The following is a 243793-nucleotide window of genomic DNA, read 5'->3' as shown; positions in this document are numbered from 1 at the left end:
CAAAATCTGCAATAGAGCAGATACCCAGGATGGTGTGAACAACATGAAGAAAGATCTGTCGAAGCTTGAAGAATGGTCTGAAATTTGGCAACTAAAATTTAATGCTAAGAAATAAAGGTCATGCATTTGAGCTGCAAAAACCCAAGGGAATGATACAGTTTAGGAGGTGAAGAACTTAAGTGCATTACAGAAGAGCGGGACTTGGGTGTTATTGTGTGTGATTGTATGTGATGATCTTAAGGTGGCCAAACAGGTTGAAAGGTGATGGCGAAAGCTAGAAGGTTGCATAGGGAGAGGTATGGCTAGTAGGAAAAAGGAGGTTTTGATGCCTCTATATAAGACTCTGGTGAGACCTCATTTAGAATATTATGTACAATTCTGGAGGCCGCACCTTCAAAAAGATATAAAAAGGATGGAGTTGGTCCAGAGGAAGGCTACTAAAATGGTGCGTGATCTTCATCACAAGGCTTATGGGGACAGACTTAAAGATCTCAAAGGAGAAAAGGCGGGAAAGGGGAGATATGATAGAGACGTTTAAATACCTATGTGGTGTAAATGCACATGAGTCGACTTTCTTATATTTGAAAGGAAGCTCTGGAATGAGAGGGCATAGGATGAAGTTAAGATGATAGGCTGAGGAATAATCTAAGGAAATACTCTTTTTACAGAAAGGGTGGTAGATGCATTGAACAGTCTCCCAGAAGAGGTGGTGCAGACAGAGACAGTGTCTGAATTCAAGGAAGCCTGGGATAGTCATGTGGGATCTCTTAGAAAGAGGAAGAGATAATGGTTACTGCAGATGGGCAGACTGGATGGATCATTTGGCCTTTATCTGCCATCATGTTTCTATGTACAGTACCCTCGATGCAGAACCGCAGCAGACACCACGTGGAGGGATGCGTCACAGGATGCACACTGCCACACTCCCTCCACAGAGTTTTATCTGCTCAGCACTGAAGGTCTGTGCTGTATTCAAAGCAGAGCCACCAGCAGCAACACTGCTAGCCCCAACACTGCTGTACTAGCATTAGAGATCTTCTCTTTTTCTGTGAAATAGAAACAACACAATGCTAGTAATTACCATTTTCGAGCCAACTGCTGCCTGCATTATCACCCCCTTGGGCATGATGGACCACTGGTCTGACCCAGCAGCGGCAATTCTTATGTTCCCTTAGGCCTTCCAGTGGGGACAAGGGGGGAACAATGTAATTCCTTGCTTAATCACTCAAGGTACCCTTGGAACCCAAATGCTCAAACACCAGTGTTCACAGAGCTACAATGTGACACTATCCTCCTGTCTTCCTTAGCTCTCTCATATCTGCTTGCCAGTATTAACAGCCTCCTCATCGTGTGTGCCATTCAGTTGACCATGCACCACCTCTAAATGAGGGCCACGCAGAGGCAATCCTCAATGTCAATGAATGGGCCTAAATCCTGAAAATCAAGGAGCCAAACATCCCAAATATACTTATTGAGGCCCCCCCCCAAAAAAAAAAAAAAAAAAAAAAAAAAGGGCCATAAAGTTGTCAGTAAGGCAGAGAACCTGGCCATTTGCAGCGACTCTACCAGGTACTGTATCTTAATGTGACAACTGCTAGAAACAGGATACTGGGCTGCACAGACCCTTGGCCTGACACTGTAAGATGACTCTTATTATCTAAAGTAATGCACAGCATCATATCTCTGTTCACCAGTGCTGCGTATGCCTCTCCATTAGAGATGCTATTTGAATCCTCAACCCAAGGTGATGCCCAGTTCCTATGCCTCCATCACGAGTGAACGTATCAGCATCAAAGACAGGCTGGAACATTATCTGTTCAGGAGCCTCTGAAGTATCTCATCACTCTGCATAGGATGATCTAATGGCACTAGTGAAAGGTCGCTTGCATGCTACCCTACAACCTGAACTCAGACCCTATACTGATCTGTATTCATGTTAGCCATCCATGAACTTTAATGTACTCTTTGTGGATATTTTGGGGTGAATTCCTTATGTTTTTTTGCTTTAATGTCAGACAACATAGGGCTCAAGCCTCAATCACACCAGCTCCTATAGTAAGGCTTCCTTGCACCATCCTGTTGTTCCACCTACCTATGATGACCAGCAACAAGAATGGATAATCTTGCAACTTCTGCATGCTGCTCTGGGTGTGACTCCAGTTTCCAGTACTTGTCCTACTCAGCGGATACATGACCTAAGCAACATGGTGGTCCTGAGTCTGACCTCCTCCATGCTGGAGCAGTTTGTAGTCATACTAACAAAACAAAAATCTTTTCTGCATACTAAACAGGGCTGACATCCCCAGAAACTCTTGGACCCTGACAAAAAGTACCAAGACAACAAGGGCAACTGTCTACCAACCATAATGGACAGATTTGTGGCACAAAACTGACCAAATTCTTTTCTTGGTATTACTTGGGTCCCCACAAGGTAAGGTATCTTATTACTTCCCAGAGTTCCTGGCCAGTCAGCTACATGCCTTCTAACTCTTCCTCCCCATAACCTGCATGCACCACTATGAAATCTAGCATCTTGCACCACTAAAGGCAGGGATCCAAGTTGTCTCCTGTCTTGGGAATGGATCAACTCAATCAATGGGTACAACTTGCTTCACCCCACTTCCACTTTTGCAGGTCTTGGCAAACATCCAGAAAGTTAAACCCAACACAAACCTCATACCCTACTTGACCATAAGCACATAGGCCAGGCCCTAGATGCATAGAAACAGGACATCCAGGCATCACAGGACTCCAAGCATATCTGAGGCTGAAGGAGATATGGCCTGATAATGATGTTGCCAGAAGTCCAGTCGGGGCCCCCAGTAGGTCTAACAGCACCTTCTCTTCCTGCACTGATGACTTGGTAAAGCGGAGCAGGAGTGATCTTCCTACACTCCTGCCCTGTGCAAAGCCACAAACACAAATGGCTACTGTGAGTTCCTGCTGTAGTCTCGCAAAACCATGGGAACTCACGGCAGCCATTTTGTTTGTAGTTCAGCATGGGGTGAGAACGTAGGAAGATTGCTCCGGGAAGCAGGATGATTTAGAGACTCGTGAGTAACCAAATTCGCTAATTTTAAACCCGCAAACATGGAGGGGAGTGTAGCTTTAAAATGAGCTCTTCTTTGAACTTTTCTAATAATTCCTAGCATTTTCATTGCTTTTTTTGGTCACTGCCACACTTTGGGTGGAAAGTTTCAGCATATGGTCTAGGTCTAGGATGACATATCTTTTTCTTGAGCACTGATCAACCCTTTTAAACAATTAAGTTAGGCACCTAGATCAACTAGATGTGCCAAGTGTGCAGTGTTTAACTTTTTGTTATTTTTTGAGAGGCAAATGTTAGGGGTGGAAAATGGGCATAAATGTGTTACCCAGTAATGCTGACATTACTACCGTGCTAACTAGTTAATGCATAATGCATCTACTGTATAATGTTGGAGCTTTAGTGATCTCACAGTACTTTTTTTAAATGATTGCTGCTGATGCTTAACATTAGTGTGGAGATAGAAAAAAGCCCTTTTTGACAGACATGCTAGAAATGGGCTTAGGGTCTGATTCTTTATATAGCACCAAAAAAAATCAGTGCCATGTAGAACTTAGCGCAATTCAAGGCATGCGCCATATATATATATATATATATATAGCTAGATTGTGAGCCTTTGGGACAGCTAGGGAAATCCAAAGTACCATTTTTATTTATTTTATTTTAATGTATCTTTAATCTATCTTCATTGTAAACTGCTTTGAACCTCACAGTATAGCGGTATATAAGAAATCAAATCAAATCAAAATCAAATATATAGAATCACACTTAGCGCCAGAGTGTGTCATAACTTTTAGGTGCACCCATTTAGGCCAAAGAGAACCAGGGCTAAATAGCTGTGCCTATGTTGTATGTGGATCAGGCATATTCTTTAACAATGTGTATACATTTCAGGAACGCCCACAATTTCCCCATGCTCCTCCCCTGGCCACACCCCTTTCAGATTCACACACTAGAAATGATGTGCACCACTTTATAGAATACACTTACCAAGTTGTGCACGTAACTTCTAATTAATGCCATTTAGTGCCAATTAATAGGTGTTAATTGGCAGTAAATAGTGCTGATTGGGTTTGTTAAATGATTAAGATGTGTGCACAAAGCGGCTGTGCGTACCAGTTTGTGCGCACAACTTTAGGCGCCATATTCAGAATTTGGGGGTTAGCATGTGGGAAATGCCCACGTAAGGGTGTGATAAGCCCATTTACTGTGCAGTTTAGTAAAAGGGATCAGAGAGCCTTCAGTAGTCTGAAGACTCATTAGCCAAGGCTTCTTTTCACTTACAATATCTATGCTGGAACAATTACCCAGGCTTCCTCTGCCTAAATCTGCTACAGGTTACTTTAACATGTTGGATTAGGGTAACCTTAAGTATTTGCCCAAAACTTAAAAAAATTACACATATTCAGTTCTAGTAAAATCTAGATGCATGTCTGCATCATTTTATTATAACAAGAAACAGTTTACAAATCAGTTAAAAAAAAAAAATTGCCATTGTTGCAAACTACATCTTTGCAGGTACGAGATATATTTTATTACAGAAGAACAGCTCTTTTCGTGTCTTGCTATTTTTTTTTATTGCAAACTACTGTACATTTCTAGTGTAAGTTTTTAAAACTTGAGTTTAAGAATTGACACTGACTGATATTTATCAGCCACTGTAGAGATGCCACCATACCACTGACACATGTGCAAATGGCAGATACATTGCAAAAGTGATTTATATTTGTTCTGTTTTTGAACTTGGGCATTTCTCTGACACTTCCAAATAGTGCAGTTTGCTTAAAATGCCCTGGCACCGCTTTGTGCCCTTCTTAAACTGGAATGAGTTGTGTATGGGAGTCAATTCATCACTGGTTAGTTAAGGAGGAGTTAATATCACTTCCCTTTTCTTTATCTAAAAGTAAAAGGAGATTAGTAAACTCATCAAGCATGGGTCCCCTTCTTATGATGTCATGCAGTGACTGAACGTATGTTCAATGACATCATTATCCTGAGCTACACAATTCATTTTCACTTTGTGATAAAGGTATTAGAGAATGATACAGTGACAAAATTCATCTCTGTTCCCATCCCCATGGATAACTGCAGGAAACAATTCTGTGCCATTCTTTAGTGTCTATTTCAACTTCAGTTCTTCTATACCAGCATTTTTCAATGCAAGGCTTGAGGGTCAGTGGTTGTGCCCATTTATGCTCTGATTTTTCCCTCTCTCCTTAAAGAATGACATGGAGATGGTTTCCCGCAGTTATCTGCAGGGACAGGAACGGTGCTGAATTTTGTCACCGTGCCATTCTCTAAAAGGTTAGATATGACCTAACAGCACAGAGCAGTCTCGCCTATACAACTCAAATGCCTCATTTGAATATTATGAATTTTTCAATAGAGTTACATATTACAAGACTTACTTCTTTAGATTTTTGAAACAAAATCCACCTTTTAAAAGATATTTACAAAGTCTGCCACAGGCTTATACTACAAATTACATCCTTAAAAATTATCTACTCAGTGACGGGGCACATCCTTTAACAGAGGATAGGTTTCATTTCCAGCAAGCAGGAAGAATACATGTCAGCAGCTGCTATTTCACCAAAAAGGTCCCCATTACTTGACTGTATCTTGTGCCTCTTCCTGGAATTAATTCTTCCACTGAAATTTTCTTTTTGTTATTCTCCCTGACCCATGGTAGGTTCCAGCTTTGCCCAGAATATAAAAAAACTTCAAAAGAAGTTGGAAGGTGGACATAAGACTATAGTCATTAACATATGTCCCAGTTCACTAAACTGATCATTTCACATCCTTTAAAAAAAAAAGGATGCTCCTGTTTCTCTCATTACTCACAGAAATACAGCACATTATTTTGTTTTGCAAATGCCAGAAAATAACAGATGTTTAACATTCAAAGTACCCACACCAAGCCCCTTCCCCCACATAATAAAATAATATAAAAACTGAAACGTATTCAAGGCATTGATCTTAAAGGCTCACTTTCTTTAAGAAATATCCATGTAATGGTGAGTTTTGAATTAAGAGCAGAGTCTAGCTTATAACCTGTTTTTCGGCAGGTCTAATGTTCAGATTACAATAGTAGTCTGTTTTTAAATGTGCATTCATACATAAAAGAAAGAACAAAGTACATTTCCTTGTTAAAAGAATATACATTTTTTATATAATACTGAAATTTTAAACAAAGATTCATGATTAATCTACTTGGACCTTCCCAGAAAATATTTTTAAAAAGTACACTTTTGTAATTAGTTTTTTTTTTTAATATTTTAGCTGTAACTCCATTTTGTTTCAATGTGCCTATGATATTTTAAAAAAATCTTACCACTAGTTTTTACAAGGAAATGCTTAAATCAATAAATAAGTGAAAATTTCCCTCAATCAGGAATCTTTGTTTATATTTTACAATGACAACAAACAGAACAAAGTCACATATTAAAAAAAAAAACACTCAAATAAGAGCCTTTCTATTCCTTTAGCTAGATCTGAGTCTCTAGAAATAAAACTGGTCTTTAGCAACAGAATATATAAATAAACTGGCAGTGTTTTCACATAAAATAAAAGTACATAAATAAATACTAAAAAAATTTTATTTTTTTTTACAAAAAGTCCTCTCGTCCTTTTTTTGTATAAAGCAATATAAAAACAATCCTTCTGTCTACCCACAGTGTCTTTAGAGTTCTCAAAAATTTCTCTATTGTTTTCATAGGAAGTCCTAAATTCCACTGTGTACCACTGTCTTTAGACTGTATGTTTATTTTTATTTGAATGCTTCTGGAATGTGCCCCATTTGTGCCTGTATACTTGTTGGGGGACTAGATATACCTTCTGACCAATCAGACATGTTGGAATGAGGGGAGGAGCTTGACCACTGGTCAGGTGACTCAGGGGATGGAGTCAAGAAAGGGTGGTCTGGAACCTGCAGTTGATGGTTAGGTGTATTGTCCATAGGGGAAGAGTAACCATGCTGAGACGGTGGAGTTAAAAATTGGGTTGTTGGAATAGATTGCGTGAGTGATGTTGGTAGAGTTGTCAGAATCTGGGGATCTTGAGGCAAAACTGTGTGAACTGACATACTCTGTTGCAGGTCTGACTGGCTTATATCACTGTTGCAAAATGGTTGATTAATGTGACCATTAGTAGTGGTATTGGAGATGTGATGCTGTTGTTGCAGGCTTTGCTGTTGTAGCTGCTGCTGCAGATTTTGTTGTTGAATTTGCTGTAGTTGATGAGCCTGTATTAAATGAGGTGGGTTGGCCAGCCTTGTGGTAGGTATGGCTTGATAGCTCATCAACTGAGATAAAGTTGTTGTGGGCAAACCATTGTGTAGTGATGTCATCATACCATGCTGGAGAGCTTGGGTTGACTGGTGGGACCCTTGTTGTATATTATTCCTCACTGGATTATATTGATTTTGCACCATTCCATTTTGCAATCTTGATAACCAGTCACACTGACCATTCATATTTGAAGTTCCACCCATTGTAAAATTCATAGACCCACTGCTCAATATTGTGTTGGGACTTGATACAGGAAGATGGGAAAGACGTGGAAGAATTGATTCAAAGCCCATTCTGTTGGAACCTCCCATTCCCATATCTTGTTTACTAGCCAGGTTAAGGTGATTTAGGCTGATATGAGCATCAGCCATGCCTGGGAGATGATTCATAGGCATTGAGGGGGATTGCTGAAATGGTGAAGTCATCAGTGGAGGTGATGCAATATCTGACATGTACCCATGAGGTGACTCCAGTGAATCCACTGGTGATAATACATTAGCGCTATCTAAAAGGCCACCTTTCCCATCCTGAGATTTTTTTCTCCTTGCCTTCATGTCTTTGGAATCTTTGCCATTGCATCCCAGACCTTTTGTGCTTGGCTTTCTTGCTTTCTTCCCCTGGACTGCAGGTTTCATGTTACCCAAGTAACCATTGGGAGAGCAGATAGGGGGAGAGAGAGTTGGTGCTCCAAGAGCACCATTGCTCATTGGTGGACTTCGCACCAGGTTGTAGCTATCCAACAACTGCACAATGTCATGGTGCATGCGCTCTTGAGCGATGTCACGAGGCAGCCTGTCCATATGATCCGTGATGTCACGATTTGCAAAATGGTCTAGAAGAACTTTGATGGTTTCACAGCTCCCTTCCCTGGCTGCAAGGAACAGTGGTGTTTCATCCTATAAGCAGAGAAAGCAAAACACTTAGTTTTACTTTAAATCCTTTTTATTAACAAAGTATAAACTGTTCCAGTACTACAGGACAATCATGCAGGAAAAAATAAAGAAGCTATAAAAATAGAACATATACAAGTCAATGTACCTTATCAACTCTCAAGTAGTCGTCCCCCCCCTTTACCAACTGAATGGACTCAGCAAAACTTCCAAAAGAGAAGTAGCAAAAAACTAGGAGTTTGACTCTTATACTCCCCTAAAGGCTGTGTCCGAACACAATATGACCCCTTATCAGAAAGAATGAACTCCCTCCCCAAAGAAAGAGAGAAGGAAAAAATCAACAACAAACAACCACAAACATGCAACCACAGCCTTACACACCAAGCATTCATGCCATGGGGACCCCCTCTATTACTGCACAATCCAATCCCAAGTTAAGTACTAAGCTCCTGGCCCTAGGTGCTAAAGACTGAATATAAGAATCCCAAATTTACAAAAATAGTTGTTTCTGTTTGCAATTAAGATGGGCATGTCTTTGTTCTAGATCCATCAAGTCATGGAGGCGATTCCATCAGGCACAAAAAGAGGGATTGGTCGATTGCATCCAAACACTAAGGATTCTTTCTTCTTCTTTTTTTTTTAATCTAGGACTGCAGCTTTCCTAATCAACAACCTATGTCCACTAGCAGGTACATGAAAAGATTCATACTTATCCAGAAGAAGACCTGCCGGGGACAACGGGAGAGAGTGGCCACAAAGACATTCTAAATATTGTAGAATAGCTCTCTAGAATGCTTTTATTTTTGGACAAGATCAAAAAGCATGATAAAACCAGTTGGTGCCCTGTTGACATTTAGGACAAACTGGAATATCTAAGCCCTCGGTCTTATGGACCTGTTCTTGTGTAAAATAAGCACAGTGTACCACTCTGTATTGACGTTCCCTAAGTTCTGCATTCATAGAGATCCCTGGTATATGTTTAAATAAACAAGAGAAATCCAGTGCCTCCACAGATATACCCAGGTCCTGATTCCAGCAAAGCCACAGATTCCCATACTCCTTACCGGGATATAATAAGAGAAGTGCTCCATGCAACACAAACACCGATAAACCACTATCCAGAAATTGATTTTTTAAAATTGTGCAATTCAGCCCCCAGATGAGCTTTCAGGCCATCAAAGGATAGAGAGCCCACATAACGCAAGACTTGTTTGTAGGCAAACAAGCTTCCCAAACTAGAGAGATGCAACTCCTGAAAGGAATCCCAAGTCCGCAACGGTCCATTAGAATCTGACACATGTTCCAGGAGAAAGAATCCTTGCAGGGTCCAAAGGGAGAAACTTGAGTTATCAATACCGGGTTGAAACTGGGGGTTACCCTGTATAGAGAGCTGTTTAGAAACCTGTGGATTACCGTACCTCATAGCAATCCCACCAGTTCCCTCTAAGGAAATCATAAAGACCTAAGAATTGCACTATATCTAAATTGCAAGAGACTTAGGGCTCCTTTTACTAAGCTGTTGCTTTAGGGCTTTAATGCGCAGAATAGCACGCGCTAGACCTTAACGCCAACATTGAGCTGGCGTTAGTTTTAGCTGCGTAGCGCACGGTAATATCTTGCATGTGCTAAAAACGCTAGTGCACCTTAGTAAAAGGAGCCCCTAGTTTTAAAGGAAACTAGAGTTTTGTAGGCTGTAGTATCTTTTACTTAACAAGCATAACAATTATCCAACAATAAGAATGTGCCTGAACTTTCAAGGTGTGATACTGAAGGAAAAAAAAAAGCCCATGGACATTTTTTCTAAGGAACAAAACCTTTACATGGGAGAGTGTGGCATAGCAGTTTAAAAGCTACAGCCTCGGCACCCTGAGGTTGTGGGTTCAAACCCACGGTGCTTCTTGTAGCCCTGGGCAAGTCATTTAATCCCTCCATTGCCCCAGGTACATTAGATAGATTGTGAGCCCGCCAGGACAGACAAGGAACAACGCTTGAGTACCTGAATAAATTAATGTAAACTGTTCTGAGCTCGCTTGGGAGAACAGTATAGAAAATTGAATAAATAAATAGATTCTATATAAATCTATTAGCAAGGCTCTTTTCCATTTTTCTAAGACAACAAAGCAAAATATTGTTAGTATATATGAAAGACACCAGCACAAAGAACTATTAGTGGTTCAAAAAGTGAGCCAAACTATATAGCATATAACCACTTTCTCCAGAACAAAACTCTATATGGCTGTTCGTTTTAAGCTGTGAAACTCAGACCGTAAGAGTGGTGATATACCTCAGACTTTGGAGCAGTCTCCCTATTTGAATTGCTATTTACCTTTATTACCAATAAATTACTTGAAAATTATTTCCTAAAGGCAGAAGAGTGGTGCTGATAAGATACCGTTGCAGTCTAAGCCCTGACACAGCGGGTAACCAGTGGGTCCCGCGAAACGCAGGCCGCATCTGACTTGAATTCAGTATAAGCATTGTAGCAATGGCTCCATGCTGAAACAAATTGGCGGTAACTCCTGAATCTGTTAAACATGCAAGATAAGTACCGTTTGCTTGTAGTATGACACTTAAAACAAATGTTTTGAAAGCAAGTTTGAAGAAATTAAGTTTGGCCTGCACCATCTGTCGATTTCCTTCAGAAACAGCCTGTTTGGCATAGAATAATGAATCATGTTAGGTGTCCATAAAAATTTGGATGAATATATGGGAATGTGCTGCTTTTTTAGGAAATAATTTTCAAGTAATTTATTATTAATAAAGGTAAATAGCAATTCAAATAGGTGAATAAAGAAGACCAGGAAGGTGGTTGGTAGCCTATGAAGTTATCAGGAGCGTGCTCCAAAGTCTGAGGTATATCACCACTTTTACGGTCTGAGTTTCACGGCTTAAAACGAACAAACATACAGAGTTTTGTTCTGGAGAAAGTGGTTATGATGCTATATCGTATATATGAAAACCAGAGAAATCTGCTATTAACTCTGCTTCTGCAGAAAGAAGGAAACTAAAGCCCTAGCAGAATCATACCTTATTATCTTGCATGTCTTTATTTGCACCATTCTTCAGCAGCACAATGGCAGCATCAACATTATTGACGGCAGCTGCCCAATGCAAAGCAGATTTACCTAAAAAACATGAATCCAAACAAACCAATGTCATTAGCAAAGTCAGAGCTGGGCCCTCTTCAAAGCAGCTTCATTATTTAGAGGCAATTATAGGAGAGTACCTAGTTCATCAACAGCATTGACATCTGCATGGCAGTTAATCAGCTCTTCTACCATACCCTCCACTGCCAAGCGAGCTGCCAGAATCAATGGGGTTGTCCCGTCATGCATACGGGCATCCAGGTCCGTGGCTCGGTTCCTAATTAGAATCTGTGAAGAAGAAAGGGGGGAGGGGAGAAATGTGAGCAAAATATGAAGTCTGAAGGTCGCTCTTGCCATCGTATGTTTGTAAACAACAATGAATGAAAAAGGGGTCAGTGCCATATTGTGAAGTGATAAGGCAGCTATTCCTTTCAAGCTACGGAGGGAGGGTGGGAGGGAGTGAAGGAGAGGATTGCAGCAGGCCCAGAGTGGTTCCCCTTAATGTCACATGAGCTGGTTGGAGTAAGAAAAAGATGGCATTCTACATGCTCAATTCCAGTGACGGAATGGATTTCTGATGGAGGGGCAGTTGTTCCTTGTCAGTTGTCTCATCTGATTCTGTATCTACAGTTCTATAATCTGTACCTGAAAAACACCCTGGGCATCGGCGGCTACTGCAGCATGGAGTGGCGTCCGCCCCATGTGGTCTTGGATGTTGGCATCAGCGCTGGACTCCAGCAGGCGCTTAGCTGCATCTGAACGGGCATACCGTGCTGCCAGATGCAGTGCTGTCTCGCCTGTGCGGTCCGTTTGGTTGTGCAGGCTGGCACCCTGGTAGATGAAATCAGAAATCACATTGGCAGAGGCATCCTCCTCTTCTTCACTGTTGGCAGTTTCCAGTCCTCCTCCACTGCATGATGCAATCATGAGTGGGGTGAACCCATCTACAGGAGACAAAATTAGGAGAAAGCAATTAGTGTTCAAATATGTCTCAAGGAGAAGAGAAATGTAGACAAAAGGATGCCAACCAAACAGAACCAGCTTGTGATATCTGCAATAATTTGTGATTACACTTTACTTTTCACAGAAGACGCAGCAGACTGAACAGGCTGATGGATCTTTATCTGCCATCATCGACTGTGTTCTATGTCCGTTTTTATTACAGTCACAGTGAAATCTGAAGCCTTTAGCTTCTCATTGTATCTCAATAATAAAACTGGGCTGACTGCCGACCTCCTTAGCATGAATCACAAGCTGTTTCTTTAGATTTATGGATGCTGGTTCACAAGGCACAAGCAGACTAGGAAAATATACATTGGCCTAGCTACATGTGGGCCTGCACCATTTTGTCTTCAGGCTCACCCAGTCTAATGGCCCATGAGGCCCCCCGAGACACCACAGTTGTGAACCTCACACCTCTCCTCCGCTACCATGCTGGCATCTGCTCCTCCAGGGTGGGGGGCCCATAGCCCAGCATCTGTCCTTTCTTCTGAAACGCTGCCCCTCACCCTGGTCTCCCTAAGAACCATCACTGGTGGTGATTATTATAGGCAAACCACATGGCCCTGAAGGTTTCCCTCTACTGCATCCTGCCCTCAATGATGTCACATCCTGTTTCTTCACTGGAGGGGGCCTTTCAGAGAAGATGGGCAGATGCTGGGTCATGCCCCCCCCCCCCTTTCTGGAGGAGCAGATGCCAGTTTTGGGGCATTGGAAAGAAGATCGATGAAGAAGTGAGTAGGGGCAGAGGGGATGGAAAGGAAGAGAGAGGGAGAGATGGATGCAGGGGGCGGAGGGTAAGATTTTAAAAAGACTATATATGTAAGAGGTGGGGTGGGATAGGCCTGGCCTTGCCCAACCAGGTTAAATTTGGGCCCATCCAAACTAGAAGATCTGGCTACGTCCCTGGAAATATTATTTTATTCCAATCTGATAAAAGGCACACCATACTAGGATGTGCATTAGTGTATTAAAACAAGGGAATGCTCTCCTTACCAGGCCCTCGGACGTTGACATCCATGCAATCTGCATCTATTTCTCCCTGAGGTGGGGTCGGTGCCATGGATGCATTTCGAAGGTCAGCAGCATCCAAGTGCTGTTGAGTCCACTGTCTATGGTCAGTCTGGTCATCTAGCTCTGGCAACATCACCTGCTCCTCAAACTAATTGGAACCAAGAAGAGAAGAATCATATTAGAGAGTGCAGGCTCTAGTGGGGATAAATCAAATCAAATCTCCACAAAGTGTGGCAAAGACCAACTATAAATCAAATAAGTTAATCATACAATTAGAACATTCAAAAGTGCATCATACTTCCATTCGCTGGTTAAAGAAATATAAAGGGGCCCTTTTACTAAGCTGTGTAAGCAGCTAACGAGGCTTTATCAGCAAAGTAGAGAGTAGGACAGGCCCACACTACTGCCTACTCTGATAAAATGGGGGTCCTTGTGTTAAAATGCCACATTAGTTAGTTCTGTAGTTGTAGGGTTGCCAGATTTTACGACTGTAAAATCCGGACACTCTAGACCCACCCCCAGACCCGCCCATCTCCACCCCAGTCCCGCCCCCACTGCCTGCTTTGGTCGGGCAGGAGGCAATCCGCGCATGCACAGATTGCTTCCTGCCCAACCCGATTGAGAGGAGGCTTTTCAAAACCTGGACAAAGTGCCTGGTTTTGAAAAGCCGTCTGGACCCCCGGACATGTCCTCAAAAGGAGGACATGTTTGGGGAAATCCAGACGTCTGGTAACCCTATGTAGTTGTAATATTGCTGTAGTTTGCTGACATTTAGTGATCTTATTAAGGTTTTAATGTTCGATAAATTAAAAATTAGTTTTAAAAACTGCCACATTAGCTGCCTAATTTGGGAGTGGAATGGGTCAGGGCATGACAGGGACAGAAGGAGGAGTGTCCTGCTATGACAGCTAGCATACAGCTTTTTACTGTACGCTAGGAGGCGGCATTTGTAGCAATACTACCATCAGTCTGGTAGCACTGCATGCTAAATGGTAGTAGAACAGCACATCCCCCAACCGGAAGTTGCGTCAAAGGAGAAGCTTCCACCCGCAGACGCATGTGACTTCAGGCAGGCTCTGGCAGCCTGCACAAATTACATTAACATGCCACGAAGGTAAGGGGGAGGGAGGGAGATGCTCAGACCATGCCAGGGGGGTGGCGGAATGGAATGGAACAGACACTGAAGGGGGTGGGGAGGAACAGACACTGATGGGAAACGTGGAAGACAGAGGGGAGAAAACACTAAAGGGAAATGGAGAAGACAGTGGGGAGAAGACGCTGAAGGGAAATGTGGAAGACAGAGTGGGGAGAAAACGCTGAAGGGAAATGGGGAACAGAGAGTGGGGAGAAGATGCTGGAAGGAAAGAAGACAGAGATGCCAGACTATGGGGGGAGCGGAGGGAAGAATATGGGTGCCAGACCAATTGGGGGGGGGGGTGAAGGGAGAGGCACAGTAACAGAGCAAATGTAAGACGCAGAGAGAAGACAGACAGTGGATGGAAGAAATTGAATAAAAAGATGAGGAAAGCAGAAACCAGACAACAAAGGCAGAAAAAAAAAATTTCTATTTCTTTACTTTTTTTTTTCTTTTGCTTTAGGATAAAGTAGTATATGTGTTGATAAAACACTTATAAACAAAGCCCTGCCAGCTGAACATCTCTTTCTCTAGTTCATCAGCCAGAACTTTGATTTATAAGGAAGAAATAAGCTAAATATTGCAGTACTGAGGCTTGTATGGATGCTGCGGGGACAGTGGTCGCGGGGACGAGGACAGGGCAGTGACAGGGAAGGGTTGAGCCTAAGTGGGTATACTTTGCTGGAAGGGTGCAGGTTACATGTGTTGGGAGACTTGGTTGTTGTGGGGAAGGACTTGGAGATGTTATTAGGAGGTGTAAGAGGACTTGAAGATTCAATGGGGTGATGCAGAAGAACTTCTACATATTGAACTGGGCTGTGCCAGGTAAGGACCGATTGCTCTTGGAGGGGGAATGTGCCTATGTGACTGGGGGATTAGAGGAATGAGGGGAGTGCCACTGTGACAGAACCTTTGCCGCTGTCCCTCCACTGCATTAAATGTACAGCAGGTAGTGTGGTTGCTCCTGCAGTATCTGCATCTCCATGAAATGAGGTGCAATAAGGATCTGCTTTGCGCAGCGAATGCAGGGCAGATGCTAGCTACTCCCCCTGCACTTACCACACAGTCATTGCCATTACTACACTTTAAATTTTGCAGTACAAGAGCCTCAAAGTGAGTCCTCAGGGTTTCTTGAAATACTAGACTGGACTTGATTCCTTGATCTACTTAATTCCTGAATCAATAAAGCTGCAACGGATCCTACTCTGACTTACCTGGAATCTCTTGCTGTCCAGGGTTTCCTCATCACCCCATTCATTTTGGTTGTCATCCATTAAGGAGCCATCGGTAGAATTTTTCAGAGGTCTGCCAATGAAAGACAGATACAATAAATGCACATTTTGATTTTGCCCTGCCACTCTTCCATAAATCTATAACAGGATGCAGAAACTGATGTAGAGCGAAGCATTTGTTTTAGAAAGCATCTTTAACTTGAGAATAGAATTCACTGTTTATCTACTTTGCCTCAGGAAAAGCTTGTTTTCTTTCCTTGGATAAAAATGTTTTGTAGAACACTATTTGCCGAATGGCTTGCACCTAAAACAGGTTTCAGAAACCTAAGACAGCTTCTGATACTTTGTACTAAGTATGAATGAACAAGCCAGCAGCAGTGTTCCAGCTCTCGGGAAGTAATTCAGAGATGGGCAAGATTGAAAGCAAACATCGTACTTAATAAAAATCTTAACCCTATGGAACTAACTATAGGTCCTTTTTATCAAGCTATGCTAGAGGTTTTTAGTGCGAACCGGTGTGGTAAATGCTCTGATGCTCGCAGAATTCCTATGAGCGTTGGAGCACTCACCTTGCTGGTCCACGCTAGAAATCCTTTAGTGCAACTTGATAAAGGAGGGAGGGGGGGCATATTCTTTAAAATAAATCAGTGCCTCGGTGCTTAAGACAAAGGTTTAAGAATTTTCCCCCAAATCATTAACTCTCTTTGGATGTGAACTTATGGAAGAGAACATGAGATCTCAGAGGCAGTCAGATTTCAGAGATCTGGCGGGAGAGGAAGGCAATTTTATAACTAAGTTACCTTGCCTGATTTTTAAAGGATGCATTAATGCCCATATGCCTTTATAAAATAAGCGCTTAGAAATATCCCCAGCAGCACACAAATTCTCAAGTAGACATTTCTATGTGTTCCGAAGAAGGTGTAGATGTGTGACTGCCCTTGTGCTCTTCCACTGAGGTCTCACAATGCAATTGGCAAGTCGCTTGCCTACCCACCCATAATTTGAGTTCAAATCCCGCATTAGGATTGCTCTCAGGTAACCAGCCTCTGTCCAACTCAGCCTGTACTTCTGGTCAGTAAATGAGTACCTACTCTTAGTAGAGGAGGAAACTGGAGAAAGCAGTAGAAAACCACTCCACCAACAGTCTACCAAGAAACTATCATTCAAGACTCGACACTTGGTAACTTTTTAACATCACCAAGCTACCTAGACTGTTCCCTTGAAACACCTACAAATAAGCTTGTCAGCACATAAGCTTTAGGTATATACATTTACTTAGGGTTATCATATGGCTCCAGAAAAAGGAGGACAGATTGTGACACCCGGGTTTTACCCATTGCTTTCTGTGGAAGTAAAACCCAGATGTCTCAATCCGTCCTCCTTTTTTCTGGAGCTATATGGTAACCCTACATTTACTTGACTATGCAGTTTTAGAAGAACCATTTTCCGTGTGTAAAACGTGCTTTACATCTCTCCGGTGTTGCTGCAAAAACAAGAGCGTGCAGCAATGTCTGCACGTCTCGGTTTAAAGAGAAGTTGCCAAGTCCTTTCTCGTGATCCTTCTTCAATTGAAGGACTAGTGGACTGGTTGCCTGGTGGGGCTCTAGATATAAACCAGTCACAGTTGAGGTTAAATTACCATAAAGTAAAAAAAATAAAAATAAAAAAATACTAATTTTGTCAAACAAGAAACTTTGCAACAATGGTGCTCTATAAAATATAAGTGCAAGGCTAGATATAATCAGGCAGACACTATATTCTCCCTTTCTCGTGATCTCTAAACACTGGGTTGTTAAGCAATTAGGTGGTGGTTTAACTCGATGAATCTTTCTTCTCTTTAACTGCACTGACAATTGTAACCTATGTACAGATTACATGCAGAGATGCTAATGATCATGGTAACTTACTTCAGACCAACTGAATCCTCCCCAAGTGGTTCCCGCCTTTTCTTTTTGCTGGACTCTGTCATCTTGAAGCCATCGGGGAGCCAAAGTTGCCCATGCTCCCTCCTTCGCTTGCGAAACAGGACGCCCACCAAACTGAAACCTAGCACAAGCAGAAACGCCAGCCCCACATACACGAAATAGATCTGAGAAGCCTTATCTGGGTCCTTCGTCTCACCTAGGAAAGAGTAGGGTACGTTGAGAACCTTACACATTAAAGCTGCATAGCAAAACTAGTCACAGCGTGAAAATGAAGAGAAACTAGTTAATTCGAAGAAAAAGAAAAAAGGAATGTACCCCAATTGATTTTTTTTAAAAAGTGCAAAAAATAAGATCATTTTACATGGTATTAATCAGAATTGCAAACATTCCTAAATTCTCTATGGCACAGCCGGCTGTATCTGGAGACAGCTTCACTCTTTCAAGAAAAGGATTAGCAAACTTCAAATCCACTGTGCTTTCATTGAGCTGTTAAGACAATGGATTTAGGGAGGATTTTAAAGATGTGAACTTCAACACCTTGCATGGACCAGTAATCAATCTCGTTCTCTTCTTCTTTGCTGGGGTGGGGGGTAGGGGAGACAGTTTAAAGCTGTAATGATTTTGAAAGAAGTCTAGCCCAGGCAAAGAAGAAAGTATTTATAGAAAAAAACAGAGGAAGAAATGGTGAAATCTACAGCAGACAAAACCTAATGTACCTAAATCTAGCGAGTGCAGAATACAAGATATTAAAAATTCAGCAATTCATAGTTGGGTAGCTTGCATCATCACTCTACCTAACAGAGCACAGTCTCCTCCTTAAGGTCTTTTAATCTAGGCCTGGCCAGCCCAAGGGAATTGATACCCTAGCCAAAACTTCTTCAGCTGTCTGCCTCTCCAAGGGGTAGTTTTAGGCCCTACCCATAACAGGGCAGTATCTACCCTTCTGCTTTTTACCCTACTCCACCCCCTGTATATCTCCCCTTCTCTTCCACTGTCCCTCACATGTCGAGCATCTTCCCACTTCCCTCACTCCTGCCATGTTTTTGCTGCTGCTGAGCCCCTGCCGTCAAATCCACTTAGGCCTTCTGCACTAAAAAAGATTTGGCATGCTGTTTCAAAGGGGTGGGATAAAATGGGCATTGAGATCCAATGCTGGCCATGCTAAATTTTGTTTACTGATGCTGATCACTACTATTTATCATTTCTGTAGCAGTGCCAGATATTCGCAGCACCAAGCCAATGCTGCCTCTCCCTTCTCCCCCTCCCCCCCCCCGCCCCCAATTGTGCTGCCTAGTGGTTGGGCTGACCTCAATTTATGTTTTGTTTAGGGAGCTTTTTGGTTTTGCAGTTTCCTCTTTCTTAATTACAACCAGCTTTTGGTGGTATGTCATATCATAAATCTTATGCACCCACTCATTCATTTTGCTTTTCCCAACATAAATTTCTTATTCCATCTCATTTGCACATCTACTTGGAATGCACTAGACATTCGTGTTTTCATGTATTTACCTCTTCCCTTTGGAAGGGGTTAGAAACAGAAAAAAATGAAGGTGGATAGAGACCATATGGCCTATCCAGTTTGCCAATCCATGCAATCTACTATCCCTTCTCCCTTAGAGATCCTATGTACTTATCCCACGCTCTCACAGAAACAGAGAGAACTAAGGATGCCTTTGAATATATGTTTGGAAACCTCTTTCAGGAAATTTAAGTCAGCATTAAAAACCTACTTTTTGAGTCAAGCCTATGCTTCCGATTACCGACTGTCCTTTATGTCCAAGGCTGGTATTTTAGCCTGGTCAGGCTATGTCTTGCACCCATACTGAACATAAGAATTGCCAAACTAGGACAGACTAAAGGTCCATCAAGCCCAGCATCCTGTTTCCAACCGTGGCCAACCCAGGTCCCAAGTACCTAGCTAGATCCCAAGAAGTAAAACAGATTTTATGCTGCTTATCCTAGGAATAAATAGTGGATTTCCCCAAGACATCTTAATAATGGCCTATGGATGTCTCGTTTAGGAAATTATCCAAACCTTTTTAAAACCCTGCTAACAGTTCTTCCTGGATCCTTATTGTTTCTGTTTTCCTGATAATTTAATGTTACAATACAGTTAACAATTGCAACCTAGGTCTCCTTATGTAGCTCTCTTATATTCATTTCTTCTGTCCCAAGACTTCTTATTTTATTGTAAACCACATAAAAAGAAGATTGATCATGCCACCTTTGTTGAAGAAACTTCACTGGCTTCCTTTTCGATTGAGAGTTCAATTCAAAGGTGCCTGTATAGTTTTTAAAAATCTTACATAGACCTTTTTGCTCCCTTGATCTCTTTAACCCTAAATATGATAATATCTTCAGGTACAAGAACAACTCGCATGCATAAGCTCTTTTTTCCATCCTTAAAAGAAATAAAGTCGGCCAGTAAAATTTCCCATTCCTTTCCATATCTATTAACAACGGTATGGAATGAATTGCCATCTTGTATAAGATCTTGCCTATCTCTTCAAATCTTCCGCAAAATCTTGAAAACTGATTTGTTCCAGAAATTTTTAGGTAATAACTAACGATTACTAATAAGATTCTTTTTCAGTAATCTAATTTATGAAGCTGAATCGAACTCTTAACCTTAAGAGATGACTTGGTTTATAAGTCTAAGATTTAGATTAGATTAGATAGATTTTTTAAGATCAGCGGCCCTTGCTAAAAACCTCTAGCGCCATTTAGTAAAACTCTTGGTAAACCAATTAATACACAATAGGACAATCATATAAAAAGCTTCCTCACTTAATGAGCTTATATCAAATCACAATAAAAAGAAGCTTCTTTAAATCCCAAATAAATATTATCTTTATTATCAAAAATCCCTTCATATATTTAAACCCACAATTAAATGGATCAATAAATCCCCATTTTACAATCATAATAAAATTATTTTTGCCACTGAAGACTCAACTTCAAAGGCATGTAAAACCCAGATCAGCATACTATTGAACTGTAACGTCCAGTAGACAACCCCAGTTCACTGCATGTCTTGATTAAGCATATAAAAATCCTTTGTAGATAATTCCTTCATAGTGTACAATATATGAATGTTCTTTATTTGCTTCCGATGGTCACATCAATTTTATAACCAGCCAGCTCGACACAGGACTGTGTTTCGCTGCATCAGCGTCATCAGAAGCTGTAGTTGCTTCAGGTTCTCAGAATATCTACAACATAAATATAATTTTTCAACTTGACCCATCTAAAACCCCTTTCCCCACTATTTAACAGCATCACAAAATATTATTTAACTGAAATCCTTTCATTTTATCATAAAGTAGCCTCAACGAGGATTCCAAACCTGCTTCCCATCTCCAAGGAACAAACTGAATGATAACTTTACCCCTCATGTCCTGTTCTTACATCCTTAAGTCCAGCCCCCTCAATTTAAATTAACCACTCATTCCTTCATAGTGAAAAGCAATCAATCTCCTTATTGAGACCACCTGGTTCTGTTGTGCCCCACTGGTAGATTAATCTTTGTGAAGCAAAACTTTAGATACATTACCACCCCTTGGAATATTAACCTGAATTAATACCACAAATCTGGCATCCTCCACATTATGCCCCGCCTCCACCCAGTGACTAACCAACGGGGTATCTATCTTAATCAGCCTGAGGTTACTTAAATGTTGGGCGATCCTCAATTTAATCTTTCGTTTTGTTTGCCCTATGTACCACCTATTACAATTGCACCGTATCCCATAAACTACTTGGTGGGTATTACAGTCAGAGTAAGTTTTCACATAAAACATATGCCCTGTAGACGGCACTATTACCCATTCACATACCAAGGCAAACTGACAGTAAACAAAGTCATCACACTTGAAATGACCCACTCGGGTACTGAGTTCACTTCTTTGCCCCCGATTAGCTGACAGTACCTCAGACAAATTTCTGCCCCAAGTAAAAGCAAACCGGGGCATGTCCTTTAACCCTGCATGTAGATTTAAAATTGGCCAATGATTATGAATTGCTTTATGAATTTGCTGGGCTTGAGGCGAGTGAGGCAATACACAAGTAACGTAATTCTCCTGCATGCGGCCAGATTTCATCAAAAGCCACTCCCTCTGAGTATATTTAGTCCGCTTATAGACTCTACGAACTACCTTACTTGGATATCCCCGGTTAAGGAACCGTCCACTCATATCTTGAGCTTGTTTACAAAAATAATGGGGATTGGAGCATAACCGCTTTAACCTCAGAAATTGCCCCACCGGGACACTATTCTTCAAATTCTGAGGATGATGACTAGAGTAGTGTAATACAGTATTCCTATCGATTGTTTTTCTGAAAATAAAGGTCTCGAACTGGTTGTTAACCTCAGTAATCTGAAGATCCAAAAATTGAATATGGGTATTGGACATTGTGGCTTGGAATCAGATGCTAGAATCACAAAAATCCAGGTACACCAGAAATTCATGCAACCTGTCTGCAGACCCCGACCAGATTAATAAAATGTTGTCTATAAATCTTTTCCTGGCCACAGTGTCGTCCCGATATTCAGAATCTACTACATGCAGTTGTTCAAATTTTGCCATATACAGGCATGCAATGAAGGGAGCGACGATTGCCCCCATCGCTACCCCCCTTGGTTGGCAAATAATATTTACTATTAAACTCAAAATAATTGCAGTTGACAACCAGTTCTCCTATTTCCCTTAGAAATTGTTTTAAACCAACCGAGATATCCATTTGGGACACCATGTCCCCAATTAAATCAAAAGCCTCACGTTGGGGAATGTTAGTATAAAGGGCTCTAACATCCAGGGTAGTCAAAATCAAGGGACCTACTACAATAACCTTATTTAATTCATGTATCAAATGAGTAGAATCCTCAATGAACGAGGGGATTTGGTGTACTGCGCCTTGAAAGTAAAAATCTAAAAACTGGGATAGGGGTTGAAACAACGACCCCCTGCTGGACACTATCGGTTGCCCTGGGAGAGCAGCTAAACTTTTATGCACCTTGGGTATGAAATAAATGCTAGGCGTCATAGGATGTTTCACGGCCAAATATCTACACTGTTTTGACAATATTATTCCACTCTCCTTTCCTGCAATCAGACAAGCCAAGACCCGGGGTCCAAATTCACTAATGGGGTTTACATTCAGCAAATCCTGATAATATTCATCATCTATAAGCTGGCGATAAGCTTCCTGATCATACGCTGTTCTATCTAATATCACCACAGCGCCGCCTTTAATTGTGGGTTTAAATATATGAAGGGATTTTTGATAATAAAGATAATATTTATTTGTGATTTAAACAAGCCCGAGGGATTCTCGCAGTCCCCATTCCTGTGCAGCTCTTTATCCAGCACTAACTGGACAGTGCAGCGGCAGTTTTTGGAAACAGTCAATGGCACAATCTGGCTACGTACGCTGAATATCATGCAATTTAACTGGGCAGGAGCCTTTCCTACCGAGTTAAATTGCTTTGAATATTGGGTAATGTGGTTATTTTTTCTCCTGCCACCTCAAATGGAATTTTCATCCAGTTTTGTGCTACCAATAAGCTTGCACTATATACTTCCCTGTTGCTATTATATGTTTTCAGCAGTTAATCACATTTTAATAAGTATAAATGTAAACAAAATATTACTTCCATGTATCTGCTGTTGATATCTTGATTTATGCAACTGAGCATATTGTTAGTCTTCAACTTTTCAAAAAGCTTTAAAAAAATCAAGTAGAAGAGCAGAGTCTCAGCGAATATCCTCAACTGCCTGTCCTCTCTATTTATTTATTTATTTTTTTAAATAGTACTGATCTTCTTTTCACACATACATTTGAGTGAAAGGAGAAAAAAGCCCTCTGAATCCTGTCATAAGCAAATTTATGATAATCTAATCTGTTACACTTTCACAAAAGTATATGAATGTCATGAATCAATGTAAGCAGTACTGCTTTAGTTCCAGGAGATGTGTGTTTCAAAACACGGAGGAAAAAGCCTCAGGCAAATGCCCTCCCACCACCACAATGGTGGAAAAAGGTGGTAGGGTGGTAATCTTCATTGGCAGAAAACCTCCATTACACTCCCTGTTAAGTAAACTGTAAGCAGGGCTGTCTATGCAATCGATAGATGAAAATAAGCAAATTTATGTCCATAGACTAAAGAGGGTAGTTACATCATCGTCAAAAAAATCCTCCTTTATTACAAGTTGTGACTATCATAAACATTCCTTTCAAATATAATGAAAAAACTTATCTTGTTTAGGCAGAGTTCTTAAGATTCGGTCCCACCGACGGTGCTCATTGTTTTGCTAAAATGCTGTTTCAGGGTTACAGGATTTCATATTCAAATGGCTGTGAGCATGGAGTAGTACCATTTGAATATGCCTAATGCGCCTTTTATAGAACATGGGCCCAGATGTTATCTGTATAGGCTTCACTTACTTTTGACAGCTTCTATTCTGTAGGGGATGTTCAGGGTCCCCCTTGAAGCCAGAGCGCCCAAGAAAGCAGCCACATCTGTTGCACTCTGGAAGCACTGGGAAGAGGAGTGGAGGCACTGGCGATTATCAATTTCCAGATGTACAATCGACCTACGAAGGAGGAAGACCATTCATTTTAAAGAAACCCTTACTCTACATTTTGGAAAGGTATTCTAAGAAAATGTGTTACTTTCCATAAAAATTCTGCCTGTCCTTAATAAGCATGGATACAGAAAGCTAGGTGTGCATTTTCACTTTGAAATTTGGTATAAATTTAGCAGTTAAAAAACATGGACTTTGCACTAAAGTGGATGATTTGAAAATTACTCCCTCTGAGATAAGATTCTGGCCTGCCTTTATTCTTTCAGTTTTTTCTTAGTCCCCTTTTTTGTTGTCTTTCTGTATTTTATTTCACATTTTTCCACACTTCTTTTGGAATTGAACATGCTACTTTCTACTGGGTTTTTTTTTTTTTTAAGAAATTCTGTCCTTGTGTCCATTCTTTGGTGCACACTTTCAGTTATTTATCTTAAATACACATTTTTGTTTGGTGCAAGAGCTATCAGTGTGTGTGTGTGCGTGTTTTTGGGGACGCTAAGTACAAGGATCTTTCAAAAGCTTCAAATACTAGCAAGTCTGTGAGAAGGAACCAAAATGTTTAAGGGGGAAGTTAAAAAACTGCATTAGGGATTTAAGCTGCATTATTTTTGCCCCTTAATGGGACTTAAAAAACCCAGCCATTTTGAGGTGTCAGCCAAGTTGATTATTATATGAACGTGTTTGAATATTAGATGTGGCAAGTTGAAATGAATTTCCCCTGATGTAGCCTGGTACAAGGCGAAACAGAGGTACTTTCTGTCGGGAAGGGACGCAGCAGTTTTGAAAAAGAAAAAGAAGCTGATTGCAAAAGCGCCTGAGAGATGTTTGAAGATAAGTTTGCCTTGTTTATTCATATCACGTGTCATTAGACCCATTTATAAGAACTGAAATTAGTTTTGCCTCCAGGCTGTTGCCATTGTTGCTACATTTGGCAGATTCAACCTCATATTCCTCTATACATAATTATGATAACAGAAAATTAACTTTGAAACTTATATAAAAGAATGAAATGAAGAATGAAATATTGATGATATACATGTATGGAGTTTTTTCAGACCAGTGATGATATGGATGGCTTAGGGTACTGTGCAGTCCCAGCTCTCCGTGTATGAGGTCTGTTTTCTCCATTTTTTTGTATTTATTTATTTTCTGTCTGGATTGATTTACTTTTGTTGACACAGTGTGAATGAGGTTCTTCTGCTGAATTTTTCATACAGTACGAATTTGTGGTTGTTATATACTACTGTACCCAGAAATTATTGTTTTTTTTCCAACTTTAAAAACCCTAACAGAGCTTGTCTTAAACCACTATGGTGATATTTACGTTGCTGTGGGTTACATATTAATGAGATGCAAAACATGTATGTGCATGTTTTGCATCTCATTACTATGTAAATATCATAACTCAGCTTGCAGTGATATACTGCAAGTAATGTTATGGGTACAGAATCATGCTAAAATAACCCCAGCCAGAAAATGGTGTTATTTTACCATACCAGGAGCATCAAGACTCAAAGCCAGTCCCAATGCACTTGTGCAGAGCTTAAAGAAGCCACAGTGCCAATTCTGGATGCCCCCTTCCTGATCCAATATCTTCCCCAAACACATCTGTCTACTCTTCTGAAATAGCTCCTAACATCCCGATTAATGCCCCCAATCCCTGATCCAATCACCCCCCCTCACACACACACACACACATACACATAATCCCCCACTTCCATTCCCATACCTTCTTTCTCTGGTAATCTAGGGTTCCTGGGGCAGGAGCAATCCCCAGTCATTCTTGCCTTCTGGTGACACCTGTCAAAATGGCACCCCTAACAGTAATCACTGTCTTTGACAGGTGGCGCCAGAATGATAGGAGCAACTGGAGTTTGTTTCTGTCCCAGGAAACCCAGACCACTAGGGAAAGTAGGTGTGGGCACGGGGGTGGGAAGGGGCTTTGATTGTGGGGGATTGATCGGGGTGTGCGTGTGTGTGTAAGCTCTGATTCGGTGAAAGATCTGACAGCCCCTATAAAATGCAGCCACAGCTTTGTTGGAATAACACTGCCTGTGAGGTGGCTCACATGCAGCATTATATTCACTTTCCACTGGAGTCAACTACCTGCAGGACTGTTATCCTGTAGGATGTTGAATCCCATGATAAATCATGATGCAGTAAAAGGCAAACTTTACCGCACCCTGTTAACATCCCCCCTACAGGAGGGCGTGGGGGGGAATTCATCAAAGGGTACTAAGCACGTTAGCATGCACTAACCGCTACAGACACCCACAGGAATATAATGGCTGTCTTTAGCAGTTAGTATGCGCTAATTCAATCGTGTGTGCTAATTTGTGTGCGCTAACGCACTTAATGCCCTTTAATTAATTCCCCCCTCCTCCAAAATAACAGAAGCGGGAGTTCAATTATTTTGCATGTGTTCATGGTCAATAGAATAATAAAAAATATTATCTTCCCTTACTAAGGAAGAGGAGGGGACAGATGGCAATGGTTAGGTACACATACAATACAAATCCCCGTTGTCTTTGCTGAGTATACTGCCTTATTATTCCCAGCCTAGATACACTTCATCTAGTAGGAAGAAAAAAAGCCTCAGTAGCCACAAAGAGAAGGAGCTACTTGTCCACACAACACAGGCTCCTCTGCACGCTTCTATCATAGGCCTCCATTTGGTGCTAATTTGTGTTTACAATAGTTAGGCACACTATATAGGCCATACGGTCTTTATCTGCCCTCATGTTTCCTTGTTTCTAGAGTTACCTAACTGAAAACCATTTGCCCAGCAAACATTGCACTCACCCTTTGACTTCCATCTCATCCAGTTCACGGCGCCGTCTCCCGCCAACAGAGGAAAAGAGTGAGCTCGTCACCTTTTCAAAGACAGCGCCGGGCACATTAGACCAGTCTTCCGTTGACCTCTTCGTACGGTGCTTCTTCAGTTCTTCTTTGTTGCCGTAGTAAGGGAAGATCATGTATTCTCCCTTGGCGTTCTTCCTGAACACCACATTGGTGTGCAGAACACGGCTGAGCTCTCGCAAAAAATTCAAGGAGTTGTTTTTCAGCTTTTCTGGGGACAAGAGCACTACCAGAACCAAGGTGCCGTCTGCCAGGTTCTTTGGCATGTTGTTAGCGCAGTCCAAGCCATCCCATTCACACTCAGCATTGTTACAGCCCTGGTCGCAGTGGCCATCCTGAAAGTGGTCTTTGCAGTACTGGTCATAGAGAGGGCTGGAGAAAGGATATAAGAATATGTGAAAAGGAGATCTCTTCTTCCTTGAACATTTAAGAAATGTACGTTTTACAGTGGGCATTTCAATAAACAGAACTAAGTGCTGAAAACTGCAATTTCTGTAAAAGAGGATGCTGCAGCATCTTTTTGTGTGATACGAGCTTTTGTATTAAATTCCAGTCTCTAAAATTCAATAGGAATGCATTGTGAACAGAAGAGTATTGTGGAAGTAATGCAAAATCTTGTACATTAGGGCCACATGCTGTTACTGATAGATTGCTTTTTTGAAAACATTTCCAAAGGAAAAATTATATATATATACAAAATAAAGGAAACAAAAATAGGACTTTAAGGTTTCAAAACATGGACCAGCCTAATGGATTAGATTTGTAATTCTGGTCTTCCACTCCCCAACTGGAGATGCTGCTTCCACTCAGTCACTGGAGGGGGATTAGGGGACGGTGAGAAAGGAAGAGAGTCATAGTCATTGTGCAATAGTGGCACCTAGTGGCTGGATTCAGGTCTTACAACTGAAGGGTTCTGAAGGGAGCCCTGGTAAATGGCCTCCAGTAAAGTACTGTCATGATAAAGATTGGATTTTATTAAGTTGCATGAGGATATAAAATATTGAGGAAAGATTTCCTGATAATTGTGAATGAAAGCATATAGGGCCAGATTCTGTAAATGGTGACTAAATAAGCCTACATTGTAGGTGCCGCTTTGTGCGGTTGGTTGTTAATCAACCGCTAGGCTCCACTTCTAGAATCATGCCTAGAGACACCTAAGTGGACATAGGCATCAAGGCGCTGGTATGTTGGGCCAGGTTTTTTACTGGCCTACTTTACTGGCACCTATCTCAAATGCCTAAGTCTACCACACCTATTCTCCGCCCCCTAACCACATCTGCTTCTCAGATAGGTGTCATTAGGCATTGGAGGGTGCCGGCGCCTCCACTTAGGTGTTGCTAGGTGCCACTCTGAATTCCATCTGCACCTTCAAAAAGATATGAACAAGATGGAATCGGTCCAGAAGTAGGCTACTAAAATGGTCGGTGATCTTCATCATAAGGCGTATGGGGACAGAAGTAAAGATCTCAATCTGTATACTTTGGAGGAAAGGCGGGAGAGGGGAGATATGATAGAGATGTTTAAATACCTACATGGCACAAATGTGCAGGAGGCGAGTCTCTTTTTCATTTCAATGGAAACTCCAAAATGAGAGGGCATAGGAAGAAATTATGAGATAGGCTCAAGACATACTTTTGACATACTAATGACATACCAATGACATACTTTTTGACAGAAAGGGTGGTAGATGCGTGGGATAGTTTCCCGGTAGATGTGGTGGAGACACAGACTGTGTCTGAGTTCATGAAAGTGCGGGACAAGCATGTGGGATCTCTTAGAGAGAGGAGGAGACACTGGCTGCTGCGGATGGGCAGACTGAATGGGCCATTTGGCCTTTATCTGCCATCATTTTTCTGTATTGCTTAATTAGCTAATTTTTTTAAAAAAATTTCTTGATTAATTTCAGTGGCACAGTCAATTACTAAGCCATTTAAGATAATTAACATAATTTGGGTTAAATGTGGATTTTTTTTAGGTGTCGCTAGGCACCTGCAATTAGACTGCCTAGAGGCGCCTAACAAAGGCATCCTTTATAGAATCTGGTCATAGTGCCGGATCTCAGCCCTGGTTCCAATTGTGCTGAAAGCCAAAAAAAAATGCCGAAAAGTATCAATGGATGAAATACATCTTATGCGCCTTCAGTTTTGCACCTAATCAAGCATCTAGGAAATGCTTTACTGTCTATGCAGAACACAATCCAGCTTATGTGTGAGTTCTGAGCCAATTCAGTCATGAAACATTCTCTCTACGTTGCACATGAATTCGCCACACAAAGTTTGAGCAGTGCCCGCTTGCCTTGCATGTTCAACTTGCAAGAAAGCTGGAAGCCCCCTCTCCCCCCGTTGGAATGCAGAAGACTCCAGTTTATAAGGAACACTGTAACCATATCATTGCTTAACACTGTTAAAATTGTAAAGACTCATGCATTGCTAAGTAAAAGCTATCACAAAAGCCTCATTTTGCAAAGAGTTGTTGTTTTTTTTGTCAGACTGCCTCCCCCCCTCCTAGCTTCATCAAGCTTCCTCAGTTGAAAATAACTGAATTTGATGAAGACATGCATTCTACTGTAGATAATTAGAATGGCTTGTGTATAGTTTTCTGTGGCAGCATGAGGTGATGTGACATGAGCAAAATAAGTTGGTAGAATATACTGTATTATTGCATGTTAGACAGGGCCCATGGAAGGGTATTACAGTATGTTCCCTAGGCATATCTTCAGCTTCGCACCCCCCCAAAAAAAATTAACTTTCAAGCTCCTTGCCCCCCCCCCCAACAATCATGCCAACAAAACCCTTCCCAGAATAATCTGGGTAAATGGGCAGTATGGAAACAGCCCCTCCCTCTGGTAAAAGTATTCCCTGTTTTTGTTTTATTTTATATGGTTGTCAGGATCTATTGTTCTGCTTTGACTACAGCTGCTCTTTGGTGTCCTCAGAAGCTGCCAGCCTAGGTGGTTGCCAAGCCTGGCCTGGCCTAATGGCTGGGCCGGCTCTGATGGGAGACTTTTCTAAGATATTTCCTGCCCATTGAGCATTAACAATTTTATCGGTGTCTTATCAATTACGAGGGGGTGCTGAAAGGTTCTTAGCCCAACCAACCAACTTCCTAAATTCTGAGTGTTATTTTGTTATAATAGCTGAAAAGAGTGTTATCTTATTTCGTTAAATGCCAATTTGCAGAAATGAAATTCTGTGCTTTTGACATTGTTTCAGATCATTGATTGAACCATGTCCTCCACATCATTCTCTTCTTGGTTGGGCTGAGAACTTTTCAGCACCCCTTTGTACTGTGCATTTCAAATAGTATTTGTAAATTATTTACCAGCTGTGTTCTAATTCTACTTCCATATTAAAGGCTTTGGGCCCTTTGTACTAAGAATACTTATAATCATTGCAAAAGGATTTTTTTTTTTTTACTAAGTCACAGCAAGCGCTAGAGTGTGCTTACTGCAACTTAAAATGGCTTACTGCAGGAAACACTGGTGATAAATTCCAAATAAGTGCGCGATAATCACAAGCTAAAAAATATATTTTCTATTTTTGTTGAAGGGGCAGGTCCGGGAGCAGAGAGCAGGCATGCCTGTGCTATTCGGTTAATGCAGCGACATTACCGCGCACTGACTAGTTCGTGCGGGATTACCGCACAAGTCCTTACCTCCTACAAAATAGGCGTTGGTAAGTGCTCCTGCAGTAATTCTTTTAATGGCTGTGCGATAATGGCAATATTAGTACATTGTCATTAATAGCAAAAATAGAAAATTAGCCAGTACAAATGATTTAGTACATGGGGAAAAACACAGATAAGGAAGGGCATGCTAAGGCCAGTAGGCCACTTTTTAGTGCAACTTAGTAGTACAAAATATGGTAAATCCTCTAATACATCTGCTCCATTGTTTTTAAAATAAAAACATGAATAATAATAAAGAGATTTTTTTTAAAGAAACTGCTAAGTTTTTAACTTACTTGCACTGGACTTCCACTTTCTGACAGTCAAACCCATCGTAGAGACACCCAGCATTGTTACACTGGGAATCACATTTTCCATTACTGAAATACGTCCAGCATTGCAGAGAATCTGTGCAGTTCTTCCAGGGATCATAGAAATCAAGAGAGCAGTCCCCTCCATCCCAGCCGCAAGCGTGGTTGTTGCATTTGCTGTCGCAGATCTTGTTGCCAGCATACTCTTCACACACCGCATTCTCGCAGTGCTCCTCATTTTTGGGTGGGGTGATGTTCTGCCCTATTCCTCCATAGAATTTGTAGTCCAGGATGTGGCAGAAGAGGCCATTGAAATTGATTGGGCAGAGACAGTGGTAGAAGGGAGCTTCAGAGCTGGGCTGGCAAGTGCCACCGTTGTAGCATGGGCTGGAATTGCATGGGCTGTTTACAGGGTGCTGGCATTCGAGTCCCATAAACGCAGCTGGGCATATGCACTTTGAGGTCTTGTGCACAGAGATGCATGTTCCACCATTCAGACAGCGCAGGTTCCCACACGCGCGTGAATCATACTCACAAGACGCGCCATCAAAGCCCTGATAAATAGAAGCAAGGGCAGTGGATTACGTCATTATCCTTCTCTATATTTAGATCAAATGCAAGTGCAACAGGGCTAGGATAGGAGGAAGGAGTGACCTAGTGGTTAGAGTTACAGTCTCAGCACCCTGAGGTTGTGGGTTTAAATCCCAAGCTGCTCCTTGTGACCCTGGGCAAGTCATTCAATCCTCCATTGCCTGAGGTACATTAGATAGACTGTAAGCCCACCAGGACAGATAGGGACAAATGACTGAGTACCTGAATGTAAACCGCTTAGCAATTAATAGGCGGTATATAAATAACTAAGATAATAAATATATGGTATAGTGGTAAAGTTATGGTTTGATCTCAGAACTGAGCTTGCAGAATCAGGGTAGACCTGTGTGGTACAAGTGCATGAAAGAACTGGGGGGGGGGGGACACTGGAAGAGCACAGGATGCTGCATTTCAGAAGACATATGTTTGAGACTTTTGTGTAATGCCTTCCTGTGCGACAGAACTCTATGCAGACGGAAAAGCAATTTTTATTGCGAAATCAAGCCATCATGTTGCTTTCAGAAAAGCAAGCTCAAGGCTAGAGAAGTAAAAACAAAAAAAAAAATACTTACAGGAAGGCACTTGCAGATAAAGCCACGCCCAGTGTTGCTAGCAATTGAACACGTGCCACCATTCCTGCAAGGTCTTCCTTTACAACCATCCACAACAGATTCACAGTGGCGACCTGCAGAATGCACAGAATCCCAAGCAGTGAGGAAGCCAGCCATGAAAAGGCCTACAAATCTTTACAGAAGAGAATACTTCATCATCTTCACACTACTGTGAAATAATCTGACGGAAAATTATACTCTGCAAATATGGCTAAAAGTACATGCAGGTTCCATAGCATGTATGCTTTTAGCGGTACTAAAAAGAGGCAAGAAAGCAGCATGCATTACATTCAAATATCTCCCCTGTTTTTTTTTAATTAAATAAGAGCATGCCAGGATATTTTAGCACTAAAACCACTCTAGTGCAATTCTGCCTAAATGCCGGTAGACTGGTTCTTGCAGCCACCTAGAAGGATCTGGGAATTCTTTCAGGGTCTGATTCTGTATAATGCGATCAAAGTTGCGCATGAAAATTGGTGCGCACTGCTGATTTGCACGCACAACTTAATTGCTTAACAAGCTAATCAGCGTCAATAACTGGTAATTAACAAGTAAAAATTGGCACTAATTAGAAGTTATGGCCACAACTTTCTAAGCCTATTTTCTAAAGTGGTGTGCGTAAATTATTCTAGTACACGAATATCAAAAGGGGGCATGGCCAGGGGAGGAACATGGATGGGTCATGGGCATTCCTAAAAGTTAGGCGCACTGTTATAAAATATGCCCGATCTGCGCACAACTTAAGCACAGGTATTTAGGCTTGGTTTTCATTAGCCTAAATGGGCCTATGTTAGTCACGCATAAGGACACTAAGCATGATTCTAAAAACTGCGTATAACTTGTGTACATAGGGCCGGATTCTATAAATGGCACCTACATTGTAGCTGCTACTCAGTGCAGCTGTCAAACAACTGCTAGGTGTCATTTATTAGAATAATGCCTAGCAGTGCCTAAGTGGACTTAGGTGTTGCTATGAATCCTAGACATAGGCACCATTCCATTAAGCCAGCATTTTCCTCATCTAATTTGGCGGCATCTATGTCAGATGCTTAACTCATGCATGCCTATTCTCTGCCCCCTAACCACGCCTACTTTTTCAGATAGGCATCGTTAGGTGTCCTTCGGCATGGAAGGGCACTTCCACTTAGGCATTGCTAGGCATCTTAAAAGTTCTGCGCCAAACTCTTAAATTGATTAATGGGCTTAAAAAAAAATTAAACCAATTAAAAAAAAAGTTAGGCATGCTTAGGTGTCCTTAGGCATCGTTAGGTGTCCTTAGGCATCTATGTCAGATGCCTAACTCATGCATGCCTATTCTCTACCTCCTAACCACGCCTACTTTTTCAGATAGGCATCGTTAGGTGTTCTTAGGCATGGAAGAGCACTTCCACTTAGGCATTGCTAGGCATCTTAAAAGTTCAGCGCCAAACTCTTAAATTGATTAATGGGTTTAAAAAAAATGAAACCAATTTAAAAAAAAGTTAGGCGTGGATTCCAAACTTAGATGCCGCTAGTTGGCCACAAATAGGCTGCCTAGCAGTGCCTAATGTAGGCGTTATTTATAGAATATGACCCATACTGTATTAAGCATACACCACCCTCGAATATTTGAGTGGTATATAAATATGTATTAATCTTAAACTTTAGAGGCATTTCATAGAATCGTACTAAGCACTGCCCTTTTTGGTGCCAATTTTTTAAGCGTCATATATAGACTATGGCCCTCAGTCTATAAACGGTTGAACAAACCGAGATATATCTATGAGATATAGCACTTAACAGCAGTGTGTCATAAGATACTGGTTAAATGGGGTAAGGTAAAGGGCCTATTGAAGAATATTATTTGATTAACCACAGTTTAGATTAACAATTGATGCCAAATACTATGTATGTGAATTTTGACATCCTGCTTCTCATGCGTCCCCTTTTTCTTTTCTTTGTGTTTTGTAGGTTTCTTTAGAAAACATAAAAAATTGAGAGGTTTCACTTTTTTTCTATTATGTAGGATGGCCAGTGTGAGATTACAAAAGGAATTGACCCCGAAATATCCACAAAGAAAAGTCATGAGAAAACCAAAAAAACTCTGTGGAGTGACGATGTTCCTAAATGGACTTTATTTGAAAGTGTCAAAGTTCCAATTAATGTACACTGAAATCATCCACATAAAGTACACTGAAATCATCCACATAAAATAATTCCATCCACATAAAAATAAATCATCCACATAAGAGCCTTAAAGGACCTAGTCCGCTAGGGTTACAGGACCCAACATGGTCTGCGTTTCGACAAAAAGTCTTCTTCAGGGATCCCTGGGGGTCCTATAAAGGTGAGTACATGGGAAACAATTGTGTGGTGAGCCGGAAGTGAGACACTGCTTGCAAATGCAGTTCTCTGCTTGCAAATGCAGTTCTCTGTGACCTGCCTATGTCTCCATTTCCCAATACTAGAATGGCTTAGAAATACTAGAATGGCTTAGATTGCTGACCCAAAGTTACCTGTATATCCTTGCATGCATTCACACCTGTAGTCATTCACCAGCTGAATGCAGTTCTGAGCCCCCTGGGTGTCACAGGGGTTTGATAGGCACTCATTGACGTCCCCCTCACAGCGCTCGCCCACAAAGCCAGGAGGGCAGATGCAGCTGTAGCCGCCCACTTTATCGGTACACTTCCCATTGTTAAAACACTTAGGCTCCAGACTGACCGTATCGAAAAATGGAGTGCAGTCATCAATGTTGATTTCACAGTGAACACCTGGAGGGAAGATTTCCTCAGCATCACAGCAAGAACTCATTTTATCAAAAATGTATGCGTTTTTCTGTGAGACGTAAGACATCTCTTTGCTACTTGTAAAATATTTTTCTGTACTTGCCTTATACTCTATTCTGATTAATGAAGCTTATTAAGCACTGAGGGTGTAATTTCTTAACAGGGAACTCAGTGGCGTAATGAGGGAGGGAGGCGCCCGGGGCAGTGGAGCAGGGGGCTGCTTCAACCGCCAACCCCACCCCCCCATGCCCTCCTTTCCACCCCCCCCCCCACACCACACTCATTCTATCCCTTCCCACCCCATAACTCAAAATCTTCTCCAGCATGAGCAGGTTCTTCACCTGCTGCTCGAGTTGGCTTTCCCTCTGACGTCACTTCCTGGTCTTGCAACCTGGAAGTGATTTCAAAGGGAGCCAAACCTGTGCGAGCAACAGGCTAGAGTATCTGATTCCGCTGGCAAAGATTTTAAAGAGGTATGTGGGGGAAGGGAGGGCACAAGTGTGGCATAGGGGGCGGAGAAGTGTCGGGATCCCCACGGAGACAGCGCTCGGGGCAGTCCACCCTCCCCCGTTACTACACCACCGAGGTGCCTGTTTTATAAAGACAATGCAGGTATCTATGTGTCCTTATAAAACAGGCTCATACAGTGACCCCCCCACCCAGTGGCATAAGAACGTAAGAATGGCCATATTGGGTCAGACCGAAAATCCATCAGCCCAGCAACCTGTTTCCAGCAGTAGCCAATTCAAATCACAAGAACCTGGCAGAAACCCAAATAGTAGCAAGTAGCACACAAATTATCACCTGCTCCAAAAGTATACACATTTTACAAATAAAACATGCAAACATCACAACCATACCCAAATCACATTCCTAGGAATGCCTATATGCAAATCATGCAAATGTAGGCACAGTCTTGCAATACGTCTGCTTTTTAGGTGTACATAACTGTGCAAAATTTTATAACAGATATTTGCTACATAAAAAATATGCTCTCCTTGTGCAAAATGCTTCAAAATAGCTTAACATCAGTAGTATAAAGCAGTGGTTGCCAACCCTGTCCTGGAGGAACACCAGGCCAATTGGGTTTTCAGGCTAGCCCTAATGAATATGCATGAAGCAAATTTGCATGCCTATCACTTCCATCATATGCAAATCTCTCTCATGCATATTCATTAGGGCTAGCCTGAAAACCCGATTGGCCTGGTGTTCCTCCAGGACAGGGTTGGGAATCACTGGTATAAAGCATGCTTCATATATGTTAAATATGTATATGAATGTGGATTTAAATACCAACAAGCTTTCATATAGCTAAGGAGAGGATGCATCAAATGTAGCAAGGTCTACAACAGTAGATGCAAATTGTATTAACATTTTATTTATTTATGTAAAACTTTTTTATATTGTTTACAAAAAAACTAACCCCCTGTTTTACTAAGGTGCGCTAAGCATTTTTAGCACACGCTAAATCTACGTGCGAGCTAAACGCTAACGCATACATAGACTAACATGCACGTGTTAGCATTTAGCGCATGGTTAGTGCGTGCTAATATTTAGTATGCGCTAAAACGCTTAGCACATCTTTGTAAAAAGAGCCCTAAATGGTTTACATCAATTAAAACAAACATAAGATAAAAACAAACCACATCATAAAATCTTTATCATAAAAACATTTCTTCTCTTCAAATGTCAACTAATAAATTGCAAAAATGCAGTAACGAACAGCTGAATTTTAACTGTTTCTTAAATTGAAACCGGTTTACAGACGATTGCAATTGCCCCACCAGCAATACAAAAAGTCATCGCTCTAGTTTCTGCATAATTTCCCTGCACTATTGGAATTAATAGCTTTTGATTTTCGGATCCTAAAAATCTATTAAGGCTTATAAAGTGCCAAAACTTGTCGATGGTGTTTGATGGTAAATAGTCTGATGGACCACAGTAACAACTTTATGTTGCACCCGAAATACAACTGGTAACCAATGTAATTGCTTCAGGATTGGTGTAATATGTGCCATCCTGTCAGCTCCCATTACTAACCTTGCTGTGGCAATTGTAACGCTATTAATACTTAACTGTCTCCTTTATGGATAGATTAAATTTAAAACTAGAGTATAGCAATGATTTTTTTTGGCATTACAAATTTTAGTATATCTCTATTTTAAAAACATGGTCACATGCTAGTTTTTTTGCACTGTTGACAGTGAAACCATCTGAGCTCATTAACATACCTTGGGTTCCCCTGGGGCAGGAGCATTTGTAGGTATTAATGAGATCGATACAGGTCCCTCCATTCTGGCAAGGGTGAGACAGGCACTCGTTGATTTCTTCTGAGCAGTTAACACCATGATAGCCAGGAACGCACTAGGAGGACATTATCAAGAAAAGCTTCATTTACTGGGAGAATGGTGTTGCCATAATTATAACAATAATAACTTTATTTTTCTATACCGCCAATAATCATATGACTTCCAGGCGGTTTACATTTGAAGAGAGCTGGACAATCAGCGAGTTACAATATGCAGATAGTGAAATTAGTATGTAGAATCTTGAAATACAGCGAAATACAATATACAGTTTGTTTAGTATTTTCAGAGGGGACATGTTAGAAATAGGAGCTAATTACAAAATACAGTTTGTTAAGAATTTCGGAGGGGCATTGGATAGAAATAGAATGGAAAAAGATTAGCAGAGTTACTGTTTAGGTGATATATCAGTCGAATAAGGCAGTTTTTGTGACATTTCTAAAAACATCGTAGGTCAGTCTAGCTCCATTAATGTAGTTGTCAAGCCATGTTGTTGTTTGTTTGCTTGGTACATAAGGTTCTTTCCAGAAAGGTTTTGTATTTAATGCCGGTAATGCTTGAATATGCAAATAGACTGGGATTTCAAGTACTTTTGCTTTATTTTATTGTAAAGTTTTCATTAAAAATAACATTTAAAAAAAGGGTTTCCCCCATATTATGTCCATATTGTTACAAAAGTATAGACCAGGAGCTGGCAACCTTTTTATAGCAAAGATCCAATTTATCCAAAATGTTTGACTCAAGATTTACAAAGAACCACAAACTGTAGCTTCTCACCCCTCCAACCCTTCACAGGTCTCTGCACCTCTCATCCTTCTCTCCCCTGCTCATAGCCAAGATTCTCTCTCCTGTCCAGGCCCCGATTCTTTAATCTCCCTCCCAACCCCACAATTCCCCCCCTCCCCCACACACCCAGGCCTACCGAGGTACCTGGTGGTCCAGGGGGAGTCTTTGTGGCATGTGTCTAACTCTTGCTCCTGCCTCATCGCAGCTGCCTTCAAAATTGGCTGCCGTAGCCTCTGGCGGCAGCTCGTGGTACTACAAGAAATGCCGCAAGCAGCTGCGAGAGCTCACGACAGCTATTTTACAAGGCAGCCGCAAGGAAGCAAGGGCCTGGAGTGCTACAGGTTACCGACCCCTAGTATAGACCAATGAACACCAAATAAATTATGCTAAATAATCCCACCCCATATGACTAAGTACTACAATTCTGCCTCACTGGTTATTTAAGTTTTAAAACAAATTTTACTGCAAAAAATGCTGCATCAAGGTCAGTGAATCACTCCTCCCAGCATGAGACATTCCCTTGGTTTGAAAACAATGGAAGTTTTAGATACAGCCTCCTACATTTTTGTGAACTTGAGGAAAAGTGTGGTTTAAATGGGACATCAAGTTTCAAATTTATTAAAAAACTAGTCTTTAAGCCCGTTACATTAATGGGTGCTAGAATAGATGGATGTCTGTCTTTCTTTCTTTCTGTCTCTCTACCTCCTGCTGTATTTCTCTCTCCCTGACCCCCTTTCTCTGTCCCTTTTCCTGCCCCTGTGTCTTTCTTTCTTTCTTTCTGTCTCCCTCCCTCCCGCTGTCTGTCTGTCTTTATTTCTATCTGTCTCTCTCCCTGCTCCATATGTAACATTCACCCCTTCATTTCCCTGTGCAGCAGCATTTCCCTCCCACGACCTCACTTCCCTGTGCAGCAACAGAAGCAGTATTTCCCTCTCCATTCACTTCTTTGAACAGCAGCAGCGGTATTTACCTTCCCCTACAGGTCCCTGTGCAGCATCATTTCCACCCCCCCCCCCCTTTGCTTCTTGCGGTCTGGCCTACCATCGCACTCACTGTGAGAGATTGAGAGGGCAAAGCAGGAAAAACGGCACTACTGGTAGAAGTTTATTTTTAAGTTTAAAGTTGCCGCCGCAGCTCCTCTCACGATCGCTGCCTGCGTCGGAAGCCTTCTCCGATGCAAGTGCGGTTCATAAGAGCAGCCGCCGCAGCACCTTTAATCTTAAAAATAAACTTCTACCGGTAGTGCCGTATTTCCTGGATTTAGGTTTGCGCGAGGTGGAGAGCAGGGAGGCCAGCGGTTTCCAATTTGTTTTGTGGCCACCAGGTATAAGATAGCGAATAAGGCCCCTCTCCCATTTTACTTGCCCCCAAGCGCCAATTCTGTGCACGTGTCCGCCGCCAGTACTCCCAATGACCTCCTCGCGGTCCAATGTGGTCAGCCATAGCGATGTTTCTCTGGTGGTGGGTGAGTGAGGGCGGGAGGGGGGAGTCGCGACGCGTTTGGTGCCTCTGTCAATCGGCCCCTGCCACAGCTAAGTGCGCATGCGCACTCCTACCTGCGGGTCCCTACAGCTCACGGAAAACGGGAGCACACAGGTGGGAGTGCGCATGCGCGCTTAGGGCTTTATTATATTAGATTTATTATACCGTCTAATCAGGCTTCTAGGCGGTGTATATCAATAAAAGACAATTATAAATGACATTTAAATAGTGAGTTAAAATAACATCAATTCCAAACCTATTTCTAGCCATCAATATGTGATCCTGATCAAGTAACTTGCTCCCACTCCCAGCTGTTTGTCTCAGAACATCACTGGGGTCAAGGAAGGCTAATTCCATTTGAAATCTTAAGCCTATATTCATAATTTGGATGTCTGCAAAACCAACACTAGAGGTTTTTGTTACTAACTTTGGGAAGGTTAGTTATTTTCTCCAGTGGTACTGAGGGTGAGAGGCGCTCGGGGTGATGGTGCCCCTCCCCAGCCCCCTCCTGCCGTGCACGTGCACTGCTTCCCTTCCCTTCCCCCATACCTCTGTAATGTTCCTGGCACAAGCAGCAACCCCCAAGCTGCTGTCGCGCCAGCATCAGCTCTTTCTCTGATGTCACTTCCTAGGTGCGGGTCCAGGAAGTGATGTCAGAGGAAGAGCCGACGCTGGCATGACAGCAGGTTGAGGGGTTGCTGCTCATGCCAGGAACGTTACAGCGGTACAGAGGAAGGGAAGCGGCATGCATGCGTGGCGGGTGGGCGAAAAGGAGGACGGGTGCCTGCGCCCTCACCAAGACTACACCTGCCCCCCTTACTGTACCACTGATTCTCTCTGTGCAAGGCAAATTTTCACTTTGATAAAAGCATGAGAGCAGCTGTTTCAAGGTAGAACGTTGAGCAGTCGGCATACCTCACAGGAGTAGCCTCCCAGATAGTCTGTGCATGTGGCTCCGTTCTGACAGGGGCTTGGAGAGCACTCATCAACTTGCTCTTCACAGTAACTGCCAGTGTATCCCACCGAGCAGCGGCAGTAGTGAGTGTTACCAGTGTCCACGCAGAAACCGGAGTTCCTACAGAGATTTGTGATGTCAACATCTGCAAAGGATACACAGCAAAATGAGCGTATGGAGGAATATCCTACAAGGCAGGCATAGTCCAGGACAGTCAGGATGAGATCAAAGCAAAGATTTCTAAAGAAAAATAACAGTAGTGGATTGCGCTCAGGGAACACAAAGCCATTAATTGTGAGACTTGAGTTCCAGTCCCACTTCCACTATTGTGTCGTGCATTCAAACTTAAATACAGGCAGTCCCCAGTTTAAGAACGCCTGACTTATGTCAAACTCGTATTTATGAACCAGGGTCCTGCCTCTCTCTTCATGTGCCAACACACCCCTTCTTCCTCCCTTCCTGTCCAAATGCGACCCTCCTCCTCCCTTCCGTGCACCAATGTGCCCCTCATCATCTTTCCCTCCATTCTGCATCCCAAATTCGTACCTCCAGCGGTTGTTTACCTCCTCTGGCCAGCTCTCTCCTCCCAGTCGCACTTCTCTTCGCAAAGCCACAGCTGCTGGTTCCTGCACAGGTCAGCCACGAGCTGCGTGCAGGAACCAGCGGCCATGGCTTTGCGAAAAGAAGTGCAACTGAGAGGAGAGAGCCAGCCAGAGGAGGTAAACACCTTGCGGGAGGCATGAATTTGGGACGCAGAATGGAGGGAAAGATGAGGGGCGCCGATGTCACAGGAAGGGAGAGGTAGGGTTTCGTTGGGACACAGAAGGAAGGGAGCGGGCAAAAACTTCGGACTAAGGATGGAAGGAAGGAAGAAAGGAGGGAAGGAGCATGAACTTGGGACATAGGATGGAACAATGGAGGGAGTGAGGGAAAGATGGGAAGGGAATAGAAAGGGAGAATTGTTGGGCATGGGTGTCTGAGTGAGAAGGAAAGAAATGGTGCACATGGGGAAATGAAGGAAACGGTGAATTGTTGGGAATAGGGAGGGAGAAAGAAACATTGGACATGGTAGTGGGAGAGGCGTGAGGTACAGATGCATGGGGGTGAGAGGGAGAAATATTGGATGTGGTGGTAGAGAGGGAAGAGTGGGACGGATGAAGAACAAAAGTAAGTGTAAAATCTCCTATCTTTTCTTTCTATTTAAACTACAGTGCTTTGTTTTAAGGACTGTTTCTTTAAGGTTTAACATCTTTATAGACTGTTTACTGTACAGGATCCGAGTTACATACAAATTCAATTTAAGAGCATTTTAAAAAAACGGAACTCGTTCTTAACCCGAGGACTGCCTGTAATACGAGTTACCACAGCAACATTCCACACCACTGCAGGAAACTGATGGCTTTGTTTTATAGGACGCTGATGGTTAACATGTCTGAAGATACCAGAAAGTAGCTTTGCCAGCGTAAGCCATCACTTTGCTGCTCATTGTATTGTATTGGTCAGTGATGACGATCTATATTATAACGTAAAAATCAATACTATAAAAGCTGAATATGAAAAATATCTACAAAACACCTAAAGATATTCAAATATCAGTAATATTATCAGAAATTTCTTAAGGGCAGGTTCCTACCACGGAGAAAAAGACCTCAGTGTTTCATGGAAATAAATCCAAAAATCTGCTATGGTGAATACTAAGTTTGTCATAGAACACACATCCTTGATCATAAAAAACTCCGTGGATTACTATTATATTATATTAATAGAATCCTTCAAAATAACTCTCTTCCTAAAGAAGGAAACATATGGAAACAAGCAAATGAAAAACCTGCACTTATCTTCTGATAAACTAGATCTCCACTGCTCTGTTGCTCCACTGCTCCGGTTGCTCTTTTTCAAAGGTAATTTGTAGTTATGTTGTAATATAGGTTTTTGATTTACAGCATAACTAACTATAAGTTTTTTTCTCAGATATTCCCCTGAAGCAGCGAATTGGCGAAACAGGGCTTGTCGGGAATAATGAGATGAACCTTTAAAACCAATTGAAAACTGAACTGGGAAAGTGTATTTATATTTTGACAACGGAGCAGTGGAGATCTAGTTTATCAGAAGATAAATCAAAGATAAGTGCAGGTTTTTCATTTGCTTGTTTCCATATGTTTCCTTCTTTTTGGAAGAGTTATTTTGAAGGATTCTATTAATATAATATAATAGTAATCCACGGAGTTTTTTATGACCAAGGATGTGTGTTCTATGACAAACTTAGTATTTGCCATAGCAGTTTTTTGGATTTATTTCAATTGCTATATTATAACGTAACATAATTTCCATCAAGTGTTCTGCAGAAGGCAAACAAAAGGTTTTCATTTTTCTTCAGACAGAAGACTGCAAATAAAAAGTACAATTACGGTCCTGTATTAGCTTTCTATACAGATACAAAGAATAAGAAAAATGCAAAACAACTGCCCCACCAAGGATGCAGCTGGTCTGAGATTTCAGGTTCTTATTTTCAATATCGCAGCAGTATTGCGCCTTTAAGAGGGCTGGGCGAACCATTAGACAAGACTAGGGAGTCGCCTAGGGCAGCTACAGTCAAAGCAAAACAACAGGTCCTGACAACCATGCAAACTCAAAGAAATAATGAGGGAAGGGGTGGAGGGATTTTTACAGCAGGGAGGGAGTACAATTTTCAAAAATCCATTTACCAAGATCTTTCTGGGAGAAGTGGTTATGGAGGGGGAGCACATGGTGGAAGGTTTGCCATTAAATACACTTTAAGTGAATACTCACCCTGCTGTCTAGCAGCCACTTCACAGGAAACATTGGGGATGTCACAGTAGAGACCAGTCCACCCACTGTCGCACTCACAGCGGTACAGGTTATTTGTTTGCCAGCATTTGCCTCCATTCTTGCAGGGAGCTGAATCACACCACCGCACAAGGCTCTGGGGGAGGAGACTGAGACTGAGTAACTTGAAAAATAAAGAGATCAGAGATTTGCAAGAATTTTATACATCATAAAAATAAAATCAAAGATGATGTGCAAGGGGATGAGCAAAAGACTGTCTTTAATTTTAAAGTAAAATGAACTTCTGGTGGAAGCATGGAGCTGTAAGCAGCAAGCACTTGCAGCTCTACAACATCTGAAGCAGATCTGCAAATTTTCGGCAATTTCTACCCCACTCCCTCACTATATACAGTACGTATTGTTTGTGAGTTTATATACTATGGGCACACCAGACAAAAGATCTGCGGAGCTTATTGCCGCCAAATTACTGAGGAAAGAACGTGGAAAGCCCAGGCCGGCTGAATCCAAGATCGCGGACCATGTGGGCTTGCCTATTCCAATGACTCCCAGCTCAGTCTGGGTGGTTGAAGTGGCTACAGAGGTGCAGGCTGCCTAGGAAGATACACTTGGAGATAAACTGCAACGAATATTAGATAAACTGCACAATCTAGACCAGTGCTTTGCCTTCTTAACATCTGAAGTGCGCAAGGCTCAACAACAAATTAGTAATGCGAAGGATGCAGTACAGCGGATTACTCAGGAGCAGGCGAACTACTCCTCTACGTTAGCTGAACTGAAAGCAAAGATTAAGGACTTGGAAAATAGATCCCGCCGCAATAATATGGGGGACTCTCTGAGGCAGGGAAGATAAATCTCTATGCGACTAGGCCAAAGGAGGGAGCTCCAGGGAAAACCGCATGTGATAATCTGTCACCTTCTTAATTATCAAAAAAGTGGACATTCTGTGGGCATTGAGACAGGGTGGTAAGCTGCAGTATGAGAACAAGCTCCCAGATAAACAGCTTCCCAGATCTTCTGGTTTAAAGATTATTCAATGGAGGTGTCTCAAGCTCGGCAGAGTTCCCCCCCCATGCTCCCACCTGGAACAATGACAGATCTCCTTTGCCCTGCTTTATCCAGCGAGACTCAAATGATTCACCAGGGTAGACCGCACCATTTTGACTCACTTGACCAGACTCAGAAATTTGTGGATGATCATATGTCTGAGGGAGCAGCGTGACCACAGTTTGCAATCATCTGGCACTGCATGGCACTGTTTGGCGACCCATGGATCCTTTCAGGGCTAGTTCCTTATTGACCTGGAGCACGAAGGACTGCGCTGAAGGGACTCTTGTCCTCGCTCTTTTTTTTCCTTTCTCTCTCTCTTCCCTTCTGTGTGTTGGTCTTGGTTGTGCCAGTCCCAGCTGTGGAGAGCCTTTAGCTTTTTGCTCTTCCAGTGGGGATTTGGGTGTGTAACTTGGGTGAGTCGGGAGCCTCAGTTGGGTAGAGTGAGTGTTGGTATGGTTGGACGTGATTGTTGGTTTTCCTGTTTGCCTTGTTCGGTGGGGGTACAATTGTTTAGCCTGTTGGGGCTGCTGTTGGGGTGAATTGGGATCCATAATTGCCTCTGTGGAGGGTGTACTAGTTTCCTAGAAGTTGTACCACTTATGATGCAGGGCTTTTCTTTGGGGGAGGGGGAATAGGGGGGGTGCTAAGGGTTTTTTTGGGGCAGATTGGGTTAGGCGAGGGTTGGGATCAAGGGCAGGGTTTTCAAGTGAGCATAGGGCCTAGTAACCCATATGGTAAGGACTAATCTGAAGGGTGCTGGCTGGGACACCCTTTGGACACCATTGTGGCATTAATTTTCTTTTTCTATTCCAGTGAGTGAGTTCCGCCTTAGATTGTTATGGACTTTAAATTAGTATCATGAAATGTGGGAGGCATACACTCTCCAATCAAACGTTCCATTTGTTGAATCGCACTCAGATGACCATAGTTTTTTGCAGGAAACAAGATTAACCTCAGCGGAGCACACCAAGTTATGTACATGGTGGGTTGAGTGTCATTTTGAGGCCCCAGCTATCCATAAGAAAGGAGGAATAGCAATTTTATATGGAAAGGGACGCCACCGGGTGGTGCAAGATTCCAATGGATGCTATGTCATTGCTTCTATTACTCTTAATGGTAAACCTTTACTCCTCTGTAACATCTATGTGCCTAACAATCCAAGTAATAGGTTCTTTCGGCATCTACGAAATCAGCTTTGGGCCTTTGGGGAAGTGCTTGTGATCTTGGGAGGGGATTTTAAGAAGTTCCAGATCCCCTATTGGACTGCTTGTCCACAGCAGGCAGAAAGACATCTAAGTTAATTACGGGCCCTTCCCTGCTTTCCACCAATTTAAACATGGTGGATGTATGGCGAGTGCTATACTCTTTGGAACGGGATTATTCCCATCTCTCCCGGGCATATGACACCCTTTCCCGCATAGACCTTATTTTGATCTCATTCCAGCTGCTCCCGGAGGTGAGGGGGTGGAGATGGACCTATAGAGATATCGGATCATGCTTAGGTGCAGTTACACTGGTGCAGGGGAGATCCCAGGGGAGGGCAGAGTCGGAGATTTCCTTGCTATTTATATAGAGACACACGATTTCAGGAGTATCTTCTTAAGAAGACTATCAATACCATAATCAAGTACACCAAGATGATCAGGTATAGGACCGTAAATCTCTTGGATTATTTTCAGAATTTTAAATTGTATCCGAAAACAAACTGGTATCCAATGCAGTTTCTTTAAAATTGGAGTGTGTTCAAAGCAGGATTTTCCCATCAGAACCCAAGCTGCTGAGTTTTGCACAATCTGCAATGCTTTCAAATGGACAGAAGGAAGCCCTAAGTAAATTCCATTGCAAAAGTCAAGCTTTGAAAACATCATAGTGTGTAGCACTTGTCTGAAGTCCCAGTCTGACAGAAAATTATTCAATTGTAGTAGCTTTCTCATTATGAAATATGCAAGCTGTACTACTCTTGCTTTCTCCCTTATCCCACTTTCCTCTAGGCAGTGGTCTCAAACTCAAACCCTTTGCAGGGCCACATTTTGTATTTGTAGGTACTTGCAAGGCCTCAGAAAAAAAAAATGCCTTAGTAAAGAAATGGCAATTTTGCACGAGGTAAAACTCTTTATAGTTTATAAATCTGTCCTTTTGGCTAAGTCTTAATAATAATACTGTATTGTAATTTATAGCTAAAGAGACATATGATCAAGAAACTGTTTTATTTTACTTTTGTGATTATGATAAACATACTGAGGGCCTCAAAATAATACCTGGTGGGCTGCATGTGGCCCCTGGGCCACAGGTTTGAGCCCACTGTTCTAGAGCGAGGATCTCCAAACTTTTCACCATGAGGGCCAGCACTTTTCAGTGGGCTGTAGTAAAAAAAAAAAAAAAAAAGATAAATACTGTATTTTTTGGACCATAAGACTCACTTTTTCCATCCCCAAAAAGGGGGTGTGTCTTATGGACCGAATTCACTGTGCGTGCCCCCCCGGTACCTTTTTTAGTGGCTGTGGTCCAGCATGGTCTCCTGGACGGCTGCCTTTGTCTTAGAAGAGTGACGCACAATGCAGGAGTGCGACCTCTGCGCTTCCTGCCTTGTCGCGCCACTCTGGGATTGGCTGCAGTCAGAGACTTAGGAGTTCTGATCGACAAGTTGATGAAGCCGTCCACGCAATGTGCGGCGGTGGCGAAAAGGGCAAACAGAATGCTAGGAATGATAAAGAAGGGGATCACAAACAGATTGTAGAAGGTTATCATGCCGTTGTACCGAGCCATGGTGGCCCTCACCTGGAGTACTGCATACAGCACTGGTCATCGTACATGAAGGACACGGTACTACTCGAAAGGGTCCAGAGAAGAGCGACTAAGATGGTTAAGGGGTGGGAGGAACTGCCGTACAGCGAAAGATTAGAGAAAATGGGCCTCTTCTCCCTCGAACAGAGGAGATTGAGAGGAGACATGATCGAAACATTCAAGGTACTGAAGGGGATAGACTTAGTAGATAAGGACAGGTTGTTCACCCTCTCCAAGGTAGGGAGAACGAGAGGGCAGTCTCTAAAGTTGAAAGGGGATAGATTCTGTACAAATGTAAGGAAATTCTTCTTCACCCAGAGAGTGGTAGAAAACTGAAACGCTCTTCCAGAGTCTGTCATAGGGGAAAACACCCTCCAGGGATTCAAGACAAAGTTAGACAAGTTCCTGCTGAACAAGGACGTACGCTGATAGGGCTAGTCTCAGTTAGGGCGCTGGTCTTTGACCAGAGGGCCGCCGCGTGAGCAGACTGCTGGGCATGATGGACCACTGGTCTGACCCAGCAGCGGCAGTTCTTATGTTAAATACCATGAAGTACACAATTACGATTCAGTATTAAATAAAGTTGTGAATAATATTAATATCAACATAATATGGAATATTAATATATTTTGAACACAATTTTAATTAATGCATTTGAAATCTATCAACACCCCGAGGTTTTTTTTTGCCGATTCTCATTGGAAAATGAGTCCAATTGGTGCATTTCCGCACAATTCTTCTGCGGATCGGATAAAATCATATCGTGGGCCAGATGTGGGCCACAGGCCGTACTTTGGAGACCCATGCTCTAGAGTATACAGATTCAGGTCTTCAAGTCTCTTTATGTTGCTTTTGTCTGAACTGCTTCAAGTCTTTTAATGTCCTCAGTGAGAAATGGCCTCCGAAACTGAATGCAAGTTTGACCTCGCCAGTATTCTTTTCTGTGTTCCTCTTTAAGGCCCTTGCAATAATAGCCCTGACACTCATAGAATTCCTATGAGCATCAGAGCTTTTACTGCAGCGGCTGGTGATAAAAAACCCTTACGCAGCTTGATAAAAGGGGGCCTTAATGTCCTTCTGTATTTTATGAATGTCATCTCTTTTGCCTTTGTTTTTTCAACCACTTGTTTGGAGAATCATATTGGTTTCCTTTTTTCTTGCTTTTATTTAGTCTTACCTTTTTTTTAACTTTCCTCCCATAAAATTGGCACTTACAGGACTTAATTGGGATAACATTGAGAGTTAAGTGAATAGAACAGCTCAACTTGCTTGGGGGAAAAAATTATGTTATTTATGTTGAAGTTTTAAAAATGTTTGGAGGCAATTCTATAAAGGGCATCCAAGGGGGATTACAAGACCAAGGTGCCACTTATGCATGTGTGAACACTTATGCCATGATAATGGCAAGCGTAAGTATTTGCAGCTTTGTGGCACTACATTAATGTATAATTTATACTATTCTGTAAATTACATGCATATCTGGTAGACCCCGCTCATATTCCACCCACTTACACACTCCATTTGAAAATCAACCATAAGGAAATGCTTGTATACGTTATAAAATTGTGGCTATTTGATTAGTGGTGGGTATTAGGTGCCCATCTGTAGGTTTTAATTTATAGAGTTGCTCCTTATGACTCTGGGCAAGTCACTTAACCTTCCATTGCCCTAGGTGCAGATAAGTACTTGTATATGGTATGTAAACCACTTTTGATTGTAAGCACACATGGTATATCAACCCCTTTCCCTCTCACATATGTAGTCAGCATACAAACTTTACACTTAAGCGGACTTAAAATGTAGACAAAATCTGATTCAGGAATGTAAATTTTATGAGTAGCTTGTGCAGGCTGAAAAGTCCACACAGGCTATACGACATACTTTACTGCAAATGTACCCCAGCATGCTTTACTACAGAAGCCCTCAAAGTGGTTCCAAACCTATTCTGCAATAAAATCAAAACAGGAAGTGGTTTGTAGCTGCAGGAAGAAGCAAGCTTGTCCTTGAAAAGAAATCGTATGGCCATTTACCTGACAGTTCAGACCAGTGTATCCCTGGGGACAAGTACATTTATAGGTCCCGTAGCTATCTTGACAGGTTCCACCATTGAGGCATGGCTTGGAATCACATTCATTAATGTCATGTTCACAGTAGCTGCCTGTGAAGCCAGTCGGACACAAGCAGGTGAAGGTGTTGATGCCATCCACACAGGTGCCCCCATTAAAACAGGAGCTGTTATAAGGAAAAGAAAGCTTCAGGTAAATTTAAGATCTAAAAAGCTGAGAATTACACACTTCCTCCTGTGTGGGGCAGTATACACCAATAATGTGTATAATAAATATTGCCATACTACCAACTTTTAATAACTAGCAATAAGTATATCTGCTCCTGACTGAAAATAATTGTTATAGTCATAACAAATGCTTTTGTAAGAAAATAAAAAATAAAAAGAAGACCCTATATGCACTAAAACAACAGTAGCACAGCAAAATATCTTAGTTTGAAGAAATGAGTCAGTAGAAACCCAGAATGTGTATTGGGCATATGGTTGTTTGTGCATCAGAGGTGGACTGACTGGTTCCCTTGGCAATAAGGGTCATGGGCCCAAATCCCAGCCTCCCGTCTGCCAGCTTACTGGCTCTGCATCATCTCTCTCAACTCCTCTCCCCTTGCCCACAGCCCAGTATCTCTACCTTCTCTGCTCAGCACCAGACTGCTGAAGAGAAATGCTGCTATTCTGCCACAGAAATACAGGAGGAGATACTGGGCTTTGGGCGAGGAGAGAGACAAGTAGTCGCAGACCTGGGATGGAGGGGAGTATGAAATGATAGACATGTGGGACGGGAAGTTCAGGACCCTCGGGCACTGCCCAGTTGCCCAAATGGTACGTCCATCTCTGGTGTGCATACATGTAAATATACCCACCCCCTTCCTTAGCAAAACAATATATACATTTCAAAAGAATAGGATAAAGTGAGATCTCCCAAAAGATCCTGTGGGAGTTCTGTTTCTCCATGGGTTGATGAATGCGTGATGTTACCTCTCAGTGCAGTCTGGAGTATTATTTTCACAGTGGATGCCACTAAACCCACAGGGGCAGGTGCATGTGTAGCTGTTGACACAGTCAGTACAGTTGGCACCATTCTTGCATGGGTTGCTGGCGCACTCATTGATATCCTCCTCACACCTGGGACCCCGGAATCCTGCCAGACAACTGCAGAAGAAGGTACTGATACCATCAGAGCAGGATCCACCATTCTGACAAGGGTCTAAAATATGGAAAGGACAAGCAAGAAAGTGGCTGTGAAATTGGCTCTGGGAGGTCACAGGTGCAAAAAAATACTTTGAATTATAAGCAAAATATCAGATATGGTAAATTCTACAGTAGGCAGACATAGCAGATTACATGTCTATTATTACTAATAACTTATATAGTGCTGAAAGGCATATGCAGCAGTGTACATTTTGACATTTATAGATGGTCCCTGCTCAGAAGAGCTTACAATCTAACCTGAACAGAGAGGTATGACATATAGGGTTGGGGATGCAGAACCCAAGGTGAGAGGAGTTAGGAGTCAAAAGCACTTTCAAAGAGGTGGGCTTTTAAGTCCTCCAGATATCCTTTCTTCTCCATGCTTACTATTAACATCAACTTAATGACTAGAAGAAAGTACCTACTATCTTAGCGACTTGTCAGCAACAGCCTGGATTATGAAATCTGGAATGTCGTATAGCCAATTCAGTTGGACGAACTGAAGATGCCTTAAGGCTTAGAATTAAGCAATAGGTGGAATAGCAGTCCTTTGTGCCTGGATCCCCTTGCCTCTGAGTATAGTTGAGTTGCCTAGAAGGAATTGGCAGTGGCATCTGATGTCATGAGCCACCACTGGAAGGACCCTTGGAGTATATAGTAGTAGCGCTGAGGCTGCCAAAGACTAGAATAGCAGTCCTACTTGCCAGAATCCTCTTGCTTCTGAGAGGTATGGCTGAATTATCCAGGAGGAGTTGGTAGCAGTGTCTGATGTCTAAGCCACCATCAGAAGGATCCTCGGAGAGTATAAAAGCAATGCCGACACTGACCTAAGGGGTGTACCCACAAGGGCATGCCAGGCTCCTTGGGAGCCCTGAAAGAGCTGGAGATTCTGTTCAATTATCAACAAAGGTACTGCTCTGTTTATTTTATGATGGAGAAAAGTTAAGTCTGGCACATCTAAGTTTTCAAGCTTATTATAATTTGATATCTTTCCAATAATGAAATGTCTAAGCGGTTTACAATATAAATTAGCAAGTCTCTTCTCTCTTAGAGATATCATTATCAACTGGACCCTTTCTAAGTGAAGGTGGTTGTTCTACTCTATCTTTTCCTGTTTTAAATATATCAAGTTCTGCCCTGCAAGGGTCTTTCCAAATCAATACTATCTTACAGGGTGGGTTGTCTTCAGAACTTTTGACTGGAACTCCTTTAGACTCACCGGGGCAGATTCTGTAAAGGACGTCTAACTTTAGGCGTCCACAATGTGGACATCCACTGACTTAGGCGTCCAAATAAAGTGGATAATAAGCTCAATTAACAACTTTAACAAGCAATAATTGAAAGTTAGACGTCCAAAGTCTAGATGCGATTCACAAAATAGGCATCCACAAGTTCATGGATGCCCATCAGAAAAAGCTGCGACTAATCAGACAGGCATGGGTGTGGCTTTGATATAGACATCCATTTACAGAATCGCATGCCGCTCAATGTCCTAAGGCATCTACCTAACACCTAAAATGTAGGCATTGCAAAATCAGGTCTATCTTTGAGCATGAGCTGGGCGCTAGGTAGGCACGAGTTAGGTGGACGCGACTTAGGTATCACTTGGGCATGCTGGAAGCGTCCGCATATAGATGGAACAGGGCTTCTATTTTTGGGGGGTATAGAGGACTTCAGTTTTATATTAAGGTCAAAAAGCCCTTGAACAAAAATATATGTAAACCTTCTGTTTTTGGGGGGTAAAGAGGACTCCTTTTTGATAATAATAGAAAAGGATATTTAATAATGCATTACTCAAGCAAAGCACATGAAATACATTCCCAAAAGGCTAAGAAAATAAGAAGAGAATCCCTACTACAAAGGCTGTGGCTCAGAGAAAGTGGACATGTTTGATATTTATCTGTTTAGTTTTGTAAGATTTTACAGACTTCTGATGCAGGCTTATTAGCTGAAACATGGCTGTATCAAGCCCTCTTTGGCACCTTCACCTTTTAACTTGAAATAGTTTGAGTTTTGGACATTGATGGATCCTGATCCACAGTGCCTTACTTCTTGATTTTTTTTGTTTCTGTTTTCATATCATCATTACCCACATGGCTATACAGGTAGTCGTCGACTTACGACAGCAATTGGTTCTGACTGCTAGGTCGTAAATGGATCAGGATGTGTCGGCCTATGTTACATTAAGGTAAGAATATTAGACTGGGTAATGATATTTCAATCATTTTAATCATCTTAAAACAATCTGTTAACAACATTTTCTTTCTTCGGAGAGCGGAAGTCACGTCGTAAGGTCGAACAGTCGTAACTTGGATAGGTCGTAAGTCGACGACTACCTGTATATGAATACAATGTTCAGGGTATTCTGATTACCCTCAGCATTAATCTTTCCAGTGGTTTTTCATTTCATATTTATGTTAATCACGGTGGACTGGAAGAATTGCACTTACTTGGCTGGCAGTCGTTGACATCAGTTTCACAGTTGCGGCCTGCGTAGCCATCCAAGCAGTTACACCTGTAGCTCCCTGCTGTGTTCACACACCCTGCGCCATTGCGGCAGGGGCTTATAATGCACTCATTCATGTCTATCTCACATGTTTGACCTGGTGAAAAACAGAGTAAGGGATGTTTGAGTTTGTTTTCTATCCTGCTGTGCAAACTATGCGATAACTTGCCTGTTCCTAGCTCAAACCCAGGTCTTCGCAGCAGACACCCTACCAAAAGGGCCAGCTCAACCTATGGACCAGGTGAGGCACTGACTCAGGGCACAAGTGTGACAAAATCCTGGTCTAGGATCTTTCTCTCCCTCTTCCCTTTCTTACATCCCTCTTCTTGCCTGCTTTTGGTATCTACAGGATAGGGGGAAGGAAATAGATAAGAGGTGCTAAACTGGGATCTGGTGCCCTTTATCACCAGTGGGGGAGGAGGAGAGGGAACTTAAGAGAAGGAGATACTGGATTGCTGGCAGGGGGAGAAGAAAGAGTAGGAGATATACTGGATTTCAGGTGGGGGGGGGGAGTTGATACAAAAGTTGGCTCAGGGTGCCAGTGTCCCTTGAGCCGGTCCTGACCCCAACATCATCACATTATTGGCTGAGAACTATAACTGAACCCAAGAGATATTTTAAGTTATGAAATGCTTCTACATAAAACTTCCTGCAAGCTGTTTTCACGTGCTGAGAGCAAAATATTTATACTATGAAGGAACTAGCAGTTGTAGTACTTTTGCTTTCAGCAACAGCTCATTCCCAAACTGCCATCCCTACGTAACCCGCTCATATTCAGTAGCAAATTCACAGACAGGACATTTTATTAGCAAAACAAATGTGTTCATTTGTTGCCTAGCTTTGTATGTCCACTGTCAGCTGTAAGCATTCTGGGGGTAGGAACTGACATCCTTCTGTGCCTCACAGAAATTTTCGTTCTTATTGTCTGTTGCTAGTATACATTATGCAATCCATGCTATGTTCTGCTACTCTCATTTGCCCACATCTCCACGTATTTCAAAAATAGTTTACTTGTGCGATAGGTTGATATGCTCATTCTATAGAGGCAAATCAGGGTCAGACTGTGGCACATACCCTGCCATCCTGTTGGACACTGGCATGAAAAGCTCTCGTAGTCTTCGGATTCCTGGCATGTACCTCCGTTCTTACAAGGGTTTGCAGCACAGGGAGCCAGCACTGCCTCACAGGTGGTGCCTGAAATTACAAACACATCCACAAAAAAAAAAAAATCACAACCTATTAACCACAGCCACTGCAAGATACACAGCAGATGAGGCACACCTCCATCAATCTGAAAAATCTTGTAATGCTGAGTCCAGTTCCATCTCCACCAAGGCACTGTAATTCAAACTTGACCTGAAATTTTTATCTGGAAAGGACCTCTACATTGGTGCTAGACTTTGTGTATGTACTTTAGGTATGTGTGTATTTTTTAAAATTTTTATATATCATAGTCCCAGCCAAGGATGCCCACTATGGTGTACATAAAACCAAATTAAAAGACAACAGTACATCATATAAAAATTAAGCAGAAATAAAAAAATAAATAAACCATTACTAAAGAGAATAAAAATATTTTAACCAATTTATTAAAATGCAGACAAGTGGAATAACAACATATAAGGGCATGTTTGCTAAAGAGCTTTAACCCCCCCTTTTTATAAAACCATGCAAGAGGTTTTTAGCGCTGGCCAGTGCGCTGAATGCTCTGCGCTGCTCCGACGGTCATAGAGTTTCCATGAGCCTCAGAGCAGTGCAGGGAATTCAGTGTACTGGTCGGAGCTAAAAACCTTTTGTGCGATTTTGTAAAAGGGGAGGTTAGTTTCTTGCACTTAATGTGTGTTAACAGCTGAAAGCAACACCCTTTACGTGCAAAAGCCCTGTGGAATTGCAGGGGACGTGTCCAGCATCCCCCCTGCAGTCACCACACAGACATGTTCTCTAATGCACTTGACCTACTGACTGCGTACGCCATCCACTGCTTACTGACAGCAATGTGCCGTCCAATCTCTGGTCATTCCCTGCCCCATCCCACACTAAGCAGTTAGTGCTAGATTTTTAGGCCCAGGTTCTATAAATGACATCTGAAGTTAGTTACCTAGATCAGCACGCCAAGCCAATCTAGGTGCTTATCAAAATAATTTAAAAAGCTTAATTGGCGCCAATATTAAGCAATTACCACCTCATAATTGACTTAAATTAAAATTGGGTGGTAGGTGCCTAGTCCAAGGTGTGGTTAAAGGTAGATCCTGAGCGTGTTTTGTGTGTAGGTGTAGGGCCATTACTCTGACTGGAGGAGGGTCACGAGTGGTGTTCCGCAGGGGTTGGTACTCGGGCCGCTGCTGTTCAATGTATTTATAAACGATCTAGAAACAGGGACAAAGCGCGAAGTAATAAAATTCGCAGACGACACCAAACTATTTAGTGGAGTTGGGACTAAAGAGGACTGTGAAGAATTACAAAGGGACCTGAACAAACTAGAAGAGTGGGCGATGAGATGGCAGATGAAGTTTAATGTAGAGAAATGTAAAGTCTTACATGTAGGGAACAGAAACTCGAAATACAGCTTATGATGGGAAAACTGATAATGGGTGAAAGTACCCAAGAAAAGGACTTGGGGGTAATAGTGGACAACACAATGAAGCTGTCGGCACAGTGCTCAGCGGCCTCTAAGAAGGCGAGTAGAATGCTAGGTATTATCAAGAAAGACATTACAACCAGATCAAAAGAGGTCATCCTGCCATTGTATCGAACAATGTTGCGCCCGCATCTGGAGTACTGCGTCCAATATTGGTCGCCGTACCTTAAGAAGGATATGGCAATACTCGAGAGGGTTCAGAAAAGAGCGACGCGATTGATAAAAGGTATGGAAAAACCTTTCATAAGCTGAGTGACTGGAGAAACTGGAGCTCTTTTCCCTGGAAAAGCGGAGACTTAGAGGGGACATGATAGAGACTTACAAGATCATGAAGGGCATAGAGAAAGTGGAGAGGGACAGATTCTTCAAACTTTTGAAAACTACAAGAACGAGAGGGCATTCTGTAAAATTAAGAAGGGACAGATTCAGAACCAATGCTAGGAAGTTCTTCTTCACCCAAAGGGTGGTGGATGCCTGGAATGTGCTTCCAGAGGGTGTGAAGGGATTGGATGATTTCCTGAAGGAAAAGGGGATAGAAGGGTATAGGATAGAGGATTACTATACAGGTCCTGGATCTGATGGGCCACCGCGTGAGCGGACTGCTGGGCAAGATGGACCTCTGGTCTGACCCAGCAAAGGCACTGCTTATGTTCTGGATTTAGGCGCCGGTATTTAGGCCAAGAAAACTCTGTCATAAACAGAGTTCACACCTAAGGTTCAGACATCTACTGGTGCCTATGCCCACTTTAGGCGCTGTTAAGTTCAACTGTATAAATGACGCCCAACTTAAGACTGACAGGCACTAAATGCGGCGTTCCTAGGCACCATGTACAGAATCAGGACTTTACAGCACAGGGTATTTTAACACGTGCTAGGCATGCGTGGGTTAGTTCTATTAGTGCATGCTAAAATTCATGCTCACTGCTTACTGCAACTGATTAAACATGTCCCATAGTGCCTTTTTTTTCCTCTTACGTTTCTTGTCGATGTTTCAAGCCTCTCTATATAGCATGATCACACTTAGCTCATTCGTTTTATCCTGCAGTCGAGTACAGACACTAATATGCATGCTCCAGATTGACATCACAGTCACTTCTTATCTTTTCATCTTTCTCTTTATCATTATTCATTATTATCTCTTGCTTTTAGGACCCCTGAGGAAGGCATGTTCGCTGAAACACGGATCATGTAGGGTCCGGTTGGATTTTTACCACTATTTTTTATCATTGTACTTTTTTCATTGAATTTTCATGTTTTTATCTGTCAGTATATAATAAATTATCTCTAGAACATCTGTATCTAGTTGTTGTTTTTTTGTTTTCACCAGTAGTGAGGCTCAACATATGTGGTTTAACTTCTGCCCACTGACCATGCCTTACTAACGAAAGCCAAATATGACAGGACTTTGATCTGTATGTTCGTAATTAATAGTCCAACATAAAACCTCTTTGAACTGTTCCAGTGATTCAGTGAGGTCTTAAGTATCTCACTTCCTCCCAACCTAGAATTGCCAGAGATTTCCCTGTTGTCTATAAACAGTGATGCTGAATTGGGGTATCAGACCTCCTGGAAGCAGTCCAAATTATCTCGGATAGAAGCTTGGGGGGGGGGGGGGGAGGTTGAGAAGAGTGGAAAGTCAGTTCTCTATAAGGTTATAGGGCAATCAAAGCAAAAAAAAAAACCAACAAAAACCCCAAAACAAAAAGAGACGCTTTAAAATGCCAAGAATAAATCACATTTTTCAATTTCAGAACTAATTGGGATCTTCGATTTTAAAATGTTCCCAGAAAAGTGACCTGGTGTTTGAAAATTCTCTGAATGTGATTTAAAAAAAAATAGTAAAGGCGACACATGATTTACAGGTTTCCTGTTTTATACACATGGGAAGGGATGAGGAAACAGTTATCCTTCTTGACAACTGTTATCTATTAAGTAGGCCATGAGTGATTTTCCAGGCCCTTTCCCTCCTCTCTCCCTTCAGTTTCCACAGTTACCAGCACAGACAGGAAATTCAGCAGAGTTTCCTACAATTGTATGCACAGAGGAAGCAGGAAACTGGAGAATAGGAATCAGTAGGTCAGAGGAGACAATCCCCTGCCTCCCCATCCCTCCCCTTTACACACATTTTCGGGCTTACTATTCAAGACAAGCCAGTCCTAGATTTCTCCAAATAGGACAGATGGAGATAGGCAAAAAAGGAGTGTCTATTTTCATATCCTTCTTTCACAGAAAGTACCCAGAGAGTAACCAGAGAGGTGCTTACTCTAAAAACAGATTGTTTTCTTAAAATAATACACTGATGGACTTGAGAATACAGCAGACGACAGGTGCGTGCCAGGAATGAATAGGAATTATATTTTTCTGTTTTCAAAAACTGAAGAGAAATAATGGGAGTCATGAGAAGAAGAAAAAAATTTTCTTGCCAATTTTTAATCATTCTTTGTTGGTCTTTGGATTGATTGTAACACTGGCACTGTGTCTTCAGCTTGTGAATGTGATATCACCTTTTATCTCCAAAACTAATTATTTTTCTATTTGTTGAAATGTGCTAGTTGCCTCTTTAAGAGCGACAGTACCTCATTTTGGATGAAAAAATAATAACTATGCCAGAAGTAAGATTTTTTTCTGTGGGACCGTTGGATGATCAAGGAGCAAAAGGGGCGCTCAGGGAGGGTAAGGCCATAGCGGAAAGACTGAATGAATTCTTTGCTTCGGTCTTTAAGGAAGAAGATGTAAGAGATCTACCTGAACCGGAAATGGATTTCAAGGGTGATGATGCGGAGGAACTGAAAGAAATCTTGGTGAATCTGGAAGATGTACTTAGCCAAACCGACATGTTAAAAAGTGATAAATCGCCAGAACCGGATGGGTACTAAAAGAACTCAAACATGAAATTGCTGACCTGCTGTTAGTGATCTGTAACCTGTCGCTAAAATCGTTTGTAGTACCTGAAGATTGGAGGGTGGCCAATGTTACGCTGATTTTTAAAAAGGGCTCCAGGGGAGATCTGGGAAATTACAGACTGGTAAGCCTCACTTCAGTGCCAGGCAAAATGGTAGAAACGATTATAAAAAATAAAATTGTGGAACACATAGACAAACATGATTTAATGAGACAAAGTCAGCATGGGTTCAGCCAAAGGAGATCTTGCCTCACCAATCTGTTTGACTTCTTTGAAGTTGTGAATAAACATGTGGATAAAGGTGAGCCAGTTGATATAGGGCTGGATTCACTAACCTTCCCGATCGTGACCGATCCATGTCCAATCCAGGCAGGTCTGATGGATTCAGAAAGCAGTAATATTCTAATGGGGGTGATTGGCAGAATGACCCCATCTGCCGACATGGATCGCTAGTGTGCAATCCCGATGCATGCACAGACCATCTGTAGAAGGTATGCGCATGTGTCTAAGACCCGTCTGAGCCACAACTTTTTTTTTTATACTTTAATTTTTAGCCTAGCAAGCCCATGGTTTTAACTCACTTTAAACCCGCGGGTTAAAACCACAGGATTGCTTGTGAGGGGAAGGGCAGGAGAGATTCTGGGGAGAGCAGGGGAGTGATTCGGGGGACAACAGGGCAGCGATTTGGGGGAGAGAAGGGCGGCAGGCAGGAGAGATTTGGATGGCAATTCGGGGAAGAGCAGGGTGGCAGGCAGGAGAGATTCGGGGCAGCAGTGAGCAGGGCATACAGAAAGCAAGGTAGAGAGCAGGGTGGCATTGGAGCTGGAGAGTCGGAAAGGATGTTTGTGACTCGTCCCCAGCAGTCGCTTCTTGGGTTAATCAGTCAGCCCAGTCGGATCACAAAATTTGTTTTGTGAATCGCGTCCCTGCCTACTTTGCATGTCGTTCCCCTCATTTGCATGCGCAGCTTGGAATCGGATCGGCAGAGAGGTAAGTGAATTGGGCCGGAGTAAAATCGGGTCGCAAACTGATCAGTACACGATCAGTTTGCTTAGTGAATCTAGCCCATAGTGTATCTAGATCTTCAGAAAGCTTTTGACAAAGTTCCTCATGAGAGGCTCCTGAGATAATTAAAATGTCATGGGATAGGTGGCAACGTTCAGTGTGGATTAGGAATTGGTTATCGGATAGAAAATAGAGGGTAGGGTTAAATGGTCATTTTTCTCAATGGAGGAGAGTAAACAGTGGAGTGCCGCAGGGGTCTGTACTGGGACCGATGCTATTTAACTTATTTATAAATGATCTGGAAATTGAAATGACAAGTGAGGTGATTAAATTTGCAGATGACACTAAACTGTTCAAAGTTGTTAAAACATATGCGGATTGTGAAAAAATTGCAGGCGGACCTTAGGAAATTGGAAGACTGGGCATCTAAAAGGCAGATGAAATTTAATGTGGACAAATGCAAAGTGATACACATTGGGAAGAATAACCTGAATCACAGTTACCGGATGCTAGGGTCCACCTTCGGGATTAGTGCCCAAGAAAAGGATCTGGGTGTCATCGTAGACAAAATGATCCCTTCTGCCCAATGTGTTGTGGCGGCGGTCAAAAAAGCAAACAGGATGCTAGGAATTATTAAACAAGGGATGGCTCTGTATCACTCCATGGTGCGACCTCATCTGGAGTATTGCATTCAATTCTGGTCTCCTTATCTCAAGAAAGATATAATGGCATAGAAAAGGTTCAAAGAAGAGCGACCAAGATGGTAAAGGGGATGGAACTCCTCTAGTATGAGGAAAGACTAAAATGGTTAGGGCTCTTTAGCTTGGAAAAAAGACAGCTGAGGGGGATATGATTGAGAGGAGTAGAACGGGAACTCCTCTCATATGAGGAAAGACTAAAACGGTTAGGGTTCTTCAGCTTGGAAAAGAGATGGCTGAGGGGAGATATGATTGAAGTCTACAATAAGACTAGGGGACACTCGATGAAGGTACAGGGAAATACTTTTAAAACCAATAGGAGGAAATTTTTTTCACTCAGAGACTAGTTAAGCTCTGGAATGCGTTGCCAGAGGATGTGATAAGAGCGGATAGTGTAGCTGGTTTTAAGAAAGGTTTGGACAAATTCCTGGAGGAAAAGTCCATAGTCTGTTATTGAGAAAGACATGGGGGAAGCCACTGCTTGCCCTGGATCGGTAGCATAGAATATTGCTACTCCTTGGGTTTCAACCAGGTACTAGTGACCTGGATTAGCCACCATGAAAACAGGCTACTGGGCTTGATGGACCATTGGTCTGACCCAGTAAGGCTATTCTTATGTTCTTATAAAATTCTTCCACACTAGTTTATTTAAGTACAGGACTATGGTCTGATCCTCATTTTCCTCTAAAACATGAGGAAATACTTTAATTTATCAAGAGAATCATGGAATGCATGAAATGATTTTCCAGCAGAGGTAGAGTTAACCAAAACATTGATAAATTTCAAAAATATCCGGGACGGATTCAGATGACAGCATTAAGAGGAAGGGTGGGAGCTAACTGGAAACTGAGCAAGAGTTGAGAATAAAACAAGTAGAAACAAGAGGACAAACTGGAAGAGCCAAGAGGCCCTGCCGTCTGTGGTTACCAACATATGAACTCTCAAATGCAATTTTCTTCTTTTCCTTACCTGTGTAGGGCACCATGCAGTTACATTTGTAACCAGCCACATCATCTATGCAGGTCCCCTGGTTCAAGCAAGGGTTGGAAGCACATTCATTGATATTAGTCTGGCAATTAGGACCTACAAGTTATTAAAAAAAAAAAAAAAAAAGCAGACATTTGTTGAAAGGTAGGAGGACACAGCAGAGAAGTTTCTTCGGAGAAACAGAAATGTTAATAGATAACATGAAGAAAATTCATTGAGGCAGGCAGTGGCCTAGTAAGGGGGGGGAGCGGTCTATCCCAGGCACCTTGGTGAGGGTACAAGCACCTGTCCTCCTCTCTGCTCCCCCTCCCACTGCCATGCATGTGCACCGCTTCCCATAACTCTGTAAAATGCTGCTGGTGCGAGCAGCAACCCCCAACCTGCTATCAAGCCAGCGTCGGTCCTTCCTCTGACAATCACTTCCTGGACCGTGCCTAGAAGTGACATCAGAGGAAGAGCTGAAGCTGGTGCGATAGCTTGTCACACCAGGAACATTACAAAAGTACGGGGGAAGGGAAGTGGCGTTCATGCGTGGCGGGGGAGGGCAGGGAAGGAGCGTTGGGGGGGGAGAAGAGGGTGGGGGAGGGGTGCCATCTCCCCAGGCACCACTCACCCTCGCTATGCCACTGGAGGCAGGAGATCAAGAAGGCGAGACTAAACAGTTTCTTCAAAGCAATCGTGCGGCGGCCAATCATATGCCTTGGTGGTAGTGTTGAGCATCGTTGAACGGCAGATGGTTCAGAAATACACATATACTCATACTGATTTCTGTTCCTGGGACCGTGTGGACAAGGAGAAGAGTCCCAGTCATTTTCTCTCAGATTGTATACAATATATAGTGCTGAAAGATCGGTACCAAAATTTAGACGTAGAGTCATGCATGCAACTAAATTGGCAAATAAGCTAACCAGTATGAATTAATGAGCCTTACCAGTCAATAACGACTTTCAACTCATCACCCTTCTCCCCATTGCTCTCTGCTCATCACCCTAGCCAGCACTTTAACCATCCGCTGCCAACTGTAACCCCTATCCAGCATTCTGTTTGTCTGTCTTGATTGATTAGATTGTGAGCTCATTCAAGCAGGGACTGTCTGCTCTGTGATTCTGTACAGTGCTATACACATCCACTAGTGCTCTAGAAATAATTAATAGAAGTAGCACTTAATTGGCGCTAACTGAAATTTTCACGCACATCTTCTTGCGCACTGTTCTATACCACTCTGCACTTCAATCCTTTAGCATGCAATTTAAAAGGAGGTATGGCAAGGGGAGGAGCACGGACGTTCCAAAAAGCTGCACCCACTGTTATAGAAGAGCGCCATTTAAGCACTGAAATACCATAGGTTGGGCGCCTGCATTTTCACCAGGTTTCAGCTGCAATCCAATGGCAAGATTAGGGACGGATAGATGCTTCTTATTGGGCTCACAAGGTATCAAAGTAATTTTAATCATACGTGTATGCAACAGGTGACTAGACTCTACACAGCCAGTGTTTTGGCACTGAAAAGTGCCTTTTTCAGGAGTCTAAAATTTCACTGCTGCAACTCAATGCACAAAACTGTGCAGTATAAAACTGAACTCTTTCTCTCAAATGCCACTCCCACTCGAGCATGGTTTTTTTGGTTTGCTTTTTAAATTCTAGAGCTCAACTTTAGGCATGGGATTTGGCTGTCAGCACTATTCCATAAAGCATGCTCATCTCGGAGTGCCCCTTACAGAATAGCGATTAATGATGATTTTTTTTTGGTGCTGATTTTTGAGCATCGTTTATACAATTGCCCCCTTTGTGTCAGTGACATATAATACTTGATTAATGGAACTTGATTAAGACTTTGTTGCTAAAGTGGTCAGGCTCGAAGGGAAGGGGATAACAGTGGGGTAATCACCTTCCACCCTGGCAGTTGTCCTGATAATTTTCCTATGAAAACTGTTATGCACAGGCAAGAAAAAAGTGGTTCCTTTAATTTTTTTTCATAATTCTTTTATAATTTTATGGTGTTTTTTTTTTTTTTTTTTGTTTTTTTTTAGGGGGGGGTTGTAATAAGGAATCAAAGAATTAAGAGGAACCAAAGAATTAAGATGCACCAATGCACACTTAAAGTTTTTAATGAACTGAGGGGTCCTTTTACTAAGGTGAGCTTAACATTTAGCGGGAAATCGGTTAGCGCACCTTAGTAAAAGGACCCCTGAATGTGCGCTAATGTATGTACACTCCTAAAAATTAGCTGCAAGTTTCAAGGGTACAAAAGTTCCCCCTCGATTCTATACCTGAAATATTCATGGCACAAAAAAAAATATAGAAAATATAGAAAAAAGCACTCAATCAGTATAGAAATAAGGGCAAAATTATATCATACTCAAAAATTAACTTGATTCATACATCAACATGATGTCAAATTCTTTATCATTTAAGAAATTTCAATTCAGTTCAAAAAGATTTTGTTTTCAAGCAATAATTTCCATAGATAACCATCAACTAACAGGGTGGGTATATCATAATGCATGATATACTCAGATCATATGATCTCTTATAACATACTGTACATTATTTCACATCCCCATCTTGAGATCTTAGCTTTAATCATCTATGCTCCACCCCGAGTCTCCATTTTCAACCTGAGTCCTATAATACCTACTCCCTTTGTTAACTCACAAAGGCAACACTTTGATACGGTGAAAAAAAAGTCACAGAGGAGCACAAAGTATGAAGAAAAAGGGGCAACACTTATCTTTGAAGGTTGACACCAATTTCAGCGCTGAAAGAGTTTACACCACTCCCAATGCATCAGGGAAGACCTCTGCTGTTCATTGCCAAACAATAATTAGGCAGTGTGCCTCTCTATAGGTACTCACTGCAGCTTGTATGAATCAAGTTCATTTCTGAGTATGATAGAATTTTGCCCTTATTTTTATACTGACAAATAGAGTATAAATATAGAGTTGAAAACTGAATTTATACAAGTATTTTCCTCTCCTAACGTATCTCTGAGCTCAGGCACAGGCACTAGGCAGCTAAATTTAGCAGAAATGTTTTACCCCAAGGAATCTAACTAGGAAACTCATTAAATTACCCAGCTAGATTCCTTTGGAAACTCACTTCCAAATCACACAATTGGGTTTCCCAGTTTTGTCTTTTTTTTTTTCAGCTCATCTCTGCTATCTGTGTAGGCAATATCTGTGCCTGTGATGTAATTTAAAATTGTACAAATGCTCTTGATTAATATTTGGCTGTTTGTCTTTCAGTATTTTTGTGATTTATTTTGGGCATCCTTTTCTTGATTTTTTTTATTTCTTTGTCTTTCAAATCCAACATCTAGTTTAACTGAGTGTTCATAATGTTTGGAAAGCACTTCTTTTTTGTTTTTTCCTAAGACCTCAGAACCACCACTCCTCCATCCCACCAAAGTGTATATACGGGGAGTTATAAATGGTGAAATCCTCACCAGTCCCTTCAAAGTTTTAAATAACATGCATTTCTTAGTGTATTATTACATAACTTAGTAATGGTGAAATCTTGTTTTTCATGCGGACTGAACGGTAAGACCTGACATGTTTCACTGAAGTTTCGTCAGGGGTCTACCCACTACCGCAGCCGTGCACTTCAAATCCATAATGCTAATGGATTTGAAGTGCACATCTGCAGTAGTGGGTAGACCCCTGACGAAACTTCAGTGAAACATGTCGGGTCTTACCGTTCAGTCCGCATGAAAAACAAGATTTCACCATTACTAAGTTAAGTAATAATACACTAAGAAATGCATGTTATTTAAAACTTTGAAGAGACTGGTGAGGATTTCACCATTTATAACTCCCCGTATATACACTTTGGTGGGACGGAGGAGTGGGTGGTTCTGAGGTCTTAGGAAAAAACAAAAAAGAAGTGCTTTCCAAACATTATGAACACTCAGTTAAACTAGATGTTGGATTTGAAAGATAAACAGCCAAATACCTTAGAATCAATTCTAACTTTATTGACCAGATTTCTAAGGAAGCAATCAGCCTTTTCATATAAGCTTGATTAATACTTGTGCATCTAATGCATTTCATGCTTACTACCAAATAATCAGAATGTAATTCTTGTGACTGGACTGAGATCTTGCTGAATGCAGCTCACAGAGACTGAGAATGCCCCATTCCCCCTTACCACTGAAGCCCTCCCGGCAGGTACAGATATAGCCACTGGTCATGTCCTTGCAAATTCCACCATTCGTGCAAGGGTTGGATTCACACTCATTGTTGTTAATGTCGCAATTGGTGCCACTCCAACCCAGGTCACAGTCACAATTGTACCTAATGCAAAAGAAAAAAAATAAACAGAACATACTCCATCAGATTGGCAACATGTATAATTCTTCTGCCACCTACAAACTATACATTTGTTTTTATTATCAGTGCCACAACTTCTAACTGTTCTCCAATGAGAAATGTAGAATGTACACTTCTCCCTCTGTATTCGTGGTTTCAGCAATCCCGGTTTCGATTATTCACGATTTTTAGCTTGCTGGCTCCTTCCCCCCAAATTACATCAGCTTGCATAGAGAAATCGATGATTCCAAGTGTTTACAGAGAAAATCACTGATTCCCAGCACTTCCTTCACCGTGTTTTGCCTCTCCTTCAGGAACAGGCCAGGTCTCCCACCATGTTATTTGCGGTTTCACTATATTCACGATGGCTTTTAATAGAAAGCAGCGAATAACATGTGAAAAAGTTATTTGAGATTTTTTTCTGTATTCGTGGGTCTGTTAATCCCCTATCACAGCGAATATGGAGGGAGACGTGTAGTACAATTTCACTGAATTCAAAAATTAGCAAGCTCAAGAAGCAATCATCTACAAGCGATAAAATTTTAACAGCTGGCAGCTGACTGCAGTGGCGTAGTGAGGGTGAGATCTGCCTGGGGCTGTGGAGCCCCTCCCCCGCCCTCTTCTCCGCCCCCACCTCCATCCGATCCTTCTCTGCCCCCTCCTGCCATGCACCCCCTTCCCTTCTCCCGTACCTCTTTAACGTTCCCAGCGCGAGCAGCAAACCAACCTGTTGCTCGCGCCAGCGTTGGCTCTTCCTCTAATGTTACATCCTAGACGCGGGTCCAGGAAATGAAATCAGAGCAGGTTGGGGTCGCTGCTTGCGCCAGAAATATCAACGAGGTACGTGGGAAGGAAAGAGAAAGGGCACGCGCGCAGGAGTGGGGAAGGAGTAGGGCGGGGGTTGCGCGGAGAGGACAACGAGTGTCAGCACCCCCACCAAAATGGAGCCTGGGGCAGACTACCCCCCTCTTACTACGCCACTGGCTGGCTGGGAATAGCATGGTTTGGGCTAACTTGGCAGACTGGATGAGCCAATGAATGGGGATCTCAGATCTGAGCAAAGGTTAGAAAATGTATTAGAATATTATCTGAAAGACTGTGCAATTCAGCGCATGCTATTCCGCACGTTAAGGCCCTAACGCACCTTTGTAATAGGAGCCCTATATGTTCAGTGTGGGCTTGCCTCACAGAAAGGCAGGATTAAACCAAAACTACAATTACAGGCATTTACCGTGTTAATGTATAACTTTTCTACCAAGGATTTAATGTTTAGTCTTGGGTAAAATGAGTGCCCATAAGAGATAATAAAGATTATGTGTAAAGATATCTACATAAACGACCTAGAGGCGGGAACCAAGTGTGAAGTCATTAAATTTGCAGATGACACCAAACTATACAGCAGGGCTCAAACCAGGGAAGACTGCGAAGTTCTCCAAAAGGATCTAACGCAGCTAGAAAAGTGGGCCAAAAAATGGCAGATGAGCTTCAACGTGGGGAAATGCAAGGTCATGCACGTGGGAAAAAAGAGCCCGATGTTCACATACAAAATGGGGGGAATACCACTAAGGGTCAGTAACCCGGAGAGAGACCCGGGAGTGATGGTAAACGCAACACTGAAGGCATCAGCGCAATGCGCCACGGCCTCAAGGAAAGCAAACAGAATGTTGGGTATCATTAAGAAGGGTATTACGACCAGGACGAAGGAAGTCATCATGCCGCTGTATCATGCAATGGTACGGCCGCATCTGGAGTACTGTGTCCAGTACTGGTCACCGTATCTCAAGAAAGACATGGCGGTACTTGAAGGAGTACAAAGAAGAGCAACTAAACTGATAAAGGGAATGGAAAATCTCCCATACACCGAAAGATTGAAGCAGTTGGGACTTTTCTCCCTGGAGAAGCGAAGACTTAGAGGAGACATGATAGAAACCTTCAAGATCCTGAAGGGCATAGAAAAAGTAGACAGGGACAGATTTTTCAAATTAAGGGGCACCACAAGTACAAGGGGGCACTCGGAGAAATTGAAAGGGGACAGGTTTAGAACAAACGCTAGGAAGTTCTTTTTCACTCAGAGGGTGGTGGATACATGGAACGCGCTTCCAGAGGCTGTTGTGGACAAGAAAACATTAAATGGTTTCAAAGAAGGTTTGGATAGATTCCTAGAAGAAAAAGGGATTGAGGGGTATAGATAGGTATAGACCATTGTTCAGGCAATGGGCCTAATGGGCCACCGCGGGAGCGGACCGCTGGGCAGGATGGACCTATGGTCTGCCTCAGCGGAGGCAACTTCTTATGTTCTTAGGACACCACTCCTTTCCTTAACACAACCTCTCTGAATCTGGGAGCATTAGAACAAGAGCGTTTGTATCTTGCCAAGTACAGAAGAGATAACATAAAAAATGACAGGCCTTATTTTAGCTAATGTTGTGACTGAAGGCTGCTATAAGATCCAGCTTCCTGTAGTAGTCACAGAAACCTCAACAGCTCACAACGGTTCCTCTTTTTGTCTCTGAAAAACTACTATTTGTTTGCTAAAGATGATATACACTGGATTTACGGGGGGGAAAAAAAGTGATCACATGCAGTGGCGTAGTAAGGGGAAGGGGTGGCAGACCGCCCCAGGTGCCATCTTGGTGGGGGCGCCAGCACCTCCCCTCCTCTCAGCCCCACCCCCGCCACCCCTGATGCGCGCCTTCAATTCCCCGTCACCGTACCTCTAGCTCTTCGCGCTTCCCACGACTAGGAAATGATGTCAGAGGGAGAGCCAAAGCTGGTGCAGGCAGCAAGCCAGAGTCGCTACTCGCGCCGGGGAACTAAACAGGTACGGGGGGAGAGCGCGTAGTGGTGGTGGGGAATGGAGAAAAGGGCAAGGGGGGCACCTTCCACCCTTGCTACACCACTAATCACATGGCATCGGTTGTGGCTTAAAGATGACTTGAATGGCACATACCCGTTGACACCGTCGTGGCACGTCCCGTGAATGCAGGGGTTGCTGTTGCACTCATTAACTTCAGACAGGCACATAGGGTCCTGGTATCCCTCTGGGCAAATGCAGGTGAAACCATTGATGGCATCTCTGCACGTTCCTCCATTATGACATGGGTAGGAGGCACATTCATCAATATTAATGTTACACATTCTCCCTGAAACAAGTGAGTTTAAATACATTATAAATCCATAGACTGGCAAATAGGGTTCATAGACAGTCGTGCGCGAGACACTGGCGCGCCGTCAATGGAGGGCAGACAATTCAGCGCAAGACACCAGCACGCCTCGAGAAAACTTAGTTTTAAAGAGCTCCGAAGCAGGGTGTGAGTGGGGGAACCCCCCGCCCACTTTACTGCATAGTGTTTGCGCTGCTGTTGGGGGGGAGGTTGGGGGGTTGGAACCCTCCATTATAGAGAAACAGAACTTTTTCTGATTTTTTCTCTATAATGTGGGGGGTTGCACCCCCCCCCAACGGCAGTGCGAACAGTTTGCAGTAAAGTGGGGGGTTACTCCCACACACACACCCTGTCGGAGCTCTTTAAAACTAGGTTTTCCCGCGGCGCGCTTGTGTCTTGCTCCAAATTGTCAGCGTGTTGGTGTCTGGAGTGCGATTCTCCCGTCACCGGCAAAGAGTGTTCAGATGTACATTTCAGATCTATAAAAAAAAAAAAATGCTGAAGGCAGAAACAGCACAGAAGTGTGCTTAAACATCCAAACAGGGAACTCCTTGTAATTCATCCAAAGAATAACCACAAATAGGAGAAAAACTTATAATAATAGAGTATACTTTCTGTTAACCAGAAATCAAATTACCCAGAGTTCTCAAGCAACCAGTAAAAAAAATAAATCTAAGAAATCCTGTAATACTTTAAATAAAAATGAAAATAAAATCAATTTCTGGCGAAAATTAAGTGTAAACTTGGCACGCCACACCTGAGTGCGCCCACGCTTTGCCTACCACATGTCCGGTAAATTTGCCTGGAACAGTTTATAGTATGGGGTACAGTATTAGTTAGGCCTATTTATAATAGTAACTCTCAAGCAACCAGACGCTACATTTATCCGGCATCTATCAATCCCCATGGGTGCCGGTTAACTGAGAGTCTACTGTACAAATGAAATCAGTCATAAAGTACTGCAAATTCAGGAGGAAAGAGATCTTAAACACCCCTCAACTATAGTGTCTCAATCTACAGCACTACTCACTCGGGGTTAATTTTCCGACTAATGATTTAATATTACTATAGTTGAGGAGTGTATAAGGCCTTTTTCTTTCTGTATTTGCAATCCTTTAGTATTGATTTCTTTTGTATTATTATAAGTTTTTCTCCTTCTATTTGTGGTTATTCTGCAGTTCTGAAAGTGCCACTCCTTGTTCCAGTCACTAAGGCTACTTGTAACTAACATTCACTTTCTTCAACAAAAGGGGAAATGATTCAAACTTGCCCTGCTGTGCCCTCTAAGTTCCACTTCAGTACCATAATAGTAATTATACCAAGTGCTTATTGTCATAAATGAAGTCCCTTGAGCTCCTAGTCTTTAAACCCTGTACTGGTGAATTGTCTGCATATGCTTTTCCTTTTTATTTTGGCTATGGTAGGGTGTATCTATGAAGTGTAATGGTGACAGGTGCCTTCATTCTCAGGGGTTTTAGAGTGACATTTTAGCTTTAATCCTTCCAACTCTTTATTATGTACCTTGAATCATTACTTGCTTTCAACAAGAGACCAATGTAGGCATGGGGCCTCAGTTATTTCTTACCATTTGGACAGTGAAGCCCATATAATAAGGCCAAATCATGTGCCCTTGACATAAACCTTAGCCAGCTACATAGAAATATAACAAAAAAAAAAACAAGACCATTCGCTAGCTTCCAGCCCATTTGTTGCATTGAGGGACCACCATTCCTCATACTTTTTGTATTGAATAACTTTAGAGTTTTTGTCTTTGCTTTTCTACTGGGCTGTGCAATAGGACAATGAAAGGACAGATTTAAAATATCCTCAGGGCCCAGTGACTTAGCGAGAACCAAATTAGCCTCTCCTGTTAATGAGCTAGGATCTTGTGCAGGCAGGGGACTACCTCTCAAATTGGCCTCTCTACTTTCCTGGACTGAATTCAGCGAGAGTAAAGAAATAATGAAGGGCCACATGATTTTGGCCTACAAACAAGCTGGTAAAGAATGGCCTTATTCAGTATGTTACAAATGAGGCACTTTGAGGAAAGGACTCAACAATGATAAATTCCTTTGGCCAGGTGAGCAGGGAGGGGGGGTCTTCTCTTATCAAAGGGAATACTCTCCTGATCAAAGAAACTAGTTAGACAAGGTGAGCAACATGATAGCTCTGGTATTCAAGGGCTAGAATCTTCCTTAACATTATCTTTTTGCCTGTATCCTACTCTGGATCCAGTCAGGATATTTTGAGCTTCTATGAGGTGCTTTTTGTTATTGTTTTTAATTATAGATTTGCTGTAGTTCTTTATTCTGTGCACTTTTCGGGTCCTACACTGCTCCCTTCAAACACAGAGATGATATACTCTTATCAACACAGGAGTGACAGCTTTCAAGTAGAATGGCTGTCTATATATAGCTCTCACTTAGAGAAGTTAAAAGCAGATTTTTTGAGTGCACATATTTTTATCCAAACTGAGGGCAAGCTTTCCCAGGGGTGAGTTTAGGAAGGGCTGGAAAACAACACATGTAGATTAGATTTTCAAATCTACACATGCCCCAGAAAATCAAAGTCAACAGAGTTCTTGGTAGCCAAGTACCATTTTTTTTTTCTAAGCGATAGACTTTACACTCATGGGGGCTGTTTGAAAACTGCCTCAAAATGCATGTTTTGCATGACCTAAATTGGAAAGAACCAGATTATATAGCAATCTGCTTCACATTTGAGAATCAGACCCAAAATAATTGAAAAGCAGATGACATAGGCAGACTATTACAGTAATTAATTTAAAATGCTTTTATTTTATTTTAGTATTTTATTTTAGTATTTTATTTTAGAAGACATGCTAACCTGATCTTTCAGTCTTGTCAGGAGATCTTCATCAGATGAAGTATAGTGGCAAGACTAGGGATACCAGACGTCCAGACTGCCCGAACATGTCCTCCTTTTGAGGACATGGCCGGAGGTCCAGACGGCCTTTCAAAACCTGGCACTTTTGAAAAGCTGGGTTTTGAAAAGCTTTCCTTCACATCGTGTCAGGCAGGAGAGCATCCGCAGATATCCTACCCGATGAGGGCAGGCAGCAGGGGGGAGGCTGGGGCGGGACTGGGGCATGATGGGGCGGGGATGGGTGGAACTGGGGGGGTGGGTCTAGGGGTCCAGATTTTCCAAACGGAAAATCTGATAACCCTAGGTAAGATCCAAATATTAACATTATCCATTTTACTAAATATACAGTCAAACCTCGGTTTACGAGTGCACCGGTTTGCGAGTGTTTTCCAAGACGAGCAAAACATTCGCAAAATCAGCGCCTTGGAAACTGAGTTTGACTCAATTTACGAGCGCCATCCCCCACGATCCAGCATCCCCCCATCCGGCATCCCCCCCAATCCAGCATCCCCCCTCCCCCCCGAGCACCGAAACAAAATCCCTTACCCAGATTGGGCACCAGTATTGATCAGTGAAGTGGTATGAGAGCCTGAGAAGCATGGTGGGTCTGGAAAATATGCATGTGCAGCAGTGGAGCCTATACCCCTGACGCAGCGATACAAAGCGAAACGGAGAGTTCCCCGTTGGGTTGATTGGCTGCCTGGCTTTGAAGGAGAAGTTTTGAAGTGTGAACTGTTTGGATGCCAGTAGCAGTTAAGTGGGATTTTTCCCTGTTTAACTGCCTCTTATGCTATATCCTGGACCATAGTGCTACAGCTCTCACTAGCCCACTGATATCACCATTTGGGGCGTGAGTGCCCCGGCGTGCTGTTTGATATTACTCTGCAGGCTATCACAGTGTTTTTTTCATACATTTTTTGGTTTACATGCAGGAGTGGTGTCTTTGAAGGAGTGGAGTTTTTTTGGCCAGATGAAGCCGAACTGAGGCCTTTTTCTCCACTTCTTTTTCTTTTCTTCTTGCTGGTGTATGCTATGTTATGTGGATGATGAATGTATGCGATTAAGGCCTTTTAGTGTTGCAGAGTTTGTATCTTTTTCCGTGTAGGGTTCTGATTTGAGTTGAATTATTGGGGGTTTACACCCCCCAACACGGCAGCGCGAGCAGTATTAAGTAAAGTGGAGGGGTTCCCCTCCACATCTCCGTCGGAGCCCTTTAAAATAAGCTTTTAGAGCGGTGCGCTGAAGTCTTGCGCTCAATTTTTGCTCTCAAATGTCTGCGCGTGTTTGTCTCGTGTGCTTTTATCCCGTCACTGTGATGTATGGGTGGTAGAGTGTGGGATCTCCTCTCCAGTTATCTGAGGCTTTTTCTTTTGCTTGTAAGACTTTATTAGCACAGCTGTTTTGGCGTAATTTCAACGGAGAGTATTTTTTTCTTTTTGGTTAATATTAAGTGTGTCCATTTGCTCCACCAGAAGTGTGATGCAAATCCTCACAACTAAAGTTAGCCACGGATGCACTTTATTCTATAATTACGCACATAACTTTGAGAAATGCCCCCGATTCACCCATGACCCTCCCATTTCTGTGCCTACTTTTAAAATTTTAGGCACATAAATTTTAGTTAAAACCAAAAATGTAATAATTTTATTTTTTTTAATTTGACTTAAAACCAATTAATACCAATAATTGCTCGACAAGAAGCCAATTATCAGCACCAATTATCAACAATTAAGTTGCGAACGCAATAGAATTTGGGAGATATTATTTATTTTCAATTTATTAGTGGCTTGCTTGACATTTTTCTTTTTTCAATAATGTTAAAGAAAACACATAGGGCACATTCATTTATCTAAAAGAATATTTTCTCCCTAAGAAAATATCAAATTTTATGAAGATACCCATAAAAGGGGAAAGAATGGTGTAGTGGTTAAAGCTACAGCCTCAGCACCCTGAGGTTGTGGGTTCAAAACCATGCTGCTCCTTGTGACCTTGGACAAGTCACCCAATCCCCCCATTGCCCCAGGTGCATTAGATATATTGTGAGCCCACTGGGATAGACATGGAAAAATGCTTGAGTACCTTAATAAATTCATGTAAACCATTCTGAGCTTCCCTGGGAGAACAGTATAGAAAAATAAAAAAGCACTGCAAAAGCTTTCCAGTTGTATTTTGCAGATACTGTGGTGGAACTTGCAATATAGGGTTGATTTAAGAACCCCTGGGCACAATCTCAGCTCACTTTCCCTCAGGCTGTTTGACTTAGAATAGTTAATTTGCCTCTCTGTGTCTCACACTGCCCAAGTATTATTATGTAATTAACATGCTCTGTTTTTCGAGTTTAGAAGCCATCAATATAATATAAATGCTGAATCACAAAGAGGCAGTCACATGTACATGTGATTTGTAAGTGCCTTGGGACTGGATTTAGTTATCATAAGAAAAACTGATGCATATATAGGAAAATGAATGCAAAAAGGCCAAACATGACAATTAATGATACACAACATATTTTGGTGCTATTAAAAATATTTATATATTCAATTTTCTATACTGTTCTCCCAGGGGAGTTCAGAAAGGTTTACATGAATTAATTCAGGTATTACAAATATCTGTGCATATTTCTAAAGTTCTTGCTGGGAGCCTAGAAACAAAGGTCGATATTTCAACAAAGACAAGCATCTAAATTTAGATATGTAAGTTAGGAGCAGAGGAAGACAATAATGAAAATTCTGCGTGTAACTGAGGGAGTGGGTGGCTTGAGGGAGTCCTCTTTTGCTGGGGGGAAGTCAGCCCAGGGCAACCCCCACCTGCTGCTTGGGGGGGGGGGGTAGAGAGGCAACGCTTATGGTTTTGGCTGAAACCAAGTAGTGAATTTCAGCCTAGATTCAGTTTTGACCATGACTGAAAATCCCAGTTGGTTGAGATCCTAAATTGAGAGGCCTAGTGAAACGAGAAACCAAATTTAGGAACACATAGCCCTAATAAAGTTTAAAAGGAGCCAATCTGAGGTATAGCTCCTAAAGTTATGAACTTAAGACTTTTTTTGAAAATAATCCTTATATTCCAGATTCAGGAAAGCACCCTGGATTCAAGTTGTATTGTACACTTCTCCCTCCATATTTGCGGTTTCAGCATTTGCAGTTTCGATTAATCACGGTTTTTAGCTTGCTGGCACCTCCCCCCAAATTACATCACCTTGGCATAGAGAAATCGCTGATTCCCAGCACTTTGTTCACCGTGTTTTGCCTCTTCTTCAGAAACAGGCCAGGTCTCCCACCATGTTATTCGCGGTTTCACCATATTCACAATGGTTTTTAATAGAAAACAGCAAATAACATATGAAAAAGTTATTCGCGGTTTTTCAGTATTTGCGGTTCTGTTAATCCCCTATCACAGGGAATACGGAGGGAGAAGTGTACGCTATAACATCAGATGGCAGTTCTGATTCCATAACACAAGACTAACAAAACAGATAACACACATTTTGAATTTTTGTTTTGCATGATTCTAATAGGATTAAAACATTTTTATCTTGTAAGCAAGTGTGCCTTACCTTTCTCATTCTTTAACTGACCTCTAAGTTGACTATAAAATTAATACATTTTTAGAGCCATAAGGAGGCCACCTCTATCCAACTGACAGCAATAAACGTAACTACTGACCGAGTTCACACCATCTGCCCATCAGCAGGATTTACCTGTATATCCAGGCTCACATGCACACTCATAGCTATTGATCTTGTCAATACATCTGCCATAATCACAGGGGTTGCTGGCACAGTCATCCAAGTTGGTTTCACAATTTGGCCCTTTAAAATAGAATGTTACCAACAAAAGTCAAACTTCACTTGTCAGATCCTGAAGCATGCAAGAACATGAAAAAATATATCAATAAAAATGAAATAAATGATAATTAATTTTATAAAATCAGATGTAAAAAGGTATGAAGATATAGTTACTGTTCTGGGGCATGCAGTCCATCACAGTCCCATTTACTTTTCCAAACCAAGAGCTAGAACAGTTTCTCCAGGCTCCCAGTACAGAATATACAAGGAGATCTAGTTTATATTTTGTTGGTAGGCTAATACAAGTCTGGAGTCTGAGACTAGTTGTACTGTATGTGAATGTGGAATATGTCTTACCTGTGGTTCCTTTAGAGCACTTGCAAATATAGCCAGCATCCCGATCCTGGCACTCTCCACCATTCTGGCATGGCATACTCTGGCACTCATTGATATTGATGTCACATCGGTGGCCGGTGTAGCCAGGATTACAGAGACAGATGAAGGAAGCAATCCCATCACTACAGGTCCCATAATAACAAGGATCTGGGGAGCACTCATCGATGTCCTGCTCACAGTGGTTACCAGTAAATCCTAGAAGATCAAAACAGTAATCATTACAATTGAAATAAAGGTTCCTGCTGGGGGCCACCATTTAAAATCTAATTCACCTGGGATTGTACCTAGGAGACAGAGAGAACCCTAACATATTTCAGCTGCCTGATTAGATCTTTCATTGTAAAAGGTTTTGATAATTTTCAGGGAATAATTGTGCAGATTGTTGAAGGGCTTGGTGGTTGGGCATGGAGGAAGGCCTGAACGTTGATCTTGTGGGAATGAAAGATGAAGATGACAAGGCCTGAGGTAGAGTGCCAGCAGAGGTGATGGAGGGGGGGTATTGTGGTAGAGACTGGACTTGCATGGAAAGAAGCAGTAGGGGCAATGGTGAGGACAGGGTAGGTAGAGGATTGGGTGGTAAGAGCTGTGTATTAGTTTGCACAGGGGAACTGTTGTATGTATGTATGTATGTATTTATCTGTTAGGATTCATGCCTTTTTAAATCAATTCACCCAAGGTAGTTTATAGCAAGAATAAGGCAGACATAGGTAATAAATAAAAAAATATCTCACATGCTGCTAGAGGTACTTCAAAGACTTAAACAAGAGCAGCGATAGTCAGTAGGTCAAAACAGAGAGCCCACAGTAACACACTTGACTTGTATAGCGAAACAACAAATCAGAAATTAAAGGTGAATAAGACATGCCCTCAGTGTGAGGGAATAAGCAATGAGGAGTGCAACAGTGTGATCACTCCAGCACTTAACAGCAAAAGCTGAAAAAGAAGCCAATATCACTCAATTCCAGCTGCACACCATCATGGAGCACGTCAGTATGCATAAATCAAATCCTACCGATGCTACCGATCCAGGGCAAGCAGTGGCTTCCCCCATGTCTTTCTCAATAACAGACTATGGACTTTTCATCCAGGAAATTATCCAAACCCTTCTTAAATCCAGCTATGCCAGCCACACTTACCACAACCTCTGGCAATGCGTTTCAGAGCTTAACTATTCTCTTGAGTGAAAAAATATTTCCTCTTATTGTTATTAAAAGTATTTCCCTGTAACTTCATCGAGTGTCCCCTAGCCTTTGTAATTTTTGACAGTGAAAAAGTGATACATTTGAACCCATCCTACTCCACTCAGGATTTTGTAGACTTCAATCATGCTGTCTCGTTTCCAAGCTTAGGAGCCCTAACCTTTTTAGTCTTTCCTCATACGAGAGGAGTTCTATATCCTTTATCATCTTGGTTGCTCTTCTTTGAACCTTTTCTAGTGTCGCTATATCTTTCTTGAGATAAAGAGACCAGAATTGAACACAGTGCTCCAGGTGAGGTCGCACTATGGAGCGATACAGAGGCATTATAACATTCTTAGTCTTGTTAACCATCCCTTTTTTAATAGTTCTTAGCATCTTGTTTGCTTTTTGGCCGCCGCTGCACATTGAGTGGAACGTTTCATCGTATTGTCTACAATGGCACCCAGATCCTATTCTTGGGCGCTAACCCCCAAGGTGGACCCTAGCATCCGGTAACTGTGATTTGGGTTATTCTTCCCAATGTGCTTTACTTTGCATTTGTCCACATTAAATTTCATTTACCATTTGGATGCCCAGTCTTCCAGTTTCCTAAGGTCTGTCTGCAATTTTTCACAGTCTGCAAGCGTTGTAACAACTTTGAACAGTTTAGTGTCATCTGCAAATTTTACACTCGCCGTTCCAATTTCCAGATCATTTATAAATAAGTTAAATAGCACCAGTCCCAGTACAATATATGGGAATAAAAGCAAATGTATGATGCCATTCTGTACATATTTTTATTCCTTACAAGCAGAGGCCTTACTGGGGGCGGAGTAGAGGTGGGATTTGGATGCAATCTGTAGTTTCTGATTTTTAAAAGTATGTGTTTCAGTTTTCTCAAATGTGTGTATGCAGTTTTGGTGGGGTACTTTTAAACGGAAAGTGTGTGTGTACTTTTTTCCCTTTCAAAACTGGTGACATAGATTGATTATTTTGTAAGCCGCTGTGACTTTTTAACAATCAGCAGGATATCAAGTGCGCAATAAACGTAAACATAGTTGCTTTATAAGATAGGCACATATTACAGAAATTTTCCTTCTCTATCTATCTTAAAACTAATCAGTTTATTGAGGTATGAGCTTTCAAGTCAGGATGTAGCCATGGGTGAGCCTGGGCAAGTCTGGGTCCATCCAATTTTGGCTCAGGCCCACTTAGCATCGGAGCGTCAATGATGGAACTGGCAGGGACCCCCCCCCCCCAATCCCCACCAGCAGATGGCATTTTTAGTACACCTATAACTGGCAACTACAGCTAGCAGCTGTGCTCTGAGTGGCCAATGCCAGCACCCCTGCGCATGCTCCATTCATGACTAGAGGAGACCTCATGAAGTTACTAAGTACATATCAAACAAATCAGAAAAATATTTTTTTCACTCAGCACATAATTAAGCTCTGGAATTTGTTGCCAGAAACGGTGGTAAAGCATTTAGGGACAAATTCTATAAATGACGTCTAAAAGATGGGTGTCGTTTAGACGTCCAGCAGCACAATGCTCAGCACGATTCTATTACGCATAGACGCACAATAGAGAATTGCTCTCAGCAGCGCTCAGCGAATCTAAGCGCATCTATATTGTTAGGTGTCCTTTATAGAATCAAGTGTTCTTATGTACGTGCTTTGTAGAATTGCTGTTTAGGTGTGTTTAGCAGAATTGTTGTTTAGGTGTTGCATGGAGGTCCTGATGGTGTTTAATGATGTAATCACGTTTTAGTGTCATGACATCATTAGAACAGCAATTTTATGTTGTTCTACCAAAATGGCATGCAAGAGGCAGCCAAATTTTACAGAGGAGGACTCCAGGTTGCTGGCCAGGCTCCTCCTCCCCAAAGAACACCACTACTTTGTCCTCCCAGGCTGGAGAAGGACATATATTCAGTACAGAAGGGCCTGGGAGAGACTAACAAGGAAGTATACAGGCATACCTCCTTCCCTCATAGAAACATAGAGTATGACGGCAGAAAAGGGCCAGCGGCCCAACAAGTCTACCCACTCAAGAACCCTCCCTCCTTTGAGAGTCTATCTTTTAAGTATAGCTCTGCAGCAACCCCACCTATTTGTCCCAACGTCTCTTGAAGTCGAGCAGGTTATTGGCCTCGACTACCTAGCGTGGAAAACCATTCCATCGATCAATCACCCTTTCGGTGAAAAAGTATTTTCTAGTGTCACCGTAAAATCTTCCCCCCTTATGTTTTAGCGGAAGCCCTCTTGTCGCCGTGGGACCCGTAAGAAAAAAGATTTCTTCCTCCACCTCAATGTGGCCCGTGATGTATTTGAATGTTTGTATCATCTCCCCCCTATCTCTGCACTTTTCGAGAGAGTATAAGCGCAGTCTGCTCAGACGCTCTTCATATGGGAGATCTCTAAGTCCCGAGACCATCCTAGTGGCAATTCTCTGAATCGACTCCATTCTCTTCACATCCTTTTGATAGTGTTGCCTCCAAAACTGGACACAGTACTCCAGGTGCGGTCTCACCATGGATCTATATAACGGCAGTATGACTTCAGGCTTTCGGCTGATAAAGCTCCTTCTGATGCAACCCAACATTTGTCTAGCCTTGGCTATAGCTTTCTCTACCTGATCGGCAGCTTTCATATCTTCCCGGATGATTACTCCCAAGTCCCTTTCTGCAACAGTTCTTGTTAAGTTCTCACCATGCAAGGTGTATGTTCTGCATGGATTTCCGTTACCAAGATGCATTACCTTACATTTCTTGGCATTAAAATTTAATTGCCAAGTACTGGACCATTGTTCTAGTAAAAGTAGATCCTGCTCCATAGCATTGGGCCTGGTTTCGCTGTCAGGTTCCGTTGCCTTGTCCACAACGTTGCATAGTTTAGCGTCATCGGCAAATAATGTAATTTTGCCTCGAAGTCCCTGAGTTAGATCCCTTACAAAGATATTAAATAGCATCGGGCCCAAGACCGAGCTCTGCGGCACTCCACTGGTCACTCTCGACATTTTTGGTGGAATACCGTTTATCATTACCCTTTGAAGTCTGCCACTAAGCCTGTCTTCTACCCATTTAGCCAGTGTTTCTCCTAGTCCTATTGTATTTATCTTGTTCAACAACCTACGGTGTGGGACACTATCAGAAGCCTTGCTGAAGTCTAAATACACGACATCCAGGGACTCTCCCCCGTCCTCGTGCTGAAAGTATCAGTGTAGCTATCCTGCTACAAAATATAATGTTAAAAACACCTTCTTGTTTAAACCTGTATAAAATAGTTCACAGATATCCTTTCTATAAACCCTTGCCCAAGGAGCAGTACTGGGATCTTACAACCTCAGACTCTTGAGGTAGCAGCTCTAACACTGAGCCACTGCTCACTCTCACTATCTCTCTCTCCCTGATAAAGTAGACAAAACCTAAATATGTAAGCAGTTAGGTGCAATTGGACCCAGGTGCAAGTTATGGAGGTTGTCTAGTGCCACCAATATGTTTCATTCTCTCTCAACAATTGGTTTGTAATCATAACATATTACAATGAACTTTCCCCCCCCCCCAAAAAAAAAAGAGTGCTCTTCTGTCTGTATTTCCGGAACCTTGTGCTGCTGATACATCCCCCACCCCAGGCATTAAACCTCATGACAATTCAAAAGCCAAGCTTATATCCTCTTGATTCACAAGCAGTCATTTATCTAGGATAAATATCAAACATGTACCTTTAACACCTGTCCAGGTTCTCTGCTGTTTTCTAAAACAACTCTTACACCAGCACAATCTGTGATCTGAATGCTTCTTCTCTTTTCCTTTGGCCTCTGTGTTCCTCAGTCACTCTCACACAGTGCAACAGGTGAGACCAGGGAGATTTGGAGGTCATGGGTTCAAATCCCCAGGATGGTCAGGTACCCCAGCACATATTCCTATTTTTTTTTTGTGAATATCTGCCATCTAGGTGCATAGTGATGATGTCACAATGATGTCAAGACTGTGCATCAGACATGTCCACTTGCTCTGAGACACAGCCACAATGTTTCTCTTCTTATTTTCTTAAGCTTTTGGGAATGAGATTTAGTACGCAATATATTTTTTCCTGTGCTTTGCTTGAGTAATGCATTATTAAATATCTTTTATTATCAAACAGGAGTACTCTTTACTGCAAAAAAACAAAACCCATACACCTATAGCTGGACGTCTCCAGCATCCCTAACTCACGCCCAATGCATGCCCAAAAGTAGACTTCGTTTTGCAATACCTACATTTTCAGCGAAAATATAGACCTCGTAGAACGCTTAAGAACATTGAGCGCCATGCGATTCTGTAAATGGACGTCCACATTAAAACCATGCCTATGCCTATCCCGTTAGGCACAGCTTTTTCTGATGTGCGTCTTTGAAATTGTAGACGCCTCTTCTGAGAATCGCACACAGCCTTTGGACATCTAACTTCTAATTATTGCTTGTTAAAGTTGTTAATTGGGTTTATTATTCAGTTTATTTGGTTGCCTAAGCTTCTAGACGTCTACATTGTGGATGCCTAACTTTAGCTGTCTTTTATAGGATTTGCCCCACAGTGTAGCTGGGTTTAAAAAAGGTTTGGACAAGTTTCTGGAGGAAAAGTCCATAAACTGTTATTAAGGTTGACTTGGGGAAATCCACTGCTTATCTCTGGAGGTAAGAATCATGGAATTTTGCTTCTTTTTGGGATCCTTCTAGGTACTTGTGACCTGGACTGGCCACTGTAGCAAACAGGGTTTGATGACCTTGGATTTGACCTAGTATGACAATTCTTATGTCCTTATGGTCTCCAGCTGCATACTGTCAGTAACACATGCTGGACTAAAGTAAGTTGGAGAGGATAGAAGGAAGACAAGACTTGCAAATATAAGATCATGGGCTGTAACCCAACAGAGGCCAGTTCTAACTGAGGGGGATGCATGAGTGCCCACGTGTAGTTACAAAAAATGATTAGTCATTAAAATCTGCTCTGTCCCCAAATGCTAACCCAAGAGACCAGGAGGATGCTGCTCCCTCTCTGTCCTATAAATATTGTAAGTAGCCCTGGTAAACAGAAGAAAAATATCTCAAAAGCATCCTTCTGTTTTTGCCTTTGAATAGCTCAATAAATCATTATTGCATGCAGCCTGAACACTGCAGACATCAACAATTATTCCATTATGGAAAAAAAATTATAATAACAAAAGATCAGTCAAGAAAAAAAAAAATGCTTTCATGAATTCAGCTCTGCAGTGGAAAGAACAAACTAAAACACTGAACATGTTCCATGGAAATGCACATAACCAGAATTCAGAGGTTTCAACAAGGACAAGATTTTTGGCGGGAATTGCTAACAAAAGGACCCATTCTTTTCCTATCTGGGCTTATGTCATCGCTTTATCCAGCCATTCCTGGAGTTTCACTCACCAAAAAGAAAGATATCGATACTATGTTCCACCGGTCTCGCTGCTGGGCATTTTTCTAATTGCCCTATAGGATGTGATCACTTAAAGAGTGAAAGAAACACAGGAAGGGCCAAGCCTACCCAAAATTTACACACTCCTCTCCTTCCAAATATTGCACTTCAAAATTCTACTGCAACATGAAATCATTGCAAGTATTATGAATGCACTGACTTTTTTTTTATATTAATGCTGGAATGGTTTTCTAGGAGAATAAAGATATTTTGAAGGCATTTTACCACTTTTACTTTCCATTAAGGTAGCAATTTTCAAAAGGATTTATCTGTTAAAATCAATTTTGGAGATTATCTTCTTCTAAACAGGGGGAAAAGGGCAGGAGTACATGCTGGGACTAGTTAATCACCAACTGCCCTGGGATTTTAAAAGGGACAATTCTGAGGGAGGTGGGCGTTTGAAAGTTAGCCTGCAACCCATGAGTACAAACTGACTTTTTAACCTAAATATAATTACACTGAGATAAAGAGTCAAAAGATTTGTCTGGCTAACTTTTGGAGTTAGATAAACACTTGATGGCTAAATTTCCACCATTCTACCTACACATTTCACTCAGTGGCTAAATCTTATCTGAGCAACTTGTTTCCAGGGCACAGTTTTAGTTTGGCTAGTCATAACTGACATTCAGCACTGGCCAAGCAAATTGTTTGGGTAAGTCAGGCCAAGCAAATAGCAGGCCTAAAGCTAAGAAGAAGGTTAAGTTTAGATCAAACATTCAGCCTGAATATCCAGATAATGTTATCCTGACAAAATTATTGGATTAACTTCACCCATCATGGCTAGCTAAAAATCATTTTGGTTGTTTAGATTTGTCAGATTTTATTTTACTAAAATTTTCTTAACACATGCTAAGATGTTATAATCAGTGTTCCCGCTAAGCTGCGCTGGCGTGCGCTGGCGCACAAAATATTACATCGCAGCGCACAAGTTTCTCGTCACAGCGCACACACGTGCTTGCAGGCAGGCGAGCTGGCAGTCCATGTAACGCGTCGCAAAGGTAAGGGGAGGCTGGGGGAGGAATCGGACGTCGGGGTGGGGGTGCGAGCAGGGAGGGGGGCGATCGGAAGAGGCGTACGGCAGATGGCAGGGCGGCGAGAGGAGAGTCGGGTGGGGGGGGGGGGAGTAACACCGGAAGAGAGCGGCAAATCCGGGCAAGGCAAGACTTGCAGAGGCGTACCTAGGGGGTGCGGGGGGTCGATCCCGACGGTCCGCTCAGCTCGCCAACAAGGAGAGGCAGCCGGACTCGCGTACGCTCCGACCGCCTCTTCTTGGGGATGATGATGAAGATATTGATGATATCTAACTTGAGTGAAGAATTGATTCCATTCCAGTTTCACAACAATTATTCTACAACATATTGAGTGAACTCTTCTCACTGAAGGCAAAACTTTGTGCCCAATAAAATGGTTTTCAATATTTTGTTTTAATGTATTTATACTTTTGTGTAGAAGCTGGAATTGATAGATTGTCTAGAAATTGAAAGCATCAAACGTATTGTCTTCTGGACTGTTTTTAATTTACAGTTTACACATATGGATGTAACAGACATAACTACATTTGTTGTAAAACATTTATTAAGATATCATTTCATCCCTACAATTTCTGTAGACTGTTTTAAAATAAATTTGAGTTTTTCTGGTAAAAAAAAAAAAAAAAATAAAGAATTTTGTACTTTCAAGAATTAATGCGTTGTTTTGTGTTCTTAAAAATATTATTTAACGTTATTTAATTTAGCGTGTAGGCCTAAAATTCCTTTGAATACCTCGTCCTCATGTATCAGCAACTTTGACAACATATTTATTTGGCTCATAACTTGCTGGCGCCCGATATTTTTAGCTCACAGTGAAAAAAGTTTGCTCACAACACCCGCCCGCTTAGAGGGAACACTGGTTATAATATATTTAATTAACATACATTAATTCAATTTAGCATACGCTAAGGTCCCCTTTCACAATACCGCTGTAGCAAGTACTGGCATGCAAATGGAACTGAATGGACTGCATCACATTTGCTGTGCGGGAATCGCTACCATGATTTTGTAAAAGGGGCTCTAAATTTTTTAAGGCATCCTAAAGACCCAAATGCATGCTAATGCACATTCTTACTATTTTGTTCAGCCTTCCCCTAGTTAATATATTTTAAGTATTTTTTCTAAATTGTTGATGCAAAACAAAACAGCACAACACACACATGCAAAGCCAAGAAGCAGAAGGAAATAGAAGCTTGTCAAAACAATAAGATATATGACTACATAATTTCTTCCTCGATCTACTGCTTGCATACCTATGGACCAGGTCTGATTTCTTGAAAGCTAAAGATACTGTTAAGTTACCTTCTCTGCATTCACAAGTGTACGTGTTGGGCCCATCCAGGCATTTGGCACCATTTTTGCATGGAGTGCTGGCACACTCATCAATATCCAACTGACAGAGAAAGCCACTGAAACCTGGAAAGGAGCACAAAATTGATGATTTTTAACATGCAGTGTAGCAGAATTCAGAACAGATGAGCTTTTCAATGCAGTATGGGCCCCCTTTTATCATTCCGCATTAGGGTTTTTTTAATCGCCGGCCACTGCGGTAAAAGCTCCGACGTTCATAGAATTCCTCCCCTCCATACCTCTAACTCTACTCTGGTGTGAGCAGCAACTTCAGTCTACTGCTCGCGCCAGCATCGGTTTTTCCTTTGATCGGTTTTCACTTCTGGGTCCTGCACCTAGGAAGTGATGTCAGAGGGAGAGCCACTGCCAACAGCAAGTTGGTGATGCTTCTCGTACTGGGAAATTTAAAGAGGTATGGGGAAGGGAAGGGGCTTGTGCGAGTGTGGGGGGAAGGAACTTTTATCGAAGCAACCGGCGATAAAATACCCCTAACATGGCTTAATAAAAGGGGGGCCTATGTTTTTCTGAAGACAAAACAACAAAATCCAAATAGCACCAAAAGGTTTTATAAAAGGAAATAAAGCAGCAAAACAAAATATTGTGGAACAGAAGATCGGATGTACTAGTTTGTAGTTTAATAGATACTGTATTTTTCACTCCATAAGATGCACTTTTTCCACCCCCCAGGGGGTGGAAATAAGGGTGCGCCTTAAGGAGCAAATGTTTAAAAAAAACAACCCCAAATCCCCGTACCTTTTTTTCCCATCCCGGTGGTCCAGCGCGCTTTCCATGCTCCTGCCTCGGTTCCCCTGCTCTGTTCTGGCAGCGGTAAAGCGGTGCATGAGGCAGGCACGCGTTTTTTGCACATCTGCTTGGTCTCTCGCTGCACTCCAAATGGCTGCCTGTCAGTTCTCCCCCTTTAGGCTAGCAGTGAGGTGTCCAATAGCTAGATACTTAAGCTTTAAGCTAGCAATTAGGTGAGGAATGGCTGGATACTGAAGCTTTAGGCTAGCAGTGAGGGGAGGAATAGCCAAATATCAGGGCACTCTGAATGATCCAACTGGTCTTTCTTCTATTATGTTTCAGTTAAGTCTCTGTTCTTCTTTTTGGACCCCCATGGCCACTCCTCCCTACTTCAGAAGCCGGGCCATTAAGGATCCATTACCTTACTCTGAATTAGAGAATGACACGGGGACAAATTTTTCCCCATCTCCGCGGGAACTCATTTTCCCATCCCATCCCCACAAGTTATTTTCCTGTCCCTGCCCCATTCCTGCAAGCTCTGTCCTCATCTGCACAAGCCTCAAACACTTTAGAATCATAAGTGTTCGAGGCTTGTGCGGTTAAGGCAGAGCTTACAGGAATGGGGCAGGGACAGGAAAAGAACTTGTGGGGATGGGATGGGAAAATGAGTTCCTGCGAAGACAGGGACAAAATTGTCCCCATGTCATTCTCTACTCTGAATCTCCCACAATGTTAACATGAAATCTGACATCAAATTAAAACTTTATTTCCCACCTGCAACTGTCCTTTACTCTTTGCTAGTTTACCATGCATTAATGAGATACTAGAAAAATGCATGCAAAACACATTAGGTCATTTTCACACTTTCACCCCCCAATTTTCAGCCATTCTTTGGTCACTTCACATTCGTGTTAATAGCATTATTTTATAACACATTTATCCATAGGTTAAGTTTTTAAGGTGTGATAATGAACTGAATGCACACCAATGAACTCATATACTTATGAAATAATGCACAAACTTATACTAGAGAGTTCATTGCAGAAGAAAACATTTATTAGCAGTTGCAACGGGGCATAGAGTCCCGCCATTTTACTAGAGAACTTTTCTCCCCTTTTTGAGATAATTTCTTTATGACTAAAGCATCTAGCGGTCCCGCAGACCAGGCTGCTGGAGGTGCCTGCATTTTTCTATAGAATCACACATTTCTGAAAACTTGTTCCAGGTTTCTATGGATACAGCTCTATAGGGATCTGAATAGGGGAAGTCTGAGCAAACCTTGAGAATGTCTTATTTACATCTCTACAGAAGAGGAGACTCACAGCATGAAAACCTCTTTTCACAGATTAAGCGCCTGCTCACTCTGTCTTACCCCATGACTCGGGCACCTAATTCCAATAGCCCAGCATAAGCAGCCTCTCTGCCCCCCCCCTGCCGGCTCCAAGAGCCCTCAAAGTAAACAGGAATGGCTTGTATGATCATATTCTGACATCGGGCAGAATAAAACATCCACATCTTCTGAAAGGAAATCCATTTATTTCAACCTGATAAATGTATCTGACAATTAAAAACGACACAAAGCATGTAATTAAAATCTAACTTTTTTCCCCCTACTGTCGCAATACTTCCCAAATTTATTATAGCCATTTTGGAGGATAACTTTATAACTGGCCGCATAAATGGATGTGGCCAGTATATACAGAAAATCAGTGGTGTAGTAAGGGTGAACGGCGTCCCTCTCCCGCCCTCTTCCCCGCCGCATGCGAGCCACCCCTTCCCTTTTTAACTTCTCTGGCGTGAGCAGGATGCCCACGTTGGTGTCAGCTCACCCTTTGAGATCACTTCCTAGGCACGGGTCCTGGAAGTGATGTCAGAGAGAGCGCCAATGCCACCGAAAGCAGCAACCTCATGCCGGGGAAGTAAAAAAGGTATGAGGAAGGCAAGGGGCACATGCATGTGGCAAGGAGAGGAGGGGGAAAGGAGGAGGGGTGCCACATCCTTAGGAAGACCACGCCCGGGGCGGACCGCCCCTCCCCCACACACCCCTTACTACGTTACTGCAGAAAATCAACAGTTTTCTAACAGAAAAGTAAATATATAAGAACATAAGGGCTGCTATATTGGTGACGGGACTAAAACGTGCGGGAGAATTGCACGCCAACAAAAGAGCTGAGATGAATGTCAGCGTGCCGGATTAAAAGTTAAATTTAAAGTGCAACGAGAGGGGGTGTGTGGATGGAACTTTACCTACAAGGAATTGGCACTGCCGTTGTGGGGGACCCCCCCACTTAGAGAAGAAACTGTAATTTTTCCCTAACACAGGGAAAAAAATTACACTTTCTTTTGTAATGGGGGGAGTTTCCCCCCCCGAATCTCCAACAGCGCCAACACTTCTAAGTAAACTGGGGGGCCCCCCTCGAATATGAGGATGAGGGAGCCCAGGCCCTCTTGCCCATGGCACCCCACCTCGAAACCCCCCCCCAGAACTCCTGAATGCCCCCCCACTACCCGGGGCCACCTAACCCCGGACACCCCCTCTAACTTACCTGAATGTTGGCCGGCCGGCTAGGTCCTAAGTCCTACCAGCCAGCAGGCCCGCCATCCTTGGAATGGCGGGCCTAGGGCCTGATTGGCCCACCCGGCCAACGTTCAGGTAAGTTAGGGGGGTTGTCCAGGGTTAGGGGGGCCCATGTAGTGGATGGGGCATTTGTGGGTTGGGGGGCCGCACTGTGGAAAGGAGGGCCTGGGCTCCCTTCTTCCCATATTTGGTGGGGGTGGGGGGGTACGCTGTGGGCAGGGGGGCCTGGGATCCCTCCTGTCCAAATTCGAGGGGGGTGGAGGTGTCAGGGAAGCACCGTGGGCAGGAGGGCCTGGGATCCCTCCTTCCCATATTTCAGAGGGGTGGGGAGTGCGTCGTGGGCTGGAGGGCCTGGGATCCCTCCTGTTCGTATTCGAGGGGGGCTGGGGGGTGTGCCATGGGGATGAGGGATTGGGATCCCTCCTGCCCATATTCGAGGGGGGTGGGGGTGTCAGGGGTGCACTGTGGGCAGGTGGGCCTTGGATCCCTCCTGCCCGTACTTGAAGGGGGGGGGGGTTCGGGATCACGGCAGGTTGCTGGGGCTGCTTAACTGATCGCGGCAGCCGTGATCAGCTCAACGGCCCCTATTCGGAACTTATACCTGTTTTGACTTGGTCTAAGTCAAAACGTTTAAGTTCTGACTGGGCAACCTTGTTAAACTTTTGGTTATACTTGCTGTATGACTAAGTCTAGGTTGGCCCACCTCCCGCCCTTTCCCCTCCTCTAAAAACACCTCTTTAAAAGGCCTAAGCTGGTTTTAGATTTGTCTAAAACCAGCTTTGATTATCGGTACTTGGACGATCTGTTTTTTTGATCATCCAAGTACCGATTTAGGCCACTTTTTGGATTTTTTTTTTTAATTATTATGAGCCCCCTAGAGTTTATCTACTAAAGGTCTATGCCTGTGCTTTCCCCATTAAAAGTTACCAAGATGCACTTGTTGACATATCGGAGCTAAGTTTTGTATTGGCACAAAACTGATGGAAACATTTAAGGCCTCTTCTATTAAACTGTGCAGAGAGCCATGCTGAATGGCCCATGCTGCTCCCGACACTCATAGGAACTCAGTGAGCGTCGGGAGCAGTGTGGATCATTCAGCACAGCTTCCCGTGCTAGAAATTGCTGTCGCAGTTTCGTAAAAGGAGGCCCTAATGTAGCCTCCTGCTGCCATTGCTACAGAGGCAGGTTTTTCAAAGGACATATAAATCAAAATTGAGGCATCCATATCAAGACATCGCAGGCTCCACTACAATTTTAGAACAGGATCTGCCGAAATACAGCATGATCTAAAATAAATAGTGAAATGGATGTTTCTGTGTTGATTACGTGGGGCAGGAGCATCTATTTTACACTCATGAGCATCTGAAATATCAACAGCTTCACAAGGGCTCATAAATATCTGTTATATAAAATGGCAACATAAATATTTATATGTCAGCCATGCCATAAACATTAACATTTATTTGGTATTTCTTGCCAGTTTCATATCTGGGGGTGGGAAGGGTAAGGGATATAAACCACTGTGGATTAAGGGGGTAGCCACCCATAATCCTTCCAGTGGAGTGCTGCTTAATGCTGATTTTTGGACATAGATGCACCTTCCCCTAATGAAATGGGGAATTCACCTTTATTTTTTTTTAGTCCTGCTTTAGTCCCATCCAAACCATGCTCCTTCCCATATGCACTTTGTAGAGCTGTTGACGTGCAGTGGAGTAGCGAGGGTGAGAGGCGCCTGGGGCGGCGGTGCCCCTCCCCCGCCCCTCCCTCCCCGATCTCACATGCCACACGCGCACCCCCCCTTCCCCTGTACCTCTAATTAAAGTTATTGCTAGCGGTGGTCAACAACGTGCTGCTCATTACTCCGTCGGCTTTCCCTCTGAAGTCGCTTCCTGTGTGGGGCACCCAGAAGTGACGTCAGCGGGAGAGCCGACGGGGTCGCGAGGAGAAAGTTGTTGACTGCTGCAAACTAGAACTTCAACTTAGAAGTATGAGGGAAGGGGGGCAAGCGTGTGGCAATGGGGGGGGGGCGGAAGAGGCAGGAGGGCGGAGAGTAGGAATGATGCCAGTGCTAACACAAACATGATGCCTGGGGTGGATCGCCCCCACTCACATCCCCTTATTTTCTCTTATTATCCCCCCTCTTAAATTCAATCAATTTGTACCTACCTTAATCTATTGTAAACCGCATAGAACTTAATGGTATTGCGGTATATAAAATGTTATTATTATTATTTCGCCAGTGTAGACGTGTGTGCATTATGGCTTTGTACAACTGAGATTTAGATGTTTAGACAATATAAACTTCCAAATGCTGGTGTTTGCATGTTTAAAACCTGAACAACACTTCTAAAATAAGCACCATAATCTCTGGAAATCCATTACTTTAAGTTGTCAGAAGATCAGGGGTGCATAACAAATTCAGCAACATGCAAGATATTGCTTCCTTTTGTTCATTTGCCCTGAATATGCCACAAGGCAATTTCATAATAAACACACAGCACACATCACATACTACATCTGAAGACACTGATAACCCTCAAAGTGAAACTCATCTGCCAAAGTCCAGCTCAAAGTATTTTAACTGAGCTCCCAGGAGGCCTCTGATTACTGTACTTGAAGCATAGGCTTCTAAAGCCGCCTTTAGGGTGTGGATTAATATCTAGTGTAGTTTCCAGTACAAAAGCGTAGGCTGAGGCAGCGCTATTGATCCACTTGCTTACCTGTGGGGCACCTGCATTGAAATTCATTGATTTTATCTATGCAGTTTCCATTGTGCAAGCAAGGGCTGCTGGCACACTCATCTGTGTTGATCTCACAGTATACTCCCTCGTACCCTGCAAGCCAAACATAGGAAGTCAATAGCATCCACATTCCTTTTTAAATCACAGGCTATACAGAGGTTATCTGATTTTTAAATGGTTAGCCTTAACGCCAAAACAGTGCTATGGGCCCTCTTTCAAAACAAAGTTACTTCCACCCCATACTTTTCAAAGGACCATTTCAAAATTATGCCCAAATCAAAGAAAACCCCCAATATCTTCAGAGAAATTAAACAGGATCCATTATTTTTCTTAATGCTAACAAATGCGTCATGAGGACAATTTTCAGGGACACTGGAACAAAGACCGCAGTACTTTTAACCTGTGGGCTTTGCACTAATTTTCCCCGTGTATGTATGCATATTTTGGGTTGGGAGTTTTTTTTTAATCTTGATGTGGGTACAAAGTATTTGCCTAAAACCCAAAAGCAGGGTAAAAAAGAACAGGCTATTGGGCTTGATGGATCTTTGGTCTGGCCCACTAAGGCTATTCTTCCTGGGTCCAGTGTCCAAAATTAAAGTTGATTATTGCATATAAATTCAACACCGTACCATGTTTTGGTGAAAAATGCCTTCCTTGGGGGTTAACCAATAAAATCAGTTGCCATTTGCAAATTATGTATTGACACCAGTTGATTGAAAGCACTCTTGGTCATAAGGCTCAAAAAATCCTGCACCACTTGTACATATGAAGAGTCATCTTTCTGACCCTGCTTTTGGCTTTTTAGTGCTTTACATATATTTAGGGCCATTGCTTTGTCTCCTTTTGTGCTTGTACAAAGTATCCACCACCATTTGTACCTGTTTCTTCTGTGGGTACATCTTTACTCATATATTTTCAAATTACAGTCTATGTACATGCTTTTCCACCCTTGAGCTAAACACATCTCCAGGAATACCTCATGGGTTGAAGATCATGTTTTGACTTAATTTGTACTGAGAGAAGAACTATTTCTATCTTCCAATTAGCTGGGTAGTAAGCTTTTTATCCACATTAGCTAATTTGAAAATGGTTGCCTGCCTTACACAGTAATTATTCTCACTACAGCAAATGTCTTATCCCAGTGTCTCCCAACAAAGCAAGTGTTAGAACAAACATCAGGAAATGAAAAAAGTGAATAAAGCAGGCAGACCTTTATCTTGTTATTCAAGAATACTCAAGGATGACTGCTAGAGTGTACAATAATTAAGTGGGAAAGGAGATACACAATGAAAAACCAAAATGCAGATCCCAAACACCCCCAAATTAAAAAAAATCATCTAAGTCAAGATATTCTTCAAAGTACTGAGCAGTGATTTAAAAAGCAGGGTTGCTGTCACATCATTCAAAAAATGGTAAAGACATATAAATCTCTTCCATAGAGAGAGGCGAATCCATTCTCCACTGCAGCAGTGCATTGGACCTTGATCTTATGTGAGACTGAAATGTCCTGGGCAGCAGCAGGTAAACGTTAAAAAATAAAGATTATGAATTTCCTTTATAACTATGTACAGTATCTGCTCTTTAGTCAAATGTGTCTCTTTATCTGGAATCACTCAGCTTCTAGTTCTGAGCAGGTACCATTTGAGTCACTCTGAAAGTAAAACTTTCACCAAAACAACTGCACTCTTCTCTATCCCCAAGCTCTTTTTAAATTTGCAAATATCTCAATTATTCTAACCTATTAAGTCTGTACCTTTGCTTGTAATACAACAAATCCTTGAATTGATAACAGCAGATTCCCCTCTCCCCACCAATTTGTGACTCAACATTAAGAAAACACAGAATCCATGCTTTGGATAGACTAATCACATACTGTATGCTTGCTGCACTTTCGGGAAGCTGACAGAGAGAAGGGTGATTAAACGAAATCATTTGCAAACACTATGGAATGGGGCAGAAATAATATAAATGTATATGATTTAAATTCATTTCTAAAACTTATTTATGGTTGTACTTCTCAACTTGACCATCAGTTATTAAAGTAATGTAGGTTAAAGAAGAGATTACATTAAAACTGCATGTGACAGATTAAGGGGTTTTCCCTCCCCCATGGAAATATTATACCCCCAGGCAGCAGGAGATGCCAATCAAATGTGAAACTACAAGTCCCAGCATGTACTGGGCTATGGAGCTCAGTGCCGAGTCATAAGGGTGAGACTCACAGGAAAGAGATATTTTTACCCAGGCAGAGTTAATTCTAAAGAGGCCCAGAAGGGAGAAAGAGGAACTCTCAAGTTTTCCCTAGATATAGGCGGAGGCAGGCCTTGCGAAAACAGACTGATTCTGTAGCAGTTGACTGAGATAAGCCACGGCTATATTCTTTGAGATGAGGCAAACAATAAAGCAAAGTGTTTTTGTTTCTGTGAAAGGTGTCTGTGTGCTACTTGCTCCTAGCAAGCCGGGATAGCCAGCCAAACCAGGCTAGTCTACCACACTGCAAAATGCATTTGGGGATCAATAACTATAGCACATATTTGTTTTGATTTAGATCAAGGTAACAAATGCAGATAGAATAAGTATTTCCCTGTCCCATAAGGTTTACAATCAAGCCGAATCTGAGGCAACAGGGGTGAAGTGCCCTTGCCCAAGGTCACAAGGAGCATCTGTGGGATATATAGCAATAATTTGAAGCAGCAGAGCGGTGATACCTCTATTGGCGTAATGAATATACTGACTTTAATCTGAATTTCCCTGCTGATTGCACCTCACAATTAGAACGACTGGTCCATTGAGCAAGGCCAGTCTAATCATTAGACAAGACTAAGCAGTTGCTTATGGCAGCAAATTCTTGGGGGCAGCAATGAATAGCTGCAGTTTAACCAAAACAATGGATCAGATTCAGCAAATGACACCCAAATTTAGACACCAGAAAGATCCATGCTAAGATAGTATTCAGCAAAGGGCACTCGTTGCAGAGCATCCTTTGTTGAATACTATCTTAACGTGGATTTCACGCCTTTGAGTATTTGCTGAAACTTGGATATATGCTCGTACATCATTTTTGACAGCTGGGCTCACAAATAATTGCACCTAATTTTCAGGAACACCCCCCTGATCCGCCCATGCCCCTCCCATAGCCACACCCCTTTTGAGAAAATCTAGGCGCAGATATTATAGACTAGTGCCTAGAATAGATGCGCACACAAATCCAAATTGTTGCCAATTAATGTCAATTATTGATTTCTAACTCCTCATTAACTCATTCCTTTGTATGCGCATCTGCCCTAGGTGCCCAACTTGGGTGCCCACTGCCCAGCTTTGGGCAACTCGTACAGAATACGAATACAAACTTATAAAGAACAATTAGCAGATACGTTAATCTGCATCTGGATAGGAATTTTGTGTGATGACCATGATTATTGAGTTTAGCTTTCAAACTCCTGTGAGAGCTGTGGGCTAGCAGCCTGAATTTAATTTGGTTTGGGGTGAGGGGGGATGGTAAGAATCTGAAGATTTACCAAGGACACTTACTACCCTTGCCCCAGCTCCGCTATTTGGCTACTGACCTGCCATGCAGATACACTGGAATCCTCCAATCTGGTCTAGGCAGGTAGCATCATTCTGACAGGGATTAGACAGGCACTCATTGACATCAATCTCACAGCGAGGACCAGTGTATCCCTGGGCACACTGGCACTGGAAGGATCCCTGCGTGTTTATGCATTTCCCGCCATGCTCGCAAGGGTTAGCACCTAAAAATACAAGTTTTAGAATTAACACAAGCAAGATCCAAAGAACTTCCAAGGCTCAAAAGCATCCACACACTCCAGAATACAGCGGCCCCTCTTCTGCGATACTACTCCTCTCCAAACTAAGAACACGTACACTGGCTTCCTGTTCAATTCAGAATCATGTTCAAAATATTAATCCTGATCCACAAAGCATACAAAAATTCTCTCTTACTTAGCCTCTCTTATTACTCCTTATACTTCATCAACATTAAGCTCCACTGGTTTTCATAGACTTGTTCTTCCCTCGTCCAAGTTTGCCTGATGGGAATCCATGTGCCATTTGGCCTTTTACTTTCTTGCTCCATCTTCATGGAACTCACTCCCCCCTGGTTTGCGCTCTGAACTCTCCCACGAAAATTTTAAGGGTACGCTAAAAAGACATGCTTTTTTTGAACTAGCATTTAGTCCTCAATAAAAATGATGCCTGGTACACGATCAGATTCCTGGCCTCCTCTTATCCCTCTTTGCTACAACCCTATCCCCTTTGAGTGATTGGTTCTATCCTAACGATGTGATTGGTTTTATTTTCTAGCCCAAGCGGTATATCAAGTAACAAACATAAACACAGAATAAAGGGTAAAAGGCCCAAGTTTACCAAGAGAGCACTCATCCACATCTTGATTGCAGGCAGGCCCCATGTAACCAGAAGGACATGTGCAGATGGCCTTTCCATTGACAGGGTTCGTATCACAGTTGGATCCTTCATTGCACGGGTTACTGATGCATGCATCATCAAGATGGCAGAGCAAACCTGGAAGGACACATTTCACATGGCACTTAGTTCAGATTCCCAATTTCTCTCGCTTGATTACAAAGATTTATATATAACTTGGCCCCTTAAACACAGGGTTGTATTCTAAATTATTTTTGGATACCATTAAACCTTACAGCACAACCTATAATGGAACAGAGCTAAAGCAAAGTTGATGGGGTTTTGTGTGGGTCAGAGTATTCATGTGTTTATTAATTTGTATGATTTATTTCTTTCTTTATTTATTTCGATTTCTATCCCATTCTCCCAGAAGCTCAGAACAGGTTACAAGTAGACATTCACAAACATTTGAAAACAGACTAGTCATGACAACAAGTAGACAATAACAGAGTTTATTCTAGAGACCAGACTGGTCATAGCGAAGAGTACTAGAAGTATATTGAGGAGGCAGTTTTAATGGAAGTAAAACCCGGATGTCTCAATCTATCCTTTTTTAGGAGTCATGTGCCTAACGTAGGTAGCTCCTCCTTAGGGGGACGTGAAACAGGAAGCAAGAGTCAGGGAAGCAGCTACCAGGAAGTATAAGAAACAGGGCCAGAACTTGATTAGAGAGGCCCATAAGGAGTGGCCCCAGCATACTCCTTAACTACAACCACTAGAGATTCTGCTTGGATTAGGCAAGTCAAATCTTTTCTTGTTGTATACTTGGGAACCTGTCTCTTAGGTTTGGCTAGGACCACATCTTGTTGCCTGGCAGAAGGAAGTCTGTTAGAGGAATCTGTTTCGGGTGTGGCTGTTACAAATTTCGGTCCATGTCTTGGGTCTTGTAAGCCACAGGTCCATGACTTTTGAACCAAAAGACTGTTCATTATATGCCTGGCTGTGTGAAGTAACAGGGTACAGGATCTTCCTTTTAAATTAATAAAGAATTTTACTTTACCTTGTGTTTGTGTACTGGTTCAGACCCCACCCCATTCACACTGTTACCATAGGAGCCAACTGTTTGGGTGCTCGAGCACCCCAATATTGAACAAACTCTTTGACTGTATCCAGGGAGAGATAATTTCTATTGAGTTTAGCATCCCCAATCATATTCAGATTTAACTGGTTAAATTTGTGGCACTAAAAACTTTCTTGGCTATAGTTAACTGGATGAAGTTATCTGTATATGACAATAAATTTCTGAACAGACTTAACTGGTTGTCTCTAGCTGGATAGAACAAAGTATAGGTGCTACCTGGTTAAAAGATAACCGTGTCTCTAACATGCCTCCAATCTATTTTTCCTTTTCACCAGTTATCTTTTTTAGATATTTAAAATTGAGAATTTATCCAGTTGACTACCAAAGTAAATCAGACAAACCTTTTGGATATCGACACCTAATGCATAAAGGGGTCTTTTTCTTAAGGCGAGCTAGCTGTTTTAGTGTACGCTAAACACTTAACACGTCAATAGAATATAATGAATGCGTTAGTGTTTAGCGTGCGCTAAAACGGCTAGCGCGCCTTAGTAAAAGGACCCCAAAGTGAAATAACTAAAGGAAAACAGTAAACAAATGCCTAACCTGTACGTCCATGCGGGCATTCGCAGTAGAATGATGCTACCCGGTCATGGCAGGTAGCTCCATGGTAACAGGCGGCATTAGCACAGTCATCAATGTTCTCACTGCAGTCCTCGCCAGTCCAACCGTTAACACAGACACAGTTGTATCCACCAACGATATTGTGGCAAGTTCCTCCATTCTGGCAGGCATTCGGCATAAGCTGACATTCATCTACATCCTCGGTGCAGAACTGACCTACAGATGGAGGAACAAAGGCAGACCCAAGGTTACAACTTCGTTTTCACGGCAGGACGCAGGGCTCTGAAAAAAAGCCTTCTTGTCCTTTCATTATCCACCATCATAGGAAGTAGGAATTCCACATGAACATTTCCAAGTACTGCTCCCTCAAGACTTCTTCTCCAGTCCCAAAACGGAATTTTGGTAATTTGAGATATAAATGAGGCCAAGGCTACTGAATTCACAGTCAAGCACGCTGAGATATTCAGGCTTCTTTAAACACTGTTTCAAGATTCTACGTTATATGCATCTCAAGAGAGAGAAGAATGTGTATTTAAGGGGCCAGAGTAAGCAAAGCAAAATTCACTTCCGACACTGTGATATTCAGTAACTGTTAGCTTTAGGCTTGCAATCAGCCAGGAGTATGTTATATATACATACAGCAAATAGACAGAATCTAAATACAATGAAAACAGCAGTGATAATCATGCTATACCCTTTCCATTCTCTATTGCCCACTGAAATCAGATTCCGAAGCATATCTAAGATTAAGCGGCAAGTCACTCTGCTGTTCAGTGGCAAAGTATGTACCCATGAACCTTTATGACTCCATTCAAGTTACATCCATGAGAACGTCTACATTTAGCTATATACCCCCCTGTTATCTAATGTTGCATGCACATTGTCATGTATAGAACTCAAAATTGTGCACATAAGTTATAGAATACTGGCAATTAACACAACTTAATTGGTACATTAGGCACTAATTTGATGCTAACAACCAAAACTTGGAGTTAAATTTGTGCTAATAAGCACTAATTTGCAGTTATGCATGTAACTGTACTTAGGCCCAGATTCTCAAAAGTTTGCCGTCGCTAAACTGTTTTCCGATGGTTTAGCTTGCACGCATTTTAGCGGCGGATCATCAAAACGGCTTATCTCTGTTTTTAGTGAGGTTTCCAGCAGTCTCTGACTCCGACATGCAAATGGGCTCTTCAACATTAAAATGAGCACTCTGGTGGATTCTTTAAAACCGCCAAGCCATTCTCCAAGAGCGGCGTCGGTTTTTTTGGTGACAAAAAATCTGCGACTGGTCCAGGGGTGCCGGGACAGTGGCAGCACTGTTTAAAACCCCGGCATAGCAGTGTTGGAGACAGCTAGAAAAGGCGTTTTAAGAATTACCCCCCTTAGTAGGGGGAGAGATGCTCGTTCTCTCCCACTGCATCACAACACCCCCCCCCATGCCTCCGACCCCTCTCCCCCATACCTTTAATTAGATGGCTGACTGGAGGGATGCCTAAAACTAAGAAAGTGAATTTACCTGTCCATTCAGGTGGACACTGGCAGTTATATGTATTCACACCATCAACACAAGTTCCTCCATTCATACAGCTATTTCCAGGGCAGTCGTCAATGTTTTCCTCACAGGTCTGACCAGAAAAACCTAGGAGAAGAAAACAAGTTTCTGGTGTTAACTGAGGATCACAAAATAATTTTAGGCCAAACACCTGCCATGTAAAACCAGATCACCTGTGAGGGCTTGGACCAGTTGGCTTTCTTCTCTTAAAGTCTTGCTCTGCACTGGAACTGTCACAAAATCACATAGGTGATCAAGATTCAGTTGCTGTAAGTTGCTAGACTGGCACACTGTTGTATTCATGCCTAGATTCACTAAAGCTCACCGATCTGGGTGATCCGTGGGCAATCTATGGCCGAGTCTTGCCGGGCGACTGATTCACTACAGTGTCCTCATGCAAATGAAGTGATCGGACGCATGCCCCTTAGCGACCCCACTGATCGCTCCAGAGTGATCCAGATGCATGCGCAGACCATCATCTTTTCCTGTAGATGTGATCTGCGCATGCGCCTGCTCTCCGCACAAGCTTGAGGTCAAAACACGCTTTGCAGCCAGACTGGAGAACAGAACAACGGGTGAATTGCCGTCTCTCACTATATTGCATAGTTTGGCGTCGTCAGCGAATAAAGGTAACGTTATTCGCTGACGACGCCAAACTATGCAATATAGTGAGAGACGGCAATTCACCCGATAGTATGACACAGGACCTACATTTGTTGGAGCTTTGGTCCTCGACCTGGCAGCTAGGCTTCAACGCTAAGAAATGCAAGATCATGCACCTCGGCAGCAGAAATCCATGCAGAACTTACACCTTGAATGGTGAGACCTTAGCTAGAACTTCAACAGAATGAGACTTGGGAGTGATCATCAGCGCAGACATGAAAACTGCTGATCATGTGGAGAAGGCTTCATCTAAGGCAAGACAGTTGTTAGGTTGCATCTGCAGGAGTTTCGTCAGCTGGAAGCCTGAAGTCATAATGCCATTATACAGAACCATGGTGAGGCCTCATTTGGAATACTGTGTGCAATTCTGGAGGCCACACTACCGAAAAGATGTGCTGAGAGTAGAGTCGGTGCAACGGATGGCCACCAGGATGGTCTCGGGGCTCAAGGACCTATCGTACGAGGAAAGGCTGAAAAAATTTGCGGCTGTACTCACTCGAGGAACGTAGGGAGAGAGGAGACATGATCGAGACGTTTAAGTATATTACCGGCTGTATCAAGATGGAAGAAGAGATTCTCTTTCTCAAAGGACCCTCAGTCACAAGAGGGCATCCGCTCAAACTCAGGGGCGGGAAATTTCATGGCGACACCAGGAAATATTTCTTCACCGAGAGAGTGGTTGATCCTTGGAACGAGCTCCCGGTGCAGGTGATCGAGGCAAACAGCGTGCAAGAATTTAAGAGCAAATGGGATGCCCATGTGGGATCCCTTAGAGGGTTAAGCCAAGGGAACCTGTCACCAGGAGTGGGATCCCTAGGATAGTAGACTTGGGGGTGGGTTAGTAGAGTGGGCAGACCTGATGGGCTATGGCCCTTATCTGCCGTCATCTTCTATGTTTCTATGTAACATGCCACAAGAGGGCTTCCGCTGAAAATCAGAGGCGGGAAATTTTATGGCGACACCAGGAAGTATTTCTTCACCGAAAGGGTGGTTGATCATTGGAATAAACTTCCACTTCAGGTGATTAAGGCCAGCAGCGTGCCAGATTTTAAAAGTAAATGGGATACGCATGTGGGATCTCTAGGGGGGTAGAATCAAGGGGGGTGGGTCATTAGAGTGGGCAGACTAGATGGGCTATGGCCCTTTTCTGCCGTTATTTTCTATGTTTCTATAGTGCAGCCCCGCTTTAAACTTGTGGGTTAAAACCATGGGCTTGCAGAGAGGCAGAGAGGCAGGGCGGCAGAGAGCAGGGCAATTTTTTGCACAATGGAGATGTTTTATTTTGATAATTTTATTTGGGGGATTTCAGGGCTGCAGAGAGCAGGACAGTCAGCAAGGACGTGAGCGACTGCCCAATCAGTGTTTCATCTTCTGTTTAGTGAATCGCTGCCTTCCTACTTACGTATGCCATTTCCCCTCATTTGCAAGTGCAGATCGGATCGGGTGCAGATCAGATCAGGCAGAAGGTTAGTGAATCAGGCCGGGGTCGGAGAAGGCTCGAAAACTGGGCAGGACACAATCGGTGAGCTTAGTGAATCTAGCCCCAAGAACTCTCATTTCAGGCTTCCTCAAAGGTGTTTTGTGATTTTCTCTCTTGAGGACCTCTGGCACCTGCTTTTTGCTCCTCTTCACAAGACTCTGGGCTAGATTCACTAACCTTACCGATCATGTCCCGAGCAGTTTGTGACCCCCCCCGACCCGATTCACTAACCTTCTGGCCGATCCTGTCCACACCCGATCCAATTCGCACATGCAAATGAGGGGAAATGAATGCATAAGTAGGAAGGCAGCGATTCACTAAACCAATGAAGGATTACCGAATGGACTGGCAGATCCAAAAACAAACAACTGCTGAGGACCAGTCGCTCAGGTCCCTGCCGACTCTCCTGCTCTCTGCCGCTCTTCCCTGCAGTGCGAGCCCGTGTTTTAAACCCGCAGTTTTAACCCACAGGTCTAAAAAGGGGCTGCACTGTGGCGTGTTCTGGTGTTCCACAGAGAGCTGGGACTTGTGAGAAACGATTTCTTGGCTGGGGCGCTTTCGGATCTGTGCGGCGTTAACAAAAATGTCTGCGGTTCCAGGCGCTCTGACTCCAGAGTCTGCAGGACCGGCTTAGCTTATTCCAGGCAGTCACTCGGCGCTTGGATCCTGTCCAGGCCTGTTGCATGCATCTAGCTCCTATTCCCTGCCTCGGGCTCTTCGGTTCCCCTTGCCTAGTTTCTCGATCCCCCCATCTCCCTTCCTTGTTTGTGCTGAGAGCAAGCGCATGCACAGACCATCTACAGTCAAAGAAGATGGTCTGTGCATGCGTTAGGATCGCTCTGCCTGATCACTCTGGGGTCAGTGTGGGGCGGGCCTCCGATTGCATTAATTTGCATGAGGAGGTGTAGTGAATCGGTCACCCAGGAAGACTCGGCCACGGATCGCCCAAAAATAGGAGGTTAGTGAATCTAGGCCTCTGCTCAGTAAACATAAGATGGGAGTGTCTCTGCACTGTTGGATTTCATGCTGTGCCATATACTTTATCTGTAAGACATCACTGAGGTCAGCCAGCCACTTATCTCTCTAACTAGGTCTTAAGCAATTACAGTCTTTCTTTAAGTGCAGCCAGACTGAACTCCAGCAGGCCATACCACAAGACAAACCTGTGGCAAGTTACTCATTAACTCACACCTTGCATTGCTTTATTAAAATTAGATTCTCTCAGCAAAGTGGAAGGCATAAAGCAAATATAAATATGCTCCAAGGAGCCATTTTCATTTAAAATGCTGAGAAAACCTATTACATCTTCTCATTTATCGTGAGAAGAGACCACAGAAACTATCTTTTAAGCAACATAAATGATTCAGATTTTAATTACCTGCCACGACCAACCTGAATAACATTCAGGTGCAATAGATATTTCTCTGCCCCCGAGAGCTATAGTTGAAGGCCTCCATTTACTAACCTGCAGTTAAGCAGTCAATTTGTGCACTATTTTACCACAGGGTTCTCTAAACACAGGGCTCTATTGCAGATTAGTGAATTATTTGGTAAATTTAGATTTGTGCAGGATCTACCACTGGACCAGGTGAAGCTCTGGCCCAGAGCACTGGAGATACAGGGTGCTGAAATCCCTGGTCCCTGAACTCACCACCAGTGCTTCACATGGTCCAAAGCTTTTTCCCCATTCTCTCTCCCAGCCCCTAGTCTGGCATTGTTTCCTCTCCTTTGCTTGCTGACCCTGGGTCTTCCCTCTGCTGCGTCCTGCCTGCAATTTCTTGTCAGCGGATGTGGCAGAAGGAAGACCCAGGACTGGCTGAAAGCAGCTTGCTGTGCATGCTATTGCTACTGGCAAGCAAGGCAATGTTGGAAGGAAAGGCTGCAGGGGGAAAAGAGGAATGAGGGAGGGAGGGAGCAATGCTGGACTAGGGGCTTGAGAGAGAAGGGAAGAAAGCTTAAGCTTTGGAGATGGGGATGCCACTGGGTTGGGGGGGGGGGGGGGCACTGCCATCAAAGTTGACTCAGGACGCCATAATAACCCTTTGAGCCAGTCCTGGCATCCCTGGCCACAGCAAGGCTAAGATAGTGAGCGCCAATTCAGGCTTGCTGTCTTTAAAGGGCCAGACTGCATGGTGAAAAAAACTGCCATTCCTTTGATATATTTAATAAAACTGACAGCAAGTTAACCCTCCATTGGTCCCCTGAAGTCTTCAATAATAATATGATGGGTTACCCCTTCTGGTATCCCCAACCCTTCCTGATCACTTACTAAAATAAGTTTTAGACCCACTCTCAAAAATGGGGGTAGTTTTTTAAAAAAATACATTTTTGGATTAAGTGAGGGTACAAAGAGAGGTATGCCCCTCACTGTTAGACTACCAGAGATTCAGGGCACAAAAGGAAGCTTTACTTATAAGGCAACCCTCTTTAATGTAAAATAATTTTTATTATTTTCAATAACTTAGCAACTGCACAAACTGAAAAAATACAATAATAATATTATATGGGCGAACAGAATGCTAGGAATGATAAAGAAGGGGATCACGAACAGATCGTTGGTTATCATGCCGCTGTACCGGGCCATGGTGCACCCTCATCTGGAGTACTGCGTACAGCACTGGTCGCCGTACATGAAGGACATGGTACTACTCGAAAGGGTCCAGAGAACAGTGACTAAATTGGTTAAGGGGCTGGAGGAGTTGCCGTACAGCAAGATATTAGAGAAACTGGGCCTCTTCTCCCTTGAAAAGAGGAGATTGAGAGGGGACATAATCAAAACATTCAAGATAAAGAAGGGAATAGATTTAGTAGATAAAGACAGGTTATTCACCCTCTCCAAGGTAGGGAGAATGAGAAGGCACTCGCTAAAGTTAAAAGGGAATAGATTCCATACAAACGTAAGGAAGTTCTTCTTCACCCAGAGAGTAGTAGAAAACTAGAACGCTCTTCCGGAAGCTGTTATAGGGGAAAACACCATCCAGGGATTCAAGACAAAGTTGGACAAGTTCCTGCTCAACTGGAAAGTACGCAGGTGAGGCTGAGCTCATTATAGCACTGGTCTTTGACCTGGGGGCTGCCGTGGGAGCGGACTGCTGGGCACGATGGACCACTGGTCTGACCCAGCAGTGGCAATTCTTATGTTCTTATGTAAGTACCTGAAGACTTTCAGGTAAAACTCAATATAATAAACAAATCACCCTATCCCTTGATTCCCCCTTCAACAGCAGATCCCTCAAAATGGAAAGGAATTTAGGGTGGGAATCTCAAAAAAGCTGCTGTAAGTTAAGCACTGTCAGGTGCCTAAATTGCGTCTGCCAGCACCTAACTTAAAATTAGTTTTAAGTGTCATGATAATTGATCGCGCCATTGAAAACCAATTAAAAATGGATTTAAATAAATAAGGCACCACTAGGCACCCTCTGGGACTGGGGCCCAAGCCCATGGCACCTAGGGGTGCCTAGTGACGCTGAAGCCCAGAAGTGGGTGTGTTTAGGGGGTAGTGCCAACCTTCAGCATCACTAGGCACCACTGGCTGCGATTCAACAAGGACCCTAGGCACTGGAAATGTAGGCCCGTAAAGCCCGGGCCTACATTTCCAGCATCTAGGATCCTTGCTAGCTGTGATTCTGTATGTGATGACTGTCCGTGATTGACACATGGCAAGTGCCATGTTTCTAGGTGCCTGCAGCATCAGACATCACTTACTGGATCAGCCCCTTATATTCTTACAACTCCTTATCTATCAGAACAATCTTTACCCTCCCTCTACCCTTTAAGTGAGACCTTTGTTTGACCAAAGGAAGCTACAATCTAAATCTCCTCATCATCTAACCCAAATTATTAAGATCATACTCCTGGCTTGCAGAGGTAAAGTCTAAACATAAGATTACCACATCAAAATAAACTATTGTTTCCACTTAGGAGTAAGAAGTGTTTCCCTTGCCTCCTAAGTGTAAGTGTACGAAGATGACTCCTCCACCACTATAAGGAGGGAGCTTCTGATTGTCCAGAATCTTAGTTTGTGTTTCTTCCCTACTAAGCCCGCCTTCCTGACAAATAGTTTCACCTTCTACCCCCAAACTTCTGGTATCAGTCATATACACTGATGTATTACGGAACTTAAAAACTTGGCAAGATCTGTTCAGAAAGTGTAAACCTCAAGACATTCCCAAGAAGCATAGTAGAAGTTATTAACTGCCCTGAGACACTTTAAGTAGGGGAAAATCTACCTGGCCTGTCTTGAGCATCTGCTGTTGTGTGAAATCTGCATTGCAGGCCCACTTGGGGATCCTTTTCTGACTCTCTACAATGTGTCCTAAAGAGTGACCAAAATCTGTCTCCCAGGACCTTTGCCTATCTATAAACTCCAAGGCTATCCTCTATAAAGGACAGTGAACTTGCACTTGGACATGGCAAATGAGGTTTAACGTGGATAAGTGTAAGGTGATGCATGTCGGTAACAAAAATCTTATACACGACTACAGGATGTCCAGTGCGGTACTTGGAGAGACCCCCCAGGAAAGAGACTTGGGAGCACTGGTTGACAAGTCGATGAAGCTGTCCGCGCCATGTGTGGCAATGGCAAAAAGGGAAAACAGAATGCTCGGAATGATTAAGAAGGGGATCACAAACAGATCGGAGAAGATTATCATGCCGCTGTACTGGGCCATGACACACCCTCACCTGGAATACTGCGTCCAGCACTGGTAGCTGTACATGAAGAAGGACACGGTACTACTCGAAAGAGTCCAGAAGAGAGCGACTAAAATGATTAAGGGGCTAGAGGAGTTGCCGTACAGTGAGAGATTAGAGAAACTGGGCTTCTTCTCCCTTGAAAAGAGGAGACTGAGAGGTCATGATCAAAACATTCAAGATAATGAAGGGAATAGACTTAGTAGATAAAGACAGGTTGTTCACCCTCTCCAAGGTAGGGAGAACGAGAGGGCACTCTCTAAAGTTAAAAGGGGATAGATTCCATACATATGTAAGGAAGGACTTCTTCACCCAGAGAGTGGTGGAAAACTGGAATGCTCTTCCTGGGGCTGTTATAGGGGAAAACACCCTCCAGGGATTCAAGACAAAGTTAGATAAGTTCCAGCTGAACTAGAATGTACGTAGGTCTCAGTTAGTGCACTGGTCTTTGACCTAGGGGCTGCCTCGTGAGCAGACTGCTGGGCACGATAGACCACTGGTCTGACCCAGCAGCGGCAATTCTTATGTTCTTATGATACACAGGTTATTGAATTCTATGTTAGAATAACATGTAAATGATCTTTTTTACTATATTTTAGTAAAATAGGCCTTCCAGGGTAGGGAAAACATATTTTATATCTAAAAGTAAATCACCTAGATCTTCCAACGAGAAAGTGTGAACCAAATCCAAATACTTTAATTTCTCGATAGCAGGAATTTCTCAGTAACAGACTTGTTTCACAAAACTTCAGATACAAGTCTCTTCAGGTCCAAAACAATATAATTGTATTTATTTTATATCTCACTCATAAGCCACTTTTGTTGTTAGGTGCCATCGACTCATGCTCGAGTCCTAGCAACATGATGAATATCGGATCTAAAAAGAAACCATTTTTGTGCTAGTCCGGAAATGTCCTCCAGCGTCATCCCCATGGTTGTTTTCAACATGTCCAGCCATCTGATTGCAGGTCGCCCTCTTCGCCTGGTTCCTTCGATCTTTCCAAACATGATGCCCTTCTCCAGTGATATCTCTCTTCTGAAGGTGTGGCCAAAATAAGACAGTTGTAGCTTCATCATTTGGGCTTCGAGTGACATAGCCAGTTTGATCTCTTCCAGAATCGATTTGTTAGTTCTTCTGACAGTCCACGTCACGCCTAAAATCCTTCTCCAGCACCAAAACTCAAATGAGTCAATCTTCTTTCTGTCTTGTTTCCATAGTGTCCAGCTTTAAAGCCACCATGGGCTTTAAAATAGATTACAAACCTGTAATCATTTTAGCTTCCATTATTTGCCTAATGGTGCTGTCAACAGCACTGTCCCAGCTCACAAATAAATTAAGAACCTCTTGAGGCTGAGCTGTCCTCTTCCTCCAAGCACAGTCCCTGCTTGCTTCAAAGCTCCAGCATTTCCTCCTCAGCTCCGGGTTTGGTTATCTTCACCAGATAACACAATGTTTATGGACCCTGAACTAGTTCTGCTTTGTGCAGCTATACAGTGCATGACCAGGAAGATGACAAGAGTTGATAGTTGCATGTTGCACAGTAACGTTTGGCTCCTACTCATCTGTGTTTTGGGTTATAAGTGACATATTTACTGTAAACTGCGTGCAATGCACTAGAATTTCAGTGTCCGCTCAGCTTCCTGCCAACTCAGAACTGTGAAAAGATAGAGCGGAATTGAAGTGAAAGCATAAATACTGATTGCTCAAAATGTATAATCCTTTAAAACCAGATGTAACTGGACCCAGGGATGTTTATGCAACAGAAGGGAGCATTCTTGCAGGCAAGTCAAAAGATGCAACCCTTGATGGCAAATGGTTTACTATAAAAGGCACAAACTGATTCTAATGGCAAAGGTCATCCAGTGTAAAGAAAGATCTGGCGCAACTAAATTGTTCATGTATCCTATCAGCCAGGACTGGCACTTGGTTATTGACTTTAGTGACTAGATACTCCCTCCCTGCATTTTCTTTTCATTTAGACTATGAACCCTGCGGAGAGGGATTTTCTATATTCTGCTTTAAAAAAAAATCATCTTTCTTCAGTAAAGACCCTTGGAGTCAATATTAAGGTGACGTGACCAGATCAAGTTAAACACTGGCTGTGGTGGTATTCAGTTCAACTGTCTGTATAGGTGATGGTTCTGAATATATGGATAAAGGGGCCATTGAGTCAGCACTAACCATTTACTTTAGGCCTGCTGTTTATAAAGGGTAGATGTTCAACTGTTGATGGTCACTGGTTTTTGGCTGCTGCCGGCTTTATCTCTAGATATTCAACACTGGGTCTTGTCTGGACACTGGCATTGAATACCTGGGCATACACGCTGGACTAACTCATATGCAGTTAATTGAAATATTCAGCGCTTAAAAACATAAAGACAGCATTGTATGCTATACGGTCCTATTTAGGAAGTTAAGCACTGGACATTGGCACTTAACCACGTAAGTACCAGCTCCATCCTGCACCGCCTACAAAATAGCCGTTGGTTTGGCTTAGGTGTTAACTGGATATATTCAACCCAACTCTCTGGTTAAGTGCCATGTGAAGTGATTTTAATTGCTTTGAATATCAATCCCTACATGTATAACTTATCTGGAAAATGGCTGAGTATCGCTGTTCTCAGGATCCTTTCTTCTAACCCAACCCAGAAATATATGAGCAACATCTAGTTATTCAGACAGACACTTGGCCCAATACTCTCTGTATACAGTGGTGCCTCACACAACGAACTTAATTCGTTCCAGGAGCAAGTTTGTTATGCGAAAAGTTCGTTATGTGAAACGCGTTTTCCCATAACAATACATGTAAAAAAAAATAATTCGTTCTGTAGCATAAAATATGCTAAGATGACATAAAAAAAGATAAATTTACCTTGTTAGAGCTGTTAGCATGATATAGAGGGGATATATGTGAAGGGGAGGGGAGACAGGGGTTTTGTTGATCCTTGCTGTGTATTATAATCACCCCCCACATACTCCCCAGTACCTTTTTTAATTCCTCCCATCTTTCCCAGCCAGTGGCGTACAGGCCAGAAGCGCAGAGATCAGGAGCAATTCCTCTGCACGCCTGTGTGGGCCCATGCCGATCTCCGAATGGCTGCAGTTAGTTCTTGTGAGTCCCGCGAGAGCTGGCTGCAGTTAGTTCTTGTGAGTCCCGCGAGAGCTGACTGCAGCCATTCAGAGATCAGCGCAGGCCCAGGCGGCGGGGGGGAGGTTTAAACATATGCAGTGGCGGCGGGGGGAGGTTTAAACATATGCGGTGGCGGCAGGGGGAGGTTTAAACATATGCGGTGGCGGCGGGGGGAGGTTTAAACATATGCGGTGGCGGCGGGGGGAGGTTTAAACATATGCGGTGGCGGCGGGGGGAGGTTTAAACATATGCGGTGGCGGCGGGGGGAGGTTTAAAATATGTAGCGCCAGTTAAGCGATGCAGCTCGGGCGACTTCGTTGTGTGAAACGAAGTCCGTTGTACGGATCAAGACAAGAAGTTCGTTGTGCGCAGCGTTCGCTGTGCGAGGCGGCCGTTATGCGATGCACCACTGTATTTTTAAAATACAAGTTATACATTCATTGGCTACTGGTAAATATCTTCCTGGTCTTAATAACCTCTTAGCAGGTCATGCTGTTTGCAGGTATCATTCAGATAATGCCAAGCCAATATCACTTTTTTAAAGCCTACTATGAAGAACCTGTTATCATGCTGATAGAAGCCTTTATAATATCCTTTGCGGAGAATGCGGAAATTGGCCCTTGATCTTTACACATCGAGACTAGAGTCTGATAAACTGACTGTAAAATGTTTTCTACAGAAGACACCTGCCTCGGGGCCTCGTAAAAGAGCAATTATTGTGGCATGGAGCTCCACGGTATGATCGCAGTCCACCTCTGATGCACCTGAAAAGTCAGCCCTGCTGACAAAAGCAAACTAGCATCTTTATAAGACATGCATAGTACAAAGGCCCTGAGATCGTGGGTAGCTCTGCTTCTCTGAAGCCTGAAGTCTTCTCTGAAACAGCGTGACCAGCCTTTTGCTCAGCTTCCTGTCTCAGAAGCAGCCTCTGCTTGTAGCTCGCCTCTTTGATAGAAACCGTGATGGTCTCCTCCTCCTTCATAAAATACAGTAGTCAGCACAATCAGATATATTCTTGTAAAAAGAACGGTGTGGACTTTAAACACCTATACTACTAAGAGTCACTCTGCTATGCTTAACACCTCTTTAAGAGGGGGGGGGGTCAGGAAGTCTTGAGCATGCACACTCCTCGGAAATTTTTAACTTTGCATAGCTGTTTCCTAGCCTGTAACTCATGTTGACTTGGGATTCAATGGTATAAAAAAAGTTCCCTTTTTTAAACAAGGTTGATAACATCTGAGCAATAGACAGAAAATATTTCCTTTTTCTGTCTTCAAACATTTGAGATATTTTTGCAAGAAAAACTGCCAGTTCTTCAAAATAAAAAAAAAATGTGCGCGTACAGAAAGAGAGATCTACAGATAGATGCACATAATCCAATTGTTTTCCTTTGCTTCTGTCTGCAAAACAATTGTATATCATGTTGACTTCTTTTTCTCATAAAAAGAGGAAATTCATCAATTTTCTTCCTTGTCAGGAGAACATCACAACCACCAAAACAGCAAATGAACTTTCTAACTTGCTGAGTAGTGCATCACAAAACTAGCAGCAGAGAGAATCCATTCTCTTTGAACCACCCAGCAGCTGACCTTTATTCTCACCATAGTGGTGCAGACTTCACACCCAGTAAAACCTAAAGCCTTCCGCAGTGGGCTGACAGTTCAATTGACTCATTTTAAATGTCACCTCAGCAGAAGGCAGGAGTGTCACCCTTCCACTAACCGTTGTGCAGCCCTTCAATCTTCTCCTCATTCTGCCCATCCATACATTCTCCAGGAGGATTTTCTCCTTTAATTATCTCTTGAATCCACAGGCTACAATCGTAGGCATGGTTTGAGGTAGGCAGTGTCCCCTCAAATGTTGCAGGTGTTAATCCTGAATTGGTCCTTCTGCCCCCCCACTGCCAATATGATTTTCTTACCCTTTGTGCCCCCCTCCATCCCCTTGATAAGTAGGCAGACTACATTCATGGCTCCGATAAAGAGTATTCACAGAGAAACATTTTCTCAGTGTTCTGTTGCTTTGGTACGGATTTGAGCTTTAAACTTATCCTAGACTTTGTGGTTTGTGTGGTGATATGAAAAAGGCTTGGATTTGGAAAATGACATTATTTCTCATAGATTACACCTTTGTGGTAATTCCGCCACATGCCTGAGTATGCTACTCTGAGTTTGAGCTAGAATAGTTGAAAGCAAACTCATTAGACACGTCTGTACATCTTTTTCCAACCAGTGGAATCTGACACTGCCCAAACTTAACATCTTGATGAACAGATGTCTAATTGCTGTGAGCACCCTGCTTTTATTCTGTGTCCTCATAATTTACAGGGACACAAAGAATACCATTCACAAATTTGTCACATCAAAGTGCTTAGCCACATTTTGAGGTGCAAACTAAAACATCTGTATGTGGTGGGCACTTACTGTACTGTATATGCTTAAGTTACCAGACTGTCTGTGCAGGGTTGTGGTTAGGGAGGATTCAAGTTCCAATCCCACTTCCACCACTCACTATCTGAGCTTCTGCAAATCACATATTCTCCCCCAATCCCCAGATTAAAATCTTGTGAGCTTTCTGGTACTGGTAGCTTGCCACCATTCAATGTTGCATACATAGACATTACAAGAGAATAGCAGAAATTAAACCAGTCTAATTACCTGGAAGGCAAGTGCAGTCGTAAGTAGTATCACTGGTCTGACGACAAGTCCCCCCATTTTGACAGGGTGAAGGGTTGCAAGGCACGTAAGGGAGCTCACAGTTGCGACCCATGAAGGCCTGCCTGCAGTCACACCTGTAGGATCCAACTTCATTGGTACATGTTCCACCATTCTTGCATGGATTCTGCATACATTCATTAACATCCTGCTTGCACGTCTGCCCGTGGAAGCCGGAAGCACACTTGCAGACATACTGGGCTTCAAATGGCACACACTGCCCACCATTGCCACAGGGGTTGGATGCGCAAGGATCAGCCTGCTGACATGTTTCACCTAGGAAAGCATCATAAAAATTAGTAATTTTTTTTTAATGTTTTGTCCTATGGAACACATACCCCCCACTTTTTTTGGTTTTTAAATTAAGCCACATGTGTGCATTATGTATAAATATGAACGAATTAACGCAGAGTGTAAGGGATTTAATGAGGTATTTAATAAAATTTGGAGCCCATTGAGTAATTTTGTAAAAATATAATAATGCATATTTATCATATCTTTCCTTTAGTTCATTTACCTTTACACATCCAGGGGTGGTGGGGGGTTGGAAGGTGGGGAGTAAATATTGATAGCATCATTTGGGTAAATTTATTCTTCATTTGTATTATATATTAGGATATATTGTACTATTATATGTAAGAAACTGAAATTATTGAATGATATCTATGTTACCTATACGGATATTAGTGTAATGTATGTAACACCTACTGTTCTTTCATTTGTATGAAACTGTTTTTGATTAAAAATCAATAAAGAATTAAAAAATAAAATAAATTAAGCCATATTAGAGGTTTCTACCACGGCCCCTGAGCACTAAATGCTCTGACGCTGCTCCAATGCTCATAGAATATAGTGCATGCACACTAATCGTTAGTATGCTAAATTGATTAGCACACCTTGATAAAAGGACCCCTTAGGGGTGTGTGGCACAGTGGTTAGAACTACAGCCTCAGCACCCTGGGGTTGTGGGTTCAAATCCCATGCTGCTTCTTGTGACCCTGGTCAAGTCACTTAATCCCCCGTTGCCCCAGGTACATTAGAGTGTGAGTGCACCAGGACAGATAGGGAAAAATGCTCGAGTACCTGAACGTAAACCACTTATGTTATAAGTTGTAAATAAAAGTGGACAATGATGCCTTTTAAGTCACTTAACCCTCCATTGTCCCATGTACAAAATAAGCACCCGAATATAATATGTAACTGCTTTGATTGTAGCCACAGAAAAGCGGTACAGTGTTCCCCTGCACATTCGCGGTTTGTGAATCACAGACTCGCTCATTCGCAGTCTGCTCCAACTGCCTCTTCCTGTAGTAAAGTCGGGCTACACCAATCAGGAGCTGCGTGTTAAAGCAGCTCCTGATTGGTGTAGCCCGACTTTACTACAGGAAGAGGCGGTCGGAGCAGACTGCGAGTGATTTTCTTCACCCGCCGGTGTTCCAGCTGCCCTCTCCTGCCTCCTCTGCCTTTCGACAGGCGAAAAACCACATTAGCATTTTTTTAAAATTTGTGGGGGTTCCTGGAACGCAGGAACCCCTGTGAATTTCGGGGGAATACTGTATATCAAATTCTATCTCCTTTCTCTTTTCCTTTTATTGGACCTGTGATTAAACACCCCCCCCCTTTTACAAAACCGTAGCGTGGTTTTTAGTGCCGGCCATGGCGGTAACAGCTCCGATGCTCATAGAATTCTTATGAGCATCAGAGACGTTACCGCTACGGCCTGCGCTAAAAACCACGCTACGGTTTTGTAAAAAGGGGGGTAAGTTCCATATTGTCTGACTCATGATATTCCTGTTTTAAAACCTTTTTAATCTTATGTAAGCCGCAATGGTTTCTATTAGACTATTGCGGGATATAAGAAACAATATGGTATAATGACAGAAATGTTTTTGTGAATCAAACTTATAGTGTTTCTTCAATGAAATAAATATTCCTTTTTTTCTGCTTTGTATGAATCCAAATGCCAATTCTGCCACCCTCCCCCCTCCCCCCCCCCACACACACACACAAAACTTGCTTTTAAGGACAATGAATGGGAGCAGAGAGACATTTATTTTCATAGAGGATTTCATTGTTTTGAAGTTCCTGTGAAATTAAGCATGCATTAAATGAAAGTTTTTACATCACAAGTTCTGTTATGTTTGCACCCCCTCTCCTCCAATCCCAGGTGCAGCAGCACTGCTAACTAATAACTGCTTTGTATCTGCAGGCGATAGGCTGGGGGTGGGGGAATTCTATGTAGGCAGCATATATAACTGCCAGCTTCCTGAGGGACTAATGTCTACATGGGAATCCCTTTAATATATTCTTAGAGTAACCCACAATGCCACCTGTCTTCACCACTTTGCAGAGCCCAGTGCTATAAATCACCAGGATTCAAAGACTTCTAAAGCAGGCCTTGTATTCTAAGTAAATGTCTACCTCTGCTAACCCTCATAGACAACAGAAGATGCTTTTCACCATTTCCCAGAATTCCTTAGTTTAACTGTGGGTTTTATTAGCCGGGCAAAGCAGAAAGGGTTTCAGCATGGGTGTTAATGTAGGCTGAGACTCTTGCTACAGACCACATTAAAATGCATGATAATGTAATTACAGTTTCTGCAGCTGAACAAAAAAAAAAACCCAAAATACATTTTTTCCTGAGTGTTGTGCATCTGAAATGTTTTGCGAGATCTGAAGCAGCGTAAAAGATTTGGTTGAGAGGAGTGAGTATCTAGCAACACCCCCTCTCTCACTCCAACCCAATCAGATTGGTTTCTGCAATGCCCTTCCCCAGACATTAAAAAAAAAAGTTGCCTTGATGGTCTAATGGCCCCCTCTAGATTTCAGCCCACCCACTTTCCCCAATATTACAAAAAGATATCCTGGTAATCTAATGGATCCCTTCCTCCCCAAAAAGCCCCTGCTCTCTAATGGCACCCATCTCATCCCATCCCCATGACTTGACTTAACTTTACAAAAAACCTCATTGGTGTCTAGTGGCACCCAACCCTATGACCCCCTAGCCTAGTCCTCCAGGCCCCAATGTCCACTCGCTCCCGTCTCTGGCGCCATCATCTTGAAAGTGGCAGCACCATGCCCTGCAGGTGCATCCTGGGATACACATGGACAGGGCCAGTCTAACATATAATGGAATTTCTCTCTTATATGGCAGACTGGCCCCACCCTGGTACATTCCAGGATGCACTTGGAGGGCAAGGTGCTGCTGTCATGAAGACAATGGTTCCAGAGGCAGAAGCAAGTGGGCATCACTCCTGTCTTAGTTAAGATATAGGGTCTAAGGGGGTTGGCTCAATTGGTTGTGGGTTGGGAGCCACTAGACACTAGGAAGTTTTTTTGGAATAGAGGGATCACTAGGCTACTGGGGCAAAGTTTTTTTTGTTTTGTTTTTTTAATACTGGTAGATGTGGGTTGGATTAGAGGGGGAAAGAGATTGGGCCAATGACTGCTGACAACTTTATTTTATTTTTTGTAAATAACATACTTCCTGTCTGTGCCTGAGCCAATTGTTGCTCATGCATGTATGACAGGAAGGGTGACATTTCACAATGAGCTGTAGATTACTGCTGTATTTTTAATGTGGTAGTAATTTACATGCTGATTGCTTGTAGCATGCCAGTAGGAATTTTTCGAGTTCATTGTACGGTAGAACTGGCGTTCTTTTGTATTGGCTCCCTGATGTGGTGATGATCCTAAGCACATATACTCCAGCAATTATGAGGAAAATGAAGCAAATGCAACAAGTTTTTCCTTATACCTGTCCAGCCTGGGGGACATCTACACTTGTAATCTGCCAGCGTGATAAGTTCACAGGTGCCTCCATTGCGGCAGGGATTGTGCAGACAAATGTTGTTATCGGGTGTGACGCACAGCTTGTCCGAGAACTGTACTGGGCATTTACAGGTGTAATCCACTGCATTTCCACTGATCACAGCATGGCACGTTCCAGCATTTCGGCATGGTGAACTTAGGCAAGGGTTGGAGAACTGACATCTCTCGCCTACATGTGCATTGTTACATCTGTAATAACAATAGTAAAACATTTTACAAATACAGAGCAAAGATATAAACTACCCCCTGATTTTATTGTAAAATTCTGCTACACTAAAACTAACAGTAACTTGTAATCCTTAGGGGTTTCTTAACATGCGGTACACGCATGCCCCTAGGGGTACACGAGCCGCTTGTTGGAGGTACGCGATAGCGCTGCCCGATTCATTCGAATCAATTCACCGATTCACTTTGGTGAATCGATTTGAATGAATTAGTTTCCTCTGGGTCAAAACAGCAGCAGTGGTGAATAGGCTGCTCCTGGCTTGCCCGCTGGGGCCTTCCCTCTGCCGCATCACTGATGATGCGGCAGAAGGAAGCCCTGGTGGGCAGGCCGCCAAGCAGCCTGTTTACCAATGCTGTTTAGATTGGAGGTGGGGAGGGGGCAAATCAGCACTGAATCGGAGGCAGGAGGGGGATGCTTAGCATCAATTCCTACATGCTGCTTGCCGCTGACTCTGAAGTCTCTCCACGACAGAGGAGAGCATTTACCTCGCCGTGTAAGTTCACAGTACAAGACTGAATCATTCAAACTGATCTGTAACACTAAAGCTTATACAAACAGCATTCAAAGTGCTGGAGAAATCCAAATAAAGTCTATAGTATCTAAACAGAGAGCATGAAGCAAGAATAGTGCAAGGGATAATTTCTAGAAAGCTTGCATGGTTGTAAAGTCCACATGTATATTTTAACCCACTGAGCTTGCAGCTAACTTTCAAAAGAAAACTACATGATCTCTGCACCTGTAATCTTTATAGAGAAAAAAACCTGCTGTAAAACAAAGCACATAGATTTGGAAATCAACCCTGTGTATATTATTTTCCCGGGGGAAATCCTGAAAACTCCACTGGATTGCGGCCCTCGAGGAGGGACTTTGACACCCCTGCTATAGTTGTTGGGTACCTTATCATACTTTTACCAAACAGAGGAAAGCAATTTTCAAAGAGGCCTAAGGTATCCTCTAGATGAGAAGGGAGGGTCAAAAGTCATTTCACTTCCAAAATGTTGGAGAAGTACCCACACTGGAACTATCCTTTGTGAGAGATAGTTCAGAGAAACTGAAACAAATCATTGTGAATCTGGACGTTAAAGCCAGGGCAGACATAATCACCAGTCAGAACAGGCATTCGCTTAGGCTGGCAGCTCCTGGGGGGTAGGGAACAGCAAACTAAAGCTGCATCAGAGCAAAGGAATGCATCCTATTAGCTACCCAAACTCAAAGAACCATTACCGTATAATTTTAAAAGTTTAATATTGAACTTTTAAAGAAAGTTGAATATAGAATATATGTCCAATTATGTGTTTTCGTAGGATTAATCTGGGAAAGGTAATGTTGGAGTAATCATGAGTTTAATCATCAAAATTTTGGTTGAAGAGGGGTCTAAGAACCTGAGAGTTAGCATACCTAATACTCTTGCAGCAGCCTGTAGAAAGCAAATAGACAAACTAGTAACAAATCACCAGGACCTAATGGCATTCACCCTATTGGAACGAACTTAAATTTGATATTGCACACCTGTACCTGGTAATCTGTAACATATCATTCAAATCTGTCACAGCGCCTAAGAACTGGAGGGTAGCCAATGAGCTCTTGCGATTTCTCACCTGGATTAATGCTCTCTACTCTGGTCTACCACTCTCCTCATGTCTCCAACTTGTACAATTTACTGCTGTAAAACTTTTTCACAATTCCCCTCGATCTGATCTTGTCACTACCCTCTTAATCTTTGAGCACTAGTTCCCAGTTTAAAAACATAACATAAGAATTGCCGCTGCTGGGACAGACCAGTGGTCCATCGTGCCCAGCAGTCCACTCACGCGGCGGCCCTTAGGTCAAAGACCAGTGCCCTAACTGAATCTAGCCTTACCTGCAAACGTTATGGTTCGGCAGGAACTTGTCTAACTTTGTCTCAAATCCCTGGAGGGTGTTTTCCCCTATAACAGCCTCCAGAAGGGCGTTCCAGTTTTCTACCACTCTCTGGGTAAAGAAGAACTTCCTTATGTTTGTACGGAATCTATCCCCTTTAGCTTTAGAGAGTGCCCTCTTGTTCTCCCTACCTTGGAGAGAGTGAACAATCTCTCTTTCTCACTAAGTCAATTCCCTTCAATATCTTGAATGTTTCGATTATGTCCCCTCTCAGTCTCCTCTTTTCACGGGCGAAGAGGCCCAGTTTCTCTAGCCTCTCATTGCAGTCCCTGCAAGGATGAAGCTCAAGTTTCTGACCGTGGTCTTCAGAACATCTTCTTCTGCCCTGACCACATAATCCAGACTTCTAATACTGTAGATTTACCATATGGCTCCAGAAGAAGGCAGGCAGATTGAGCCATCTGGCTGTTACATCCATTGCTTTCAGGAGAAGTAAAACCCAGATGTCTCAATCCGTCCTCCTTTTCGGGAGCCATATGGTAAACCTATCTAATACCATACACTCCTTCACATTTTCTATGATTAACCCAGCAAGCTCTACCATTCCCACTGCAGCTCCTTGTGACTCTGTGAGAGTCATTTAACCCTCAATTGCCCCAGGTACAAAATAAATGCCTGCTTTGATTGTAACCACAGAAAGGCAGTATATCAAATCCCATTCCCTTACTACATTTTCTATCCCATAACCAATTATATCTTAAAACTACTCAACCTACAGCTTTTTCCTATATAGTTCCCTTTTTAAGGAACATATTATCACTTGACATTAGAACTGAGCCATGGTTTATTAAACTAAAAACACAAATGAAGACCTGGCTCTTCCAAAGCACATTCAACTAGCATCAGATTTCCTCTTCCTTACCCACTAATACTCCTAGTTAAGAGGACATACTGTAAGAACATAAGAATAGCCTTACTAGGTCAGACCAATGATCCATCTAGACAAGTATCCTGTCTTCATGGTAGCCAATCCAGGTCACAAGTACCTGGCAGAAACCCTCATAATTGTAACATTCCATTCCACCAATCCAGGGCAAGCAGTGGCTTCCCCCATATCAATCTCAACAGCAGAGTGTGGACTTTTCCTCCAGGAACTTGTCCAAATCTTTTTTTAAACCAGTTATCCGCTCTTACCACATGCTCTGACAATGCGTTCCAGAGCTTAATTATTCTCTAAGAGAAAAAAATATTTCCTCCCATTGGTTTTAAAAGTATTTCCCTGTACCTTCATTGAGTGTCCCCTAATCTTTGTAATTTTTGATGGAGTACAAAATCAATCCACTTGTACCCGTTCTACACCATTCAGCCATCTCTTTTCCAAACTGAAGTGCCCTAATCATTTTAGTCTTTCCTCATATCAGAGAAGTTCCATTCCCTTTACCATTTTGATCACTCTTGTTTAATCCTTTTCTAGTGCTGCTATATCTTTTTGAGATAAGATGACCAGAACTGAACACAATACTCAAGGTGAGATCGCAGCATGGAGCGATACAGAGACATTATAACATTAGTCTTGTTTACTATTCCTTTTCTAATAATTCCTAGCATCTTGTTTGCTTTTTTAGCCTCTGCCACACATTGGGCGGAAGGTTTCAGTGTATTGTCTACAATGACACCAAGATCTTTTTCTTGGGCGCTGACCCCCAAGCTGGACTCTAGCATCTGGTAACTATGATTTGGGTTATTCTTCCCAATGTACATCACTTTGCATTTGTTCACATTAAATTTAATCTGCCATTTGGATGCCCAGTCTTCCAATTTCCTAAGGTCTGCCTACAATTTTTCACAGCCTGCAAGCATTTTAACAACTTTGAACAGTTTATTTAGTAATTTATTTGGTTTTATATCCCGTCATCCCAGGGGAGCACAGACAAGGTTACAAGAATGTTTAGTGTCATCTGCAAATTTAACCACCTCATGGTTCCAATTTCCAGATCATTTATAAATTAATTAATTAGCACTCTAATATTTAGTCTCCATTGAGAAAAATGGCCATTTAACCCTCTGTTTTCTGTCTGATAACCATTTCCTATTGCACAACTCAACATTGCCTCCTATCCCATGACTCTTTAACTTTTTCAGGAGCCTCTAATGAGGAACTTTGTCAAAAGCTTTCTGAAAATCTAGATACACTACATCAACCAGCTCACCTTTATCTACATGTTTATTCATACCTTCAAAGAAATCAAGCAAATTGGTGAGGCAAGACCTCCCTTGGTTAAACTTTCCATGTTGATTCTGTCCCATTAAATCATGTTTGCCTATATGTTCCACAGTCTTAATTTTTATAATTTTTTCCACTATTTTGCCTGGCAGTGAAGTCAGACTTACCGGTCTGTAATTTCCTAGATCTCCCCTGGAACCTTTTTCAAAAACCAACGTAACATTGGCCACCCTCCAATCTTCAGGTACTTTAGACCATTTTAGCAACAGGTTATATTATCACTAACATCAGATCATCAATTTCATGTTTGCATTCTTTCAGTACCCTGGGATATATACCATCTGGTCCAGGTGATTTATTACTCTTTAACTTGTCTTCCAGGTTCACCGAGATTTCTATCGGTTCCTCTGCATCATCACCCTTTAAAATCATTTTAAGTTCAGGTAGATTTCTTACCTCTTCTTCCGTAAAGACTGAAGCAATTAATTCAATCAGTCTCTCCACTGTGGTCTTATTCTCCCTGAGAGCCCCTTTTGCTTCTTGATCATCCAACGGTCCCACAGATTCCCTCACAGATTTTCTGATTCTGATGTACTATGAGTTTTTGCCTCTGACAAGTTTTTCTTCATGTTCTTTTTTTATCTTTCATTATCAATGCTTTGCATTTAACTTGATAGCACTTATATCTCTCTTCTTATTTTTTTTCATTTGAATTCTTTTTCCATTGTTTAAAGAATGGGGTTTTTTTTGGCTCTAATAGCCTCTTTCACGTCACCTTTTAACCATGCCGGCTCTTGTTTTCTCTTCTTTCTACCTTTGTTAATATGGAGAATACATCTTAACATCTTTTTAACCATTTTCCTCATTTTATCATAGTGGCCCTTTGGATTGGCCACCATGAGGATGGGCTACCAGGGTCGGTAGTATGGCATGCTGCTACTTTTGGAGTTTTTGCTAGGTATTACTGACCTAGATTTGCCATCATGAGGAAGGGCTACTGGGCTAGACGGACCATTGGTTTGACCCAATAAGGCTTTTCTTATGAAAATTAAATGCAGCTACAGTAGATTTCTTTAGTGACATCACTCCAGATATCAGCTCAAACTTGATCATGTTATAATCACTGTTTCCCAGCGGATCCAACATAGTTACCTCCTGTATTATGCCTTGCATTCCATTAAGGACCTTCCAACTTGATGCCTCTCCCTTTCGCTCAGCCTCTCTCCTGGGCTGTTTTAATTTTTGTGAACTGCATAGCAGCATTAGAGTAAATATATAAATCCAAGCTTATTTTCATATTATCCTTACCCTACTTGCTTGTCTGGTATCTGTATAACCTCACTATGTACAAGTTTTTTTGCTTCTGTGCTATTCAAATATCTCTTCTTCAGTGCCTGTCTCATCTTTCTTTTCTTTATTTTACGGCCGTTGAATTATTGCTATGAAACCTGCCTTGATGTCTAACGACGAACTGATGATATAACAAATGTACAAATAAATAAAATAAATCCAGGAAACTACAGATCAGCAAACTTGACAATGCTGCCAGGAAAGATGGTGGAAGCTATGATTAACTGGTCATGTGGTTAAACATGATGGAGCCAGCATGGATTTTAACAAAGGGAGGGCATGACTCACTAATAGAAAGTGACCAAAAACCGGGGCTTTCAGTTTTGTCTGACATCGAATCTGCAGCATAAATTTGCCACTCAGTTTTGGCTGGAACTGAAGATGAAACCAATACCGCCCTCCCTCGACACTTGGTAGAAAGCCTGTCCTCCTGGACCAGCCTCACCCCAGCAGAGAACCCTTCTTCCCGTGCTGCAAGATTGAGGAACCGAGGCCTAGATTCTCTAACTGGCGCCGTTGTCAGTGGCTGCTGATCACATGTCAATTATACGACGGCACTGGTTACAGAATCGCACCTCCAGCAAAGGTAGCTACACCTACAGTGGTGTTAGGCGGTATATAGCACCTATGGAGGTGCGATTTCAGTGACAATTTATTAGGCGCCCATAGGTGTCTTGAAACTCAGTTAAAAATGGCATTTAAATTACTTTTTTTTTTTTTACTAAGCTTGGGCACCTAAAAAACTGGTACCATTTAGAGCAGTGGTCTCAAACTTGCGGCCCGGGGACCACATGTGGCCCGTCAGGTACTATTTTGCGGCCCACGGTCTGTACTAGTGCTGCCCGCTCTTTGCAGCGTCCTCCGGCTTCTCCCCTTGGCCTCACGCACTTACCTTCAGATAATTACCGCAGCCTGCAGAGAGCACTGCTGGTGCTGTAGCGATCCTTGCAGGCTGCCATTGTCCTCAGAAGCACGTTCTCTCTGCCACCATCCTGCCCCTGACGTCAGAGGAGGGGCGGGACCGCAGCAGAGGGAACGTGTTGTGGAAGCCAATGGCAGCCTGCAAGGAACACTACAGCACCAGCGATCCTCTCTGCAGGCTGTGGTAATTAGCTGAAATTAAGACCGGGAGGCCAGGGAGGAAGCTGGAGGACGCTGCAAAGAAGGGGGGGAACATGCAGGCCTTAAGGGGGGGGAAGATTTATAAATTAAAGTTTTACCTCATGCAAAATTGTCATTTCTTTAATAAAACATTAACTATTTTTTTCTGCGGCCCTCCAAGTACCTACAAATCCAAAATGTGGCCCTGCAAAGGGTTTGAGTTTGAAACCACTGATTTAGAGAGTCTGGGCCCGAGTGTTTAAATGGTTGAAGTATACGAGTGCAGTGAGGCACATAGGAAAAAATAATCTTAACTATAATTACACAATGCTGGATTTCACACAATGAGTTACCTTGGATTTAATGTGGATAACACGTTGAAATCCTCAGCTCAGTGTGCAGCAGTAGTCAAAAAAGCAAATAGAATGTTAAGTATTATTTGGAAAGAAATAGAAAGCAAAACCGAGATATCATAATGCCTCCCTCTGGCTCCACGGTGCAGTCACAACCCTCACTGCTGTGTGCAAAGCTAGAAAAGGTAAAGAGAAGGGCAACCAAAATGATAAAAGGGGATAGAAAGACTCCCTTGTGAAGAAAAGATAAACACATTAGGTAGAGTTCTTTAGCTTGGATAAGAGAAGACTGAAAAAAAATATGACAGATAGGGTACAAAGACAAATGCACATAGGACAATTACGCCCCGTCAAATGTGTGCACCAAGTGCGTGCGGAACAATGGCACCCCGTCAATCGTGCTAGTGTTAGGGTAATGTTAGGGTTCCCATAATCCTCATCTCAGCCTTACTCTAACACTAGGTACCAAATGAATATTTTAAGTGCAGTGGGGAGGAGGGTTCCCCCCTCAAAAAAGAGGGTTACTTCATAAGCCTCAAAAAGACAAAATAGTATCCGCTGTGTGGAGCGCGATTGACGGGGCGCCATTGTCCTGTGTACACTTATCATTGTGCGTATTTTGACGGCACGTGATTGACGGGGCGCAACTGTCGTGCACGCATTTGACGGGTCACCGACAGATAGAAGTCTATAAAATCATGATTGGTGTGAAACAATTTAATTCGAAACATTTATCCTTTCAAATAGTATTGGGACTCGGTGACACTTTCGCAGGTTTTAAACAAATTTAAGGCGTGGTAAAGGCTGGGGAATTTGTTGTCAGAGGTTGTGATTAAGATTAATGGTGTAGCTGGATTTAAAAAAAAAAAAGATTTGGACAAGTTTCTGGAGGGCAGTGTTACTGGCATTTACCCTTCACTGGCAGTAGGGACTGGAGGAGGTGATTCACTAAAATGGAACTTTTAGGAAAAACATTTTTTTTAAAACCTCTTTTCATGCATAAAAAAGGCTTTTATAAAATTACCTCATGCTTCTAAGAATGCATAGCATCATTAGGCAGTTCCATCTTTAAAGGTTATTGGAACCAGAAGACTAGATATTTTTACAGTTATGGGCCCTCAGTGGTGGAATATGTTACCACAGTATATCCGTTCCGAACCTGATTCTGTTAAATTCAAATCTCTTTTAAAGACTTATTTATTTATTGATGCCTATGATTTTTAACACAATTTCTGAATTCTTTTTTATATTGTGCTCTGGTTTTTTTATAATACCTTCCCTATTGTTCTTTCCTTTTTTTTAACAACACCCCATTATTGTAACTTTTCCCCCTTTTCCTTAATTCATGTATGTATCGTTTATATCTTGTATTTTTGAACTATTTTGTAAGTTTCTTATATTAAAATTGTATTATGTACATCGCCTAGAATTTATAATAGGCGATTCATCAAAAACTGAATAAACTTGAAACTTGAACTTGAAACTTGCATGTGACTTTGATGGGGGAATCTGGGTGGAGCAAAAGAGGAGTTGAAATTTCAGACATACTTTACACTAGGGCTGACAGACATCCGGGAAAACCCGGACATGTCCTCATTTTAGAGGACTGCCTGGGCGTCCAGGAGGATTTCCAAAAACCTGGCAATTTTTCCGGGTTTTGGGAGTCCCCAGCTCAGGGCTGCATCTGGAGGACCTCTGCGCAGGCGCGGACATCGATGTGATAATGTCACATGTATACATGTGCATGATGTCATCGTATTGACGTCCACGCATGCGCAGAGAGCCTCCAGACCTTGGGGAAGGAGCCAAGGGGTTTGACCGTGGGTGGGGCTGGGAGCAGAATGGGGCGGGGCTGGGGGGCAGAACGGAGCGGTACCAGCTATCCTCTTTTTTTAAACCCTACTTTACACACTAACATTTACACCTGCTCCCAAGATTCATTATAGATAGGACTTTACTGGATTTGTGCTAGTATAAAATCACCCAGACATACAGACGCCTTCTTCATCTCCACTAGAGAATGACACGGTGACAAGATTCATCACCGTTCCCGTCCCCGCGGATAACCGCGGGAAATAATCCCATGTCATTTTCTAGTGTCTATTTCAACCTCAGTCCTTCTACACCAGCATTCTTCAAAGCAAAGCTTGCGGATCAGTGCTTGTGGCCATTCATACTCTGATTCTTATGTGAGCCAAGGATAATGAAGCCATTGTGACATCACTGATGTGATTGGTTCTTAGGCACTGGTGGAATGAGGCATTATGACATCACAATATCTGCTCTGGATACCAGAGACTGTCATTCTGTAGTGTCTATCTCAACTTCAATCCTTCTACACCAGCATTCTTCAAAGCAAAACTTATGGGTCAGTGATTGTGGCCATTCATACTCTGATTCTTCCCTCTCTCCGTAAAGAATTACATGAAGATGGTTTCCCGCGGTTATCCGCGGGGACGGTGGTGAATTTTGTCACCGTGTCATTCTCTAATCTCCACACCTAGGAAATCGGTTTTAAAATAACCCTCTTACTCTTAATTCCAGTACTCACAATGACAAATGCAAGCTCCTTCCAGTAATCTCTATTTTAATTTCTAGGTTCATTCCCTCTGTATAGCACAATATCCACTTACACATTATCTCTATTGCAACAGTTATTAGCCTGGTAGATTTGAGTGTTACCACTTCTTACTTCAGGGTGTGAGTATTTAGCAATGGTCCTCCCTATCTGTGTCTGCCAGGTACTTCCAAATGACTCAGATTATCTGTTGTCAGAGACAGGATTCTTATTTTGATGGACCATAGCATGACACTTCCCACATTGATATGTTAAAATATATATATTCTTAATTGAATCTTTATAACTGAGATATAAAAGACAGGAGAAAGACACAGTAAACAGAATTATATGTAGTGTCATGTGAACATTCCTCTCTATATGGAGAAAATTAAGGTACAGATTTACAAAACCTAGATACAACTACTGCTCCAACAACTATAAATGCCCTTCTTGTCAACAAGAAAAACAGAGAAAAAAGAAATGCTTAGTATAGCAGAGTCCCAGGGGCATCCGCTCACTGCCCTGCCCTCTGAGTTATTTCAGGAAATTGTATCAGCAGATCCTGGATTTATCTAATGCTTTACAGGAGATTCCTATCTTGAACACAACTCTTAAGGGTCAACCCAAAAGTGCCCTTCCTACACAAATGATCTAAGACAGTGATCTCCAACTTTTTTCAAGTAAAGGGGTTGCAGTGTGAACATGAGAATGCTCTGAAGGCCACCAAAAGATTTCAACCGCCTTGACCTGCTTGTTTAGACTGGGTATTAAATATAAAAAATTAATACTAAGATTGATTTTACAACACTTTAAGGGGGGGGGGGAGAATGGTGCAGTGGTTAAAGCTATAGTATCAGCACCCTGAGATTGTGAGTTCAAACCCACACTGCTCCTTGTGACCCTGGCTAAGTCACTTAGGGGTCCTTTTACTAAGGCGGGCTAGTGCGTCTTAGCGTGCAATAAACACTAATGCGTGCTAATGTGTCCATAGGATACAATGGACGCGTTAGCATTTAGCTCGCGCTAAGACGCACTAGCACGCCTTAGTAAAAGGACCACTTAGGGCTCCTTTTACTAAGCTACGCTAGTGGTTTTAGCGCTAGACGCTAACACCTCCATTGAGCTGGCATTAGTTTTTCTGCATAGCGCGGGGGTTAGCGCGCGCTTAAAACGCTACCGTAGCTTAGTAAAAGGAGCCTTCAATCTATCCATTGACCCAGGTACATTAGATAGATTGTGAACCCAACAGGACAGACAGGGAAAAACGCTTGAGTACCTGAATAAATTCATGTAAACCATTCTGAGCTACCCCTGGGAGACCAATATAGAAAATTAAATAAATTTTATTTATTTAAAACATTTTTAATCCATCTTTATCCAAGGCGGCTTACAAGTTTCCATACACAGTAAAATTGCAAAATAAAAGTTTCCATACAGAATAAAATCACAAAATAAAAAAAAGTACTATAAGTAGAGGAACATACAGAGTTACAATAGTCTATCTGCATAGTCACAATATGAATGCAGTCAAACTATTCTTGAATATCTATCGTTCTTCACTTTAATAAATCGTTTACCTGTTCAAACCTAATTCAAACCACTGTTATGTATTCACTAAAAAAGAAAAAAAAAGCTTGAACAAATACCGTATTTTCACGTAGATAACGCGCGCGTTATATGTGGTTTTTACAAACCGCGCATAACCTTGCGTGTTATACGCGTGAGCGCGTTGTACAAAATTTTTTTTTACATAGTTCCCCCCCCCCCCCGACGCCCGATTCATCACCCGGAAGGAGCGCTCGCACTCCCACCCCGAAGGACCGCTCGCACCCCCCCCCGAAGGACCGCTCGCACCTCCACAGCCTCCCCCCCTCCCCCATGGAGAAGCTGTCTACCTTGTTTCCGGATGCCAGCCCAGCTGCTTCCTCTGTCGGCGGTCCTGCCCCTTCTCAGAGCCCTGTGCTGCGCTGCTTCCTCTTCAGGTGGTCCCGCCCTTTCTCTGACATCAGAGAAAGGGCGGGACTGTCGGAAGAGGAAGCAGCGCAGCAGGGCTCAGAGAAGGGGTGGGACCGCCGGCAGAGGAAACAGCTGGGCTCGCTGGCATCCGGAAACAAGGTAGACAGCTTCTCCATGGGGGAGGGGGGGGGAGGCTGTGGGGATGCGAGCGGTCCTTCGGGGTGGGAGTGCGAGCGCACCTTCGGGGTGGGGGTGCGAGCGGTCCTTCAGGGTGGGGGTGCGGGTGTGTGCGAGCGGTCCTTCGGGGTGGGGGTGCGTGCGGTCCTGCGGGGGGGGTGAATCGGACGTCGGGGGGGGGCATCAGGCTTTCAGGGTAGGGACAGGACTTCAAGGGGGAAAGGAGAGTCGGGGCGGGCGAAAAGAGAGTCGGGGTCTCCAGAGGAGAGTCGGGGTCTCCAGAGGAGAGTCGGGGCAGGCGAAAAGAGAGTCGGGCAGCATGCACGGTATACGGGTGTGCGCAGTATATAAAAATTTCTGTTAGATAACGGGTGCGCGTTATCTACGTGAAAATATGGTAGGTAGGTTTTAAGCAACTTCCTGAATTGCAAGAGGTTTCTACAAAGACATAACGTTCCTGACAATGCATTCCACAACTGTGGACCAGCTAATGAGAAACAAGAACTCTTCGTTCGAACATATCGGATATTATGCTCTCTTTTTTGTATCCAGCAATAGATGATTCTCAGATTTCAGCTTCCTCGGTGGAATTTACAGTGCTCTCCCGCAAATTTGCGGTCGGCGGTTCGCGGTCCTGGTCATTCGCCCAACTTTAATACAGGAAGAGGCGGTTGGAGCATACAGCGAGTGATTTCCTTCACTCGCTGGCGCTCCGGCTGCCCTCTCCTGCCTCTCTAGCTGCCCTCTCCTGTCTCCCCTGCCTAAAAACTGTATTCGTGGTTTTTTGGAATTTGCAGGGGTTCCTGGAACGTAAACCCCACGAATTTCAGGGGAGTACTGTGCAGCATTAAACATTTTTTTCCAAATAATATGATAGAGAATCATAAACACCCTGATGCATGAGTTTCAATACCTTGAATTTAATACGAAATGCTATGGGCAACCAATGCAATCTCTTTAAAATGGGAGAGATATGCTCACTTTATTTTGGATTGTTAACAGTAGCAAATTCCATATATGAGATACCAGAGTGACAAGAGATCGTTTGCTGTTACTATATCAAGTGGGCAAGATTGAAGTTAACGCATTTATAGGATTTGAAGAGCATTTCAGCCAACTTCTTGAGGGCTGCAATGAAGGACTTTGGGAGTCGCATGCTGGAGACCTTTGATCTAAGAGGATCAACTTTCTTTGTCAGTGCTGAACTCAGAAAGATAGGGTTTGCCCCAAAAACTTAGCTGAACACACACACACCCACCCTTTTACAAAACCGTGCAAGAGATTTTTAGCGCCAGCCGGCGCGCTCAATGCTCTGCGCTGCTCCAACGCTCATAGGAACTCTATGACTGTCAGAGCAGTGCACAGCATTCAGCAGGCCCACCGGCGCTAAAATCCTCCTGCGTGGTTTTGTACAAAGGAGGTGGGGGGGGGGGGGGGGAAAGGCCAGTTTTTAGCTGCTAAAAAAAACAAACAAAAATTTTCTCAAATTCCACCTTCAAAATTTTTCTGTTACTTTGCCAGCATATCTTTCATTGCTACTACACACTAGAATAATTTCCATAACTTTAGAAATAACAGTCACAAAGAAAAAAAAATATACATTTTATTAATAGCCCAGCTTAATACTTTTTTTGAGTAGCAAACAGGAGTTAACACTCCCTTCTAGAAGGGTCTCAGAAAAACACTGGTATTTTAGGATGTTCTTGTAAGGAAATGCACAGACTTTGTAAACATTCCTATCTGTGGAATTCACTGTAAAACTAGACTTGTACTTCATAAAACACTTCACATCAAATGCCCCTTTTACTCCCTGTTCCTCCCAGGGGTAGCAGCCCTGCCAGCTCCAATAACTCTTTTGTATGCATGAGGCCAGGGGGATCAATGTATGCAACATCCCAAATCCCTGGTCTCCCAAAGGACCAGTTTACTGCATGGGAATCTCTTGCTTATGCATCTTTAATAACCCAGAGCACCACCTAGTTTCTTGTTCTTCATAATATTATTTATAAGCTTTTGTAAACCGCGTTGAACTTACGGTTGCGCGGTTAAGAAGCGCATGTTATGTGTTATGCTCTTATTTTGCAGAGCTCAGCAATACTACTGTATAAATCATCAAATTAAAAGAGATTCTTTTTGGCGAGGATTTTGGAAATGCCTTCACTCTTCCTCTATTACCCTCTCCTTTCCCTGCAAATGAATGAATGTCTGGGGTCATCAATCCTCAATGCACTTTAATAAAACTCAGCCAAGCAAAACAGAGATAAGATTCTTTTAATGAAGCACCGTCAATATCAATGCAAGACCTTTTTTTATTCACCTATTTTTATTCACCTATTTTTATTCACCTATTTGGAGGCCACGTATAGTTTTGCGATGCATTGATTTGTTGATACCCTTTGGAAAAATGACAAAAATACATGCTTTCTTCTTTTTTAACTTCAAGCATGATCAACAAGTCATACGATCAATGGAAATTGTACAGTAGAAAATGACACAGGGACAAATTTTTCCCCGTCCCTGCGGGAACTCATTTTCCTGTCCCTGCTCCATTCCTGCCAGCTCCATCTTCATCTGCACAAGCCTCAAACACTTTAAAATCATAAGTATTCGAGACTTGTGCGGTTTAGGCAGAGCTTACAGGAATGGGGCAGGGACAAGGACAGCAACAAAACTCACGGAGACGGGACAGGGAACTTGAGTTCTTGCGGGGACGGGGGTCAAATTTGTCCCCGTGTCATTATTGTACAGAGGTGGTTTCAGTGATAGTACAGTTAAATCTCATGATCTGGATTGTTTTAACCAAAGACTGCATTATCTGAAAACACTTTTTCCTAGTAATGTGTGTCACATGAATCTTTCAGAGAGTGAAATCTGACGCTGGTAAACTACGGGGAATTCACCATGCAACTAGTGTGTCCTCCGTAACCAGTTGCTACTCGGATTCTCCAGGATAAATGGGACGTATTAGTTTCATTAAAGATGGCCAATCGTTCTTCCCAGCACAGATGGAGAAGCCTCTTATCTCTGCATGAACAGCTACATAAAGGGAATTGGGAGGGACTGTGAAATCTGAAATGGTTGCTGACCCCACCATCTGTTACCAGAAGCTAGAAAGTCCAAGCTGACTTGAGCAACAACAACAAAAGATAAACTTGCTTGGTCTTGGGAGGCTTGTTTACTGACAAAACATTGGGTAGTTTTGCATAAGTGGTTGTATCATAATACAGTAGTAAGAGAGCTTGGCAGTGAGCTGTTCAAATGGTGCTTAATCCAAAGTAAATCTCTCTTCAATTCAGTATGCCTGATAAAGGGAAAGGGAATGAGACTTGTATACTGTATCACTTTTTTGTGGTTACACATTCAAAGTGGTTTACATATACATAGAAACATAGAATATGACGGCAGAAAAGGGCCTACGGCCCATCAAGTCTGCCCACTCAAATAGCCCTCCCCTCTAAGTTCCTCTTTGAAGTGAACCCACGTGTTGATCCCATTTGATCTTAAAGTACTCTCCCAAAATTCCAGGAATAACCGCAAATTTTGAAATTTCAGCTGATCGAAGGCAGAAGAGGGCAAATGGGCGCCGGCGGGTGCTTAAATTGTACTTACAAAGCCAGGCACATTTTCCGACCGCCTCTTCCTGTACTAAAGTCATGGTTACACCAATCAGATACGTCAGATAGCATGTCAAAGCAGCTCCTGATTGGTGTAACCAAGACTTTTACCAGGAAGAGGCGGTCGGAAAATACCGTGATTTACTGAGTCCGCAATTTGCTAACCGCGAATTTGCAGGGGTTTACTATATACAGGTACTTATTTTGTACCTGGGGCAATGGAGGATTTAAGGGCTAGATTCACTAAGCCCACCGATCAAGTTCCGATCACTTAGTGACCCTTTTACGACCTGATTTTCCTCTAACACGATTCACTAACCTCTGTCCTGATCATCCTCTAATCCGTGCACAAATGAGAGGGAACGGCATTCAAATGTAGGACACCATCTGGATCCAAAAATAAGCAACTACTGAGGACCAAGCGACTGCTGAGAACCAGTCGCTCAATTCCTTTCCGACTGCTCTGCCTTCTGCCACTCTGCTCTCTGCCCTGCTTCTCTGCCCCGTCTGCTCTCTTCCCAGCAGTGCCAGCCCATGGTTTTAACCCACGGGTTTAAAGCGGGTTAAAACCACAGACTTGCAAAAAAAAGTAAAACGCTCTGCCGGGCACGGAGGGCTAGCGCAAGCGTCAGGATGGCTATTCAGCGATCCCTGCAGTTGGTTGGGGGCGTGATTCCAATCGCCCTCATTTGCATGAGGGCGATTCGTGAATCAGCCCCCCCCCCCCCCCGGACACGGATCCGATCAGTGCCCTTAGTGAATTTAGCCCTTTGTGACTTGCCCAGGGTCACAAAAATCTAAACAAGAGGAAAGTTACATTCTGCTAGTTAGGCACATACCCCATAAGCATTCCTAAATGAATATACTGTATTTGGATTTCTGCCAGGTACTTGTGACATGGATTGGCCACTGTGGAAACAGGACCCATTATGACTATTCTTATGTTGTTATGTTCTTTTAACTAGTTATCTCCAGTTGAATATTCGCAGATAGCTGGTTATTAATTATTTAGGAACATTTATTTACCTCCCTTTTTGGGGGAATTCACTCAAGGAAGTGTACAGCGGCCATTGACAACCAGTTAAATCACTTTGAACACGGAGTCTATAGTTATCTGCTATAATCCAGAAGGCTACCTGGGTCCAAGATCCATTCCCATCTTACTTTGGTCCTACTGCAGCTGACATTCTTAAACAGGCCAGAACAACTGGCTTTTAATCTACAGCAGGAGCTCCACTCATACTGAAAGCCTAGGGAGGTGGTGATTTAAAAGTGACCCCATTCAATGCGAGCTATTGTTCGGAATGGAACTAGGATGCTATATCTTTGGTAGAGAAATATCATTTCAAGTTGATGACAAACATCTGACTGAAAAAGAAAGAAAAATCTAAAGAAAAAGTATTAAATAAAGGACTTCATCTTCAAAGTAACTTATTGGAAAGCAGCCCAATCAACGCCTCTCTGGCACAAATCTTCTCCAGTCCGGCCTCTTTTGTCCAGAGACCTTTCAACACAAGCTGCTGTTTCTTTCACTTTGAATTTTACTGCTCAAATTGCTGAGCTTCAAAAGACCCTCCTGGTATGCCAAGAACCAGGGGAGCAGTGAGGAGCAGCCAGGAAGGGCTGATGTACCCAGCGCTTTGCTGAGGCGGGGGAGGGGGGGGCATAAAGACAAGAGAAAAAGGGAAGCCAGGAAACCAAAGTTACTTCACATTCAAAACCTGAGCAATGTTTTCAGTTTCTCTATGATTTCTGGAACCTCTTAAATTTTCTCTCTTCTGCTTTTCAAGCACCAAAGTGCAAAGCCTTCCTCCTGGATTGCCATAAAAAGCAAACTCAGAATACTGGTCTAGCATACTGGCCTTTATTCTTCTTCCATCTAGATGTACTAAGCATTTTCTCCTTCTTGCATCATGCCCTACATCAGTGTTTCCTAAGTCAGTCCTGGAGTACCCCCTTGCCAGTCAGGCTTTCAGGATATCCACAACAAATATGCCTGAAAGAGATGCTCTCATTCATGCATATTCATTGTGGATATCATGAAAAACTGACTGGCATGGGGTTACTCAACAAATGACTTGGGAAACACTGCTCTGGGTAACTACATGTGTTACTGTGCACAAACTCTTAATGTGGTCAAATATACTAGCAGCTAATGATATGGTTCAAAGAAAGGTACAAGATATTCTTGGCAAAAACAAATTCTGAAAACTAAAGTTTCAAGTTTTATTAAAAGTTTGATGAATCGCTAAATCGTAATGCAAAGCGATGCACAAGACTAAAAAATATATAAAAACATTTTGCAATTCAGGCGGATAACCTGATTGATATACACTAATCAATAAACATGAACAGACCCAGAAGGGAAAATGGGGGAAGAAGTACAATATGAAATAGGAAAGAAAGACGATACTCATCTATGGAGGAAACATGTACAATGCCCATAATACGTCAAATGTTATGGCCTTAGAAACATAGACCCTCACCAAGATATATATCAAGCTCAACATATACCTCAAACTCCTCACCTCTAATGTATAATCCCTAGCTCCTCAGACATAGAAACATGATGGCAGATAAAGGCCAAATGGCCCATCTAATCTGTCCATCTGCAGTAACCATTATCTCTTTCTCTAAGAGATTCCAGGTGCCTATCTCACACCTTCTTGAATTCAGACACAGTCTCTGTCTCCCCACTTCTTCTGGGAAACCGTTCCACGTATCTACCACCCTTCTGTAAAATAGTATTTTCTTAGATTACTCCTCTTAACTTCATCCTATGCCCTCTCATTCCAGAGCTTCCTTTCAATTGAAAGAGACTCGACTCATGTGCATTTATGCCACGTAGGTATTTAAACATCTCTATCATATCTCCCCTCTCCCGCCTTTCTACATATTGAGATCTTTAAGTTTTCCCCATACGCCTTATGACAAAGACCACACACCATTTTAGTAGCCTTCCTCTGAACCGACTCCATTCTTTTTATATCTTTTAGAAGATGTGGTCTCTAGAATTGTACACAATATTCTAAATGCGGTCTCACCAGAGTCTTATACAGGGGCATCAATACCTCCTTTTTCCTACTGGCCATACATCTTCCTATGCACCCTAGCATCCTTCTAGCTTTCACTATCACCTTTTCAATCTGTTCAGCCACCTTAAGATCATCACATACAATCACTCCCAAGTCCCACTCTTCTGTTGTGCGCATAAGTTCTTCAACCCCTAAACTGTACCATTCCTTCGGGTTTTTGCAGCCCAAATGCATGAGCTTGCATTTCTTAGCATTAAATTTTAGCTGCTAGGTCTTTCTTCATGTTATTCACACCATCTGGGGTATCTACTCTATTGTAGATTTTGGTATCATGCACAAAGAGACAAATCTTATCTGATAGCCCTTCAGCAATATAGGTTATAAAAATGTTAAAAAAGAACAGGCCCAAGAACAGAACCTTGAAGCACACCACTGGTAATATCCCTTTCCTCAGAGTGATCTCCATTGACCACTACCCTCTTGTCATCTTCCACTTAACCAGTTCCTGACCTAGCCCATCACTTTGGGACCCATCCCAAGTATAGTCAAAGGCTTTCGACAAGGTTCCACACGCAAGGCTTCTGAAGAACCTACAAAGCCATGGCATAGAAGGGGATATACTAAGATGGATAGGCGAATGGCTGGAAAACAGATTGCAGAGGGAGGGTATAAATGGAAAGTTCTCGGACTGGGAGAAGGTGACAAGCGGTGTGCCCCAGGGTTCGGTTCTTGGGCCCATCTTGTTCAATATCTTCATAAACGACCTAGAAGAAGAAACAACAAGTAATTTAATCAAGTTTGCAGACGACACAAAACTATGTAGGGCAGTTGGGTCACAAAAGGACAGAGAACTCCAGAGAGATTTGAACCAGCTAGAGAAATGGGGGGAAAAGTGGCAAATGAAGTTTAATATAGAAAAATGCAAAGTGATGCACCTGGGTAAGAAAAACAAGGAACATGAATATAAAATGTTAGGTGTAACATTGGGCAAGAGCGAACAAGAAAGGGACCTGGGGGTACTGATAGACAAGACCCTGAAGCTCAATGCGCAGCAGCGGCAATGCGCAGCGGCAGCAAAGAAAGCAAACAGGATGTTGGGCATTATAAAGAAGGGAATCACGAGTAGATCGGTGGACATCATAATGCCGCTTTACAGAGCAATGGTCAGACCACACTTGGAATACTGTATCCAACACTGGTCTCCCTACCTAAAGAAGGATATAACCCTGCTGAAGAGGGTGCAGAGGCGAGCCCTGAAGCTAGTAAAAGGTATCGAGAATTTGAGTTACAAAGAGCGCCTCGGAAAACTGGGATTGTTCACCCTCGAGAAGAGAAGACTGCGAGAGGACATGATAAAGACTTTCAAAATACTAAAAGGATTCGACAAAATAGAGCAAGAAACATCGTTATTCACATTGTCAAATGTGACTCGGACAATAGGTCATGGACTGAAACTGAGGGGCAACAGGCCCAGGACAAATATCAGGAAATTCTGTTTCACACAACGAGTGGTGGACGCTTGGAATGCTCTCCCAGAGGAGGTTGTGACGGAGACCACCATTCCGGGATTCAAGGGCAAGTTGGATGCACACCTTCTTGCAAATCACATTGAGAGATACGGGTAAACAAAGTCTTCAGCAGGGAACACCTGGATTGGCCTCCGCGTGTGCGGGTCGCCAGATTGGATGGACCTAGGGTCTGATCCGGTGAAGGCATTTCTTATGTTCTTCTGCTAAAATCTAAATACACCATATCTAGCGCATTCTCTCTATCCATTTCTCTGGCTACCCAGTCAAAGAGATTGATCAGATTTGTCTGACAAGACCTACCTCTAGTGAATCCATGTTGCCTCTGGTCCTGTAATCCACCAGATTCCAGAAACTTCATCATTCTCTGTTTTAAAAGCATTTCCATTAATTTGCTTACTACAGAAGACAGACTTACTGGCCTGTAATTCCCTACTTCTTCCTTACTTCCACTTTTGTGTAGAGGGACCCACATCTGTCCTTTTCCAGTCCTCTGGTACCACTCTAGACTCTAGAGAAGCATTGACAAGGTCAGTCAGCGGAGCCACCAGAACTTCCCTAAGTTCCTTCAGCACCCTCAGATGAATACCATCCAGCCCTATCGCTTTGTCTACTTTTAATTTAGCTAGCTCCTTATGAACACAACCCTCTGAAAATCAATCGGGGTCTACCCTCCACCATCCCTTAATTTGGCTTGTTTTCAGTGACAGAAAATAAACGAGTTACTGTACTAGTCTATTTTTATGAGCCTTGAAGCCAAGCAGAATATCATCCTGGGCTGAATGCTGTCCCAAAAGGGAATTACACCTTCAAACATAGAAAAGATTATTGTGGGTGATATCTTTCTGCCTCTTGATTGGATTGTTTAGGGAATGTTATACAATCTTTTGGTAGCAACCATTTGAAGAGGTAGGTAGGTGGGTGGTGAGGTACTGGTGGCCCTACCAAGAAAGCGCCCAGGCTGGTCTGCCTCTCCCCACCCCGCTATGCCACTGATTCACTGTGTCCTCCATTGCCTCAGGTACAGCTTACACTGTATGCCCACTCAGGCAGGGAAATAGTTTAACTTGAGCTACATATAAAACAAAAAATCCCTTTACCCCTAAAAATAAAACTATTGTCATTAATATTTTTATTCATAAGGCCCTTTTCCCCAATACATTGCCAAGAAAAAAAGAAATCAAAGTTGCTAAATTTGCATCCTAGAAAACATTTAAAAAAATATCTACATTCGTTTTTAAGTCTCCTTTCTAACTTCATCTTTGATGCAAGAATATGCAAGCTTTCACAGATATTTCAAGCTAATGGAGCTACATTATTCAGGTGAAATGAATTACAAAATGTGCAGAATAGAGCAGGGCATCTGCTGGGCTCACAAAAGGCCGTGGAGAGCAGGTGTGAATGCTAATGAGGGAAGGCAGCTGCCCAGTGCCCAACAATCCATTGAAGCTGGGGGGGGGAGTCAGAGAGAGGGACATATGGTGTGAAGGGGAGGGGGATCAGGAGCAGACCTCTGGGTGGCTGAATAGCATCAGTGGTTAGGGAATGCGACAAGCTTGCTGCCCTTATGAGGAGAGCCATTGTTCCTTCACCGCTTCTGCCCCTCCCACCCCTTTGCTCAGTCTCTGAGGGCCCGTGAAGGCATGCTGACTAGAAGCTGCTAAAAAAATGTGTTCATCTGCTCAAGTCCACCGTTTTCAGATTATCCTCACACTTCTCACAGTTGCCTCCTGCAAAAGTGTGACACATTCTCTTGCCCAAACTCCTCAGGAGGGGAGTGTGGTATGGTGTGGTTAGAGCTACAGTCTCAGCACCCCAAGGTTGTGGGTTCAAACTACACTGCGCCCATGACCCTGGACAAGTCACTTAATCCTTCTCTACCCCGGGTACATTAGATAGATTGTGATCCCAGCGGACCATATGGGACTCAGCAGTTTCTGATCAGAGATTTTGGGGAGAAGGAGGCCTGAGAAAAACATGTGCTCTGAACAATGGAGAGACTCAGGGAACAGTATATGACAGTGGTTCCCAAACCTGGTTCTGGAGGCACCCCAGCTAGAGAGATCTGCATACCCTGTCTCCATTGTATATGTATCTCTCTCATGAATATTCATTGTGGATATCAGTGTTCTCCCCAGAAATTTTTTCCAGCCGGGTGGCATGAAAAAGTAGCCGGGTGGGGCAGGGCGGGGAAATCTGGTAGTGGAGAAAATTAAATGTATACTATTTTTATTAGTTAATTATTATTATTTTCCAATGCTCAATATGACTTCCTTTTTTAAGGTTTGACACTTGTGCCAGAATATTTTTACTAAATCTAAGAAGTATCCAATTCTAGAAGTGAATAATTAGATATTCACCCTCTTTCAAATGGTATAGAGGTTTAAAAAAGGGAAATGCGTTAATGAAGTCATTAGGTTTAATCTAACCATTTATTTCTGCATGAATTTAAACAACTAAAAAAAAAAAAAGATAAATATAGCTCATCCAGTCATACAAGAAATGGCTGTACAACACTTCTAATAATGTTTTGATCACTAGGTTCCTTCCTGAGGTCTCACTGAGGATATAAAATAGATGCTATCCCCACTTCCAGACCTCTTCCACATAATTTAGGGAGAGGTGTTACTGAGCCTTGAAGGGCACCTGTGTGATTGATCTTTATCTGCTTCTTTTTTATTTTGCTATAGTGCAAAGTAAGAGATAGGGCAAAACAGTATAGGTAAAGATGCAGGTAATAATTAGCAATGTATTAAAAATATTTTATTTTTATTTGCTTATAATGTCATTTGAAAGCTGCTTGATGATAATACAACTTTAATTTAATTCTTTATAATGTGTGTGTCTGTGTGTTGGGGGGGACAATATTTACGTCAACAGTAAAATTAGAACAGGGTCATTAAATCCAGTGGTGTACCTAGTATATATGACAGCCAGTGCTAATTATTTTTTTAACAACCCCCTCCTCTATATAAAAAAAGATATTTTTAGTAATAATCCATGAGTCACACAATAAGGGTGCATCTAGGAAAAGGCAGCATCTTAAACACTGCAGTGAGCACTAGAACACCAACACACGCATTGGAAAACTAAACAAACCAGATCCTACAGTCAATTGATCCTGTAGTCGATGCTAACAGAGAGCCATGTCCTTTTCATACACATAGAACACAGATACACCCTCGCCCAATATGGAATAATCACAAACTAAAAATAGAAATATGTAGTCAAAAGTTAAACTGAACCAAGAAACCAGACTCTGCATACAATGCAACACCACAGAAACAGTGACACATGTCCCCTAATACTGTGCAAAATATAAAGACAGTAGATGTAAATTTGAAAAAAAACTTCTACATAACAGTCACCACTTTACAAATTAACAAATAGAAATAAAACAAATAATGATAAATATGAAAATACCATTTTATTGGACTAATCCATTTTTCAATTAGCTTTCGGAGGCCAAATCTTTCTTCAAGACAGTACAGTAAACAGCTGTTATGGTATCCTGTCCTGATCTGAGGAAAGGGGTTTAGTCCCCCCCAAAATTGCCTTATTTCCATTTCCTATTGATAAATTTTAATCAATACAGTTACAATACTACTTGATTCTACGTAAAGCAAAAAAAAAATTTTTTTCTACCTTTTGTCGTTTCTGCTTTAATCATCTTCTCTTCACTCTCTTCTTTCTATTCAGCATTTGTCCTCGCTCCCTTCCAGGCAACATCTGTCCTCTCTCTTTGCCCCTTCCACCCAGCCTCTACCCTCTCTCTACCCCTTCCATCTACTGTCCACCCTATCTCTGCCCCTTGCATCCACTGTCCACCCTTTCTGCCTTTTCCATCCAGTGTCTGCTCTCTCTCTGTTCCATATGGTATCTTCCCTCTTTCTATGTCTCTTCAGTAAACTCTATATCCTGTGCCCTTTCTCTCCTTTGTACATGATTTATTTCAGCTTCAACCCCTCTCCATTTTTTGTCTCCACCCTTCCACTATGCTCTGGCATCTCTCTCTTCTCCTTTTCTTCCTTGCCACTCCACCCCATGGTCTGACATCTCTATCTCCTTCCCTTCTCTCCCCCCCTCTCCAGTATCTGCCTCTCTCTTTCTCTCCGTCTTTCTTCTGTGAGGAGATCATGTTGATCTTGAACACTGAATAATTCTTCCATATTCCCCATATCACTGAACTGTAGTCTGGTCCAGCAGACTGCTTTGGCACTATTACATGCATCAGCTTTCCACACAGAATGCCACAAGTCTCTATTTCTTGTGCTGTGTTTACATCTGCCAGCAGCAGAAACTTGTGAGACAGATCCCTTGGCAATACTACACTTCAGAGCCCTTTGACTATCTGGTTCTGTATGGCTGCAGGCTTTAAAGCTCTGTTTACTGAAGGAGACTGTCCAGCATACATAGTTGCATCACTCTTAGGGATCTGATCAGAGATTACATTAGACAAGGTGGTATTTTTAGGCATGGAAAAACAGGACATGTTCTCCTCAATCTGCTCAGATGCTCTTTAATGTTCGTCTGATCTCGGGCTAAATCTTGCCTCCTGAGCTAATCTTCAAAGGAGAGCGGAGTGAGAGCCATATCGGCAGTGACATCCGTTTTGGGCCGCATGTTGTGCAGGGCTGGACTAAGGCAAGTTGTAAGCTTCCTTCCATCGCTGATCTATCTTCCATAAGTCAGCAACGGAGGGAAGCTTACAACTCGCTGCTCTTGCTTGCTTCGGGCCTTCCTCGTTGCCGGGTCCTGCCTTTACGGAAACAGAAAGTAGGCAGGACCCGGCAGCGAGGAAAGCCCGAAGCAAGCAAGAGCAAGTTGTAAGCTGACCTGTCTCCTATAGCGAACCCATGCTCCGGGGCGTGTGCATGCCGACTTCCCTTCTCTTCCCCCCTCGGGACGTGACTTCCGGTTTCGGAGGGAAGCAGCATGCACGTTAGAGCCCCGCCGGGGAGCATGGGTTCAAGTCGCTTGCTGGCGTTAAAAACTAAAAAAAAAAAAAAAGTCAGGCTCTTGCGATTCAGGCTGTGCCGAGTCAGCCCGGTAAATCTCCAAGCCGGTGAAAAGGTTTTTTTTTAAAATGTTGAGCAGAAGGCGGCAGCAGCAGCAGGATTGCGATTGAGATTACAGCCGGGCGCTCATCTAAATTAGCTGGGCGGAGCGCCCGGCTGAAAGGCCCTGGGGAGAACACTGGATATCCTGAAAATCTGATTGGCTGGAGTGGATCCAGGATCAAATTTGAAAACCAATGGTATATGCTGATCTCAAGATAGCAAAACATGGTAACCACTAGAGCAAGCAAACTGTACAGATGCTACAGAAAGACCCAACCAGCATTTTTTTAAAAAGTGACTGTGCCTCTGTACAGTTCTGGAGGTAGGGTTACCATATTTGTTCACACAAAAAAGAGGACACATGGCCTCTGCCCCCCAGCCCCATCCTGTTCTGCCTCAGCCCCACCCCATTTCACCCTAGTCCCACCCACACACATGTGCGAATATGTGGACGCCCTCCAAACGCAGACCCGCGCTCCTAAACCCGGACAAACTGCCAAGTTTTCAAAAAAATCACCTGGATACCTGGGCAGTCCTTTAAAAAGAGGACATGGCCGGGTAAATCCAGACATCTTGTAACCCTATCTGGAGGCCTTTTCTCAAAAAGGACAGAGAAAGGCAACCAAAATGTAGCAGAGTCTGCATCAAAAGTCATATTTCATTTATGTAAAAACACATTCAAATACTACAACACTAATTAAATACCATCAAATTTATACTGTACAGAAGAAAGGCACGGCAATCTGCTTCTGGATTCGGCCACAAAAACTTGCTAGGACTCGAATATGAGTCAATGGCACCGGGAAGATCTCTCCAGATGGAAACGTCCCGAAAGTGCTCCTACAGCCACTTTATCCCTCGACTACAGAACTAGCTGCCTACACGGATAAGAGCGCAGAACTCACTGATGGCATTCCGAAGAGCAGTGAAGACCTTCCTCTTTAACCAGCAGTCAGACTCCTCTTTGTATCTTTCCTCCTATATACATCATGTGTATATTTTTGCTGTAACCCGTTCTGAGGTTCCGGGAGGACGGGATAGAAATTTAAAGAAAATACTTCTTTATAGAAAGGGTGGTAGATACGTGGAATAGTCTCCCGGTGGAGGTGGTGGAGACAAAGAATGTATCTGAATTCAAGATAGCGTGAGACAGGCATGTGGGGATCTCTTAGGGAGAGTAGGAGATAGTGGATGCTGTCGAGGGGCAGACCGAATGGGCCATTTGGCCTTTATCTAATCTAATCTTCTATTTCTGCGGCGCACATACTTAAACAGGCTCAAGGCGACTTACAAAGAGAAGTGAGAGGAAGTGGAGAGAGGCAGGGAGAGAAGAAGAGGAGATATGGGGGGAACATTTGGGCAGGAGAAGATCTGAGATATTCAAGTGTCAAAGAGGTAGGTTTTCAGGGTTTTTTCTGGAATGTGGTGTAGTTGGGTTCCGTTCTGATCGTTTCAGTGAGCTCATTCCAGGTTTTCACCCCTAGGAAGGTAAGCATGGAGTGAAAAATTTGCTTGTATTGGAGATTCTTTGTTGAAGGGATGTTTGGTAGTATCCTGCTAAGGGTTCTATGGGAGGTCATGTTTCTATTTTTTGTTTCTCACTCATATGGGCTCCTTTTACGAAGGCACGTTAGGGCCTTAACGCGCGGGATAGCGCGCGCTAAAGTGCCACGCGCGCTAGCCGCTACTGTCTCCTCTTGAGCAGGCGGTAGTTTTTCAGCTAGCACGCACTAATCCGGTGCGTGCGTTAAAAACGCTAGCGCACCTTCGTAAAAGGAGCCCTATAATTTAAAACACTTACACCAGCTCTAAGGCTGTTATACACTCATGCCTAAATTATAGATGCATATCCAACCTGTTAAGCTAGTATTCTGTGAAAGAAGGTAGGCAACTGAATCCTTTTATAGAAGAGGTCCCACATAGGTGCCCTCTAGGCACCCAACTCTAGCTGTACAGGGTATACGTGTGTTCAGGGGTGGAATTTGAGCAAGCATGTTAGAATCTAGTGCACAATTTCTGCGGAACTTGTGCAGTACTTTATAAAGACAGATGTGTCTGTATATTTTTTTAAAAAAAATTCTTTATTCATTTTCAAAACTTCAGTTGTGCACAAACGATGATGCATTTACATAAAATATTATTACAGCACAAACTAGGCAAAAATTAAGCAATTAGGCCCGGATTCTATATACGGCGCTGTCGGTGGCGGGCGCCTTATAATCATGCAATGGCACTGTTTATAGAAATGTAGGTCAGAGTTTTCAAGGCCTACGTGTCCAGCACCTACCTTTCACATGAATCGCACATCTGGAGGTGCTTTACGACACCTACCACCATTTCCGCATTAGCCACGCCTACTGTGATGTTAGGTATCATAAAGTGCCTCCGGAGACGCGATTCCAGTGCTGTTTTTTTAGGTACCGGTAGGCGCCTCCATTTTCTCTTTTAAAGGCTTAAAATTTTTTTTTTTTTTTAAATGGTGTTTTCAACTTAAGTTAGGTGCCGTTTATAGAATCCGGGCCTTACTTCCCTATACGCCTAGTTGCCCTGTTATAAAGTTACCCTCCACAGTACCTAAAAGATATTTACCAATGCTCAGAAGGCAAACCTTTTTTATTCTTCTTTTTTTTAATAGAAATGGAGTTATGGAACCAGGAATCATCTAAAAATAGATATTTCTTTTTCACAAAAAAGGGCGGTGGATGCCTGGACTATCCTCTCAGAGGAGATGCAGAAACAAAAATAGTAGATTAAGAAAAAAAAAGCATGGGGTAAAACTCAGAGGATATCTGGGGGCAAGAGGATGGAAATGAAACACTGGGGTAACTTGTAGGAAGCAGCAGTTATAACTCAATACAACCTGAAAAAGGAAAGTAGTAGCAGTTGCAACCCTGCAACCAGTGGGCCTCCAAGAAAGCACTAAGGGCTCCTTTTACTAAGGTGCGCTAGCGTTTTTAGCGTGCTAAATGGAAAAAACTAACGCCAGCTTTATGAAGGTGTTAGCGTCTAGCTCGCGTAACAATTCAGTGTGCCCTAAAACCTCTAGCGCAACTTAGTAAAAGGAACCCTAAGTACTACGATGAGAGACAGTGGCGTAGCGAGAGTAGGAGGCACCCGGGGCGGGGACAATGGTGCCTCTTCACCACACCCCTCCGCACCCTCCCAGCCGTCCGCTCTACTCGCGTCCTTTCTTCCCACCCCCCAAATCCCTTTATATCTTTGCTGGCGCGCGCTGTTTCTCTGGCCTGCTGCTTGCCCTGGCTTTCCCTCCGACGTCGCTACCTGACCCGGAAACGATAACAGAGGGAGCCAGGCTGGCACGAACAAGAGGCTAGAGTATTTGCTCGTGCTGGCGAAGATTTTAAAGAGGCAGGGGTCGGGGGAAGGGAGGACACGAGCGTGGTGTGGGAGGGGCAGAAAGGTGGCACTCCCACCAAGATTGCGCCCGGGGTGGTCCATCTTCCTGCCCCCCCCTTACTACACCACTGATGCGAGACAACATGCACAGAATAGAAATGGCAACCCTAAAACCAGTGAATTTATGCGAAAGCACAAAGGAGGGGAAGGCAGTCTTTACAGAGCAACAGTTGCTACTCTAAAACCAGGGGATCTACAAGAAAGCACTGGGAAGCACTCTGCACAGAGTGGCTAGGAACCAGGGGATTTTTGAGAAAGCACTGGCAAATAGTCTGCATGGACTGTTAATCCCAGCTCTGTAACCACTGGATTTGTGAGAAAGCATTGGGGAAATCCTGTATAGATGAGCAATTGTAACCAGAGCGTTCACAAGACAGTCCTGGGAATAACCTGCATGGATGGGCAACTGCAACCCTATAATTACTTAATTTATTAGAAAGCTTTGGGGAAAACCCTGCATGGATGGACAACTGAAGCCTATAACCACTGGATTTCATGAGAAAGCGTTGGGCAAGACCTGCACGGAACGGCTACTGGGCAGCAGTTCTTCGGCCTGTCCTTGGGCCACACCTAGCCAGCCAGGTTTTCAAGATATCCACAAGAAATATGCATGAGATAGATTTGCATGCACTGCCTCTTTTGTATGCAAATCTATCTCATGCATATTCATTATGTATATCCTGAAAACCTGACTGGCCTGCTGATGTTCAGTAAGGGGAGGGGAAGGACTGTTTTGAGAAGCCCTGCTCTATGAAACAGAACTTGTAGCTCTGGAGCAATGGCACACTTTTAACAGGATATGAAAGGGAATCTGCTTTCTGGATTCCATATGGAAATTTGTAATTGCCTTTATCCACAAATTGCTGCTGGGCAGTCTAAATGGGCCACTTTGGTCTGTATCTGCCATATTTAAAGAACTGGCCATTCTCTTATGTTTCAAGAATAGCCCACAAGTCTCTGTCATAGGCTGTACCAGAGCAAAGCCTATAGATGAAAAAATCCTACCTAGAGCTATTCAAAAACTGAAAACTAGAGAATTTTTCTTAGGTGGTAATCAAATTTGACAATAATCTTGCAATATCGTTCTAAAGACTCTGGACAATTATGCTATAAGAAGCATGCAAAAGCTATTCATACACTTGCTTTTCCTTTTGATTTTCAAAATGAACATTTTAACCAACAGAAAATACAAGCTTACGCCTCTGTTAAACATCTGCATTTAACAGTTTTTGCATCTCCTGAATCAAAAGTTGGCTGTGAAATTTGTAGGTGTGTTGTTTTTTTTTTAGTTTTGCAAAACAGTATTAAATACATTATCGGCTTTTTGTTTTCAAAATTTATAATGCTAAATTCTAAGCCATGTTAGGCGGGGTCCAGTATATGTCAGGTGCTTACAAAGCAAAAGAAAGAGCCAAATTTACCCCCTCTCTTTTACAAAACCATAGGACAGTTTTCAGCACTGGCCACAATAGTAACAGCTCTGATGCTCATAGAATTCCTATGAGCTGTTACTGCCGCAGCTGGCATTAAAAACTGCACTACGGTTTTATAAAAAGGGGGTGGGGTGGGGTGTTAATTTTACCCTAAAATAACTTTTCATGGTTTACTCCACAAAGTTTCAGGCCAACTGGAATTCTAGATATTGATTATATATATATAAATAAAACTTGCCCTGTTTGTTGAACACTATAGTGCTTATTTTTGAAGCAGATGGACATCTTGAAATGCCCAAATGGACATCCATGTGCTTGAAATTTATTTATTTATTTAAAACATTTTTAATCCGCCTTTATCCAAGGCGGCTTACAAATTAGAGAATTGCACGGTGGCTATTACCCGCGTCTAGCCAAAACAGTAGTGGGGGGGGGGGAAGTGCTCACTGTGGGCATGGGGACAAAGCCATCAACGCCCCGTAGAGCGGTGAATGGCCTTGTCCCCGCAGTTAAGGGAGGGAATGCGCATGGTCACTGATCGTGCGCAGCCCCCTCCCTCATTCCTACCAACCAGCTGAATCTATCTCCCTCCCTCCCCCCTACCTTCGCAGCGCGTTAGTAAAGTAACTTGCTCAAGCTGGCTGAGCCTGCCTGCAGTCGAGTGTGTCTGTGGGCAGACGCTTCTCCTCTGACGCAACTTCCGGCTTGAGCAAGGTAGTCACGAAGGTAAGGGGGAGGGAGGGAGATTCTTGGGCCTTGCGAGGGGTGCTGAAGGGCGGTGAGGTGGCAAGAGGGAAGGGTGGTAGTAGGAAGAAGACGCTGAAGGGAAATGGGGAAGATAGAGTGGGCAGAAGATGCTGAAGGGAAAAGGGGGAGAAGACGCTGAAGGGTAATGGGGATGACAGAGTGGGGAGAAGATGCTGAAGGGAAATGGGGAACAGAGAGTGGGGAGAAGACACTGGAAGGGAAGAAGACAGGGATGCCAGACTATTGGGGGGGGGGGAAGAAAATGGGTGCCAGACCAATTGAGGGGGGGAGGGTTGAAGGGAGAGGCACAGTAACAGAGCAAATGGAAGACGCAGAGAGAAGACAGACAGTGGATGGAAGGAATTGAATGAGAAGATGAGGAAAGCAGAAACCACACAACAAAGGTATAAAAAAATTTTTCTATTTATTTCTTTTCTTTTTGATTTAGGATAAAGTAATAAATTAGTTGTGTTGATAAAAATTTATAAAGAAAGCCCTGTCAGCTGAACATCTCTTTCTCTAGTTCAGCAGCCAGAACTTTGATTTATAAGGAAGGAATAAGCTAAATATTGCAGTACTGAGGCTTGTATGGACGCTGCGGGGATAGTAGTCGCCGGGACAGGGCAGTGACAGTGGTCGCGGGGACGGGGCAGGGACAAATTTTCCCCCGTGTCATTCTCTATTTCAAATTTCCATCCACAATAAAATTACAAAATAAAAAGACATGAATCAAATAGAGAAAAATACAGAGTTCCAATTTAGTCTGTTCCAAATTCTGATTTTGCAAAGGTAGAAAAGGATCGTCCAACAATACTGTATGTGCAATTAGTAAGGGGTGTGTCTTGGATAGAAATAGGGAGTGCCCAACATCAGGATGTCCAACAGGGATTTAGGAAAGGGAAGGAACATGGAAGTCTAAAAACAAGGACATCCTGTTTCAATCGCATCCAGGATACAAAAAGTTGCTCTGATTGAGCATCTAACCACTTGTAAAGATTAAAGCATGACACCTCCTTAATCACTGAGTGGTTGCTGTCCCTCTCCCTATTCCCTGAAAGTGAACCTAAAAGGGGAAACCAGGTAGAGAATGACACAGTGACAAAATTCATCACCGTTCCCGTCCTCACGGATAACCGCGGGAAATAATCCCATGTCATTTTCTAGTGTCTATTTCAACCTCGGTCCTTCTACACCAGCATTCTTCAAAGCAAAGCTTGCGGGTCAATGGTTGTGCCCAATTATACTCTGATTCTTTCCTCTCTCCTTAAAGAATGACATGAAGATGGTTTCCCGCGGTTATCCGCGGGGACGGGAACGGTGATGAATTTTGTCACTGTGTCATTCTCTAATATCAGGCGCTTTGACAGCTTTGGGTATTATGGGAATTCTTATCAATGTAGGAAGTAGGTCTGAGGAGTAGCCTAGCGGTTAGTACATTGCACTGTGAAGGCAGTGCATGTAAATCTCTCTCGTGAATATTTATTGTGGATATCCTAAAAATCTGACTGGCTAGAGAGCTCTGGGACAGGTTTGGGAACCAATGGGCTAAGCATAATTCTCATCTTGTAGACCGAGCCCCAAATTACAAACTTATTTCTAGCAGAGAGACAAGGAAAATGATTTTGGAGAAGAAACTAGAATGAGTTCTCAGAAAAAAACAAAACTATATGAATGAATTTGGAAAAGGAATATATTTAAGCGGAGGTAAAAATAAACAATGAAAGAAGGCAGTGGCCCATGGATCCCCAGCCAGCACAGAAGCACCCTCTGGGGACTGTGCTTGGACACTCAGGCCCAATGCTCTTCTGGTATTTCAACAAATATTATCGCTTCTCTCTCTCTCAATCCCCCTCCCCCTGATTTTTGTTCACTTGTTTCAATATTTCCACTGACAGGTGCTTTCCCTGCAGTCTAACAGCAACAGGTTATGTCCTCTCCTCTTTCTCTCTCTCTCTGTAGAAATGAGACTCCTGAAAGTATCCCACCGCAGATGTTTCTGCGACCTTTAACCTTGAATGCTAATTCAAAGTTTTTCCGTCCCGCCTACCCAAGCTAAGCTGCCATCTGCCACCCCAGGGGCCAAAGAGGAAAGAAAGAAAAAAAAAAAAATCTAAAGGCAGCCAGTTACTATAGTAGAACAGAAGATGATGTATGATAACATGTAAATTCCAAAAAGGGCCTCCAGAGTGATGCAGATTAATAGTGAATAAAAGAGTGGCAAATGTTTGCCATACAGTGCTTTTTTTAAACTTTAGTTGTTCAGCTTGAGTTATATTCAGGTACAGTAAGCTTTAGATTATTCTAGGAAAAATATAGAGGTTCAATCCAATCCTAGTAAACAAAAATGTTGGCTAAAGCTGGACCACAGACAGTATAGTAAACAAACACTTTAATACCCGATGAGGCTGTGTTTCGGTGAGCATTTGGGGTGAAAATAGATCCTTATTTTTCAAGAAAGATGTATGAACAACCACAATGCGATCACTTGCCAGTTAATGATAATCACCTCTAGAAACTTCGGCCTAACAATTTTAACAGCAAGGCAGCTGATGCATTATTCAACTTTTCTGGATAATTCCAGGCTTGCACCATGGTACCTTTAGGAAGGATGCTAATGGGAAAGGAGAGATTACTTAGGAAAAAACTCATCTGGTGCTGGGATGTAATCTAGGAAAAAAAACTGCATGTTCTTTTTAACATATTCATCACTAATGCATATGCTGTGTCGGCCTGCCCTGCTTCGTTTCAGGTCATACCTTTGGCAAAGCTTGTTTATCTTAAGGCACCATTCCAGCAACCAGGTTTTAACCCTCTGCAACTGCTGCTTGAAACAGAATTGACTTGTTGGGTTTTTTTTTCTCTCTCTGCTCAGGTAAAAGCACCCGTGGGAAACAGAAGCCAGAAAGGAAGTGCATTCTAGCTTTAACTGGATCCCCGAGTGCTTCTCAATTAAATAATAGTGCCAGGGGGTTATCTGCACAGTCCTGAAGGTGCCATAAATGTTTCCAGGTGCTGGCCAGGCAGGTGAGAGGATTTCTTAACTAGCAGCGTGCAAGAGATGGTGTAAATTGACTGGGGTCAATAACGCAGGAATGGCACCTTTCCATTCCTCGTTCAGTTAAACAGCCTGGACGCTACCCCCACCCCCAATCAATACCAAGTATCACAGAATTGCTAAACTCAGATACTCCAGGAGACGTTTTACAAGTAAAAATTTCCATAGTAAGTTACTCTTTTTATTTGTCCCTGAGGAAAGGGAGAGATAGATAATATTTATGTAATAGCATACAAATCAATTATGCCAAGCTGTTTATCCATCTATAAACAATGAGCCCTCCCTATAAACAGTACAGACCAGTAGCTACTGCGCAGTGTAGAACCACTGTAAACTCAGAGGAAAAGCTTAACTTATAGGTAATGGAAGGGAGCAGAAGGAGTCAATGTACAAACATGGATTTCTGTTATTGTATTTCAGGTGATACAAACACAAGTGGAGCAACGGCTGGTGACCAGATTATGGAAACACACATGCAGCAAGAACCTGGATATAGTGCTCTGCTGGTAAGGAAGCTCTCTCACCGATTGTTACACCAAAGATCAGTGTTTCTGCATCAGCAACCTGACCCTGTCAACCACCAGGTGTGGAATGGCCTAGTGGTTAGAACTGATGCCCCTGCACCCTGAGGGTGTGAGTTTGATCCCAGCCCCCTCCTTGTGCCTCTGGGTAACTCACTTAATCCCTCCATTGCCCCAGGCACAGCAGTTAAGATTGTGAGCCTGCTTCGACAGATAGGGAAAATGCTTAAGAATACTTGCTTTACTATTCAGTGTATTGTAAACGGTGAATCTCTTCATAAAAAAAGGCAGTTAATAAATAAACAAAGCCTTCAGGAATGTTTGACAGTTCTCTTCTTCCTTTCCCCTGGTGCAGTGATGCACCTCATGCAATAAAAGAAGCACAAACAGCCTTAAGAACCAGGACTAAGATGACTTTATTCAAGTGACAAGAAGCCTGCATCAGGGGTCTTTAAGAACAGCATGTCCCTCCTTACTTCTGGCACGTCAAAAGCAGCAAGGTCTCGTCTCAGAAAAACAAATATCCAAAAGTCACTAAAATTTGCGATTGCATAAGCACAATGCTCGCCGTGCTGCGATTCTGCAATAAAAACCCCAAAAACTGCGATGCACTTCAGCAGATGAAAGTCAACCTCTCAAAACCCAAGTTGTATCTCTCCAACCCCTCCAGGGATGCTTCATATCAGGCTTGCTCAGATTCAACAACACCCACTAATAAGCAATGAAAACAATTTCCATTGAAACTCAGCTTTTTCAGAATTACAAAACACTGAACTGTGTGAATCTGGAAAAATATTATCATTCAGTATTGGAAGACATAATAATAATTTTTTTTGAAACTGAATATCTATTACTCCATGGTGCGACCTCACTTGGAGTCCTGCGTTCAATTCTGGTCTCCTTATCTCAAGAAAGATAGAGTGGCGCTAGAAAAGGTTCAAAGAAGAGCGACCAAGATGATCAAAGGGGATGGAACTTCTCTCGTATGAGGAAAGACTAAAAAGGTTAGGGCTCTTTAGCTTGGGAAAGAGATGGCTGAGGGGAGATATGATTGAAGTCTACAAAATCCTGAATGGAGTAGAACGGGTACAAGTGGATTAATATTTCACTCCGTCAAGAATTACAAAGACTAGGGGACACTCGATGAAGTTACAGGAAAATGCTTTTAAATCCAATAGGAGGAATTTTTTTTTCACTCAGAGAATAGTTAAGCTTTGGAACGCATTGTCAGAGGTTGTGGTACCTGGTTTTAAGAAAGGTTTGGACAATTTCCTGGAGGAAAAGTCCATAGTCTGTTATTGAGAAAGACATGGGGAAAGCCACTGCTTGCCCTGGATCGGTATCATGGAATGTTGCTACTCTTTGAATTTTGGCCAGGTACTAGTGACTTGAATTGGCCACCATGAGAACAAGCTACTAGGCTTGATGGACCATTGGTCTGACCCAGTAAGGCTTTTCTTATGTTCTTATGTTCCCCTTCTGTATGTAAAAGCACAGGGTCCGTCTGGTGAAGAGGTATCACCTATGTATCTCGATTTGCTGTGCTGGCTCAAATAGTTCCCCTTTTACATTCAGACTAAGTCCTACTTTGGACATTTCCCGTAAGACATCCAAGAATCAGGGCAAGGAAATATCCATTTTTGAAACAGATAGATGTCCACATTTTTTTTTTTTTTGGGGGGGGGGGGGGGAATGACCTATTTGGACATCTTGACCATCAGGATGTTCAAGCTTAGGACGCCTAACTTTGTTTGCCATTTTCTATCACAAAAACATCCACGTTCAAAACGTCCAAATCCAGACCACTTGGATGTAGGAGGGGTCTGCATTGTAATGAATTGGCCACATGGACATGCCAACAGAGTAGTGGGGCAGCTTAGAGGGCACTGCTGTGAACTTCACATAAAGGGTGCCAGATGTACATCTTACTACAATATCCTTATAATTAGTGGCGAGTCCTCCAAATCTCCCCTAAAACCTACTATACCCTCCTGTCTACCACCCCAATAGCCCTTATGGTTGCAGGTGGCACCTATATGGCAGTATAGTAGGATTTTGGTGGGTTAGAGTGGGATATAGGCCTGGGTCCTCCTCTCTATGGTTCATTATACCACCCAACAGGTTAATCCATACACCTGTGTGCTGCTCTTCTAGGCTTTCCCCATACCAGGTGCTGCTGTTCTAGAGACATAGAAACATAGAGTGTGACAGCAGATAAGGGCCGGCGATCCAACAAGTCTGCCCACTCAAGACTAGCCCTCCCTCCATGGGGTATCCATTTTTTAAGCATAACTCTGTGGTACCCTTCAGATCTTTGTGGGGGGGGAGGGGGAGGCCACTGACGTCTGGGGGAGTATGGGGATCATTACTTAATCTCTCCAATGGTTATCTGGTCAGTTTGGGTTCTTTTTCGCAATCAGATGCGTTTAAAACAGGTCTAGCTGCAGACGTCTAAGTTCTGTCCTGGACGTCTTGGGAAATGTTCATCACCGCAAGAAGTCCAAGTGCTAAGCCCATCTAAAGCCCGCCCATAACATGCTTCCAACATACTCCCTTGAACTTTGGACACACAGCGGCTAAGAAGCCTAAAAAGACATCCAGATAGTCAGCTTTGAAAATCAGCACTTGGAGAAAAATGTCCAAGTGCCAATTTATGCCATTTTTTAGACGTCTAAGTGATTTGAAAATGTCACTAAAGTCATGTCACATAGGAAGCTAGCAATTAGTAGCTAGCCTCTAACCGTGAATATTCACGGAAGATAGCCAGCTATCTCCCACTGAATTAGCAGTTAGCTGGCCAAAAGCTATTTAATTGGACAGGAGCTGTTCCTGGATAGTTAAATAATGCTGAATACTGGGCAAAATGTTATATAATACCTGGATTGCACATCTAACTGCCATCAGTTGGTTGCCAGAATTTACACCAGTCTTTGGAAGATATGATCGTTTGCACCCAAAGATAGACGCATAATACGTGCTAAGCTAATTTTCTACAAAGGACACTCAGGCCCATATGCATGAAACTCACCATGCATTTAACAATCGTTGTTAAACCATTTAACAGGTTTAGTGACAAAGTACTGCATCTATCGATGCATAAAACAGCAAATCGCATCTTTTCCATAGTTTGTAGCAGCCTCCGATAATCGTATGTAAATACATTACAATGAGCTCATCTTTCTTAAAATGAGCACTCCGATCGATGTCCATGCGGTGCACAAAATGAAGCAAAAAGTCAACAACGAAGGTGACCACTGGCGCTCATTCACTTTATTGTATAATCAAGACTCAACACGATCGTGTTTTAGCCCAGAGGGCCTACCTCAGGAATCTGGGTATTGATAGAAAAAAATTCAAAGAGTATAATAGACAATCAATGCTTGTGGGATTTGTATAACCTTATTTTGTTGGAGACATGTTAGTCAGAACGATAATTAGTCGGATGTGATTGGGTAACGCTGTTCTTTGAAAGTACTGCTGTGGCCAGCGCTGCAAAACGTGCATCTTTTGTAGTATGGTCTGTTGACCGCTGTCTACACAAAGCGTCAGAAGCAGCGCAGAGCATTCAGCGCATCGGCCTGTGCTAAAAAACGCTTCTGCAGTTTTGTAAAAGGGGGGGGGGGGGGGGGAGGGAGGGGAGCCTATTCTTGGGCCTAGTCAAAACATTTCCCATTGCCATTTAGATATTCTTGAGTTTTACATGGCCATATTCCAGTCTTGTAAAATCTGATGTCAATGCATGATAGGCACAAGTTTCAAAGTTCAAAAGATTTGTGGACATCCAAAATGAGAATGCCACTTCTAAAATAAGCATCTTAGTTTCATGAGACCCCAGTCTCTCCCTCCCCCCCAAAAAAACCTATGCAAGCCAATGTATTAAGATGTAAAGCTATGTCTAATTTGCTCCTTCCCTTCTGGCATGAAATTCAAAATTGTATACTTGATGAAAGAAGGAAAAATGAATAAAGAATTGGAAAAAAAAAAGATGGTGCTAGCTGATCTGCAGCCCTTCTTTGCCCCTCATGCGTGGGGTAGCTAGAAAGTATGCCTCAATTAATATGATGTTGGATTTTGCTGCTGGAAGAACAGAAACAATTGTGCATTGCTCCTGTCGCTGAAGACTACAGTTTGTATACAGTAAGTGTGGGGGGGAGGGGTATGGGGGCCTAATTTATACAGTCAGATGGCAAACCAGGTCAATCTCAAAACAAAAAAGAGAGTCTTATAGATAGAATCTTGCAGACCTCAGCGGTACCACCTGTATGAGTTCAAACTTTTAAACATATAGAATGCAGGCACCAAAGTCGTCATCGGTCTAAATTAATATTTGAAATATCTTTAATTATTTTAATTGCTTTTAATTTATTTTATATTTTAAACATTTAGATATTTTCAAGTAGAAAAATACTCATCTTTATCTACGCGGGTGGGGGTAGGCAGGTCAATGACATAGGGGGTGGGATTAAAATTTGTTTCCTTGGGAGACAGGTATGATATTGGGGTGGACAGATGGAAGTCCATAGGAGGTATGGAATTTTAGCCCATTCTTTTGATGGGAGGTTCCTAGTGGTTATCCTGCATATGTCCACTCCATCTAGACACTTCTGTCCATTTAAAATGCAAATGCACAATTTTCTGCTCAAAATAAAATGCATAAAGCAGTCATTTCAGGGCATCACAGGCTCGACTGTACAGTAACAGTAAAATATGGGGAGTTTTGTATAGCAGGTAATAAACTACTTAACTCCAATCACATTTGGGAGTTTCTCCAAATGGATTTGTTTCCACATACTGTGACAGGAATGAATCTGCATCTGAAGGCAGGCGACATTGGGTATGATTTCAGTCGCTCTTGTTAATAGTTTCATTGATTGTGCCAGAGTACTTGCAACATATTAAGATGTCAGGGTCACATTTGAGCACGGTCAACACAGGCAAGTGCCTAGGATGCAAAATAATGGAGACACCCAAAAATTGGAACATAGAACTGCTCACTCTCCAATCTCTAGGGCAGCATCCCGCAAACTTTGTCGAGCTGCGGCACACTAAAAGTAGTGGCCACGGCTCAAAGCATCTCGAAGTGCGTGGACGTTGCCATTATGTGTGATGTCATCATGTCGACGTCTGCGCATGTACAAAGGCCTTCCAGATGGGCTCTGAGCAGTTAGTGGGGGGTGCCGGCAGGGAAGTGGTGTGGAGGGAAGGAGAAGCGCTGGCGCCAGCTGATTGCCTTTGGCAGGGCTGCCCAAGTCCAGTCCTCGAGATCTACTGGCAGGCCAGGGTTTCTGGATATCCACAATGAACATACGTGAGAGAGATTTGCATACCAAGAAGGTAGTGCAGGCAAATCTCTCTCATGCATATTCATTGCAGATATCCAGAAAACCTGGCCTGCCAGTAGATCTCAAGGACCAGACTTGGGCAGCCCTGGCCTACAGGATATGCCTCTCGCCATGAGAGGCACGCCGTGTAGGCAATCAACCAGCGCCGGTATCTCTCCTCCTCCCCAGTGTGTCGAAGCACACCTGAAATCTCAGGAGGCACACTAGTATGCCGAAGCACACAGTTTGGGATATACTGCTCTAGGGGAGTCCTCTTTCTCACTGGTCTTTTGCCTACAGCTGCAATAATCCTCTTATTACAGTCCTGAAAATTGTGTTTGGAAGTTATTTTTAATCAAGCCACTGGCATCCAGACTCATGACCCCAATGAGGAATGTCCAGTGACATGGTTAATGCACCAAGAGTCTATCCAAAACGATTTCTAAACAAAGCAGAAATGACACCGTTTTTGGTATTTCTTAACTTTTTAATTTGAATTTTAAAGTGTCCACTTTTCCCGATACCGCTTTATCTGTGTGGTTTACGCAATCAAAGCGGTTTACCTATTTCAGACAGGTACAGGTACTTATTTTGTACCAGGGGCAATGAAATGTTCCGAGTGACTTCCTTTCTAAGATCTGGACCTGCGATATTCCTCGACGTTGCACTTTAGTCTAGAAAATGCTTAGGTTAGAAACTCAGAAAGTACCCTGGTTGCAAACTGAAGAAATCTGAATTATGTACAGATGTCGATAGTCCTATTTAAATTGGGTCAGCAGAAACTATTCTTGAAAGTATTTTCCGATGATCATATCTGAGGGAGGTGAGGGAGTCAGCTGCATGGCTGCTTTAAGAGGATATATTTTTATAAAACAAAACAGCAGACTTGGTTAATAATCTCATGAGATGCTTATAGACTTAACCAAGTACACAAAAGCTTTCCTTTTGACTAGACACATCTGCCTGGTTCAGTATGAGCAGTTACCTGGTACTATAGGGCCTTACATAATCCTGCAGCTACTCACTCACCCCATAGAAATCTCTAACCCCTCTATGTTTAGAACACTTCCATTCATGCCACAGAACTCATTTTCAAATATTAAACACTCCACAGGACTGGAGAAAGATTTATAAGTTGAAGGGGCCAATAATGTGGTGCCTTGCCCTCTTCTATGCAGTCTCTTGCAGAACATAAGAACATAAGAAGTTGCCTCCGCTGGGTCAGACCAGAGGTCCATCGTGCCCAGCAGTCCGCACCCGCGGCGGCCCATCAGGCCCATGACCTGTAATGTGATCCTTCTCTAAGCCCTTTGATCCCTTTTATCCTTCTATCCATACTCTATCTAAAACCTATCTCTACCTCTATCTGTATCCCTCAATCCCCCTGTCGTTCAGGAATTTATCCAATCCTTCTTTGAACCCCCCGTAGTGTACTCTGTCCTATCACAACCTCCGGAAGCGCATTCCAGGTGTCCACCACAGAGGGGAATAATTTAAAAAAACGTCTAAGTCCCCTTTTGGCCCAAGTCAGATTGGTCATCTCTCCTGCCGGTATTCGCGGCAGTTCAGGGGGGTAGGGGGGAGAGGGGATCACAATCACAGCAAGGGGTGGGAAGGCTGCCAGGGCTGCTGAGCTGATTGCGGCAGCCGCAATCAGCTCAGCGGGCCCTATTCAGAACTTATACCTGTTTTGACTTGGTCTAAGTCAAAACGTATAAGTTCAGCTTAGGCAACCTCGTTAAACTTTTGGTTATACCTGCTGTACGACTAAGTCTAGGTCGGCCCATCTCCCGTCCTTTCCCCTCCTCCAAAAACGCCTCTTTTCGCTCTAGGCGTTCAGAGGCAGGGGAAAGGCCTAAGCTGGTTTTAGATACGTCTAAAACCAGCTTTGATTATCGGTACTTGAACAATCTGTCTTTTTGATCATCCAAGTACCGATTTAGGCCACTTTTTGGATTTTTTTAATTTTTTATTGTGAGCTCCACAGTATGAATAGCGGACTAATAGCAGATGCTCCCATAGACCTCAGTTGTTAAAGCTCCTTTCTCCCCCTTCAATTATGTGAATGCCAAAGTTATAGGAGCACCTTTTATTAAGCAAGTGGAATATTACAGAGCTTATGGGCACAGCATTCAAGAGAATCCTAGGAGAGCAGCACTAGTATAACATCTGCCTCTTCAAACCACAAGGTTTTTGAATACCAAAAGCACTGCTAATTATAAGGAGGGGTACAGCAGGCTTTGGATTAGATTACCTTAACATATCACCTGCAGTCCTACTCCTTCTCACCTGCTTGGCCCCCTGGCATCTGTCTGTTGTTATAAAAACATATTCTGTACTTGAATAAGGACACATCTGACTCCCCAGAGAACTACAGCGGTGTGGTGTGCCGCTGGGGAATCGTTGATGCAAAATTTTATTTTATTGGTCTCTGCTGAAGAATTCATTTTCAGTTCACATAGGGCTCCTTTTACCAAGCTGTGCTAGCGGTTTTAGCGCAATTGCCGTGCACGCTAGACACTAACGCCAGCATTGAGCTGGGGTTAGTTCTAGCCACGTAGCGTGGGTTTAGTGCACGCTAAAATTTTGCATGCGCTAAAAAACGCTATCGCAGCTTTGTAAAAGGAGCCCATAGACACACTTTCAATATGCATGTGAATGCAACTTGTTAAAAAAAAAAAAAAGTTTATTTATTTAACCTAATAAAAGGAATAGGAACTGAAAATCAAACAATGCATGAAGATTTTAGTCTTTAATTTTTCCCTTTTGATTCGGACTTGAAGACAAAAACTGTATTTGCACAGGAAATTAATACATCTTGAGCAGAACTTCCTCCTCAGAGAACGAGTCAAGGGATCTCTTCAGAGCATTCTTTCAAAAACAATTTCCCACTTTCTCACTTATTATTATCATTACACCCCTACAATTATAGAGTTTACAACTACCTCCTCCAAAATTCAAAGACACAAGACAAACCCAGAGCCCAGAAAACATCTGCTGACGGAGCTATAACATTAATTGCATTGCTTAATTTTAAGCTGAGCTTTGTGGTAGCAGATCAGTAAAACGTAACAGGAAATCAAACAGAAAGTATTATAGCAACATTGCAAAAATGGAACAGTATCAACCATACTTTCCAGTCAATATTCACCATGCGGTGATCAGTCACCATTTAAGTTAGACCTGGATATTCAATGCTGGGCCATGACCGGGCACCGGAACTTTGGAGAGCTCAGAGGTTATGGTAGTGCTTGACTGATATTCAATGCCTGTACCCACATACCTAAATAGGCAAAGACAGGACTGCTTTGTATGTGATTAGGTAGGCGGGCACCAGCACTGAAGTTTGCTGGTGCCTGCACAACTTCTGGGTCTGCCCTATCTCCACCCCTGGATCTCGCCCCCCCTCCCCGGAACTAGGTGGATTGTGACGGGTCATTCAGAGCCATTATTCAGCCACATTGCCCACTTAACCAGCTAGCTCAGCATGGTTAAATGGGGAATGAGCCTCTCCTGACAATTTAAACCATGCTGAACATCAAGCCCGTTATATTTCTTTACTTTAATATCAAACTTGATAACATCCTGAAGCAGAATACAATGAAGCTCTCATCGCTTGATGCTAAAAGCTGCACTTGCCACCAGGAGGATCTGCAGTGTCCTGGACTAATCAGGTCCCATTCCCATTGGCTTCTATCCTATCATGGGCCAGGGCAATGGTGTTCAGATCTATGTGAGCTCTCCTTAGCTTCCTCATTATTTTGCACCTCCGGGTGGGGGGGTGGGTCACACCGTTTTATTTGGCCACAGACATGGGGGGGTCACAGCCACAAAAAAATTGGAAAGGGAATGGGATTTGTATACCACCTATTTATGGCTACACATTCAAAGTGGTTTACATATATACAGGTACTTACTTTGTACCCAGAGCAATGGAGAATTAAGGCCCCCTTTTATGAAGCCACATTAGATTTTTTTTTATTGCCAGCCGTGGCAGTATTAGCTCTGAAGCTCATTTACCGCCATGGCCAGTGATAAAAAAAAAGCCTAATATGGCTTCATAAAAGGGAGGGGGGGGGGGTCAGTGACTTGCCCAAGGTCACAGTCACAATGAGCAGTGATGGGATTTGATCGCAACCTCAGCACTGGTCTAAATGTTTTGATTTTGACAACTTCCACAAAACATTTTAAAACCTAGGTCTTATCGACAAGTCAGGTCTGCATTCATCTCCCGAAAGGACTTACATTCTAAAAAAAAAAAAAGACCCAAGAACTTCAAAATTTTAGAATAACAAACTGTTTTTCATATGTATAAGGAAGTAGCTGCTTTTTTTGTTCTCAGTTAGGGGTCCTTTTACCAAACTGTGGAAAAAAGTGGCCTTAACGCATCCTTACGCAGGTCATTCTCTCGTGCCCTTAGGCCATTTTTAGTGCCGATTTTTCTATTTTCCCGATTAATGGCCAAAAGCCCCTACCGCTACCCATTATATAAGTTCATATTCAAAGTAATTTAACCAGCCAGAAACAGCTCCTGGCTGGTTAAATCGCCTGTTCGGGACTAACCCTTACTTTTTAGTAGCACTTAACTGGGTAATGCTGTTGAACATAATCAGTTAGTGTCAAACTGAAAACCAGCTCTTCTGGGGGCATTCTGGGGTCAAAGACAAAACTTGTCATTCAGAACTTAACTGGCCAGGTTAACTGCATAAATATGATGTCAAAACACACCCCCAAGATCTGCCCTTAACCATGCCTACAGTAGGCGCCTTGAAGTAGCCACCTACCTCAAAGTGGAAGGCACCTACCAAGTTAGGTGCCTACCATCTAATTAACGCTAGCTTTTACAAACTGTGGCCAGCGAGGTAAATGCTCTGACACTCATAGAATTCCTATGAGTGTCAGAGAATTTGCCTCGCCAGCCCGCAGTAGAAGCCTCTACCGTGGCTTTGTAAACGGAGCCCTAAGTGCGATGCAGTTGTTTTTTAATTGCAATTTTTATTAACGGCACCGAGTAAAACTAATCAAATACCTTAACATAACATAAAATCAACTTATAAACTGCATAACCGTGAGTATCTACGCAGTTTACAAAAGATGAGATTTTATTACAAATAGAATTCTGAAAAAATTTAATTACTCAAAAATCTAGAGAAAGTCTTCAAATGACTTCTGAACTCCAGGTATGACATAGATAATAAGAATAGTTGCTTAAAATCTTTATCCCAAAGAGCGGCCTGATATGAGAGAGTACGTGCATGATATCTTTTAAACTTGCAACCCTTCACTGACGGGTAAGTAAAAAAAAAAAAAGCATGGACTTTGCGAGAGTATTTTGGATTGGGGACTGTAAAAGCATCTAAAAGATATGAGGGTGCCTGACCTGTTATGATTCTATAATAAATACAACCAAACTTGAAAATGATGCAGGCTTCTATGGGCAGCCAATGCAATTCACGATAAAAGAAAGATGCATGATCATATTTTTTTCAAACCATAGATTAGTCTCACCGTAGTCTAGAAATTATTCTTCTTTAACCCTGCTAGATAGACTATATTACAGTAGTCTCTAGATCACTGTTCTTCAACCGCTGTCCGCGCAGGGCCAACGAGATTGATTAAGTTCAATTTCCTGCTGGTCCGCATAGGACCGGCAAGATCGACGAGATATTTTTAGCTGGTCCGCGCTGGGCAGGAGAGATCATGAGGAGCCTCTGACAGTGGCTTTCTCCCCTCTGCAGCTCTCCTTTACTTCCCAGCGCAGCAATTCACGAAGGCAGCCTTGGGGCTTTTGCCGAGTCGCGGCTGCCTCTGATGATGTAATTTCCGCTTTCCTCAGAGGCCGCGCAACCCAACATAGGACCCGAGGCTGCCTTCCTGAATCGCTGCGCTGGGAAGTAAGAAGAGCTGCTGGGCAAGGGAAAAAAAAGGGACAGCTGCTACTGGAGAGGGAGAAAGAGAGATGCTGCTGGGAGAGGAGGAGAGAAAGGAATCTGGGAAGCTGCTGGGCAAGGGAAAAAAAAAGGGACAGCTGCTACTGGAGAGGGAGAAGGAGAGATGCTGCTGGGAGGGGAGGAAGGGAAGAGAGTTACTGCTGGACAGGAGGAGGAGGGAAGGAAGAAGGAAAAAAGGAAGGAAACAGCTGGCATGAAGATTAGAGGAGGGGGAAGGGGAGAGACAGGCATGATAAAGTAGAGAAATTGATGATGCGAAGGGGTCAGCAGAGAAATAAGCAGAGAGGGACAAATATGCTAGATCTGGTGTAGGAGATAAAAATGAAGAGAGCAGTGAAGCTGGAATGAATCATGTAAAAAGGAGAGAGAGGGCACAAACTGGATGGAAAGGGGAGAGGGGCATAGATAGAAGACAGATACCATATGGAAGGGGGAGAAGGCAGACAGTGGATGGAAGGGGCAGATGCTGGATTGAAGAGACAGAGAGGGCAGACGCTGGAGGGAAGAGAGTGAAAAGAAGATGAAAGCAGAAACTATAGACGACAAAAGGTGGAAAAAACTAATTTTATTTCTATTTTGTGATTAGAATATATTAGATTTGAAATATATATCCTGCTAGAGCTGGTGTTAGGTTGCATACGCAGGAGTTTCGTCAGCAGTAAGCCTGAAGTCATTATGCCATTGTATAGATCCATGGTGAGGCCCCACATGGAATACTGTGTGCAATTCTGGAGGCCGCATTACCGTAAGGATGTGCTGAGACTGGAGTCGGTCCAGAGAATGGCCACCCGGATGGTCTCGGGACTCAAGGATCTCCCGTATGAGGAACGGCTGGATAAGTTGAAGCTGTACTCACTCGAGGAACGCAGAGAGAGGGGTGACATGATCGAGACATTCAAGTATCTCACGGGCCGCATCGAGGTGGAAGAAGATATCTTCTTTTTCAAGGGTCCCGCGGCAACAAGGGGGCATCCGTGGAAAATCAGGGGCGGGAAACTGCACGGGGACACCAGGAAATTCTTTTTCACTGAAAGGGTGGTTGATCGCTGGAATAGTCTTCCACTTCAGGTTATTGAGGCCAGCAGCGTGCCTGATTTTAAGGCCAAATGGGATAGACACGTGGGATCTATTCACAGAGAAAGGTAGGGGAGGGTCATTGGGGTGGGCAGACTAGATGGGCCGTGGCCCTTATCTGCCGTCTATTTCTATGTTTCTATGTAACTGGGGACTGCAAAGCCCAGGCAGTGCTTCTTTAGCTTCCAGCTGGCTTAAGTCGCTCTCTGACCAGGGGGCAGTTGCCCTAGTTGCATTCTCCTAACACTATTCCTATCATGTGTGGCTGCAGTATTCTGTTAGCATGATATTTCTGTGTAGCATTCTGTAATAATTTGGCTTGTTCAGTTTTCTTGATAGTAGAGGGGATATATGTGAAGGGGAGGGGAGACAGGGGTTTTATTGATCCTTGCTCTGTATTATTTGTATTTATAAAATGACAATTGACAGAATATTGTTTCTTTTTATACTTTAATAAAATACATTCAATATAAAATCATAACTGAAGCTTGTACGGATGGGATCAGATGATTTGTGGGGACCGAGCTCGCGGAGATGGGGCGGAAACGGGGTTTTAAAATTTTAGTCCTAGTAGTTTGCCGGTCCACAAAATAATTATTTTATTTCTGCCGGTCCATGGGTGTAAAAAGGTTGAAGAACACTGGTCTAGATCAGTGGTTCCCAACCCTGTCCTGGAGGACCACCAGGCCAGTCGGGTTTACAGGACAGCCCTAATGAATATTCATTGAGCAGATTTGCATACCTGGCATCTCCATTATATGCTGATCTCTCTCATACATATTCATTAGGGCTATCCTGAAAACCCGACTGGCCTGGTGGTCCTCCAGGACAGGGTTGGGAACCACTGGTCTAGATGTCCCAGTACCAGTGATTGAACTAATGACTTAAATGCAGCAGTATCAAAATAAGCTCTAACAGTCTTCAATTTCCATAAAGTGTGGAAAGCCTTGCGAACACCTACGTCAACTTGTTTCTCCCAATATTTTGACCGAAGAGCAAACTAGATATTGCACAGTCTTGTTAGTAATAGAATCCTCATATAAGTTCTGACGGGGAAAAGTAAAAAAAATAATTTTGTCTTATCTGAAATCAGTTTTAATCTGAATTCCGACACCCAGCCCTCAATTAATTCAATTACTTCAGTAATGATGTGAGTAACATTGGAGAGTAAAGAAGGGCATGGAATTATAACGGTGATGTCATCAGCATAACTAAAAAGTCTCACTCCCAATTTTTTTCAGTCTGTTTCCTAATGAAGAAAGATAGCCATTAAATAGTAATGAGAGAGTGGAGAGTCCTAATTGCAGATGTTTTTTTTTTATATATAGAATCAGGGCCAGAGTGCTTCAGAGAGAGAGAAAGAGAGAGAGAACTGATGGAGAAAAGGTGGAGGATTGAGACAGAAATACACAGAAACGCAGAGAGGCATCTGTTTTTATTTGATGTGCCCGAATTCAGTCTAAGCAACCTCGAAAGCAAGAAAACTGAATTGCAAACTTTTTGCTTGCAGCGATCCCAGTGTCAACATGAAGCTGTATTGACTAAAGCATAGTGCAGTGGGATCTGTCCTTAAGCTGCCACTCAGCATTCTTCAGCACCGCTCCTTAGAAACCCACCTTTTATGAGGAACAGCAGGACCCTTGAAAGGGCCGTCTGTTGCCCTGCCTTTTGACTCCAAGGCCTGTGTCTAACATTTTAATAGCCGCCAGGGGCCAGGGAGATTTTCCAGGGGTCATTCCCTATCATGCAACTGTCACTGTCTGGGTTTCCCCTCCTCCATTCCAACAAATGGCTTGCTTTCCCATAATCTTCATGACAGTGAGAGGACACTGGATCTTGGGAGCAGGAACAATGGGAAGGTTTCATGGTTTGGACTCAGCTGTGAATTTGTCTTCATGCTGGCCATCTGGAAAACCTGGAATAGCTTAGAGTAGACAGCATACTTATCCACAGTCAAACACTAAAGGCCCCTTTTACAAAGCTGCGATAGCCATTCCTGCGCGGCAAATGCGACACAGTCCATTCCTATGCGCTGTGTTGTATTTGCCTTACCACAGCTTGTAAAAGGAGTCCTAAGTTTGTAGCAAATTAAAATACATTTAAAAACACACACATTTAAGTGTACATTGTTGGGATTTTCCTTCATTACTTGCTACAGTTTTTTGGGGGGGAAAAAAGTTTTTTGGTTGCGGAGGTGATAATCACAGAGGGCCAGCTCTGTCTCCTCAGCATTGGGATGAAAAGAATTCTACTCATTAGCTTCTAGTTGCTTATTTGAAAACAATGATCACAAAAATATAAGTAACACAATGGTTAAAGTTTGTTAAAGTTCAACAAAACTGAACAGCAAACGTTTCCTTCCCTTGTCTGTGAGGGAAATAGCAGGGTGGGAACAAGGCTGTCGGCTCTGAGAAGTTAGTCAGTACTGCAGAGCCTCTAAAGCAGGGGTGTCCAACCTGCGGCCCCGTGAAGTATTTTGTGCGGCCCCGGTCAAGGGTGATGCAGTGTTTTCCTCTGCTGCCCTGGGTGTTCACCGTCTTGCTGCAGCGTTTGCACGGCCCCAGAAACATTTTTTTCGGCCAATGCGGCCCAGGGAAGCCAAAAGGTTGGACACCCCTGCTCTAAAGCCTCTGTCCAGATCCAGGTCAGGTTATGATCAAGTCTGTTAAACTGTCTCCTACAATTGTGGAAATGGAAAATAATTCTGGGGCTCCTTTTACTAAGCTGCGATAGCGTTTATAGCACGTAGAATTTTTGCGCGCGCTAAACCCACGCTACATGGCTAGAACTAATGCCAGCTCAATGCTGGCGTTAGCATTTAGCGCGCGGGGCAATTCTGCGCGTGCTAAGCGCACGCTAAAACCGCTATCACAGCTTAGCAAAAGGAGCCCCTAATGTCAGTATGTTTTCATGTATAGATCCCAAGAGTGGAATAATCTTCCTTGATATATACGTGAACAGACAAAATTAAGTAGTTTCAAAAAATTGTTAAAGATATCTTTTTTGTAAGATGAAATATGGGAGCTGAATAATATGTATTTTGTGTAAGCGCTGGGCGCTATTTGAAATTTTTATGATTATTGGTACTGTTATTATGTATGTGTTTTGATTGTTGATACTGTTGTTATGTATGTGTTTTTGACGGTGTATATATATATATTTTTTATTATGACCCGCTTTGGGAAAAGCGGGACACAAATAAATAGAACAAAACAAATTCACTTTTACTGTACTCTTAAAATCCTTTAAAAGACATTATGAAATACAGTGTTCCCCCGTGAATTTGCATTTCGCGAATCGCAGACTCACTCATTCACGGTCTGCTCCGACAGCCTCTTCTTGTAGTAAAGTCGGGCTACACCAAACAGGAGCTGCATGTCAAAGCAGCTCCTGATTGGTGTAGCCCGACTTTACTACAGGAAGAGGTGGTCGGAGCAGACCGCGAGCGATTTTCTTCATCCGCCGGCACTCCAGCTGTCCTCTCCTGCTGCCCTCAACTACCTCACCTGCCTTTTGACAGATGAAAAACTGCATTTGCGGTTTTTCAAAATTCGTAGGGGTTCCTGGAATGGAACCCTCGTAAATTTCGGGGGAGTACTGTACTGGGGATTACTGAATTATCCTCAAGGAATATTGTTTTGTTGGGTTTTTTAAAAATTTGTATTTAAAATACTTACAGTATATCTTAAGCAATACAAGATTTTTGGTGGGTTACAAAATGACATAATCCACCCCCCTTTTGCAAAGCTGCAGTAGGCTTTTTTACAGCCGGCTGCGGTGATATTTCGATGCCCATAGGAATTCTATGAGTGTCGGAGCTAATACCGCCGCAGCCGGCAATAAAAAAGCCTAAAGCGACTCTGTAAACGGTGTGGGGGAGGGGAATTTATATACAAACAATAAAAACAACAAAAGCTAACAACGGGATCTGGATAGTCCCGATTGTCGCCCTTAACCTCCCCCAACCCTTCACTCATTGCCCCCCAAAAAAACTAATAATTCAACACATTCAAATATGGAAAATAGCCGCAGATCTATTTATTGATCAACAATACCAAATAACTTAACATTGAATATATTAACATCAATTAACAAATTAAAACATGAATTAACGTCACCAAGCTCCTCCCGAGCTACCAGGTGTACACAGCAACATATTGCCCCCAACCCTGTCACATCAGCAAGAGCCTGAGGGGTGCCATGACCTCATGCCCCTTTAACCAGGTCACCTAACCCTAAGGCACGGCTCCCAGCCGGCCCACCGCTCATCACCGGATGAGGTCCAGCACCAAGTAGTTCGGAAGACTCGCCCTTCCGAGCTACCAATTACCAGCCACAAACGCGGGCGGGTGGGAAAAAAGCCGCCCTGGAGTCCTCCAAGGTCCCGGCTTTATAACTTCGCCCCCGCGCCGTCTATCTCTCTCTTGCGCCAATCCCCTTGCAGTCTCTTGGCGCAAAAATTCCCCTATCCTATCCTTCCTATCCTACTGCTTTTCCCAACACTTCCCCCCCCCCCCAACTTGTCTCAACAGGTGACATGCGGACCGCCCAGCCCCATGTTACCTTACGCCCGTCGAGACAAGCTCTCGGGCTACACTTTAAAAACAAAATCAGTACAACACTCTAATTCACCATACAACACATTCTTTTGAGATGCCAGTTGCAAGCACTCCCATTTAAAGTAAGGATATTGGTGGAACTTAAAATATACAATAAAAACAGATAAACCAGTATGTTTAGGAGAGAGCATTCATATATGAGTAGATGGTTTTTGTCTTTTTCTGCAACACAGACATATTGAACATGATAGCAGATAAGAAGTATAAAATCCCTTAAGTCTCTGCTCAAGTTCATTCTTGATGCAAAGCCTCATAGTCAAACTGATCTTCAGCAACCCCCTCCTTCTTCAACACTACAGGATCCTCTGTACTTTTTGCTAGGCTTTCTGAAATTCTGTTAGTTTTAGCCTCAGCATTGCTGCTGGGAGGCCCTTCTATGCATCCACCATTCCATTCATGAAGAAATCTATTCTTACCCTTGATTCTACCCCCTTTTGACCCTCATAAGAACATAAGAAGTTGCCTCTGCTGAGGCAGACCATAGGTCCATCCTGCCCAGCGGTCCGCTCCCGCGGCGGCCCATCAGGCCCATTGCCTGAGTAGTGGTCTATACCTATCTATACCCTTCAATCCCTTTTTCTTCTAGGAATCTATCCAAACCTTCTTTGAAACCATTTAATGTTTTCTTGTCTACAACAGCCTCTGGAAGCGCGTTCCATGTATCCACCACCCTCTGAGTGAAAAAGAACTTCCTAGCGTTTGTTCTAAACCTGTCCCCTTTCAATTTCTCCGAGTGCCCCCTTGTACTTGTGGTGCCCCTTAATTTGAAAAATCTGTCCCTGTCTACTTTTTCTATGCCCTTCAGGATCTTGAAGGTTTCTATCATGTCTCCTCTAAGTATCCGCTTTTCCAGTGAGAAAAGTCCCAACTGCTTCAATCTGTCGGTATATGGGACATTTCACATTATCACCTCTTGCGCTTCTTGTGCTTTTAGAGACTGGGCATTCTCAAAGGGATCTGGCCATGTTAAAACAGAATACCGTATTTCCCCACATATAAGCTGCCCCCATGTATAGGCCGCAGTAAACGGCAACCTATGTTTTAATACCGGTAGATAAACCGCCCCATGGTATTAGTCGCGGCTTATCTTACCGGTATATTACCTGCTGGATGGCTGCTGGCTGCCTCCTCAAATCTCCAGTGGTGCAGGGCAGTTGCAATCTTTTCGGCATCCAGCCTGGCCCTGCACCGCTTGCTGAATGGCTGCTGTTAAGTTCTCGTGAGACTCATAGGACTCGCGAGAACTGATGGCAGCCATTCAGCAAGTGGTGCTTGGCCAGGCTGAATGCCGAAAAGATCGCAACTGTCCTGCACCGCTGGAGATTCGAGGAGGCAGCCGTCCAGCGAGGGACGTATTTTAAGGGGGATTTAAAAAAGTTACCAGGGGTGGGTGGGATGATTTTAAGTTTTAGATAAGCTGCCTCATTTGGTTTGTAAAACCCATGTATAGGCAGCGGCCTATACAGTAATGTACTGTTGGTTTGCCCTCTCTGAAAACTGTAGCTTCCATCCCCCTATTTATTAAAATGATAGAGGGATGTGTCACAGAACAACCTGAATGCTACTTACAATGCTTCAATATTCTCCACCTTTCCCAATCGGGATTCAGGAAAAATCACAGCATTAGTCAATACCATCACCACTGTCAAAAAAAGTGTCCCATCATAGAAAACTGTACCTCAACCCACTGCCTCAAACTAAATAAGAACACAACCAAATTCCTTTGGCTAGGACTCTTGATTGACAACCGCTACACTCCAAGGATAACAGTAGGAGACAGACTTTCCGTTAGAACTACGATTCCGAGTCTTAGGAGTAGAAATTGATAAACCACCTATCGATTTAAAGCCTCATACAATCAATAATAAAACAATCTTTCCTTGTAATAAGAAAGCTAAGATCCACCAGAAAATACATTGAAAAAGAGGCTTTCTGAATTCTAGTGCAATCCCTAATCCTATCTCGACTAGACTACTGTACTATAACACTAGTTCTTTACTCTAAAATGCTACTATCGCTTCTACAACTAGCTCAAAATGCAGCACTAAGACCCATATACAGACTATGGAAATCGGAACACTTATAGCCATGCTATATAAAACTACATTGGCTGTCCATACTTGCAAGGATCAGGTTTAAATTAGGCATCACTGCCTTTAAGATCCTGAGAAGAAGTGCCTCCAACTACTTAAAAGAGTGAGTTGGCCATCCTACTCTAGGGTGCCTTCAACAGATATTCCACCAGAAATCTTTTCCACTTAAAATTTCCAGCATCCAACAATATAAAGTCTACCAGGCAAATCACCTTATCCATCCAATATCAATTAGCAAAATGCTGAAACCAACAACCACACTACAATCTTGTGAGCACTACTTCAGATTCAAAAAACTTTTTAAAGCATTTCTCCACCAAGACAAGAAGCCAGCCCTGAAGTAACAGAAATGGGAATTGTAAAAGCCCATTTCTAAAACTGTCTAATGCAACTCCTGGGACAAAACAAAGAGCCAACAATGACCTACTTGTACTTATAATTATGTATTTGAAACTATGACCTAACTGTATTAATAATTAATTGTACTGATCTATCTGTACTAGCAACCCTATTGAATGTCAATCTGTCCATTGTAACTTCCTGGGTAACTTTGTCCATTGTAACTTCCTGGGTAATTCTGACCCAACCTCTTATAATGTAATCCAACCTTGAACTGAATAGGTAAAGGCGGAATAGAAAACCTGATTAACATACCATAACATTTAGCTGAATAGTGCTACTGAAAAAAGGCCAGTTAGTGCCTAAGCCAAAACTGGCTATTTTGTGGCCATTCTGAGGGCAGAGTCAGCACAAATGTGGTTGTGCTGCTATTCAATGCTCAAGCACATGGTGGCCATTTTTGAAAAGAATGTCTAAGTCACTTTGACGTTTCCTGCTAAACGTCCAAAATTGGAAGCACAGAAATGTCCGTTTTTGAAAGCCAAACCGTTAGGCATCCAAAAATATCTATTTTTTTAAAAAATCACCTACTTGGTCGCCTAACTTTATATTCCATTTTCAACCAAAGAAACATCCAAGTTGAAAACATCCACATCCAGAACATTTGGATGTGGAAGAGGCCAACATTGTGATGGATTGGCCACACAGACATGCCAAAAGAGAAGTGGGGCACCTTAGAGGGCACTGCTGTGAACTTCACATAAAGGGTACTAATGTAATGGTTAGAGTGGCTTATGGGCACGGGTTCCCCTCTCTATGGTTCACTATCCATCTACCAGATTACTTAAGATACCTGTGTGATGCTCTACTAGGCTTTCCCATACCAACTGCTGTTCTAGAGGTGTAATCTTTCATTGTGTGTGTGTGTGTGGGGGGGGGGGGGGTCATACCTTAATGGGACTGGAAGGGGGTCAGTGAGCAGTGAGGGAGTGTGTGTGTGAGATGGGGGGGGTCATACCTTAATGTTTCCAGTGCTCATCTGGTCAGTTTGGGTCACTTCTAACAGGTCTGGCTCCAAACATCTAAGTTTCCTCAAGGACGTCTTGGGAAAGGTTCAATTACCGCCACAAGACATCCGAGTTAAGCCCACCCCAAATACCCCCATAACATCTCTCCCAACACATTCCTTGGAACTCTGGATGCAGAGTGGACGAAACGTCTCACTAGATGTCCAGGAAAATGGTTTCGATTATCATCACTTAGACATCCCGGCAATTAGGACATTCAAGTGCCAACTTAGGTGATTTTTTTGGATTGTTTAGTTTCTTTGATTATGAGCGCCCCATAAGATAACCGCATAACTAATATGCAATCCTATCTTTATGTGGTTCGCCTTAGATGGTTAAGGGCTGAGTATTGTACTTAACTGGTTACATTTAACTGGCCATGTTTGCCTGGATATTCAGTGCTGGAGACTAGACATGGCCTGGCATTGATTATCTGGATATAAAGCCATCGCCATCATCTGATTATCTACCCCAAAAGGTACAAAGTTCAGGTGCACACTTTACACCGAATTTCAAAGAGATGCTAGCCATCCACATTCTTTTTGACTGTAAGTTAAAAACTTATTGCAGTTCAAGCCAAGTTCATATGTGGAAGTCCTTTTAAGGGCAATTGAGTTCAACATTATTTATAGCAGCCCCTCCTATTGTTTTTTCTCTAATTGTTCTCTTTTACTTTGACTATTGTAATTCTTGCCTTTCTACCTTTTGTTCCTGTTTGTCTTTGTTTTTAAAAGTCTTCATAAGTTATTGTTACTGTTTGGCGATGCTTTGTCAGCTTAAATTTGTATTTTAGCTAAAGTATGTTTTTATGATTTTGTACACCGCCTAGAAAGTTGATTGGGCGGTATAAGAAATTTTAAAGAAACTTGAAACTAAACAGCAGTGATCACCAACCTTTTTCATGTAAAGGGCTACAGTATGAACACGACAAAGCTCTGAGGGCAAAGATTTCAAGCTTACACATGCTACTAATTTTGTAAACCACCTTGACCTGCTTGTTCAGACTGGGCATTAAAAATTAATAATAATATTGATTCTACAACACTTCAAGGCTATATTGATGTCAGAGAAAGGACGGGACCGCCGGAAGAGGAAGCAGCATAGACGCAGGGCTAAGAGAAGGGGCAGGACCGCCGGCAGAGGAAGCAGCAGGACGACGGTAGGCAGCTTCTACATGATGGGGGGGGAGGCTGTGGGGGTGCGAGCGGTCCTTCGGGGTGGGGGTGCGGGTGCGTGCGGTCCTTCGGGGTGGGGGTGCGAGCGGTCCTGCGGGGGGGGGGGGTGAATCGAACGTCAGGGGGGGAACTATGTAAAAAAAAAGGGGGATAACGCGCGCGTTTATATGCGTGAAAATACGGTATAGGATTTAAAAAGAATCTCAGTGAACTGTTTGAGGGCTGGAATGGAGGACTTTGGGGGCTTTGCGCTGGAAACCCCTGCTTTATGGAGATTTCAAGAGGTACCGTTTGAACAAGACTACAAATCTCCGTTTCAGAAAGGAGCTACATGTGTATGGGAGAAAAGCTCTATGTAGGCGTTTACACCTGCTAAATGGCACGCATAGGATTTTAAAAGTGCTCATGTCAGCCAAGACTTTACACATTGGATTAAGGGTGTCATTCTCCTTAATCCCATGTAAAATGACTGCTCCCACTGCATGCGCAAGCAAATACATGTCCATTCCTCTAAAAAAGGCTCTACATCGGCACCAACAGAATACCACCATTCCACCAGACCTGGACATCTCAATTCCCATCTTTACATTCTATGTAAAATGGGGCTTCGCATATACCACGAATCAAAGGAGGAAGAGGCCAGTTATAAATGAAGCAAACTGTGGAAGAAGAAAAACAAGGCCTGAATCCATATTAACTGAACTTTGTACAGAAAATATCAGAACGGAAAATAGAATATAAGAAGCAAGGAACAGAATGAAGGCTCAATGACAGGAAAGAAGCCACTTGGGGGGAATTCACCAATAGGGGCTAATTGATTTAGTGCACGCTAACCGCGTTAGCGGGCGCTAGCAGTTAGCATGCACTAAACACTAAGACACCCATAGGTGGCCAAGCTACCACTAGAGGTATGAAGGCATGGACTACTTACTCTCCGAGTGGTCCCACCCCTCAAAGATGTGAATGAAACAGTACATACCAGCTAATATGATGATAGCTTCAGATGTTATGCCCAGAGCAGCAAGCGGATCTCTGGAGTAGCCTAGTGATGTCAATGCACTGTACTAGCCTAGTGGTCAGTGCAATGGACTGCAGAGAAGAGGATCCGCTCTGGCTAGTACACTTGTGGTGGAAAGTGTGTGCCCTTCAAACCCACCCAGTACAGTAGATACAGTAGGTTTTGGGTGAGATTTGGAGTGCTTACCATACAAAGAAAGGGGGTTATGGTGAGATGTGTGCCTGGAACCTTTCATGTGAAGTTCACTACAGTGTCCCCTAGGGTGCCCCACTGCTCTGCTGGGATATCTGTGTGGTCAATCTGCTAAGAATGCTGGTACCTCTCATGTCCCAATGGCTGGCTTTTGTGCATTTTTCATTTGGCCTTTAATAAAAAAAAAAAAAAAAAAAAGGTTCAAAAAGATAGATGCACTGAAGACAAACATCTCACAAATGGCCATTTTCGATAAAGATAGACATTTTTCTGGTTTGAAAATGGCCATTTTCACTACTGGACGTATGGACTTCTCCCCCAAATGTCCCAAAATCAGATTTAGATGTCTTCTTGAATATGCCTCTCCACATCACTCAATTCTGGACCCTAACTCAGCCTAATAAATATACAAATAGATGAAATTTTAAAAAAAATGTGACACCAGTCCAGACATCAAATGAAAGAAATTCAGTGTTTTCAGCTTAGGCCTTAGACAGCAAGCGGAAGTGAGAATCTAACAAAGAGTACTTTACTGTATGAGACATATGACTAACTGCAGCCACTTCCTACACTACTGCTGGAGGAAGCTTGAGAGAGAGAGAGAGATTGGCCATTTCTGATAGCACAATGCAAACTGAACCCCAGACATCAGTAAGAATTCTAAGCAAGACATTCAGAGAGAAGTCTCCATTTATATGAAAAAACCCCCAACAAATTATTAGTTCAGCAAATCAATTTCTGGTGTGCTACATGAATCTAGCAGTTCCTGTGAATGAAAAAAATGTGTGGCATGCAGGGCTGTCGAGTCAGTATACAAACCTTTGACTCCAACTCTGGCTCCTTATTGATAACTAGTCTTATAGCCCGTTACATTAACGGGTGCTAGAATATATGTGTGTATGTCTGTATTTAATTCTTTCTCTCTCTCTCTGTCTCTCCTTTGCGCTTTATGTCTTTATTTTTCCTTGGCTGTCCACCACCACCCCTTGCCTGCTCCCCCTGTCCATTCTCCCTTCCTTTTACCTACCCTGTCCTGCAGTAGGCCTCCCTTCCTTTTCCCCCCTGCTCTGGAGCACTGGGACACTGAATGGTACATCTTTATGTGATGGATGGATTGTAAATACTTGAAACTTGATTTCTCATTCCCTGCAGCCCTCCCCTGTCTGTCCAGTCTAGTCTCTCTTTTTTCTTCCCTTCACCTATTCCCTTCCTTCTACCTTGCAGATCCGGCATCTCTCTCTACCTCCTTCTTCCTCTCCCTAGCCCACAGTCGTCAGTTTGGGACTTTTCCTCTGAAATATCCTGCCCGGAAGCCGGTGGTACCACTCCCCACCCCCGCGCTCGGTCCTCCTTGTGGGGGGTGCAGCGGGGAACGTGGAAGTCATAAGGGTGGAGTGGGGGGGGGGGAAGAGAAGGCTCCGAATGGGAGATCCAGCGTCGGTTTGCGTGGGAGCCTGGCGCGAGCCATCAATGTGGAGCCGGGGGATAGGGAGTGGGAGGTAGAGAGCGCGTGGGAAGGGTAGGGGGGAGGTAGGGCTTGGGGGGGAGCAGAGGTCACGTAGAAGGTGTGGTATAGGGGGGGGCGGGGTAGAAAGCCAGCAGTTTGAGAGGGGCGAAAAGTAAGCGAGGAGTGCCCCTCGGCCCCTGCCGTCAGTTGCTGCCCCGTGGAAGGATGTCCAATCTCGCTCCGGCCTGGAGCCTCGATGACATAGAGTCCGGGCAGCTTTTCCGATTGGGGAGTGCTCTTCTTTGCCGGCTCCGGAACAAAGGCGAGTCGCGAGTGTGGGGCCGTTACTGCAGCAGCGCGAGGTGGAGAGCAGGGAGGCTGTGGCGACGTACTAAGCGCGCATGCGCACTCTCACCTAGCGCGACAGATCAGGGAACACGTAGCGAGAGTGCGCATGCGCGGCTAGCATTTTATTATATATGATGATAAGCTTTACATTTTTTTGTACTGGATCTAAAATACTGGTAAATATAACTTTAGACCTAGGACAAAGATATGTACAGTAAAATCATGATTGTGTGGTACTCAAACAAACGACACTCTCAACCAACCAACAAACCCCCCCCCCCCCAATAAAAACCCCATAAAATTGTCAGAAAAAAAAATTGTCCTCCCTCTAGTCTCAAAGCAGCAAACCCGAGTTTGGACGTTTTATGGAACACACACTCCCAAATCCAGTAGCGAACATGACCATTTTTGAAACAGAAAAACATCTTTTTGTTTCAAGAAATAGCCATTGGGATGTAGGAGGGGGCCAACATCTTTAGCAGACTGGTCACACAGACATCCCAGCAGAGTAGTGGGGCACCTTATGAGGCATTGTAATGAACATCACATAAAAAGGCCCAGGTACATATCTCACATCTTAGTGCATGGGGAACCCTTAAAACCCACCCAAAACCTACGGGACCCAACTGTACACCACCCCAGTAGCCCTTATGTCTTTAGGTACAATAGGATTAGGGAGGATTTTGGAAGGCTCACATATAGCACAGTTACTTACCGTAACGGGTGTTATCCAGGGACAGCAGGCAGATATTCTTGACTGATGGGTGACGGCACCGACGGAGCCCCGGTACGGACAATTTTAGAGTGATTGCACTCTAAGAACTTTAGAAAGTTCTAGCTAGGCCGCACCACGCGTGCGCGAGTGCCTTCCCGCCCGACAGAGGCGCGCGGTCCCCAGTTAGGATAAGCCAGCTAAGAAGCCAACCCGGGGAGGTGGGAGGGACGCAAGAATATCTGCCTGCTGTCCCTGGATAACACCCGTTACGGTAAGTAACTGTGCTTTATCCCAGGACAAGCAGGCAGCATATTCTTGACTGATGGGTGACCTCCAAGCTAACAAAAAGAGGGATGGAGGGAAGGTTGGCCATTATGAAAATAAATTTTGCAAAACAGATTGGCCGAAGTGTCCATCCCGTCTGGAGAATGCATCCAGACAATAATGAGATGTAAAAGTATGAACTGAGGACCAAGTAGCAGCCTTGCAGATTTCCTCAATAGGAGTGGAACGGAGGAAAGCTACAGATGCTGCCATAGCTCTAATTTTGTGGCCCGTGACAGAACCCTCCAGTGTCAGGCCCGACTGAGCATAACAAAAAGAAACGCAAGCAGCAAGCCAATTGGACAGAGTGCGTTTAGATACAGGATGACCCAACTTGTTAGGATCAAAGGACAAAAACAGTTGAGGAGATGATCTGTGAGGTTTGGTGCGATCAAGATAGTAAGCCAGAGCACGTTTACAATCCAAGGTATGCAAAGCCTGTTCACCTGGATTAGAATGAGGCTTTGGGAAAAAAACAGGTAGAACGATGGATTGATTAAGGTGAAACTCAGACACAACCTTAGGAAGGAATTTTGGATGTGTACGAAGGACAACCTTATCATGGTGAAAAACAGTGAAAGGTGGATCAGCCACCAGTGCATGGAGCTCACTGACCCTCCTGGCAGAAGTGAGAGCTATCAGAAAGACCACTTTCCAAGTTAGAAATTTAAAATGCGTTGTGGCCAGAGGCTCGAAAGGAGGCTTCATTAACGCAGAAAGAACCACATTAAGATCCCATACAACAGGAGGGGCCTTAAGAGGTGGTTTTACATTGAAAAGGCCTTTCATGAACCTTGAGACTAAGGGATGAGCTGAGAGGGGTTTTCCATGGATCGGCTCATGAAAAGCTGCAATGGCACTAAGGTGGACCCTTATCGAAGAGGATTTAAGACCAGAGTCAGATAAGGACAAAAGATAGTCCAATACCAATCCCACTGCTGTAGATATGGGATTATGGTGATGTAACAGGCACCAGGAAGAAAACCGAGACCACTTCTGCTGGTAACATTGAAGAGTAGACGGTTTCCTGGAGGCATCAATAATAGAACGGACAGGCTGAGAAAGGAGAGCATGAGGTGCAGTCAGCCCGAGAGATACCAAGCTGTCAGATGCAGAGACTGTAAGTTGGGATGAAGAAGCGTTTGTTGATTCTGTGTAAGTAGTGAAGGAAACAGAGGAAGAGGTATGGGTTCCCTGGAACTGAGTTGAAGTAGAAGGGAAAACCAATGCTGTCTGGGCCACCGTGGAGCGATGAGGATCATGGTGGCTTGTTCCCTCTTGAGCTTGAATAAGGTGCGCAGCATGAGCGGAAGAGGAGGGAATGCATAAAGGAAGAGATTGGTCCAATCCAGAAGAAATGCATCGGGTTCCAGACGGTGAGGAGAGTAAAGTCTGGAGCAAAACAGGGGCAGTTGATGGTTGTGGGGAGCTGCAAAAAGATCCACCTGAGGAGTGCCCCATTGGGAGAAAATGGACTGGAGAGTCGAGGGGTCGAGAGTCCATTCGTGAGGTTGAAGAATTCTGCTGAGATTGTCTGCTAAGCAATTCTGTTCCCCTTGGATGTAGACTGCTTTCAGGAATAGGTGACGAGCAGTCGCCCATGTCCAAATCCTTTGAGCTTCCTGACATAAAGGACGGGATCCCGTCCCTCCTTGTTTGTTGAGGTAATACATTGCAACTTGGTTGTCTGTGCAAATGAGAAGAACCTGAGGAAAGAGGAGATGTTGAAAAGCTTTGAGGGCGTAAAATATCGCTCTGAGTTCCAGGAAATTGATGTGGTGCTTCTTTTCCTGGGTGGTCCAAAACCCCTGAGTTTGGAACTCGTTCAAGTGAGCTCCCCATGCATAGGGGGAGGAATCTGTGGTGATGACTAGTTGATGAGGAGGTAGATGGAACAGTAGACCTCTGGATAGATTTGATGAGTTCAACCACCAAAGAAGCGACTGTCGAAGAGACGAGGTCACAGATATGTGTTGTGAACAAGGATCCGTCGCTTGTGACCACTGAGTCGCTAGGGTCCATTGAGGAGTACGCAGGTGGAGCCGTGCAAAGGGGGAGACATGCACTGTGGATGCCATGTGCCCCAAAAGTACCATCATTTGATTTGCTGAGATGGAAGTTTTCTGGAATACCTGCTGACAGAGATGAAGGATGGTGTGAAGGCGGTTTGGAGGAAGAAACGCCCTCATTTGAACAGTATCTAGAATGGCTCCAATGAATTGAAGTCGCTGAGTTGGAATGAGGTGTGACTTGGGTAGATTGATCTCGAACCCCAACAGTCGAAGGAAGGAAATGGTCTGATTGGTGGCTATGTGAACGGACTGAGGAGAAGGAGCCTTGATGAGCCAGTCGTCCAGATAAGGGAAGACTTGAAAATTGTGGGAGCGGAGATAAGCTGCGACCACAATCAGACATTTGGTGAATACCCTGGGAGAGGAGGCTAAGCCGAAGGGTAGCACCTTGTATTGGTAATGATGTTGGTTGACAAGAAAGCGAAGGTATTGTCTGGACATCAGATGCATTGGAATGTGAGTATACGCCTCCTTGAGATCGAGGGAACATAGCCAGTCTTCCTGAGAGAGAAGAGGGTATAGGGTGGCAAGAGATAACATCTTGAACTTCTCCTTGACCAGACATTTGTTGAGATCTCTGAGATCTAATATTGGTCTGAGATCTCCGGTCTTTTTGGGTACAAGAAAGTACCGGGAATAAAATCCCAGGCCTTGCTGGTCTAGAGGAACTGGTTCGATGGCATTGAGAAGGAGGAGGGATTGAACCTCCTGACCGAGAAGGAGGGACTGAGCCTTGTTGGAAGCAGACTCTTTTGGTAGACTTAACGGTGGAGGAGTCTGAAAGTTCAGGGCATATCCGTGAGCGATGATAGCAAGTACCCACTGGTCGGAGGTAATTGCTTCCCATCGAGACAGAAAAACCTGGAGTCGACCTCCTATGGGCTGAGTTTGAAGGCATGAGGGGGGAAGACTGGCAATGTTCTCGAGAAGAGAGTCAAAAGGGCTGTGTAGACTTAGGTTGAACAGCCGGTTTTACAGCAGGCTGTTGTTGTTGACGAGCCTGTTGCTGCTGTTGACGCTGCCTGCGAGGTTGAGGAGGATGAGTCTGAGCTGGGCGAGCAGAAAACCTTCTTTGATAAGAAGGTTGTTGCCTGAATGGACGAGGAGGAGGAGGCTTCTTCTTGTTTTTCAACAAGGAGTCCCACCTAGTCTCATGCGCGGAGAGCTTTTGTGTGGCGGTATCCATGGACTCCCCAAACAGCTCATCCCCAAGACAAGGCGCATTGGCCAGTCGGTCTTGATGGTTTACATCCAGTTCCGAGACCCTTAGCCATGCCAACCTTCTCATTGCTACAGAAATAGCAGTGGCCCGTGACGTCAGTTCAAAAGTATCATAAATGGAACGGACCATAAACTTCCTTAGTTGCAAAAGACTAGAAGTACATTGCTGGAAAGCAGGAAGTTTACGGTCCGGAATGTACTTTTGAAAAGAGGTCACCTGTTGAATGAGATGCTTCAGGTAAAACGAGAAGTGGAATGCGTAATTACCTGAACGGTTGGCCAGCATGGCGTTTTGGTAAAGGCGCTTTCCAAATTTATCCATGGCCTTTCCTTCTCTGCCAGGAGGAACAGAGGCGTAAACACTGGCACCTACAGACTTCTTCAGGGTTGATTCCACCAACAAGGATTCATGGGGAAGTTGTTGCTTGTCGAATCCTGGAATTGGAATGACTTTATAAAGAGATTCCAATTTTCTTGGGGCTCCCGGGATGGTTAAGGGAGTTTCCAAGTTCTTATAGAAAGTTTCCCTCAAGATATCATGGAGGGGCAACTTTAAGAACTCCTTAGGAGGATGATCAAAGTCCAAGGCATCTAAGAATGCCTTGGACTTTTTAGAATCAGACTCCAAAGGAATTGAAAGGGTGTCTGACATTTCCCTTAAAAATTTGGTAAATGAGGAGTGCTCTGGCTTAGTAGCAGGGTCTTGCACCGATACATCCTCCTCTTCAGATGAATAATCTTCCTCTGTACCGAGGTGATCATCCGAGTCATCCCACAAGTCAGGGTCCCGTACCGATTGGAGACGGCCCTGAGAAAGTGGAGTCGAGGTGCCAACATGTTTAGTCTTGCGTACCGATTTCCCCGAACGGTTGGAGACGGTACCAGGGGAGTGTAAAACGGTACGGGGCTCAGAGAACGGAACCGGTTCAGAAGTGTCCGGAGCAGAACGTCGTTTCGGCTCCGCTGATAGAATAGGCATGGACATGGATTTGTGCGGTGCCGACAAAGTCGATGTCAATAAAAGGGGTTGATCGACGGTCGGCACCGAAGGCTCAATGGGTACCGACACTGGAGGATTCGGTGTCAACAGAGCCGGGAGCAAATGTTGTAGTTGCTGTTTAAGCTGGACCTGGAGGATAGAGGCAATGCGCTCATCCAACGTAGGTCCCGATTGCACCGGTACCGGTCTTTTCTTGCTCGGTACCTTCGGTGCCGCTCGACGCTCGGGTGAAGTCGATGCCGATGACGAGGCAGTGACTTCAATGGGAGCGGAGCGTTTACGGGGCCGGCGCTCAGTCTGCAGGACTTGGCTCACTGCATGCTCGACTGGTGGCCCTAGGACAGTAGGGGAAGGCTTCTTAGCCGGCTTACCTACAGGGACCGACGTCGGCGATGTATCTGTCGGTGCCGAGACAGTCGGTGTCGATTTGGAGGAAGTTGCCGATGTCGATACTGGTGCAACTTCCATGTCGGTGCCGAACAGAATTCGTTGTTGAATTTGTCGGTTTTTCAAAGTTCTTTTTTGTAAAGAACTACAGCGGGTGCAGGTGTCAGCCCTATGGTCCGGACCCAGACACTGAAGGCACCACTTGTGCGGGTCGGAGAGAGATATAGGGCACGCACACCGCTGACACTTTTTGAAACCCGGTGACGGGGGCATGAAGGGAAAAACCGCTGTAGCAAAATCGAAGCCGGAGGCTTCGATGGTGCCAACAGGCCCCGCCGGGGTAGTCAATAAAAAGTGAAAAAAATAAAACAATTTTTTTTTTTTTTTTTTTACAAACGGTAAAAGAACAAGAAAGAAATAAAATGAAGAGAAAAATACGCGCGAGCGGGAAGGCAAGTGAACAGTTTAGGAAAAAACTTCCAACAGCCGTTGGAAACACGCGTCTTCTTAGCTCCGCGGAATTAAGAAAACTGGGGACCGCGCGCCTCTGTCGGGCGGGAAGGCACTCGCGCACGCGCGGTGCGGCCTAGCTAGAACTTTCTAAAGTTCTTAGAGTGCAATCACTCTAAAATTGTCCGTACCGGGGCTCCGTCGGTGCCGTCACCCATCAGTCAAGAATATGCTGCCTGCTTGTCCTGGGATAATGCACCTCTATGACAAGGGTAGGCAATGCCGGTCCTCAAGAGCCGGAGCCAGGTCAGGTTTTCAGGATCTCCACAATGTATATGTATGAGATGGATTTGCATGCAGTGCCTCCTTGAGATGCAAATCTATCTCATGCATATTTATTGTGGATATCCTGAAAATCTGACCTGGCTCCGGCTCTCGAGGACCGGAATTGCCCACCCCTGTCACAGAGGCAGGTAGGTACTGTTTCATTCAGATCATTGTGGGGTGGGAGGGGGGGGTCATGCCTTCATTCTTCCAGTGGTCATCTGGGCAATTCTGGTACCTATTTGGCACTTATTCGTTGTTAAAATAGGTCTAGCCCCCAAACATCCAAATTGTGTCCGGGACATTTTCTAAAATGGTCAATTATTGCAGGAAGACATCCAAATCACAAGTCTGCCCTAGTCCTGCCCAAAACCATGCCTCCTGCAGATTTAGGCACACTGCAATCACCATAGAAATCCATCTATAAACATGGGTTTCAAAAATATCGAGTTGGGTTTGGCGAGAAAAATGCCCACTTGTCTCTTTATGCCACATTTTGGACATTTTTCTTTTTTGAAAATGAGCCCCAACATCTAATGATTAAAGGACGGTGAACAACGGTACCAGATAGATGTTAAAAAGATCCTGCCCCCAAATTTACAAATGTAACTTGTTATTGATTTTAATTAAAACCAATGATTGCTTATTAAGAAGCCAATTGGTGCTAATTAGCTTGTTATTCAATTACATTCCACTCACACTTTTTAGCTCTTTTCATAGAATTGGGGGGCTAATGTATACTTAAATGTGGGTGCCTTTGCCCTTCTTTTGCTCTCATCTACATAAAATCCTTTAAGAGTGAAAAAAACTAAGAACCAAAATTTGTCAGGCAGGATCCTGTGATTCTGCCCAACATCCATAATGGCGCTTCTCCTCCGTCTCTTTCCCCCTTGCCGTGGCCGGGACCCGAATGACTGCTGATGGTCAAGCCGCGAACCCGTGCACCCAGGGGCAAAAGGAGTCAGCAGCGGGAGGCACTTGAGCGCGCTCCGAGCCGGAGCGTTAACTTATCTTCCACTCTGGTTCTGATGAAGCTCTTTTAATATAACCGAGAGCGAAACGGAGATCTTCCGTCGTTATTGCGATTGTGGTCAGAGGGCCGGGTTTGAACGATTATACCTGAGCTAAGTATCATTATATTCATATTATATCATAAAATTGAAATAAGGAAGAATGAATTTAATTAAGGATACTAAATAAGTCATACACTTTAAATTGAACAAAAATGATACAAGGACCGATGATAGCTCGCGAAATAGTCACACGCCAAGACTAGTTCTGCTAGCTGTCGACTGCGAGCGCTTGAGATCCTATTTCATTAATATATTCAATTTGAATTATAACAAGTGTATGGGTAAATTATTTTAGTCTAACATCAGTCTCCTTTGGAAGGGAATAGTGTGTTCAACATCCATAATGCACAGCTGAAGAACGCTTCACATAGTTGTTACCAAGAGCACGTCAGCTAAGCTTATTTTTGCGAAAAGCAAATTTGATCACGTCTCGCCACTCCTGTCTAAGCTTCATTGGCTCCCAGTAATCCCCAGGATCCACTTCAAATGTACGTGCCTAGCCTACAAGATCCTACATGGCATCCTTCCTGCCGTTATCCCTCTATCCTGGAACTCCCCAACCCCTACCTCCTCCAGATCCTCCCAAACTCTTAAACTATCCTTCCCTTCCACAAAAGGTATTTCTCATGCAGGCAAACTTGGGTTATCCCTCCCCTTTACAATCACTGAGATCTGGAATAACCTTACCTTCCCGCTCCAAAACCTCAAGCTCCCTCCAACTTTTCCGTAAACACCTAAAAACCTGGCTATTCTCAAAACTGTAACACTTCCCCCCCTCTTAGGCCTCTCCCACCATCCCCACCCTTTTACACCTAACTCTTAAACTCTCCACTGGAGTTCCTCTCTCATCCTATTTCCTGTAAACCGTGCCAAGCTCTGCATCTATGGAGATGGTGCGGTATATAAACCCAAGGTTTAGTTTAGTTTTCATTCAGCTCAGCAGCAGACATATTTTAAAAGCAAAATGCAGAGTGCATCAACACAGCGCAATGCTTATTTCTAATAACTAAGCTTAGAAATAGCATGATTAGTAAAGATGTGCTTTTTTGTTCCATCAATAAATTTGCTATTAATCAGTGCAACAGTTCTTGAAACATAACAAGCTTATGGAGCAGAAAAAGTGGCAAGTACAGTCTTAAAGGAGGTTACAGACCATTACTGCTCAGGAAAACATTCCGTGAACTTCCACCTTTTCGTTCGTTCTCAGGACACCGGGCCATTTTGGGTCTGACCTGGCCACCTGCGCATCCAAAGCTATTCGTTAATTCAGCCCTTGAGTTAATCATTCACCTGGAGGCAGCTGTGTACATCCCGGGAAATAAAAAGGGCTTCAAGCTCTCTGACACACTGGAAACAAGAGGCTAGCCCAGTGTTTACAATTAGAAACAAAAGGCAGAGTCATAACAGAATCCATGACACCACAAGAGTTAGCAACCTGTGTGATCAAACATTCATACAGCAATTAGCTCCAGTCTCAATACACTAGGAAGGAATTCGTGCAGAGTAAATCTTTTTTTCTTTTTTTTTTAATCTTTATTCATTTTCAAATCAAACAATAAGTGCATAAAAATATCATAAAAATAATTTCAATATAGCACTATATTATCCAACATATGAACTATAATAGTGTAAAACTCCCCCTTTATCCCATTCTCAATTAAAATAGAATATGCAGTGTTATACAACATATAACATCTCGTATTTAATAACATCCCAAATCCCCCCTCCCCCCTTGAGTGTGCTAGTTAAAACTAAGAAAGAAAAGAAAAGGAACAGAAAAAAAAATGATGTCTATTCATCACAATATTTTTCCAATGGCCCCCATATCTTTATAAAGTTATTATATGTCCCTTTTTGTACTGCTATTACTCTTTCCAACTTAAAAATATGGCACAACGAATTCCACCAGAATGTGTAATTAAGATTCTTATGATTTTTCCAATTATTGGTAATATGTTGAATGGCTACCCCTGTCATAACTAATAAAAGTTTGTTATTATGTGACGATATTTGCAGAGTAAATCTTAGGTTTGAAAAGTTTGAAAAGGCTTTTGCTGTGGAATGCTTCACTATTCTTCCTTTACAACCCTTGAAATCAAAAAGGCATCCTTGTACACCTGCAGTTACAAAGCACAAAGTTCCCTGAAGAACGGATGGGGACATCCATCAACATCTAACCACAAGTAGGGTTACAAGTTTTTACAAATGTAAAATCCAGACCCATAGACCCCCCCCCCCCAAGGCATGCCGAGTTACACCCAATTCCGCCCCGTTACACCAACACCACGCTCCAGCCTCACCCCTAGCCCTGCCTCCCTCAGCCTGCTCATCTCGGTTGGGAGGGCATCCGCGACGTGATCTGCTTTCCAAATTAGGAATTATAGCTGGAATTATAGGAATTTGAAATTATAGCTAGAAAATGTTTGGAATGCTAGAGCAGGGGTAGGCAATTCCGGTCCTCGAGAGCCACAGGCAGGTCAAGTTTTCAGGATATCCACAATGAATATAAGTATATGAGATGGATTTGCATACACTGCCTCCTTGAGATGCGAATCTATCTCATGTATATTTATTGTGGATATCCTGAAAACCTGACCTGCCTGTGGCTCTCGAGGACTGGAATTGCCTACCCCTGTGTTAGAGGAATAAATCCTTACTTTTTATTGCACTAGTACAAGTATTTTTCACCTTTTTTTTATGTAATGTGTAGTTATGCTGCAATTGTAATATAAATATTGGTCTTATAAAATCTGGCTTACTTGTGTATTATTCATATATGATATTCTCTTTTTCTGTGCATATGGGATGTGTGTTTCTACTTCTGGAAAAGAATATTTCCAAGGAAAAAAAGATATTGGGGTGATTCCTGAGCTCAGACACGAGTCAGATGTGTGTGGTTGATATCTTGGGTATTTTGAGAGATGTAATGATTGTTGGGGCTTAGGGAACCCCACAACTCCATGGCATGTGCCTAAAATTTAGTGGGGATAGGATACCAAATGACATTATTGGGGTGATGAGTGCAAATGGACATAAACACAGAAAGACAAACAAATCTTCTTCCTTCGAAAACATAGGCTAATCATGAAGCGCTAGAGCAGTGTTCTTCAACCTTTTTACACCCGTGGACCGGCAGAAATAAAAGAATTATTTTGTGGACCGGCAAACTAATAGGACTAAAATTTAAAATCTCCGTTTACGCTCCATTTCCGCGAGCTCGGTCCCCGCAAACCATTTGATCCCATCTGCACAAGCCGCAATTATGATTTTATATTGAACGTATTTTATTAAAGTATAAAAAGAAACAATATTCTGAACAATTGTGATTTTATAAATACAAATATACAGAGCACGGACCAACAAAACCCCTGTCTCCCCTCCCCTTCACATATATCCCCTCTACTATCAAGAAAACTGAACAAGCCAAGTTCATAGAAATATCATGCTAACAGAATACTGCAGTGCCCAGTTATGTCTCTAGCAGGATATATATTTCAAATCTGATATATTCTAATCACAAAATAAAATTATTTGTTTCTACCTTTTGTTGTCTCTGGTTTCTGCTTTCATCTTCTTTTCACTCTCTTCCTTCCAGCGTCCGCCCTCTCTGTCTCTTCAATCCAGCATCTGCCCCATCTACTGTCTGACCTCTCCCCCTTCTATATGGTATTTGTCTTCTTTCTATGCCCCTCTCCCCTTTCCATCCAGCCTATGCCCCTCTCTCCTTTTTACACGATTCACTCCAGCTTCACTGCTCTCTTCATTTTTATCTCTCCTACACCAGATCTAGCATCTTTGTCCCTCTCAATTTCTCTGCTGACCCTCCCTTCCCATCTCATTCCTATCTCTCCCCTTCTCCTCCTCTAATCTCCCTGCAAGCTGTTTCATTCCTTTTTTCTTCTCCCTTCCCTCCTCCCCCTGTCCAGCAGTAACTCTCTTCCTTTTCCTTTCCCTCCTCCCCTCCCAGCAGCATCTCTCCTTCTCCCTCCCTCCAGGTCCAGTAGCAGCTGTCCCTTTTCCCCCCTTGCCCAGCAGCTTCCCAGACTGCTTTCCCTCCTCCCCTCCAAGCAGCATCTCTCCTTCTCCCTCTCCAGGTCCATTAGCAGCTGTCCCTTTTTCCCCCTTACCCAGCAGCTTCCCAGACTCCTTTCCCTCCTCCCCTCCCAGCAGCATCTCTCCTTCTCCCTCTCCAGGTCCAGTAGCAGCTGTCCCTTTTTCCCCCTTACCCAGCAGCTTCCCAGACTCCTTTCCCTCCTCCCCTCCCAGCAGCATCTCTCCTTCTCCCTCTCCAGGTCCAGTAGCAGCTGTCCCTTTTTCCCCCTTACCCAGCAGCTTCCCAGACTCCTTTCCCTCCTCCCCTCCCAGCAGCATCTCTCCTTCTCCCTCTCCAGGTCCAGTAGCAGCTGTCCCTTTTTCCCCCTTACCCAGCAGCTTCCCAGACTCCTTTCCCTCCCCCCTCCCAGCAGCATCTCTCCTTCTCCCTCTCCAGGTCCAGTAGCAGCTGTCCCTTTTTTTTTTCACCATGCCAGCAGCTTTCTCCCCTCCCAGCAACTCTCCTTACTTACCAGCGCTGCGATTCAGTAAGGCAGCCTCGGTTCCTTTGTTGGGTCGCACCGCCTCTGAGGAAAGCGGAAGTTGCATCATCAGAGGCGGCCCGACTCAGCAAAAGTTCCAAGGCTTCCTTCCTGAGTCGCTGCACTTGTAAGGAGAGCCGCTGTGAGGGAAGAAAGCAGAGTCGGAGGCTCCCCATTCTATCTCCAGCCCTGCGCTCCTCGATCTTGCCGGTCCTGCGCGGACCGGCAGGAAATTTAAGAAGTTAATCTCGCCGGTCCTGCGTGGACCGGCAGGAATTTTCTGCGGACCGGCACCGGTCCGTGGACCGGCGGTTGAAGAACTGTGCGCTAGAGTACACCTGCCTAGCTAAACTATTTCACAGCAGTAAGCCAAGAACCGTTTCAATGCTTCTCTAGAGTCAGAAGAGATCCCAGAGGACTAGAGGGTAGATATGGTCATTCTCCACAAAAACAGAAGGAGGAGATTTGGAACTACAGGCTGGTTAGTCTGAACTTTGCGGTAAGTAAATTAATGTAAAGGCTTCTAAAACAGAAAGATTGTTGCCCAAAGGAATTGAGAGGAAGTTAATTAGTCACAATATCTGTGTTTATCAAAAAACAAGGAAAAGACCTCAAACACCCAAACCTCACCGTCCAGTGAGAGTCTTACTGGGGTATGATTTTTATCATCAGTCCCAAAACCTTGTTGATGTGTTTAATTTCTAATTTGTCTTTTTATCAAAAAATTAAGTGAAAAATTTCACCAGCAAAATATTATCCTTATGAAGGACTATCTAACAGATTTTTCATAGATTTCCTGCAAGCCATCGGCTTTCGACCACAATAAGTTAAGTGCTTTTCGGTCTTTTGATGAATATGTGATATTTTGCTAGTGAAATTTTTCACTTAATTTTTTGATTAAAAAAAACATTTTTTTATATCTTTATTCATTTTGAAGCCAAAAATAAGTGCAACATATTATACAATCATATTACACTATAATAATACCTAAATTCAACCAAAATTGTAATCTATGACAAATAGATATATCACCCCCATACTCATATTCAAAAATTGCACTCAAATTAAAAAAATTAAAAATATTTTCCAACCCCCCCTACCACCCACCCACCCTGGACGTGCATGATCAAAGGGCAAAAACAACAATCACTCTTTGCAAAATTTTGTCAATGGCTCCCAAATCTTCAGAAACTTCTTATAATGTCCCTGTTGTATAGCCATAATACGTTCCATTTTAAAGACGTGACACAGAGACTCCCACCAAAAGGTATAGTTCAAGCGATCCCAGTTTTTCCAATTCCTTAAAATAAGCTGTATGGCAACCCCTGTCATAATAAAGAGAAGTTTGTTGTTTTGAGATGATATTTGACTTTTATCTCTCATCAAAGTGCCAAATAGCACAGCGTCGTATGTTAGTGCCACTGAATTTTCCATTACTTTGTTCACCTGATCCCAAATGGATCTCCAAAATTGAAGTATCAAGGGACAATAATATAATAAATGATCTAATGTCCCAGGTTCAAGATGACAGTGCCATCATCTATTAGACTTGGAACGATCTAATTTCTGTAATCTAACCAGAGTCCAAAATGCTCTATATAACAAAAAACAAACAATCACATGTTTGTCTCATAGATGCAGACACTGTACATCTCCAAGTCCAGATAAAAATTAAACACATCAACAAGGTTTTGGGACCAATGACCAATTTAATTCCTCTCAAATCCTTTGGGTAACAATCTATTTGAGGTAGTTTTTATTTCTTCCTCTTATTAATACTGTCTTTCTAAAACAGAAAACCATGAGGTGCTGATCCAAGGCAGCATGGTTTACTAGTGACAGGTCTTGTCAGACAGATCTGATTAATTTCTTTGACTGGGTGACCAAATAGTCAGATCAAGAGAGAGAGAGAGAGAGCTAGATGTGATTCACTTACAAGTCAGCAAAGCATTTGACAAAGGTCCAAATAGATGACATGAATAAACTGAATCTAGGAATTAGATGTAGGTTCAAGGCTGCTGTGCATAAAATTTCACACAGTTTCAGGCCTATGAATAACGGGTCTACATCTCTCCAATCTTTCTGTCTTGGCACTTTTCAATCTCTGATCAGGTAAGAATCGCACATGTTTCATGTGTATCTATTACGAAATGGTCCCCTCTATGCCTTAGCGGATGATTCAGATACAGCCCCCACCCCAAAGGTCTAGAAAATGGTCAAGAATTGTCGCAGAGTTTGAGAGCAGACAGCAGCAGCACATGAAGTTGGAAATGCAGAGGGAAGAGCCACGCGTAGATTTCTGCAGCCTACTTTTAATAATGCCACCTGCCAAAATTGGAAAAATTGGGATTGTTTAAATGATACCTTTTGATGGAATTGTTTATGTCAAACTTACAAAATGGAACGTATTCTGGCCATACAGCTGGGGCATTTAAAGAAATTTAGGTTGGTTTGGGGACCATTAGAAAAATACTGTAAGGATTGATAATATTTTTCTTTTCCTATGCTAATTGTACACATCCAGGGGGAGGGAGGGAGAGGGTGGGATAATTAAGGTCTCCTGTTCGAGTTTTGTATTTTCTTTTTTCGAACCTTGTGTCCTTGTACTGCTGGTTTTCTGTATCATCTGTGTTGCATTTTGCTAATAAAAATTATTACAAAAAAAAAAAAAAAAGGTCTTTGAATAAGGAACTGATGGTAGGGGAAGGAGTGTAAGTGTTTTGAAGGAATTTTGTAAGAGTTTTAAATGATGTTAAATGAAATTGATTGTATATTGTATTACACTTATTGAAAGTTTTAAAATGAATAAAGATAAATAGAAATAGTGCCACCTGCCAAGTTTAACATCGCAAGCCAAATATTTTGATATGAGATTTGGCATTTAAACATAAGACCTACTCCTTAAAGGTGAAAGCTAAAAAGAAGGTGCTTTCACAGCAAGCTGGATTCATTACATGGGAGCACCACCTCAAGATTTACAAGCACACAGCTAAAAGTTGCTTAATTCCGCTGATGTTCAAAGACACACTCACTATAGCCTGGGCAACCATCAGCAGAAAGACAATATTGGTTAAAAATCACCTTCTGGCTGCCGCTCAAAGCTATAATTTGAATAGTTTAAAATTTGCTGAGCTGTTAAAACTACTCAACTGATAATACCAGGGGTCGCTGAAAAGCTCTCAGCCCAACCAACAAAGTTGGGGCAGTCTCCATTGAGGGCTCCTTTTATGAAGGCGCGTTAGGGCCTTAACGCGCGAAATAGCACACGCTAAAATGCCCCGCGCACTAGCCGCTACCGCCTCCTCTTGAGCAGGTGTAGTTTTTTGGCTAGTGCGTGCTAATCTGATGCGTGCGTTAAAAACGCTAGCGCACCTTCGTAAAAGGAGCCCTTAATCCAGTGATTTTCCACTTTTTTCGTTCTGTTGGAAAAAAACAGAACGAAAAAGTGGAAAATCACTGGACTAAGGGCTCCTTTTATGAAGGTGCGCTAGCGTTTTGAGCGCAAACTAGCTGAAAAACTACCACCTAGCTCAAGAGGAGATGCTAAATGAAAAATACTAACGCAAGATCTATGGAGGCATTAACGTTTAGCACGTACAGTATTGTAGCATGCACTAAGCATGCAATAAAACCGCTAGCGCACCTTAGTAAAAGAAGCCCTAAGTGTATAGCTCTCAATGGAGACTGTCACATCTTTGTTGGTTGGGCTGAGAACTTTTCACTGGCCCCTCATACAGGTTTACAAGATCAAATACTCTACATACAAATTCTGACATGCAATTTTCATAGTTCACCAGTTCTTAAAATGAAATCTTCTTTTCTAGAGAAGCTTACCAAATTAGGTTGCTCTCCTGACACAAGTTCTACATACTGAAAGATAGAAACATGATGGCAGATAAAGGCCAAATGGCCCATCTAGTCTGTCCATCTGCAGTAGCCATTATCTCTTCCTCTCTCTAAGAGATCTCATGTGTCTAACCCACGCTTTGTTGAATTCAGACACAGTCTCTGTCTCCACCACCTTTACCGGGAGAGTGTTCCACGCATCTACCACCCTTTCTGTAAAAAAGTATTTCCTTAGATTACTCCTGAGTCTGGTTCTTAACTTCATCCTATGCCCTCTCATTCTAGAGCTTCCTTTCAAATGAAAGACTCAACTCATGTGCATTTATGCCATGTAGGTATTTAAACGTCTCTAACATATCTCCCTTCTCCTGCCTTTCCTCCAAAGTATACATATTGAGATCTTTAAATCTGTCCCCATACACCTTATGACGAAGACCATGCACCATTTTAGTAGCCTTCCTATGGACTGACTCCATCCTTTTTATATCTTTTTGAAGGTGCGGCCTCCAAATTGTACACAATATTCTAAATGAAGTCTCACCAGTCTTATAGAGGGGCATCAATACCTCCTTTTTCCTATTGGCCATACCTCTTCCTATGCACCCCTAGCATCCTTCTAGCTTTCGCCGTCATCTTTTCAACCTGTTTGGTCACCTTAAGATCATCACATAAAATCACAGCCAAGTCCAGCTCTTCTGTCGTGCACATAGGACTTAGTATTACAGTATAAGTATGTCACATTTGTCCTCAGTTTTCATAGTGTTATTGCTGCCATTAAATTGTTCTCTTCACAACTTCCTCTAGCTTATTGTTAACCAACCCCACCTATTTCCCCTCCACCACAGTGCCCAGTTTTTCATGGAAACAGCAAAGCAGACATCACTAGTAAGCATAAAAATATAAGATTGTCTTATATATTAAAGAACCTCAGTCCTTCTATGTTACGGCGGGTATAAAAACCTATGATTCTTTTTTTTTTTTTTCTTTCCGTTAGATTCCTTTACACATCCAGGGAGGGTGGGAGGGTGAGGGGTGGAATATTTATTTGGAAGAGTAAAATTAATTATTTTTTATTATATTGATAGTATAATATATAATTTTATTGTTTATAATTAGGATAAGAATGGGATAAAAATTGTTTAATGTAATAATTGATGATTACAATGTATTTTCATACAGTTTTTTTCTGATTCTTCAATTGTATACATTATAAAGTTTGAAATGTCAATAAAGATTTACAAAAAAAAACAACTTATGTATGTATCCTCATTTTAATGTGAGCCAAGCTGAAGACCCAGAAATGTAACGTTATAAGCTCTATAAGCCTTCAACAGAAGTGCACCTTTACGTCCATGGTAGTCTCTCCAACACATCACACACATACAATACAGCAAGCGCGATGAGGTTAACGTTAAAATTTCAAGATTGAAACATACTTTTCAAAAAATCAAGTTTCTGCACAACATATTAAGAGTCACTGACAAAGTAGAAAGCAAAAGAATTAAAAAAAAAAAAATCAGTGATGCAATTTTGCATTTCTGTATCTCTATTTTTGACTCCGTCGTTGTAACACAATCTCTCAATTCTTTGCACTTCCAGATGGCATGAGGAAATGACATGCAGAATGAACATCACATGGTTTTTTGCCAAATGAGAGATGCAACCTCTTTATTTCCCTCCCCCCACCAAAGAAACATTTCAACTAATTGAGACAATTATCAACATAGGCTAAAGATATTAGTAACTAGTTCTCATTGCAAAAAATAAAATCTTGCTCAAATGGCGTAAGTTAGTGGTAAAATAACCTATCAATGGTAGCCCACGTTGATAACTCCCCCTCCCAGTACTGTCTACTAGCATTCTTTCACATTCAGTGGCAAATAAAAATATTTTGCACTAGGTCACTACAAACCAAAAACTATGTTCCAAGTTGCTTGGGGGGATGTTTCCTTGTAAGCACCTTTGCTGTCTTCATGTCATACCACAGAAACCACATTTGAGAAGTATGGTGCAAGCAAAAAAAGGTCAGCCCCAGCGCATGCGGATACCAGGCTTTTGCCATTATAATTTTTGAAATTTAGGAAGGTCGTTCAGCCATATTAAAATTCTTTCTTGGCACATTATGTAGCCAATATACGATGGGTCTGTCACAAATACAAGCCTGCTAATAGGAGTGTACGTCCCTTACTGAGCATGGCAGGCCCAGTAGGGCCTAGCTTGGCTTCATGGCAAAGACTCCACAATAGCTATAACTCTCAATACCTGGGAGCTACAAACACTGCTTCTGTGACATTCCCATTCCCAGCTCAACAGGAAGAAAGACCTGAGTCATGAACTGAATCCAAGCTAGGGTTACCATATGGCTCCAGAAAAAGGAGGACGGATTGAGACATCCAGATTTTACTTCCATTTGTTCGCATAGAAAAACTCATATTTATATGGAGGATTGGGATCCTTATATTCAGAATCTTTCACCAAGAATACGAAGTTTGGTTATCAATGATTTACTATGAAAATTAGGTTTAATAATTACATTACAGTTATTTATTTTAATTCTTTATTTTTGTCAACTTTCATCCAGGGTGAGGGATTTCATTTAGGGGGAAAGGTAGGGGGGTAGGGGATGGAATTAAGGGGGGTGTAGATAAGATTGGATTAGTTCATATGGAAATTTAATTTGAAAGAATGATATAAATTTGTATGAAATATTATTATTATGATTCTTATTGTATTGAATGTATTTTTGTATTTTGTATTGATTATTTGATTCTTTCAATAAAAATTGTTATAAATAAGAAGCAAAGCCATTGCTTTCAGTAGAAGTAAAACCGGATGACTCAATCCGTCCTCCTTTTTCTGGAGCCATATGGTAACCCTAATCCAGGCCCTTCTGCATTGTCACTGGATTGGCCATTCAGTCACTTTTACTGTATGAGATGGTTACTAGATCAGAAACTACCTTGCTGTCCCAGACATTTTCTTTCATATATAAAGCTCATTCTTTCATATATAAAGCTCAATGCACGTGTTAACCAATGAGATAGAAAGCCCCTATTGTGCTTAGTAAAATCCATATGAAAACATCTGTTCTGTAAGTCTATGCCAGTGTCTCGCAAACTTTACCAGTCACAGCACGCTAAACTGGCGGCCACAGCTTGAGGGAACCTGGAAGTGCATGGATGTCACCACGATGATATCACGCGCAGGCGTGACATCCTTACGCCGACATCCACGCATGCACGGAAGCCCTCCAGATGGGGCCGCCAGCGGGGAGATGCTGAAAACGAAGAAGTGCAGAGAGGAGGAGAGGCGCTGTCGGTGGCTGACTGCCTACCGGATGTGCCTCTCGCCGCGAGAGGTATGTCCTCTAGGCAGTCAGCCGGTGCCGGCACCTCTCCTCCTCCCCAGCGTCTCGCGGCACACCTGAAATCTCATGCGGCACACAGTTTGCTAAATACTGGTATATGTTGTGGATAGGTCAAAAACATTTCTCCACAGAAGTAGTTTCACTCTCAGTGCTAATTTTCTGCACCTTCTAATTGGATTAGTTGAGAGGCACAATGGAAGCTTTGTGGGCAAAGTCTATTGCCAGGTGGAAAGGAGATGTGACAATCAGATCAGAGCATTTTTACTCAGGCACCATAGAGAGATGCCAGATTTCAGCTGCTCCTGTCAGGGTTTATGAAGCTCCTTCATTTAAGTCTCAGGGCTAGATTCATGAACCTTCCCAATCAGGACCGATCCGTGCCCGATCTGGGCAGGTACGATGGATTCCCCAAATTACAATAGGCAAATAGGGGCGATCGGAGGAATGCCCCTATCTGCCTGCCCGGATCACTCTATAGCGATCCCATCGCATGTGTAGACCATCTGTAGATGGTCGGCACATGCGCTGGACCTCCAGGCCCAACAGAGGATTTTTTTTTTCTTTTTAAAACTTTTTTAGAGCTTGTGGTTTTAACCCGCTTAAGCCTGCGGGTTAAAACCACAGGCTTGCGCTGTGGGGAAGGGTGGAGAAGTCAAGGCAGGCAGGCGATTGGGGCAAGCAGGTGTTCAGGGCAGGCAGGCGATCCGGGGTAGCGGGAAAGTCGGGGCTGCAGGAGGCATTCAGGGCAGGCAGGAGATCAGGGCAGCGGGAGAGTCGGGGCCACAGGAGGCGATCGGGGCAGACAGGGCAGAGAGCAGGGTGGCAGGGCAGTCAGAAAGGGCTTGAGCGACTGGTCCTCAGCAGTCACTTGTTTGTGATCGGCCAGTCCAATTGGTGTTGCAGGGTTTTGGTTAGTGAATCACGCCCCTGCCTACTTTGCATGCCGTTGCCCTCATTTGCATGCGCAGATCAGAGGATGGTCAGCAGAAAGGTAAGTGAATCGGGCCAGAGGGAAATCAGGGCGCATAGGGTTCGCAAATCGATCGGTACACGATTGTGAATCTAGCCCTTAGAATCAAGATATCTAGTAAAGGAATAGGTGAGCATCCTCAGATAAAAGCCAATGTTGCCAAACCAGACCACTCAAAGTCATCCTTGTCTCCCTCTATCCGCCATATGTGGAATTCTTGCCTTTCCCCACAAAAATATCTTCTGTTAAAAGCTGACTAAAAAAAATGAGGTAGCAAATTCTTTTAGTGAGCCCATTTAGATTTGCAAAATAAGTATCCTGTGCCAAGACAGGCTGAAGAGAAGCATGTGATGAACAAGAAACTTGGCATTTTAACAATGTCATAGGTCAAATCCAGCCAGGTATGCAAATATTGTATATTTGGATGTTATGATATTAGGACTCGGTGAAACTTGGCATGGTACTACTCATGAGCATATGGTTTCCTTTCAGCTACTAAACACAGCTGTGATATATTTTCTCACAACAATCCAGGAACTTTACATTCATTCCCAGTGAATATGCTATAAGATGGGGTTTGTTATGTAATGCAATTTTCTAAAGATGCATTTTATAATTAATGCTGCATTCTCCACTATAATGACCAGGAGCAAAACTCTACAGAAGAGCATAAGAATCGCCTCTGCTGAGTCAGACCACAGGTCCATCATGCCCAGCAGTCCGCTCCCGCGGCGGCTCCCTAGATCAATGACCTGTAAGTGACTCTAAAGCATTTGTAATGTGTAGTACCCCTCTAATTATACCCTTCAATCCCCTTTTCCTTTAGGAATTTGTCCAGTCCCATTTTGAAACCTAACATCGTACTCTGCTTTACTACCTCCTCCGGAAGTGCATTCCAGGTGTCCACCACCCTCTGAGTGAAGAAGAGCTTCCTAGCATTTGTTCTGAATCTGTCTCCCTTCAATTTTTCCGAATGCCCTCTAGTTTTTGTTGCCCCTGCCAGTCGAAGCATCTGTCCCTCTCTACCTTTCATGATCTTATAAGTTTCTATCATATCCCCTCTAAGCCTCCGTTTCTCCAGGGAAAAGAGCCCCAACCTGTCCAGTCTCTCAGCATACGAAAGGTTCTTCATGCCCTTTATCATTTTTGTTGCTCTTCTCTGGACCCTCTCCAGTATCGCCATATCCTTTTTAAGGTACGACGACCAGTATTGAACGCAGTACTCCAGATGCGGTTGCACCATCGCCCTATACAGCGGAAGGATAACCTCCTTGTTTCTGGTAGCGATACCCTTCTTGATAATGCCCAACATTCTGTTCGCCTTTTTCGAGGCCGCGGCGCATTGTGCCGCCGGTTTCACTGTTCTATCCACCATAACCCCCAAGTCCCTTTCTAGGTTGCCCTCCCCCAATGGTATCCCCCCCATCGTGTAATTGTACATCGGGTTTCCTTTCCCCATGTGCATGACTTTACATTTCTCCACATTGAAGCTCATCTGCCATTTTTTAGCCCACTCACTCAGTTTATTCAGGTTCCTTTGGAGTTCTCTACATTCCTCAACTGTGCTAACCTTACCGAAGAGTTTTGTGTCATTAAAGCTCACCTTGTTGGGTGATCCGTGGTCGAGTCTTGCCGGGCAACTGATTCACTATGCGCCGTCATGCAAATTAATTTGATCGGAGGCACGCCCCACAGCAACCCCCACGGATCGCTGCAGAACGATCCAGACGCATGCGCAGACTGCCCAAGCGAGGTCAAAACACAGGGGAGGGGGTGTGTGGCTTTAGTTTTCAGTGGACAGAACACGCTTTAGCAAGGACAGAACACAGGCTCGCACTGCAGGGAGAGGGCGGCAGAGAGCAGGAGAGTCGGCAGCGACTGGTCCTCAGCAGTCGCTTCTTTTTTGGATCGGCCAGCCCAATTGGTGTTCCTTTTTCTGTTTAGTGAATCACTGCCTCCCCCCTCATTTGCATGGACGGATCGGATCGGGTGGGAGGTTGATCAGTTAGGTTAGTGAATCGGGTCGGAGAAGGCTTGCAAAGCTTAGTGAATCTAGCTATAAGAGATTCCAAGTTCATTGTTAAAAATCTTATTTGTAACCACCTTTGTTAATACTAAATGCACCAATAAGTGTTCTAAACATGCCTTATATCTTACTGCATCATCCACCTGTAACAAAAATGCCATAACTCCCATTAAAGTCATGAGAAACCTCTCTTAATTCATCCATACGCTGCATGGGATAAATACAGCATGCCGCAGTCACACCTGTTGCTATACAGCGAAATTCTAACATGAGTACATAGGAATTATCTTATAGCAAGGACTTTTCAAAACACAGTCAAAATCTCAAGATAAACAACCATCAACCTTTGGAAAGTCAGTTTACAAAACTTTTCTCTCTCTCTCTCTCTTTTTTTTTTAAAATGTTGTGCACACTGATTTAATTGTATTCTGCTACCATCTGCACAGGCAATGTAAATCAGAAGGTGCAGTTTTCAGAAAGAGCACAAGGAAAAAGGAGGCAGTTGTGTGTTCTGAGAAGCCACACATGATTAGTCACACAGCATTAATCTGCCTTCTTCAACAATAGCTGTCGAATTTTGACCGAACCCCAGCTGTCGCTCTCTGAATGAAAGAAAACAAGATTTGGAGCGTCAAGCGTCCGCGAGGCTTCTGTAGAAAAAAAAAGTGGCTTGCATTCATTAGTGGCTCACAAAGAGACGCTAGTTTTTGTCTCGAAAATTGCTCATGTGCCCGATTAATTTGCTGATTTTATTCCCGTTGGGGAGGGCAGTGAAGGGAAGGAGGAAAAGAATGTCTGAACAGAAGAAAGCTGAAGCAAACACGGTACTCAAGTCACCAGGGAAATCTACTGCTCAAAAGTTGGAATGGAAGTTCTGCGAGCTTGTACCATCAAGCAAGGCTCCTCAACTAGGGACTAAGTGGTATCTCACTCCTCCGAAGATGCGCACTTCTTGCTTTCTTAACAGGTCAAAGTTGCATCTGCTTTGGACAGGAACAGAATCTGCCTCGTCACCTTTCATGTGTGAAAACAATGACTCTGTATTCATTGTTATGGTTGAGAGGGGGAAAGAGAAGAGGGAGGATGACTCTCTATCCCATCCCTAGAACTGTGATGGGAGACTGGCTTGCTCCTCAGGGAGGCCCACACATTGCCTTTTTTTTTCACACAGACAAAAACAAGTAATTGTTTCCACAATGTTACATTTCAGACCAATTAGAGGAACACCCCAAACAAAATAAAAACACTTTTGGAAAACGCTGGTGGGTGAGGGAGCCGGGCAAACAAAGTTCTACCCATGTGCAGTGCTTCTTGCCCTGCATCATGACATACTCAGAAAGCTGAGTTTTAAAAGGGCTACTTGGTATTTTAGCTCCTGTCACAAACAAAATCACAGGGGTCTCAAATCCCAAAACTCTTAGGCCTAAAATACACATAGACCAATAATCAGCAGGTACAGTATATTTACACACTGGTCATGGTGGAAGTGACATAGTGTGTGTCCAGGTTACACTGTCCATTGTAACTTCCTGGGTAACCGACCCAATCTCTTGTAATGTAACCCAACCATGAACTGAATAGGTAAATGCGGAATAGAAAACCTGATTAACATAACATATTTAAGCGGTTCCACTATTATACGATAAACGAAAGTTAGGCACTTATGTACCTTTATAGAACAGGCTTCTACCAGGTGTTCAGTGATAGAACTGCCCTTATACTTACTGAATATCACTAGATATCCATAGTTGGGTAAAACGGTCACATTCTACCCTCTCTCCACCTTAATACTCTCCAGATAGTGTCACGGTGGTTATGTAAAAAATTTCAGCAGCTCTATTCATGAAAGCCCAGATTCTATAAATGATGCCTAAAGTTAGGTGCCCAGATCGGTGCACCTAGCCAATCGAGGTGCCTAACTTAATTTTCTTAACTGGCTTAATCAGTGCTGATAACTGAAAGTGCCATTAAAAAAATGAATTAGTTATTAAGTGCCTAACTCAGTAGGCGTCTACACCTACCAGCAAGTAGGTGTGGTTAGGAGTGAATTTGGAGCATAGAACACGTATTATGTCCAATCTCTAAATTAAAGCATTTTAGTATTGTGCCATAATGTGTTCTATCCCTCTCACATATCTTCCCTAACATCCTTTTATATTGCCCTCCTAATTCTCCCAGGTGTATCAAACAAAGGGTGTTGCACACATGGGGGATGCCCCATCCCCCTCTCTCAGAGACATCAATACCCTCATCAGCTTGACTTCAGCGCAGTCATTTAGGCCACTAAAACCCTAGCCTAAATGGCAGTACAGCTATGGATTCAACGCCTACTTGTGCCTATGACCGCTTGGGCACCGCTAGGTGTGATTCAATAAATGGCGCCTAGTGGATGATTAACAATTGTGCTCAACGGCGCCTAGAGTTGGGTGCTGTTTATAGAATCAGGGCCAAAGTGCCACTAAAAATTCATGGAGTTGAGACAGCGTTGTAGTAATGCTATACAGATAAGTCCTTTGAATATCTATTATATTGTCATTTATGTAAAATCCACACTATTCTCACAATAGATTCTAGGTGGATAACAAGAATTAAAAAAAATATTATGTCCGTACAAAATTATTCATTTAACGATCATTAAAAATAAAAAGTTGGGGTTTTTTTTTGTAATTCTTTATTCATTTTCAAAATTACAATAAGTGTTATATATATTCAATCACATTAACAATAAATGGAATATATGGTAGGGAGGGGTGGGAAGGGGGGAGGGATAAGAGTTTATGTAGTGTACCAATGATAGCTTGTAAGTGATGTATTTATTGTTAATGTGATTGAAAATAGAAAGTTTTTAACAATTTTCTAAAGATATTTAGTAAGAACAAACGTTTCTTAGTGCGGTTGGAAGATCATTCCAAAGCTTTGTCCCTATGAACTCAAAATATTTGTTCATCAAAGATGTCAAATGACCATATGAACTTATAGAATAGCTAAGCCTCAATGACTGTTTATACCTGGAGGCAACTCTATTTATTAGGAAAATTTTATACTTCATTAAACCTTCTGGTCCCATTCCCAGTGCTTTGCTTTGGTTGTACTTACCTACATTCTCCAGTCCCACTGGGGGCTATTTCACACTTTCCTCCATTCAAGCAGATTTCCGATGGCTGCGTACATTGTAAACCTATAAAAGTATATATATATATAAAAGTGAGATTTTAGCTTGGCTTTAATCTTTAAAATACAATTTTAGTGCTCATATAATGAAAAAAGTATTTCTATTTGGGTAAATCAGAACTAGTCTTTTGTCTCTACAACAGTCCATGGTAAGGCAAAATCTCACCATTAACAGTAATGGCAAGTGCAAACAGGCCATGAGAAAGGGTTCTTGCAGTTGGATCATTTATTTCCTACTTTACACACTGAAAACTGAGCTAAGACCTTCTGGTTCCCTAAGGTCAGCTACGAATGCTATAGAGGCAGCATTCACAGTCTCTAGAGAGAGAAAGAGAGTCCCTGCCAATGCATAGCAGTGACATCTACTAACTAGACTTAGGACCCATGATTCCAGAATTCTCAAAGCTGTCCTAGTGTGTAACACACTCCTTACATCTCAATGACCCATCAGTACAGCTCAGAGCTTGCAGGAATGGGGCAGGGGCAGGAAAAGAACTCACCAGAATGGGATGGGGAAACGAGTTCTCGTGAGGACGGGAAAAAATTTGTCCCCGTGTTATTGTCTATTGAATACTCACTCACTCTAACCTCTGCTTCCCAGCCTTGACCTATCTACCTAGAATTCTCCCTCTCACGCCAGTATGACCCACACAACCACTCATTCTCCACCGACTGACTCACCCGGTCATCCCTCCTCTTAGCCCAATGCAATCACTGTTTCCCCCTTCCAAGATCACCACACCTATCCACTTTTCTGCCCTCATCCAGCCCACCCACCTTACCTGCCCCCAGTCTGACTCACCCACACACACCCTCTTTACCCGAAAGCCTGACCTCCCTACCAACTCACTCTGTCTCTGACCCCTCTTCTCCAGCCAAAACCTTTCCCCCTTTCACTTACCCTTCACTACCCAGCCTACCACCTACTAGTTAGATCTGATTTACCAGGGTTGATACAGAGACCACTGCTGGGGCCTCCGCCATTTTCTTATGGTCAGACGGGCAGAAGCCATACCCCATTCTGCAAGGAATTTGTAAATTGTATGGGCAGGAGGAATTCGCCATCAATTCTGCAATGTGTAGAGGCACAGAAATTTCTCCACAAGTAAAATTAAATATCTTCACTTATAGCAAAAGAAAGGATAGGAAAGGAACAGCAAAGCTCATGGCTAGAAATGATTCTTAGTATTTTGCAAACAGATCATCTTTGAAGGAGCAATAGGACAAGATGTACTACCGTATCAAGCATTTTCCCACACATTTGGAGGTAATTCTCTACAAAGCACCTGAAGTTAAGCACTGGAATGATGTGTGCTAAGCATGGATTCTAATCTATACTAGACAGAACTGGTGTCACAGAATACTAGCATAAGTTCACCTTTACATGCCAAAATTTAGGCTCATACCAAATGGCTACTGCAGATGCTTGCGCTAACTGCAACAGCTATGCGTATAAATGCTAATACACTTCTCCCTCCGGATTCGCGGGGGATAGAGGCAAAGCCGGACCGCGAATGGTGAAATACCACGAACATCTTCTGGTCCGGCTCTGACCCACCCCCGCCTCCCTCCTGCCTTCTCCCCCCCCCCCCCGGCATCCCGGCCTTACCTAGTGGTCTAGCGGGCTTTCGGGGCAGGAGCGATCTTCCTACGCTCCTGCCCCGTGCAGATCGCCAATAGGAAATAGCTGCCGTGAGTTCCCATAGTCTCTCGAGACTACGACGGGAACTCCCCATAGCCATTTCCTATTGGCGATCTACACGGGGCAGGAGTGTTGGAAGATCGCTCCTGCCCCGAAAGCCCGCTAGACCACCAGGTAAGGCTGGGATGACGGGGGGAAGGCTAAACTGTGTGTGGGAGTTCTTTTTTCCCCCCTTCCACCAAAAAATCGCGAATATGTGAAATTGTGATTGCCGAAACCGCGAATGGGGAACATAAGACTAGCCATATTGGGTCAGACTAATAGCCATCTAGCCCTCCTACTACTTACCATTCCTATAGCACTGCTAGACATACGCAGCGCTATACATTAAAACATTCAAGAGACAGTAGTATCCTGTTTCCAACAGTGGCCAATCTAGGTCACAAGCACCTGGCAGAAACTCAAATAGTACCAACATTCCATGCTACCAATCCCAGGGCATGTAGTGGCTTCCCCCATGTCTATCTCCATAGCAGGCTATGGACAGTTCCTCTAGGAACTTGTCCAAACCTTTTTTAAGCCCTGCTTTTACCACATCCTCTGGCCTGTGCATGCACCTGCCTGGACTGTCTCGACTCTGCACATACCTCTCCCATGTCCACCCCTCCCGCCCCCCCTTGAAGTTGTACAAGCTGGAATTTGAGCATGCAGCTTATGGAATACCGACTAAGGTCAGTTGCCTACGTAACTGGCAATTAGCACCAATTAACAGTAGTTCTAGCATATACCGTAACGGGTTGTTACGGCCAACTAGTATTTAATTAATCTATTAAGTTACATGTGCAACTAACCTTAGTCTATAAGTTGTGCATGCAAACTTGCATACTAGCTGGAAATTTGGGCGCGCAACTTTCTAGAATTGAGGGTTAAGGAATAATTCTAGAAAGCGGATTGCATAAATGATTGGAATACCTGTACATATAAGGTTAAATGCCAAAAATCTGCCTAAGGGCTTTTCTGTAAATATGTGCATATTTTACAATTAGATGAAAACATGGGTGGAGACTAGGTAAAGGGTGGGTGGGGCCTGTACTTATGCACATAACTTCTAAAATACTATAAGTTGTGTCCTTCTTCCATATTTAGGTACATTTTCACCAGCTCTATGGCTGGCCTAACATCATACGTATATATATCTGGTTGTGTTAATATTCTATAAAGGAAAGTAGGCACTTACATCCCTTTATAGAATAGGTGCCACGTAGGTGCACCTATGTGGCATAGGATTGCCCGCCATAAGGGAAAAACCCTTTGGGTCCTATGGCCCATATAGTGTTTCAGGCTAAAAGAGAGTTACAGTACAGTAGCCTAGGGCTTTTTAAGAATAAGACCATCTTTCAAAGGTAAGGTGAATTAAGAACTTTCCATATATAATTACTAGTGGCCTTGAAATGTCTTTTTAATTCAGCCTTTCCACCCATGCCTGCTCTGAATTCCAGCCATGGCAATTCTTATCCTTTGCTAGGACTCAGAACTATTGCTGTCATCATAAAACTTTACAACACCAAGTGGTTCAAATATGCAAATGACCCACTCTAGTTCTGTCATGCACATTGCACCGTATACAGACAAATAGGGGGCGCATGGGGTAGCAGATAAGGGGGTGGGTTTGAAACATCAGGGAATGGGACTCGTTTCAAAACCAAATGGGTCTTACACCACCATTAGCACAGAGGTGGTAGATCTTCAGGTTTGCCCAGAGTGTGGCTATTCCAAAGGCTCCCAGTGCGTGGGAAAAGGCGACAGCTGCTGAGCAGGGATAGCTCCGCTCGGGAAACAAAAGGGGGAATCAGAGCTGTCCATTGTCAACCGCTAAAGATACATCTCAGGGCATTGTGTACTGGATTCAATGCTGTCCCACCCTAGACATTCAATACCTGCAGTGTGAGACGAGGGGACAACCTCCCGCCTTGCTCTGTAACACAGCGGCCTCTGTTTTTCACTCCAGGGGGAATTAACCCAAACTTCAGCCCTGAATCATCAGCCATGCAAATTACAATCCGAGTAAGGCAAAACTAGACATACACGAGCTACGGTTCTTTCCCTGTAACAAAACCAGAAAGTCTCTCTCCGGGGCTTATGAGTCAAGCTTCGGATCTACAATGAACATTTGCTAAAGTCAGAACAGAATCATAAACCACTTCTGAAAGGATCTCTCTTGCAATTACAAAAAGATTTTGTAATTCTCTAAACATGCAAACTGTGCTTGAGTAGTAGATGTAGCCACCCACTGAAAAAACATTATGACTTCAATAGATAGTCATTCTTCCCCCTCCTCCCAGCTAGGACCCTAATATGTTCGGCCTGGCAAAATTCCAACACATTACTCCAATGCCAACAGCTCAAACAAGAGATCCATCCACCTCTCCTCTGTATTCCCCTTGCCAGCTAAGTCATGGTTAGAACGACTGCAGCCTGCTTCCAATTTCCAAACAATTGCTCGTCTAAACAGTAACGTTTTCGTTTGGAGTTATGGATAAAAAAATAATAATAATAATGTGGAGGAGGATTGAGACTGTCTTGAATGTTAAAAACCTTCCTGGTTTCAGACCCAAAGGGCCCTGGTCCCATGTGCCCTGATCATTAATGACCAGTTTGAGCACAGTTGCTCTGTACCAACTCCGCATCATCACCACATGTGTACCAAAACGACATCAGTGGAATTAACCCCCCCCCCCCCTTTGGGATCTGATAAACGCTCAGAAATAAAGCCATCATGTAATACAAAAAAAAATTTAATTCAGGGACCAATATTTTAACTTGCTAGTTCAAACATCACGTTCCTGTACTAAGCTGAACACTTAGAACCTCCCACTGTAATGACATCTACAGTCCTGGGATATTTTCATTTTAAACTCTTTTTTTTTCTGCATTTAAAATATGGTTATCGAGTTTCTATATGAAGGTTTCCCAGAAATAAAAGAAAATTCTGACTGGGAAAGCGATGCTCACATCCGGCCCCGAACCTGTCCAAAAAAATAAAGAACCGGAAACCTGACGTAAGAGAAATTTCTGTCTCAGAATGTGATAACAGCACCGAGATCTCAAAATAACAGCCTCGAGAAGTAAGTCATCCTGTTCATCAACCCCTCCCCCCCATCTCCACGGACAAAACAAAACCTTGAAAATCGGTGTCCAAGTTTAAAAGGCGGTAAATGGAAAATGATTGTTCAATGTAATAATTGTATAGTGAATAGTGTGTTTTGTGCAGTTTTTCTGATTTACCATTTGTATTGCATTATCGAAGTTTGAAAATCAATAGAGATGAAAAGAAAGAAAATAACCAGATAAAATGACCCGTCATTGCAGTAACCAGATTTTTTTAAAACATTACATCAATTTCCCGTTTCGTTTCTGCTCAATCTTTTTAGAACGTAAAGCAAACGAAAGCATTGCAAAAAAAAAAAAAAAGTAGTCAAAAAAAGTTTGCTGAGATCGGTACATAGGCGGTTCTGGGACAAGAAAATTGTCCCTCTTCCCTTATTCAAACCCAGGTCTTTATTCTCTTCGGATTCTAGAAATTTCGAAGAAATAAATAACAATATTACATTGTTAACTACCCAGATTCATGAATTCAACTGAAAGGGGGATTTTGTCATCTTATGAAGTTGGATCTGGAAGGCTGTTCAGTTATTGCCCTGAGGAGACATAACAACAGGCAACAAGTGGTTTCCACAGCCCTACTCTAGCTCCCAAAGGAGCCAGACCAGCCACCGATTCCATCAGATTCATCCAAACCTTCTCCTTCCTTGGGGGGGGGGGGGTTTGCACTCTTGCTTTTGCTGTCATTTAGGGTCTCCCACATTGCTCCACTGTTGCAACAGGTTGTGGAAGGAAAGAAAGACAACCAGGATACAGACAGAAAGAAGATGGGGAAAAGTGCAGGAAAGAAACCCCGAAGGTTTCAGAGACTAGATGCCTCCCCCCCCCCCAAGCCAAATTTCTTGGTGCCCGTGGCAAGTTGGGTCCCCCACGTACCTCGTGTGAAGGCAGGTAGTGACAGCAGCAGGGCGTGCACCAAAAACCACCGCATCCCTTCGCTTCTCGCAAAAAGCACATGGAAAGCTCCGCTTTAGAGCTGCATAAGTCCTACTGGCCCAGGGGAGGAGGGGGGGCGCTGGCAAAGATCCTTTCCCCACACGAATGGTAAGTAGACCAACACAAAGCCAAAAAAGCAAAGTTGGGTGGGAGTGAGCGACGCTCTTCTGAGAGTCTCGGTAGCTTCCTCTCTGCTCCCTGCAGTACTGCTCCGCCGCCACCAAGTGCGAGCCTGGAAGTGCAAAGCCAGAGTCCCAGGGTGCTCCGAGACAGGCTCTGCTCAATCCTTCCGCCGCAGGTGCCCTGCACGCTTCCAAGGCCAAATCACTACCACTCCAGCCGCTGCCTTCAGTAGCCGAAGAGGCGAGGTTAACTCGTATTGTGGTTATTTTCTTTTCATATGTTGGTTTAGTTGCAGGTCCTTTCTGAAGTTTCTCCCAGTAGCAGGAACTACTTGTTTGCAAACTTGTTGGGTACTAGACCGGTTGGGCGGCGCGCGGAAGGATCCCACGCTGCTTTGCATCTGAATGGCTGAATGGTCGTGTGGGAAGCGGCAGCCGGGCAGCCGGACGGCAAGTCCTCTTGTCATTGTGATTTGAAGAGAAGGAAATGAAAGAAAAGAAGAAAAACCATTCACACAATGGGACTTTTTACCCAAAGGGTTTGGAATAACTCCGGGCTATGTTTTCTAGCGAGTAATGAAAGTACAATTGAGTCTAATTTTACAACTGCAATAGATGTTTTAAACTGCTAAAGAAAGCAGAGACAAGTGCTAGTATTATCCCCTCCCCCCGGGACTAGAAATATTTAATAAATTCTTGCCCATAAGCAGTAGAAATTCCCCTGGGCACCTGTCACTGATTTTCTTGTTCTTATGTCAAACTTTAAAGTGTAATGACCTTAAGAATCATTTGATAATCCATTGTAGGCTTCAATCTTAGAACCTTTAGGGCAGTGGTCTCAAACTCGCGACCCGGGGGCCACATGCGGCCCGCCAGGTACTATTTTGAGGCCCTCGGTATGTTTATGATCATCGCAAAAGTAAAATAAAACAGTTTCTTGATCATATGTCTCTTTAGCTATAAATTACCATATTATTATTATTAAGACTTAGCCAAAAGGAAAGATTTATAAACTATAAAGAGTTTTACCTCATGCAAAATTGTCATTTCTTTAATAAGAAATGAACATTTTTTTTCTGAGGCCCTTTGAGTTTGAGACCAATGCTTTTGCAGGGGTGTCAAAGTCCCTCCTCGAGGGCCGTAATCCAGTCGGGTTTTCAGGATTTCCCCAATGAATATGCATTGAAAGCAGTGCATGCACATAGATCTCATGCATATTCATTGGGGAAATCCTGAAAACCCGACTGGATTCCGGCCCTCGAGGACCGACTTTGACACCTGTGCTTTAGGGTATAATGTTTATGGTGAATGCCCAGTGCCTGCCATAACTAGAAAATTTTACACCCTGTGTGGAAACAGTTGAAAATGCTCCTGCTCTCTTTTACTAAGTATGTGGCTTTAGTTTTGCCTTTACAGACTGATAGTCTGTGCTACTGTCACTGATGTGCCATGGACTATTTCCAAATAAGCAAGGTGAAAAGGTGCATGGAGTGTCCTATCAGCAGTACTGTATGCAGGCAAACCAAATGACCTACTTTTGATTCCCACAAGGACCTCATGGGGGAGGACCCTGCATCACACAACACTGATGCCTACAGGTAGTATACAGAATGCACATGGACTGCTTTATGAAGGGGACTGTGGTTTGGAGTAAAGGCTTTTCCTATAATGACTAGGTTATAGTGAGGGGGGAGGGTATATTAAAGAAGGAAAACACACCTTGGTATTAAAGGCTCATCATAGTACTATTTCTTCTCATTAGAATGAAGGCCATTGGAGCAATAAAAATATGAGAGACCAACCCCTTCCTATATGGGCAAATTTTAGATATGATGCTGAAAAATTTGCACCTAAAAAAATATGCGCTAAATGCTATTCTATAAATGGTGCTTTGAGGTGGGTGCCATTTATAGAATACGCTTGGCTTCGGGATCTGTGGCAAAGTTTTAGATGTGTGTATTTATACTAATTGGAACCTGGTGTAATGCCCTTTACTGCCTAATTATCAACGCTCATTGGCTTGTTATCTAGTTAAGTTGAATGTGCAAATTGGGAGCATGGCCGGAATTGCACATCCAACTAAAAACGCCATACAGTATATAGATTCTAGGGGAATTTCCTTTCTTCTGTCAACTCCTTCAAACACTGGCATTTATACCTTGGTGGTTAATACTTTGGACTCCTTCTCAAAAGGGCTTTTTTTCTATTGCATAACATTGTAAAAATAACGATCCTTTCGGTTTAGGTCAGAATAAAAAAACAAAATAAAACAAAACAGGCACATATAAGGCCCCTTTTACAAAGCCCAGGTAGCAATTCTCCTACGGCAAATGCCCATTCCTATGGGCTTCGCAGCATTTGCCGCAGGAGAATCACTGCCCTGAAGTTGTAAGAGGGGCACATAAGGTCTAATATATAATTATTTATGTTTCCCATACTAAAAAAAGTGGGCATTGCTATGTACATTTTCAAAGACCAGATACAAGTTGCCAAACTGGATTGCTAATGCAGATGGTCAAACTGGACCTCAAAATGAAAATATTAGACTACTGCACCATAAATGGGCTTACCCACAGTGCTCTTGGACCTGTGGAAACAGTAGCAAAAGCAAGAGACACAAATTGCTGCATGCTCATTGGCTCCAATTGGCTGCAAATGATTCCACAGGCATTCATGAACTAATCAGATTCTACTTCATGTGATGTAATTTATGCCACTGCTCAAAGCATAAGTAGTCCAGAGACATTCAGCATGACTGTTTAAATAAAATTTGAAAAAAAATAAACCTGATTCAGCAACAGAACTTTTAATTGGTTTGAAAATGAGAATAACAGTATTCTGTGTATACTTTTGAAATATTGCACAATACTGAGCAGGTTCAACTTCCTTGCAACCAGTCACAACTTGTTACTTCAGAACAAGTATCTGGAATGTCCTGAAATGTTCATTACCTTGAAAACAAATACTTAACGATAAATTGTTTTCTATAAACATATTTTTAAACAGTTTATTTTGCTTTCACTAAGTGAGCCTTCTGTGTTAACATCACCTTTGCAGAAACATGTTCCCAGCATTATTGAGAACAGGATGGATTGTTTTATTTCTATGCAATGAGGATTTGAATTTTAGATTTAATTATCTACCTTTCAAAATTGAAAGTCTAGGTGAGTTTCAAAATTCAAAACCAAGTGCAATTGATAGGTCCCTGCCCTAAAGGGATTACAATCTAAGGGCTAGATTTGCAAATCTGTTTGTGAATTATGCAAATTATTAGTAAATAGCCCCTGTGTTGAATATTACATAGAAACACGATGGCAGATAAAGGCCAAATGGCCCATCCAGTCTGCCCATCCGTAGAAACCAACTTCTCAGATGCGCACAAGCCCATGTAAAGGCCACTTTTTACCAAACCTTAGTAAAAGGACACCAAAGAGATTTATCTAGGTAAAATGGTCTGTTATGGGACGAAGCAAGGAACTTTCTTTCTTAAAAAAATATTTATAAACTAGTCAAAATGAAATCTACGCTGAACACCTACATAGGGTTACCAGGTGTCTGGATTTACCCGGACATGTCCTCTTTGTAGAGGGCATGTCTGGGCATCTGGATACCTTTTCAAAACCTGGCACTGTGTCCGGGTTTAAAAATGCAGATCACGTCGGGAGGGACATCCGCACATACAACGAGGTGACATCACACGCACGCATTTGACATTGCATCACATCTGCACATGCGCGAATGTACTCCTGACCGATGAGAACAGGCTGAGGGGATGGGGGCATGGCGTGGTCGTAACGGGGCAGGGATGGGTGGAACTGGGTGGGCCTGGGGGGTGGATCTATGGGTCAAGATTTTACATAAGTAAAATCTGGTAACCTTATATAGACAGGAATAAGTTAACATTCATATTTATTTATTTAGTACCATTTATCAACTGCTCCTATCAGCCAGGCCTGGAGTGATTTGCAAGTCATAAAACAATAAGCATATTAACAAAATTAGCTTATAATTAGTTAGTAGTAATCCATGTCCCAGAGAAGCCAGGGACTTCTCCAGTAGAGAATAACATGGGGACAAATTTGTCCCCATCCCAGCAGGAACTCAATTTCCCCGTCTTGTTAGTTTTATCACTGTCCCTGTCCCTGCCCCATTCCTGTAAGCTCTGCCTTAAACACACAAGCGTCGAACACTTATGATTTTCAAAGTATTTGAGGCTTGTGCAGATGAGGATGGAGCTTGCAGGAATGGGGCAGAGACAGGAAAAGAACTCTCCGGGATGGAATGGGACAGGAAAATGAGTGCCCATAGGGGCAGGAAAAATTAGTCCTCTTGTCATTCTCTACTTGGGAGAACAGTATAGAAAATTGAATAAATAAATAAATAGTATGAAAAGTTTCAGCCTCTGATAACCAGACCAGAGTTGGTATTGTGACATCATAATGCTTCATTCCACCAATGCCTAAGAGCTAACCTCATAAGTGATGTCACAATGGCTTGATTGTCCTTTACTTGGCTCACATTTACTACATTTTGATTTCTAGAGTAGTGCAGTGTAGAGAATGACACGGAGACAAATTTTTCCCCATCCTCGCGGGAACTCAATTTCCCCATTAGTTTTGTTGCTGTTCCTACCCCTGCCCCCTTCCTGTAAGCTCTGCCTTAACCACACAAGCCTCGAACACTTATGATTTTAAAGTGTTTGAGGCTTGTGCAGATGAGGACAGAGCTTGTAGGCATGGAGCAGGGATAGCAAAAGAACTCGCCAGGACGGGAAGGGAAAATGAGTGCCCTAGGACATGAGGAAAAATTAGGGTGACGGGGCAAAAGCGCGCGAGACAAACGCGCGCCGACACATGAGCGCTGACAATTCAGCGCAAGACTTCAGCGTGCCGCAGGAAAAACCTTCTTTTAAAGGGCTCCGACGGGGGGTGTGGGGGGAATCCCCCCACTCTACTTAATAGGAATCGCGCTGCCGTGTTGGGGGGGTGTGGGGGGAGTAATCCCCCACATTATACTGAAAGCTTAACTTTTTCCCTAAAAAATAGGGAAAAAGTTAAGTTTCCAGTATAATGTGGAGTTAACCCCCCCCAACGCCAGCATGATCCCTATTAAGTAAAGTGGGGGGGGGGGGTCCCCACCAACATCCCCCATCGGAGCCCTTTAAAAGAAGGTTTACCTGCAGTGGGCTGAAGTCTTGCGCTGAATTGTTGACGCGTGTTTGTCTCGCATGCTTAAGATTATGAACCCCTTCCACCCATGATCTGGAATATCCTCCTCTTTCTCAAGTCCCTCCCTCCTGCTAGGCCAGGTGGGGCACCATCTTAGAGCGTTGGTGATAAGGGGTGCTAATATCCCAGTCCAGCATCTATCCCTGCAGGAGTTTGAAGGTAGACTGGACTGGAAATTTGGTGTCTCAGCGTGCGTATGCTATTTGCTTTCCCTCCTACTAAAGGCTGTTCATATAAAAGATATTTCTATCGGCTTTTGTCATTTCAGGCTGCAACGTGGGATAAAGATTTTAGTTGTTTGATATCAAGCTCTGTTTCCTTATCAGCATTTTAGGAAATTGCTGAAGCCTTATTTATTTACTAATTTTTTTATAAGTGTAATGCTTTGTATCTTCACTATGACTGCTCAGTTTTCTTCAGTTTTGTTAGCTGCTAGGCATTGTGGGACATAAATAGATTTTTATGTTATGTTATGTTTCCTTCATGACCAGCACTCTGAGCTCAGGCCCACCCATTCTTGGCTCAGGCCCACCCAGCGATGATACCACACTGCCCTCTCCTCTCAGTTCCACAGCTTCCTGGCATCTGCTCTCCTATTTCTGAACCCTGTTCCTCCCTGGATTATTTTACATGTGTCCCTGTCACCAGTAGCAATTAATTTTTGCTGCCGGTGTAGGCCCCCCCCAGGCTTTCAATGGATCTAAAACCTGGATGTTTCAATCCATCTTCTTTCTTCTGGAGCCTTATGGTAACTCTATGGACACCCCAATCCATGGTTTAGCTGGATACCAAATTGGAGCACAGTGGTATAGCATGGTATAGCAGGACACCATACTGGAGCGCAGTGCTACTGGGCTGTCTCTGTGTCTTTAACTGGAAGAGGTGGCTGTTCCCCCTCCCCCCTTGCAGCTGTAAGATTAGGGTTACCATATGGCTCTAGAAAAAGGAGGACGGATTGAGCATTGGAAGTTAGGAGGACAGGCTGAGACATCTTGGTTTTACTTCCCTTGAAAGCAGTGGAAGTAAAACCCGGATATCTCAATCCGTCCTCTTTTTTTCTGGAGCCATATGGTAACTCTATGTAAGGCCCTTTAGGGGCCACTCAAATTCAGTTTTGTCCAAAGTAAAAACCCCAACTGTCCCCTAATCTGAAAAGTTCCCCCCTCCACCTTGGTAAAGCCCTACCCATAGGTATTCCTGGGTCTACTGTCGTATAATCTCTGGTGTCAAGTGGTTTGGGTCTGGTTTCTGAATAAACCTGGGGGAGGGGGGAATTGGGGATTTCACTTTCAAGAGGGAGGCTTCTTCCAGTTAAAAATGCCTCTCTTTAAGAGATCAAGTGAATGAAAATGACTGAGAAACAGTTTGTGTAAAGCAAAGCTTCATTATTTCCAAAAGTGACACAAATCTTGCAATCCAGAGCAGACCCTCTTGGTGAGTAGCTGATACTCCCTAGTTTATTATTTAAGCATTGATCTGCAACAGGGCTGCTGCAAGGGTGTTAAAAGCCTTTCACCTCAATTAACTTTCAGGCCGCATGCTCACTCCACCTCTACCCCTCCCCGAATAAACCAGGTAAATAGGCTCTTTGAAAACTGCCCCATCCCCTTGTGGGTAAAAGTACCTCTTGTTATTTCTTTCAGCTTGTGTACTTGACTGGACCCAGAGCCAGTGTCAGTATATGAATGCCCTAGGCAAACATGGGCCTTAGCCTCCTCCTCAATTAACTTTCAAGCCTTTAGGCTGCAGACCCACAAAACTTTGATTATCATACAATAATTGTATAAAAATCCAGATTAATGTATGTACTGATGTTTCTAAGAGTTTGAGTTCCTGTCAGGACCTATCATTTTGCTTTGACTGCAGTTGATTTTTGCCCCCCTCCCCCCGAAGCTGCTGCCCTAGGCAATCACCTAATCCTGTCTAATGGTTAGTCCCTAGCTCTTTCAGGACTCAATTGCGCTAGGACAAAAATCCTGCCTGTCCCCACCAGTATCTCACCTGTCCCTGCCCGTCCCTGCCAGAATCTCCTCAGTCCCCGCGAGGAATCTCCTCTGTCCCTGCCTGACCTTGCGAGGAATCTCCTATGTCCCCGCCCATCCCCACTAAAAGTTACCTGTCCACTTTAAAAGCAGCAATTACTTCTGACAGTTTTGATTTTTTTTTAAGCCTTAGTTTATTTAAACCAACAATAAAATGTAATATAAACAAATAACAGTGAACAGAAATAAGAGATGCATATATCACTGGAAAGAATTAGAATAGACATTAGGTCATGTGACTGTAGGGTCCACCATTTCTTGTTAAAAGAAATAAAAGAGTTGGATATTTTTGGCAATATAAAGCTCATATCTGTAGAGCAAATAAATCTGGTTCCACCGTCTGGCATAGGTAACTTGTGAGAGGTTCTTCCAAGATCCACAAATGATTTGTAATGCAGCAATGAGTAAAGAATCAAATAATACAGCATTAAAATAATTTAAAGCAGAATTGAGAGAGGCACTTTTTAGACAATGGTTGCATAAGAAAAATGTGCCAAAACTGACTGGAAACCCTAAAATAAGCTCAGCAAGTACTTCATTTTGTACTAAACACAATTGGTGGCATAACCATGAAAGGGGGGCTGGGCCTCCCACTTTGAGCTTAGCCCCTTCAAAATGAACATCTCCCTTGCTGTAGCTGGTGGGACATTTTAGTTTTTTCATCATATTGGTCCCAGTTTCTGCTTTTGTCTATCTTCTGCTAATTCTCTTTCCAGGCCTCGGTAACCCCGGTTCCATCCCTGTGAGAGTCCCATGAGCCGGGGGTGGGGGGAAATCCCTGTGGGAGTCATGTAGACCTGGAGGGGGGATCCCTGTGGGATTCCCGTAATCCCCGTTCCCATGCAGACCTCTACTCAGGACCTATTTTGCTTTCACTCCAGCTGTTTTTGCTGTCCTACTCCCTCCCCCCCCCCAAAGCTGCTGTCCTAGGCAATCACTTAGTCTTGCCTAATTATTAGGAACTGCTTTGAGCCTCCTCCCTCCACACACTTAGTAATATCCTTGAAAAGAAGCAGTGCCTGTACACATTTGAGTCTGAAGGAATGTAAGAGGCCATTCAGCCTGGCAGTACTCCAAAACAGCTGTTCCAGGGAGTATTCTAGTGCCGGAATATGGTGTCGCTCTTTCATAAAAAGGAGAAACTAAATCTAAATGAAAAGTCCTTGTTTCCCCCACTGATTTGTAACTTGCTTCTAGATTTCATTGATGGAGCTATTGTCTACAAATAGCCAGTGCAGTCGGATAGGGACCATTGTTTCGACAGCTAGTGAGAAAACAGATGTTTGTTTCCAAAAGTGAGATCTCTGACACCACACTGCAGGCAGCTCCTGGTATGTTTAATCAATAAAACCAGTTGGTACATTTGTTGTTTTGCAAACAGACCTAGGAGACATGAAAGAATTTGTAACCCTGAAAGGTTTTCTTCCTGCCACAGCAACAATTTTAGTTGCTCCTTAGATTTGAGCCCAGGATAGAATTACAATTGACTGTGTTCTTAAGGCATCCGTTTTACTCATAGGCAGAAGGCTCTTTAGGTTAGGGGTCAGAGCAAAGGACTCCAGTATGGTTCATAGACAACCCCGCGAAAGACAAAGGTGCGCGCCGACAACTGTGCGCAAGACGGAGGCGCACACCAAAGAAAATTACAGTTTTTAGGGGCTCCGACGGGGGTTTTTGTTGGGGAGCCCCCCCAGTTTACTTAATAGAGATCGCGCCGGCGTTGTGGGGGGGTTTGGGGAGTTGTAACCCTCCACATTTTACTGTAAACTTCACTTTTTCCCTAACAACAGGGAAAAAGTGAAGTTTTCAGTAAAATGTAGGGGGTTGCAACCCCCCACACCCCCACAACGCCCTCACAACACGGCGCAATCTCTATTAAGTAAAGCAGGGAGGGTTCCCCCCGTCGGAGCCATAAAAACAGTAATTTTCTGCGGCGCGCACCTCCGCGCTGCGCTCAATTGTCTGTGCGCGCCTTTGTCCAGGTGCGCTTTTGACCTGACACCCTCCAGTATAGGTAGAGCCTGAGTTTCTGACATTAGATTCCTGTTCTCTTCTTATCTGCGCTTTTATTTCTTTAGTGCTCAGTAATGTAATACATAATAGCAAGAAACACCGCCTGCAACATTTCTCTTTCTTTTAAAGAAATCTTTCTGTACTGCAGCTGCTCGGGCCAAGGGTGTTAATATAAGACTACCCTTACTGGGTCAGACCAATGGTCCATCAAGCCCAGTAGCCTGTTCTCACGGTGGCCAATCCAGGTCACTAGTACCTGGCCAAAACCCAAAATGTAGCAACATTCCATTACCTCAGAGTACGCAAGATTCCGGAAACCCCAAAGAGCAACATTCCATGCAGAATTCCCAAAGAGTAGCAAGATTCTAGAGTCCCAAAGAGTAGCAAGATTCCATGCTACCGATCCAGGGCAAGCAGTGGCTTCCCCCGTGTCTTTCTCAATAACCGACTATGGACCTTTCCTCCAGGAACTTGTCCAAACCGTTCTTAAAACCAGCTACGCTATCCGCTCTTACCACATCCTCTGGCAACGCGTACCAGAGCTTAACTATTCTCTGAGTGAAAAAGAATTTCCTCCAATTGGTTTTAAAAGTATTTCCCTATAACTTCATCGAGTGTCCCTCTAGTCTTTGTACCCTAAATAGAAGAATATGCTTTGGAAGGGTTAAATTGTATTATGAAGCAGGATCCCGATTGGATGAAAGGGGCTAGGTAAATGCAATGAAAATTTCTACACAGGGAATAAATGATCCAGGGCAGGATAGAAAAGGAATCAAGTTCCTTACAGGTGCAATTTCAGGAGAGAACAAACTGGGTAGGGGGCCCCAAAGCCCACCAGCAGGCTGCATATCCTTTAGCTTTAGGCAGGTTTTGGATACGGTTACCAGTAGAGAATGACACGGTGACAAAATTCATCACCGTTCCCGTCCCCGCGGATAACCGAGGAAAACCATCTTCATGTCATTCTTTATGGAGAAAGGGAAGAATCAGAGTATAATTGGGCACAACTACTGACCCGCAAGCTTTGCTTTGAAGAATGCTGGTGTAGAAGGATTGAAGTTGAGATAGACACTACAGAATGACAGTCTCTGGTATCCAGAGCAGATATTGTAATGTCATAATGCCTCATTCCACCAGTGCCTAAGAACCAATCACATCAGTGATGTCACAATGGCTTCATTATCCTTGGCTCACATAAGAATCAGAGTATGAATGGCCACAACCACTGACCCTCAAGCTTTGCTTTGAAGAATGCTGGTGTAGAAGGACTGAGGTTGAAATAGACACTAGAAAATGACATGGGATTATTTCCCGCGGTTATCCGCGGGTACGGGAACGGTGATGAATTTTGTCACCGTGTCATTCTCTAGTTACCAGACATCCTGATTTACCCAGACATGTTCTCTTTTCAGAGGACTGTCCAGGCATCCGGACGGCTTTTCAAAACCCGCGCAAAGGGCCGGGTTTTGAAAAGCTGGTAAGATCGGGGGGTGAGTTTGGAGCACATCTGCGCACGAGCAGATGCGACACGGTGATGCCACACGCATGCACGCAATGTCATCGTGTCGCAGCTGCGCAAGCGCAGATGTGCTCCAGACCTGGCTTGAAGAGACAACGTTTGCGTGGAGCTGGGGTTGGGGGTGGAATGGGGCAGGGCCAGGGGTGGAGCCGGGGACAGAACAAGGCGGGCCTGGGGAGCAGAACAGGGCAGGGCCACATGTCCTCTTTTAACAGATGCAAAATCCGATAACCCTAGTTTTTGAGCCATTGGCATATGGGGGACTCAAATGCAGATTCTCAAAACTAACATCTGTCTTTAATGTGCTTGCTAAACCGGTTACAGCCAGTTAAGCATGCGTGTATTTTAGGGGTGGATTATCAAAACAGCTTACAGGGGTCTGTTCCGAGTTTTCTAGCAGTCTCCAATACTGACTTGCAAATGTAGTAAAACGAGGTCATTAATATTAAAATGATCACTCTGAGCGATCAAAATTTGCAGACAGGTTTGAGCTGTCGTTGCCTTACTTTCTGATCAGAGCCTGAGCGCTGATTGGCTCAGGTTCTGACAGGAAAGTAAGGTTTGCTCAGAAACACCCCCCCCCCCCCCCGCAAATTAAAATTAAAAAAAAAAAAAAACCAAACAAACCTCAAATTGAAGATTGGCAGGAGAGATGCCCACTCTCTAATGCCGCATCACAAAATCTCCTAACACTGCTACCCCCCACGGCTGGATAGATGCCCACTCCTTCCAGCCACCAAGCAACACCCCTCTTGCCACCCCTGGCAGTGGGAGATATCCCACCCCTTCCCACCATCAAGCAATACCCCCCCAACACCCCTGGCAGCGGGAGAGATGCCCACTCTCTTCCGCCGCCAAGCAACATCCCCCCTTTCAGTCCAGCCAATCAGGGACTTAGAATCCTCTCCCTTGCATCCGAGGATACAGAAAGAGGAACCTAAGGCCCTGATTGGCTCAGATGCTTAAGGCCACTCCCCTTGGAAGGCATCTGAACCAATCAGGGCCTTAGGCCCCTGCCTGTGCATCACATGATGCACTGGGGATGGGAAAGCCCACCATTTTAGACAGGCCGGCCTCAGAGCAGGAGTGACTGAGCATCCCTTCTGCTCCCATCTTCCTTGAAAGGCATTGGGGGGGGGGGGGTTCAGGGGACCTCCAGTGGCAGGCCATAGTAGCAGGTCCCATATGGTAAATGTGACACAGCCCATTCAATTACTATGGGCTGCGTCACATTTGCTGCCCTTTTTGGTTAAGTTGTCAGCCCCAATTTAGAAAGGTCGTAAAACTAGGAATTGAGACATGTAGGCCAGTGCATCTCAAGTTTCATTAGCATTTTAGAACAGAATCTACCAACACAGGACCTGTTCTGAAATACAAGGGATTTTTCATGCATGTGCAGCATAGGGTTTCCAGATTTTCCAATCGGAAAATCTGGACCCCTAGATCCGCCCCCCAGGCCCGCCCAGTTCCACCCATCCTCACCCTGTAATGCCCTAATCCTGCCCCCAGTCCCGCCATAGCCCTGCGCCCACTGACTGCTCTTGATGGGCAGGGAGGGAGTCCACACAGGCATGGATGCCATGCGATGATGTGCGTACGACGTATTTGTGCGGCATCCTCGCGCGCGGGGATTTCCTCCCTGCCCGGTGCGATTTGAGGAGGCTTTTCAAAACCCAGACAAAGTGCCGGGTTTTGAAAATCCGTCCAGACCCCCCCCCGGACATGTCCTCAGAAGGAGGACATGACCGGGGAAATCCAGACGTCCGGTAACCCTAGTGCAGCATAAACATCCATTTTAGAAAAATAAACATATATAATATCAAAGATTTCAAAGCCAGTACTAGAGAATGACACGGTGACAAAATTCATCACCGTTCCTGTCCCCGCGGATAACCGCGGGAAATAATCCCATGCCATTTTCTAGTGTCTATTTCAATCTCAGTCCTTCTACACCAGCATTCTTCAAAGCAAAATTTGCGGGTCAGTGGTTGTGGCCATTCATACTCTGATTCTTAAGTGAGCCAAGGATAATGAAGCCATTGTGACATCACTGATGTGATTGGTTCTTAGGCACTGGTGGAATGAGGCATTATGACATCACAATATCTGCTCTGGATACCAGAGACTGTTATTCTGTAGTGTCTATCTGCGGGGACGGGAACGGTGATGAATTTTGTCACCGTGTCATTCTCTAGCCAGTACGTAATGAGTTAATTGGTGACAAAACTAGAATACAGACCAGGATCATCCCAGATGAGTTTATTGATAGAACGTTAGATAAATTGTGAGCCCACCGGGACAGATAGGGAAAATGCTTGAGTACCTGATTGTATAACCGCTTAGATAAGCTTGATAGGCGGTATATAAAATCCTAATAAACTTGAATAAACTTGAAACAAGAGTACACGAGAGGTGACTGATTCTGGCTGGTTAAATCACTGTGAAGATTGACTTTTACGTGCCACAATTCTAAATGATTATGGCTTGGTATCCCCTGGAGGCTGTGAGCACTACCTCTGGATATCCACAGCCATGACTAGGGTTGCCAGATTTCCTCTAAAAAACAGAGGACACCTGGCCCCGCCCTGCCCTGCCCCAAGCCCCACCCCATTTTGCTTCCAGCTCTGCCATGTTCCACCCCCAGCCAAACCTCTTGCCCCCTTCCCCGAGGTCTGAAGGGCCTCTGCGCAGATGTGGTCGCTGATGCGATGATGTCGTGCACACGTACACGCGCCGTCATCACATCGACATCCGCACACGCAGCCCCGAGCTCAGGGACTTCCAAAACCCGGGCAAACTGCCAGGTTTTTGGAAATCCCTTCGGCCACCCAGAAAAGTCCTCTAAAAAGAGGCCATTTCCGGGTGTTCCCAGATGACTGGTAACCCTAGCCATGACTGACTCAGGAAACAGAAGACTTGACTAATGAAGTAGAGAATGACACGGTGACAAAATTCATCACCGTCCCCGCCCCCGCGGATAACCGCGGTAAACTATCTTCATGTCATTCTTTAAGGAGAGAGGGAAGAATCAGAGTATGAATGGCCACAACCACTGACCCACAAGCTTTGCTTTGAAGAATGCTGGTGTAGAAGGATTGAAGTTGAGATAGACACTACAGAATGACAGTCTCTGGTATCCAGAGCAGACATTGTGATGTCATAATGCCTCATTCCACCAGTGCCTAAGAACCAATCACATCAGTGATGTCACAATGGCTTCATTATCCTTGGCTCACATAAGAATCAGAGTATAATTGGGCACAACCACTGACCCGCAAGCTTTGCTTTGAAGAATGCTGGTGTAGAAGGACTGAAGCTGAAATAGACACTAAAAAATGACATGGGATTATTTCCCGCGGTTATCCGCGTGGACGGGAACGGTGATGAATTTTGTCACTGTGTCATTCTCTAAAGCCCTGGTTCGTCTGTGTAGTACTGCATAGTACTGTCATTGAGCTAGCAGGCTGACCTTAGATGCTTAGATTTTTAACTGAGGTTGTTATGGGAGTGTATGGCGCAGGACCCTGAGGCTGTGGGTTTACATCCCTCGCTGCTCCTTGTGACCCTGGGCAAGTCACTTAATCCCCTCATTGCCCCAGGTATACTAGAAAGAGTTTGAGCCCACTGGGACAGATAGGGAAAAATGATAAAGTACCTGAATGTAAACCACTTAGGATATAAGTGATATATAAATAAAAAATTTAAAAAAAATTATTAAATGGATGAAGATTATCTGTAACTGGCTGAGTCAGTTCTGTTACTCTTTTTTAAACTCTAGTCCTCACTGCATTCTGGGATTTGCGCTTTTTGAATTCGTTTGGAAAAAACAGCGAGACAGGTCTCTGCATGCTTTGAAAAGAAGCTACACTTCACAGCACAGAGCTGACTGAAAGCTTTCTAGTAGTTTAATAAATGATAAGATGCACTCATTGCATTGCATTGGCCACCAAACAAAAGATTAATGGATAACTCGTAAAGTTAATAGTTGACCAAGTATAGCTATATCCATTCATGATTCATGGGCTGATAATAGCAGGGCTAGTAAAACTTTTTTTTTTTTTAAACAAAAGTCAGTTGGATGTTCACTTATATTACAGTGGCCTGATTTACTTAGACTGCTGTTTAATGTTTGAGGAGAAACATTACTTTTATATGCAGCCACTGCCAGCATCAAGAAACTAAGTAAACTAGAAGGGCAATGCTGTGCTGATTGTGATCAGTGTCCCATGCAGTATCAGTAATTTAAGTAAACTGAAAGGGCATCTAATCTAAACAAGCTGGAAAGGCATTGTGCTGATCGCCACCAGTGTCCCATTGGTAACAGTAATCTAGGTCAACTGGAAGGGCACTGTGGTGATCACCACCAGTGTCCCATTGGTAACAGTAATCTAAGTCAACTGGAAGGGCATTGTGCTGATCATCACCAGTGTCCCATTGGTAAGAGTAATTTAAGTCAACTGGAAGGGCATTGTGTTGATCGCCACCAGTGTCCCATTGGTAACAGTAATCTAAGTCAACTGGAAGGGCATTATGCTGATCTTCACCAGTGTCCCATTGGTAAGAGTAATCTAAGTCAACTGGAAGGGCATTGTGCTGATCGCCACCATTGTCCCATTGGTAACAGTAATCTAAGTCAACTGGAAGGGCACTGTGGTGATCGCCACCAGTGTCCCATTGGTAAGAGTAATCTAAGTCAGCTGGAAGGGCATTGTGCTGATCGCCACCATTGTCCCATTGGTAACAGTAATCTAAGTCAACTGGAAGGGCATTGTGCTGATCATCACCAGTGTCCCATTGGTAACAGTAATCTAAATCACCTGGATGTTGTCGTGCTGATCGTCATCACTGTTCTGAACTGTAAGTAAATTGGAAGGGCATTGCTTTGCCAGTTGTCATCGGTGTCACATGCAACTTCAAGAATCTAAGTAAAGTAGGAGATTGTCGCTGTGCTAATCATCATTATCAAATCAGATCCTCCCTACTCAAGATTCTACCATGACAGAGTGCTTCGAACTCATCCAGAATTCTTACCTAAAGTCATCTCAAATTCCACCTCAGTCAATCCATAGTTCTGCCTGGTTGTTTTTTTTCCCCAAAACCACATATGCACCCTGGAGAAGCAACTCTTCACATCTTGGACTGCAGACATGCTCTGACATACCACCTGGACCAGACTATACAACATAGAGGATCTTCCCAGCTTTTTATGGCTTTTGACTCAGTTTCTTTACCAAGAGAACCATCTCCACTTGTCTAGTGTACTTACTAATCTCCTTCACATATATCTTATGAGTGAGCTGTCTACATCAACCAGTAGCATACAGGTTAGAGATGAATACACAAGAAAACTAAAATATTCAGGGGAGAGCACAACTCTAATAAGAAATAAAATATAGTGGGATTGAAAAGAAAAGAGAACCAATTATATAGATGTATAGGTCAAAAACAGGCCAGATCATCTTTTGCTGTATCTAAAGTCTGCATGATAAAGGTTTATTTTCTGTTTTGTACCTGACTGACACCACAGCTGTAAGGCTGGTTGGGATGTTAATCTTTAGAAACTGAGTTTCTGTTTGCCCTATATTCCAAACTTGCATATGTATGAGGAGGTGCTGAAAAGTTCTCAGCCTATCCAAGAAGGGAATGATGTAGAGTCATGAAACCTATAAGCTATTCCCCATATTCATCCCTAAGTTCAACACACTTAGCACATCGTGTCTGAAGTTTCTGTAACCCCAGTAGCGTGGCAAGGGTGAGAGATGCCCGGGGCTGTGGCGCCCCTCCCCCACCCTCCCTGCCATGAGTGCATACCCCTTCTCGTTCCCCATACTTTTTTAACTTTTCCAACATGAGCAGCATGCCCGTGTTGGTGTCGGCTCGCCCTCTGATGTCACTTTCTAGGCGCGGGACCTGGAAGTGACGTCAGAGAGTGCGCCGATGCCAACGTGGGCAGCAATGTTGCTCACTCCAGAGAATTTAAAAAGGTACGGGGAAGGCAAGGGGCATGTGCAGCAGGGGAAGGAATGAAGGGGCAGAGAGGAAGAGGGGTGCCAGCACCCCTAGCAAGATGGCACCTGGGGCAGACCGCTCCCTCCCTTACTATGCCACTGTGTAACCCTTCCAAAAAATACTCTAATGTCTGGTCACTGAAATACTGCTCTCCTGCTGAAATCACCTCCAAATCACTCAAAAATTGTCACCCTTTCAAACTATTTTTAAGGTTTGGAAACAGAAAATAGTCAGATAGAGCAATATTTGGTGAGTAGGGGGGGATCGTCTTTGCAGTGATACCCCAACTGTGTCAAAACATCCATTGTTTTGCCAGCCTTATAAGCAGGTATATTGTCTTGCAAAAAGAGAACTCCATTTTCCGCAGCTTCCCTCTCCTTTTTTCTTTCAATGCCTCCTTTAATTGGCACAGCAAGTTACAGTAGTATTCTGCATTAACTGTTTGGCCTCTTTGGAAGATAGTCATTATAACATCTTCCTGATCCCAAACTACCATGGCTATGATTTTTCCTGCAGACTTTTTGGGTCTTGAATTTCCTTGGCCTTGGAGAATATGAGTGCTGCCATTGCATGGACTATTATTTTGTCTCAGGATCATAGTGGTGTAACCATGTTTCATCAACAGTAACTAGTCATTCCAAATAGTTGGCACCAGCTCGCTGAAAATGTTGCAAAATCAACTTGGAAGCGCCCACTCGACGTTGTTTCTAATCAGCATTCAAGCATTTGATCACCCACTTAACTGACAGCTTCTGCATACCCAGCTGCTTGTGGATTATATACCTAGCACATTCCCTGGATATCTGTAGTATCTCAACAATTGTTTTAATCTATATTCGCCGATCGGTCAAAATCAGATGATTGACATGGTCAACAATTTCAGGAGTTGACACTGTTTGAGGCCTCCTAGACCTTGCTGCATCTTCTGTCTCGAAATTTCCACGCTGAAAGTTTGTACACCACTTCTTCACTGTCCACAGTGAAGTACAACCTTTCAGCATGTTAAGACATTCTGCTGTGACTTTTCTCAGGAGATACAGCATGTCCTCTTTGCTGCTGGATGATCTGAAACAATGTCAAAACAAAGCATTACAATTCTGCAAATTAGCACTTTGCAAAATAAAATAACATTCTTTTTAGCTATGGTAGCAAAATAATGCTCAGAATTTAGGAAGTTGGTTGGGCTGAGAACTTTTCAGCACCCCTTTTGTAAGTTGAATTACCACCAGAATAGTTCGGTGCTTGTGAAGCTGATCAGTATCTGATTTTTTACAGAACCATTAGTGAAAATCTGGTGAGGAGCTAGATAATTATCTAGCAGAAGAGTGAATGCCTTCTTTCTGTCCATCTTATCCTTTCTATTATTCTGGTATTGCCATTATGTTTAAAATTTGTTGTTGTTATTTTAATGATATACAGTTTGTTCTTCTAGACTGGGAATTTCCCTCCCCCCCCCCTCGAGCATGTATATATTAAATTCTCCAAACTGTTTTTATATGTCTTCTGGTACAGGACCATGTACATTTTACAATTTTGTCACTCTTCTCTGGACTTCTTTGCCTTTCAGTCTCATTGTATTCTTAGGGGGCCATGCAAAAAATTCACAATAAAATTGAAGCTGTAAAAAAAAAAAAAAAAAAAGTGGCATGCTATAAGCAACGAGCAAGCAAATTACTGCTGAGTTAAAATTGAGGCAGTAATCCCACCCCTCATTGCTAAATGTCACTTTTCCTGTCAGTGCCTGAGCAGTGATTGGTTCAAACACTGACAAGAGTGACATTTAAACAGTGCATTTTTTCTAGCTCTAAAGATGACAATACTCAACTAGCAGGCCATTCTTCAGAAGTGGGGTGATCTTGAGGGACCCACCCCACAGTAGCCAAGCCCCCTGCAATCAGCCACAGAATCTATGAAAAGGCAGCACTGAGTGGGCAGAACCTGAGCTCATTTATTAATACATAGGGGACCATCAATGGAAAAAGTTCCAATATTATCTCCAAAATAAATCCCATATTAAAAAAACAAAAACACAAGACACTGTGGGCAAGTGTGCTACAGCATTTGCATCATCACCTCCCCCCCACCCCTGACTGAGTTCCCTGACAAACCTCCCCCAACCTGACATCTCCCACTGAAAAATTATCCCTGGTGTCTAGCAGCACACACCCTTCCAACCTGACCCCCCCACCCCCTGAAAAATATCCCTGGTGTCACAGCTCCCATCTCCTGGCATGACCAACCCCCCTCCTCGAGGAGGGGTGCCACTAGACACCAGGGATATTTTTCAGGAATTGGGGAGGGGAGATGAGTTAGTCATGTGTGTGTGTATGTGTGATTGGATAAGGCCCGACTTAGTGCAGGAAGAGGCGGTTGGAGCATACTGCGAGTGATTTCCTGCACTCGTGGCGCTCCGGCTGCTCTCCTGCTGCCCTCTCCCGCTGCCTTCTTCAGGCTCCCCCATGAAAAACTGTATTCGCGGTTTTTTGAGATTCGTGGGGGTTCCTGGAAAGGAGCCCCCGCGAATATCGGGGGGAGTATTGTAATGCTTTTTCTGTGTGGTTTGCACAATCAAAGTGGTGTACGTGTTTTAGACAGGTACTCATTTGTACTTGGGGCAATGAAGTGCTCCGAGTCACAAGTTGCTGTGGTGCGATTTTAACTCACAACCTCAGGGTGTTGTGGTAGCTGCTCTAACCACTAGGCCACCTCCTTTACTCTACCAGACACCTGCGCCTCTCAACTAACTCTTGTATGCTTCGCCAGATTTGACAAAACGTTTCCCTCAGACATGTGTTAAACATTTTTTCGTTGTTGCATAGTTGCAGAATTGTTAATGACCACATGCATTGTAATAAAATGTGCAGTAATGATTTCTGTGCAAGTTAATATCCTGTGCTGAAACCAGGTTCCTTTCCCATTCGTGCACTTCTGCGTCTTGCCTGAATTGTACTGTACTGAGTGCACAGTTTTTTGGGGTTCATAGACAACGGCGCGAAAGACAAAAGCGCGCGCCGACAATTGAGCGCAGCGCGCACTGCCGCGCCACTCTAAATTACAGTTTTTAGGGGCTCCGACGGGGGGTTTTGTTGGGGAACACCCCCCCCCCAATTTACTTAATAGACATCGCACCGGCGTTATGGAGGGTTTGGGGGGTTGTAACCCTCCACATTTTATTGTAAACTGAACTTTTCCCCTAAAAACAGGGAAAAAGTGAAGTTTTCAGTAAAATGTGGGGGGTTACAACCCCCCACACCCCCCCCAACGCCCCCCCCCCGTCGGAACGCTAAAAACAGTTATTTAGAGCGGTGCTGCGGCGTGCGCTGCGCTCAATTGTCTGGGCGCGCCTTTGTCCCGGCGCGCTTTTGACCTGACACCGTTTTTTTTGCCCTGTATCATGTCGTACTGAGAATGCTGAGATATAAAATTTTGCTTGGTATCTTAGTTCCTGCCCAAACAAGATCATAGTGGTCTCAAATCCAGGAACACTTAGGCCTAAACAAAAAAGAGCAGATCCAAATCCAATATATAAGTCCTTGTGGGGGTATTTGGTCAAGGGAGATGTCTTTTGTTTCAGAAAGCGTGTATGATAGGTCATAAATGTATTATGCAGTATTGGTTACAGACAGAGCCAACAAGTTTTTGGCATTGGAGGAATCAATTACATCGTTTATTGCTACACTTCTTCCTCTGTATTCGCGGTTTCAGCATTCGCAGTTTCGATTATTCACGGTTTTTAGCTTGCATAGAGAAATCGCTGATTCCAAGCGTTTACAGAGAAAATCGCTGATTCCCAGCACTTTGTTCACCGTGTTTTGCCTCTCCTTCAGAAACAGACCAGGTCTCCTACCATGTTATTCACGGTTTCACCATATTCACAATGTTTTTTTAATAGAAAACAGCAAATAACATATAAAAAAAGTTATTCACGATTTTTCATTACAGTATTTGTGGTTCTGTTAATCCCCTATCACAGCGAATATGGAGGGAGAAGAGTATTTCAGATTTGGGAAGTTTGTTGATCTCCTAGGCGTACTCGTCTTTTTATGAAAACTTAGGATCCATATGTTCAAAAACTTTCACCTAGAGCAAGAAGTTTAATTCTCAATGAATTACACTGAAGCTATGGTTGTCTTAATTGCATTCCAGATCTTGGCTGTTTTTTTGTCACCTTTCATCCGGGGAGGGGGAGGGAAAATGGGATAGAGGGGGAAAAAAAGAAATGGATTGGCGGGAGGGGGGAAGGGGAAGGATGGAGGGGGAAGGGGGAAGGGGAGAGAGGGGGGTGATAACGAGGGATTATGGTTTATAATATAAAATGATTGGAGGAATGATATTATTATTTGATAATATGTATTATATGGAATGGAATTTTTTTTAAAAAAAAAATATGTGAATTTATTTGTAAGGAATATCTTTATATATTATATGAATGCATTTTCTTTTTGTTCCTTCAGTAAAAATGTTTGAACATAACAATATCCAAAAGCAGTCTTTTCTTTAAATAACCCAATATGGGCCACCTTTCACCCTTATATTAAAAAGGACAAACCAAAAAGATTATTAAAACATACACAGTTAAAATGTAACAAACATCATATATAATGTGAGGGATCCGCATAACAGCATATCAATCCCGGAGTTGTCCCTCGAAAGCAAGATTACCAGACAAAAACTAACCTATTTTGGACATGTGATGAGGGCAAATTCACTAGAAAAGGAGGTGCTACTCGGAATGGTCAGTGGTAAAAGGAAGCAGGGGAGATCAAAGATCTGTTGGCTGGATACCATCAAGAATGGAAATGAACATCAAGCAATTGAAAGAAGCCGTGGAAAACCGGAAAGCATGGCGAGGACTGGCCTACGGAGTATGCAAGGGTTAGACAGGACTGAATGGATAGTAGTAGTAGTAGCAGCAGCACTGTGGGACTTCCAGCAGTGATTTTAATTACCGTGTTTCTCCCCAAATAAGACAGTGTCATATTAATTTTGGGTCCAAAAATGCATTAGGGCTTATTTTCAGGGGATGCCTATTTTTTTTATTTTTATTTTTTTTATGTACAACAATCATCTCTCCCTTCCTCTCCTCCACCCCAATTCTTCCTCTTTACTTTCTCCTCCCTCCTCCATGTGCAGCATCTTTCCTCCCCTCTCACCCATCCCCTTGTGCAGCATCTTTGTATACCTCCTTCCCACCTCCCTGTGCAGCAGAACCCTACTGACCTTCCCACTGTGATGCGGCAGAGGGAAAGCCCCAGTGGGGAAGACCATAAAGCAGCCTGTTCAGAGCACTGCCGCTTTAAGGAGGCCTCGGAGCGGAGGTATGTCAGGTCTCACTGAGGTGGAGGTCGCTGAATTGATGAGTTATTTTTTCGGCAAATTGGGCAGCACTAGTGTCAGGAATGGAGTCGGGGAGTGTCGGGAACATTTGTGGGGGTTGCGAGAGTTGATCTTAACTAGAGCTTATTTGGGGGGTAGGGCTTATATTAGAAGCATCTTTAAAATTCATGCTAGGGCTTATTTTCGGGATAGGTCTTATTTTCTGGGAAACAGGGTAGTAGAATCAGGGACTGCAAATCCTATACTGCTTTGGGATGTAAGTTCAAAACCAGGACTGGCCACTTCCAGTCTGGAACTGGGTAATATGGCATCTCCGGGTAAACATCCGTTCTCCACGTATTTTAGAATAGGTTGTACGTCACTAGACCCTATTGTAAAATCCTAGTGGATGTTGAGACATCCCAAGCTGGATGTATGCCATTTTTAAAATGCCGCTCGGAGAGGATTCTCAAAATCTACCATGCCTTTAATGATGGTCGCTACACCAACTCCAGCCAGCTCGCTGTGGTCTTTTCTGAGCTTCCTGACAGACTCTGACAGCTGTCGTGCAAATGTGTTACAATGAAGTCATAAATATTTAAAGTAGTAACAAAATGGGCTCATTGATATGTCAAAGAGCACTCTGGGAGATTCACTATCATCGCCATGTGATTCCCCAAGCTTGGCGCCGGCTTATGATGACCAAAAATTACCACCTGGTCTGAGGGTGCTGGTACCGTGCAAAGTGCATCTCAGGCGTCTGTTTCTGGCTGTGGCTCATCATAAAAATTTTTTAAAACTACACTATTCACATAAATTATAGCAGTTTGGGAGGGAAAAAGATCTCAAAAGCACGCTTCTTGAGCACATGTATTAAATGTGTATCTTATGCGCACTTGTTGAAAGCTGATGCTTGTACCTTCCCCTCCATCTAACAGTATTGGCACACCTATTATTGATACGTACTTTCCTTTAAATAATAAGTCATAGACCAATAACCCTATAACATTTGGACTTCTACAGATCCAAGGTAGACTGTATTGCTTTACTTAGTACTTTTGTTTTATTTTGTTTGAGTACATTAATAAATATTTTCTACGGGGGAGAAAAAGACCTCAAGCGCCCGCAGCTGCTTATTGTTAGAAATTTGTCTTCGTAAGTCAGCTGAAAGCAGGCTATCACCGGTCAAAACCCCCTTTTTTAAATATAATTTTTCATTTTCAATTAATATCTTTTATGATTCTTCTTTTCTTTTGGTTATTTTTCTTCATTTATTATATATATTTTTAAATTCAAATATCAATTGTAGGAACCCTTTACCCAGTATAGATTATACTTAGCTTGGGATGTTTTTTGCCCAGCTTGATGGGTACTTGACGGAGCGTCCCCTTTTCGCTCTTCAGGTTTCAGAAGAGCTTCTTCAGGAAATGGCTATCCTATATTACCAAAACTGTAGACAAACACATAAAATAAATTAATATCTAAAACAGGGCTGCCCAAGTCCGGTCCTCGAGATCTACTGGCAGGCCAGGTTTTCAGGATATCCACAATAAATATGAATGAGAGAGAGATTTGCATACCAAGAAGGCAGTGCAGGCAAATCTCTCTCATGCATATTCATTGTGAATATCCTGAAAACCTGGCCAGCCAGTAGATCTCGAGGACCGGATTTGGGCAGCCCTGATCTAAAAAGGCCAACTGGAACCCTGTATTACAAGAAAGCACCCGGCCATCTTGTTTTGGACTAATTATTATCAATGTTATTCTTTTCATTTATGTATTTTCTTTATTATCTATATAAGTCCAATATAACTATTATCCTATCTGATACCTTTACCAGACTCCAGTATTATAAGCTTATTCAAGGAACTAGAATGTAAAGATGCTATCCAATGGAAAATCACAACTATTGATGTTTCCCTATGCACTGTCAATTAGCATTCTATTTCACGCTGTCTAAAACTACAAAGTACCCGTCAGGTACCCATCAAGCTGGGCAAAAAACATCCCAAGCTAAGTAAAAGAACATAAAAACATAAGCAATGCCTCTGCTGGGTCAGACCTGAGGTCCATCGTGCCCAGCAGCCCGCTCACGCGGCGGCCCCAACAGGTCCAGGACCTGTGCAGTGATCCTCTATCTATACCCCTCTATCCCCCTTTCCAGCAGGAAATTGCCCAATCCTTTCTTAAACCCCAATACTGTACTCTGCCCTATTACGTCCTCTGGAAGCGCATTCCAGGTGTCCACCACACGCTGGGTAAAGAAGAACTTCCTAGCACTTGTTTTGAATCTGTCCCCTTTCAGTTTTTCCGAATGCCCTCTTGTTCTTATATTTTTTGAAAGTTTGAAGAATCTGACCCTCTCTACTCTCTCTATGCCCTTCATGATTTTGTAAGTCTCTATCATATCCCCTCTAAGTCTCCTCTTCTCCAGGGAAAAGAGACCCAGTTTCTCCGATCTCTCAGCGTATGAAAGGTTTTCCATCCCTTTTATCAGATGTGTCGCTCTCCTCTGAACCCTCTCGAGTAATGCCATATCCTTCTTAAGATGCGGCGACCAATATTGGACGCAGTATTCCAGATGCGGGCGCACCATCGCCCGATACAGCGGCAGGATAACTTATTTCGTCCTGGTTGTAATACCCTTCTATAATCTATACTGGGTAAAGGTTCCTACAAATGATATTTGAATTAAAATATATATATAATGAATGAAGAAAAATGGCAAAAGAAAAGAAGAATCATAAAAGATATTAATTAAAAATAAAAAATTATATTAAAAAGGGGGTTTTGACCGGTGATAGCCTGCTTTCAGCTGACTTACGAAGACAAGTTCTAACAATAAGCAGCTGCGGGTGCTTGAGGTCTTTTTCTACCCTGTAGAAAATATTTAGTAATGTACTCACAAAATAAAACAAAAATACTAACCCCCCTCTTCTACGAAACCGCGCTAGCAGTTTCTAGTGCGGGGAGCCACACTGAATGGTCTGCGCTGCTCCCGATGCTCATAGGCACTCAATGAGCATCGGGAGCAGTGCGGGCTATTCAGCGCGGCTCTCTGTGCTAAAAACCGATAGTGTGGTTTCGTAGAAGAGGGGGTAAGTAAAGCACTACCAACCACCCCAAGGTGGTTTTTAGCTCTGTAGAAGTCACATATTATACCCCTATTATTGACATAATGATGTAGTATAGCTTTTCCCGACACATGTACGCCTCTTACTGTGGTCTATTCTGCACATGTGCCAATCGCTATCACCAGCGATTCATCTCATGTAAATTTGGAAGCAGCAGAAGGGTTTGGGAGACAAATTCAGCCATTTGGAGTTGCATTTAATGAATTGAGAACTACCATTTCCATGTCCGTTGTGCACATTCTAAGCAAGCCATGCCATATCCTGAATTATCCCAGGAGAGCTCTGTTTCCTAATATTTATCAGGGTTGTTTTTTGCCTAGGTATTCCAGCTGTGTTTCCCACAGTATCTGCACAGCCACACAGATGTTCAATCTTCTGCATCCTCCTCAGTCTTTCTTTTGATGAACATCTTCCTCTCTCCCCAAATTCTTTACCCTGCCTCCGCTGAATGTTACCTGAAGCAAATTGTCAAACCCACCTGAGGCTAATAAGCCACTTACAAGAGCAGACAGATTGCAATCGCATTTGTTTTTTGGTGGGTTAATAGGCGAAGGGTTGATATTTTGGTTATTATGTAAATGTAAACATTTGGAAGCATTATGCACTAATTTATCCCACATGGCTCAGTCCTTACATTAGAATAATGGAGTGAAAACCAATATACTTGAGCTTTGACCCTCCTGTTAGGGTGAGCCACTTCCTCTCCCACTGCCTTAGGAATCCACTTAGCTCAGTGTATCTCAAAAATTTTTAACTCCAGCACATTAAACGGAGAAAATGTTTTTTTTCACGGCACTTTATAATTGAAATTATGAAGTTGCAAAACCGACAAAAAATTAAATCTGAGAGTTATTTATTAAAGTTTTTAAAGCTATATATGGGTAGTTGTAATAACAGTGAAACTAAAGTAGATAGAATAGAATTGCTAATCAATGCGATGGATGTGATTGTTTTTGAGTGCAAATGAACTAAAAAAGCGGCTCGATAGTTGACGAGCAAACACGCATTTCATCATCCACCATCTGCAGTTCTCTTTTTTTCAATTTAATTTCTGTCAGAGCTGAAAACCCAAGTTCGAAAGATAAGAAGATCCAACCGGTAACAAATCCTTGATTGTTTTGTTGCTCAAGTTAGGATAACTACTGCATAAAAATAAAAATATAATTATTTGCTGTTAGTTTTCAAGAACCAATCATGTTACAGAACGATGCTTGTCTGGGCGTTCGTATCCTTACGCACATAGATACTTATAACATTGACAGACTCTTGCGTACACGGCACACATGATCATCTATTCTAGTGTATACTTATGAAGGGAATTTTTAAAAAATAAAGTAAAATTCAGGAATCTCTCTTGGCACACCTGGAATCTCTTTGGGGCACACCACTGTGCTGTGGCACACAGTTTTAGAGACACTGACTTAGATTGTAAACTCTGTAGGGAAGCGATTGCTGTGTGGTACAACTGTATCAATTTTTTACGCCATCAAAAATTACAAAGACTAGGGGACACTGGATGAAGTTACAGGGAGATACTTTTAAAACCAACAGGAGGAAATATTTTTTCATTCAGAGAATAGTTAAGCGCTGGAACACATTGCCAGAGGATGTTGTAAGAGTGGTTAACATAACTGGTTTTTAAAAAAAACATTTGGGTACGTTTCTGGAGGAAAAATCCATTGTCAAACTTTGAAACAGACATGGGGGAAGCCACTGCTTGCCCTGGATTGGTAGCATGGAATGTTGCTACTATCTGGTTTTTTTCCAGGTACTTGTGACCTGGATTGGCCACCATGAAGACAGGATACTGGACTTGACGGACCATTGGTCTGACCCTGTGAGGCTATTCTTATGCTGCCAAATTAATAATCATGACTAAAGAAGATAGAAAGGGTCAGAGCTGGCATTATCAAAGAGCAATTAATTTTCTCACATTGCCCTCATTGACATGCAAAGAAGGTCCCATATGCCTAGTCTAAAGCCTCACTGGCCATGTCTGGGGTTAGTCCAGTTTTGGTTGTGTTGCTCAATCAATTTGCAGCTTTGCAGAAAATAACCTAATTTCCCTGTTTCCTTACCAGCTGATGCTGAGTAACCATATGCATAATAGTTTAAGGCTGCCAACTGGATCCAGATAGATTCTCAAGACAGGGTTGATCCAGTCCTGGGTTTACTCCAGTGTATGCTGGGACTTATAGCTTTGCTTTTCATACGGAATGCAAAGGGGAAATCAGAACTACAAGTCCCTGAATAGAATGGGTTAAACCCAGGCCTGGATGAACCCTGTCCTTTGAATCTAAATCCAGTTGGCAGCCTTATAATAATTTTATCAGTAATTTTCTAACTGATCTAACAAAACGTCACACAGTCACATTAAGTTCTAACAAATTTTTCTTATGACAAACGCAATGATCCTCCCTCTGGGGATCTTCAGAGTGTTTAATGGTCCATGTCAGAGGTAGCTGCTACTGCCTGACTTGATGCAATAGGTTTAGCAACTTATATGAGTGGAAGGTATGACCTAAAACAGTGCTTCTCAGTCTCTTATCTACCATACCAATCATTTTCATGAATATTCATGACAGATATGCATGCATAGAGTTACCATATGGCTCCAGAAAAAGGAGGACGGTTTGAGACATCCAGGTTTTACTTCTATTGAAAGCAATAGAAGTAAAACCCGGATGTCTCAATCCGTCCTCCTTTTTCTGGAGCCATGTGGTAACCCTATGGCATGCAGTTCCTCCATTGCATTTATTAATGAATGACATTTCTAGCCCACCCTCTCAACTTCACCCAGTCACCCAGGACAGCTTACAAAAAAACCTCACCAAACAAAACTAAAAAAAAAATGAAATACCAATGCAAAAACAATCGCCCCCCTCCCACATAAAATCACATGCTATAATATAAAACTCTACAGTGGCAATTCAATGATTTTATTCAACTCACATGCATACTTCTTGTGGATATTCTGAAAAACCAGAGGGAATGGGTGTGTCCAAAGCTCTGGTCGGAGAATCCCAAGGGGACTAATTTGGACCAAATGTGATATATTTCCTGAAGCAGAAGATGTGGGTTGATGCAGAGGAGTTGATACTGCGCTGCTGCTTGCATGTTTGGGCAAAATCCATGTACCACATAATAACCGTTAATTGTTGCAATAGCTTTTCTCTGAAGTGGTTTACACAAGGGTATACTGGAGCTACTTTCTGCATACATAGTTTTTAATCATTTTTAATTGTGCACCTTTGAGTTGAAACTTGATATCATGTTGGACAATGCTATCATTGTTCCCTTGAGAATCTTTCAAAGTCAGGGCCTGGGAAAGAATCCTGCTTTTGAAAATTTGGGCTCCAGATGTCACATATTTGTAAACACGAATGGTGTAGCATTTGAAATACTTCAATTAGAATTGGAATATTCAAGTTATTACAGTTTCCTGTTTGAAGGAAAGAGATTTCATTTTCCACCTGTTTTCTCATTGCATCTCCACCCTGTGTTCAAAAATTTCCTCCCTCAGATGCTGTGTTTATCCTTTCCAGTTATCAGGGTGCTGCTAGCACAGACTTTGATAACAAAAGCAGAACCTTCACCCCTCCTCCCAACTTATCTTGTGGACATGTTCCAGTAGGAGCAGTCAAATAGTTAAACAATTATTTAACCTTAGGGATATGAGAGAACCAGAAGGAATAGGATGTGTCTTAGCTTTTTTTTTTTTTTTACAATGGCTAGAGGGGTCATGTGAAAACAAATTGAAAGCTAATAGTGACTAGAGAGGGTTGTCTCACTCTACGGAGGCCATTTTATAACTGGGCAGCTTTGTGGAAAGTAGAAAAATGTTCTTGTTTGATGCCTTTTTTATATAGGCAATCAAAAACCACCCGACTATCCAACACTGTGATGTCGCCGCCATTTTATACTGAGCATAAGAGCAACGAACATTGGCATTGAACAATGACACCTAAACCCTGAAGAAGAAATTGAAGCATACATGTTGGGAGGGGTGGTGAATATGGCTCTCTTCTTTGAACTCATAAGTTAAGTTCGTTTGATTATTATTTTTGAAAAATATACAAAAAAAATCAAAAATCAAACAAAATATAAGAAGATTTGGATCGATTAGGAATTGTGCTGTATGGAGCTATGGACTCTGAGAGTTATCTGATGATCCATTTGAAACTTATGCATGCTATATGAAACTTATGTCTACATGCCTATACATTTGTGATACGAACTGAAATTGATTAGCAATATATTGATACTGGAGTGAATTTCATTCTAATCATACCAGCCTATTGCTATTTTTGAGTACTTTATATTATTATGGACCATCATGTAAGACATCCTCTCTATTTACTTAAAGCAGTGTCCTGTAAACTTTCTCGAGCTGCGGTACACTAAAGGTAGTACGCATGCGCGGAGGCCCTGAGATGCCAGTGGGGGGTGCCAGCAGGGAAGAGGGCCGGAGAGAAGAAGAGACACGTCCTGTAGGCAATCAGCCGGCACCGGCACCTCTCCTCCCCAGTGTGCCGCGGCGCACCTGAACTCTCAGGAGGCACACTAGAATACCGCGGCACACAGTTTGCAATACACTGATTTAAAGGTTACAGCACATTAACAGATTTAGTACAAGCTTTTAATGTTAAGATGACCATAAGTATAAAATGGGCTTCTTAGCATTTAGAGGGGAATTCTAGAAAAGATGCTGAAAAATGGATGCTGAAAAAAAAAAAAAATTGGCGCTAAGGCCATAATTCTTAAAATTACACCTAAAAATTCAGTGCTTAGGAACATGTAGGATCCCTACGAGAGTCAAGATAAGAAAATTGGGTCATTAGGGCATAGACAGGGGGTGGGTAAGCAGAGTGGGCAGATTTGATGGGCTGTAGCCCTTTTCTGCCATCATCTTCTATGTTTCTATGGTGTATAGTGCCTGTCAATCTTCGGTCAGGCACCATTTATTGAATCGCACCTAGTGGCATCTAAAATTTATTTATTCCTTCAATTTTTTATACCGTTCTCCCAGGGGAGTTCAGAACAGTTTACACAAATTTATGAATTTATTCAGGAACTCGAGCTTTATTTCCAGGGAAAGGTGTGGCTCATGGGTAGAGCTGCTGCCTCTGCTCCCAGAGGTTGTGAGATCAAATCCCTGTGCTGCTCCTTGTGACCCTGGGCAAGTCACTTAATCCTCCAGCGCCCACCGCCTTGAATGTCAGCTTTGAAAAGCCAAAGCCACAAAAAGCCAGCATGCAAGTCCCCATTCCACCTTCCCTTTCCCTGTGCGTCCTAGAAGGCTCACAACCTATCAATGGACTTAGGTGCCCCCTATCTATGCCAGGGTTTTCTTGGCCTAAAAACTGGTACCTAAGTCCATTTTAGGCGCCTATCCAGACAACATGCCTAAGATTCACTCACTATCCACCTTAACCACACTCAATTTCTATTAGACGCCTACCCAAAATTGGTAGGGGTGTACCAAGTTAGGCACCTATCACCCAATTAATTTTATTTTGAGCTAATTATCAAGTCAACTAGGCTTGTTATTGGCGCTGATTCTGCCTATTAAATAATTAAGTTAGGCCTCTAGATTGGCTAGGCATGCCAATCTAGGCACCTAACTTTAGGCATCTTTTATAGAATCAGGGCCGTAGTGCTTTTCTATAAAGGATGCATGCAGTGCTGATTCCCAAGCCTAATTCTGTGTGTGCCAGACTTAACCTAGTGTAAGTGCTACTGCTCATGTTAAGCTTGCTGAGTATTCTATAACTATGCACTTAACTTTTCAGAACGCCCCGACCCATCCATGCCCCTATCATGGCCATGCCTCCTTCTGGGTTACATTCTATGGGAGTTAGGCAACCTGTCTTATAGAATAGTGCACAGCCAGATGCACGTGCAGATTTCAATGAATGCAAAATAGCATCGTCAAGGGGATGGAACTCCTCTCGTTTGAGGAAAGACTAAAAAGTTAGGGCTCTGTAACTTGGACAAGAGATGGCTGAGGGAGAGATATGATTGAACTCTGCAAAATCCTGAGTGGTGTAGAACGGGAACAAGTGGATCGATTTTTTTTTACTCCATCGAAAATGAAGAAGACTAGGGGACACTCAATGAAGTTAATAGGAGGATTTTTTTTTTCCACTCGGAGGATAGTTAAGTGCTGGAATGTGTTGCCAGAGGATGTTATAAGAACGGTTAACATAGCTGGATTTAAGAACAGTTTGGACAATTTCCTGGAGGAAAAATCCATAGCCTGTTATTGACACAGACATGGGAGAAGCCACTGCTTGCCCTGGATCTGTAGCATGGAATGTTGCTACTCTTTGGGATTCTAGAATCTTGCTACTCTTTGGGGATTCTGGATGGAATGTTGCTCTTTGGGGTTCTGGAATCTTGCTTGCTCTGAGTTAATGGAATGTTGCTACTCTTTGGGTTTTGGCCAGGTACTAGAGACCTGGATTGGCCACCGTGAGGTTGGGCTAGTGGGATCTGTAGCTTAGAATGTTGCTACTTTTTGAGTTTTGTTGGGTAGTAGTGACCTGGATTGGCTACCATGAAGACAAGCTACTGGTCTAGATGGACCATTGGTCTGACCCAGTAAGGCTATTCTCATTCTTATGTTGGGGAGAATGGTTTAGAAAACAAATTAAATAAATAAATAAAAAGAAATATGTTGTTAGCACCCAATTATGACTGGTTAAGAGCTTGCATGTACATCTTGGTCTCGCACCCAGATTTGGGTGCTTCTGCCTGATATTATCCTTTCCTTCCCTGAAAAGAATAAAGTATAAAGACAACATAGCAACTCCTTTAATTTCCGACATGTAAAAATGAGAAGCACATTACCAGCAGAGATTTACACCTCCTCCGTGTATGCTCTATTCTGCAAATCATAGCTTTAAAAATCCTGGCCAAGGGCCTAATCTGACCCAATTCATGAACCACATGACCACTGTTACAGTAGCTTTGTTTGAGGAAGTTGCTTCAATGATTGTCTGATTGTGTTGTTACACTGATGTATTACTGTTACTGCATTGATTAATGTTGTAACACGCCTCAAACTCCACTTAGGAGGATTTGGCTGGATCTAAGTGATTAGTGTGCACTAATTCCATTAGCGCATGCTACACTTTAGTAAAATGGCTGCTTAAAGATAAAGTTCTAGAATATGATCATAGGTCCTCTAGAAGTAGTGAAATGGTGTGTCTGAATATCTTTTCACTACTCATGGGAGACCTATGATTATATCCTGGAACTCTCTCTTTAAGATAGAGAGAAATTCTTATATGAGGTCCATAAAATACTGTAGAACATGAGATAAAGAGTTGGACACTCAGGTAGTTTTTGATTGTTCATATTTTTGGACTGAAATTTGGTGGTGTATTTTATAGGCTCTGAACTGACTCCCCACTCATTAGTAGCGGTATAGAAGCTTCCAATGAAGATTAAGATAGGCAACACCAGCATCTATCTGACTTTAAAAATTAGGCTCCCAGAACCATCTCCAATAGTGCACTAATTCTCACACACAATTCCACCTCTTCCATAGAAAGTGAAAGAGTGTGTGTGTATGTTATGGACCAGATTTTATATATGATGCCTAAAAAGTCAGAGCCAAAAGGGACAATGCTTAGTGTGATTCTTTAAAATGCCTCTGAAGTTATGTGCAGTTTAGAGAATCATGCTTAGTACCCATATGCGTGACTAATATTTAAGCTTAGAAACAACAAAACAATACAAATTTCAAATGGTACTGTACTGACAAAATATACAAAAATTGAGAACCACTTGCAAAAGATCAAAAATAGACACTGATTTTAAATTCCCTATGAAAATCTCAACTTTTCATTAAGTAAATTAATTAAACTATAATCTTATAATCAACTTAAACTAATAGGGCAAGCCAACTCCTGCTAGGTCTTTTACATTTATCTACTCATACAGAATATCACATCCAAAGCTATAAGTTCATATGGATTCAGTGTCTTTTTATGAACTGAAGGTTTTTGAACGTTTTTGAATTGAAGAAATGAACTATTGCAAGTATTTATAGTATTGAAGCACTTTTCACTTTTTACTGAGCAATTTACACTATGCACTTTGGCATAGATTCTGTAAAGTGCGCCTAACTTTAGGCGTGCTTGAGGCATCCGATTTAAGTGGATAATGAGCAATTCAAGGGTCTTAACAAGCGTCAATTGTAACCTAGATGGACTTAGGTGTCCAGCCGCGAGATAGGCACAGATTTAGGGAATAGTCGCGTCTAAGTTTAGGCGTAACATGGGCGTGGTTAAGGATAGGCGACAGAAGGCATCTAAATAGTGTGGAAAATGTAGGCGTAGGAAAAGCTGGTCTAAGTGTAGTTTTTGCTTCATTTTAATGGAGCTTAAGTTAGGCATACATTAGGCATAGATTAGGCTTAAGTTAGGCTTACATTAGGCTTAAGTTAGGCTTACTTTCAAAATTTCAACTTTCTGGCTGATGAATGGCATGTGAGCTTGCTCTGCCCCTGCACCTCATCAGACACTGGGCTCTGCTTAAAGCGAAGGAAAAGCTGGTCTAAGTGTAGTTTTAACTATTCCTTGAAAAATATTGTGCTACGCACTCTTATTCCAAAAAAATATAGGCTACTGCCAGAGTCACAAGTCCAAAATTTCATACATTAAATTAAATTCATTCAACGATTTATTGTGGATCTCAAGTTTTCACAGTTATACCACCACTAGAACAAGTCTCGGCGTATAACTATCTTGTGAACTATCATCGGTCCACTAAGTCATTTATTCCACAATTTAATTTGATTTTTATCTTGTTTATTTCATATTATGCCATTCACTAACGTTGTTTTACTTAAGTAATCTTCTTATGTTAATATAGTAATGGTACTTAGCTCAGGTATAGATGTGCTACCCGGCCAACTGGAAACGACGGAAGATCTCCGTTTCGCTCTCTTTATACACAATAGAACTTCCTCAGTAATTATATAATTACCTTTATCGGCCCTGTTTGCTAATGCTGGGACCTGAATTAAGGATCACCAGACTGTGAATGAAGAAAGATGCAAGATATATAAATTGAAGAAATGAAATGAAATGGAAGGAAAAATGAAATGGAATGAAACTGAAAAAGGACTTTGGATATGATATTCTGTATGAGTAGATAAATGTAAAAGACCTAGCAGGAGTTGGTTCTGAGTTTCAAAAATAGTATGTTGATTTGTTTAAAGTATTGTATACTCCATACCAAAATTGTATACTCCATACCAAAATAGTAAGTTGCAGTTTGAATTTAATAAGTTTTTAAGCATTTAAATTAATAAAGAGTAGGAATAAATAGCAGGAATAAAGTTTATATATATTCAGTTTTGGTTTTTTTTAAAGTAATCAAATAATCAATAGGGATTAATTAATTTATATTGGTAGGGAGGAGGGGATAATAGCAGAGTAATTTATTTCTCTCTTAAAGCAATTCCATTTTGGGAAATAGATGCTCTTATGTCTGAGGCTTGCCCCTATTAGCTTAAGTTGACTACAAGATTATAGTTTAATTAATTTACTTAATGAAAAGTTGAGATTTTCATAGGGAATTTAAAATCAGTGTCTATTTTTGATCTTTTGCAAGTGGTTCGTAATATTTAAGCTTAGATTAATGCAAGCGAGGCCTAAATATCTGTGCCTATGTTGTGTGCAGATCGGGCATGTTCTAGAACAGTGGGCCTGACTTTTAGGAATGCCCACGACCCACCCATGTTCCTGCCCTGACCATGTCCCCTTCTGAGATTCACGCACTAGAATTTACCATTGTCAATTAGTGGCGCTAATTAGCTAGTTAAACAATTAAGTTGTGCGTGTAAATCGGCAATGTGCGCAGATTTGCGTGTGCAACTTTCGTTGAATTATACCGGCCCTATGCATGTATACCTAAACTGCACCCCTAGTAACATCTACGCACTGTGAATAAGCATGCGCCATCTTATGCATTTATGGCTGCACAGTTTATAAGAGCTTTTTCTACATGTAAAAGAAGGTTTCATATGCAGAGAAAGTTTCTAAAATTATCCCCCTCCCTCATGAGACAACCAAGGGGTGCTGTAGAGACCTGGGAGAATGCAGAGTGTCCATGGCATGTAGGTGGTTGTTCTGTAGTATCAGGCATCTAATTAGAGTTCGGCTGCTCTTAGAAGAGTTTTGTGGAATTGCTAGAATAGCCTAAATTCTCAGAAATCACAATTCACTGTAATTGGTCACATAATATCAGTAAATCCTGCCCCCGAGATCCCAATCAGCACAGTTCAAAAATTTTCCCACTACTACGAGAGGCTACTGAAAAGTTCTCAGTCCAACCAAGAAGAGGATGACGTGGAGCCATGAAACCTACAAGTTATTCCACACTTTTCTTGACACTTTTCGTTTCAGTTATATGAAATGAAATGAGAAGTGTCAAGAAAAGTGTGGAATAACTTGTACATTTCATGGCTCCACATCATTCTCTTCTTGGTTGGGTGGGCTGAGAACTTTGCAGCGGCCCCTCATGTCATAATGCCTCATTCCACCAATGCCTAAGAGCCAGCTGTTTTGGTGATGTCACAATGGCTTGGTTTCCCTATACTTGTGCCTATTTGCTTGATGCATTTGCCTTATTGAAACAAAAAGTGTCAAGAATAGTGTGGAATAACTTGTAAGTTTCATGGCTCCACATCATTCTCTTCTTGGTTAGGCTGAGAACTTTTCAGCAGCCCCTCGTATACAGTTGCTAATAGTAGGTAGTAATTAATTGTTATAATAAACCAGGAATTGGCATCATCTCCAATGCCTTTGAAGAAGTGCCTAATAGTATATTGTGAGTGTGAAGATCCTAAAAATTTTTTATTAGTTATTAATAGGCAGTTTAACGATCTTGGTTTGACCATGGTCATAATATTACCATATTCCCAAAGAGTAGAACAGGGGAGTCTACCTCAATCACATAAGGGGCCGAAATCTAAAACTTAGGCTAAGTCGCAAGCTGAATTTTTTTATTAAGATACTTAGGGGTCCTTTTATTAAGGTACGCTAACTGATTTAGCATGCTCTAAATGCGCACCTCAATAAAAGGACCCCTTAGTCTTAGTAGAAGTATAGGGTTACAACCTCTCCAACCCCATGCTGACTCTGTGATGTAAACAAAATAAATAAAAAAGACTTTTCCTCTCTCTTTTAGGTCCTACTTCACGCCTGCTGTCTAACACCAGCTCTGGCAGGACACACGTTTCAAATCTGACATATTGTAATCACAAAACAGAAAATAAAATTATTTTTGCTACCTTTTGTTGTCTGGTCATTATTTAAATCATGTTGGTCCCAGGCTCTGGTTGTCTTCTGATAACTCACTTGCCAGGGTCTCCTGCCAATTTGTTGTTTTCTTCTTTCTCCATGCTAACCATCCATCTTCTATCTCTGTCCTCCCCTTCCATTTCCCTTCCCTCCCCCAGAGGTCTGGCATCTTTCCTTTTTTTCATCTCCATCCCCGCAGGTGCAGCAATGGACCCCACCATCCCCACATCCATCTCTCCTTTTCTCAACTATCCTTTCATCCAGCATCTCTCCCTCCTGCCCCACCACCCCAGGGTCCACCATCTCTCCCTTTCTCTTTCCAATTACCCTCCTATCCAGTATCTCTAGTCCCCCTCCACAACATCTCTTGTATCCAACTTCTCTCCCTATCTGTTCCTTCCTTTCCTCCCTCCATCCCATTGTCCATCATCTCTCGCCCTCTCCTATGTTTTTAGACCCATTATTTCTTTCCCCTTCCCCTTCCTTCCCTCCCTCAGAGTACTTCTATACCAGGGCCCGCCACCGCCCCCCCCCCCCCGAAGGCCTGCATGTTTCCTTCCCTGTCTGTATACCAGGGCCCGCCTTCTTTCTAGCGTCCTCTGGCTTTCCGGACTAGCAGGCTGCCATCGGCTTCTGCAGCACGATCCGTCTGCCACAGTCCTGCCCCTCTGATGTATAGGACCGCAGCAGAAGGAACATGCTGCAGAGGTCGACGGCAGCTTGCTAGGTTCGCTACAGCACTGATGATACTCTGCAGACTGCTTTGAAGGTGAGACCGGGAAGCTGGGATGGAGGGAGGGAAGGAACAGAGGGCCAAATCTCATGCTAAATCGAATTACTCTGCGGGCCAAATTTGGCCTGCGGGTCTGAGTTTGACAGCCCTGGTGTAGGAAGTTTTGTGGCAGGCATTACCCTGCCATATTGCATAGATTCTCAGTATCAGCCAAAAGGCCAATAAAGGACTGCCTTAATTCACAGGGATCCAAGTTAGCCCATTCCAGGCTGGAGATTTTGGAACAGTCCTGGATTTCTGAGCAGCCCATCCTGTTGCATTATGGGACTTGCAGCATTGATTTTAATAGGCAGGATCATCCCACACTGCTTTGGGATGTATGTTTAAAAGCATAACTGTCCCAATAGTCTGGGTAACTTGGCATTTCTGAGTTTAATGTTTAAATCTTGCCCTTGATCTTATCTGAAAGTTGAAATATGCGTCCTATAAATGACATGGATGTCTAGCATAGTTAATTGCTCAACCTAAATGTGTTTTGTGCAATAATAGTGTAAAAGCTCCTTTGTTGCAAGTATTCTGGCTAGTGTGGGCCTCGGCCTTGCAAATGTTTCATTACGGCTGGCCCCTAGTGAAACCAGCATGTGAAATTAATGACCGTGGGAGTGTTTCCCATCCCATTCCTGACCTGTGTTTCTCCAAGCGAAAGCACTGACTGGAGCCTGGCCAACCATAATAGCCGATCCCTTAACTCCTTTCCTTCTCTTGCGGCCCATATTATCAAATTAGCTCAACCAGGGAGCACAGTCCAAGCAGGGAAGCACGAGAAAGCAGTTGAAAGGTGTTGTCTTCCTACTCCATGGACCAGTTCTGTGAGGCAGAAAAGTACAGATCAGTTTGATCACAAAAACATGTTTATCGTGGATTGATTTAAAACAGAACAAAAGACCAGGAAATCCAGATTAAATACAATTTCTTATTAAACTTGCAATTTCTGCCCAACTGTTCTGTTGGCTCTCTTTCAATTCATTTTTTCTTTGTTTGGAGAGCTATCTCAGTACTCCCTTTCTTCTTTTAGGCCTTGTTTTTGAAAAGGGGGTCAACAAGCAAGCTGTGAGACTAGGGTTATCATATGGCTCCAGAAAAAGGAGAACGGATTGAGACATCCAGGTTTTACTTCCATAGCTTTCAACTGAAATATTTATTTATTTAAGTGGTTTTACATTCAGGTACTTTATCCCTATCTGTCCTATCTAGTGTACCTGGGGCAACGTGGGGATCAAGTGACTCGCCCAGGGTCACA

The 243793-nt window shown here is 43.0% G+C and overlaps 1 protein-coding gene across 1 annotated transcript; it reads right to left on the bottom strand.

Moving 5' to 3' along the window:
• Nucleotides 1-6270: 6270 nt before the first annotated feature.
• Nucleotides 6271-205482, bottom strand: NOTCH1 (notch receptor 1). The gene is made up of 34 exons (XM_033960230.1): nucleotides 205000-205482; nucleotides 199245-199326; nucleotides 114867-115129; nucleotides 111053-111385; nucleotides 98394-98516; nucleotides 96857-97090; nucleotides 95176-95331; nucleotides 94356-94541; nucleotides 90769-90882; nucleotides 84679-84792; nucleotides 75656-75889; nucleotides 75212-75322; nucleotides 68415-68607; nucleotides 65304-65449; nucleotides 61140-61253; nucleotides 54002-54121; nucleotides 52872-53024; nucleotides 50209-50437; nucleotides 49199-49400; nucleotides 43320-43473; nucleotides 40490-40674; nucleotides 37232-37364; nucleotides 34728-34985; nucleotides 32194-32306; nucleotides 31016-31584; nucleotides 26997-27425; nucleotides 24058-24206; nucleotides 17596-17809; nucleotides 15671-15761; nucleotides 13304-13469; nucleotides 11954-12252; nucleotides 11449-11596; nucleotides 11250-11347; nucleotides 6271-8228 (listed from the first exon to the last, which is right to left on the bottom strand). Exons 1-34 carry the CDS (start codon nucleotides 205052-205054, stop codon nucleotides 6813-6815), a joined length of 7584 nt encoding a protein of 2527 aa, XP_033816121.1. The 5' UTR covers nucleotides 205055-205482; the 3' UTR covers nucleotides 6271-6812.
• Between the last annotated feature and the right edge of the window lie 38311 nt (nucleotides 205483-243793).

This window comes from Geotrypetes seraphini, chromosome 10 (assembly GCF_902459505.1).
Source record: "Geotrypetes seraphini chromosome 10, aGeoSer1.1, whole genome shotgun sequence".
Lineage (NCBI taxonomy): Eukaryota > Metazoa > Chordata > Amphibia > Gymnophiona > Dermophiidae > Geotrypetes > Geotrypetes seraphini.
The sequence above is the reverse complement of the archived record's forward strand: the minus strand, read 5'-3'. Positions and strand labels throughout refer to the sequence as shown.

What these genes read in the sequence shown, in the direction of transcription:
- NOTCH1 (XM_033960230.1), bottom strand. Translation starts at nt 205,054, where the DNA reads ATGCGGTGGTTTTTGGTGCACGCCCTGCTGCTGTCACTACCTGCCTTC. An exon ending in GTGTCCACCTGAATGGACAG is followed by an intron (nt 97,091 to 98,393) that starts GTAAATTCACTT and finishes CTCCATCTGTAG; the next exon opens with GTCAGTTCTGCACCGAGGAT. An exon ending in CTGCATGGTGCCCTACACAG is followed by an intron (nt 54,122 to 61,139) that starts GTAAGGAAAAGA and finishes TTGTAATTTCAG; the next exon opens with GCACCACCTGTGAGGCAGTG.